We start from the raw sequence: 288358 nt of genomic DNA, 5'->3' as shown, positions 1-288358 counted from the left end.
CAACCTAATATCATCTAGAATCATGGCTGCATTTGTGTCTAGGCTTTATAATTCTGTATGTGACTCCCACCCTAACCCTCAAAAAAATGATTATTTTCTTCCATCTCCAGTTAGAAAAATCTTGAGGAAGACACTTGACCTAGCCTGAGCCATGTGCCCATCATAGACCAATCGCTATGGCCATCCTGAGTCACATGCTCAGCTCTGTGGCCAGAGAAGTAGGTACAGTGATTAGCAATGGCCAAAAGATTCACTTGTTTGGAGTGGTGAAAATTTTGATTTTTTTTTTTTTTTAAGAAAAGGAGGGGGGCTTCCCTGGTGGTGCAATGGTTGAGAGTCCGCCTGCCAATGCAGGGGACATGGGTTCGTGCCCCAGTCTGGGAAGATCCCACATGCCGTGGAGCGGCTGGGCCCGTGAGCCATGGCCGCTGAGCCTGCACGTCCAGAGCCTGTGCTCCGCAACGGGAGAGGCCGCAGTGGCGAGAGGCCCACGTACCGCAAAAAAAAAAAAAAAAAAAAAAAAAAAAAAAAAAAAAAAAAAAAAGAAAGAAAAAAAAAGAAAATGGGGGACTTCCCTCGTGGTCCAGTGGTAAAGAATCCACCTTCCAATGCAGGGGACGTGGGTTCGATCCCTGGTTGGGGAACTAAGATCCCACATGCCACGGGGCAACTAAGCCCACGTGCGCCACAACTACAGCTCGTGCGCCTCAACGAGAGAGCCCTGCCGCAAACTACAGAACCCACGTGCTCTGGAGCCCCTGCACCACAACTAGAGAGAGAAAACCTGCACGCCACAACTGGGGAGAAGCCCGCATGCCGCAAGTAGGAGCCCACACTCCACAGCGAAAAAGATCCCACATGCCTCAGTGAAGATCCTGCGTGCCGCAACTAAGACCCAACACATTCAAAAAAAAAAAAAGAAGAAGAAGAAAAAGAAAGTAATAAAAAGGGATGATGTTTTGAGCAGACAGAACTGTAGTTTTTTAAGATATAGGTGCAAGCTTCATGAACTGAAAAAGAGAAAGTATTTCTGGTTAAAAACAAAATGTCATTCATAGCTCTTTGGTGATTAAATAATGATAGTCACTTTTTAAACCAGTTGACCAAGGTAACAATTGTTAGCACATTTCCCCAGTCCAACAAGACTTAAGTGTGGCAAATATTATTGGTTACCTATCGATAGCCAGTCCCTCCCATATTGCTTACCAGTAGAACCCTGATTTGGTTCAGCCTTACCATGACCATGTACTCAGTGAAGGAGGCCCTCTCTAGCCCCAAAGAATGAGCCTCTGTTAGCAAAATCCATTGTGGAAACTCCATTTTTCTTGCCATTGATTGTTTAGGAATGGGTGTGTGAGGCACTTCTGGCAAATGAGGTGTGAAAGAAACTTTTCTGGGGTGAGTGGTAGCTTCTGGGAGAGAGGAAAAACTGCCCTTTTTTGATGTCTCTCCTTTGCTGTATGAGGGGAAGATTTCTGAAGATGAGGCAGCCATCTCAGAACTATGATGAGACAAGCAAGGGGATAAAACCCAACACACTGGGGATGGAGCAAGAACACAGGGAAAGAGCCAGTCTTTAATGACACTCCTGAGCTCTTAAATTAACCAACCTGTAAATCACTCTATCTCCAGAATTCCTATGTGGAAAAATTAATTCCTTACTGTCTAGACACTTTTAGTTGGGTTTTCTGTTATATACAACAAAAAAGCATTAGAATTAAAACGTGAAACATCTCTTACCATCAGCTTTATATCAGGAAATATCATATTTGATTGGGAAGTCAGATCCCTTTATCTTACGAAGAAATAAGAATTGAAATATTAAGAGTAAAAAAATCAGCTAGAGTACCTCTAACCTCAGAATCACCCAATATCATTGGGTCAACTCCCACACACAGTCTGATGTCCATACAGATTTAGATCCAATCCATATAAGGCAAATGCCTCTCTTTACAAGTGGATACAGCCTTTAAAAGACAAAGAAAAAAAATCCCCCTTTTCAAAGCAATGTCATTTACACAGACATTTGAAATCCCTTATAGCCTTCACAGCCCATGTGGGCATCTCTCATTTGGAATGCCATCTGCTGAGCTCTTCCAAAACTGTTCTCAACAGGTAATTCTATCTGTGAGGAATACATTCAACTGACGTGCAGCTATTTGGTTTCTCTCAACAGGAATGAAGGATATATATATATATATATATATCCCACATTGATATCTTGTTTTATAGTTTTTTCTGTACTACACAGTTTAGCCCATAAATGTATTCTGATTCTTTAATTCTTACCTTTTTAAAATGTCTCTTCTTATTATAAAGATTACAATTTCCTAGGAGGCAACATAGTAGGGGAAATGTGTGCTTTGGTCTCAGAATCATAGCTTAAAATCTTGGTTCTCCCACTTACTGTCTTTGGGAAGTTATTTAGCTTCTGAGCCTCAGTTCCTCCCTTATAAAATGTGAATAATAATATGTCCTTTCATAATGGCATCACTCACTTCTACAAACATTTTATTCTGTAAGTCATCACATTTTTTAAGTATACTGATCTTAATTCAGACAGGGATTTTGGATGGAAGGGAATATTATTCCTTGATTCTCAATGTTGGGCTCTTAGTGGAAAGCAGTTGACTCTATATTTTCTTCTCATGATCTCACAGAAGAATAAAGAGGACTTCAGAACTTCCCTGCTGTCACAGTGGTTAAGAATCCACCTGCCAGTGCAGGGGACACGGGTTCGATCCCTGGTCCGGGAAGATCCCACATGCCGCGAAGCAACTAAGCCCATGTGCCACAACTACTGAGCCTGTGCTCTAGAGCCCACATGCTGCAACAACTGAAGCCCATGTGCTGCAACTACTGAAGCCTGCGCACCTAGAGCCCATGCTGCGCAACAAGAGAAGCCACCTCAATGAGAAGCCTGCAAACTGCAACAGAGAGTAGCCTCTGCTCGCCGCAACTAGAGAAAGCCCGCGCACAGCAATGAAGGCCCAATGCAGCCAAAAAAAAAAAAGCTTTAATAAAAAGGGATTTCAGACCCTTCTGATTCATCAGTATGGACAGCAGAGCTGACAAAGAACCTCTTCCCACCATAATCACAGAAAAATGCTGGATAAAATATTACTTAATCTTTTTTTTTTTAATTTATTATTTATTTTATTTAGTTTTGGCTGCGTTGGGTCTTTGTTGCTGCATGTGGGCTTTCTCTAGTTGCGGTGAGTGGGGGGCTACTCTTCGTTGAGGTGCGTGGGCTTCTCATTGCGGTGGCTTCTCTTGTTGTGGAGCACGGACTCTAGGCGCGCAGGCTCAGTAGTTGTGGCACACGGGCTTAGTTGCTCCACGGCATGTGGGATCTTCCCGGACCAGGGCTTGAACCCATGTCCCCTGCATCGGCAGGCGGACTCCCAACCACTGCGCCACCAGGGAAGCCCCTTAATCATTTTTTTAATGTGAGAAAATTAAAGAAAAAAGCAAGAGAAGTAAAACAATGAAAAAAAATGAATTCTGGAAATAAAGCAAAAACTCAAAACCAGAGTAATAAGAGCCAGAAGTTGCCAATAGCTCAGGGTAAGACCAAACCAGGATATTGGCCATAGGGAATGGGCGCTGAGTGGCAGCATCAGTAGTCTGAGGACTCTGTAAGATTTCCAAGTAGGGTAATCTACCTAGAAACATCATAATGGAATAGCAGGACATTAAAGACAAAGGAAAAAATCTTAAAAAACTAACAGCAGGGAAAGACAAATTGCCTACACTGGATCAACAGCTGGATAGACAACAAAATAGAAGTCAGAGGCAAATGGAATTAATGTCTTAAAAGTGCTAAGAGAAAATAAGTGTCATCTTTGTATATGCCTAATAGACAAACCTCAAAATATAAAAAGCAAAAATGAACAGGATCAGTTTACAAATCTAGAATCATAGTAGATTTTAAAACATCCATCCAAAACTGATAGATCAAAGACTCAAAGAAAACCAGTAAGCTTCTAGAAGACTAGAACTACATAATTATCAGCTTCACATAAAAACAGTACTTCACCATAAAAATTATAAAATACCCATTCTTATTTATTTATTTATACTTTTTGCTGCGTTGGGTCTTTGTTGCTGCGCTGGGTCTTCATTGCTGCGCTTGGGCTTTCTCTAGTTGTGGTGAGTGGGGGCTACTCTTTGTTGTGGTGCACAGGCTTATTGTGGTGGCTTCTCTTGTGTAGCACAGGCTCTAGGCACGCAGGCTTCAGTAGTTGTGGTGTACGGGCTCAGTAGTTGTGGCTCGCAGGCTCTGGAGCACAGGCTCAGTAGTTGTGGCACATGGGCTTAGTTGCTCCGTGGCATGTGGGATCTTCCCGGACCAGGGATCGAACCTGTGACCCTTGCATTGGCAGGTGGATTCTTAACCACTGCGCCACCAGGGAAGTCCCCAAATACCCATTCTTTTCAAGCACACATAAACTCTTTCAAAAATAAATCATACATTAGGCCATAAAAAAGAGAGAAATACCAAAAAATTGATATATTTTCTCTAAATAAAATTTTAAATGAATTATTAAAAAGATGGTAATTAAATGAACAAAACCCTCATGTATTTTAGACACTAAAAATATACTTTTAAATAATTTACTTTTCAAAGAAAAAATTAAGAGAGAAATAAAAAATATGTAGAACCAAATGACAATGGAGATGCCTCAGTAAAATTTGGATACATCTGGGAGAGTATAGCCTTAAATGCATGTATATCAGATAATAGAAGTGTTAAAAAGCCATGAGCTCAATCTTCAAGAATCTAGAAAAAGAGCAAGAGTAAATTCAAAGGTCACAAGATGGCAGCAAGAGAAGAAATAACAACAAGACTGGAAATTCATGAAATAAAAAATGAAGAAACAGCAGAGATAATCTTATATTTTGAAAGACTAGTAAAATAGAGAGATGTTTGGTGATAAACCAAAAATATGCAGGAGGTACAAATAATGATATCAGTAATGAAAGGGGTTCATAATTACAAAGGAAGAAAGAACATTTAAAGCCACAAGAAATTATGTCGTCACATGAAATTGCCAATATTCAACCTTTTGACCTTATATAATAAAACCACAATTCCACGTCATTATGAACAACCATAAACACAAACATTTGAAAATATAAAGTGGCAAATTTTCCAGACAAATATAAAAAAACAAAATTAACTAAAAAGGGAATTTTAAAGCTTTAATATACGTACAGCATTAAAGAAATTTAATTATAGTGAAAAAAAAAAATCCAGCCCCCAAACAGAATAAGGCCCAGACAGTTTATAGCCTGGTGTTAGCAAACCTTCAAGAAACAACAGTTAACATCTACATATTCTCTTCAAGAGAATAGAAAAATACAGGGGAAAAAAAAAACTATTGGACTTTCCTGGTAGCACAGTGGTTAAGAATCCACCTGCCATTGCAGGGGACGCGGGTTCAAGCCCTGGTCCAGGAAGATCCCACATGCCACAGAGCAAGAAAGCCCGTGCGCCACAATGACTGAGCCTGTGCTCTAGAGCCCGAGAGCCACAACTACTGAGGCCGTGTGCCACAACTACTGAAGCCTGCATGCCTAGAGCCTGTGCCCTGCAACAAAGAGAAGCCACCACAGTGGGAAGCACGCACACCACAATGAAGAGTAGCTCCCACTCACTGCAACTAGAGAAAGCCCACCTTCAGCTACGAAGACCCAACACAGCCAAAAATAAATAAATAAATAAAATTAAAAAAACACAACTATTAGTTCCACTTCAAGGTATTCACCCTAGAGAAGTTCTCACATGTGTGTATATATAAGGATAGGGAGATACATCCTGGGTTGATCCTGACCACAAAGTTTATAATACCCCAAATCATAAAAGAGTAAATCTCTTTCAACAGAGGAATGGATAAATAAATTGTGAATATTCATGCCATAGTCAAAATAAGTAAATCAGAGCTATATGTATCTGCATAGGGAAATCTTAAAATATTAATATTCAGTGAAAAAAACAAGTTGCAAAAGAAAATGTACAGGGTGATATCATTTACAGAAATCTTTTAATCTTACAAAGATAGTGTCTATATATAAACAACTGCAAATTCTTTGCAGATACAAAGGTAGTAAAAGTATTAAAACCTACATAGCAGCAACACTTAGGATTGTTGTTACAACTGTGGATGAAGTGAAATAGAAGAAGGTTGAGGAAGTTATTTTAATGATATCTGTGCCATTTTATTTGTAAGAGTTGAAGTAAATAGTTGTAGTGGATTGAATAGTGGCCCCCCAAAAAATATCTTCCACAAAAAGCCTGTGAATATGACCCTATTTGGAAAAAGGGTCTTTGCAAATGAAATTAATTTAAGGATCTTGAGATGAGAACATCCTGAATTAGGGTGGGCCCTAAATCTAATGACAAGTGTAGTCATCCTTTGGTGTCCACAGATGACTGGTTTTAGGACCTGCTGCGGATACCCAAATTCAGGGATGCTCAAGTCCCTTATATAAAATGGTGTGGTATTTGCATGTAACCTACACATATCCTCCTGTATACTTTAAATCATCTCTAGATTACTTATAATATCTAATACAATGTAAATTATATGTAAATAGTTGTAAATACAATGTAAATGTTATGTATATAGTTGCAGGAGTATGGCAAATTAAGTTTTCCTTTTTGAAACTTTCTAGACATTTTTTTCTGAATATTTTCCATCTGCAGTTGGTCGAATCTGTGGATGCGGAACCCGTGGATACAAAGGGCTGACTGTACCCTTAGAAGAGGAGAGAAGGGGAGAAGACACACAGAGGAACGCCAAGGATTGCTGGCAGCCACCAGCGATGGGATAGAAAAGATTCTCCCCCTGAACCTCCAGAAGGAACCAACCCTGCTGACATCTTGATTTTGGACTTCTGGAATCCAGAACTGTGAGAGAATAAATTTTTGTTGTTTTAAGCCATGAAGTTAGTGGTGACCTGTTATGGCAGCCCTAGGAAACTGATACAATGGTGCAAAAAGTAAAAAGACGTCAAATCTGGGAGGTTTATGGGTACTATTCTCTGCATTTTCTATATATTTCAAACAACTCATAATTTTAAAGCATATATATATATTATATATATTTCATGATATATATTTCATGAAGCCTATGAAAAAATGCATCTTCGTGTCTCCCAACTGCTTTTGGCTCCCGAGATACCTGCAGGCTTGACAGTGGAGGATAGTGATAGAACTCTGCCCCATTTCTCCTTTATATAACTCTGGCCATTTCACCAAAACATTTTTATAGTTCTTACTTTTGGTGTTCTCCATAGAACATTCAGAAATTCTTTTTTTTAAATTAATTCTTGGTTGCATTGGGTCTTCGTTGCTGCACGCGGGCTTTCTCTGTTGCAGCAAGAGGGGGCTACTCTTCGTTGCAGGGCACGGGCTTCTCATGGTGGTGGCTTCTCTTGTTGTGGAGCATGGGCTCTAGGCGTGTGGGCTTCAGGAGTTGTGGCATGTGGGCTCAGTAGTTGTGGCTCTTGGGCTCTAGAGCAGAGCTCAGTAGTTGTGGCGCATGGGCTTTGTTGTTCCGCGGCATTTGGGATCTACCCGGACCAAGGATCGAACCTGTGTCCCCTGGTTCGGGAAAATTGGCAGGCGGATTCTTGACCCTACTGTGCCACCCAGGAAGTCCCCAGAAATTCTAGCATCAAGCCCAACATTAGCATTTTCAAGAATGGTTACACAAAGTTTTTTTAATTTCTTTATTATTTATGCAAGACAATGTAGTATTATTTAAAGTGTTTGTGGCAGTTAATGGATGAAGAATTGGAGGGTGGGATTCTAGAAATGTATATTAATTTTTCATACTAATCATTATGGAAATAATTACCTTTTATTATTCTTTTGTACTGTTAAGTTACCTTCTCCTGGAATATAACCTTGACCTGCAATATGAACTCCTAAACAGAGGTGGCCACTTATTAACATGGGTGGAACTTAGGAGGGGCGAGAAGAACAGCAAGGTCTTATGCACTGGAACTGGAGCTTTATGCAAACTCAGAAAGTCTCTCTCTCTCTCTCTCATCAGTCAGCTTCCTCTACTAATTAACTCGTCATGCCTCTGACTCAAGATGGCACAGGATGTATGGTGAGGTACAATTTAGAAATTGTTTTAGCAGGTGTCTGTGTTCTTAGGTGGAAACAATAACTAAACCAGGAACCAAGTTTCATTGTTAATGAAGGAATCCTTTGAATGCCCCCTCCTTAATCATGTAAATATAAGGGCCATTAGCACCTTTCTCTTGAGGAAAGGACTTCTTGGGACAGAAGAACAGAGACCCTCTAACCATTTTTTCTTAGAAATGAAGTCCACTAGCCTATCAGGGTCAACCAAGGTGGGCCTGTCCTCTGGTGGGAGAGGACAATACAGTTTCCAAAAAGATGGCACCTTCCAAAGGGGAGGGTGAGTTTAAACTGGTGACCTGAACTAAACACAAAATTCTGATAGCTGGATTCTCTGTGAGACCCAGCTCTCCTGGCACTGTGTTGAATAAGTGAATGCAAGTCAACAAAGGTCTGATCTTAGAGGCCAAGTATGAGACTCTGGGCTAACGAAGACAGGCAGTCATCCACCAGCAGGCACAAGACCAGCACTGAAGCATAATGCTGTGTGGCAGGGACAAGACTAATACTGCTAGTAAACTAATCACCTTTCTAGTTCTTTCTTTTTGAGGTTTGACAGGGTGGATCCTTTTGCACTAAGAAAGCCCCTGGGAGCCTTGCACAATTCAGGGGGAAGTCCTCACAGAGGAGACCCTGGAAAAGTACATGTGAGAACTTGAGTAAATTATTGGAAAAATGAAAGATGTAGGACCATATTGTTCCTTAAGCTGAAAAAGTACATCTTACAGGTGACACATAAGCCTTTTCAGCTCAAGAATCTACCACTGAGCGAACATCCTTCTGGGTCTCACATTTAAATTCCCAAGTGAATGGATCTAATTACCTTGCCCAGGTAAGGTGTCCATTTCTGGTCCATGCAGCTAGGACCTCAGGAGGAGGAAGGCCAGTTGTCAGCAGTGAGTAGGCAAGTATTGACAGAAAGGTCAATATTGACATAATATTGACATAAGAAAAGAGATGAGCCATGTTGCTTAGAAGAGCACAGTCTTTGGGACTTTCCTCATGGTCCAGTGGTTAAGAATTCTCCTTCCAGTGTAGGGGACGCAGGTTCGATCCCTGGTCTGGGAACTAAGATCCCACATGCCGTGGGACAACTAAGCCTGTGCGCTCTAGAGCCCACGCACCACAACTAGAGAGAAGCCCCACACACTGCAACTAAGACCGGATACAGCCAAATAAATAAATAAATAAATAAATAATAAATAATTAGAAGATCACAGACCTTGAGCCAGAAAGACATGAATTTAAATGCTGGAGAGTTCATTTATGAGCTGAATCACCTCAGGAAAATTAATCTCTCTGGGCCTCAACTTCCTTATCTGTAAAGTAGGCATAATAATACCAACCTAATAAAATAGTTGTGAATATTAAACACAGTAAAGCTATAAAATGCCTTGTACAGTTCTTGGCACATAGCCTATTCTCAGGAAAACAGCAATGTTATTTTCAACTCTACAAACAAGAGTTAGGTGTCCTTTCAAGGTGACTCTTATATTTCAGGGTATGGTTTTCTGAGATTGTAAATGCTTTGAGATTCTTTGGGAAAATGTACTGCATTGGGAAGAAGTTTTATTTGTGTTGTGTTTCTGGTTCAATGACTTGTCCTAGAGATAATACCAGGGAGGACTATAATATTTTTCTGGCTGTATGTCCTATAATTGTGAGTGCATTAGAATTCTTATGGTTGCAAATGAAAGAAATCCAACTGGTTTAAATGGAAAAAGAGTATTTACTGATTCATGTAAATGAAAAGAGCGCAGGGTTGGTGGCTTTGAGATTATTTGTATCCAGGTACACAAAAGATAAAGCCAGGAATCTCTTAGTTCTGCTTTCCTCTGTATGGCTGCATTGTCTGACAGGCTCTCCTGAAGTGGTAGCAAAGATTCCAGAAGCAACTCCAGGCTTACATTCTATCCATTGGAAAGAGAGTATCTCTTTCTTAATAGTTTCAGCACAAGACCGGAGGGAGACTCTCATTGGCCCAAACTGGGTCACATGCCCATCTCTGAACCAGTCATGAGGGCAAGACATACTGATATTCTCATTGGCCAGGTCTGGATCCTGTATTCATCACTAGAGCCTGAGGATGGGGGAGGGGGTCAGCTCTACCTGGCGAGGGGTGGTAGGGAGCCTCAAAGTATTACTGGGGCATTTTTACTAAAAGAAAGAGGATGGGGTTGGTACACTGGAGAGGAAAACAAACAATGCCTACAGAAGGAACTGAGGCTGTGGGAGGGAAATTAAAACAAAGCAACTACACCCTGTTCTTTTGTTGCTACAAAATAAATATATATCTACCTCATGGTGGCTACTGAAATATATTTTCTAATCCTATTTGAAAGAAATTATGTAAATAAGACCAATAATGTATTCTTGGATGACAAAAATGAGGCCAATGACATGAAGACTGACTTACCAGAAGCTGCAAATAAATTTCATAAGAGTAGTTTTCATTCTTATCTGGATGATTTTTGTGTGCATGACCACTACCCTAACCAGCTAATCCTGTAACAAAGGAAATTGCCTTCTGTCACTTTGCTTGTATGAAATATTTCTGGAGGTGGCTTGCCAACTTCAGCCAGAATTATAGAACTAATGAGTTTTTAGCTACCATATGCACAGAGTGTAATAATAGCAGGTTCTAGGCAAATGTTGTCTACTTGCTTCTGGGAGTGCTTTCCCTTCATGATATGAGCAGATGCCCGAGGCTCTATTAAGAATTCTGTTTTCTTCATAAATCTGTACAGTGACATGGAGTCCTCATATTCTAGTGAAGTAATTTTTATATGGAAAACATGGCCCTTGTTACCCTGTTTCTCCTGGGGTTTTAACCTCTGTTATATAGAGACTGGCCTGTATTATGTCAGAATTGAGTAGCAGATGCTTTTTAGGAAATTTGGCAAGTTAGAAATTTCTGATAGGTCTTCTGCTCTGCTGATGCCTTACGTATTTATGTGAAAGCAAGCAAGATTTTAACTGCCTAATACTCTTGCTACTTATATTAAAATGATATTTGTATCTAGCCCAGTGCTTTGTGCTAATTACTGTAACAGTCAGATTAGGCTAGATTAGGCTGATTGTAAGAAATGACCCCAAATTTCAAGGGTTTACAGTAACAAAAGCTTATTTCTCATTCTCACTGCATGTTCCACCATTTTCCATGGATTACCATAGTTTGTTTCCTTGGGGCTCTGATATGTGGGACTCCATCAAGGGAAATCCATAAATACTCACAGAAGATTATAAGGGGTGGGTGGATATCCTATACATTTATAAATTAAGATGCTTTATTTTTAAAACTAATACCAGAAGGGCTTCCCTGGTGGCGCAGTGGTTGAGAGTCTGCCTACCGATGCAGGGGACACAGGTTCGTGCCCCGGTCCGGGAAGATCCCACGTGCCGTGGAGCGGCTAGGCCCGTGAGCCATGGCCGCTGAGCCTGCACATCCGGAGCCTGTGCTCCGCAACGGGAGAGGCCACAACAGTGAGAGGCCCACGTACCACAAAAAAAAACAAACCCAAAAACCTAATACCAGAAAACCCAGCTCTGTCCATTGATAGTGCCTAGAAGCAACTAGCCCAACAACAGTGAGTATGCTTAGTGCCCAGATCTTTGGTTCTAAATTCCATTCACTAATGATGAAAGAAACCAGGACTCCTTGGAGAAATAGCTGACTCTAGGTTTGGGTCAGGTAAAGATTATTCCAGAAATTAAGGAGGCATTAAGAACACATATGTAGGGACTTCCCTGGTGGTGCAGGGGTTAAGAATCTGCCTGCCAATGCAAGGGTCATGGGTTCGATCCCTGGGCTGGGAAGATCCCATATGCCGCAGAGCAATTAAGCCCGTGCACCACAACTACTGAGCTTATGCTCTAGAGCCCGCGAGCCACAGCTACTGAAGCCCATGCGCCTAGAGCCTGTGCTCCACAACAAGGGAAGCTCACCGCAATGAGAAGCCCACGCACGGCAACAGAGTAGCCCCTGGCTCGCCGCAACTAGGGAAAGCCTGCGCACAGCAACGAAGACTCAGTGCAGCCCAAAACAAACAAACAAATAAATAAATTTATTTTTAAAAAAAAGAACACATAGGTATCCACTCAACAATTGATGGACATTTGCATTGTTTCCACTTTGGGGCTCTTATAAATAATAATGTATGAACATCCATGTATGAGTTTTTTTGTTGATATATGTTTTCACTTTTCTTGGGTATAAACCAAGGAGTGGAAAGTCTGGGTCATAGTAGTTCTATGTTTAACTATTTAAGAAAATAACAAACCATTTTCCAAAGCAGCTATACCATTTTATATTCCCACTAGCAAGGTACAGAGATTATAATTCCTCCACATACTCTCCAAAATTTTTTTCCTTTTTTTCTTGTAGCCAACATAGTGGGTGTGAAGTAGTAACTCATTGTGGTTTTCATTTGCATTTCCCTGATGACTAATGATGTTAAGCGTCTTTAATGTGCTAACTGGCCATTTTTATTTTTTCTTTGGCGAAATGTCTGTTCAGATCCTTTGCCCACTTTTTTTTTTTAAAGATGTTGCTCTACTATTTTCTTTCTTTTTTAAAAATTTGTTTATTTTTTTTAATATGGGGTTTTATTTTATTTTATTTTTTGGCTGCGTTGGGTCTTTGTTGCTGCATGCGGGCTTTCTCTAGTTGCAGTGAGTGTGGGCTTCTCTTGTTGCAGAGCACGGGCTCTAGGCACACGGGCTTTCAGTAGTTGCAGCACGCGGGCTCAGTAGTTTCGGCACATCGGCCCTAGAGCACGTGGGTTTCAGTAGTTGTAGAACGTGGGCTCAGTGGTTGTGGCTCATGGGCTCTAGGGCACAGGCTCAGTAGTTGTGGTGCACAGGCTTAGTTGCTCCACAGCATGTGGGGTCGAATCCATGTCCCCTGCATGGGCAGGCAGATTCTTAACCACTGAGCCACCAGGGAAGTCCTGCCCACTTTTAAATCAAATTTTTTCTTTTCATTGTTGAGTTGTAAGAGTTCTTTATATATTCTGCATACAAGACCCTTATTACATATATGATCTGTAAATAATTTCTCCCAATCTGTGAGTTGCTTCTCACTTTCTTAATGATGTCCTTTGAAGCACAAAAATTTTTAATTTTGATGATGTCAAATATATCTATTTTTTCTTTTGTTGTTTATGCTTCTACTGTCATATTTACCCCTTACATTTAGGCCTTTGATTCATTTTGAGTGACTTTTGTATGTTGTGTGTTTTAGGGGTCCAAATTCATTCTTTTGCATATGAATATTTAGTTGTCCCAGAATCATCTGTTGAAAAGACTATTCTTTCCTTACTTAGTTGTTTGGAAACCTTGTTGAAAAATCAGTTGATTGTAAATGTTTATTTCTGGATTCTCAATTCTATTGCATTTATATATATGTCTGTCCTTATGCCAGTACCACACTGACTTGATTAATGTAGCTTTGTAGTAAGTTTTAAAATTGAGAAATGTGATTCCTCCAATTTTGTTCTTTTTTTCAAGATTGTTTTGGCTATTTTGGGTCCCTTGCATTTCCATATGAATTTTAGGATTAGCTTGTCAAATTCTGTTAAAAAAAAAAAGTGAGATTTTAATATGGATTGTGTTGAATATGTAGATCAATTTGGGGAGTATTGCCATTTTAACAATAATAGGACTTCAGATCCATGAACATGGACCATCTTTCCATTTATTTAGTAGTTTGAAGGATAAGGTTTAAGAATTAGTCAGGATATGCAAGGTTTTGCTTAATTACAAATTTATCCTGAAATCACAAAGGCTTAACACCACAAAGATTTACTTCTAATTCATGACACATGTCCATTGCAAGCTGACAGTGGGTTTTGCCCCAGCATAGTCATTTCAAGACCCAGGCTAATGGAGGCCATGTCATCTTATACGTGCACCATCTGGAATATATGGCTTCTAGGTCATTAAGAGGAAAGTAGAACTGAAGGTCATGCACCAAGCTTTTAAAATCTTCAATCAGAAATGTCTTTAGCTGCAGCCAACTGGCCACCACTAGTCAGATAACCCTGACTGACTGTAAGGAGCCCGGGAAATGTTAGGGAGCACATGGATATTTGGTGAGCAGTCAATATCTGTTATGGACTGAATTGTGTTCTCCCCCCAATATTCATATGTTGAAGCCCTAACCCCCAATGTGACTGTATTTGGAGACAGCGCTTTCAAGGAGGTAATTAAGGTTAAATGAGGTCATAAAGGTGGGGCCCTAACCCAATAGGACTGGTATCCTTATAAGGAGAGGAAGAGACACCAGATATCTCTCTCTTTCGCTCTCTACATGTGCTCAGAGAAGAGGCCATGTGAGGATATGGTGAGAAGGTAGTTGTCTACAAGCCAGAAAGAGAGGTCTCACTAGACACCAACACTGCTGGCACCCAGATCCTGGACTTTCATCTTCTAGATTGAAAAAATAAATGTCTACTTTTTCAGGCACCCAGTCTATGACATCTTGCTACAGCAGCTCTGAGCTGATTAATACAATATTTTAGCCACATAGAGGGAGGGAAGACTAGAAAAATAGGTTCGATCATATTGTAAAATGCTTTAAACTAATCTATACTTAATTGTGAAGTGGTGGAAAGCTTTGAATTTTTTAACAGCTTGTACAGCAATACATCATCTTTTTTTATCCAAGGAGTTTATGAGGTTTAGAAGAGGAGTGCATTGGCATCACACGCACATAACTAGGTACACCTTTAAATATATGACTTACACAGATTATTGAAGTTATAAGCAGAGCATCCAGAGGCTTCCTTTGTTTGTTTATTTTTCAAACAATTCTGCCTTCAAATAGGCTCTTTTTTCGTTCTCTTGCTCCTTTATGTTCTTCCAGAGTAGTTCCCTAGAGGAAAAGTGGAGCCCTGTTGCTAGAAAGGAGAATGGATAGGGTAAGCAATAACAAGAGATACTAATTATACTCCTCAGTATAGAAGATGCAGAGTAACCACAACAAGACTTCAGGCTCTTTCCCCTCTGCTCCTGAGAATGTAAAATGCTGTATGTCGCTCAAATCAATTTCTTATTCTCAGAGATGAATATCGTATGAGCCCAAAATATTCTCTGTGGAATTTTTTTAATATATAATTTTACTTAAATGCAGGGGTAGCAAGAGGGATTTCTTTCAGTATAGTTTTGTTTACTTGGTTTTTTGGCTTGGTTTCTCCTTTTCCCATAGGGGCTATCTATTGCTACAAATTACCCCACAATTAAAACAGCAATAAGCATTATTATCTCTCATACCTTTTTGTGGGTCAGGAAAAGCTCGGCTGGGTAGTTGGGCAGTTCTGAGAATACTGTCACTATTCAAGACTTGTCTGGGGCTCAAGGATCTACTTCCAAGGCGGCACACTCATATAGTTGGCAACATGGTGCTCATTGTTGATGGGAGGCCTTAGTTCCTCTGCATGTGGGCCTCTCCACAGCACTGCTTGGGTGTCCTCACATGATGGCTGGTCTCCCTCAGAGCAGTCTATCCAAGAGAGCAAAGCAGAAACTACAATGCCCTTTGTGACTTAGCCTGGAAATCGTACACTGTCACTTCTCCACCTCATGATGGACACATAGACTGCCCTCATTCAGTGTGGGAAGGGACTACAAAAAGGCACAAATATCAAAAGGAAAGGATCAGTGGGGCTCATCTTGAAGGTTGGCTACCATTCTGCTCCTCCCCATGTATCTGTCATGGGCTGAAGAATGGTTCTCAAAAGATAGCAGATTCTAATTCCTGGAACCTGTGTCATCTTATATGGAAAAGGGATCTTTGCGGATGTGATTAAATTAAGAATATTGAAATAAAAGATTATCCTGGATTATCCAGCAGTGCCCTAAATACAATCACAAGGATCTTATAAGAGAGAAGCAGAGGAGATTTGACTCACAGGAGAGGAGAAGACAATATGACCACAGAGGCAGAAATTGGAGTGATGCAGCCATAAGTCAGGGAACATCAGCAACAACCAGGACCTGGAAGAGGTAAGGAATAGATTCTCCCCTAGAGATTCCAGAGGGAGTGCAGCCCACCCAGTACCTTAATTTTGGCCCAGAGAAGCTGATGGCAGACTTCTGGCCTTCAGAACCATAAGAGAATGACTTTGTTTTTTGTTTTGTTTTGTTTTGTTTTTTGGGGGGGGTGTCTTTTTCCTTTTTATTAAAAAAATTGTTTTTTATTAATTTGTATTGGAGTGTGGTTGTTTAACAATGTTGTGTTAGCCTCCACTGCACAACAAAATGAATCAGCCATACACATACAGATATCCTCTCCCTTTTGGACTTCCCTCCCATTTAGGTTATCTTTGATACATCATAGTGTTTAGGAGGAAGGTCTTTAGAGTCAGATTGTCCTGGATTTGAATCCCAGCTCTGCCATTTACTATGATTGTGATCTTGGGCAAGTTCCAGTGCCTCATTTCCTCCAAAATAGGGTTAAAAATAATACTTATCTGAAGAGTGTAAAGCTTTTTTAAAAACTGTGGTAAGATATACAGAATATAAAATTTATCATCTTAACTATTTTTAAATGTACATTTAATGTTAAGTATGTTTACACTGTTGTGCAACTAATTCCCAGAACTCTTTTCATCCTGCGAAACTGAAGGTCTTTACCCATTCAGTAACAACTCCCCCTCCCCTTTTCTCACCAGTAACGGAAAACCACCATTCTACTTTCCATCTGTGTGAATTTAACTACTCTCTGTTGTTTTAGGGCACCAAGTTTGTGGCAGTTTGTTATAGCAGCCATAGGAAACTAATACAGTATACTTTCACCTCTTTCTCCATGTTCATACAATCTCAAATATACATAAATGTACATAAACAGTTTTGCACACACATATGTACACAGGAATTTTTATCATTGTTTTATAAAAATGAGACTATATGACATATACTTTTCTTTGCTCTTTTCACTCAACATGTTCAATAAATTTACTCTCAGAATAATCGTTTCATTCGTTGTCTTTGGGCAAACCTTTTTTAAAGTACCTTGATAAGTCTTCATTAGATACTAATGTCTGAAACGTGTTCAGAGTGCTTTTTCTACAGTTTGATAGTTGTGTGTAGGCTCTCATGATCAGTTTTGGGAGTTGTGCTTCTCCCTCCTGCCCTCTGCTTTTCATACCTTTCTACATTCTTTAGCACCTCCACCAGAGGGGGGCAAGGAACTGGAAAAGAGGTGAAGCATTGCTGGAAAATAGATTAATGGAACAGGAGGGCCCAGAAAGTAAATCTTAACACAGTCATGTTTGTGTTAGGGATTCTGGAAGACACCTTGGTGGCTAATATTTATCAAGTCATCTGAAAATTTGAGGAGGGGGAATGTTATTCACTGTCTACTCTTGATTTTTAAGACTTGTTGCCCCATTTTTAGATAGTCTTGGCAAAGAGCAGTCCCTTAGTAAATGCTGGAAGAATTCATTCAGACCACAACATTTATTAACATAAGAAAATGCCACAAAGTGGGAGCTTAAAATAACAAGCGTTTATCGTCTCCATAGTCCTGGAGTTTAGATGTCTGAAATCAAGGTGTTGGTTGGCAGAGCCACATTTTCTCTGAAACCTTCCTTGGAGGGCTAGAGGGGCACTCCTTCCTTGCCTCTTCCTAGCTTCGGATGGTTTGCTGGCAATCTTTGGTGCTGCTTGGCTCGCAGCTGCCTAACTCCAACACCTATCTTTATAGCCACATGGTGTTAGCTCTGTGGGTCTCTGTCTTCAAATGGCCATCTTCTTTTTTTTTTCTTTTTCTTTTTTTTAATTGAAGTAGAGTTGATTTACAATGTTGTGGCACTCTCTGCTGTACAGCAAAGTGACTCTGTTATACAAACATAGACATTCTTTTTTTTCTTTGCGGTACGTGGGCCTCTCACCACTGGGTCCTCTCCCACCGCAGAGCAGAGGCTCCGGACGCGCAGGCTCAGCGGCCATGGCCCATGGGCCCAGCCGCTCCGCGGCACATGGGATCCTCCCGAACCGGGGCATGAACCCAAGTCCCCCGCATCGGCAGGCGGACTCCCAACCACTGCGCCACCAGGGAAGCCTGACATTCTTTTTTAATATTCTTTTCCGTTATGGTTTATCACAGGATATTGAATATAGTTCTCTGTGCTATACAGTAGGACCTTGTTGTTTATCCATACTATATGTAATACTTTGCATCTACTAACCCTAAACTCCCAGTCCATCCCTCCCCCATTCCTCCTCCCCCTTGGCAACCACAAGTCTGTTCTTTGTCTATGAGTCTGTTTCTCTTTTGTAGATAGGTTCGTTTTTACCATATTTTAGACTCCACATATAAGTGATATATGGTATTTGTCTTTCTCTTTCTGACTCATTTCACTTAGTATGATAATCTCTAGTTGCATCCATGTGCTGCAAATGACATTATTTTATTCTTTTTTATGGCTGAGTAGTACTCCATTGTATATATGTACCATATCTTCTTTATCTATTCATCCATTGCTGGACATTTAGGTTGTTTCCATGTTTTGGCTATTGTGAACAGTGCTGCTATGAACATTGGGGTGCGTGTGTCTTTTTGAATTATAGTTTTGTCTGGGTATATGCCCAGTAGTGGGATGGCTGGGTCATATGGTAGTTCTATTTTTCGATTTTTAAGGAACCTCCATACTGTTCTCCATAATGGCTGTATCAATTTACATTCCCACCAACAGTGCAAGAGGGTTCCCTTTTCTCCACACCCTCTCCAGCACTTGTTGTTTGTAGATTTTCTGATGATGCCTATTCTAACTGGTGTGAGGTGATACCTCATTGTAGTTTTGATTTGCATTTCTCTAATAATTAGTGATGTTGAGCATCTTTTCATGTGCCTACTGGATATCTGTATGTTTTCTTTAGAGAGATGTCTATTAACGTCTTCTACAAATGGCCATCTTCTTATAAGCACACCAGTCATATTGGATTAGGGGCCCACCCTACTGCAGTGTGACCTCATTGTAACTAATTACATCTGCAACTACCCTATTTCTAAAGGTCACATTCCGGAGTACTGTGGGTTAGGACTTGGAGATATTCACAGCGGGGAGGAGGGAGGTTGGACACAATTTAACCCAGTACAATTTCTGATTGTTGAGTGGTTCAATAAAACATTGAATCATGGATTTAATTAATCTGCAAGGTTGTTGTCCTCTTTTTTTTTTTTTTCTTTTTGCGGTACGCGGGCCTCTCACTGTTGTGGCCTCTCCTGTCGCGGAGCACAGGCTCCGGACGCACAGGCTCAGCGGCCATGGCTCACGAACCCAGCTGCTCCGCGGCATGTGGGATCTTCCCAGACCGGGGCACGAACCCGTGTCCCCTGCATCGGCAGGCGGACTCTCAACCACTGCGCCACCAGGGAAGCCCTGTTGTCCTCTATTTAAAAAAAAAGCAGCATAAAATGCGACTCTGGGGCCAGAGGTGGTTTGAATCCTACCTTTACCTCTTACTAAGTGGCGTGACCTTGGGCCACTTAATTCTTTGTGCCTCGGTTTGCTTGTCTATAACATGGTGATAATAATAGTACTTATGGAATTGTTGTAAAGACTAAATGAATTAATACCAAGAAAGTCCTTGTAATCATGCCTGCCACATAGAGAACCGTGATACATGTTAGCTTTTTTAATTAAAAATGAGCTACCATGAGTTGACTATTCTTATAATTAATTCTCATTAGAAAGGCACAGTGGTGGTTTGTTGTAAAAAAGCCTGAGGGGATAAAGCGTTCCATTGTGTGAATGCACCTACCAGAGCCTCCTTCTAAAAGACACTGGACCTGGAGTGAAGGGGCAGCTGCCCAGTGTACGTCTCACTCCCTGTAATGCTGAGCTGTCGTTCCTGGCTTCTGGCAGACTTCCCGTAGACTTCCAAAATTCCCAGAGAAATGTTTCTTCTTTCTTTTAGACCACCAGCCTCTGAGGAACAATTCATTAAAATATTTCACGGACAACATGTCACTATTAGGAAAACATACATATATATATACACACGTGTGTGTGTGTGTGTGTGTGTTTTCTTTGGTTCCTTTTGGATTTCAACTTAAAATGACCTGTAGGCTTTATCAGAGAAAGAGCAATATATCACCGTGGTGCCTGTCTTGGACATTCTTAAAAGCAAATTGCAGCATTTGCTGGGCCTGGAATGACCTCCCTCCACCCTCAGGAGAGCCAGAATGTAGATTTGATCCCCTTAGATAGATCCCTGAGGAAAATAGGAGATTCTTCTTACAGCTGACCAGACCTGGAGAAGAGCACTCAACTTTTATGCAGGAAACCAAGACACGGTGTGTCCTCCTTGGTCCCTGCGACACGGAGTGTCAGAGCCTTTAGGTATGTGGGGTGGATGGGGTACTGGAAAGAGCGGGAAGAGGATATGATTGCAGAGGGAGTCAGGCTTCAACTGAATCAAGACCCATTGTCTTGCCTCACTTAAACATCAAAGAATTATTTAGATGGACGGTCCTTGGAGGTCGCTAATTCAGCAGATAAACCAAAGTATAGAAAGTAATTTAGTACAAATAATAAGAGTACAGTTCGTGAATGATTGACTGATTGATGGGTTGATCACTAAATTCTAGTGGATTCAAAGTGCTTACCCTACAATGGTTTTCAGAGTGTGGTTCCAGGACCACCAGCAAGAGCAGCAGCATCACTTGGGAATTCAACAGAAATGCAAATTTTCAAGTCCTACCCCAGACCTACTGAATCAGCAACTCTAGGGTGGGGCAACCTGTGATAAACCAGTGCTAGAGGTTATTCTGATGCACACTCCAGTTTGAGAACCACTGTTAAAATAGAATTAATTTAACTCACTTGGCATCCAGGTGTGCTTTATCAAGGGAGAGTGAGAGGGGTGAAGCTGTATACAATTAGTGCCCAGGGAATGGGTCCCAGAGAGCTATGCAAATACACATGTCATTCTCAGGTGTCCTATGTTAAAGAAAAAGTTATTTGTGATGCTTGTTAAAAGGAAGACTTTATTCAAGGGGACTACCACAATGGGGTGTGTTGGAGGGGAGAGAGATCTGGTTCAACTCCTAACACAGCAAGGACAAGTGGAGATTTATAGCCAAAGAGCAGGATGGGGATCAGTGTATGGAAAATTACTAAGATAAAATATCAAAGCCAGTGGGATTGTTGCTAGACTGACTCAACAGGATTCTTGCTGAAGGCAAGCCAGGGTGATAAGATATTAAGAGTGGGGGATGAGGAATTTGATCAGATATCAAGGGTGCGGGATTTTCCACTAAACTGACCCAGCAGGATTCTTGCTAAAACTGGACTAATGTCTCAAGGACAGAGCCTGAGGTCAGGGCCTTGAGAGTTTAGAGGAACCAGACTAGAGTTAGTTCAAGAAGAGAGTCTTTGTCACCCATTAGGATAAAAGGTGACCTCCCTCAACCCCATTTTACAGATGAGGAGCCTAAGGTGCAGAGGGACTAAAGGGCTTACCCACACCACACAGACACTAAAAGGCAGTAGGGGCACTAGGTCCCCACTTGCCCAGAGACTACCAACTCAGAATGTTCTAGAACTACACACCACAGAGTCTCCAAGTGGAAGATGGCTTCTAGAGGTGGGATGAAAACCCTTTCTCAAGGGATATATGGCCCAGCCAGATCTCAGATTTGAAATTCCCCCATTAGTAAAAACTTTGGAGATAAAATTTTTTAAAAAGCAATATTTTTTATTTTGGTGAGAACAGTTTTAGAAAGTAACATTTACCATGACCATAATTTCATAAAAGAAATGATGTGTCTCATAAAAGAGATGACTTTTTATGCCAAAAATATATTAGATTTAATCTTTAGATAAAAGACAGATTTTTTAAAATATTAAATACATTTACCTTAAATTTTTTTTTTCTACTGTGTGTTTTCCTCTTATTTCTCCAAAAAGCAGTAAAATTTTGTGATCAAATGCTCATATGAGGCTCAAACTCTCTGCTTTAGACCCCTGAATAACAGGGGCACTGACTGCATGCCTGCCTCACCCTGCAAGGTGCCATCACCAAGTAGGCATTTGATAAATGTTCTTTGATGATAAAAATGATAAGGACAGAATGGATTTATAATATTTATTACAGTTGGGAAACTACATGCTAGAAGCACGGAGGACTTAAATTGCTTTTCCAAGGTCACATAACCAGTTATAAAAAGAGCTGGTGCTGGAATTGAAATCTTCTGTCTCCTGGTTCAGAATCCTTCTCCCTTAGACCACACTGACGTTGATAAAGGAAGTGTAATAGGATGTCTCTTATATGCTTGAGGGAACCATATTAACTTACCCAGGCAAGAAAGATATGATGGAATCAAACATCAGGACTTATTATAAGATATAAAGATAATATCAACCCAAGAGATCTCAGGAAATTTGGAGATGTTAGGTTCAAGCGGCAAAAAGTCAGCCTAAGGAGGAGTGGATGGGGGGGAGGGAATCTGGAATGTTTTTCTATGATAAAACGCAACTGTTGGACTGGCCAGGCTGCACTTATGCAGATGCTAATCAATTTCTGGAGTTCCAAACTGGCAAGGCTTGTTAGTCAGGCTTTAAACTGAGAGGAAAGGGAGAAGGAGTGTCCATTTAACTCAGATATCACCAAACATATTTATGGTGTAGAATATTAGACTGAGAGTTGTCAGTAGAAAATAGCGTTGAAAAATTAAGCTTTGATGTGCACATCAATGAAGTATTATAGTTATATTTCTGGTGTATTAGAATGTGGGGTAACCACACTGTGACACCTTAGATGAGTTTATGCAAGAAAAGGAAGAGGAAGTGAATTTACCATGGCAAACGGTTTGAAATAACTCGTGGTGAAAACCAAAAGACTTCCTACCACCAGAATCTGTTATAGAAAGTGAGCCAGGTAAGTAACAAAATGATATTTTAAAATTTTATTGCATGAAGTTTCTACAGCAATATGTACCGTGTTATGGACAGTGACAATCGTGTAAGATTCGAGTTCTCTGAGTTGTTGAGCATCTGTCTTCAGAGCACTTTTCAGTTTCTAAGAATGTAACATGGGGCAGGAAGTAGAGAAATCAACCAGAAGGAAGGTTTTCATGTGCCCAAAGGAGGTCACCGCAGACATCTTATGAGATAAGTAGACGTATCTTTAGAACTACCTTCTGGGCTGCCGGCTCATAACTGCCCTCCCTGGTCCACCCAGCTGTACACACCTGCTGGGTGAAGTTACTCTCAGGCTCTGGGATGTATTCAGGTTCAAATGCAGCTTCCATTCTCCTGCTGGTAACAGTCAGAAAAGCCTATTTCCTTCACATTTCATGGCATTCTCCATGAATTAACCTTGCCCTAATTTAATTAGCTAGCAAATTTTCCCTTATAAAGCACCCTAGTTTAGTCACTAGGTGGTTCAGGTATAAGGATGTTGCAATACAAGGCAAATAACTTCAGAGTCCAAAGTATCCCTGAGCTTTAAGACTGGGTTTTGGGGGGGTTTTGTTTGTTTTGTTTTACTTAGGTTTTGCACAGGGAAATTGTCTTTGTTTACTGTGGTGCTCAGCCCATTAGATGTGCTCACTACGGAGATTTTCTGATTATTTCTGGGACTGAAATACTTGCCTGTCCCACATACTTGCCTGGGTGTGGTTTCTGGGAGAACTGGTGTTAAAACTGGAAAAACAGTAGTCATGGTGAGGCCTGAAGGGATGGTAAGAGGAGGAATGGTGGGGAGCAGCCCTATAGCCAGGGCTGTCACACACACAGGGGGTGCGATATTGACGGTGAAGGTGTGGGTGACATGATAACTGATTCCCCCTTCAGAGGGGCCCAGTGAATACACACCTTGGTCGCCAGCTCAGCTTTATTCATCTAAGAGTAATCAATTGGTTCACCGATCATGGCAGTATAATGACATCCAAATTCAGAAGAGTCATACAACTTTTTAACATAAGGAAAATGCAAAGAAATGCAAACTAGGATATGATACTATATTTTGGCCGACTAATTAACTAGTAGAAGGTATGAAACAGGTATTCTCATACATCACTCGTGGTACAAGCTCCTGAAAATTTTGAGAAGGTGGATCAATAGTGTATTCATTTGCTAGGGCTGCCATAACAAACCACAGACTGGGTAGCTTAAACAACAGAAATTTATTTTCTTACAATTCTGGAAGCTAGAAGTCCAAGATCAAGGTATAGGCAGGGTTGGTTTCTTCTGAGGCCTTGCTCTTTGATGATAAAAATGATGAGGACAGAATGGATTTATAATGTTTATTACAGTTGGGAAGCTACATGCTACAAGTACAGAGGACTTAAATTGCAGATGACCATCTTTCTGTGTCTTCACATGATCTTCCTTTTGTATGTAGCTGTGTCCAAATTTCCTCTTCTTATAAGGACACAGGTCATATTGGATTAGGGCCCACTTTAATGACCTCATTTTAACTTAACTTTACCTCTTTAAAGTCCCTTCAAATATAGTAATATTCTGAGATTACTGCAGATTAGGACTTAAACAAATAGACTTTGAAAAAGGACACTTTACTGAGTTATTCTACCTTTAGGAAGCTATACAAAAGAAGTGAATATAATTCTTCAAATTATAGGATCCTACATTATTACCTTTTCAAAACCTGCTTTTCTTACCCATTATATATTTTTAACATTTCTCTATGAATTTATATACCTACAACATCATTTTTAGTCACTATATATTATTCTGTCATAGACACATCATAATTTATTTTACAATTCTCCTATTTTTTCAAAATACATTTATTTATGTAATTTATTTATTTTGGGCTGTGTTCCATCTTCATTGCTATGTGCGGGCTTTCTCTAGCTGTGGTGAGCGGGGGCTACCCTTCGTTGTGGAGCACGGGCTCTAGGCGCACGGGCTTCAGTAGTTGTGGCACGGGGGCTCAGTAGTTGTGGCTCACGGGCTCTAGAACACAGGCTCAGTAGTTGTGGCGCACAGGTTAATTGCTCCGCAGCATGTGCGATCTTCCCAGACCAGGGCTCGAACCCATATCCCCTGCATTGGCAGGCAGATTCTTAACCACCGAGCCACCAGGGAAGCCCCCACCTGCCTCTTTGGAACATGTGTCTAATCCACCATCTTTCCACCCTCTCTTGGATTCTCTTTCCTCGTTCTTCCTATCCTTGTAGAGTTCCTCCTTTTTTTCCATTATTATTTGGCTATCTCAGAGTTCCATAACTTTTTCTTTCCCTTCTTAATCAAATAGAGAAAAAAATGTACCCCATACTTTATCAAGCATAAGATGCTACTGTCAGCTGCTCCAATATTTTATATACCTTTATATACCTTCCTTTATATAAGAAGGAAAAAACTAATTAAACTATGACACAATGCCTTAACAATAGTCTTGCATGACTTTAGTAATCAGTTAAACTAGCCTCTCATTGCTCTGAAATTATTACAAGGGATTTGGCAATTTTTCCTGCCTTCAGTTGTATTTTTTGTTGAGTAATAAGAATCTTTTTGTATGTATCCTAATGACAAAATATAACATAGCTTCATCTACTTGTGGGTATCTCTCTTTCTCAGTTTCCATAAAGCACATAGTTGTTGCATTGAAAGAAAATATGGAAAATATGTTGACATTCCTCAGAAGATGAAGCCTTCACTAATGTCAAAGGCACATTCCATTGCTCTGTTTCGCTGCCTCTCTCTGTACACAATACCTCATTTCAATGCCAAAATTACAGTAGAAACTTTTTAAAAGACATTTCAAATGGTGGTTAAATTCAACCTGTAAAATACCAACAATGCACATTACTCAACTGAAGTGAAAAGATTATAAACAGCTCTGACCAAGTGTGAACATACAGCTCTTCACCAACAGCAACTGAAAAGGCCATCCACTGTAGAAGCACAATTTCAGACATATTAAAATGCAAAAAAGAAAGCTATCTTAGAATCATAAATATGTATCTATAATTTATTAATTGTGATATATTTAACAGAAAAAATAAGACATCCACAAATGTCATTTCCCTATTTATTAAAAATACATTTAAATACATTTACATACACTTAATTAAATACAATTAATTAAATACATTTTAAAAATTAAGCATATTCTATTTTATTTGCCATATTTAGGTCACAATTTCCTTTTCTACAATATATGTAGATTTTTCTTTTTTGAGCATCATTACAGACTCATGGATTTTCACAGATGCAACTCATTTCAATTAGCCATAATTATCTTTTTTTTTTTTGAAAGTTCAAATTGACGTAAGTTAACCAGGACTAACTTTAAGTTGGCTCCATTGTCCTTTCAACATTGCAGTGAATATTAAAAAACATCCTTGCTTTCTTTTTTAAATTTTATTTATTTATTTATTTATATTTTGGGCTGTGTTGGGTCTTCATTTCTGTGTGTGGGCTTTCTCTAGTTGCGGCGAGCGGGGGCCACTCCTCATCGCGGTGCGCGGGCCACTCACTGTCGCGGCCTCTCTTGTTGCGGAGCACAAGCTCCAGATGCGCAGGCTCAGTAGTTGTGGCTCACAGGCCTAGTTGCTCCGCAGTATGTGGGATCTTCCCAGACCAGGGCTTGAACCTGTGTCCCCTGCATTGGCAGGCAGATTCTCAACCACTGCGCCACCAGGGAAGCCCAACATCCTTGCTTTCTGAAAACATTAAGATATATTAAGCCTATGTTGATTTTTCTCCCTGTTGTAGGACATGAAATTAGCTACTTGTAATGGCTGCTAGAATTAAAGACCAAAATCTGGGTACATGCTCAGGTTACAAATTATATCATTTCATGTTGTCCTGGTGTAGCCGGGATGATAACACTGCTAGGCCACCTTAATGCAGAGCTGGAAAAGGTATTTCTTTAGAAAATCTCAAGTTTACATTAATTTATCAACTTTAACAGTAATATTCCAATCTAACTCTAAATCCTTCAAAATTCTGATCCAATACACAAATTTTTAATTTGTTTTCTATACAACATACCTACTTAAATGTTTAACCCTCACTTAACCATAATTTTATCATCCTCTCTTTTATAATCCTTATTTAGGTCATCAATCGCCAATCCACAGTAACTTTATTGACATGGCTAAATTTCCTCCAAGAAATTTTGTGTAAGCTTTCACTCTCCACACTCATGCTCATAGCGGCATTATTCACAATAGCCAAAAGGAGGAAGCAACCCCAGTGTCCACTGACAGATGAATGGATAAACAAGATGTGGTATATACATAAAAATGGTATATTATTCAGCCTCTAAAAGAAGGAAATTCTGACACGTTACAACATGGATGAATCTTGAGGACATTATGCTAAGTGACATAAGCTAGCCTCAAAAAGACAAGTATTGTATGAATCCACTTATGAGTTACCTAAATTAGTCAAATTCATAGAGCTAGACAGTAGAATGGTGGTTGCCAGGGGCTGGGATGGGGGGAATGAAGAGTTGTTGTTCAATGCGTATAGAGTTTTATTTTTGCAAGATAAAAAGTATTCTGGAGATTGGTTACACAACAATGTGAATGTGTTTAACACTACTGAAACTTACACTTAAAAAAAGTTAAGATAGTAAGTTTTATGTTAAGTGTATCTTACCACAATTAAGATGTTTTTAAAATTTACACTTTCAACAGTAGGGTATGAGAGTACCTATTTCTCCTAAAATTACTTTTACAATGGAAAAAGCACTAGCTTTATTCCTCAAAGTTTAGTGAAGTTAATTGGAAGATTAACAATATTAACACTATATCAAATAGCTGTTTTAGTAAATTTTGCAATGGAGAGTTAAAAAAAAACTCTAAGAATGGGTTCTTAACCTGGAGGTCCATGGATTTTTAGAACTAGCAATCAAGCCTACCTTTATGGATCCCAATACATCACACCAAGATTGTAAAATGTGGGCTATGTAAGTCATCCCAATGGTATGCAGAGAAAAGAACCATTTCCTGATAGTCATATGATAAAGGTAAACCTAAATCATTATTGCTACACAGACCAAAATTTAAAACTCCTGTGTGCAAAGGTATCACTCAACTGAAATTTAACAGCCCAGGATATGGGATGGCAAAAGAAACACCTGAAGGATACACTGAAACACACTTAAAATAATGTAATATAACTGTGGAATGCTGAGAAATAGCATTTTGATGGGAGGGGAAAATGAAAAACCCACAATTTCTATTTCTACCATGGTTTTCAAAGAAGCAATACGCTTATTTGTATATTTCAATGGGGCTTTATTTTCTACTAGTATTGGTTCTGATTTAATTAAGGGAAAAATCTTCTGCCACGTTGGCCTCTTTACAGTCTCCCACTTTAATACTAGTGGTTCCCACGTTTTCAAGGAAAAGGGAGTCCATGAGCCATTATTGTAAGCTGTGTCAAAGGTGTACCATCTACTTGGCGATTGCTAATTACCCTTTGTGGGATAGCTTTTTTTTACCCCGTTAGACTTGCTTTGTCTGAAATATCAACAAAATCTCAGGTTACTTGTTCACTGGTATTCCGTATGATGAAGACATGAAAATACCAAACCTCATATTCCATGACTTCTGCCTTGTAGAACCTTTTCAATAGATCAGGCTCTGAAACCTCCAAATTTTGAATTTACAAGATGAACCTTCCCACGACAGAGAAGTTTTTCCCCAACAAAGAGGACTGCTGGATCTACCGCTTTGGCTGTGCCACACCCCAACACATACCTCCCGGAAGACCCACTGTCGAGGGATCCTTCCAACTTCAAAGTGACTCTGGGTTTCAGATCTCAAGGCTCAGAAAGACTCACTACTCCTGGGACTTCTGAGTTCAGAGTGACCCTGGCATGATTTTGTGGGCTAGTGTAGAAAACTAATCTAAAAGGGGCACATGACTAACATAACACTACTTCTAAGAGAAATAGTTCCAAGTAGCGAACAACTTAGTTACAGATAACCTTTAAAAAAAAAGCAGTTCTTCCATTGTTTTGAAAAAATGGGTACATGACCCTTTCATTGGAAACTTACTGGATGGACAGGACTTGATCTTTATTTTTTAATAATGCACATTACATATTACCAAAAAAGGTTGATTCTGGCACTATCAGAGCCATGCTTTGTTCATTATAATCTTTCAAATAAATTCCTTAACTGTAGAAGTGTGCTATAAATTTATTTTAAAATTGATCAGTAGGTAAATAGATCGGAAAGACTTTAAGTTGTAATCAGAAAAGAGCTAAAATAGGCAAATGTTTTCTTTTGTAGATGGGAGGATAAGTATATTAGGTTCAGGTTTTTCTGATCATGCAGGGTTTTAAGGGCATTTGCAATCATTTCTCATTTCCATCCTTCAGTCAATCAGACCTACTTCTGGTACATCTTTGGATACGGGTCTAACGTCCCATTCTCATTACCGCCAACCCAACCACCAACTCTATCCTGCCCAGCTGTCTCACAACCTGCTAATTGAATAGTTTTAATGGCCCTTTTATATATCCTATCCAAAGCCATTCCAACCCTCTACTTTGGCACACTCATTCCAGAATCTTTCCATTGCAGTTTTAAATGTGTTAATTTTTATATTGAAAATTATCCTACTCATCATAAGAGGCAGATATTTTACATATTTTTTGCAATTGAGATGTTGGGCTATGTTGATCCATTGCTATTTCTTTTTTTTTTTTTTTTTGCGGTACGCGGGCCTCTCACTGCTGTGGCCTTTCCCGTTGCGGAGCAACAGGCTCCGGACGCGCAGGCTCAGCGCCCATGGCTCACGGGCCTAGCCGCTCCCTGGCATGTGGGATCTTCCTGGACCGGGGCACGAACCCGTATCCCCTGCATCAGCAGGCGGACTCTCAACCACTGTGCCACCAGGGAAGCCCTGTTTCTTAAATGGTGCCTCTGAGCAGAAAAGTTTCATGCTTTAATTAATTGAGCTGACACCTTTATAGCACATTAATTGAGCTTATGCATTTATATTACACATTAAATATGCATGTCAAATACATTTATAATGTATTTCCAGTTCTCCAGCCCATGTCCTTTGGGTTTCACTTTTTTCTTCTGTACTTGTTTTCTCCTGGTAATTATAAGACATAGATGAATACTGTCCTTAAGTAAACACCTGGACTTCACGCTATGATTAGCGGAGAAAGACCATCTCCCCTACACAAGTTGCTTAAGTAAACATTTACTGAACATCTGCTCTGGGCCAGGCAGGATGCTAGGTACTGTGGGTACAAAAATGGGTACATTGTATGTATTCTACCCACAAGAAACCTGTTCTCATAGCTTACTGTTCTTAGGAGTCATGTGAGGGTATTAGTTGAAATTCAGATTCTGGAGTTCTCATCTCCCCCAATTTTAAAAGTATGGGTGGGGCCCAGGAATCTGCACTTTAGTGAACCCTCCCAGTGAGTCTGTTGCAGGTAGTCTCTTGATAAAACTTTGAAAACACCACATTAAATCCTATTGAATGTTTAATATTTGTGCCTGTAGTTCTGGACTGTTATCATGAAGTTTTTTTTCAAAATGCTATTTAAAGGAAAATGTTATTTAACCAGTTTTCTTTTCCATAAATATTTTTTCTCTGTCACTTTTAACTAAGAAATCTTCTCATATTCAGAGATTAACTCTTAAGTATAAGAAGATTTAAAGTATGAGTTCTTTGCTAAAAACCTAGGCATTTATCATATATCGTCTCATCCACTTCCCCCCCATTAAACCATACAGTTAAACACTTTATAACACTATTACAACAATGTTATCACTTTATAGAAGTCCAGATTTCAAAGCATACTACTCCGAGTCTGTTTTTTCTTCACAGATATTCTTCCTGAAAGTAGGGTCTCCCACTTCCAGGAGGAAAGGAACATTTCGTTTTTTCTAGTCTAACTAAAGACCCAAATTATGATTTACTTGAGATGCAGATTCTAGCCATATTTCACTACATTGAAAGAGTCTATGAAAATAAGTTTTAACAAAGCAAAACATTAAATAATCTCACCAAGTAAGTTTTTGGAGACCTATTCATTCATACAGGTAGAATTTGTTATTTTTTTCACTAATGCTTAAGTTTGATCAGGCAGAGTCCCACCACCCACTCCCTACCCCAATTCCAGTTTTACATTTTCTTTGTTTTTTTTTCAAGAACGTACAATTGGGTGACCTTTTAAAATTAATTAATTAATTCATTTATTTATTTTTGGCTGCACGTTGCTGCACGCAGCCTTTCTCTAGTTGTGGCGAGCGGGAGCTACTCTTCATTGTGGTGTGCACCGTGGCTTCTCTCTTGTTGCAGAGCACGAACTCTAGGCATGCAAGCTTCAGTAGTTGTGGCACACAGGCTCAGTAGTTGTGGCTCACAGACCCTAGAGCACAGGCTCAGTAGTTGTGGTTCACGTGCTTAGTTGCTCTGCAGCATGTGGGATCTTCCCAGATGAGGAACTTGAACCCGTGTCCCCTGCATTTGCAGGCGGATTCTTAACTACTGCGCCACCAGGGAAGTCCTTAAACTTTCTTTTTCAACGCATTGTGAAGTCTCTCTTAAAACCAGGCTGATAATGACCTCCAGACTACTTCCTTCCTCGCATACCTTTTTTGTATTTCAACTGCCAGCTGCTTAGTCTTTTAGAGCCGATTAAAGGGATGCCCTCACTCACCCTACAGAGAGGAAATCCATTCCCCTCGCCTTAGTTCTCTACAACCTCTGTCCATGCACCTGAGGAGATACATATACATATATATAAATTGACAGTTACTTGGCTGCCCTATATTATATATATATGATTATATATGTAATACTGGCATATATATGTCAATTTTTGAGATCATTAAAAAAAAAATCCTCCTGGATTTGATGTTTTCTAATAAGGAAGAGACAACTGTCTGTATTACATTTAAACAAAATGAAAAGTCCCACCACATCTCACTTAAAGCAGCTACGATGCCTTTGAGCCAGTTGGGATCTCAACAGAAAATCTTACAAGAGCAATCATTTTTAGGTTTTTATCCATACGTTCAACCAAAAAGAGATCTAACAAGACGATAGCACACAAAAGAAACAGTATTAATTATTCAGGGATTATATGTGTAATTTCAGGAGCAAAACATGAGGATATATTTAATTACTGCCCCCTGGAAAATGATAGACTATAGATCTTGTTCAGGTACTGTTTTCTTCTTAGTGTCTAACGTTATCTTGTTGGGAAAAGGGTGTTTGGGGTTGTGAAGAGTATTTCATGTCTTCAGTGGTGAGGGCTGGAAGCATTTCACTAGTTTCATCTCTACTGACAGCAAATATATAAAAATGCATCTCAGAGAAATTTTGCTGCTGACTCCACTTGCCAGACACAGACATTCTGCATTTGGAACTGATTGAGGAAAAGGGTATGTTAGAAAAGGAGCAAAGAATGAGCAGAATAATGATTCACATAGTGGTTGCCAAGAGCCTTGCACTTCAATCTCCTCTCTTTTTTTTCTAATATTAAACAAATGGATTTTTTTCCTCTCAATGAAAAATAAATACAATGGCTTTCACTTCTAATTTTATTCAAATTTTATTTCACTGAACTTTTTTCTCAACCACAAAGATTTAGTTTATTCCATAATAAAGAATGTGGAACCTAAAATTACATAATGAACGATCAACTTTTGTGGACTGTTGTACAGTCCACAACCTGCACAACTATATATGGTAGCCCTAATAGAAGAGGCTCATTTTCCTACATTTCCTGAGCATTGTGTTTGCAGATTAATGTGAAGAGAAATTAAAGAAATACATTTCATCAATTCAGAGCCCCAACTATATCCATGACACACTGGCATGTAAACCATTTGCTTTTGGCATAAGAGGGAAAAAAGATCCAGACATGCCATGACCAGGGCAATTGCATTATTAAACCAATAAATAAATAATAAAACCAAACAAAAAATTATAAGTCACCATGGAGATGTATTTTATATCGTTGAAGACACAAGGGTTTTGGTTAGGTTTATGAAGTCCTAGTGGTAGTGAGTCAGTTCCCCCTAAATTAGGCCTTTCATTCATTCACTCCTCGTATTGATTTTTCTAAGCATGGCTACTAGCTTCACGTACTTGATTTATCTTAACATATGGCTGAGCTCACAGATTTCCTTCTTTTACCAAATGTGTGGTTACCAATACTGTACAGGTTTGTACCTGAGCAGAATATGTTAAAGAGCAAATTTAAATGAAATTTCTCATAACAATTTAAATTGGCTTTATTATTAACCAAGGAAAATTAGCACGCTTTACATCTTAATCATTCTATAGATTCTGTAACTAAAAACTAACAAGTTCATGTGTTAAAGTATTATTGATCCATTAGACAACTAATTCCAAATCTGAGTATAATAGCATGGAAACATAATCAAGTAACAAATAACATCCTGCATCATAAATCCTCTTTTGTAAACAGGCTCAAGACCAGTCTTATGAATGGCTAGAACAACAACTATCAAGATGTTGGGATTTGAGGGCTTCCCTGGTGGCACAGTGGTTGGGAGTCCGCCTGCCGATGCAGGGGGACACGGGTTCGTGCCTCGGTCCGGGAGGATCCCGCATGCCCTGGGGTGGCTGGGCCCGTGAGCCATTGTCGCTGGGCCTGCGCGTCCGGAGCCTGTGCTCCGCAGAGGGAGAGGCCACAACAGTGAGAGGCCCGCATACCGCAAAAAAAAAAAAAAAAAAAAGATGTTGGGATTTGAAACATGTCCCCTAATATTGTCTTAAACTATCTCTGATCTTGTGGCCATGACCCCTTGAAGTCCAGTGTTACAGATTGCTTTGTTTTGTTACCAAGAACTCTTTAAAATCCAAATGCCCTTTGGAGGCTTGCCACTTATGTTATGAATATAATAATAATAGTAATACTGTTTGTACATGTATTTAGAGCAAAAATTCTCAAGGTGTATTCTGGGGTAAAAAGGATCCTATGGACAAAGTAGATTAGAAAATGTGGAATCAAAGTCAACTCACTTCTGTACTTCTGAAAGCTCTGAAGATGCTAGTGTGCCTTGGGACTCTTTAGAGAAGATTCTAGTATGCAGCATGCCCCCAATTTATTTTTTATTTATTTATTTTTAATTGAAGTAGAGTTGATTTGAAATGTTGTGTTAGTTTCAAGTGTACAGCAAAGTGATTAAGCTAGGTATATATGTGAATATATACATATATATATTCTTTTTCAGGTTCTTTTCCCTTGTAGGTTATTACAAAATATTGAGTGGAGTTCCCTGTGCTATACAGTAGGTCCTTGTTGGTCATCTATTTTATATATAATAGTGTGTATATGTTAATCCCGAACTCCTAATTTATCCCTCTCCTGCCCGCCACCCCTCCGCCAACTTCCCCCTTTGGTTACCATAAGTTCACTTTCTATGTCTGTGGGTCTATTTCTGTTTTTTTCTGTTTTTTTTTTTTTTTCAGCTGCATTTGGGTCTTCATTGCTGCACATGGGTTTTCTCTAGTTGAGGCGAGCGGTGGCTACTTCTTTTGTTGAGGTGTGCAGGCTTCTCATTGCAGTGTCTTCTCTTATTGTGGAGCACGGGCTCTAGACGCACGGGCTTCAGTAGTTGTGGCGCGTGGGCTTAGTTGCTCCGTGGTATGTGGGATCTTCCCGGACCAGGGCTTGAACCTGTGTCCCCTGCACTGGCAGGCAGATTCTTAACCACTGTGCCACCAGGGAAGTCCCTATTTCTGTTTTATATTCTGTAATACCAAGGAGCAGAGATTTGTTAGACTGCTGTTTCACAAGACACCCTCAGGGAAGTGTGTTGGCCACGCTGGGTGAACCCCTTCTTACATCCAGCTAGAAAGAATGCAAATATGGGTCAATGACAAAATGGAGTTCCTAAATGGGACCAAGGGGTTTAGTTTTCACTGGGAGGAGTAAGAGAATTTAAAACTTATTTCCCTTTTGTTTTTTCCTGTGGCCGTCTCCTGGCTGCTGTGAGATGCCCGACGGTGACCTTCATCTAAGAAGGCTAAGTGAATTCAGCGTGCAGCTCAGGAGAAAGGACACTTCAAGTAGGCATCTCTGGCCAGCTCCAGTTCTGACTTAGGAGAACGGCACCCTCCTTACACTTTCTTCCCAAAAGGGATGTGGAGGTAAATTTGGAAGGCCTTAGGAAGTGTTTCTTGTTAGGGGACTCACTGGGGTCCCAAGGCACAAGGGCAGAACCAGGTTCTATGGAGCTTGAAAATACCCAACTTAGAGGTTGGGGGAACTTGTTAAGAGAAATAAAATACAAAATTAGGAACAAAAGTGACTATTTAAAATGAGGAAAGGAATCACAGCAAATTAAAATTTTAAAACTGGTGAAAACCATGAATATCACAAAACCCAGAAAAACAACACACATTTTATTAACTGCCTAACACACCTCTATTTTTTAAAAATATTTTTTGCTGCATCCTTGTTATTTGTCTCTTTATATGAAGCTTTCAAATTTTGAAATTACATTTTATATAGAATAGAAAGATAATCCAGGCTTTCCTCTAATAAGTTTGAATTTTGTTTTTTGCTGTTGATCATTTAGAAAAGTTTCTTTCAGCATCAAAACTTAATGGAAATGACATGTAGAATTTTAGGATTATTTTCAAATTTTGGCAAACTTTTACCTAGTGTCTTTCATATATGAGACTTAGCATTTCAAATTTTCTCGTCAGTAATTAATGTAACTCTTTGAGTTGAAGACATTTGTTGAATAGTTTGTCACCAATGTCCTATTGTAGTGGCTTACTAATGACCTTTACGTTGAGCCCTTACCTTCCCATCATGGTGCCAGGTGAGTTAGCACAGTGGGCAGCAGGAGTATTCCTGAAAATGATTCCTACACTTGGATGGCTGGCAGTAACTCAACTATACATTGAAGCACCTGTGACCTTCCTTAATATAATCCACTAAATTCAAACTGAATGTGTCCTCAATTTAGCTTCCTCTTAGCTTGATCCTCCAAATACCCATGGCCACACCAACAACACTTACATTGTGTCCTGAGGGATGGGAAAGTCAGAGTAGAAAAGAACAGTAGTATTAATTAATTGCAGTCTTAAGTGTACAAATTTTACAAAAATTTATGACCTTGTGAACATATTTCCAGAACTTCTCCCAGGGTCTTGGAGGGATCTGTGTAAGTGAGGGAAGCTGAGTTTAAGCTTCATTAGCATCAGGGTAAATTTGCCTCTGAGTTTCACACCCTTTCTTACTCAGGACCCCCCAGTTGGATAGCCAATACTACATTAACTTGGAAGAGCTTACTATGCATAAATCCTATAGAAATGAAGAGTGTGGCATAATGCCAGCGAAACAGTACCTTTCACAGCTTTCTTTGCAGCTTGGAGTGGCCATGTGAGACAAGTTCTGGTCAATGAGACCTTAGCAAAAATTCACTGAATAGAGGCTTCTGATAAATCTCTTTCCAAGTTTTAGTTGGCATAGGCCTTTTGCCTTTGTCATTTTCTTCCTACTTGGAGCTCATGTGCAATGCTGGAGGTAGAGCAGCCATCTTGTGACCACAAAATGAAAACATGAAGGCAAAACTATATGCTAAGATGGAGGCGCAGAAAGATATAAGGCTCCTAACCTGAGGTCACTCTCTACCTTCAAGCTTGTTGGTACATGAAAAAAAACTTGTCATGTTTTCTGTTATTTGCTGCTGAATGCAATCACAAATTAAAATGCTTCCCTTGGTATTGATTTTGAATTAAGGATCCAGGAGACAGAATTTCTTTTGCAACCCTCTGTGGGACTTGGAACATTTAAAAAATTGGTTGCCTATGCAATGAAAAATGCATGGTGTTTTCACAAGTCTTTCCCATGCTTCTCATTGACATTTAAAAGTCAGGAATATTTGAAGTTTTAAGATTATACTATCAATATTTGAGTTGATTTTTTTCAGTTTTATTTGAATTCCCTCAATATTATCTTGTTGCATGGAAATTTCACTTAGGATGTGGTATTGATTTAAGATGATTTTCATGGTTGAATTACATTTCATTTATCTTTATTTTGTCCTTTTGTAAAATGGAATTAATTGCTGGTTCCTACTAAACGTAAATGAGGTAAATGAGTTTGTTGTAATTTCTTTGTATGTCCTCAGTAAAGTATTAAACATTATTTCTATGAAGTATTTTGCCTTGGTCTTAACGTGCATATTAGGATCTTGTAAAATTATATTTTAAGTGTATCCAGAATTATTGCTTAAACTAGTGGACTTTGGGCTTTTCAGGGTAATACATTAAAATTGATCTTATTTTTGCTGAGAGCCTACCAGATATTCTTCACCTAAATTGAACATAGGGATAAATGAATTTCACTTGACCTTTGCACCACAGTTAAGTGCTCCTTATAATTCAGTGAAATGTGTTTTTATATTTCATGTTATGCATATGGATGGTTCCTGCTTCTCTCCCCTCCCGTGACTTTGCATTTCAGTACAAGGTTCACAATATGTCATGTAATCTCCTCTAAACGTGAAGTTTCCTTTTGTTTTAGAATATCACTGTATTCTCGTATTGGTAAATGATTAAATCTCTACTTATAGTAAATAACTTTTTCATTCAACAAATATTTAATGAGTGCCTCCATAGAATAGATATGGTTCTGGGTGCTGGGGATGTAGTACAAATAAAGCTGACAGTGTTCTTGCTCCTGAGAAGTTGACATTTTAGCAGAAGCAAGCAATAAACAATGCTGTTTTAAAAACTAGGAATGGGGACTTCCCTGGTAGTTCAGTGGTTAAGACTTCGCCTTCCAATGCAGGGGGTGCGGGTTCGATTCCTGGTCGGGAAGCTAAGATCTCACATGCCTTGCAGCCAAAAAACAAAACAAAACAAAACATAAAACGAAGCAATATTGTAACAAATGCAATAAAGACTTTAAAAATAGTCCACATTAAAAAAGAAATCTTAAAAAAATAAAATAAAATAAAAACTAGGAATGTATCTAGGGAATGGTGGCAAGCTGCTTTCCTAAAAATTGTGATTAGAGGAGCCCCAAATCCAGCAGTTCAAAAAATATCTCCCATTTGGCTGAAACGGTCTTGTGCTCCCTTCTCCTTAAAATTCTCTCTTGCACTTCAACTCATGGCACTGGCACTATTCTTGTAAAAACTGTTAACACTGATAAATAGCTTAGTGTCATGAGTAAATTTAGAATGGACTTGTGAAAATATTGTAGATTTTTAATGGTATTGAATCATAGAATGTTAAAACCGGAAGGGAATTTCGATATAATGTAGAAACTATATTATCTGAGAACTGCCTGAATTATCAGCTCAAACAATTAAGACCTTGGACCCTGAAGGAATGATGTTATCAGGTGTACATATTCCAGGCCAAGATGTCTGTTTCCTAGATTGGTGCCAAACTAGGGAGGCTTTTGGAGGTGGATGCCAAAATATGAAGGAGACTCCTAGAGATGGGTGGATTGATGGAAGAAAGTACCGAAGATGAACTTTTTTTTTCTTGCTATTTCGATTAGAATTAACCTTAACTGAACCAACCAAAAAAAGAAAAAAGAAATAGCTGAATTTAATGACTTTATTCTCTAATCATTCATGTTTCATCAATTATATGAGAGAAATATAGAAGTAATTATGAAAGGTGATCACAAAGTAACGGACTGATTATTTAAGCCCACATAACCTACAGACTATGGCTAAGTATTCCTGCCCCCATCCCTTTGCAGTTTCAGTTCAGAGTGACTTTTATTGCTGGGCTTTCCAAGCCAATGGGAAGTCAAAGATTAAAAAAAAAAAAAAAAAGTCAGCTTCTTAATGGGTCACTATGGGCAATTTGGGGAGGATATTTTTTTCTTCCAGTTTTATTGGTATTTAATTGACATATAGCACTGTATAAGTTTAGGTGTAGAGAGGGATGATTTGACTTACATACATCATGAAATGATTACCACAGTAAGTTTAGTGAACACTAGCAGGATAATTCTTTGTCACGCAGGACTGTCCTGCACATTGTAGGATATTTAGCATCTCTGGCTCCTAAGCCACTAAATGACAGGGGCACAACCCCCCCCCCCCGCATCATTAGGACAATCAAAAATTTCCCTAAACCTCCTACGGGGAGGGGGGTGTGTGCCCCTGTATTATCCTCCTGATTGAAAACCACTGGTAGAAAGATATTCAAGGTTGAATCCATGAATGTGAAGCTGGGGATACCAAGGGCTGACTGTCCAATGCAATTTTATATGAGACTTGAGCATCTGCACATTTTGGTATCCACAGGAATCGTGGAACCAATATCAAGGGTACCAAGGTACCAAGGGATGACTGAACATTACTTCCATATGATATGTGCTAGGCTAGCTATTTGTGTTCATCTGTATGGGAGCACAGAGGAGGGGCACCTAAATGAATCTGGTGGTTCTCACAGGTGTTTAAGTGTTATTCCTACTGAAACAATCCAATAAAACCATTCCTACTCAAAATATTTTAGAAATTCTCTTCTGGATTACTTTTAGAGCCTGAGTCATGTTCTTTTGAATTTGTTCAACAGGAGAAACTTTCTTCCTTTGGAAACAACCCAAAGTCACTTGTAGCCAAGCCTTGTGAATAAGATGAGTGAACAAGCTGGATAATATTACTTTTAGTTAAAAACAATTCCACAAGGGCTTCCCTGGTGGCACAGTGGTTGAGAGTCCTCCTGCCAATGCAGGGGACACGGGTTCGTGCCCCGGTCCGGGAAGATCCCACATGCCACGGAGCGGCTAGCCCCGTGAGTCATGGCCGCTGAGCCTGCGCGTCTGGAGCCTGTGCTCCGCAACAGGAGAGGCCGCAACAGTGAGAGGCCCACGTACCGCAAAAACAAACAAACAAAACAAAACAAAACAGTTCCACAAAACACAAAATTATGAGCTGACACTTCGTAGTTATTGAATTATGAAAAGCACTTAACCCAGGTTTTAATAACAGGTACCACTTATTTCATTGTTTTTCATATTCGTTATTATTACAATGTTGTTAGCACTCTGTTTTAAGTACTGTGGGTATAGAAATGAAAGGCAATTCCTGCCTTTAAGGAGTTCAGTATCTAGTAAGGTAGGGAGGCAAGTGAACCAACAACTGCAGTACAAACATATAAGTGCATGCTAGAAGGGGTATACTTATGAGGCTATGGGAATGCAAAGGAAGGGCACTAGCTCAGTTTCACAATGAGGAATGTGGAAAGTTTGCTGAGGGAATCTGATGTTTTATCTGAGTTTTGAATGTGCAGTGCTCATTGGCTTGGAGGAGGAATGGAAGATACTCTGGGCAGTTGCAGTAACATATCCAAGCTACAAAGGATTCAGTGTGGTGCATTCTGCGAGCTTCAAGTTCTTTGGTGTCTATTAAGGAGGGGCAGGAGATGACACTGGTGAGATAGGCAGCATCATTTGTCCTAACACTTCTATGTACCATACTAAGGAATTTGGACTTTGAATTGGAGATGAAGGATGGCTGTGAAGGACTTGAAGGATAGAAGTCTGAGGATACTTGCATTTCAAATCATTCTAACAACAGAGTGGAAAATGAACTGGAGGAGGGAGAAACCAGAGACAGAGTGGTTAAGATGTCAGGAAAGATGAGAGAAATGAAGAGGTCCTAAACAGAGAGGTAGGAGTGGGGATTAAAAGGAGAGGAAGGATTTAAGACATTAAATATAAAAAAATTATAAAGTAACAGTAATTAAGCAATATGATTATGGATCAGGAAAAGAGATCCATTCTGATTAACGGATCGTAATAGAGAGTTCAGAAACCAACATGTGCCTGGGAATTATATAAAGATGGCATTTTAATTTACTAGGAACAAGATGGAATATTTGATTTAAAAAAAAAGTGTTGGTTAGAGGGGTATATTAGTTTTCCAATTAACAAATTACCAAAAACCTGGTGGCTTAAATTCAAATTCATAATCTTACAGTTCCGTAGGTCAGAAGTCCGACATGGGGCCCACTAGGCTAAAATCAATGTGTCTGCAAGATCGCATTCCTTCCTGGAGGCTGTAGGTGAGAATTTATTTCCTTGTCTTTTCTGTTTCTAGAAGCCATCCTCATTCTTTGGCCTCCCTTCCATCTCCAAAGCCAGCAACAATGCATTTTTCTAACCACTCTTTTTCTTTCTTCCCCCTCCCCCCACCTTTTTTTTTTTTTTTTTTTTTTGGCCATGCTGTGCAGCTTGTAGGATCTTAGTTCCCTGACCAGGGATTGAACCCAGGCCCTCGGCAGTGAAAGCGTGAAGTCCTAACCACTGGACTGCCAGGGAATTCCCTCTAACCATTCTTCTATGGTCACACTTCCTTCTGACCACAGCCAGGAAAGGTTCTCCAATTTTAAGGACTCATACAGTTAGATTGGGCTCACCTGGATGACACAGGATAATCTCCTCATTTCAAATTCCATAACCTTAATCACATCTGCAAAATCTCTTTTGTCATGTCAGGTGACATTACAGGTTCTGAAGTTTAAGGTATAGACCTCTCTTATGGGCCATTATTCTGCCTATCACAGGTGAAAAATGTCAATTTAGATCTCTACCTCACACCATAAACAAAGAATAAATTACTTATGGATTAAAGATCTAAACATAAAAATAAACAAAACTACCAAAGTATTAGAAGAAACCACAGGAGGATATCTTTAAATTAGGAAGACCTTCCTGGATAGGATAAGAAATCCAGAGGTCGTAAATAAAACTATCAACAGACTTGACCCAATAAATATTCAAAACATCTGTAAAGTGAAAAGCACCACAAGAAATGTACAAAGTTAAAAGATAACCATCAGACTAGGAAAAAATATTGGCCACATAAATAACAAAGATAATACCTGTAGTATATAAAGAGTATTTACAAACCAATAAGGAAAAAACTTAGAAAAATGGGCAAATGATAAAAAAGATGATTTAAAGATGAAATCAAAGCAACCAATAAATAAAGAAGGGGGAAAAGCTAAATTTCTTTAGTTATTAGAAAATATTATTTAGGAATTTCTATATATGTGGTAAATCTTTAAAGAAAAGAAGGGAATGATAAAACATATTCAGGATACTATTTCCTGGGGTGGGGGTGAGGTGGAGAGGAGCACACTGGAAACTTTAACATTATTGATAAATGTTTAATTTCTCAAATTGAGTGGTAAATTCACAGGAGTTCATTTTTATTTTTAAAGGTCATAACTTATATGTACATTATACTTATTTTTTGTGTGTATGTATCCAATGATTCTTGATTTTAAAAATGGAAAAGCAGGTTTGTTTTTCACTTTTTATTTGGAAACAACTTACAGTATTTAAAAAATTTCAAACTTACAGAAAGTTGCAAGAATTATGCAAAGAACTCCCATATATCCTTTGTCTAGAAGCCCTATTCAAGTTTGGCAATTGTCCCAATAATATTCTTTATAGCAAAAGGATTCACTCCAGGTTCACGTGTTTGTGATGTTGTGATTTATAATAAGAAATATATATTTGATCTTCACCCCATTTTTTTGGCACAAAGGTCCTAAAACCCTTGGAATTTTCTAAGCCATAAAGGTGTCTGGATATTCATAACAAACCCCTTTCAACCATACCTGAGTTATGTTTTCTTTTTAAATTTATTAATTTATTTTTGGCTGCATTGGGTCTTCGTTGCTGCGTGCGGGCTTTCTCTAGTTGTGGTGAGCGGGGCCACTCCTTGTTGCGGTGCACGGGATTTACATTGTGGTGGCTTCTCTTGTTGTGGAGCACAGGCTCTAGGCGCACTGGCTTCAGTAGTTGTAGCTCATGGGCTCTAGAGCGCAGGGTCAGTAGTTGTGGCGCACGGGCTTAGTTGCTCCACGGCATGTGGAATCTTCCTGGACCAGGGCTTGAGCCTGTGTCCCCTGCATTGGCAGGTGGATTCTTAACTTCCACCAGGGAAGTCCCATACCTGAGTTATGTTAATGAAGTGAGTTGGAAAGCCTGCAAGGGTGGGGGATGGTTGCCATGGTAACCAACCATGTGATAGAGAGAAGGTTGGAAATTTCAGTCCCACCCTTGACCTCCAGGAGGGAGAGGGGCTGAAGGTTGAATCAATTACCAATGATCAGCAATTTAGTTAATCATGCCTATGTAATGAAGACTACTTGAAAACTCAAAAGGATAGAGTTCGGCTGGTGAACGCATGGAGGTGTGGGGAGAGTGGCACACCTAGACAACGTGGAAGTTCTGCACCCCTTACCACATCCCTTACCCTAGGCATCTCTTCCATCTGGCTGTTACTGAATTATATCCTTTTATAACAAACTGGTATACATAAGTAAATGTTTCTCTGAGTTCTGTGAGCTGCTCTATCGAATTAATTGAACCTGAGGAGAGGGTTGTGAAAGCTTCTAATTTATAGCCAATTGGTCAGAAGTACAAATAACAACCTGGATTTGTGACTGGCATCTTGAAGTGGGGGAGGCAGTCTTGTTGGACTGAGACGTTAACCTGTGGGATCTGATGCTATCTCCAGGTAGATGGTGTCAGAATTGAGTTAATTGCTTGGTGATGTTGTAAAAACACATATTTTGGTTCTGTACCCAGTTGTCACATTCCTCTAGTTGCCTTCACCCTGAAACAGTTCTTCAGTCTTTCCTTGACTTCCATGACCTTGACAATTTTTTTTTTTTGCGGTACGTGGTCCTCTCACTGTTGTGGGCTCTCCCGCTGTGGAGCACAGGCTCCGGACGCGCAGGCCCAGCGGCCATGGCTCACGGGCCCAGCCGCTCCGCGACATGTGGGATCTTCCTGGGCCGGGGCATGAACCCGTGTCCCCTGCATCGGCAGGCGGACTCTCAACCACTGTGCCACCAGGGAAGCCCGACCTTGACATTTTTGAAGACTACAGGCCAATAATTTTGTAGAACGCCTCTCAATATAGGTTTATTTGAAGTTTCCTTATGATTAGACCCAGATCACCCTGGAACATCACAGAAGTGAAGCTGGATTCTTCTTATTGAATCCCAATATGTAGCCTATGACATCAGTTTGTCCCATTTCTGGTGGCATTGATTTGATCAGTTGCTTAAGATGGTATCTGACAGGTTTCTCAACTGAAAAATTACTCCTCTACCTTTTTGTAATTAATAGGTATTTGAAGGAAGTACTTTGAGACTGTATAGAACTCTGTTCCTCATTCCTCTTTCAGACTTTAGTATTAGCATCCATTGACGCCTCGTGCCTGAATTGTTACTATGCTGATTGTCAAAATGTGATTTTCTAATTCCATCATTCCTTCTACATTTATTAGTACAGAGAGTGAAATTTCCCTATATCCCTATATTCCCGGAGATATCCATTACTAACATTATTTTTTAATTTTAATTTTTATTTCTGTAACTGAGGTCTAAATGACCTACAACACCATGTTACTTCCAGGTATACAACATAGCAGTTTGATATTTCTATATATTACAAAATGATCTCCAGTACTAACATTAATTTTTGATAGTCTGGTGATTCTTATTACTAACATCAATTTTTGTTTGTTTGTTTTTATGGTACGCAGGCCTCTCACTGTTGTGGCCTCTCCCGTTGCGGAGCACAGGCTCCGGATGCACAGGCTCAGTGGCCATGGCTCACGGGCCCAGCCGCTCCGCGGCATGTGGGATCTTCCCGGACCGGGGCACAAACCCGTGTCCCCTGCATCGGCAGGCAGACTCTCAACCACTCTCAGCCACCAGAGAAGCCCCCTAACATCAATTTTTGATAGCTTGGTGATTCTTATTACTAACATCAATTTGTGATAGCTTGATGATTCTTATTTCTCCAGATGTTCAGGTATAAGAGGGAGAAGCCAGTGCTTGGATTGATTCAGAGTGGGTTCGGTGAATGACCTCTCAAAGGAATAAGGAAGTTAATTGTTTTGGCAAGAGTGGGGTTGAAGAGATGGACTGTGGGGTCTGACTGGATAACGAAGGAAGTGAAGCCAGAGGGAGCTGACAGATTAGGAAGAAATGGAGAGAGGTGAGGACCTAGAACCTTGATGATGTTAACATGGTGGAGGGGCAGGGCTGGAGACATACAAGACATTAGAACACTTGGGTTCAAGTGTTGGCATGGCTTTTCACTTTGGATTTCTCAGATGTTCACTAAAGCTTTAGAGTGTTTATATTTTCACCTCACTGCTTAAGCACATGGAATGATCCATACTTATTGGAGTCAGGAAAAAAACCAACATTGCCTTCACTTGTGAGTCTGACAGTTTGGGGGTCTTGGTGATGCTAGAGTTTTACACCACCAACTTTGATATTTTATTTCCATTTCCTAAAAGAAACACCATATTTTGTTTCAGCTACTGTTTTTCTTAATGAGACACTAATTCTTCCAGCTTCTGTTGAAAGATGAGAACAAATGGCAGAACTTTATTGTCCTTGTTCATAGTCCAAACAGAAACTTTCTTGTGCTCAAGGTTTCTTACAGAATGAATCTGTGTAAATACAACTCCTCAATCATCATTATCAGAGTTAATCATCTGTGAACTTTTCAACATTTTTGTTAGGCCTGTAGTTTTATGAGTGGCATCTTCTCTAACTTTGAACTTTATGTTAAAGTAAAAAATACTTCCTCTTACCACTGTTTTCATGCCCATATACTCCTTCTAACATGTCAAGTGACTCATTTGCAGAATTTACGTGACTGAAAATTTGGTTTCTAATCTTTGTCTCAATAACAGTCACTCTTTTTTTTTTTTTTACTTTTTTTTTTTTGCGGTACGCGGGCCTCTCACTGCTGTGGCCCCTCCTATTGCGGAGCACAGGCTCCGGACGCGCAGGCTCAGCGGCCATGGCTCACGGGCCCAGCCGCTCCGCGGCATGTGGGATCTTCCTGGACCTGGGCACGAACCCGTGTCCCCCGCATCGGTAGGCAGACTCTTAACCACTGCGCCACCAGGGAAGCCCCAGTCAGTCATTTTTAAGCCAATTTAGAGAAGCCTTGTGTGCTGCTGAAGCAACAAGTTAAAACATGTTGCAATCTTCTCTGCTGAGACAGTTCCGCCTCTGTTTCGAGGAATCATAGGAGAAAACAATTGGTCTGTTTAGTTTGCAGCACTACTATGTTGCTAACCTGTGACTTCAATTATCCATACTCCAGAAGAAAGATTACAGTATGGATAAAACAACTAGGAGTATGCTGAGGCTGGCTTTCTCATCAGCTCAGCATCAGAATTCCTATGATAAATACCACCTACTAACACACTGGGACCTGGAGGGTGGATGTGTTCCTCTGCCTTCTCAGATGACTTTTCTTTCTTTTTTTTTTTTAATTTTTATTTTATATTGGAGCATAGCTGATTAACAATGTTGTGCTAGTTTCAGGTGTACAGGAAAGTGATTCAGTTATATATATACATGTATCTATTCTTTTCCAAATTATTTTCCCATTTAAGTATTACAGAATATTGAGCAGAGTCCCCAGTACTATACAGTAGGGTCCTTGTTAGTTATCAGTTTTAAATACAGCAGCATGTACATGTCAATCCCAAACTCCCAATCTATCCCTCTCCTTTAACATTCCCCCTGCCCCGTGCCACCCCGCAACCTGATAACCATAAATTCCTTCTCTAAGTCTGGCCTGTGAGTCTGTTTCTGTTTTGTAAATAAGTTCATTTGTATCTTTTTTTTTTTTTGGATTCCACATATAAGCGGTTGCATATGATATTTGTCTTTCTCTGTCTGACTTACTTCACTTAGTATGCTAATCTCTGGATACACTCATATTGCTGCAAATGGCTTTATTTCATTCTTTTTAATGGCTGAGTAATATTCCATTGTATATATGTACCGTATCTTCTTTATCCATTCATCTGTTGATGGACATTTAGGTTCCTTCCATGTCTTGGCTATTGTAAATAACGCTGCAGTAATGAACATTAAGGTGCATGTATATTTTTGAAGTATGGTTTTCTCTGGATATATGCCCAGGAGTGGGATTGCTGGATCATATGGTAGTTCTATATTTAGTTTTTTAAGGAACCTCCATACTATTCTCCATAATCGTTGTGCCAACTTACATTCCCACCAACAGTGTAGGAGGGTTCCCTTTTCTCTACACCCTCAGATGACTTTTCTTTAATGGCTCCTTTAAAAATTCCATATTTGTGAATAATGAAATTGATGTATAGAGCAAATACTGTCTGCTTGATTGTCAAACCAAAAACTACTTCCTCCTCTCCTCTTTCTCTTCCTCTTTCCTTTTTCATAAAATGAATGGAAGGGGCTAGCTGCTTAAATGTCAGTCTCACAGCAACAAAGAGCCTGGCTGTGTTTCAAAGCCTCTGAAAGATGTCTAGAGGACAAGGAGGGGGCAGCGGAGGAATCCACACCTTCTCTCATCTTTTCTTCCTCTTAGCCAAGATTCCAACTCATGTCTGTCTGATGCTCTTAACTGCAGATTATGAAAAATTAAGTCTTGAAAATGAGAGTAAGAAAGAAAAAAATGTCATCATGTATATTCATTTGATTTGGGAATAAAAGGGTGCCCTATAATTTAGAATAAGAGACAGGGATGACTCATTACAGCTATGAAGGTTATTAAGGAAATGAGTAAATTGGTCACACCACCACAACTGTGCTTGTCATCAGAGAAGCATTGTCAATTTCCCTATACAGTCGGGAATTGCTATTCCATACCTTCTTATATGGAATGTAAGACCTATTCTGGTGTAACAATAAATATTAGAATAGTCTTCAAATCCATCATTAGATGAGGCTATAAAAAGCTGTAACTAGAGCAGATGCAAGCTACCTCAGAACCTTAGAAACAGTCATTCAAAATTACAGCACTGAAAATACACTGAATTATCCAATGTGATAAAAAGTGTATATATTAAAAAAAGTATGTATAAGATTTAATAGTCATCAGTGTATGAGTGACTTAAGAGTTCTTGGTTTTCTCTTCTTGTCCTTCTTCCCTCCCCTCTGTCTTTCCATGGGTGGGGAAAGGGTGTTTTGAGTAGAGCTTGATTTCCAAAGCACCTGGCCTCTTCACAGTCTCAAGTGGCAGTTTCATTTAGAATGCAAAGTGGAACATCTTTTGGATACCTTTCCTATATATTCTATAAAGCTTTACATATGTGAGGGTGTGGGAAGGTGTTTATAGAACACCCTAGAACTTTTTTCCTTAACATCAGAAAGCAAAAAAAAAATTAAACCACAATTAAGATTTGCCTTTCAAACCCTCAGGTGTTACCTTTAACCAGGTGGCCCTGGTCACCATCAGAGTACTGGAACCAAGGAGACCTTGTTCCTTTTTTGAGTTTATTCTGGGCTCTTGGAGTGGAAATGAGCTTGTTCCTACTGGAGTTTAATTCCATTGCTTTTGGCTCCAGAAAGACCCCCATGCCTTTTGACAATGGCCAGGGTTTTATTTTCCCCAGTCTTTCCCAAAGGAAACTCATTCCAAATACTTACCTTTTCCACTGAAGTCTTAGAAGGAAAATGGAATTCTGGTTCATACTGTGGTCTCTTGTAACCTCAGGTCTTCAATGTGATCACTTTCAAATTTAAAAGATCCAGGTGGAAGTATTTTTACTATGCTGGTAATAATTCTACAGAATACCTGAATTCTTACACTGTTATGTTTCAGTATAAGTGGTGACTTTTTCTCTTTATGTCTTTGATCTGGCTTCATTCCTGTAATACAGCCACCTGATTTTGTGAGGGGGGAATAACATGTGGTTTTTGTACCAACATGTTTCTCAATGTGTTATTTTGGAAGAGTGAAGAGAGGAAGTTTTGGGAGATTGGAAGAAATTCATCAAGAAGGCCTAATCTCCCTCTTTTTCAGTGAATAAATGGAACATCATTTCTGGAAAAAAAAAAGTCATCCGTGTAAAAGGCTATAATACTTGAAAATTAAGCCTGTTTTGATAATGTTAAGTTAAATTGATACCCCAAACCAGAAAAGTGACACAAAGCATAACTCACACTTATATTTCTTTAGTTTAATAAGTCTATAAATGTTTAGCAAAAAGTATAAAGGCAATATACATTATAGCAGCTTTGTTTGAATCTATTTAGGAAGTGAGATCTGAAGCTTCTCTGTAGTTTTCCTTATAACCTGACAGTCCATTTTGGCTAATACTTTGCTTAACTGTATCTTGGTTACTTTGATCATCAAGCTTGGAGATATCTTTCCACTGTTGTTCTTGTGGTTTGATAGGTTTTGTTACCCTTGTCTCAAAGTATGTCTGCAACCAAGTCTGTTTATCTTATATTTCTTCTTCAAGGAAGAAGAAAGATGGTCAGGAAGTAGGAAAGGGTGAAAAGCTAAAAAGCACACTTCCTTTTGGCTCCAGTCTGTAATTGAAAGCTGCATGACATTCCATCCAGAAATTTAGAAGCGTAGTCTGTGGGGATAGAAATATATAAAAAGCAGTATCCAGAGCAGTTGAGAGCATGGACTTTGGCCCCAAACAGACCTGGGTTTCAATTCTGGTTTCTTCCCTTAATATCTGCATGACTTTGGACAAGCTCCCTAATTCCTCTAAGCCTTAGCTTTCTCATTTGTAAAATGAGGATAACAATAGTACCTGTCTCACAGAGTTTACTGTTAGAATCAAATTAGATAATGCATATAAACACTCTGTGTGGTACCTGGCATATGGTAAGCATTAAAAAATGCTAGCTAGGACTTCCCTGGCTGTCCAGTGGTTAAGACTCCAGGCTCCCAATGCAGGGGGCACGCATTCAATCCCTGGTCAGGGAATTAAGATCCCACATGCTGCACCGTGTGGCCAAAAACCAAACCAAACCGAAAAATGCTAGCTAAAAAAACACTGGTGCTATTAATATAAAAATATATTTGTTTTAAAAAATGCACTAAACCCTTGGTAGGAGATACTCCCATATCTTTTGGGGGACCTTGTTCAGCAATGACTTAGAGCCTAAAAAAATGCTATACTTGTATCACTTTGTTAGTTGAGAAGAGACAGGTTTTGGACAAACCTTTGTCCAGTATCCTTGATACTTCTTTTTCTTTGATGACCAGTTCTGTTCCAAGTTTGATTTCTGTTTCCAGTGACTCTCTCTTTGCCCTCAAGACACCTAGGGTTCTGCATGCCAAGGGCTTCCCCAGCAGTGTTTGAGGTGCAACCCAGGGTTTTCTGCCCCTCTCACACCAATGAAAATCTCCTGTTTCTATGGTGTGTTTCCTCTCTCTATATATTAACCAGGATATAATTTTTTTGGCCCAGATATATAACATTTATTCTACTTATATGTTTATTTAGTTCTCCCAGCCCATTATGTTATTTATCTGAGTACTTACTACCATGTTTCATTGAGTCTAAATTACATTGACTATTGGTGGTGGTGGGGGGAATTGGAATAAGGGGGTCAAAAGGTACAAACTTTAAATTATAAGATAAAAAAAAAAATTATAAGATAAATAAGTACTGGAGATGTAATGTACAACATGATGACTTTAGTTAACACTGCTGTATGGTATATATAAATTTGCTAATAGTAGATCCTAAAAGTACCCATCACAAGGGGAAAAAATAGAGGTTAGGAATGCAGGAGTGTAAGCAGGGAGATTAATTACCAGCTATTTCTTTAGCTCTATAAGAGATAATGCTAGCCTAGGCTAGGGCAGTAGGCTTGGAGGAGAGGGGAAATAGTAAAATTTGGAAAATACATTTAGTGTACAACAGATCAGGACTGAATTATGTGGATGTGAGAAGTGAGAGGAGTGTGGATTCAAAGATCATCCCTAGGATTTTGGTGGGAGCAGCTACTAAATGATGGGATCATGTGCAGAGGTGGGAAGACTGGGAAAAAAGCAGGTTTGGGGGCAAAAATCAAGCATTTAGTTTTGGACATGGTAGTTATTAGACAGCCCAAGAGAAGCTGTTGAGAACCAATTGGATATTTGAGGTTGAGGCTCAAAGAGAGGTCAGGGCTAGGGACATATATTTTGAACTAATCTGCATAGAGATGTTATTTAAACCCATTCAATGTGATCCTCAATACTGGTCCCTCATTAGAATCACTTAAGATGCTTTAAAACCTATGAAATCCTGGCTCTGCCCCCAGAGGTTCTGATAGAGTTTCTGATAGAAAAGGGACCTGGATTTGGCGTTTCTTTTTAAAAGCTTCTCAGGTGATTCTAATGTGTAGCTAGGCTTGAGAACCAGGGCCAAAGGGAATGAGGTAGTTGGCTGCAGGAGAGAAGAGAGGGGAATCATGGATTGAGCCTTGGTGGGCTCCAACATTTAATGAATCAGAAGAGAAAGCAGAGGGCCCAGCGACAGGACTGATCAAAAGAAGGTAACAGGGGCTTCCCTGGTGGCGCAGTGGTTGAGAATCTGCCTGCCAATGCAGGGGACATGGGTTCGAGCCCTGGTCTGGGAAGATCCCACATGCCGCAGAGCGGCTGGGCCCGTGAGCCACAACTACTGAACCTGTGCGTCTGGAGCCTGTGCTCCGCAACAAGAGAGGCCGTGATAGTGAGAGGCCCGTGCACCGTGATGAAGAGTGGTCCCCGCATGCCACAACTAGAGAAAGCCCTCGCACAGAAACGAAGACCCAACACAGCCATAAATAAATAAATAAATAAACAAACAAACAAACAAACAAATAAATAAATGAATAGATAGATAGATAGATAGAAAACAACAACAACAAAAAAAGCTAAAAAAAAAAAAAAGAAGGTAACCAGGATAGTGTTCCAGAGGTCAAAGAAAGACAGAGGTTCAAGGAGGACAGAGTAACCAGCTGAATCAAAGACATACTAGAAGGACCAGTATGATAAGCACTGAGCGTTAACTGTTAATTAGGTACAATGAAAGTGTGCTACAAATAGAGCAGGAGATAACAAATGCTTGTCCAGTCTTCATTGTACACATACATATTAAGCAAAGTTGGGAGTTGTAATATGTTTGATAAATCAAAAATAATTTAAAGTAGTAAAGGTAATATAATACTACTGAAAACTATATTCTAAATCCCCCCTCCCTTTTTTTTTAAGATGGCAAATCTAAGTAAATAAGTAGCCACAGAAAGTTTGGGCAACTGAGAAAAGGAAAAAAAAATATATTACCGTATTCTCTTGAGCTAACTCAACCATTATTTAGTCATTCGTTCGCTTTTTTTTTTTTTTTTTTTTTTTTTTTTTTGCGGTACGCAGGCCTCTCACTGTTGCGGCCTCTCCCGTTGCGGAGCACAGGCTCCGGACGCGCAGGCCCAGCGGCCATGGCTCACGGGCCCAGCCGCTCCGCGGCATGTGGGATCTTCCTGGACCGGGGCACAAACCCGTGTCCCATGCATCGGCAGGCGGACTCTCAACCACTGCACCACCAGGGAAGCCCTCGTTCTCTTTTATTTAGTGAATTCCTACTCTGCAGCAGACTCTGTGCTGGGGATATAGAAACAAATACAACAAAAATCTCTTCCCTCAAATAATTCAGGGCCTAGTGGGGGAGGTGAACACATAAAAAAATGACTACAAAACAAAGTGATAGGTGATGTAATAAAGGTTATATGGAGCATACGATGGGAGCAAAGAAGACAGAGAATTTATTGCATGTTAAATGATAATTATGAAGAGCACCTTGGCTAACTAGAAAATTGCTCATGCTGTAATGTTAGTGATAGAAACCAGGTGGAAAATTGAGTGTACCCCATGATTACAACCATATAAAAATATGATCCCTGAAGTTTTCCCAGTCAAGGAGAATCTTGAACTGAGTTTTGGTTGATGGGCCAGGTAAATAAGGTTGGGAAAAGGTGGGAGAAAGAATTCTGGTAGCTGGAAGAAGTCAAGGGAAGTGAGACAGAGAGTACAACCTGTTTGGCCACTGTAATAACTTTGTTGCTGGAGTGTGGGATTCCCGGGAGGGAGTAACCAGACATAAAACTGGAAAGATAGGCAGGAGATAACAAGATAAAAAGAATCACCATAGGCTGTACTAGAGAGTTTGAACTTTATCCAGTCACTTACGAGTAACCACAGAAGAATTTTATTTTATTTTTAAAATTTATTTATTTATTTTTTATTCATTTTTGGCTGTGTTGGGTGTTCACTGCTGCACACGGACTTTCTCTAGTTGCGGCGAGTGGTGGCTACTCTTCGTTGTGGAGCGCAGGCTTCTCATTGCGGTGGCTTCTCATTGTGGAGCACGGGCTCTAGGCGTACAGGCTTCAGTAGTTGTGGCTTGTGGGCTCTAGAGCGCAGGCTCAGTAGTTGTGGTGCACAGGCTTACTTGCTCCGCGGCATGTGGGGTCTCCCCGGACCAGGGCTCGAACCCGTGTCCCCTGCATTAGCAGGAGGATGCTTAACCACTGTGCCACCAGGGAAGTCCCCAGAAGAATTTTAAAATGGAAAAGCACACTCAGATTTGGTATTACAACTATAACTACAGCAGCTGAATTGAAAGAGGCTGAAAGCAGGAAGACTAGTTAGAGAGATCTTGCAATAATCTAGGTGGGAAATGGTAAAGGCAATGGCAGAAGGATGGATAGATGGATGGATGGATGAATGGATGGAGACGGGTGAATTCAAAGGGCTCTTTAGGAGACAGTGTGGACTTAGGAAATGGTAAGGGATGGGGGTATTAGGAATGTATAGTGAGGGATGACAAGAATGACTCTCAGATCTCTGGTTTAGATAACTATCCCTGTTCTTATTCTTGGCTGAGTTTCCACCCAAGGTAAAAAATATAGGAGGAAAAAATTGAGGTACCTGTGAAACATCCAAGGGAAGATGTGTAGTGATGAGTTTGAATATCCTGGGGCTCAAAAGATATGTGTGGGCTAGAGATACAGATTAAAGAGGCATCATTACCTATGTGATTTTTGGAGTGGTTGAGACTGGGCAGGGATGTTGTGTATGTGTCATTTGTGTGTTTTCCTTTCTAGTCATTTTATTCTAAGTTGTATCTTTATTTAATTATAATAATTAGGTATATGCAATTTCCTTTTTCCTTTTTCACCTTACAGTATACCAAAAGTTTTTCTCATGTTGCACTAGAGTTTTCAAAGCAGTCAAAACTGAATAAAAATATACCAAGAGGATATGCTCTAGTTATAGTTGACCTTAGCTCTGTGATAAAAACTTTTGTTCATAGTTTTCTCCCATGTTTTGGATTTTTTCCTTAGGAAAGATTCTCAGAAATGGGAATATATGTGTGTTGTTATATAGTTAATGTATATTGCACATATACATCCAAATTACTTTCCAAAATGGTTGTACCATTTTCTCCTTGATACCAATAATGTATGAAAATACAAGTTTAACTAGGTCCTTGCTATAATTTGGTATTATGTATTTGTGGAATGTATATATTTTTATTATATATGTTAAACATTTCATTGAAGTAAAATACACATGCACCAAAGTGTAAAAATCTAAGTGTACAGCTTGATGAATTTTCAAAGTGAACGCACTGTATGATCTGAACCTAAATCAAGAAACAGAGCATTACCAGCATCCCAGAATTCTGCCTCATATACCCTCCAAAGGTGTGCTGAATTATTTAACATTATGGGGTGGTTTTAACTGTTTTTGAACTTTATATAAATGGAATCACATAATATGTAATCTTTTGTTTGACATTATGTTTGTACAATTCATCATGTCACTGGTGTAGCTATGATTCGTTAATTTTCATTTCTGTATGGTATTCTATTGTGTGAAAGTTCCACCATGTATTTATTCTGGTAGGCATTGGGTAGTTTCTGGTTTGGGGCTATTATGCACAGTGCTGCTTTATGAACATTCTTATATATGTCCTTTGATGAATATATGTATGCATTTCTATTGGCAATGTACTTAGGAATGAACTGATGGATCATAACATATGTATATTTTCAGCTTTGGTAGTTACTGCCCCATTTTCCAAGGGCACCACTTTTCACTTCCTTCAGTGTATGGGACTTCCTGGTGCTCTACATGCTGTCTGATATTTTGTCTTTTTCATTGTAGTCTTCTGGTGAATGGTATCTTATTTGGCTTCAAGTTGCATTTCCTTGTTAGCCAAAGATGTTTAGCATCTTATCATATGTTTTTTAGCCATTTGGATGTGCTCTTTTTGAAGTAATTGTTCAAGGTTTTTGTCTACTTTTCTACTGTATTGTCTTTTCCTTATTGATTTGTAGGAGGTTAGTGTTGTTATTTTACATATTCTGAATATAAGTCCTTTATCAGGTGTATATATTGCAAATATCTTCCGACTCCATGTTTCCTTCCACTATCTTAGATAAAGTCTCTCAGTGATCAGATATTCTTAATATAGTTCAGTCTGTCAAATTTCTTCCTATGGCCAGCACATTTGTGTTCTGTTTAAGAAATCTTTGCCCACCTGTAAGCCATGAAGATATTTCCCCATGTTTTCTTTTTTTTTTAATTAAAAATTTTATTTATTTATTATTTATTTTTGGCTGCGTTGGGTCTTCGTTACTGCACGCAGGCCTCCTCTAGTTGCAGCAAGCGGGGGCCACTCCCCGTTGCGGTGCGTGGACCTCTCACTACGGTGGCCTCTCCCGTTGCGGAGCACGGGCTCTAGGCACACGGGCCTTAGTAGTTGTGTCGTACGGGCTTAGCTGCTCCGCAGCAGGTGGGATCCTACCGGACCAGGGCTTGAACTCCTGTCCCCTGCATTAGCAGGCAGACTCCCAACAACTGCACCACCAGGGAAGTCCCCCCATGTTTTCCTTTAAGTGCTTTATTTTTTATTTTCATATTTAGATCTGCAATCCATCTGGAATATATTTTTGTAGTTGGTGTAAGGTAGGGATCAAGATGCATATTCTATGTGGCTATCCATTTGACACAGTCTAATTTATTGAAAAGGTTATCCTTTCCCCCACTGTACTGAGTATTAACATTTTAAGGTTTTTTTCCTCTCTTCTGTTTAACACATGGGAAGTGGAACCTCATTGTCAGACTCAAATTTCTTGATTGTTTGGGCAGTTTGCCGTTTCTTTATTGTATTAATTAAGACAGGATAGACTCTGCTGCAGTAGCAAATAAAGCACCAAATTTCAGAGGCTTAAAATAACATGGGTTTATTTTTCCTCATACAAAGTCCAGTGCCAGTGGGCCAATTTATAAGGCAGCTGGTCTCCCTGCAGTGACTGGGAGATCCAGGTCGCTTCCATCATGTGACTTCACATTATTATGTGCTCTCTATAATCCCTGTTAGAAGAAAAGAGAGTGCTATGGTGGCACGTAGACTCCTAAATTCTTGGCCTGGATGGGACACACCCAATTTCAGCTCATGTTCTGATGTCTATATCTAGTAACACGGCCCCATCTCACTGAAGGGAATCTGGGAAGTATAGTTTTCCCATGTGCCCAGGGTGGAGAGGAAAAACAGATACCAGAGAGATCGTGATTCCATCACATTCCCTCAATTAACTAATCATATTTCCACTGTGTGAATTGTTTGTGTCTATTGCCGCTTATCTTTTTTGGGTATCTAATATTCATATTAAATAAAAATAACCTTTAAGATTTTTTGCCTTGGATTCTATTTTGACTTAATAATGCTCCTCTAATTTATTGCAAGCTTGCTTACTACATTTCACCCATCCTTTTCTCTAGTCTTTTTATGTTATTTTGTTTAGATGTATTTTTTATAAGCAGCAAAGTATTGGATTTTGGTCTTTAACACAATCTGAGAGGCTTTTTCTATTAGTAGGGAATCTAAATTTAATAAGTAAACTGATCATGCTTAGTCTCAATGCTGCCATGATTTTGTGCCTTTTTTTCATACATGCACGCTGTTTCTTTGCAGTTTTGTCATTTGCTCTGCAGACTTGGTTTTGTTTTCTCTTATTTTCTACTGTGATTTTTTGAAGGTGGACATTCCTCTGATTCTGCTAGTGGGTTCCTGAGAGCTTTCCACAAATACTTTTAAAATCTACACTTGTTTAATTGTACCAATAAAAAGCCAAACAATAACCTTTGGAAACTATGGAAAAGGAGGCACCAAACATTTTTTTCTTTCCCTATCACCTGCTGATCCTTCCTTTTGTTTGTTTTCATTAATCTAATCTGGGGTAGTAAACCCAGTCATTTGGAAAAATACAGTTTTTTTTCCTCATAAAGTAATTGCTATTCCTATAAAATATTTGGACAATACCCAAAAGTACAAAGGCCAGCAACAAAAATCTGCCATCATTTTATAACATGAAGACAACCACTGTTAATATTTTAGTATATGTCCCTTCAGTCTTTTTACTATATACATTTTATGTGATTGAGATTATATTGTATATATAATTTTTATATGCTGCTTTATTCACTGAAGTGCTCTTATAAGCAAACCAGTTGTTTCTGGTTATATAAAATCTTCATAATCATTTTAATGACCTTATCATATTAGATGAGCCATAAGTTATTTCCACATCCTTATTATTGTACATTTAGGTTATTTTCAACTTTTAATTATTGTAAATAATATTGAATAAAATTATCTTTGTGCGAAAGGAGAAAAAGCACTTTTTTTCTAACTTAGGATTATTTCGTTAGGGCAGATTTCCAGAATGAAATTAGTGGGTCAAAAGGAATACCTTTTTTTTTTTTTTTTTTTTTTTTTTGGCCTCAGTGTGCGGCATGCAGGATCTTAGCTCCCCAACCAGGGACCGAACCTGTGCCCCCTGCATTGGGAGCAGGAAGTCTTAACCACTGAACCAGAGAAGTCCCAAAAGGAATACATTTTTAAAGGATTTTTGATCCATATTGCTAAATTGCTTCCCAAAAGAAATCCCATCATTTTAAATAAAATCTCAGTATAACTATGTTGTTGCTATAGCTCTTTTAGCATTTCAGACTTAGCATCAATTCACCTCTCATTATTGTTTTGGGCATCTCCACCAACTCTTTCCAACCCTATCTTCCAAATCATGAGTTCTTTTTATGATTCAGTGACTCATTTTATGATTCATCAATTTGTGTCAGATTCATGGGAGAATGTTCCTGATATGCTTTTTTGTTGATTACCAATAAAGTCAATGCTTTATGTAACTTAATTTGGTTTCCTTTCTCCATGTTGCATAGCAGGTGACTTAGTTTCAGTGAGGAAAATTACTTTTTTTTTTTTTTTGCCGTACGCGGGCCTCTCACTGTTGTGGCCTCTCCCGTTGAGGAGCACAGGCTCTGGACGCGCAAGCTCAGCGGCCATGGCTCACGGGCCCAGCCGCTCCGCGGCATGTGGGATCTTCCCAGACCGGGGCATGAACCCGTGTCCCCTGCATCGGCAGGCGGACTCTCAACCACTGCACCACTAGGGAAGCCCCCAGAAAAATTATTTTTTGATACTAGTGTCCATGTCTTCTCCCAACTCATAGAGCAAGGAGAAGCCTATGGTAAATTGAAAGATGCAGTTCTAGGAGGGATTGGAAAAGTGTTTTGAGGCTTCTAAACAAGGGAAAAACGGGAAATAAGCAAAGATTTAACTAGGTGCTCAAGACTATCTGAAACTGAAAATATAATAAAAAAATAGAATAGAGACTTAAGTTGGTGTATGGAATAGATCCAGACTCTGATGGATAAATTTTGAATCTTGAAAAGGAAATAATAATTTAGATCACTTTGATGCACTTCAAGGCCCGGCTGAAATTGCTCCTCATTTAGGAAGCCTCAAATGTAATCTTTCCTGCCTCCAAATTCTCCCATTTTTCTAGGAAATGCATCATTTTCTACTTTGGATAGTAGTCATTTGCTGGACTATTCTTTGATCATTACCTCTAAGCTACATGTGTGACTCACTCTGCACTTCCACAGCAGCTGGCAAATTGCTTTATCCCTGATAGGTGCTCAACAAATAATTCCTGAAACCAATGCTTATCAGTCTGTAACAGTTTTCAAAACCAATGGATATACAAGTTATAAACCATTCCCAAACAACTTTATTAAGTGCTCCAAGTGAGCAATAGCTAAGTAGATAAATATTTACTTGAGGAATTTTTCATGGTGGCAGTTTTGGAAATTTCATCGTGTGTTTATTGGTTTCAAGACATTTTCTTTCCATAAGAAACTGCCATTCATTTCCCCTCACATTAAGAACATTTTCCTTTTTAAAAAAATACTCCTTTTTATTTTCTCATTAAACAAGAAATTTCTCTTTAGAGTGTATGCCCGCATGCGTGTGTGCACATGCACGTGTGCAAATACTTAGAATCACAAATGCCAGGTTATTTTTTCTAAAAAAATTTTTCTAACTTTTTACTGTAAGTGTAGTTTCACAAACTAGACACTCACTTCTAACCAGCACCTGGAACAGAATACTATTTGCATCTCAGAAACCCCTCTCTTGCTTCATGGTGACTTTTTGACTTTTGGGGAGGAAGGGGGAGAAATTCTCATCAATATTTGATGTTTTTATATTGTTTCAAAGTTTCTAAATATGTATGAGGTTATATACATCTCACATTATTTTTGTCGTGTATCTAAGAAAGATTTAGCATTTTTTATTTGCTAGGAAAGCATTAGGTGATTTTTAAAAATTAATTAATTTTTTGGCTGTGTTGGGTCTTTTTTAAAAAATTTATTTATTTTTGGCTGCGTTGGGTCTTTGTTGCTGTGCGCGGGCTTTCTCTAGTTTTGGTGAACGGGGTCTACTCTTCGTTGCCGCGTGTGGGCTTCTGATTGCGGTGGCTTCTCTTGTTGTGGAGCATGGGCTCTAGGTGCGTGGGCTTCAGTAGTTGTGGTGCACAGGTGTAGTTTGCTCTGTGGCATGTGGGATCTTCCCGGACCAGGGCTTGAACCCGTTTTCCCTGCATTGGCAGGCGGATTCTTAACCACTGCACCACCAGGGAAGTCACACATTAAGTGATTTTGTTTGCTTTTTTGTTTTTGTTTTTTTTTACATTAAGTGATTTTGAAAGCCTTGAAACCATACAGTTGGAAAGATATTGTCAAAAATCAAGGATATTTGATATTAATGTTTATGAAAAGGAACATCAGTTTCTTTGCCTACAAAAAGATTTAGACTGCAGAAACAAAGTCCAGTGTAAGTAAGGTTTTGGGAATCTTTGTCCTTCCCTCTGAAGTGATGAATTTATATTTTAGTTTAATCAGTAAGACTTAGGATGAGTGAAGTGGAACACTAGATTACAATTGGTTTTATATGTTTTCTTAATCACTTTTCTAAGTAGACTGCTTTGTTAAGGGGTACATTGTTGATTTAAAATCTGCTATGAGCACTGTTTGCTTGTTGCACTTTGTTTTTGTAAACATTTCATAATACTCATGCCCTTGGAGAAACAGCCTCTAGTGCTCTTTGGGGGAGGTAATATTGTTCTGAAGCTGATTATAATTTTTAACCTAAGGTGAAATGAATCTGTTTTGAGAATCTAATAATTCCAGCTTTTGTTATGTATAGATCAAGCCTCCCCTCCCCCAATGAGTAGACAAACCAGAAGGAAACCACTTCCACTGCTAGAGAGAGCAGAGGAAATGTAACCTAGCCTATTATGCACAAAACCCTGAAACTATCTCTGCAGGGATTTGGAAACCATAATCTTCAAGCAGTTGCTTTGTGAATTGTGCAGGGCAGGTAGAACACACTCAGTGAAATGAGAATTCTTCATAATCCAATGCAATGGAGTCATCTGTCCAAGCATCTACCAAAAAGAGTACTACTAAGGTGACATGTCACGATGGTAGGGCAGGTATCTTGAGAGCTCCGATTTGTGTGCATACATTCAGACAAAGAAGGAAATCAAATCTGCGGGTGAGTTCAGGCAAGAGGAGACAGGCTGGGCATTTCAGTTCACTCTAATAAAAAGGCCTAGCACACCCCATTTCCTAAACATTTGTAATGTAATATTTCATACATATTAGAGCAGATCTGATATATATATATATATATATATATACATTATAAATATATATAGTTTAAAGAAAAAGAATAAGGCAAACATACCTCCACACTCTCACCAAACTTAACAGTAGGTTATTTATTGATGCTTTTGAAGCCCCTGTGGGTCCTCCATGATCACATCCCCCCTTTTCCCTGATGGTAGTACCTACTCTGATTTTGGCTTCTCATTCATTTTTCTTTTTTCTTTCTAGTTTTGCCACATATATATTCCTGAACACTATATTATTTAGTTTTGAATGTTTCTGAATGTTTTATAAATGAATCAAACTGCCTTCATCCTTCTTTAACTTGTTCTTATAAATCAGCATTATGCCTGTGAGCATTTTAATTGTTGTATAGTATCCTATTGTGTGAATATACATAACTCTATTTATCTGTTTTCTTGTTGTTGGACATTTGGGTGGTTTCCAGTTTCCGGCAGCTATTGACAGTAATGCTACGGACATGCTTGTTCTTTCTCCTGGTGCACATGAACAAGAATTACTCTAAGATATATTATTTGGAATGGAATTGCCAGGTAATAGGATCTTCAACTTTACTAGGTAATACATCATTAACTATGTTTTGCTTAGTTCAAAAGGGCTAGGGTTGCCAGATGTAGCAAATAAAAATATAGGATGCTCAGTTACATTTGAATTTTACATAAACAACAAATAACTTTTTAGTATCAGTATGGCCCTTGCAAAATTTATATTTCATCTGGCAACCCTAACAAGGTCAGTGAACTTTACCAAATCACAAACATTGGCCAATGAAGTGAAAGTGTGAGGGGGTGGGGGAGTATTTGGCCTTTTCTTCCTCTGCTAGCATGGCCAACAGAGTTGTTTACAAGCAGATTAGCTCAGGGGGCTCAGGTGCTTGCTAACCAGCTCTGTGAGTAATTGATTGGCTCAACAAATATGTATCAGCACCAGCTGTATGCCAAGCAGGTGCTAGATGTTGGGACTATAACTGTAAACATGACAGACAAGGTCCTTGCCCTCCCTAGGCTTTTAGCCAAGGCGGGGAAATGGAGGATAATAAGGCAATGATCTATGTACTGTGGGAGCAGTGGTGTGCTGGTGAGGAAGCCTTGATTTGTAGATTTTGCTGACTTTGGTGTTGTAAATACTCTTACCATGGCCAGTTTCAAGCTACCAATGTGACATCATTAAACTCTGAGTTGAGGGAGAGACTTGTACAATCTGCTCTCTGGGTGGTATGAACTGGCTCCAGCATCCCCCTGTATGGGGGAGTACTAAGAAAGAACATTTCATCCAGTCTCTGGGCTCATTTCTGACTGGTTTGGGGGAAAGGGACTTAAGCATTAATTGTTTCCTCAAATTTAGAAGGAATCAAATGTTAAGAGGTATAAAAAATTATTATATCTATAATATTGGATGCTTTGTAAATACTTTTTACTATGGTATATAAATAGAAAAGAGTCTAATAAACATAGTTGTAAATTATGACTAGCCTATAGATCAGGGCTTAGATCTCCCCTTTTGTATGTGACCTTCTATCAGGAGAGGCTTGAAGACCTCCTCTCCTGGACTGCTCCCTCACCTGTATCCCAGCTCATTGATCCTCATTACCCATTCTGTGACAGAGTCCTTTATTCTGTGCCGGGCATTGCACTAGGGGCTTCGGTCCCTGTCCTCATGGAGCTCTCAATTCACAGAAAGAATATTCTCCCCAATTCTTTGTAGGCAGTTTTACTCCTGTGTTTTCAGGCTGGCTTTCCCTCTGGGAGTATTTCCCCAAGAAATCTTGCCCTAAACCCCCTTCCAATGATCTTTTCTTGCTTTCCTTGATAGTTCTCCTTCCCCAGAGTGGCTGAATCTGGAATCTCCTGACTTTCTTATATCTTTTCCTGTTGAGGAAGCTAACGCTCTAGCCATCCCATCTCTCTATCAAACGTTATTTGAATGCTTGTGTACTAGCTGACATGCAAGGGGTGGAGGAGCCTCTCCTTACCATTTAAAAGCTTTCATTTATAACAATAATTTAATAAAATTATGTATTTGCACTATTTGCATCCAGGCACTTTTTTTTTTCTTTGCGGTATGCAGGCCTCTCACTGTTGTGGCGTCTCCTGTTGCGGAGCACAGGCTCCGGACGCGCAGGCTCAGCAGCCATGGCTCATGGGTTTAGCCGCTCCTCGGCATGTGGGATCTTCCCAGACAGGGGAACGAACCCGCGTCCCCTGCATCGGCAGGCGGACTCTTAACCACTGGGCCACCAGGGAAGCCCCAGGCCCTTTTCATGCTTAAATTACTTAAGAAATACATGATTCATTGTACAAAATTTGGCAAAGCTGAAAGTAGAAAAGAATAATTATGCAATCTTACAGCCCAAGGCTAGCCATGCACTTTTTGGGGTGCATCCTTGCAGTCATTTGTTTTGCATACTTACAAACAAATCGGGATCATACCCATGTCTTCTCTTACAATATACACGAAAATTTTATCATCCTTTTCAGTATTCTTCAAAGACATGATTTTAAGTGATGGCGTGGCATTCTATTTTCAGGCTAAGCCACGGTTTATTTAAGTAGCTCCCTATTGCTGGCAGTAGCCTCTTTATAAGTAAGTCAGTGTTGACTATCTTTATCATAAGCTACAAGAAAGCAGGAACCAATCACTTAATTGTCTTTCTAAGGCAGCACTTGTAACAAAAATAAATCGAAAGTAATTGGATTATGTTATTTGCTGTGATCCTCTAGTTACCATTTAAAATAAAAGGAGTCAGTCTGCATAAAATGTAACCGGGGTTGGTGTAAAGGTAACCTGAGGCTCTGGGGAGGGTTGGGAGGAAGATAACCTACTATCAAATCTCTTTGGTTGGGTTTTGTTTACTACTCTCGAGAGGAGCTGAGCTCCATATAAAGTCTTGGAATTGGTAGGAGCTTTAGAGATCACCTAGTGACTCTAACCTCTTTTTCATAGATGAGGAAATTGAATCGAGAAGGATTGTTACCTGCTGAGACTAGTACCCAGGCCTCTTGACTTCCTTCCTGTCCTGTGCTCTTTTCACCACAATCAGCTGACTAAGCTTACTCTTTTAAAATACTGAAAGAGCATACAGTTGCCTATTACCTATCATATAGGAATTCTTGTTTTGCCTTAGGGTGAATGTGCTTTGGTATAAAAATCTAATGGTAAGGTTCTAGATATGTATCCAAGAGAGAGGAAGGCATATGTCCACACAAAGACTTGTACACAAATGTTCATACTAGCATTATTCATAATAGCCAAAAAGTGGAAACAGTGCAAATGTCCATCAACAGGTGAATGGATAAACAAAGTGCGGTATAGTTACACAATGGAATACTCAGCAATAAAAAGAAATGAACTACTGATAAATGCAACAATGTAGATGAATCTCAAAATAATTATGTTGAGTAAAAGAAGCCAGACAAAAGTGTACAAACCTAACGATTCCATTTATCTAAAGTTCTGGAAAATGCAAGCTAATCTAAGTGACAGAAAGCATATCTGTGGTTACTTGGGAATGGGGGTGTAGGGGAAGAGGAACCACAAAGGGGTAGAGGAAATTTTGGAGGCTGATGGATATATTCACTACTTGATTTTATAAATGGTTTCAGGGTTGTATACACATCAAAACTTATCAAGTTGTACAGTTTAAATATGTGTAGTTTATTGTATGTTAATTATACCTCGCTAAAGTTGTTTAGGGGACTTCCCTGGTGGTCCAGTGGGTAAGACTCCTGTGTTCCCAATGCAAGGGGCCCCCGTTTCCATCCCTGGTCAGGGAACTAGATCCTGCATGCATGCCACAACTAAGAGCCGCGTGCTGCAGTGAAGATCCCGCGTGCAGCAACTAAGACCCGGAGCAGCCTAAATAGATAAATAATTAATTTAAAAAAATAAAAATTGTTTAATTTGTGAGATGTCCCTCTTAAGTTTGAAAAGAACATTACTAAAAACTCACTGAAGAATCTGAAGCATAAGAAAACTAAAATTACCTCTGGAGATAACTGACAACCAAGGTTCTATTCTAGTATGATAGTTTATCTGAACAAAACATTACTATGAGAAATGCAAAGTCATAAAAATAAAAAATAGAAATGACATTTTTGTCCCCCTGCATGCCATTTCCTCGTGCCAGTACACTTGCTGTATATAATAATTTTTAGTGTTCTATTCAATTTGGTTTTTTAAAGAGAGCAATTGCCTTGTATTTTTCCTGAACTATTAGACAGCTCCTTTATGTACAAGATGCCCAATCCCTTATGTGTCTGTCCGTGTGTGGGTGTGTAGAAAGTTACACTGTACCTATAAATTTCAGCAAATGCTGCAATTTGCTTTAGGATTTTGTAGTCAGGGCTCAGCAGCGGCCCTGGAACTTTCTAGAAACCATGCCCTTTTCTACAAGATGAACCCTGGATAGTTTCCCTAAATATGTGAATTCGGTGATCAAAATTTTCTTAGATTTTCCACCTACTGTTTTAAAACAAAGAACTGCTAGACCACGCATGCAGCGCAGAACACCGGTAAACATTTTCTTTTTTGGAAAACATTCATAAAGTTTTATTTCCATCCCCCCCAACTTATTTTCTTAGCTCTTTTATTCGATAATCACTCCCATTCTGTAGACGGGGAGAGGCACACCGGTTTTTTTGCACAGTACAGAGGGGCAAGAAAGACGCAACTCTCAACTTTTCAGTTCCATTTTGAGAAATGATCACATCGAACTCCTGAGAAACGACAGCCCAGTGAGAGCAGAAGCATTTCTCTCCAGGCGGGGTGTGGGTCGGAAGCCAAGCGCGCTTCCGCGAGAGAGAGGGGGAGTCAGGTGGCAGCGGATCGGGCGCGGGAGCCAGTGCAGCGCGGCGGGGGCGCGTGCGGGGTGCGCCTCCCTCCGGCCGGCTCGGGGAGGCCACCCCCGCGCACGCCAGTCGGTCGGCCGGGCTCCCGCGCAGCGCTGCTACCCGCTGGTGAACCAGCAGCGCCCGGCGCCCGCGTCTCCTCCCTCGCGCGCTCGTTCCCTCCCCAGCCCCCCCGCCCCCAACCCCTGGCAGTCCCTCCCCCAAGCCTGCTCCCGCGGCTGCCGCCGCCGCCGCCGCCGCTACCGGAGGCGCAGGAGCCTCGCGATAGTGTTTGCATAGGCGGCGCGTGACGCCGCCGCCGCCTGTAACTGATGCAGAGGTTACCCCGCCGCCTCAGCCGCCACCCACCACCCGCCGCCGCCGCCGCCGCCACCCGGGCGACGCCGGGGGCCGACGCACTGCAGAGGTGCCGGCAGGTTCCGCCCGCGGAAGTCTTCTCGGCCGGCGCAACCCGCGCTCCGCCCGCTTTCCGACCCCGGCCCCAGCGGGCGCCCCCTCGACACCTCCGCCGCCGCGCTCCTTCCCTCTGCCTCTTCCCCGGCGCGCCCGCCGGCTCCCTCACTTCTCCCCCTTTTCCTCCTCCCCGTCCCCTCTCCTCCCCTCACCTCTACCCTCCCCACCTCCCCCCTTCTCGGTTTCCTCCCCCATCCCCTTGAATCTCCCCTCCCTGCCCTCGCTCTCTCGCTCGCCCTCAGCGCGGCCCCCGCCATGACGGAGGCGGGTGCCGGTGCCGTTGCCGTTGCCGCCGCTGCCGTCGCAGGGGGGGAGTCGGGTTCCCAGAAAGTAGCTTGATGAGTGTCCAAAGTAGCAGTGGAAGTTTGGAGGGGCCGCCATCTTGGTCCCAGCTCTCCACGTCTCCAACCCCGGGCTCGGCGACGGCGGCCAGGTCCCTGCTGAATCACACGCCGCCATCCGGGAGGCCCAGGGAAGGTAAGCGCCGTCGCGCCCGCGCCCGCTCGCGGGCCTCCCCTCCTGCGCCGCGGCCCCCGCGCCCCCGCGTCTCCTTCCTCCGACCCCGGGGTGGGGGAGGGGGCGAGGTGGACTCGAGGCCTCCCGGCTCCGGGGAGGTAGTGCTCCGTGTGTGGGTGGTGGTTCGCGGGTGGCTGAGAAGACCGACGAGGGGGTGCGCGCTGGAGGGGCCGGAGCGAGGCGCGGCGCACAGACTCGCCTGGGCTTCCTAAGAGCCAGTCCTGCTGGGATGGGAAGCCTGACCCCGGACGCGAGCCCCTTTCTGCTCCATTTGCTAGTACACTCAGCACTCTTAACCTCCTGGCCTCGGGTCTCTGGTGGATTTTCCCTCTTGGTGAAGCATTCATCCTCGAGCCCCCTCCCCTTCCCTCGCGCACTCCTCCCCTAGAGGCGGTCCCCGCTCTGCGAGCTTTGCTGCCCAGGACCTGGAGGATGCCTCTCGTTTGCAGGGTCTCTGCCCTTTGGGGGGAGCCTCTGAAATTATCAAAGCCGACTTTGATCCCTTGCCTGGCCCCCTAGAGCAGTTTAAACGACAGACTGATTCGTGGGCAGGCTTTTAAAACCATCCCTCCAGATGGTTGCAACTTTGCTTCGCCATCATCTCCTGCGTGTTTGTGCGTTCTCTCTCTACTGCAAGTAGGCTACTGTTCTTTGACAGGGTCGTGGGTTTTGTGGGAAATATCTGCGTAAAGGTTACTGCAAACACGCACCAGATCGGTTACAATTGTTTTCTAAGTTTTCTGGCTTCTTGCATGCAAGTGTGCTGCCACCAGATGTAGCAGTTACACAGCTAGTAAGACACCGGAGTGCTTTTGACTAAAATTTCAACTTGCTGTATTTAACTTTAAGAATACGACATAAAATGAAATTTGGGAGAATTATGGGGGAAGAATAAATGTGCGTAGAACCACGTTTAACGCTCTTTTGTCTGGAAAACGTTTAGCGGTATTCATCAGCAATTGGTAAATGGGTTGTTCACGGCCGGTTGTGTCACACAGGGAGATTGTAGCCACATTTTCAAAAAAAACGTCTGGAAGTCCAGTAGTCTAGTGAATCCTTTAAAGATACCAGGAGCTTTGATTTATGCAGGAGTCGGTGGGATTAATTTATCTTGAAAATATCTGTCAATATTTACGACTCAGAGCCTTGACATTTGTTAATCAAGTGGTTTGTGCCCTGAATCCAGTGGTTCAGGCACAGCATTCTTTGTCATTTTGTTCCTGTGAGCATGTGTGAAAGTGACAATAGGCTCAAAGATTGGTATGAATTTGCTCTGGAAAATTCAGGGGAAGGTTTGATTTATGGCATCCATTAAGCATGCTGAATACATTGACATGACATTTCCCCTTTCCATCTCACCCCCAACCCTGAGTTCTGATTATTAGAAGGTAAAAGTTTATTTATTGACTCACTCAAATTTAGTACACCTGGTGATTTTTCTTTTTGCAGTTGAAAATTTGTAAATGAATGTTTTAAAACCTATTTTGTAAACAGAGCGGTTGGTGCTTTTAGCATGCTTTTACTTTTGTCTGTACTTTCATTAAGATGCTTAATGATAGTGTTAGGAATGATAGTGTAATGAGTGATAGTAAATGATGGTCTTGGGAAAGACTCTCTTTTAAGGCTATACCTTTTTTTCATTCATTTCTTAAATATTTGCTGAGCCATTTCTGTGAGCTAAGCACTGTGCTAGATACTGAGGGCATAGTGTTGAATTGCTCATCTATACCATCTGTAATTAATGATTTGGGGGCTGAAAAATCTAGATTTTGAGTTTCTGAGGTTACTTCAACTCTAGTTAAAAAACTCATACTATTCTGCAATTTTCCTGATGTTTTAAATTTTTCAGGGGTTGGAATAATTTAGCTTGACCCTCCAAATAACCAGAAATTTTGTCCAGCAGTTTGGATTTTTATGTAGCCTGAATAGTGAGTCTCTATTTACTAATGAAATAACAGGACATGCTTTTGTGGAAGTTATACTTCACACCCAAGTACCTGTATGGTGACAGTGGTACATTGCTTTTTTTGACCAACCAGGAAGTAAGTTAAAACTGTTAATTCTCTCTAGGATTATATATATTTATCTTGAAGCTATAGTTTCAGATTTCACTAATGCTAATAGGAATTGCATATATGAAGCCCTAGGTATCAAGATGGAAACATTTTCTTTTGAGTGTGATCCCAGTTTTTATTTTAACAAGTGCTTTGCATCTTTTCCAAGTAACATTAGTATGTTGTGTAATTGATGTAAATTGAGAGCTTTAATTGCTGGTGACTGATAGATAGTAAGAACCATTACTATTAATGGAACTTGAGTGTATGTATCAAGGAGAGAATAAACTCTGTTTCATGAAAAATTGAGCCAATTAAATTTAATATATAATAGAAAATTTTAAACTTAAAAGAGATACACATATGTATATGTATATATATAAAGTTACATATGTGATGAACTCCTTTTAAGCAAACTTTACTTTGAAAATGGGCTATTTTCAAAGTTGTTCCATAAGTATCTTATCTATAAGCCTAACTCATAAGATTTAGGAATTTATATGATATAGTGTAGACTTCTTTCTTCCCTCGGAGTCCCAAAGCTCTTCCTTTATCAATCTTAAAATTCTCTGAGGTGCTCAGCAGTGTAGCTCTAGATTTCACACTGGGTCTTTTAAACCTGTGGCTAAATTCTCTATCCCACTTTATCTTCTAATCTGTGAATAAGGATGTAGGAAGTTAGGAAATTAAATTTTCAAATAAGGTCAGGTTTGTTTGCCGAGGCCGAGGAACCTGGTGTGTGTACTGGCTAGATGAGCAGGTGTTTTTTTTGCGTATCAGTACATAGGTTTTTTTTTTTTTTTTTTTTTTTTTTTTGGTACACGGGCCTCTCACTGTTGTGGCCTCTCCCATTGCGGAGCACAGGCTCCGGACGCGCAGGCTCGGCGGCCATGGCTCACAGGCCCAGCCGCTCCACGGCATGTGGGATTCTCCCCGGACCGGGGCACAAACCCGTGTCCCCTGCATCGGCAGGTGGACTCTCAACCACTGCGCCACCAGGGAAGCCCCATAGGTACTTTTGAATGGGTTACTGCTAAGAGTCAAATAAATGGTTATACAAAAGACTTGGCTTTCTGCTTCATCTTGCCAGATATGAATAATGTGCTTTACTTTTATATAAATAACGAAAGTAGTTTGGTCAAAAAGATAATATCGCAGTTTAAATAAACTTGCTCTCTGTTTCCATATTTACAGACTGCATCCTTTAGACAGAAGAGTTAAAGTATTTGACTCCAGATGATTGAGTAATACCTGTAGGGAGATGTGAACAGTTAAGTATACCAGATGGCCCTTTAATTTCTTGAAGTCACCTGCCGGAGCAAGACAGGGTTGTATGTTTAAGGATTCTAGCTCATGAATATATAGATATATGGTAGGTGCCTCCCTTACAGAGGCATATGTACGTATTAGAGGAGAGAGGGAAATCCAAGATAGTTAGAAGTCGGGGAATCTGCCCCTGAGAAGTAGGCTGTGCTTTAGCCTTTTTGGTCTCAGGACCCCTTTACTCCCTTAAAAATTATTGAGGAAGAGATTTTGTTTATGTGGGTTATGTCTATTGATATTTACTATATTTGAAATGAAATATCTTCAAAAATATTTATCTAAAAATAACAATCTGATTACATGTTAACAAATTTTATTTATTTATTTATTTATTTATTTATTTATTTTTGCTGTATGGGGGCCTCTCACTGCTGTGGCCTCTTCCGCCGCGGAGCACAGGCTCCGGACGCGCAGGCTCAGCAGCCATGGCTCACGGGCCCAGCCGCTCTGTGGCACGTGGGATCTTCCTGGACCGGGGCACGAACCGGTGTCTCCTGCATCGGCAGGCGGACTCTCAACCACTGCGCCACCAGGGAAGCCCCAAATTTTAAAATGAAGATAAATATTCTAAAACAACAACTTTAGTGAGGGGACTTCCCTGGTAGCACAGTGGTTAAGAATCCCCCTGTCAATTCAGAGGACACCGGTTTGACCCCTGATCCGGGAATATCCCACATACTGCAGAGCAACTAAGCCCGTGCGCCACAACTGCTGAGCCTGCACTCAATGAGAGCCTGCATTGAACCTGCACTCAATGATAAGCCCATGCACCGCAACTAGAGAAAGTCTGCGCACGGCAACGAAGACCCAATGCAGCCAAAAATTAAAACAAAACACGCTTCAGTGAGGCTGATGGCATTGTTTTATATTTTTACAAATCACTTTAATTTCTGGCTTACTAGAAGACAGCTGGATTTTCTTCTTTCAATCTGTTGAGATATATATATATATATATATATATATTTTTTTTTTTTTTTTTTTTTTTTTTTTTTTTTTGCGGTACGCGGGCCTCTCACTGTTGTGGCCTCTCCCGTTGCGGAACACAGGCTCCGGACGCGCAGGCTCAGCGGCCATGGCTCACGGGCCCAGCCGCTCTGCGGCATGTGGGATCTTCCTGGGGGCACGAACCCGTGTCCCCTGCATCGGCAGGCAGACTCTCAACCACTGCACCACCAGGGAAGCCCAAAATAATTATTTTAATAGTCTTTTTGGAAGTTATTCTTTGATATTACACCAAAATTCGACAAGTGGCAGTTTTTTTTAAAGGTACTTGTGATGTGGAAGTACATTTTATCCCGGAAGTGTCTTCAGTACCCACAAGAAATCTGTGGACCATACATTTAGACTAAAGAAGAGACTAAATGGTGGGAAAAAGTATAGCTGTTTTCAGGCATTTCAAACACATAAATTGAAGGGAGAATGTGTTCATTATGCTGTTAGAGAAGATGGACCAGCAGGTGAAAGTTAGGAAGGCACAGAATGAATTCAGTATAACTTTTTGACAAGAATGTAAAAACTGTATAACTGCTAGACTTGGCCAGCAATGAACTGCTTTAAAGAATTTAAAGCAAACTACGGAGACTTTTTTGGGGGAGCTAGAGATAAATTCTGTAGATTCTTATTTTGTGTGCTATTAGATTAAGTGACTTAAGGTCCCATCAGTTAAAAATTGCAAACATTCTGTGATTCTTTGAAAATTCATGAATATAGTTAAACTGTACTTACATATCCATGAATGTTTTTGAATATTCTCTTAAGTCAGTAGCATGAAGCTATCATTGACTTTACTACTCTTTTGCATTTTTATTGTGCTTTTCCTCTGAGGATTTTTCTGTATTTTCTGGAATCAACACTGTCAGTCTTCCTGAAATCCTGATGAATTCCCTGTGAAATATAATAAGCTTTGAAGACATTTTAGGGAATCAGATGCTGCTTACGGTACAGTTTAGTAGAGTTGTCATATACTTGGGCACAGAATTTTAGGATGCTGTGGGGGGCTGATTTTCAGTTCAGAAAGAGAAACTGTCAGCAGTCTGTATAGTCTTTCATTTGTAATTGTGTATGTGATTTCAGAAGTAATGTGCTTAATCTAATGGTTTTAAAGCTAGAGAGTCTGAAAAAAGGATGCATGAAGGCAAAGCATTTAAATTGGTCTCTCTTGAATTTAAAAATGCATATTAAATAAAACCAGAACATAAAGTGAAGAATTTAAATTCTCATTTTATTGAGAGAATTATGCATGTACTAGCTATCATTACCTATAGCAATTCATATTTTAATTTAATATGGAACATAATCTCTTCTGTGAGATGTATTGAAAGGTTAGATTTTAGGTGCTGGGAAGTCAAGGTTAAACTCCTGTAACTTTCTTGGGGTCAACTTAGGTGTAGTAAGTGGCACAGCTTGAGACTTCATGTATTTCTTGCGTTTAGACTTAAAGCACATTTTCTATAGAAGAGCCATAGGATTAAGTCAGTTAGTTTAATAAACTCCTTCATGCTCTTTAATAATTTCCAGAAATCTTAGAATAATTTAGAGGAATGGTGACGTAGGAGAAGAAGTATGGTAGAGAAGAGAAAGTGCATTGATAATTGGAATCCAAGTGTAGTCCCAGTTTTGCCATTACCTAGCTGGGTGACTTTGGGCAAGTTGCTTATCCCTCTGCTTCAGTTTCATAAAATGAGAATTACAGAGCTGAAAGGGACCTTGGAAGCAAATGAATCCAAACCTCTCATTTTACAGATGAGGAAACTTAGATAATTTGCCCAGGCTTTTACTGTAGGAGCGGTGGGACCAAGATTCAGTTTTCTGACTTTCAACTTAGTGCTTTCTCCATTATACTTTGTGGCTCCTTTTCATCTGTAAAATGAGGGAGTTGAATTCGAAGCCTTCAGAGTTCTCTAACAGCTCAAAAATATTACTAATTTGACATTAGTGCTAATTATAATTTACTGGAGGAAAGTTTGTGGCTTTTATTTATTGGTGAAAGAAATGTTTCTTGAGGAAGCAGTGTGACCTTTTCAAGGTTCTGTTATAATTTGTTAAGAGAAGATACTCATCTTCGTTCTTACCAAAAGATTTTTAAGTTTAGTTATGAGCATGGTAAGCAGTAGTGTGCTGTGATCTTTTTAACGATCTACATTCTAAAACACTGTTAAGGGGCCTCCCTGGTGGCGCAGTGGTTGAGAGTCCGCCTGCCGATGCAGGGGATACGGGTTCGTGCCCCGGTCTGGGAGGATCCCATATGCCGTGGAGCGGCTGGGCCCGTGAGCCATGGCCGCTGGGCCTGCGCATCCGGAGCCTGTGCTCCGCAACGGGGGAGGCCACAACAGTGAGAGGCCCGCATACCGCAAAAAGAAAAAAAAATAAAATAAAATAAAAATAAAACACTGTTAAGAAGATATTAAAAGCTGTGTAAATTACATAAATAATAATGTGGGGCCCTGAAGTGAAGCAACTAGGTGATTGTTCCTCAGAAATTATTTCTGGGGTGTTTCCCCCCGAGTTGGATGCCTCTGCTCCTTAGTGTCATATAGGATTGTCTGTTTCATAGCACCTTTGTCATACTACCTTTTATTATAGTTTTATTTTTTTGCGTACTAGACAGAAAGGTCTTGAATTCAGAGACTGTTTTGTTCATTTCCATATTCTCAGTGCATAGTAGGATGTCCTCTGTAGCAGGGGTCCCCAAATCCCCGGGAGACCGCTACAGCTGCGGTCTGTGGCCTGTTAGGGACCTGTTAGGGACCGGGCTGCATAGCAGGAGGTGAGTGGCATCAAGTGAGCAAAGCTTCATCTGCTGCTCCCCATCGCTTGCATTACCGCCTGAACCATTCCCCACCCCTGTCTGTGGAAAAATTGTCTTCCACAAAACCGGTCCCTGGTGCCAAAAGGTTGGGGACTGCTGCTCTATAGAGGTGGCACCTAACGAAAAGTTTTGTTGAAGATCTGTTAAAGCTTTTTTTTTTTTTTTTAAACAGAGTGATTATATACTTAATATGCACGTATTTCAGACCCAGGGAGATACTCATTTTAGTAATTCATAGGCAAGTTATATTTTAGAGAGTGATAATGGATAACAATAATAGCTAAAGTTTATTGTTTGTACATGTTAATTCATTTAATTCTTGTAACTCTGTGAGGTATATACAATTATCATTCTCATTTTACAGATGAGGAACCAAAGCACAGAGAAGTAAAGAAACTTGCCCAGTATGACACAGAGTAGTAAATGTTAGGGCTGAGATTTGAATCAAGTCTGCATTTTAACCACTGGGATATATTGCGTAAGATATGGAAATTTAGTTTTGGGTAATTTCTTAGTTTTCCCTTAACATATTTTAATTTACTAATCAGTCTTTTAAGCTCATTCAATTTACTGGTAAACTTTGTTATTATTATTTTTTTGCATGAGTTTTGTATGTATGTGGAGATAAGATTAAAAAAAAGAAAAATCCAAAACCAATTTGTACAGATCTTAAGTTTCATGGAAAACGTTAGAGGTATACTAATGAAAAATCTTACCTTCATGTTTAATAATTAAATTGGGATGCCATTTATCTTAATATTTTGACCTCATAAGCTCACCACAGCAATAACAAATTAGAATTTGAATGGAGAATTTTTGACTGTCCATATAGGAATAGTCCACTTATTGTGGAGGGTTTTAACCTGGTGCATGAGGCTCTGAACAAAATTGAGATGCTTTAGTGGCAGATGTTTGAGTTTTATTAGTATTCAATATGGCAGGGAAAGGAAGCTTGAAGCTTAATCTGATTCATCTTATAAGAAGTATTTTTTAAAACACTTAAAGCTTTAATTACCTTATTGAATACAAAACAGATCCCTTGGTAACATGTATTATTTAGTGTATCTAATGAGAGGAAGAATTTGAAAGGGTTGATAGGAATTCAAAGCATGATGTAGAAAGATGCAGATTTGAAATAGGTGGTAGGTTGTGAAACTTAAATCTTCTCAATGTGGCTTCACTATTAGGTTTGAAATTTTGTGAATTTCACGAAGACAGGTACCTCTATTTAAGTTAAAATGCTTGTATGCTACAAAGATGCAGTACAAAGCCAAATATGAGTGGTTTTGGGGGCTGACATAATATTTGTTCTCCTTCATTTATATGGATTATTAAGAGTTCGTTCTGTTCATAAATTTGTACCTTTCCCTGGAAACTAGTTTAGTTGGAGAAATGACTTCTAGGTTTAAATTAAGCTTTAACCTGGTACTTGCTGGTATTGTGTTGTGTCATAAATTGTGATTTCATAATTCCACACTTGACACTATGTATGTGCTTCTTGTCTGATGGTGAATATGGTGCCTCTGGAGAAGGTCAGGGGGATTTGTATGAGGCCAATCAGATTCATCCTGTCTTTCATGAGACCTGAGGCATGTTTCTTTTTTTGTTTTTTTTTTGACAAATAGGGTATTTTTGCTTTTTTAAAAACATAGTTTTTCCTTTTTCTGTGCACAGATTTTAAAAAACATCAGTGAAGTTACATGGTTTAGTTAACTTTGTATATATTTTTGCTTATCTCATTTATTTGAAAGATACATATACTTATTAATGGTAGGACTTGTTCTAGGCACTTTGTAAATAGTAAATCATTTACTTCTAACAGTCATGAAGTAGGTACTGTTGTATCCCTATTTTACAGATGAGGAAGTTGAGCCACAGAGAGATTAACTAACCCAAGGACACATAGCGAATATGTAGCAGAGTCAGGATTCAGACTAAGCTCCTGAGTGCATGCTCTTAACAGTTATACTATTCTGTTAGCATTATTCCACTGAATTTTAACCACAGGGATACTGAATGGATGTACTATAATTTACTTAGTTAACCATTCTTCTTTTGGTAGTGTGTTAGTCATGATTCCTTTGCTTACCTGTGATAAAAACTTAACACAAGCTTTGGTAAATTAAAAAAGGAATTTACTGGTTCATGTAACTGGGAATTGTATGTGTGGAGGAGGGTGGAATGGCTCTGGAAACAGCTTAGATCCAACATCTCAAATAATGTCACTGAGCCTCTTTGACTCCATTTCTGGGTTCTTCTAGCCTATTGCTTTTGGAGCTCAGTCACATACCTTTGGCTTAGCAACCACACTTGGCAGGCAAAACTTTTTCCTAATGTCCACATGTCACTTCTGGGTTGATGATGATGTATTATGATTGTCAATTCCTTAACCAATCACTCGTACCTGGGAGATGTACAGCAAGGTAGCCACTATGGCTGTAGGTAGAGTGAGTTGGGGAATCCACAGAAAGCCATGATTGACAGACCACTGAAGGTCACACAAATTAGGTGAGTGGTAGTTTTCCTGAGGAATGGATGGATCATGGTGAACAAAAACATCTTAACTACCATAGTTAGTTATTTAGGTTTTTTTTTCTTTTTACTTTTACTTTTTGGCTACAATAGATATTGATGTAATATCTCTGAGTAAAAGCTCCCCCACCCCCCGAAGAGGATTCCCAGTGATGGAATTATCAGGGCAAAAAAATATAAAAACAATTAAAGGCTTTTGATAACTATTGCCAAATTATTATTTGAAGAATTGTGTTCCACTCATATAGCAGCAGTGCATGAGATAGGCTTTTTTTTTTTTTTTTTTTTTTGCGGTATGCGGGCCTCTCACTGCTGCGGCCTCTCCCGTTGCGGAGCACAGGCTTGGACGCGCAGGCCCAGCGGCCATGGCTCACGGGCCCAGCCGCTCCGCGGCACGTGGGATCCTCCCGGACCGGGGCACGAACCCGTGCTCCCCGCATCGGCAGGCGGACTCTCAACCGCTGCGCCACCAGGGAAACCCTAGGCATGTATTTTTGAACCAGGCGGGGTTCACCTCATCCTAGGAATTACTGGGCTTAAACATTATTAACACAGTGCCTTGCAGTTAACCAAAGGGTTGCGATCTTCATACTGAACATGTATCTAATCCAGTTTATCAAATGCTTTATTATATTTTCTCCGGGCATTTCTCTCACTATTTAAAAATTTTTTATTTTATAGTTTTTTTTTTTTGTGGTATGCAGGCCTCTCACTGTTGTGGCCTCTCCCGTTGTGGAGCACAGGCTCCAGATGCGCAGGCTCAGTGGCCATGGCTCACGGGCCTAGCCGCTCCGTGGCATGTGGGATCTTCCCGGAACGGGACACGAACCCGTGTCCCCTGCATCGGCAGGCAGACTCTCAACTGCTGCGCCACCGGGGAAGCCCTATTTTATAGTTTTAAACAACAAACCCAACAGGCTAATGAATGGCAGTCCTTGGCAAGCTCTTGGCCCCCTACTCCTCTTTCCTATCAGTGTCTCCTACTTCTCTGACTTAGTTGACAGCATTATACTTAGTTTTTTATACTTAGATATTGGTACCTTATGTTAGAAGCATTATTATGTAGAAGTAGTTACAAGCACATATTTGTTAGACCCGGATATCAGTTTAGGTTTTGCCACTTACTGTAGTAAGTTACTTAACCTCTCCATGCATCTGTAGATTTTCTTTCTTTTTTTTTTTTTTAAATGCTTTTTTTTTGGCCGTGTGCCTTTCTGGATCTTGGTTCCCCGACTAGGAATCAAATCCGTGCCCCCTGCAGTGGAAGCGTGGAGTATTAACCACTGGACTGCCAGGGAATTCCTAGGTTTTCTTGATTGTAGGATGGGATAAGAAATAGTAACTATTTCATAAGGTTGTGAGAATTAAATGAGAAATTTGTGGCGTGTTAACCAATCAGTATGTGTTAACTGTTACTATTATATTTAGATACAAGGATGCTTTAGAATTAAACATTTTTTCTTCGTTTCAATGTCAAGAATAGGGAACAAGTACCATCTGGATTAAGATCCTTATGACCAGAGTACACTTGACATACATACATATATTATCTCCCTGGCTCTTTGAAGAATTCTAGCAGGGTTGTGTATGACAGAGGCAGATTTCAAGTGATAATCATAATTGTTAGTCTCATTTCTTTTCACTATATAATATTGTGGTATTTATTATACATACAATTTTTCTTCCTTCGATTTATTTCTTTATTTTACATTTTAAGGATTTGCTTTACTGGGCAAAAGGGCATGAATTTTTTTAATGTCATTTAATGTGTATTGTCACTATTGTTTTCCTTATGGGATAACCAGGATTTTAAAATCTGTTTTTGCTTCTCAGAAGTGAATCAATTGTCAGAGCTTTAGAATTTTATAGAAACCTTATTGGCATAGTTTGTTTATTAATTCAGCAAGTATTTTTGGGCCTGGAGCATAGCACTGGGTAAACAAAGGTATGTAAGATATAGTCCTTGTCTCCTAGGAGCTTGGCCAGAGTCTAGTGAGGAAGACTACAATTCATAGCATGTAATTTATACTTAAAAAAAAAAAAAAAACCACTGTGGGTCAGATAAAACAATTTGTGATGCCAGTTTCAACTTCTGATATAAACAGAATTATTATATAATGTGGTTGTAGCATAGCCTATATCAAGGTGTTATATTCATTGGCCATTTGGTTGCTAGAAAAAAACTTTAGCAAAACAAATTTATTATTAGAAGGATATAGGGCTGAGTATCTCTTAGAACCCATTTAGGTCTCAAGGGGACTGAACTAGAAACTGGAAATTCAGGAACCACAGTAGCACTGTTCTCCTGTGGATCATAGAGCAACCCTCTCCAGTGCTGTGAAGGAAAGTTTTTTAAAAAGGAAAAGTGGGAAGGAAGGAAATTGTATTTCTGTCCATAGGTATGAACAGAGTATTCCCTAGAGAAGGGAATTAGACAGTTTTCCTCCAGTTTAACTATTAAATGTTATCATTTTGTTTCAGTTGGTATGTCTTGATTGCTAGTGAGATTGAACTTAAACTTAATATTTATATCAAAAGCCCAGTCTTTAAAAAATTATTACTCTCTAAAGTTCAAGTACTCTCATTTTACTGTGATTCAATTGATTTTATTTTTTAATGTTATATGGTGCTTTACCTTTCATTATTGTATCATAATATTAATACATACAGAAAATGCACAGGATAAATAATGCTCAGTGAATTACTATAAATCGATGTACGTAACAACCACTCAGTTAAGAAATAGAACATAGGCAGCATTTCAGAGCTCTCTTCCTGCACTCATCAGTCATTCACTACCTTCTCCCTTCCTCCAAAGCAATCACTATTCTGACTTAATTATGCCTGTTTTGAATTTTATATAAACGGACTCACACAGTATATATATTTTTCTAGCTGCTTTTGTTTCACGTATGTTTTAGAGTTTCATCCATGTTAATTCCTGTAACTGTTGTTCACTTTCATTGCTCTATAATATTACTTGTATGCATATACCACAGTTTATTTATGCAATCTGTTGATAGATGTTTGGGTTGTTTCCACTTCTCTATATTACTAATAATGCTGTATGAACATATTTATACCTGTCTCTTCATGTACTATTAATTTCTATTGAGTATATACCTAACAGTAAATTTACTGGGTTATAGGCTATGTGTGTGTTTGCCTTTAACAGATACTGCCAGTTTCCCAAAGTGGTTGTAACAGTTTACATTCCCGTGAACAGTGTATGAGAGTTCCCACTGCGCTACACCCTCACCGACAGCTGGAATTGTTAATATTATTTATTTTTGATATTCTGGTGGATATTAGGTGGTATTTGTGGTTTTATTTGTCATTTCCCTGATGAGTTAAGAGGTTTACTATTTTTTCATAAGTTTATTGACTTTTGGATATATCTTGTGAAGTACCTGTTCAGATCTTTTGATCAGTTTTCCTTTGTGTTGTTTCTCTTTACAAAAATAAAAAATTAATTGAAGAAATTCTTTTTGTATTTTGGATAAGTACTTTTTTTTTTTATTAACACCCCTCCGCCGTTCTGTGGCCTGTTCCCCCGCTCCCTTATGGTATTTAAGAAGTATCTCAATACATGAAAAATGTTTTCCTTTTTTTCTCTTTTTTTAATATAGGCATTTACAACTGTAAATTTCCCTGTAAGCACTCAATTAATTCACCCTGTAAGTTCTTTTTTTTTGTAAAATGTTACAATATATGCTGATATATTACACATGTTGTAAAACACACAATATAAAAATTTGCAAAGGTTAAATAAATAAATTTAACAATATTTAAAAATCTTTTTTTTGAATTTTAAAGTTTTATTTTTTTATATAGCAGGTTCTTATTAGTCATCCATTTTATACACATCAGTGTATACATGTCAATCCCAATCTCCCAATTCATCACACCACCACCGCCATCCCCCACCGCTTCCCCCCCTTGGTGTCCATATGTTTGTTCTCTACATCTGTGTCTCAATTTCTGCCCTGCAAACCGGTTCATCTGTACCATTTTTCTAGGTTCCACATATATGCGTTAATATATGATATTTGTTATTCTCTTTCTGACTTAATTCACTCTGTATGACAATCTCTAGATTCATCCATGTCTCTACAAATGACCCAGTTTCGTTCGTTTTTATGGCTGAGTAATATTCCATTGTATATATGTACCACATCTTCTTTATTCATTCATCTGTCGATGGGCATTTAGGTTGCTTCCATGACCTGGCTATTGTAAATAGTGCTGCAGTGAACATTGGGTTGCATGTGTCTTTTTGAATTATGGTTTTCTCTGGGTATATGCCCAGTAGTGGGATTGCTGGGTTATATGGTAATTCTATTTTTACTTTTTAAGGAACCTCCATACTGTTCTCCATAGTGGCTGTATCAAATTACATTCCCACCAACAGTGCCAGAGGGTTCCCTTTTCTCCACACCCTCTCTAGCATTTGTTGTTTGTAGATTTTCTGATGATGCCCATTCTAACTGGTGTGAGGTGATACCTCATTGTAGTTTTTTTTTTTTTTTTTTTTGTGGTACGTGGGCCTCTCACTGTTGTGGCCTCTCCCGTTGCAGAGCACAGGCTCCGGACGCGCAGGCTCAGCGGCCATGGCTCACAGGCCCAGCCGCTCCACGGCATGTGAGATCTTCCCGGACCGGGGCATGAACCCGCGTCCCCTGCATCGGCAGGCGGACTCTCAACCACTGCGCCACCAGGGAAGCCCTGCCCATTTTTTGATTGGGTTGTTTGTTTCTTTAATATTGAGCTGCATGAGATGTTTATATATTTTGGAGATTAATGCTTTGTCTGTTGATTCGTTTGCAAATATTTTCTCCCATTCTGAGGGTTGTCTTTTCGTCTTGTTTATGGTTTCCTTTGCTGTGCAAGAGCTTTTAAGTTTCATTAGGTTGCATTTGCTTATTTTTGTTTTTATTTCCATTACTCTAGGAGGTGGATCAAAAAAGATCTTGTTGTGATTTATGTCAAAGAGTGTTCTTCCTATGTTTTCCTCTAAGAGTTTTATAGTGTCTGATCTTACATTTAGGTCTCTAATCCATTTTGAGTTTATTTATGTGTATGGTGTTAGGGAGTGTTCTAATTTCATTCTTTTACATGTAGCTGTCCAGTTTTCCCAGCACCACTTATTGAAGAGACTGTCTTTTCTCCATTGTATATCCTTGCCTCCTTTGTCATAGATTAGTTGACCATATGTGTGTGGATTTATCTCTGGGCTTTCTATCTTGTTCTATTGATCTATATTTCTGTTTTTGTGCCTGTACTATATTGTCTTGATTACTGTAGCTTTGTAGTATAGTCTGAAGTCAGGGAGTCTGATTCCTCCAGCTCCATTTTTTTCCCTCAAGACTGCTTTGGCTATTCGAGGTCTTTTGTGTCTCCATACAAATTTTAAGATTTTTTTGTTCTAGTTCTGTAAAAAATGCCATTGGTAATTTGATAGGGATTGTGTTGAATCTATAGATTGCTTTCGGTAGTATAGTCATTTTCACAATATTGATTCTTCCAATCCAAGAACATGGTATATCTCTCCATCTGTTGGTATCACCTTTAACTTCTTTCATCAGTGTCTTATAGTTTTCTGCATACAGGTCTTTTGTCTCTCTAGGTAGGTTTATTCCTAGGTATTTTATTCTTTTTGTTGCAGTGGTAAATGGAAGTGTTTCCCTAATTTCTCTTTCAGATTTTTCATCATTAGTATATAGGAATGCAAGAGATTTCTGTGCATTAATTTTGTCTCCTGCAGCTTTACCAAATTCCTTGATTAGCTCCAGTAGTTTTCTGGTGGCATCTTTAGGATTCTCTGTGTATAGTATCATGTCATCTTCAAACAGTGACAGTTTTACTTCTTCTTTTCCAATTTGGATTCCTTTTGTTTCTTTTTCTTCTTTGATTGCCGTGACTAGGACTTCCAAAACTATGTTGAATAATAGTGGTGAGAGTGGACATCCTTGTCTTGTTCCTGATCTTAGGGGAAATGCTTTCAGTTTTTCACCATTGAGAATGATGTTTGCTGTGGGTTTGTCATATATGGCCTTTAGTATGTTGAGGTAGGTTCCCTCTTTGCCCACTTTCTGGAGAGTTTTTATCATAAATGGGTGTTGAATTTTGTTAAAGGCTTTTTCTGCATCTTTTAAGTTGATCATATGGTTTTTATTTTTCAGTTCGTTAATGTGGTGTATCACATTGATTGATTTGCATATATTGAAGAGTTCTTGAATCCTTGGGATAAATCCCACTTGATCATGGTGTGTGATCCTTTTAATGTGTTGTTGGATTCTGTTTGCTAGTATTTTGTTGAGTATTTTTGCATCTATATTCATGAGTGATATTGGTCTGTAATTTTCTTTTTTTGTAGTATTTTTGTCTCATTTTGGTATCAGGGTGATGGTGGCCTCATAGAATGAGTTTGGGAGTGTTCCCTCCTCTGCAATTTTTTGGAGGAGTATGAGAAGGATGGGTGTTAGCTCTTCTCTAAATGTTTGATAGAATTTACCTACCTGTGAAGCCATCTGGTCATGGACTTTTGTTTGTTGGAAGATTTTTAATCACAGTTTCAATTTCATTTCCTGTGATTGCTCTGCTCATATTTTCTATCTCTTCCTGGTTCTGTGTTGGAAAGTTATACCTTTCTAAGAATTTGTCCATTTCTTCCAGGTTGTCCATTTTATTGGCATAGAGTTGCTTGTAGTAGTCTCTTAGGATGCTTTGTATTTCTGTGGTGTCTGTTGTAACTTCTCCTTTTTCATTTCTGATTTTATTGATTTGAGTCCTCTCCCTCTTTTTCTTGATGAGTCTGGCTACTGGTTTATTGATTTTATCTTCTCAGAGAACCAGCTTCTAGTTTTATAGATCTTTTGCTGTTTTCTTTGTTTCTATTTCATTTATTTCTGCTCTGAACTTTATGATTTCTTTCCTTCTGCTAACCTTGGGTTTTGTTTTTTGTTCTTTCTCTAGTTCCTTTAGGTGTAAGGTTAGATTATTTATTTGAGATTTTTCTTGTTTCTCGAGGTAGGTTTGTATAGCTATAAACTTCCCTCTTAAAATTGCTTTTGCTGCATCCCATAGGTTTTGGATCCTTGTGTTTTCATTGTGATGTGTTTCTAGGTAATTTTTGATTTCCTCTTTCATTTCTTCAGTGATCTCTTGGTTATTTAGTAACGTATTGTTTAGCCTCCATGTGTTTGTGGTTTTTACGTTTTTTTCCCTGTAATTCATTTCTAATCTCATAGCGTTGTGGTCAGAAAAGATGCTTGATATGATTTCAGTTTTCTTAAATTTACTGAGGCTTGATTTGTGACCTTGCCAAGATGTGATGTATCCTTGAGAATGTTCCATGAGCAATTGAGAAGAAAGTGTAATCTGCTGTTTTTGCATGGAATGTCCTATAAATATCAATTAAGTCTATCTGTTCTCGTGTCATTTAAAGCTTGTGTTTCCTTATTAATTTTCATTTTGGATGATCTGTCCATTGGTGTAAGTGAGGTGATAAAGTCTCCCACTATTATTGTGTTACTGTCAGTTTCCTCTTTTATAGCTGTTAGCAGTTGCCTTATGTATTGAGGTGCTCCTATGTTGGATGCATTTATATTTATAATTGTTATATCTTCTTCTTGGATTGATCCCTTGATCATTATGTAGTGTCCTTCCTTGTCCCTTGTAACATTCTTTATTTTAATATCTATTTTATCTGATACGAGTATTGCTACTCCAGCTTTCTTTTGTTTTCCATTTGCATGGAATATCTTTTTCCATCCCCTCACTTTCAGTCTGTATGTGTCCCTAGGTTTGAAGCGGGTCTCTTGTAGACAGCATATATATGGGTCTTGTTTTTGTATCCATTCAGCAAGCCTCTGTCTTTTGGTTGGAGCATTTAATCCATTCACGTTTAAGGTAATTATTGCTATGTATGTTCCTATGACCATTTTCTTTATTGTTTTGGGTTCGTTTTTGTAGGTCGTTTTCTTCTCTTGTGTTTCCCACTTAGAGAAGTTCCTTTAGCATTTGTTGTAGAGCTGGTTTGGTGGTGCTGAATTCTCTTAGGTTGTGCTTGTCTGTAAAGCTTTTGATTTCTCCGTGGAATCTGAATGAGATCCTTGCCTGGTAGAGTAATCTTGGTTGTAGGTTCTTCCCTTTCATCACTTTAAGTATATTATGCCACTCCCTTCTGGCTTGTAGAGTTTCTGCTGAGAAATCAGCTGTTAATCTTACGGGAGTTCCCTTGTATGTTATTCATTGTTTTTCCCTTGTTGCTTTCAGTAATTTTTCTTTGTTTTTAATTTTTGCCAGTTTGATTACTGTGTGTCTCAGTGTGATTCTCCTTGAGTTTATCCTGTATGGGACTCTCTGTGCTTCCTGGACTTGGGTGGCTATTTCCTTTCCCATGTTAGGGAAGTTTTCGACTATAATCTCTTCAAATATTTTCTCTGGTCCTTTTTCTCTCTCTTCTCTGGGTCTCCTATAATGGGAATGTTGTTGCATTTAATGTTGCCCCAGAGGTCTCTTAGGCTGTCTTCATTTCTTTTTATTCTTTTTTCTTTATTCTGTTCTGCAGCAGTGAATTCCACCATTCTGTCTTCCAGGTCAGTTATCCGTTCTTCTGCCTCAGTTATTCTGCTGTTGATTCCTTGTAGTATAGTTTTCATTTCAGTTATGGTATTGTTTATCTGTTTGTTTGTTCTTTAATTGTTATAGATCTTTGTGAAACATTTCTTGCATCTTCTCAATCTTCGCCTCCATTCTTTTTCTGACGTCCTGGATCATCTTCACTATGATTATTCTGAATTCATTTTCTGGAAGGTTGCCTGTCTCCACTTCATTTAGTTGTTTTTCTGGGGGGTTTTATCTTGTTCCTTCATTTGGTACATAGCCCTCTGCCTTTTCATCTTGTCTATCTTTCTTTGAATGTGGTTTTTGTTCCACAGGCTGCAGAATTGTAGTTCTTCTTGCTTCTGCTGTCTGCCCCTGGTGGATGAGGCTATCTAAGAGGCTTGCACAAGTTCCGTCCCGTAAGTTGTGATATGTTGTGTTTTTATTTTTATTCATTTCAAGCATTTTCTAATTTTCCTTTTGATTTTTTCCTTTGACTTATTGGTAATTTAGGAGTATGTTAATTTCCACATATTTGTGAATTTCTCTAATTTTCTTCTGTATTTGATTTCTAATTTAATTCCATTGTGGTCAGAGAACATACTTTGTGTGCTTTCACTTCTTTTAAATTTGTTGATTCTTGTTTTGTAGCCTAGCATATGGTCTGTCTTGGAGAGTGTTCCATGTGTGCCTTAGAAGAGCATGTATTCTGTTGTCGAATGGAGTATTCTCTAGATGTCTTTTAGGTCTAGTTGGTTTATTGTGTTTGTTTTCTATTTCCTTTTTATTTTTCTGCTTAGTTCTATTTATTATTGAAAATGGAGTATTGAAATATTCCAGCTAGTTTTGAATTGTCTTTTTCTCCCTTTGTTTCTGTCAGCTTTGTTTCAAGTATTTTGAAGGTTTGTTATAAGGTACATATATGTTTATAATTTTTGTATCTTACTGATGGATTGACCCTTTGTTATAAAATGTTCCTCTTCACCTCTAAAATCATTTTAGAAGCTGATATTAGTATATCCACTTCAGTTCTTCTGTGGTTGCTGTTTGCAGGGTCTTTTTCCAGCCATTTATTTTTATCCTGTTTGTGTCTTTGGATCTAAAGTGTGTCTTTTGTGGACAGTATTTAATTTGATCTTGTTCTTTTTTAATCGATTCCCAGTCTCTGCCTCTTGATTATATTGCTTAATCCATTCACATTCAATGTTTTTGTTATGGTTGGATTTATGTCTGCCATTTTGCGTTTGTTCTCTCTGTGTCTCATGTCTTTTTCTCCTTCTGTACCCACGTTACTGTTTTCTTTTGCACTGAGTATTTTCTGTTGTAACATTTTAATTGCTTTTGTGATTTTTAATTCTTTTTTGAGTTATTTTCTTAGTGATGGCTCTAAGTTTACGTTATACATCTTATCAAAACGTGGTTCAGATTTACACTAACTTACTTTGAGTAGTATATAGAAACTTTATTCTTTACATAGCTCTACTCCATCCTCCCCTTTTTTTGTTATATATGTTGCTATATGTTACCCCAGAATATATTGTTATAATTATTTTGTATGATTTAAAGTCTTTTTTAAAGATACTGAGATGAGAAAGGAAAACCCCTTTCTAGTTTTTGTACTGACCTTATGTATTATTTCTGGTTCTCTTCATTTCCTCATGTAGGTTTTTTTTAAATCTTTATTGGAGTGTAATTGCTTTACAATGTTGTGTTAGTTTCTGCTGTATAACAAAGTGAATCAGCTATATGTATACATATATCCCCATATCCTCTTCCTCTTGTGCCTCCCTCCCACCTTCCCTATCGCACCCCTCTAAGTGGTCACAAAGCACTGAGCTGATCTCCCTGTGCTATGCAACTGCTTCCCACTAGCTATCTATTTTACATTTGTAGTGTGTATATGTCGATGTTACCTCATGTAGATTTGATTTATACCATATGATGTTATATCCTTACTCCAATAAAGTTTGTTTCCACCTGTCTTCTTTGTGCTGTTACTGTCAAATTCATTATGTTTTCTATGTTATAGACCCAACAATACAGTTATATACATGTGGTATGTGTAATTGCTTTTTAAATTAGTTCAGGGAAGAAAGGAGAAGAAATATGCAGTTACGCTCTCTTTACTGGTATTCATATTTTCTCATTTGATTATTTTGTGTAATTCCTGTTTTTCATTGATATTCTCGCTTGATGAGACATTGTAATAATATCTTCCTTTAATTATTGAAACATGATTTCCTTTAGTTCTTTGAACATATTTATAATAGCTGCTTTAAACTCTGTCTGATGAATCCAACATCTGGGCCCTCTCAAAATCGTGTGCAGTCTCCCTGACCACCAGAGCTGATTTTTTTTTTTTTTTTTTGCGGTATGTGGGCCTCTCACTGTTGTGGCCTCTCCCGTTGCAGAGCACAGGCTCCGGACGCGCAGGCTCAACGGCCATGGCTCACGGGCCCAGCCGCTCTGCGGCATTTGGGATCTTCCTGGACCAGGGCACAAACCTGTGTCCCCTGCATCGGCAGGCAGACTCTCAACCACTGCGCCACTAGGGAAGCCCTAGAGCTGATTGGTTTTGGCCTTGTTTTCTTTGCCTCTTTCCCTGATCTCCCCATTAAGCTTTTGGCTGGTCTGCTTCTATTGCTGTCACAGGCAGCTGTCAGCCTCCACTGACTGCTAGCTTATTGCTCTATTGTTTTCCCCAACATCCCAGGGCATAAATTGCTCCATAGATTGATTGCATTAAGTCAGGTCTCTGCAGAAGCGAAGTGTTGCCAGCCTTTGAGACTTGTGCTGCTTACCTTGAAGAATCTTACCGCCTTTTTCTTTGCCTAGTTCTCTCTGTTAAACTTCTAGCTGGTTTGTAGCTTTGCTTGTTGCTACTGCTGTTGTGGAACTACCTGCCTCCTTTTAGTTATTCACCTCCAGGATCTCCATAGTTTTGGACATTGCCCTTAGAAGTGAGGTCCCCCACAGTCTGTTCTAGTAAAGTCATTCTGTTAGGTGGGGTGGACAGAGCTTTCTGTTCCTAATGGTCTACCTTTTCCCCTGGGAAGAACCTCTGCCTTGCCTCAGTGAAATTAGAGTCAGAGGCAAGGAGATCACTTCTCTTGAAGTGACACCCACTCTAGGAGTAGTGTGCTGGGCAAGGAGAGTAAATCCTACTTTCATCTTGCCCCTCCTGGTAAAGAACTTCTGCCTTATGAGTGAGGAATTGGGACCTAGTGTTTTTGGCCTACTCCACCTGGAGAAGAGCTTTTCTGCCTTATAAGTGGGGGCTGGTTGGATGGAGGGACCCCTGTTCTTCTCATCCAGGCCTCCCTGGCATAGAGTTTCTGCAACATGGAGCTGGGGGTGCGACAGGTGAGAGATGCCAGCAGCCTTCCCCTACCGGGGTGAAATTTTAGTCCTAGGCTGGAGTGTGGGAGCTCCTGTAGCACCTGTCTGGTGTAGAACTTCTGTCACCCTGAGTTGAGGGGTGTAATTGGGAGTGGCTTATGGCCCATATGTCATGGATACTTGCTGTTCTCACCTCCGTTTAGTATGTTTTCTTGAATAAATGTTTTTCCATTTGCTGTATGCCCTTAGGACAATTTTCAGAGACATTAAATGGTTGGTTGTTAAAAAAATTTTTTTTTTCACCAGTTAAATTGTTCTTTTACTGGAGAAATGGTCCACTGAGCTCCTCATGCCACTATTCCTAAAGTCCCACTCTCCGGTATTATCTTTCAGAAGCTTTGTTGTTATTATGCTTTTCATATTTAGATCTGTAATCCTTCTGTAGTTGATTTTTTTCTGTGTGGTGTGAGATGGGAGTAGGTTTCATTTCCCTGTGAGTGTCCTGATGTCCCAGCACAAATTACTGAAAAGAATTGTTCTTTCCCACTGTTTTGCAGTGCTACCCTTTTTTGTAAATCAAGTGTCTGCCCAGAAACAGGTCAGTTTCTAGGCTCTATATTCTGTATTATGTTTGTCTGTTTTTGTGCCGGTATCATATTTTTAAAATTACTGTAGTTTCATAATTAGGTTGATATCCAGTAAATCCAACTTCCCTGTTTTTTGATAGGTGGAATTCTAAAGATGTTCTCCCAACATTTCTGTCCCAATTCTTCAGTTGAATACTAACCTAGGAAGTGCTGTGAAGTGATTTTGCAGATGTAATTAAAGTGACTAATCAACAGACCTTAAAATAGTGAGATTATTTTGGTAGGTCCCATATAATCACACAAGCCCTTGAAAATAGAAAAGTCAGAAGAGAAGAAGGCAGAAGAAGGAAGCAAAAGAGGAAAGGGGCAGAAGGAGAGGTCAGAGGGATTTGTCTCAGAAGCAATGAAAAGGACTTGACCTGGTGTTACTGCCTTTGGAAGGGGACCATGAGCCAAGGAATGTAGGGAGCCTCTAAAAGCTGAGACTAAACCCCACGTGATGGACAGCAAGGAAATGGGGACCTCTTGCCCTGCAGCTGCTTGGAACTTAGTGTTGCCAACATCCTAAATGAACCTGGAAATGTATTCTCTCCTAGAGTGTCTAGCCAGGAACACAGCCTGGCTGATACCTTGATTTTATCGTTGTGAGACTCTAAGCAGAGAACCAGCTGAGCCATGCCGCACCAAGATTTCTGACCCATAGAAACTGGAGATAATAAATGGGTGTTTTGGGGGCTTCCTTGGTGGCGCAGTGGTTGAGAGTCCGCCTGCCGATGTAGGGGACACGAGTTCGTGCTCCGGTCTGGGAAGATCCCACATGCCGCGGAGCGGCTGGGCCCGTGAGTCATGGCCGCTGGGCCTGCGCGTCGGGAGTCTGTGCTCCGCAACGGGAGAGGCCACAACAGTGAGAGGCCCACGTACCGCAAAAAAAGAAAAAAAAAAAGGGTGTTTTAAGCTGCTAAGTTTGTAGTAACTTGTTATTAGGACAGCAATAGGGAATTAATACACACTTTATTGATTTTCTTCAACATTGCCTTGGCTATTTTTGGCTAATTTCAAAAACCAAACAAATAAACACATCGATCTGTTGGGGGTTTCATTGAGATTACACTGAATCTATTAATCATATCTTTATAATAATGAGTGTTATAATTCATGTATATAGTGTATTCCCTTCATCATTTTAATAATGTTTTATAGTTTTCTCTGTAATAAACTTGCATAATTACTGTTGCACTTTTAGATGTTTTATTTTTACTTTTTGATGTTATTGTAAATAGGATCTCTTTAACTTTTATTAGTTTCTCTTTATTGCTGATATGTAGAAATCCAGTTAATTTTTGCATATCGACTTGGTAACCAGCAACCTTGCTTATAATTCTGATAATTTATCTCAGCTAGATTCATCTTCAATAAACATACGACCTATGAATGATAATTTCGTTTCATCTTTTCCAATCCTTATACTTAATTTGTTTTTCCAGCCTTATTATAGTGACTGTGACCTCTAGTACAGTATTGAATAAATTGGTTATAGTGGGACTCCTTGTGTTGTTACTAATTTTAGAAGTGGGGGGAGAATTTTTCAGTATTTTAGAACTTATTATATGGCTATTTTGGGTGTATCCTTTCTCAGGTCAAGGAAATTCCTGTTACTAGTTACTAATTTTTTTTTTGTTCAAATCACAAATGGCTATTGAATTTTATCAAATGCTTTTTCTGCATCTATTTGGACAATCATTTAACTTTTTTCCAGGTTTTTTTTTAATGTGATAAATTATTTTATTGCTCTTTAAGTATTAAACCAACCTTGTATTCCTGGACTAAACCCAATTTAATTGTGAGCTATTATTCTTTTTATACAAATTACTTCGCTGATCTTTTGTTTAGTATTTTTACACCTATGTTCATGAATGAGATAGGTCTATAACTTAACTTTCTCACAAACTTATTCTCTAGATTCTTTGGGGAGGACTCATGGGAGCAGTATTTCCCAATTTTTTGGCATTTTGATAACAGTTTATCTGTGTCTTCCATGTGCTAAAAATCAGTTTTACTGAATATAAGACACTTTATATTTTCTTGTCTTGAATATCTGAAATACGTTATTCTGTTTTCTTCTAGCATAAAGTGTTGCCTTTGAAAAATTAGTTGTTGGCCTACTGGGCTGAATTCTTAAGTATACATGGTGCTCCTTCATTCAGTAGTTTCAATTTTTTTTTTTAATTTTCGAGAAAGTTTTCTTGAATTACAGTTTTTACTGTTTATTCTCTTATGGTAGTGCATTTTAAAGACTTCTGTTTTCTGAATGTTGGATCCTTGTTATGTCATTAAGTGGTTACTTTCATCCTTTTAATCTCGTCATTTCTTTTGATTTCAAAACTGTTCCTCCTTTTGACCCTCTCGTTCTCTTAAAGCGTTATCTGTTGTATGTATTTTCTCTTGGGTTCATTCAGGCTTAATCTTCATTTCTAAAAAGTTTAGGTTTTTTATCAAGGTAACATTGACTTCATAAAAATGAGTTGGGAAGTACTTTTTCTTTTACCGTTTTTCTCAAAGAATTTAAGAAGGGTGTTACAGCATCTATTTTTTATTTTATTTATTTATTTATTTATTTGGCTGCGTTGGGTCTTCGTTGCTGCGCGCAGGCCCTCCCTAGCTGTGGCGAGCGGGGGCCACTCTTCACTGCAGCACGTGGGCCTCTCACTGTGGTGGCCTCTCCCATTGTGGAGCTTGGGCTCTAGGCGTGCGGGCTTCAGTAGTTGTGGCACACGGGCTCAGTAGTTGTGGCTCGTGGGCTCTAGAGCACAGGCTCAGTAGTTGTGGCACATGGGAGCTCATAGTTGCTCCGCGGCACGTGGGATCCTCCTGGACCAGGGCGTGAACCTGTATCCTCTGCATTGGCAGGTGGATTCTTAACCACTGCGCCACCAGGGAAGTCCAGCATCTTTAAATACTTGGTAGAATTCACTGAAGCTTTCTAGTCCTGGAGTTTTCTCTGTGAAGTTTTAAGTAATGGCTTCAATTTCTATAATGTCATAATACTCTTTAGAGTTTTAATTTTCATATCAGTTTTGGTAAATTGTATCTTCTAGGAATCTTTCCATTTTATCTAAAATCTCAAATGTGTCTGCATAAAATTGTAAATATTCCCTTGTGATCTTTCTATATCTAGGGTCTGTAGTGGTGTCCTCTTTTTCATTCCAGATAGTCACTGTCTGTGTCTTGTCTCTTTTCTTGACCCATCTTACCAGTTCATATGTCTTTTCATGGAACCAACTTCTGGCTTTGTTCATTGGGCTATAGATTATTCAGAAGTATACTGCTTAATTTTTAAACATAAGGTATTTCTAAATGGCTTTTTATTACTAATTTCTAACTTAGCTGTACCATAATAAGAACTAAAGATAAAAGATTTTAGCTTTAAAATTTGAGACTTGCTTTATGGCCCAACATACGGTCTGTCTTGGTAAATATTCCTTGTATAGAACAAAAAAAATTTTTTTGTTGGGTACAGTTGTTAGATGTGGTGTAATAGGTATATCAGTTATATCAAGTTTGTTTCTTTTTAAAATTGTTATCATTACTTTTTTCGTTTATTTGCTCTTATTCAGAGGAAGATTTGTTAAAATGTCCAAAAACAATTACAGATTTGTCTGTTTCTCTGTATAGTTTCTGTCCTTTTTGCCTTATATATTTCAAATATGTTATAGGTGCTTACCAATTAAGAATTTTTGTGTCTACCTGCTGAATCAAGCCTTTTATTATCATGATATGTCCCCCTAGTAAAGCATTTTGCCTTAGAGTGTACTTTATCTAGTGTTAAGACAGATAACACTAGCTTTCAGATGCTAAGTGTTTGCACGGTATATCTTTCTGCATTCTTTTACTTTCAACTTTTGTTTATAAAAGTTGTAAGTCTCTTGTAAGTAGCATATATTCTATTCTATTCTGTTCATTCACTTATTTATTTATTTATTTATGGCTGCATTGGGTCTTCATTGCAGAGCGCAGGCTTTCTCTAGTTGCTGAGCGTGGGAGCCACTCTTTGTTGCAGTGTGCAGACTTCTCATTGAGGTGGCTTCTCTTGTTGCAGAGCTTGGGCTCTAGGCATGCAGGCTCCAGTAGTTGTGGCTCATGGGCTCTAGAGCGCAGGCTCAGTAGTTGTGGCACACGGGCTTAGTTGCTCCGCAGCATGTGGGATCTTCCTGGACCAGGGCTCGAATCTGTGTCCCCTGCATTGGCAAGCGGATTCTTAACCACTGCGCCACCAGGGAAGTCCCTAGTAGGTTTCTTCATTTTGAGAATTTGGGGATAGGATACCCGAGAATATCCATTTATTTGTTAAACAAATACTTATCGAGAGTCTTCTATGTGTTGGGCATTCTTTTAGGCACCTGGATATTTCAGTGAACAAATAAACCACCCCCAACCCCCAAATTCCTGTTCTTTTGGAGCTTACATTCTTGTGAGAGGAGGAGATAAGCCAGCTCATTGATACAGTTGCAGACTCAGAATGACTGTGTCTGCCAAGGAGTTTCAAAACTAAGAAGCATTCACCTGTCTTGGCATGGGAAGGAGGTATGTAAAATTAACTTACATAGGGGGTTCTCCATAACCTCAGAAAGCAGGGTAATCACCAGTCCTTGCCTAGAGCTCTGAACATGGTATCTTAGAGTGGTCTGTGGGCTTCATATACTGTGTCAGTTTTGCTAGAAAGACTAGTGGGCTCAGCATATAGTTGTATTCATGGTTGAGATGTACTATGGTGACATAGTAAAGATGAACAGCCGGATCATAAGGGAAAAAAGCGTAGGGAGAGCCTGGAGGGATCCATATTTAGGCTTCCTTATGTTCTCTCCCTCACAAGAGGGGGCACAGGGAGTGCACACACTTCCCCCAGCAGTGAAATTTCAGCAACTTGTGTGCAATGTGTGTGTCCAGGGAAGTCCACTAGAGACTCTGCATTCAAGGTTTTTACTGGGGCATCTTCTTACTACATTGTTTGTATAACCTAGGCACTGTGAGCCACCTTATCAGTTAGGGAAAGGTGGGGATTTCTTTGCTGGGAGGACTTTCTAAAGATAGCATCCTCAGGTCTACTGTGTTAACCCTTTCCTGCACAGTTACCTAATGACTCTGGATGGAGATTGCTGAGGTGAGTCTGGGGAGGTATAGTAAATATTTACAGTCTTTCTTATCATGCTTTGGGAGCCATTGTATTAAGGAAATAACCCTACATTCAAATAAAGCATTTTAGGTAGGACAGTGTTTGCTGCAGCACTGTGTTTTTTGTTTTTTGTTTTTCATCTTTATTGGAGTATAATTGATTTACAATGGTGTGTTAGTTTCTGCTTTATAACAAAGTGAATCAGTTATACATATACATATGTTCCCATATCTCTTCCCTCTTGCGTCTCCCTCCCTCCCACCCTCCCTCTCCCACCCCTCTAGGTGGTCACAAAGCACTGAGCTGATCTCCCTGTGCTATGCGGCTGCTTCCCATTATCTAGTCTACGTTTGGTAGTGTATATATGTCCATGACACTCTCTCACTTTGTCACAGCTTACCCTTCCCCCTCCCCATATCCTCAAGTCCATTCTCTAGTAGGTCTGTGTCTTTATTCCTGTCTTACCCCTAGGTTCTTCATGACATTTTTTTTTCTTAAATTCCATATATATGTGTTAGCATACGGTATTTGTCTTTCTCTTTCTGACTTACTTCACTCTGTATGACAGACTCTAGGTCTATCCACCTCATTACAAATAGCTCAATTTCGTTTCTTTTTATGGCTGAGTAATATTCCATTGTATATATGTGCCACATCTTCTTTATCCATTCATCCGATGATGGACACTTAGGTTGTTTCCATCTCCGGGCTGTTGTGAATAGAGCTGCAGTGAACATTTTGGTACATGTCTCTTTTTGAATTATGGTTTTCTCAGGGTATATGCCCAGTAGTGGGATTGCTGGGTCATATGGTAGTTCTATTTGTAGTTTTTTAAGGAACCTCAATACTGTTCTCCATAGTAGCTGTACCAATTCACATTCCCAGCAGCAGTGCAAGAGTGTTCCCTTTTCTCCACACCCTCTCCAGCATTTATTGTTTCTAGATTTTTTGATGATGGCCATTCTGACTGGTGTGAGATGATATCTCATTGTAGTTTGGATTTGCATTTCTCTAATGATTAATGATGTTGAGCATTCTTTCATGTGTTTGTTGGCAGTCTGTATATCTTCTTTGGAGAAATGTCTATTTAGGTCTTCTGCCCATTTTTGGATTGGGTTGTTTGTTTTTTTGCTATTGAGCTACGTGAGCTGCTTATAAATTTTGTCAGTTATAAATATATAAATCACTTATAAATCCTTTGTCAGTTGCTTCATTTGCAAATATTTTCTCCCATTCTGAGGGTTGTCTTTTGGTCTTGTTTATGGTTTCCTTTGCTGGTAGCACTGTTTTTAATAGCAAGAAATTAGAAACCACTTGAATCCCCAATGGTATGGGGAATAATTAAACATATTAATGTATATCCATTTAATGGAATGTTAGGTAGCCATGAAAATAATGTTAATGAAAACATAATAATGTGGAAAATTGCTTTTGTATAATTGGGAGAACATAGGGTAGAAAGCAGTAAGTAGTGTAGCATCTTGACAGTAGTAATGGGTGCCAGACAACTTTCTAGTTCTGAAATTTGCAAATGCCCTTAAAACACAAATTTCCTCACAAAAATGTGGGAAAATGTAAGAAGTTAACTTTTTATTATGGGAAAAAAATTTAATTTATTGAAGTAGAGTGAATATTGCAGTGAACCCTAATGTACCCATCACACAGCTTCAATACTCATCAATTTTAACACAAAAGTTGGAGTTATTTGTAAAGAAATTTAAATAAATTTTATTAAACATGTACACTGCATTATATTATTAGGATAGTAACATTAACATGCAGTGAATGTATTATATAAATACATGTTTGTAATTTATCTGAAGCTTGTTTTTGTTTTTTTTTTAATATTCATTCATTCATTCATTCATTCATGCTGTTGCAGCATGTGGACTCTTAGTTGAGGCATGCACACGGGATCTAGTTCCCTGACCGGGGATCGAACCTGGGCCCCCTGCATTGGGAGCCCAGAGTCTTATTCACTGAATCACCAGAGAAGTCCCCTGAAGCTTGCTTTTTATGGCAAATAACTACTGTGTCATTTTTATCATTAATGTTATTAATTGTGTTTATTTGGGGGGAACATTTTTCCCAAAAAAATGTTTTTCGTGGGGGGTTGGAGTAACTGTGAGTTTCCAGATATATGACTACAGACAAGGAAAAACAAACCCAAACTGAGAATTGGATGCATGGAGGTTGTGTTGTAAGTTTCTCTCATTTAGTAGCACTTCAGCAGTTTTTATGTCATCAACTTTCAGAGTCTTTTGCAGATGGTTGAAATTAGAAATGTGGAAACATCTTTGAATGCTGGGAGCTACTATAAAGTGTAATCTTAATTGTTGAGTAAAAAGTATACAGAAAAAAGACTGGAAGAAAATAAACCTAAATGTTAACTTTGGTTATCTTTGGGTAGTAGACAATGGGTGGGATTATTTTAGGTTCTAGTTTTTTGCATTTTTCTGTACTGTTGGCAATTTTGGGTTCATGACCAAGGGTAAAAAGGAAAAGACTTCAAATTGCTTCCTTATCGTCACAATTTTATAAAAATACATGTCCCTTTTTACATAAGGCAAATAAATTGGCGTTGGGAAAGAAATGTTGGAAAATTGCTATAATTGAAAGAAACCTTGGTATATAAGTCAGACTTTTTAAATGATTGTATAGATTTGCTAGAGACTATGGTGAAAATTTGAGGGCCAACCTTATAAGCTATAAACTTAGTAAGACTTTGCATCTGTCACTCTGTTTTGGCAGTTTTGAGATTTAAACACTAATAAAGATGTATGAGAATGATGTGACCCACAATTTATTTGAATCACTTAACACTGTAAAAAATGGCAGTCATAATCATTTGTAAAGGCACTAGGGGATTGATTATACCATAGGCCATTGAGTATTGGGTTGAACCATCTGAACCTATTTTATAGATTAAAAATGGTTGAATACTTTTAACTTCATACAGTTGAACCTGTTAAAAATTATAATATTTCATCCTTTGTTCAAATTGGCTTACTTAGTTTGTGTTATATATTTATCTCAAGTTACAGGTTAGTGTTTCTGTTACGGTTGCAGCTAATAGAAGTTATTACTAAAATTAAAATTTCTTTGTTTTTTGGGTATTTGCTCATTGGGAAATGTATCTTTCTAGAGGAACATTATGATCTCAGTGGGCTTATGCACTAATTTATGTATCTGGATCCTAAACTTTGGCACTCTGGAGTTTTACATCAATTCAGAGTTAGGAGTGATGGTTAAAGATTATTTTTATTTTCATCGAGCAGTATAATTTGTGTTGAACATGTTTATGCACTTAGAGCAGGTAGGGTTCCTAAACAGAGTAGTCTGTTTTGCTGGAAATTTTGTAGATCTGTTAATTGAAAGAAATATATATTTCTTCTTTATATGAAGGCTTAGGCTAGAGAAATTGAAAAGTAAGTGAGTAAATTGGCTTGCTCTCCTGTCTACTGATAATTTTTTGTTGCTTTCTCTCCTCACATCACTTGTTTGGTATGCAATTTTGGGTAAGTTGCTTATTCTTCTGGCACTTAGTAAGAGTAATTAAAAATTAATGAGGCTGTATATTCCAGGAACCTGCTAAGGGCTTACAAGTATTATCTCATTTAATTCACCTAACAATCCTGTGAGCTAGACTTTGTTATTACCAGAAATTTATGGATGAGGAGGTCTTTAAGTGGCAGAGCTGGGATTTGAACTCAGTCTTGCAGCAGAGCCCACCTTAGCCCTAAAGTTATATTGCTACAATAAATGTCCGAAGAAATTCATTTCAGGAGTCTTGTTGAAGCCATGATAGAGCCAGTGTTGGTGAAATGATACTTAGGTTGAAATCACTGTATAAACATTTAGAATATTTTATCCTTGTTTATTATAATGCATTGTTTTAGGTAGTATTTTAATAGGTAGATAGTGCTCAAGTTGGACTTCTTACATGTAGTACATGCAACTTACTTCCTGGTCAGAGATTTCCTTCCCTGTTGCAAATGAACTCTAAGACTGTTCTGTAGCCCTTCTTTTACCCTGCACTATTGGGATCGAAGAATAGACCAAGAAGGAGTACTGTGGGCAGTAAATCATCGCTGTGCTTTTTAAGCCATGTTAAATGGTTACCTGTGAGGAGTGGGATTTTGGGAGACAAGGAAGTATTCGGACTTTTCACTTTTCTATTTTTGTATTGTTTATTATTGTTATAATACAAGTATGTTTTGTATTAATAATGGGAAAAGGCATGAAACCAGAAAAGATTCTTAAGTAATTAGTACTTTGGTTAGTGATAGGATACCAGCTGACTTCCTAGTAGTGAGGAGGTTTTACCAAAATCCTGTTTTGGAGCTTTCCTGGAGAACATTCCTTCTTACGTGTGCAGTCACGTGCTCTCTCGGCAGGCGCTCTTTCTCTTTCACACCCCCCCACACACACACCCTTACACCCTTCTTTTGGACCATTCCTTTGGGACAAGGGTGCTTAGTTGAGTGGATATAAGTTCTGACAAAAGACATTGTGACAACCTCTCAGTGTCTCAATTTCCTTATCTTTAAAATGAGAACTATATGTTAAAATAGAAAAATAGCCTAGTATTAAGATACGTATGTATGTATATATACATATATATGTATGTGTGTGTGATACATATATGTATATATGTATGTGTGTATATGTGTATGATTGCTTTTTAAGGTAAATTATTATAAGCTAGAGGAAGAGGAGTTAGTCATGTTATTAATACATTAAAGAAATGAGGCATTGAAGTATATGCTATTCTACCTACCAGGAACTTCTAGCTTCAGGGAGAAAGCTGGAAGAGAGCTTATATTATATACATTATACATGCCAATGTTTATTGAGCACTTGCATTTTAGCATACATATATGTTCACATTTATTGACTACTAAGTGACAGATATAGTTCAGAACTCTTCATATTAACTTATTTTACTCTAACAACTATAAGGTATATACTTTTATTATCTCCATTTTATACATAAGGAAGCTGAAACATGGAGAGGTTAAGGAACTTGGCCATATTGACACAACTTGTCTATCTGTGTGTGTGTTTTATTTTTGATGAAAGAAAAAGTAGCTGTCAAGACATTTTTTATTTATAAGAATAAAATTGAAATTAAATTATTCTCATGCTTCAAGGTCATGACAGTATAGAGAAGCATAAACGAGAACTCTATGCCTCACCTCTGGGGCAAGCTGCGTATCGTTATATGAAAATTCGGTCTCAGGTTGTCTGAATCCTTTGCTGGAAGGGTTATAATTAAAGTGTTTAAAATGACTTATGTTAAAGATAAGGTGAGGTATTAATCTGACTTGGAGTGATTTTAGATCAGACCGGTTTTCTCTTTACCACAGGCTTACGTAACTGAATGTGTATCAGTAGAATAGATTCAGAAACTTGGCTTTTTATACATACTCTTTTCAGTCATTCTAGGTGAAATATTTATGTGTATATGTACAATACATAAATATTTGTATGTGTAGATAGATAGAATGGGGATATATATGGTTCAGAAATAGTTTAGTGAGGGCTTCCCTAGTGGCGCAGTGGTTGAGAGTCCGCCTTCCAATGCAGGGAACACGGGTTCGTGCCCCGGTCCGGGAAGATCCCACATGCCGCGGAGTGGCTGGGCCCGTGAGCCATGGCTGCTGAGCCTGTGCGTCCGGAGCCTGTGCTCCGCAACGGGAGAGGCCACAACAGTGAGAGGTCCACAGAACACACACACACACACAAAAAGAAATAGTTTAGTGAAACAATTAAATATAGAAACACACCTATGTTTATATCAGAATGTGACACATGACTAGAGATGTATTTCAGATCAGTAGGGAAAGGCTAAATTTGTGAGAAATTGTATGATATTTCCCTTTGGAAAAAATTCTAGATAGGTACAGTTAAATTTTAAGTGAATTTAATGTCCAAATGTTAATATTTTAAATCATTATAAAAAATGTGGGTGGTATTTTTATTGGATTCCTGGGGGAGAAAGTATATTAGGAAATAAAGAATTTGGACTGCTCTTGTGATAGTTCATTTAACATGTTCATTTAAATGCCAAAAAATTAGAATATTTGGTTTTAAGTAGGAGATCAGACAGTGGAATAAATGATGAAATGCAATGTAGTCAACAAAAATAATAAGTATATCCACTAAGTATACAAAATACTGTATATGAACATAGATATGTTCTATTTATTAACCATGTTAGAGTCTGTGTTTAAAGACGAGTCAGAAGTAATTCTGGAGTGTTAAACAGTGTAAACTTGTTGAATTCTTTTAGTTTCCTATACTTTCAAATGCATTTTAAAAACTAATGAAAAGGAATGATTTAAATGGAATATTTTATCTTGTTGAAATAATTTCTAACTTTATTATGGTATTTCTGTTTTTAATCTCTACCTTGTCAGGCATAATGTGACAGGTATTAATTGAAGAAAGACTTTACTGTTCTGTATAAATCAGCTTATCATATGTAATATGAAAAGTAACAATTAAAACCTGGAATGAATTAAAATATTTTCAGAGTAAAGGAAGTTTTAAATCTAAAAGAAATGAAGTAATGGCTGAGTAGCAGTTGAATCTAATATTAGAAAGGTCTTATTGAACAAACTCATTTCTTTTTGGTAACTGGTATTCTGGTTTTAACCTTTTGAAAACATGCTTTCTAGATATTTTTATTTTGTTTTGACTCTCTGCTAAGGAAGATGAAGACTTAAGGTACTTTAAAAATGAAATAATGAAAAATTGATTCATTGTCATAAAAAAGGTGCTATAACTATAAAGTAATGTTGAACAACCAGAGCTGCTAATATGTCCAAGTACATGTGTCCTTTTTTAGACTGACCACCTTGGGAGGCCATACTTGTATAATAATTGACATTTATTGAGTGAGTTTGTGAGTGTGTGTGTGAAAGAGAAGGAGAGAGAGAGGAAAAAAAAGTTATTAGAAGGGGCCATGACAGACTGCTCTAATGCTCAAATTGTGGTTTTATTTATGTTGTTTTCCTAAAATTGTTCTTCATAAAATAGGATGTGATTGATCTCTAATTTGAGTAGTGACATCTCTTGTTATATGTTTTATGTGAAGTTTTGGGTTTACAATAGATCTTGGGGAGCAGTTCAGTAAGAATAGTAGCATAATTAGGAGACAGGTGGTTGTATTTTGAGATGGGGCATTCTTTAAGGATGGTATGGTTTTTATAGTGTCTTTTATAATTTTTTTTAACATAGAATGGCTTTTGGGCAGGTCACTGCCATTTCTTTTTCTTTTTTTTAAAATTAATTTTATTTTTGGCTGCATTGGGTCTTCGCTGCTGCGCACGGGCTTTCTCTAGTTGCGGCGCATGGGCTTTCTCTAGTTGCAGCGAGTGGGGGCTACTCTTTGTTGCGGTGCGCAGGCTTCTCTCATTGCAGTGGCTTCTCATTGTGGAGCACGGGCTCTAGGTGTGCGGACTTCAATAGTTTTGGCACACGGGCTCCATAGTTGTGGCTCGCGGGCTCTAGAGCACAGGCTCAGTAGTTGTGACGCACAGGCTTAGTTGCTCCATGGCATGTGGGCTCTTCTCGGACCAGGGATCGAACCCGTGTCCCCTCCATTAGCAGGCGGATTCTTAACCGCTGCGCCACCAGGGAAGTCCCTTTTATATTTTTTTCTTTTTCAAAAGTATAAGCGTTTATTGTATAATGAAGAATTTCATGGATCATGGTAAAATTACATATTCTTCAGAAAAATCCCACCTCTTGTAATTGAGAACCAAATTTTTGGATGTATCAGAAATGACAGTTTGATTTCATAAAAGATTAAAACTTTTGAAATGTGTTAGTTATAACAGGAGTCAGCAAACTACCTATTTTTTCATGGTTAAAAAAAAAATCAAAAGACTAATACTTTGTGACATGTGAAATTCAAATTTTAGTACCCATAAGTAAAGTTTTATTGGAACGCAGCCACTTTTGCATTATAATTGCGGAGCTCAGTAGTTGTGACAGAGACCCTATATGGCATTCTCTTCACTTCTTACTGCTTCGGTGCACTACGAATTTCAGTGCTGCAGTTATAACCTGACAGTATTTTGAGTGCCACGTGTATTGCAGTCTGCAATATTTATTTTATTTTTTTTATACCAGTGCACATCTATCATGTCAAAACAAGAAAAGAAGAGAACAATGGACTCTGAGTGGCATGCTTTTTAAGACACAGTGGAGTGTATATTATTTTATTATTGAATTAGATAGCAAGAAATTGTTCTTATTTTGCAGTGACACTGTGTGGTAGAATACAGTATATGTTGACATTACTAGACTAAGCATACACACAGTATTCTCAACTCTCAAATTTTTAAAGTAACAGTCCATTTGAAGTGGAATATCTCATTACAGCATAACTTCATAAAAAATAAAATTGAAAATGAGGCTGCCAACAAAATAAGTTTCTGAGTGACTCATTCGTTAGCCAAGCAAAGAAAGCTATTTACTGATGGTGAGTTAATTAAACTGTGTTTGATTGCAGCAAAGAAATGTGTCCAGAGAAAATAAACTTGTTTTAGACTATTAACTTTTTGGCAAGAACAGTTGACTTAAGAGTTGAGGACATTTGAAGCAATGTCAATAGTCAATTTAAAAACAAGGCAAAAGATTTTGAGTGGTTTTCCTTGTGTCTTGATGAGTTCACAGATTTTATTGATACTACTCAGTTGTTGTTTATTGGAGGAGTCAATGCCAAGTTTGAAGTGGCAGAAAAATTAGGCTCTGTGAATAATCTGTGTAGAACAACTACAGGCAAGAGTATTTTCAAAGTTGAGAAAACACTAAGTACAACCTGAGGTGGAATCTGCGAAGACGTGCTACAGCTGATGCTGGTAAAAATATGTGTGAAACAGAAAAAGGCTTAGTTGGACACATTTACAAAGCTTGTAAAAATGTGAGGCGTTCAAAGCCTACTGTTATTCATTGTATTATTCATCAACAGGTACTTTGCAGAAAATAGGTGAATTTATCATGTTATTGAATCAGTATTGTTAATGGTGAGCTCCATTTGCTCTCATGGACCTAACTAGCATCAGCTGCACAAATTTTTGTTACAAATAGAAGCTGAATATCCTGACTGGCTTAGCAGTGGTAACATTTTATTGCAGTTTTTTGATTTTAGGACTGAGATTGAAATTTTTCTGAACAAAGGGGACTGCCCTCAACCACTATTATCAAATACTAATTGGCTTTGGAAATCAGCTTTTTCTGCAAAGTTGGAAATATTTTTAAATGAATTTAACCTAAAATTACAAGGCAAAATAGCACTCATACGTGAAATTTAGCTACAGTAAAGCCATTTGAGTGGTAACTTAATGTTTGAATTACATGTAACATCAAGCTGCTTTATACACTTCTCATCCCATCAAAGTGAGATCTTCATTCCCACATGAATTTGCTTGAATATATTTTCCAACCTCAAACTACAGTTCCAGCAGCATTTTTCAGACATACTGAGAGGCAAATATCAAAAGAATAATCTAATAGACTTCTCTAACTGCCTTTGAAATAATGAATATGCTCAAAGTCATATGCTTCCAGGTTTATATCAGCATTTGGCAGTACTTATTTTTCAGAAAAGACTTTTTCAAAGATAAATCCATAAAATCTGATCATCCTTATCAGATACATTGCAATATATTTTGATTACAGGAAACTCAAATTAAGCGGAATGTTCCCCCCTCCCCTGCCAATTCCATTCTTTTCATGATCAGACTGATCTATTACAATATATTATATAGAGTTATCATATACATCTTTTTTAAATTTTTAAAAATTTTTTATTCATTTATTTATTTTTGGCTGCGTTGGGTCTTCATTGCTGTGTGCGAGCTTTCTCTAGTTGCGGCAAGTGGGGGCTACTCTTTGTTGCAATGTGCGGGCTTCTCATTGTGGTGGCTTCTCTTGTGGGGCATGGGCTCTAGGCACACGGGCTCAGTAGTTGTGGCTCATGGGCTCTAGAGCACAGGCTCAGTAGTTGTGGCGCATGGGCTTAGTTGCCCCGTTGGTATGTGGGATCTTCCTGGACCAGGGATCGAACCCATGTCCCCTGAATTGGCAGGCGGGTTCTTAACCACTGCGCCACCAGGGAAGTCCCATTACATCTTAAATTTTGTCAACAAAAGTTTGTGGGAAGCTTTTCTCTCTTGTTATATAAACATCTACATGATTTTGCCCAGTGGCCTACAGAGACTAAAATATTTATGATTAGGCTCTTTCCAAAGTTTGTGGTATCCTCTGTTCTATAGCAGTGCTTCTCAAACTTGAATGTACATAATTTTCTGAGGCTCTTGTTAAAATATGGATTCTGATTTGGTAGGTCTGGAGTGGAACCCAAGATTTTGCTTTTCTTATAAGCATCTGAGGTGATAACAGATGCTGCTGTCAGTGGACTGCATTTTGAGAAGCAAGGCTGTAGTATTCAAGGTTAGGTAGATTTTTAGACAGGTATGCTAATATTTGTTAAGCATCTGTTATGTGCCAGGAGTTATACCAGGGTCTTTTGGACATACTGACTCTTTAAAATATCACAAAAACTCGTTAGAAGGTGTTAAGGACTACAGTGGAGTTGGGAACCCTAGTAAGGGTTTTCAGTTAGAAGCTAATTGTTTTGTTTTCCCTTGAATGTACAGCTTCCTCTGGGACCTCATGGAGGAGAGGAAGCTATACATCTAAGAAACAAAAACAATGGGAAACAAAATACCACATTGTTAGCTGGTGCAAGTCAAAGTAGGGACTAATGTCCTCATCTTTCCTGATAAATTCTATTGGGCCAGCAACCAGTTTCCAAGCCAAAGAGTGGACATAGTATATATAGCACATACATGTTTTGTAAACATTTTCTCTCAGTCTCTTGCTTGCCTTTTCATTTTTATAACTGTGTTTTTTGAACTAGCAAATTCAAATTTTTGATTAAATCCAATTTATCATTTTCTTTTTTAAAAATTATTTTTAAGAATTGTGGTAAAATATACATAAATAAAATTTACCATTTTAACCATTTTTAGATGTATGGTTCAGTGGCATTAAGTACATTCTCACTGTCCTACTGCTATCACCATCATATCTCCAGAACTTTATCTTCCCCAAGCAAATCTCTGTACCCATTAAACACTAACTCCCTATTCCACCATGTTCCTCAGCCCTTGGCATCCATGATTCTACTTTCTGCCTCTGTGAATTTGACTACTCTAGGACTCTAGTATAATAGCCATGCTATTTTCCACAGTGACCGCACCAGTTTACATTTCCACCACCAGCACACAAGGGTTCATACAGTATTTGTCCTTCTGTGTCTTTGAATATTTCCCTTAGCATAATGTCTACAAAGTTCTATGTTCTAGTCAAAATTTCCTTCATTTTTAATGCTGAATAGTATTCCATTTTATGTGTACACTACATTTTATTTATTCATCCATTCATTCATTGGTGGACACTTAGGGTGCTCTTTCCTTTTGGCCATTGGGAATAATGCTATCAACATGGATGTACAAATATCTATATGAGTCTTTGCTTTCACTTCCTTTGGGGGTGAAGCACACCCACATACACACATATACACACTCAGAGATGGAACTGTCTGGATAATGTAGTAATTCTATGTTTAATTTTCTGAGGAACTGCCATACTGTTTTCCACAGTGACTGCAGCAGTTTACATTCCCACCACCAACACACAAGGGTTCAAACTTCTCCACATCCTTGATAACACTTGTTATTGTCTTTTTTTCATAATAGCCATCCTAATGGGTGTGAAGTGGTATCTCATTGTGGTTTTAATGTGCATTTCCCTAATGATTAATGATATTAAGGTCTTTATGTTTAAGTATTTGATGCATTTTGAGTTAATTTTTGTATTTGGTGTTAAGGTAAGGGTTCAACTTAACATTTTTGCATGTGGATATCCAGTTTTTCAAATACCATTTGTTGAAAAGACTTTTTTCCACATAGAGTGGTCTTGGCGCTCTTATTTCGGGGCTCTCTATTTTATCCCATTGGTTTATATGTCTGTCTTTATACTAGACCATATATATATATATTTTGACTTTTGACAAAGCTACCAAGGCTATTTATTGGTGGATGCAGAATTTTGCTGTTTTTGTTTTTCAGTGAATGGTGGTTAATAAAACAGGAAAACCACATGGGAAAAAATCCTTGCCCTCATACCATATACAAATAATAATTTAGGATAAATCATGGACCTAAGCAGAAAAACATAAAACTTACAAAGATTACTATGGTTTTTTTTCAGTTATTTCTGAGATATACATTTTAAGGTAATAACTAGAATTATGATTGATAACATTATACCAGAACATATAAGATTTTTAGAAATTTCATGTAATGTCTGAAACATTATATTAACATATTTCCATACAAATAACCCAAAGAAAGTTTACTATTAGTTATTTTTGTTTGTTTGTTTTATAGTGCAGTTTCTTATTAGTCATCAGCTTTATACACATCAGTGTATACATGTCAATCCCAATCGCCCAATTCAGCACACCACCATCCCCACCCCACCACGGTTTTCCCCCCTTGGTGTCCATACGTTTGTTCTCTACATCTGTGTCTCAGCTTCTACCCTGCAAACCGGTTCATCTGTACTGCTTTTCTAGGTTCCACATACATGCGTTAATATACGATATTTGTTTTTCTCTTTCTGACTTACTTCACTCTGTATGACAGTCTCTAGATCCATCCACGTCTCAACAAATGACTCAATTTCGTTCCTTTTTATGGCTGAGTAATATTCCATTGTATATATGTACCACATCTTCTTTATCCATTCGTCTGTCGATGGACATTTAGGTTGCTTCCCTGGCCTGGCTATTGTAAATAGTGCTGCAGTGAACATTGGGGTGCATGTGTCTTTTTGAATTATGTTTTTTTCTGGGTATATGCCCAGTAGTGGGATTGCTGGATCATATGGTAATTCTATTTTTCGTTTTTTAAGGAACGTCCATACTATTCTGCATAGTGCCTGTATCAATTTACATTCCCACCAACAGTTCAAGAAGGTTCCCTTTTCTCCACACCCTCTCCAGCATTTGTTGTTTGTAGATTTTCTGATGATGCCCATTCTAACTGGTGTGAGGTGATACCTCATTGTAGTTTTGATTTGCATTACTCTAATAATTAGTGATGTTGAACAGCTTTCCATGTGCTTCTTGGCCATCTGTATATCTTCTTTGGAGAAATGTTTATTTAGGTCTTCTGCCCATTTTTGGATTGGGTTGTTTGTTTCTTTAATATTGAGCCGCATGAGCTGTTTATATATTTTGGAGATTAATCCTTTGTCTGTTGATTCATTTGTAAATATTTTCTCCCATTCTGAGGGTTGTCTTTTTGTCTTGTTTATGGTTTCCTTTGCTGTGCAAAAGCTTTTAAGTTTCATTAGGTCACATTTGTTTATTTTTGTTTTCATTTCCATTATTCTAGGAGGTGGACCATAAAAGATCTTGCTGTGATTTATGTCAAAGAGTGTTCTTCCTATGTTTTCCTCTAAGAGTTTTATAGTGTCTGGTCTTACATTTAGGTCTCAAATCCATTTTGAGTTTATTTTTGTGTATGGTGTTAGGGAGTGTTCTAATTTCATTCTTTTACATGTAGCTGTCCAGTTTTCTCAGCACCACTTATTGAAGAGACTGTCTTTTCTCCATTGTATATCTTTGCCTCCTTTGTCATAGATTAGTTGACCATAGGTGCGTGAGTTTACCTCTGGGCTTTCTATCTTGTTCCATTGATATATGTTACTGTTTTTGTGCCAGTACCACATTGTCTTGATTACTGTAGCTTTGTAGTATAGTCTGAAGTCAGGGAGTCTGATTCCTCCAGCTCCGTTTTTTCCCGTCAAGACTGCTTTGGCTATTCGGGGTCTTTTGTGTCTCCACACAAATTTTAAGATGGTTTGTTCTACTTCCGTAAAAAATGACATTGGTAATTTGATAAGGATTGCATTGAATCTGTAGATTGCTTTGGGTAGTATAGTCATTTTCACAATATTGATTCTTCCAATCCAAGAACATGGTATATCTCTCCATCTGTTGGTATCATCTTTAACTTCTTTCATCAGTATCGTGTAGTTTTCTGCATACAGGTCTTTTGTCTCCCTAGGTAGGTTTATTCCTAGGTATTTTATTCTTTTTGTTGCAATGGTAAATGGCGCTGTTTCCTTAAATTCTCTTTCAGATTTTTCATCATTAGTGTATAGGAATGCAAGAGATTTTTGTGCATTAATTTTGTGTCCTGCAACTTTACCAAATTCATTGATTACCTCTAGTAGTTTTCTGGTGGCATATTTAGGATTCTCTATGTATAGTATCATGTCATCTGCAAACAGTGACAGTTTTACTTCTTCTTTTCCAATTTGCACTCCTTTTATTTCTTTTTCCTCTTTGATTGCTCTGACTAGGACTTCCAAAACTATGTTGAATAATGGTGGTGAGAGTGGACATCCTTATCTCGTTCCTGATCTTAGAGGAAATGCTTTTAATTTTTCACCATTGAGAATGATGTTTGCTGTGGGTTTGTCATATATGGCCTTTAGTATGTTGAGGTAGGTTCCCTCTATGCCCACTTTTTGGAGAGTTTTTATCATAAATGAGTGTTGAATTTTGTCAAAAGCTCTTTCTGCATCTGTTGAGAGGATCATATGGTTTTTCTTCTTCAATTTGTTAATATGGTGTATCACATTGATTGATTTGTGTATATTGAAGAATCCTTGCATCCCTGCGATAAATCCCACTTGATCATGGTGTATGCTCCTTTGAATGTGTTGTTGTATTCTGTTTGCTAGTATTTTGTTGAGTATTTTTGCATCTATATTCATCAGTGATATTGGTCTGTAATTTTCTTTTTTTGTAGTATCTTTGTCTCGTTTTGGTATCAGGGTGATGGTGGCCTCATAGAATGAGTTTGGGAGTGTTCCTTCCTCTGCAATTTTTTGGAAGAGTTTGAGAAGGATGGGTGTTAGCTCTTCTCTAAATGTTTGATAGAATTCAGCTGTGAAGCCGTCTGGTCCTGGACTTCTGTTTGTTGGAAGATTTTTTTTTTTTTTTTTTGCCTCTCACTGTTGTGGAGCACAGGCTCCGGACGCACAGGCTCAGCGGCCATGGCTCACGGGCCCAGCTGCTCCGCGGCATGTGGGATCTTCCCGGACCGGGGCACAAACCCGTGTCCCCTGTATCGGCAGGCGGACTCTCAACCACTGCGCCACCAGTGAAGCCCTGTTGGAAGATTTTTAATCACAGTTTCAATTTCATTACTTGTGATTGGTCTGTTCATATTTTGTGTTTCTTCCTGGTTCAGTCTTGGAAGGTTATATCTTTCTAAGAATTTGTCTATTTCTTCCAGATTGTCCATTTTATTGGCATAGAGTTGCTTGTAGTAGTCTCTTAGGCTGCTTTATATTTCTGCCGTGTCTGTTGTAACTTCTCCTTTTTCATTTCTGATTTTATTGATTTGAGTCCTCTCCCCTCTTTTTCTTGATGAGTCTGGCTAATGGTTTATTAATTTTGTTTATCTTCTCAAAGAACCAGCTTTTAGTTTTATTGATCTTTGCTATTGTTTTCTTTGTTTCTATTTCATTTATATCTGCTGTGATCTTTATGATTTCTTTCCTTCTGCTAACCTTGGGTTTTGTTTGTTCTTCTTTCTCTAGTTCCTTTAGGTGTAAGATTAGATTGTTTACTTGAGATTTTTCTTATTTCTTGAGGTAGACTTGTATAGCTATAAACTTCCCTCTTAAAACTGCTTTTGCTGCATCCCATAGGTTTTGCATCTTCGTGTTTTCATTGTCATTTGTCTCTAGGTATTTTTTGATTTCCTCTGATTTCTTCAGTGATCTTTTGGTTATTTAGTAACGTATTGTTTAGCCTCCATGTGTTTGTGGTTTTTACGATTTTTTCCCTGTAATTCATTTCTAATTTCATAGCGTTGTGGTCAGAAAAGATGCTTGATATGATTTCAGTTTTTTAAAATTTACTGAGGCTTGATTTGTGACCCAAGATGTGATCTATCCTGGAGAATGTTCCATGAACAACTGAGAAGAAAGTGTAATCTGCTATTTTTGGATGGAATGTCCTATAAATATCAATTAAATATATTTGGTCTCTTCTGTCATTTAAAGTTTGTGTTTCCTTATTTATTTTCATTTTGGATGATCTGTCCATTGGTGTAAGTGAGGTGTTAAAGTCCCCCACTATTATTGTGTTACTGTTGATTTACTCTTTTATAGCTGTTAGCGGTTGCCTTATGTATTGAGGTGCTCCTATGTTCGGTGCATATATACTTATAATTGTTATATCTTTTTCTTGGATCGATCCCTTGATCATTATGTAGTGTCCTTGTCTCTTGTAACATTCTTTATTTTAATGTCTATTTTATCTGATACGAGTATTGCTACTCCAGCTTTCTTTTGTTTTCCATTTGCATGGAATATCTTTTTCCATCCCCTCACTTTCAGTCTGTATGTGTCCCTAGGTTTGAAGTGGGTCTCTTGTAGACAGCATATATATGGGTCTTGTTTTGTATCCATTCAGCAAGCCTCTGTCTTTTGGTTGGAGCATTTAATCCATTCACGTTTAAGGTAATTATCGCTACGTATGTTCCCATGACCATTTTCTTTATTGTTTTGGGTTCGTTTTTGTAGGTCATTTTCTTCTCTTGTGTTTCCCACTTAGAGAAGTTCCTTTAGCATTTGTTGTAGAGCTGGTTTGGTGGTGCTGAATTCTCTTAGGTTGTTCTTGTCTGTAAAGCTTTTGATTTCTCCGTGGAATCTGAATGAGATCCTTGCCTGGTAGAGTAATCTTGGTTGTAGGTTCTTCCCTTTCATCACTTTAAGTATATTATGCCACGCCCTTCTGGCTTGTAGAGTTTCTGCTGAGAAATCAGCTGTTAATCTTACGGGAGTTCCCTTGTATGTTATTCGTTGTTTTTCCCTTGCTGCTTTCAATAATTTTTCTTTGTCTTTAATTTTTGCCAATTTGATTACTATGTGTCTTGGCATGTTTCTCCTTGGTTTTATCCTATATGGGACTCACTGCGTTTCCTGGAGTTGGGTGGCTATTTCCTTTCCCATGTTAGGGAAGTTTTCGAGTATAATCTTTTCAAATATTTTCTCTGGTCCTTTTTCTCTCTCTTCCCCTCTGGGTCCCCTATAATGAGAATGTTGTTGAGTTTAATGTTGCCTCAGAGGTCTCTTAGGCTGTCTTCATTTCTTTTCATTCTTTTTTCTTTATTCTCTTCCGCAGCAGTGAATTCCACCAATCTGTCTTCCATGTTACTTATCCGTTCTTCTGCCTCAGTTATCCTGCTATTGGTTCCTTCTAGTGTAGTTTTCATTTCAGTTATTGTATTGTTTTTCTCTGTTTGTTTGTTCTTTAATTCTTCTAGGTCTTTGTTAAACATTTCTTGCATCTTCTCCATCTTTGCCTCCATTCTTTTTCTGAGGTCCTGGATCATTTTTACTATCATTATTTTGAATTCTTTTTCTGGAAGGTTGCCTGTCTCCACTTCATTTAGTTGTTTTTCTGGGGTTTTATCTTGTTCCTTCATCTGGTACATAGCCCTCTGCCTTTTCATCTTGTCTATCTTTCTGTGAATGTGATTTTTGTTCCACAGGCTGCAGGATTGTAGTTCTTCTTCTGCTGTCTGCCCTCTGATGGATGAGGCTATCTAAGAGGCTTGATGGGAGGGACTGGTGGTGGGTAGAGCTGAGTGTTGCTCTGGTGGGCTGAGCTCAGTGAAACTTTAATCCGATTGACTGCTGATGGGTGGGGCTGGGTTCCCTCCCTGTTGGTCGTTTGGCCTGAGGCGACCCAACACTGGAGCCTACCTGGGCTCTTTGGTGGGGCTAATGACAGACTGTGGGAGGGCTCACGCCAAGGAGTACTTCCCTGAACTTCTGCTGCCAGTGTCCTTGTCCCCACGGTGAAACAGAGCCACCCCCACCCCCCCGTCTCTGTAGGATACCCTCCAACACTGGCAGGTAGGTCTGGTTCAGTCTCCCCAGGGGTCACTGCTCCTTCCCCTGGGTCCCGATGCACACACTACTTTGTGTGTGTCCCCCAAGAGTGGAGTCTCTGTTTCCCCTAGTCCTGTTGAAGTCCTGCAATCAATTCTCACTAGGCTTCAAAGTCTGATTCTCTAGGAATTCCTCCTCCCATTGCCAGACCCCCAGACTTGGGGCTCAGAACCTTCACTCCAGTGGGTGGACTTCTGTGGTATAAATGTTTCTCCAGTCTGTGAGTCACCCACCCAGCAGTTATGGGATTTGATTTTACTGTGATTGTGCCCCTCCTACCATCTCATTGTGGCTTCTCCTTTGTCTTTGGATGTGGGGTATCTTTTTTGGTGAGTTCCAGTGTCTTCCTGTCGATGATTGTCCAGCAGCTAGTTGTGATTCTGGTGTTCTCGCAGAGCATGTCCTTCTACTCCATCATCTTGGTTAAATCCACTATGTTTTTTACTTTGGGACGTGCAAAGTTTTCTTGGAAAGAATAGAAAAATAATAACTGTAAATAGAAAACTTAGATAATTTTCACTTCACCAAAATTAGACACTTCTGCTTGTCAAACATTATGAAGAAAATGGAAAAAAAAATCAGAGCCTTGGAGCAAATGCTCTTCTTATCTATCTGTCTATCATCTGACAATGACTGTTTCTGATGTAGTACCAGGATCAGAAAATTGGAAGTACTGGGGATACTTGAAAGTACATTGTCAGGAGTATACTTATAATAGAAACCATATTTCAGGGACCTAAGGAGGATAGGGTTATAAATCACTAGTTCAAGGAAAGGATTAAATGATAATATTAATAGCACGAAATTCAAACAAAAGTTTTTTTGTTTTTGTTTTTTCTTTTTTAAAGACATATAAATGAGGCAGAAGGAGGCAGGGAGGGGAAAGATGCAAGAGAGAGGGGGGGATACATGCAAATGCAAGATTCCTTGAATATCAAGAAGGAATGGGATCAAAAGCAAGAACCGAAGTCTTTAGTTTTTTGAAGGTAGCTACCTTTTTGTCTAAGATGGAAGAATGAGGAATGGCCAGGGAAGATATATGCAGGTACAGGAATGCTAATAAACATGGAAGGATGGCCATTATCCTTGTGGTCCTCTATCCAGATGAAGATGGAGGGTAATGAAGGGAACTTTAAAGGGTAAGATCTATAGGAATAGCTCTTAACCTTTATGAGAGGAATGTCTGGGTACATGGGAGTGGTCTAGTGTAATTTATAAATGCTCCCCATGTGATTCTGAATTCTGATAATATCCTCCCTGCTCCCTTTGAGAACCAACCATTTATGTCAGTTCTAAGGTTTTATCAGTAGAGAATTAGCAGACATGGATAAAAGAATTTTTAAGAGTTTAATTGAACTTTAACTAGAATTTGTGGTGCTTTAGTTTGCATAGTAGCAGTTACAGGAGGGCACTCATTTTTCCCCCTTAATTTTCAGGGTTATTGTTTAATAATAGATGTTACCTCAGTTATCTGCTTGATATATGTGTGTGTTTTCTGTCTATCTGATAGAAACTGAAAACTATCAACTGTACAAAAAATTTTGGGAATGTGACAGTAAGAGTCCTCCCAGTTTAAAATTAGTTAGTCAGATAAAGTATATATGAGCAAAATAAGTAATAATACCACTTAGTGCCAAAATTCTGTATCAGCTTAGAATAGGGAGATTGCATTATGAGAAGTGGTATTTTTCAGGCTATGGACCTGGGTCCATTAATGGCTCATGAAATCAGTTTAATAGCTCACAATCAGTGTTTTTCCTTTTTAATGGACTAGAATAGACTAGAAAATATTGGAGTGTACTGCATACAGTAAGAAGTATTTGTGGAACTTTTAATATATGTATGTATGTGTGTACTGATTTGGGTGAAAATATATTTCTTAATGTAGATTGCAGTCAAAAGTATTGGAAATCCACCATCACCATAGATTATTTTGATAAATAAGTGTGGACATTATAAAAACCTTTAAGTCCTTACTTTCATCTGTTTTTAGAATTCACTAAGTTTATATTTACATCTCAACTAATTACATACACATATTTTGTGATGTGTGTATATAAATACATATATATGTATGTGCGTGTACTTTTTTTTTTTTTATCTTAATAGGTGCAATGGATGAGCTTCATAGTCTGGATCCAAGAAGGCAAGAATTATTGGAAGCTAGATTTACAGGAGTTGCAAGTGGGAGCACTGGGAGCACGGGCAGTTGCAGTGTTGGAGCTAAAGTGAGTAAAATTGTAATCTTTATTTGACATTTTTTCCTTGTATTAAATGATATAAAATATATTTTGTAAAGGATCCCTACATACGTACTTAACAGCAGATTATACTTACTATAATTTTTATAATGTGTAGAAAAAAATCCAGTGTTTTTTTTTTTTTTTTTTTTGTGGTACGCGGGCCTCTCACTGTTGTGGCCTCTCCCGTTGCGGAGCACAGGCTCCGGATGCGCAGGCTCAGCGGCCATGGCTCACGGGCCCAGCCGCTCCGCGGCATATGGGATCCTCCCAGACCGGGGCACGAACCCGTATCCCCTGCATCGGCAGACGGACTCTCAACCACTGCGCCACCAGGGAGGCCCAAATCCAGTGTTTTTATACCTGATTTCTAGTATAGCATAATATATTTGGGGGCATTATGTTGTAATATAGCATAATAGGTTTCAGGGGTAAAAAGGAGCTTGGTAGATTGTACTGCCTTTCTGCCATTTACATAATTGTTACCTCTCCTGTCCTTTGTTTTTGATTCTTCCTTGCCCCATCACCCATGTTTCTATTGTGAATGTTCCTATCTGTACACTAATCCACTGCTGCTCACTGCTGCATAAAATTAATAGTGTATCTGTTGGGCTTTCCAGTGGTAGATACCAGGTTGTCTCCAACCCCCCACTACCTCACACTGCAGTGAATTTCTTTTTTTTTTTTTTTTTTTTTGCGGTACGCGGGCCTCTCACTGTTGTGGCCTCTCCCGTTGCGGAGCACAGGCTCCGGACGTGCAGGCCCAGCAGCCGTGGCTCACGGGCCCAGCTGCTCCGCAGCACGCAGGATCCTCCCGGACCGGGGCACGAACCCGCGTCCCCTGCATCAGCAGGCGGACTCTCAACCACTGCGCCACCAGGGAAGCCCTGAATTTCTTGTAATTGTTCCCTTATGGAACTTTGTGAGCATTTGTTTAGAATATATTCCCAAGAGCAGATTTGATAAGGCATAGGGTATGTATAGATTTAAATTGAATAAACAGCACAAGATTGCTATTCAGAACAGTTGTATAAACTAATAAAACTAACCTGCACTCTCAGCAGATTTGTTTTATACAACTGTTTCTATATCTCCATATCCCAGAAACACTTGGAATCATCCAGATTCCTCATTTTTGATAGTTCAGTTGGTACAAAATAATGTATCTTTGTCTTACTTGTACCACCAATTATTTTGAGCATTTCTTCAATGCTTGTTAGCTTTTTGGGAGTCTTATAAATTGTTCCAGTTCTTTGCCTATTTTTCTGTCAGAATTACTTTCTTTTTCAAACTGATTTTCCCATGTTCCTTGTATATTCTACATATTTATTCCATGTTGATTACATACAGTGCAAATAACTTGCCATTTTGTCGTGTCTGTTAACTTTGTTCATGGTATCCATCATTGTACAGAACTATTTAATTTTGTTGTATTCAAACTCACCAATTTTTTTGCTTTATGGTCTGTACCTAAGAAAAACAGTCATCACCATTAACCATCTGGGTCAAATAGACCTTTTTGCTATGTTTATATTTTGTTGTTTTACTAATTTACAACAATAAGAATAAAACTATAATGAAAAACAACTTTATTAGAAATTTTAATATGAATTTAAACATACTTAAAAATCTCTTTGTATCAAGTAAATCTTGGTGCACAAACATCATAAAAGATGAAGGATATTGTTATGTGTCCTTTGAGCATAATGCAATGGTCCAGGTTCTCGTTGCCGAATATTGTATGGTGAAGTCCTTCAGTTGAACGACTTAACTGATGAGAATACCATGTTTCCCTTTTTTTTTCCCCTTAGAAATGTATTGTCCAATTCATTGATTCTTGAATTTGAGAAAATTCATCTAGGATACTGTCATTTGAAGACTCAAATTTCATTTATATAGTCAGTGTCACCATCATCAGTTTTAGGTGCTGTTATCTCTTTGTATTTATTTTCTGATTTGTCTAATAATTATAAATTGTCTTCTGTCATTTTCTTCTCTTGATTATCTTAAGTAGAAAATGAAAATTTCTTAATTCTCAGCTGGAGTCAATGAAAGCTAAAATCAGACTCCAAAGATGGTTTCTTAGTCATTTATACATTTTTGAAAGATGATGTGGTACTTTGGGCAAGGCAAGAAGACAACTAAAAGATCATAATTTATTTGACTATTGCATCGTCCTTTTAGGTCATTAAATCTGTGTTGTTTTTCTATTTATACTATAATAATTTATCACCAAGTTGCTCAAAACAGTACAGATTTATTATCTTACAGTTCTGTAGCATCAGAAGTCTGACACCGCTCTCATTGGGCTAAAATCAAGGTGTCTGCAAGGCTGCATTCCTTTCTGGGGGCTCTAGGGAAGGATCTTTTTGCCTTGCCTTTTCCAGCTTTGAGAGGCTGCCTGCATTCCTTGGCTGGTGGTTTCCTTCCTCCATCTTCAAAGGCAGCAATGTTGTATCTCTCTTATGGTTCTTTGGCAGTCACCTGTTTTGGACCATAGCCTAGAAGATTCTTCACTTTTAAGTACTCATGTGATTAGATTGGGCCCACCCCAATTTGGATAACCTGGTATAATTTCCCCAACTCAAAATTCTTATCCTTAATCACATCTGCAAGTCCCTTTTGCCATGTAAAATAACTTTCACAGATTCTGGTGTTTAGGGCATGGACATCACTGGGAGGCCAATATTTTGCCTATCATACCATCATTCTTCCATTTTCTTTTTATTTTAGTGGCTTTTCTTTGTATTAGCATAGTTGGGAATAATTGATGAACAGTGATAAGTAATGATGAGTTCCTAGGATGGTATAATAACAAAATATAGGAAAAGTAAGATCAGTAAGATCCCATAATGTATTGTAGATTGATGAAAGGCCAGTGGACATCTGGTAATTAATTGCAAGCTAGAATGTGTTTTATTCTATTAAAAATAAATCTTAGTTTTATTCTATGGATGATCTCTAAGAAAGAATAAAAGTCCTGAAATATTAATTATTATAAACAGGATTACTTGAAAAAGAAGCTAAAAAACTAAAATTGGGTCCAGTGGACTCTGATGGTATTCTAAAAGTTAAATACTTCTTCCCCACCCCTGAGGCACGAAGATATTCTACAGCTCCTTCTATTAATTATACAGTTTTACTTTTATATTTACTCTTTAGTCTGAGGCCTTATCTTTTACATAGTATTGATAGAGATCGAGTTTTATTTTTCTCCATGTAGTAAACCAGTTTTCTCCACAATGCTTCTTAAATTATCCATATTTTCCCACTGACTTGTGCTGGCACCTGTATCATATATTAAGTTGCCAGGTGTATATACCAATCTGTGTCTGAGATTTCTCTAATGTTCTGGTGGTCTCTCTGTGTTCTTGTGCCAGTATCACATAAAAAAGAATACAGTTGTATTTTGGTATGTCTTCTTTATATGGTAGAGCAAGTCTCTCCTTTAATCTTCTTTTGTAAGGTTGACTTAATTATTTATGGATCTTTATTCCCTCATATAAAATTTGAGCATCTCTTTATTTGCTTGTTAGCATTTGTGGATTATTCTTCTGCAATAACTTACTTGTATCTTTTTCCTTAAAAGATTCAAATGGAATTTTTATTCTGAATGCATTGAATTTATAGATTAATTTTGGGAGTACCGAAATCTATAAGATTAGGTTGTCCCATCCAAGTGCATGAAATGTCTTTCCATTTGTTCGGTTCTCTCTGTAGAGTTCTTAAGAATTCTTGGCTAGTTTTTATGAATTTGGGGGGCTTATTCCTGGATACTTTAAAGTTTTTGTGGCTGAAGTATTTTTTATTTTCTAGTTCGCTATTGCTGACCTAGGGTTTTTTTTAATTTTTATAGGCTGGTCTTGTATGTAGCAGTCTTGCTTTTGGTCTCTTATTGGTTGTACTACTCTGTTGATTCTCTAGGTTTCTATAAGAGAAATAGTTATCTTCCCCCAATTTTTTTTTTTTTATATTGGTCATGAGCTTCAGTACTATGTCTTGTTGAGAAGGAATCATCTAAAGTTTCTCCATTAAGTGTAGTGTTTGTTATAGGTTTTGTGTATATAACCATGACCAAATTACAGAAGAACTTTTTTATTACTGGTTAGTTAAGAAGTTTTTGTTTGTTTTAAAAATAATAAGTATAACAAATTTTAAAAAGTTGAAGTTTTCATTGCTGTGATAAACCCTACTTGGTTATGATACACTATTTTATTTATTTATTCATTTTTGGCTGTGTTGGGTCTTCGTTGCTGCACATGGGCTTTTCTCTAGTTGTGGCAAGCAGGGGCTACTCTTCGTTGCGGCGTGTGGACTTTTCACTGCGGTGGCTTCTCTTGTTGTGGAGCATGGGCTCCAGGTATGCGGGCTTCAGTAGTTGTGGCATGTGGGCTCAGTAGTTGTGGCTGGTGGGCTCTAGAGCACAGGCTCAGTAGTTGTGGTGCACGGGCTTAGTTGCTCCGCGGCATGTGGGATCTTCCCGGACCAGGGCTCGAACCCACGTCCCCTGCATTGGCAGGCAGATTCTTAACCACTGTGCCACCAGGGAAATCCCTGATACACTATTTAAAAAAATACTTTATTAGGGGACTTACCTGGTGGTCCAGTGGCAAAGAATCTGCCTTCCAGTGCAGGGGACGCAGGTTCGATGTCTGGTCGGGGAACTAAGATCCCACATGCTGTGGGGCAAATAAGCCTGCGCGCCACAACTACTGAGCTCGCGTGCCTCAATAAGAGAGCCTGCATGCCGCAAACTACAGAGCCCATGCGCCCTGGAGCCTGCACGCCACAACTAGAGAGAGAAAAGCCTCACTCCACAACTAGAGAGAAGCCCATGCACTGCAACGATGTCCCGACCCAGCCAAAAGAATAAAGATAAATAAATAAATATTAGAAAATACTTTTGGATTTAATACATGATTAACTATTTTAGTTAGGATTTTTACATATATGCTTATAAGAGAAATAGATGCACAGACCTGAAGAGTAATGATTTAGTGAGTTTTGACAAATGTGTACACTCGTAGTAATCCATGTTCCTTTTAAGATACAGGACATTTTCATCACTCTACCTTGTCTATAAAACAGTGTCACACTAGCCCCATAAAATGACCTGCTGCTTCTTTCACTATTTTCAGTTTTTTCAGCATCCTGTATGTGGTAGAAAACGTTCATGGGAAGATGAGTAGACATTTACCTGTAAAACTGTCTTGGCCTGGGGTTTGTTGCAAGGAAGGTCTTTCACTACCATTTAAATTTCTTTAATATTACTTAGTTTATTAATCTATTTCAATTAAGCTTTTCAAACTTATTAGTGTATGGTTATAACACTTTAAAAAATCTCCTTTGTTATTTCATTTCCGTTTATTCTTTCAGTTCTTCTTTTCTGTTCATTCTTGCCAGAGCTCTGACTAATCAAAGAAACAGATTTGGTTTTAATCTATTTCACTTTTTTTCCCCCATTGATTTCTATCATCATAATTTACTTGTTACTTTGGATTTGCTCCGTGGCTCTTCTTCCAGCTATTGAGTCGAATGAATCAGATTATTTATTTATTTATATAAAGACAGAATTAACATACGATAAAATGTATAGATTTTAATGTTTGGTTATGAGAGCCCCCCCGTGGTTTTTATTAAGTTATGTATAATTTACATAGGGTAGAATTCACCCCTTTTTATCATATAGTTCTGCTATAAGTTTTGTGAATGTATACAAATTGTGTAACTCCCACCACAATTAAGATATAAAATAGTTCCCAAAATACTCCCCGGTGTCCTTTTGCACTCTATCCCTTTAGGTTGCCTCTGGCAACCACTGATCTGTTTTCTGTTTTTATAGTTTTGCCTTTGCAAGCATGTCATATAAATGGGGTAAGTATTGTAAATATGTAGCCTTTTGAGTCTGACTTTTTATAAGTTAGCATAATGCATTTCTTTGAGATTCATCCGTGTGGTTGTAATGTTACCAATAGTTACTTTTTATTGTTGAATAGTATCCTATTGTATAAAATACACAACAATTAAAAAAAATTTTATTGAAATATAGTTGACTTACAATGTTGTGTTTCAGATGTATAGCAAAATGATTTAGTTATGCATACATATATATGTATATATATATTCTTTTTTAGATTCTTTTCTATTATATGTTGTTATAAGATACTGAGTATAGTTTCCTGTGCTATACAGTAGGTCCTTGTTGATTATCTGTTTTTTATATAGTAGTGTGTAAAAGTATACCACAGTTCTTTTTAATCCATTTCTTCTAGATAAGGAACATTTAGGTTACTTTCAATATTTTAAGAATTACAGATAAAGCTACTGTAAACATTTGTATATTCCCTCCTGTTAGATTATTAGTTATTTTGAGCTAATCTTTCGTTACAAACTTATAATTTATTGTGTTACATTTTGAAAATACAGTTCTAATGGCATCAATCCTGAAATGTGCCCTGTTTTATAAACATTTCATATCTAATAGCTCCTAATTGTATTTAACTGTGATTATTGATGTATACCTTTCAGCTTTATGCATTCCAGCTTGTAGTTTATCAGTTTTTGCTTGATGTATTTTGAGGCTATATTTTTACATGCATATATCTTCTTTTCGTTTCATGACTATATAATTTTTTTTTTAATATTTGTTTTTTCAAATCTTAAGAATACTATCCCTCAACTTTCTTTTGGTTCATATTAGGTATATGTTTTTCTATTCTTTAATTTTTATTGTTTTTAAGTGTGTTTCTTATAGACAATATGTCAACTTTTTTTGATGGAATATGAGCATTTTTATCTCTTAAATGGTGGGTTTAGTCCATTATACTTATTATAATTATTTTTATTTTCTGACTTGGTTCTGCCATCTATTGGCTGATATCTTCTAATCGTACTTGACTTTTATTCCCTTCTACTCGTTGCTTTCCATTGGACAAATGGAGTTTTTCCTGATGTTTTAAAGTTACATATTCTAGTTTCAGTTTTATGATGACAGTCTATACCCATTTATTTATTTCTGTTCTCTCAAACTGGTATTTATGCATTCCTGCAGGGTCTCCGCTCCTCCCCCCCGTTTTTTTGGGGGGGGTTTGTTTTTTGTTTTTTGTTTTTTGCGGTATGCGGGCCTCTCACTGCTGTGGCCTCTCCCGTCGCGGAGCACAGGCTTAGGATGTGCAGGCCCAGCGGCCATGGCTCATGGGCCCAGCCGCTCCGCGGGATGTGGGATCTTCCTGGACCGGGGCACGAACCCGTGTCCCCTGCATCGGCAGGCAGACTCTCAACCACTGCGCCACCAGGGAAGCCCTTTTGTTTGTTTTTTAAACAACTTTTTACTTTGAAAAAAAATACTATACCTTTAGAAAAATTGAAAATATTTTACAAAGAATACTTGTATACTCTTTATCTAGATTTAAGAAATATAAATATTTTTGCCAATTTTATGCTTATGTATACATACACATCTCTACCATCTCTCTCTAGTATCACTGTGGTCTCTGTGCTGAATGTGAACAGACCTTTTCAAAGAGCCCTGCTTCATTTTAGTGGGGAATGGTACTTAGGAACCAAGCTAGGTATGCTTATTGTTATGTGGCAGTCTCTTAGAAGAGTGTTAACTAATGTAGAAGGAATACAGAATCAGAAAATCAACACAGTATTTCCTAGTATAATTATTGATTAAGGTAAGGATCATCAATGGATGCTAAAACCATTTAGTAAAATGTTTTGGAGAACAGTGTTTTACAAGGTCTCAAAGTTTCACTCTATAGGTTAGTTATTAATTATAAAAGAGAAAATATGCCTTTAAAAAGGAGAGATTTGTCGGTCACCACCATAATAAGTAAGGTCAAGCTTTGCATTGGCAATGTCACAGAGAGCCTGACATATGTATCCTGAGGGTGATGGAATAGGAAGAACACTCATCACCTGTAGTTTTCATGCTGGAAATGTTTGATTTGAATTTAATCATGAGGAAATACTCCTGGGACATCCTGCTAGCCTGGACTCTTTAAAAGTATTCAGTGCCATGAAGAACAAAGGGAAGCAGAGGGACTATTCTGGGTTGGATGAGATGAAAGAGACTTAGTAGCCAAATGCAATGTGTGAATCCGTGGGTTCTAATTTGCTCCTGGATTGGGAGAAAAACAGTTTGAAAGGACATTTTTGAGACAACAGGGGAAATTTGAGTATGGACTGTATGTTGGATGTTGATATTGAATTAATGTTGGTTTTACTGTTCTTTTGGGGGTAAGCTTGTATTTTAAAAACATTCATTTAAATTTAAAAACAAATGTAGGCCTGCACGCAGCACCGATTACCCAACGCAGCCATAAATAAATAAATGAATGAATGAATCAATGAATGAATCAATGAAGGAAGGAAGGAAGGAAGGTAGGTAAAGCTTACAGAATGTAACATAGTGGTGAGCAATGACTCTTACAGTGTTTTTATTTAAATTGATGGTGATAATGTGCCTGTGAAATGCAGTATTAGTAGGGGCAAATTTTAATAATAGTGACACCAGGAGTTTGTATTGTGGAAATAAAAGCATTTGAAGGATCGTATTTCTGATAGTGATCATGCTCTGGGAGAAGAGGAACAGGGGAGAAAGGTAAGAAAATCATCTAGGACTACAGAATAATTCATTAAGATTTTATTTGTCTTTAGAGAAGAATAGGGTTATGTTTGCTAAAAGTAGGAAAGTAATAAGCACAAGCAACAGAGGTGCTATACATAGAACTTTTACTGTGATAGGGTGTAGGAGAAGGAGCAAAAAGATATTTAGTCTAATAAAAGTGAGGAAGAGAGAAAGAGGAAACAAAAATATTCTATTTTTACCTGCGATTATATAATATGGAAGAAATAAAGCCAAGTATATGTTATGATAATAAATGAGAATCCATCTTTAGGCTGTTGAGAGGAAACATCCCCTCAAAATGACAAAGATAGGAAGTAACTGGAAAGAAAATAGTTCAGATAATCATAAAGTAAAAGAAAGTAGAATTAAATACAAATTTGAGATCAGTTTCTCCCCAACTTCAGACCCTTCCAAAGACTTCCCATCACATTTAAAATAAAATTCAGTACTCTAAGTAGACCTTCTGATCTAGCTCTAGACTACCCTATTCAACTAATAACTGTCCCACTACCGCACTCACACTGGTTTATTTGCCATTTACCTCAAACACACTTGTCTCTCACTGCATTCAAGCTTCTGCTCAAATGTCACCTCTTTAGAGCGGCATTCTTTGACTGCTCTATGTATAGGTATGATACCTATACCACTCTCCCTTTCTCTACTTAGTTTTTTTTAAAGTACTTATTGATTCCTTATATATTACTAAATATATGTTTGTTTATTGTCTGTTTCCCTTCTTGTAACGTAAACTTCATGAGCACTTGGACCTAAGTCTTTTTTTTTTTTTTTGGTACGCGGGCCTCTCACTGTTGTGGCCTCTCCCGTTGCGGAGCACAGGCTCCGGACGCGCAGGCCCAGCGGCCATAGCCGCGGGCCCAGCCGCTCCGCGGCATGTGGGATCCTCTTGGACCGGGGCACGAACCCGTATCCCCTGCATCGGCAGGCGGACTCTCAACCACTGCGCCACCAGGGAAGCCCAAAGTCTTTTTTTTTTTTTCCACTGCTATATCCCTAGCATCTACAACAATACTAAGGCCCTCAATAATTATTTTTGAATGTATGAATGAGTATCAAATGAAACAGTCTTCAAAACCAAAAGCCTGAATGAAACAAAGGTAGATACTTTTTAAGGACTAAGCATCCATAAAAAAGATATGACAGCTATAAACTTTTATATAGCAAACAGTTTTAAAAATACATGGTAAATTTATTAAAATACAGCTATATTGAGGGATTTTAATATAATTCTTCTGGATTTTGACTGTTCAAACATATATAAAAGAGCAAGGCTATACAGGATTTGCACAATATGATTATAAGCTTGATTTGATAGATACATACAATCAATACTCTTTATTCAACTTATTTGTAACTTCAAAACCAATACTTACATTGCTTTTGCTGGTCATTCACAGGCCTGTGCATATGCAGAGTGGTGAAAAATTTGAGTCGCCTGAGGCTGAATAAAGTGACACTGCCTACATTTTCAGCTCTCATACTGTAAACAAGTATTCTTTTCTCAGTTTACTTAATGCCATGTTTTTCACATTTTTGTGCTTTTTTTTTTGGTAGTTTTACTGTTTAAAATAGCCCCTCAGGGTAGTAGTCAAGTGTTATCTAGTGTTCTAAGCACAAGAAGACTGTGATGTGCCTTAGGGGGAAAATATGCTTGTCAGATTAGCTTCATTCAGGCATGAGTTACAGTGTTGTTGGCCATGAATTCAATGTGAATGAATTGACAGTACATATTAAACAAGGGGTCTTTAAACAGAAACACACTTTTATATAAAACAAGGTTATGGGGACTTCCCTGGTGGTCCAGTGGTTGAGAATCTGCCTTCCAGTGCAGGGGACGTGGGTTCGATCCCTGGTTGGGGAACTAAGATCCCACACGCTGCGCGGCAAGTAAACCTGTGTGCCACAACTAGACAGCCCGCATGCCGCAACTAGAGAGAAGCCCGCAGTGGAGACCCAGCACAGCCAAGATATATATATATAAAGACAAAAAACAAAATAAGGTTTTGTGTTGATCGGTTGATGAACTTGTGATGAGAAGCTTACAGGAACCTAATCCTGTATTTCCCTTAGCATCAAGGATTCACCATTTGCTAATTCAGTGTTCATAGCTGATAACAAAAATTGGAAGAGAAAGAACTGTTATTCTATCATATGCCACTTCTTTTCTCTTATCCCAAGCCTACTTCACCTGTTTATTGTACTTGCCACAGATCCTTGTGGCATGAGTTTTGGCTCTGTTGCAGGAATACAGATAGGACGTAAATGTTATAAATTGTACTGATGTAAAGTTATAGTGTAGCTATCCTGTTGGGAGAAGGAGGAAATGTAAAGATGTATTTTATTTTACATATTAAGGAGTCATACACAGTTTAAAGTTAAAGAATAAAAAAGTTTGTTTAGGACTTCCCTGGTGGCGCAGTGGTTGAGAGTCCGCCTGCCAATGCAGGGGACACGGGTTCGTGCCCCGGTCCAGGAAGATCCCACGTGCCGCGGAGCGGCTGGGCCCGTGAGCCATGGCCGCTGAGCCTGCGCGTCCGGAGCCTGTGCTTCGCAACGGGAGAGGCCACAACAGTGAGAGGCCCACGTACTGCCAAAAAAAAAAAAAAAAAAAAGTTTATTATTTGAAGTGAAAGTAACTGAAGATTTGAAAATAAAAATATATCAGGAAGAAGGGGAAGTTGTGATGCCAGTGAGCTAAATTCTTCGTGTTTTATGGCAAGGTCAATAAAGAATTATTGAAATGTAGTACATCCAGTGGAATACTCTGCACCTGTTTGAAAGAAAGGAAGTAGCAAAGGAAAAGGGGAATGAAGAAGCTATCTATGTATTGATTTGGAATTTTTCCAACATAAAGAAAAGAAAGCAATGTGGGACAGTCTGCATAACGTTATCTTTTTTTTTTTTTTTTTTTTTTTTTGCGGTACACGGGCCTCTCACTGCTGTGGCCTCCCCCATTGCGGAGCACAGGCTCCGGACGTGCAGGCTCAGCGGCCATGGCTCACGGGCCCAGCCACTCTGTGGCATGTGGGATCCTCCCGGACCGGGGCACAAACCTGTGTCCCCTGCATTGGCAGGCAGACTCTCAACAACTGCGCCACCAGAGAAGCCCCGAGGCGTTAACTCTTAAATGATCCAACCCTCTACCCCTGTAGAAATACTCAAAACTTCCCTGACCCTATCCTGATTTAGAAATATTTTAGTTTTGGGTTAGGTCATTATTTCATTGTTTATGTTATGACTATAAATTTTATTCACAGCTGTGAGATTCCATGATTACGTTTCTTCTTTTGTACAACTTTTTGTTTTTCCTAGAGTTGATTTATTTCTTTAGTTTGTTAGTGTTCAGTGTAAGCATCCATTAGTCTCCAGCAGAGGTGTGTAAACCTCTCATTTTCAAATATAAATTTATTTATTTTATTCTTATATTTCTGTAGACATACCCCTGAAATCTTCCATACTTCCATTCTTACCTAGGCTAGTTACTCTGTTTCTTCTGGGTGCCTTGTCATCCTGGAATCCCTCTTCTTTATCATCATGGAAATTCCTTTTGTGTGTGTCCCGTGTTTGAGCTCCTGTTTCTTGTATGCCATATTTTCCTCTTTCTTGGTTTATTCTTTTGTTTTGGTGGAGCAAATTCTCTAGTTACTTCCTGAGAAAAGGTAAATGAGTAGTCAGATTTTTGAGACCTTGCATATTCTCCTCTTCCCACTTGGTTGTTAGTTTGGGTGTAGAATTGTAGTTTGGAAATCATTTTAACAGAATTTTGAAGGCATTGTTCCATTGCTTTCTAGCTTCCAGTGTTACTCCTGAGCACTCCAGTGCCATTCTCATTCCTGATCCTTTGTAGGTATTCCTGTTTAGTCTTCTCTAGAAGCTTCAAATCCTTGGCATTTAAATTTATTTATTATAATGTGCCTTGGTATGGATCTTCATTGAACCAGTGTGCTTGGTTCAAAAGTGTGTCCTTCCAATCCAAAAACTAATGTTTTCCAGTTCCTTTTTTTTTTAAACATCTTTATTGGAGTATAATTGCTGTACAATGTTGTGTTAGTTTCTGCTGTATAACAAAGTGAATCAGCTATATGTATACATATATCCCCATATCCCCTCCCTCTTGCGTCTCCATCCCAACCCTCTAGGTGGTCATAGAGCACCGAGCTCATCTCCCTGTGCTATGCAGCTGCTTCCCACTAGCTATCTGTTTTACATTTGGTGGTGTATATGTGTCAATGCTACTCTCTCACTTCTTGAAAAGTCTTGAATTATTTCTTTGATAATTTTAGCTCATTAATTTTCTCTTTCTTTTTTTTCTGGAACTCTCATTTGGAGCAGTACCTCTTGGACTGATTCTCTAGTTTTCTTTTTTCGAGGTTTTTTGGTCTCTTTCTGGGAAGATTTCTTCAACTTTATCTTTGAATTCATCCTTTTTTTTTTCCTGTGTGTTTCAGCTATCATATTTTTAATTTCCAGCAGATTGTTTTTTTTTGGGGGGGTTCTCTTTTTTTAATTACAAAAAATGTTATTTATTTATTTATTTTTTGGCTGCACTGTACAACATGCAGGATCTTAGTTCCCCAACCAGCAGTGGAAGCGTGGAGTCTTAACCACTGGACCACAAGGGAAAGTCCCTTTGGGTTGTTCTTGAAATGTTTCATTTTCGTAGTTGGCTGTCACTAGGATATTAGTAATAGTTCTGTGTGAATTTTTTTCCTGCTCCCTGGGTTGTCTTTTTCTTATGGGTTTTAAAAAAAAATTTGTTTATATTTTTCAGACATCTGGTGATATTGGGCTTTGCATATCTATACTTCAGGCACTGAAACACTTATTGGAAGCATTGTTTGAGTAGGCAGGACTTACTACAGTAGGATGACTTGGCTGGCTCATTTTTCTGAGAGATTTTTGATTCTTGGTGTCTGTAAGTCTTGTCTCTTGAGATGGTTTATTTTCCTAGAGAGAAATTCTGTACTCTCCAGCCTGTAGAGTTTAAGTTTGGCTGCTGACTTTCCAGAATTTAGCACAGGAAGGTGCTAAGAGTCTCTTCATTTAGTGTGTAGACATGCACTTAATGTCGTCTCTTTCCTCAGCTGTGCCTTATGTGTCTCAATCCAGAGTTCTCTTGGCTCACCTTTTCCAGAGATGAAATCTGACCTCCAATATCTATTATGACAAGCTAACCATCAGTCATATCCTTTTTTGTTCTCATGAATATAATATGTTATCTTTCTCTGGCTGCTTTCAAGATTTTTTTCTTTTTTAAAAAAAATCATAAATTTTTTAATGAGGTATAGGTGACATGTAAGATTACAGGTAAGATTAGATTACATGTGTATAGCATAATGATTCCATATTTATATATGTTGCAAAGTGATTACCATAGCCTAGTTAACATCCATACTTGGTTACAGTTTTTTTCCTTGTGATGAGGACTTTTAAGATTTACTCTCAGCAATTTCCAAATATGCAAATACAGTATTATTAACTATCGTTGCCATGCTGTGTGTTACATCCCCAAGACTTATTTATTTTATAACTGGGAGTTTGTACCTGTTGACCCCTTTTATCCATTTCTCCCCTCTACCCACCCCCCGACCCCCCCTCCGCCAGCAATCACCAGTCTCTTCTCTGTATCCATGAGCTTGGGGTTTTTTCTGTTTGTTGTTTTTGAAGATTCCACAAATAAGTGAGATCAGAAGGTATTTGTCTTTCTTTGACTTATTTCACTTAGCATAATGTCCTCTAGGACCATCCATGTCGTCGAAAATGGCAAGATTTCCCTTTTTTAATGGCTGAATAGTATTCATATATATGTATTCATATATATATATATACACACACACACACACACCACATTTTCTTTATCCATTCATCAATTGATGGACACTTAGGTTGCTTCCATATCTTGGCTATTGTAAATAATGCTGCAGTGAACATTGGGGTGTGGATATCATTTTTTCCCTTTTTTTTTTTCTTTTTTAACATCTTTATTGGAGTATAATTGCTTTACAATGGTGTGTTAGTTTCTGCTTTATAACAAAGTGAATCAGTTATACATATACATATGTTCCCATATCTCTTCCCTCTTGCGTCTCCCTCCCTCCCACCCTCCCTTTCCCACCCCTCTAGGTGGTCACAAAGCACTGAGCTGATCTCCCTGTGCTATGCGGCTGCTTCCCACTAGCTATCTATTTTACGTTTGGTAGTGTATATATGTCCATGACACTCTCTCACTTTGTCACAGCTTACCCTTCCTCCTCCCCATATCCTCAAGTCCATTCTCTGGTAGGTCTGTGTCTTTATTCCCATCTTGCCCCTAGGTTCTTCATGACCTTTTTTTTTTTTCTTAGATTCCATATATATATGTGTTAGCATACGGTATCTGTTTTTCTCTTTCTGACTTACTTCACTCTGTATGACAGACTCTAGATCCATCCACCTCACTACAAATAACTCAGTTTTGTTTCTTTTTATGGCTGAGTAATATTCCATTGTATATATGTGCCACATCTTCTTTGCCCATTCATCCGATGATGGACACTTAGGTTGTTTCCATCTCCTGGCTATTGTAAATAGAGCTGCAATGAACATTTTGGTACATGACTCTTTTTGAATTCTGGTTTTCTCAGGTTATATGCCCAGTAGTGGGATTGCTAGGTCGTATGGTAGTTCTATTTTTAGTTTTTTAAGGAACCTCCATACTGTTCTCCATAGTGGCTGTATCAATTTACATTCCTACCAACAGTGCAAGAGTGTTCCCTTTTCTCCAGAATTTACATTCCCACCAACAGTGCAAGACTGTTCCCTTTTCTCCACACCCTCTCCAGCATTTATTGTTTCTAGATTTTTTGATGATAACCATTCTGACCGGTGTGAGATGATATCTCATTGTCATTTTGATTTGCATTTCTCTAATGATTAATGATGTTGAGCATTCTTTCATGTGTTTGTTGGCAGTCTGTATATCTTCTTTGGAGAAATGTCTATTTAGGTCTTCTGCCCGTTTTTGGATTGGGTTGTTTGTTTTTTTGATATTGAGCTGCATGAGCTGTTTGTAAATTTTGGAGATTAATCCTTTGTCAGTTGCTTCATTTGCAAATATTTTCTCCCATTCTGAGGGTTGTCTTTTTTTTTTTTTTTTGCGGTACGCGGGCCTCTCACTGTTGTGGCCCCTCCCGTTGCGGAGCACAGGCTCCGGACGCGCAGGCTCAGCTGCCATGGCTCACGGGCCCAGCCGCTCCGCGGCATGTGGGATCTTCCCAGACCGGGGCATGAACCCATGTCCCCTGCATCGGCAGGCGGATTCCCAACCACTGCGCCACCAGGGAAGCCCCTGAGGGTTGTCTTTTGGTATTGTTTATGGTTGCAGATATCATTTTGAGTTACTGTTTTTGTTTTCTTCAGATAAACACTTCGAAATGGAAATGCTAGATCATATGGTAGTTCTATTTTTAATTTTTTGAGGAAACTCCACAGTTTTCTATAGTGGCTGCACCAGTTTATTGCATTGGCCAAAAGTTTCGTTCAGTTTTCTCCATAAGATGGCTCTAGTAGCAGTTAGTCGTCTTTAACTTCAATAGAAACAATTTTGTTAGATTATATGTGACAGCTGTCATATCAGCGTGCATTTTTAAAAAAGGCTTACCAAAATTGGTGAATTTTTGTGTAGCCATTTTAATACTGAAGATGGAAGAAAAAAAACAACATTTTCGGCCTATTATGCTTTGTTGTTTCAAGAAAGGTAAAAATGCAACTGAAATGCAAAAAAAGATTTCTGCAGTGTATGGAGAAGGTGCTGTGACTGATTGAACATGTCAAAAATGGTTTGCGAAGTTTTGTGCTGCAGATTTCTTGCTGGGTGATGCTCCACGGTCGGGTAGACCAGTTGAAGTTGATAGTGATCAAATCGAGACATTAATTGAGAACAGTTAGCGTTATACCATGCAGGAGATAGCTGACATACTCAAAATATCCAAATCAAGTGTTGAAACTCATTTGCACCAGGTTGGTTATGTTATTCGCTTTGATGTTTGGGTTCCATATAAGTTAAGCGAAAAAACACCTTCTTGACTGTATTTCCGCATGCAAGTCTCTACTTAAACATAATGAAAATGTTCCGTTTTAAAAACAAATTGTGACGGGCAGTGAAAAGTGGATACTGTATGGTAATATGGAATGGAAGGAAGAGATTGTGGGGCAAGTGAAATGAACCACCACCATCCACACCAAAGGCCAGTCTTCATCCAAAGAAGGTGATGTTGTGTATATGGTGGGATTGGAAGGGAGTCCTCTGTGATGAGCTCCTTCCGGAAAACCAAATGATTATTTCCAGCAAGTACTGCTCTCAATTAGACCAGCTGAAAGCAGCACTCAACGAAAAGCATCCAGAACTAGTCAATAGAAAAGGTATAATCTTCCATCAGGATGATGCAAGACCACGTGTTTCTTTGATAACCAGGCAAAAACTGTTACAGCTTGGCTGGGAAGTTCTGATTCATCCCTCTGTATTCACCAGACATTGCACTTTTGGATTTCCATTTATTTCAGTCTTTACAAAATTGTCTTAATGGAAAAAATTTCGGTTCCCTGGAAGACTGAAGAAGGCACCTGGAACAGTTCTTTGCTCAAAAAGATAAAAAGTTTCAGGAAGGTGGAATTATGAAGTTGCCTGAAAAATGGAAGAAGGTAGTGGAACAAAAGGGTGAATACGTTTTTCAATAAAGTTCTTGGTGAAAATGAAAAATGTGTCTTTTATTTTTACTTAAAAACCGAAGGCACTTTTCGGCCATCCCAATACATTCCCACCAGCAGTGTAGGAGGGTTCCCTTGTCTCCACATCCTTGCCAACACTTCTCATTTCTTGTCTTTTTGATAATAGCCACTCTAACAGGTATGAGGTAAGGTGTTTTTTTTTAATCTTTGGTTTTCAGCAGTTTGACTATGATGTACCTAGGTATGATCTTCTTTGTACTTATCCTGTTTGGGGACATCAGTGAGCTACTTCAATCTGTAAATTTACGTCTTTCACCGGTGTTTAGAATTTTCTTCCTATTGCTTTTTCAAAATTTTTTTTTTTTGCTCCTTTTTCTCTCCTTCTATGACTCCAAATTCATTTATGTTAGACTACTTAATAGTGTCCAACAGACAACTGCTTTTCAGTATTTTTCTCTCTATTTTTTAGTTGGAATAATTTTTTGATCTATCTTCAGTACTTTCTCCATTCTGCTGTTAAGGCCATACAGTGGATATTTTATTTTAGAAAGTGAATTTTTCAGTTTTGCTATTTCCATTTGGCTCTTTTTTATATTTTTATTTCTCTGCTGAAATTTACAATTTGTTCCTTTATTTATAAGTTTATTTTCCCTTGGTGTCTTGAACATAACTTGCAGGTAGCTGCTTTAAGATCTTTGTCTGTTAATTCCAATACCTGGGTTACCTTGTGGTTGGTCTCTATTGATTGTCTTTTCTCTTGAGTATGGGTAACATTTTCTTGTTTCTTCATATGCTTAGAAATTTTCTGTTACATCCTGCATACTGTGAATGATACATTGTAGTGACTCTGGGGTTTAGTGTATTTTTCTGGAGAGTGTTAATATTTTGGTTATTATTTGTATTAGCAAGCAATTAACTTGGGTGAACTGAAATCTAAGCTGTGTCTCCCCACAAAGGATGGCAGCTGATGTCTCTAAGTCATTTTAATCTTACCTGGACTGCTTAGAGTCTGATCCACTCTTGCATATAACAGTGACCAGTCAGAGACATGGGTAGAGTTTTTTGTGGTTCTCTCTCTTTGTGGTTCTTTATTTTCCAGTATGTGCCTTCTCACTTTTCGGCTGCTGTGGTAGCTCCAAACTCTGCTTTTCAAGCCAGTAAGACTGCATCTTTTGATTCACATTTCAACTGCTCTGTGCAGCTCAATCTAGGGGCCTTCCCTCAGGCAAAAGCTGTAAAAACAGGAAACCCATCCAGTTCTATTTCCTCCTTCCAAATATTGTCTCCTAACCAGATTCTGCCTATTTTTGGCTGCTCAAGTGCCTTCAGGTAGTTGTTATTTATATTTTTTTCCAGAATTTATTGTTATCTGAGGGAATGTTGGTCTGATAAGAGGTATTCTGTTATTACTCATGGCAGGATTTTTTGGTTTGTTTTAAAAAGTAAAAATCTCATGTGTTTATATTAATATTTCCAGTTCAAATCAGAACTGTAAGGTTTTTATTTACATCTTTATCTTCTTTCTTCTATACCAAGAATTGTGGTTCTGAAGGACATAAAGCAGATGATAGAATTAGAATATCACATAACTATTTATTTACTCCTTTCTATATCTCACACACACAGCAGTCTCAACAATGTGTACTATCACAGTGATCAAAGAGATTATGGAAAATAGTTAAAACATTTTTTGCTTGTGCTTTCCATGAATTTCCATAGCACAGTTTTTTAAAAAATTGTGTTAACAACTTTGCATGCATTTAGCCATTAAATTTTATACTCTCTTCCTTGTACTTCTCATTTAGTCTTTATCAACAAGTAAATAATAATATTGCTTGCCATAAATTCTTAGGTTGAAGCTATTCAGTTTGGTTGTCTAATGCTTATTCTCTAGATTCTTTTGGAAGGGCTCATGGGAGCCAGTGTTTCCCAATTTTTGGCCTTAAGATAAGTTTATCTGTGTCTTCCATGTGATAAAAATCAATTTTACGAAATATAAGACACTTAATTCCGATTTTCTTTTCTTGAATATCTGAAATATGTTACTGTGTTTTCTTCTGGCATAAATAAAGTGTTGCCTTTGAAAAGTTAGATGTTGGCCTTCTGGGCCGAATTCTTAAGTGTACACAGTTTCAGGTTTTGTTTTTTGTTTTTTTTCAAGAAAGTTTTCTTGAATTATAGTCTTTACTATTTATTCTCTTATGGTAGTGCTCTTTAAAGACTTCTGTTATCTGAATGTTGGATCCTTGTTACTTCATTAAGTTGTTGCTTTCTCTCATCCTTTTAATCTCTTCATTTCTTTTGATTTCGAAACGTTCCTCCATTTTACCTTCTCATTCTCTTAAAGCATTATCTGTTGTATGTATTTTCTGTTTGGTTCATTCAGGCTTAATCTTCATTTCTGAAACATTTTTTTTCAATTTCTAATGCTTTCCTGAGTTCTGTTTTGAAATCTGATTTATGTTGTTCTTGCACGTCTTGAGTCTTTTTTTTTTTTTTTTTGCGGTACGCGGGCCTCTCACTGCTGTGGCCTCTCCCGTTGCGGAGCACAGGCTCCGGACACACAGGCTCAGCGGCCATGGCTCATGGGCCCAGCTGCTCTGCGGCATGTGGGATCTTCCCGGAACCGGGGCACGAACCTGTGTCCCCTGCATCAACAGGCGGACTCTCAACCACTGCGCCACCAGGGAAGCCCTTGAGTCATTTTTGTAATGACTTTTATCTCATTTTGAAGTAGTTGGTTATAATTTTCACCTATTTCGTGGGCATATATTTCTGGTATGATTTTATTATCAGGATGTAATTCTGTATCTTTTTCTTTTTTTCCCTATAATTTCCATAGGATTGACCTACATCATTTTCTGTTGCTTACTTTTTTATGGTTTAGGATGGCATTTCTTAAAAAGCTCCCTCTACTGTTGTTTTGGGGAACTCTTCAAAAGTGTGGCATTTGCTTTCTATGATTTCTAAGGCTTTGCTCCCTTCCCAACTATTCTCATTCCTTAATCTTCATTGTACCTAATGTGCTCAATTTTGATTCCATGCTCAGTAGCTTATCCTCATTGTGACACTGTTAGTGAAGGATCAGTTTTAAGAGTTCATAGAGGCTAACTGCCCCACCTTCAGACTTCAGGAAAATGCAGAAACCCAGTTATAGCTGTTTTGGGAGTCTCTGTTCTCAGATGTGTGAGACACTCTGTTTTCTTCTGCTGCTTCTCATACCATGCAGGTTCTATGGTTGTTGGTGATTTGTTCCCACTTGCTGTTTTAGGGAGATTTATGTAGATTTCCTTGTCACCCAATTTTGTTGTAAGTGTTGTATGTGGGTTTGGGGATTTAGGGATGCTCAGAAATGTTGCCACTGCCTCCATTGTCCCTGAATCTTTATAATTTATCACTTCTTTTTTTTTTTTTTTTGCTGTACGCGGGCCTCTCACTGCTGTGGCCTCTCCCGTTGCGGAGCACAGGCTCCGGACACACAGGCTCCGCGGCCATGGCTCGCGGGCCCAGCCGCTCCGCGGCATGTGGGATCTTCCGGGATCAGGGCACGAACCCGTGTCCCCTGCATCGGCAGGCGGACTCTCAACCACTGCGCCACCAGGGAAGCCCTATCACTTCTTTTTTTTTTTTTTTTTTTTTTTTTTTTTTGCTGTACGCGGGCCTCTCACTGCTGTGGCCTCTCCCGTTGCGGAGCACAGGCTCCGGACACACAGGCTCCGCGGCCATGGCTCGCGGGCCCAGCCGCTCCGCCTGCTGTGGGATCTTCCGGGATCGGGGCACGAACCCGTGTCCCCTGCATCGGCAGGCGGACTCTCAACCACTGCGCCACCAGGGAAGCCCCCTATCACTTCTTAATTGCTGTTTATGGTGTTCTCTTTTTCAAGTTTGATAATCTTACCCTAATTAGATTATAATTCCTCTAAATAGTGCTTGAATCTTAGTTCAACTGCTATTTTGTGGTGAAAATAGCCTTTACATTGTGCAGCATAGCACTGGACATATATGCAATGTATCATATCAGTCATCAGTTTGGAAATTAGCCAGTCTAAGGGTAATTATAGGCTAATTTGCAACCTTGTAATGGTAGTATTAGCAGCTACTCTTACAACTTGAAGGGAAACGGATACCAGCTGGCCTGCTTGTACATGAAGTTCATTCATATGTCATCTTTGGCATATATGCTATGGTCTGTCTGGTCTAAACATTCCTGGAAGACATTGATCTAATGTACTGATGGTCCAAAAAAGTCGACAAAGTAATAACCATCATAGAAACATATTAGAAACATAGAAAATGTTATCCGCCATAGTGATAGTTCATTACTGTCACAGTTCAAAAATATTGAAAAGGAAATTTAAACACTCTTCTGAGTGACGCAGTTAAAATGGTCAAGTTAGTAAAAGATTTTTTTAAAAGGCTAAACCCAAACAAACAGAAACCAAAGATTGACCAGTTTGTTAATATGAAGAGGCAAAGGGGTGTGGGTGAGATATGATGGAATTTCATAAGATTGTGATGAAAATTAAGGAACACAAATAATACTTTCAGTTAAAGGAGGCATTAGTTTTTATACATTGGGTAGTAATTTTAGGGATCTTTTTATCTTAACAACATCTCACTTCCTTTGCTTCTGAATTTGATATTCTAAAAAGTCAGCTAACACAAGTCAGTTCTTGAAACACAGCAGAATTTTATTGATTTGATAAAACTTTCCAAGAAGTTTTAAGTTTTTTAAGAAGTTGGTGCATCTTATTTTTACTTCATTTGTCTTCCCTATTTAAAGGAATCATATTTTATTTTTAATTATAAAGACAGATTATTTACTTTGTAAAATGTTCCATTTAAAATTACTCCTAATTTTTACCTTTTTAAAAATCTTCAACAGGCCTCAACAAATAATGAAAGCTCTAATCACAGTTTTGGAAGCTTGGGATCTTTGAGTGACAAAGAATCAGAGGTAAGTAACTTCATTTTAAGTGTGGTGCTATTAATAAGTAAAAGTTGGAATCACTGTTTTTTTTAATTAATTTTTTTCTTCTTTAATACTTGTGCTAAAGGTTAATCCTTGTTAAGTTTTTTGTAGGAGCATTTTATTCTGTTTTATGAAGCACAGCATTCAAACTGAAGACTGTATTGGACATTAGAAAGAAAATATAGTTTCTTTGGTTATGTAGGTGAACTTGTACATTAATGGTATTGACAGATATTCTTAAGTTACTAGCCGTTCATAATTCTAAGAGATGAACGTGGTTTTGCAATACGTTGTATTTCGCAGTTTTCTATTATTTCTTGTTCTACTTCCCTCTTAGTTTGGTCCTAAGTAAAGGTTTGTTTACTTTTTGAGATACAGAAACACATTTTTTTTCTCTTTTTGAAATTTCTTGTGGGATTTCACGCTGTTGGTTTTCACTTTACATATTTTAAAATATCTGAAAAATCCCCTCCTCCCCCACCCACGTACTCTCCCCACTAAGAAAATATATGGAATTTTATAAGTAGGTATTTGGATCCATGGTGTAGTTCACGTTGAGCGTGATATTCTTGATGGCATTTTAAACACTGTTTAGACAGGAGGTTCTTTGGGTAGTAGCATTCATTGTTGATGCTGCAACTTCACTTTTTGCAGATACAGTCTGTAATATTTCCTCTTCTCAGATTATGGAGTTCTGTCACTTACTTTTCAACATATGTGTGTGTGTGTGTGTGTATTTGTGTGTGTGTGTGTGTGTGTGTGTGTGTATTTTCCCTGTCAGTGTTAACTTCTACTTGATCCATTTTAGTCTTTTGCTGCTTGGGTTAGTAATAGATATATCACCATGATAATAATACCATAGGTCATTAGCACCCAGTAACTCTTAGGCATTTGGTTTTGGTGTTCAGTGGAAGGGGAATATCAAAGGTGGCATCTTTTTAAGCCCTGTGTTATTGAAAGCGTCTAGGAATCTCTAGGTAGACAGTTTTGTGGAGTTCTGTGCAGGCACCCTGACACTCCAAAGGAGTGTGGCATAGGGCTCTCACTCATCAGGCTTTCCCTTCCACAGAGACAACTGGCAGGCAGCTGAAAGGACTGTGCAAGTGACGGGACTTTATCTGCAGTAGGTTCCCTTGAGGTAAGCGTTAGTAGCCCCTGTAGCACCAGATTATCACAGTTTAGTTTTTATCAAATTAACACACATTAAGTCCTTAAAAATTGTAGGTTTAGATCTTGTCAAAGTACATTTTTTTCAAAAACCATATCAAGAATGTTTTCACTTTATATTTCCTGGATTTTGGAACATTTCTTGATACTTCACAGATTTGGGTCTATATAGTAATTTCAAATGCCTCCTCTTTTCATAGGCTTTTATGTTATGAAGGGCAGTAAAATAATTTTAGATATTTCTCTTTTCTGTTCACCAAATCTAGTGTTCCTGATAGATTTTTTAAATAGAAAAACATAGTAAAAGTTAGACCACATGTAATGGTTATATATTTCTGTGTTCTTTATAGGTATCTATATTCCCAATATGAGTTGTAGATGCAATATTTGAATTCTTCCAAAAGAATCAGTTTGTAAGAAAATACCACTTCCCTTAAAAGAATTCTAAGGCCCACTTTTGGTTATGTTCTTAGGTTAAAAAAATTTTTTTTTAAAGACCATAATGGTATTTGCACTAAAATACAATTTGGTTAACCATTGGATATACTTAGCTTTATTTGTGTAGAAATTTTGACATTTGCGGCCACAATAGAAAAATCTTAAAATTATTTGGCTTTTGCTGTTTTGTGTTCTGTATCTGGAATTTTTGCAAAATAATGGTTAAGTCAAGTGGCATATTTTGAAAATGACTATGGGTTATATGTTTTCCTTAAAATTTGAAGAAGGAAATTTGGGGGGTGGTCTGTCTTTCCATTTAAGAAGTGATTTGTCTGGAAAATGATTCCCAGATTTTATTTCTGTACTAGATGCCTTAATGGACTCCCCTGGGGTGAAATTTCTTATACATCACAATACAGATATTCATATAAGTCATGAACAAAGTTGTTGGCAGTAAACAGCTGCAGGATAGAAGTACTTCTTTTTTTCCCCAGTACACCTAATAGTAAAGTTTATGTAGTATTTCGTTGTCTGCTGATGTCATTTTATTCTTTTGGTAATCCATTCCCTGAACCATCACATTTTAAAAAATAACAGTTTTTGTTTTTATGGACAAATAGTGCTGAAAGGTTTATTATTATTTTTTTTTAATAGCAGTTCTCTACCACTCACCCTTACCCCACCCTGCCCTCCATTCTCTTAGCTCTTCTTCCTGGTATTTATTTCCACATTTTAATAATATGCATATCTTTTTTGGTTCATCAATTGGACATTATCTGTGACTTCCTCTTAGTATTTATGAAGATTTCAACCTACTAATAACCCCCTGCTTTCTATCCTCTTCTTAATACTGTTTTCAGACACTCAGAACCCTCTTGTTTTCATCTATCCTTTTACTATTAAAAGTGAAAAGCATCTGATATTCACTGTTGGGTTGATTAAATCTACTTCAACTGAGAACTTTCATTGCAGTTTATATATGAATTAAACTTGCCTTTTATTTCTAAATGTAGAATTGTTAAACAGAAAGGGTTTTTTTTGATAATGAAATCGTCTAGTAGATAGGAAGGTGTTGGTCTTGTTTTGCTTTACTTTACATCACTCTAGGTCTATTCAACAGGCTCCAAAAATTTTCAGTAAGCATTTGTTACATATCTATTATCTTCTAGCCTCTGTGCCCAAGCACGGAGAATATAAAGATGAATAGGATACAATTCCTGCTTTCACATGAGATCAGTGTCTAGTAGGACAGACAAACTGTTTCATAAACAGTGTGGGCTGTGCTGTAATATAGATGTAAGCACAAGGTACTGTAGGAGCAAAGAGCAAGAAACCCCTAATTCCATCTGACTGCAGGCGAGAGGTAGGGAAGGAAGAGAAAGAGAGGTCTTCCCTCAAAGAACAGATGATAGGGACTTCCCGGGTGGTGCAGTGGTTAAGAATCCACCTGCCGATGCAGGGGACACGGGTTTGAACCCTGGTCCGGGAAGATCCCACATGCCACAGAGTAACTAAACCCGTGCGCCACAAGTACTGAGCCTGCGCTCTAGAGCTCGCGCACCACAACTACTGAAGCCCACACACCCTAGAGCCTGCGTGCTGCAACTAGTGAGCCCACACGTCACAACTACTGAAGCCAGTGCACCTAGAGCCCATGCTCCGCAACAAGGGAAGGCACTGCAATGAGAAGCACGCATACTGCAACGAAGAGTAGCCCCTGCTTGCCGCAACTAGAGAAAGCCCGTGCACGGCAACAAAGACCCAACACAGCCAAAATAAATAAATAAGTTAATTAATTAATTTTTAAAAAACTAGTCTCTTTATCTTAAAAAAAAAATAGAACAGATGATAGTTAAGTTGTTAAGAAAGCCTATGGATTCATCCCAGAGGACAAGGGCAAAGTATGAGAAGAAAGCAGGCAGAGGCACTAGGATGTGCTTTTGCTTTTCCATGGAAGTATGGCACATAGTTTTGTTCAAGACGTAAGGCAGTGGTTCTCAATCCTAACTGCCTTTTAGCTCACTTGAGGAGCTTAAAAGAGAAAAAACCAAACTGCCTGGGTGATTCATCTGGTTTGTAAACTTCTGGTATAGAGAAGATACGCAAGAATGGTGAAAGATAGGCAGGGGTCAGGGTTTGAATGCTCTTGTATTTCATAGTAAGGAATTTGGACTTCTTTCTAGTAGATGAAAGGAGAGGAAACAAAACAAGTAGAGAGGAAGAAAGCTCCCTCAGGGGGCAATGTATAGGATAGGATGGGAGGGAGGTGAAACCTAAGTTGGGAAGACCATTTAGTTAAGGAATGCTGCTGCCTTTACAAAACTCCAAGGTTTAACAGGAAGAAAAACTTCAAGTGGGGGTTCTAATTACAGTGTCCTCAAGTTTGCCTTTTGGGCTCTACCTTCTTTGGATTTTGTAACTATTGATGCTGTCAGCACCCAGGCCCATGCTTCTCAAACTTTAATACGCAAGTGAATTACCAAGGGTTCTTACAGGTCTGGAGTGAGTGTTTGCATTTCTGACAAGCTCTCAGATTCCACTAGATTTTAAAAGTAGAAGCAGTAGGGTTTGATGACTGAATGAGGTAAAGAAGGAAAGGGAGGAGCCTAGGATTATTTAAAGGTAGGTAGCTTTAGGTGAATGGTAGTGTTTTTGAGTGAGATAGACAACACAGAAAGAAGATGAATAGGTTAGCATAGAAGGTAATGAATTAAATTCTGGACAGCACTGAGTTTGAATACCTATGAAATGACCAAGGCAGAGGAGCTGTCTGGAGCTCAGGAAGGAGGTCAGGCTAAAGATGAAGACTGAGTGGTTTTTGGCATACAAACAGTGCTAAGACATATTTGGCTTTTTTTTTTTTTTTCCTGTACGCGGGCCTCCCACTGTTGTGGCCTCTCCCGCTGCGGAGCACAGGCTCTGGACGCGCAGGCTCAGCGGCCATGGCTCATGGGCCCAGCCGCTCCACGGCATGTGGGATCTTCCCGGACCGGGGCACGAACCCGTGTCCCCTGCATCGGCAGGCGGACTCTCAACCACTGCGCCACCAGGGAAGCCCCATATTTGGCTTTTTAACTTTCATTTCTCCATGAATTTACAGCAGAAATTTCCAAAGGCTGTAAGACATGTGATGATATCATTATTCTGATGATTTATGGATTGTGTATTCTGGTGTTCTAAAATTTTTTTAGTTTTAAATCCCAAAATGGTAAATAACAGTAGTTATATCCCACATAACAAAGGCTCTTCGGGGAACTCAACAGTTTTTAAGAGTTTGTAGATGGGTTTTGAGACCCAGAAGTTTAAAAACTGCTTTTGCAGATGAACTCATCCTGATAGTGTGTGTAATGCTAGGAAATGTGAGCAGGCCAGACGGGTGTTCTGGAGAAAGAGTAGTAGGAGGTAAGGAGGTGGATAAAAGAGGAGAAAGAAGAGGAGGAGAATAATGAGTAGAATTAAATGTTATGGAAGTCAGTTAAGATAATGACTAAAAAGTGACTAAGAGTTTGTCACTTAGGCTTACTTTTAGTAGACTAATGGGAGCAAGATGCCAGATATTCGTTAATTAAGGAGCACTTGGAAAGTGAGCATATATTGACCACTCTTGGAAGAACCTTGACTGTGAAGAAAAGGAGACAGTATCCAGAGTCTAACAGACTTGACCTGTTATGTGCTAGGGAAAGGGTTATAGCAGACCTGTGATGGGACAAGGACAAGCAAAGTGCTGAAGAGAGAGGAGAAACTAAACTAAACTTTTTTTTTTGGCTGCGTTGGGTCTTTGTTGCTGCGCGTGGGCTTTCTCTAGTTGCGGTGAGTGGGGGCTACTCTTCTTTGCGGTGCGTGGGCTTCTCATTGCGGTGGCTTCTCTTGTTTTGGAGCACAGACTTCAGTAGTTGTGGCTCGCAGGCTCAGTAGTTGCGGTGAACGGGCTTAGTTGCTTCGCGGCATGTGGGATCTTTCCCGACCAGGGATCGAACCCGTGTCCCCTGCATTGGCAGGTGGATTCTTAACCACTGTGCCACCAGGGAGGTCCTAAACTAAACTTTTCCTGGAGGTGGTATGAATGGTGAGTTCCAGACTCTGGGAGGACAGGGTTAGTTGTGGGCAGGACTGACTAGGAACATCCTTTCCTCTGATAGATGAATTTCCATACCTAATAACCTTTCTCTTTCTTCACAGTGAAAATAGAGGTTATCAACTGAAGGAAGAATCATGAGTAGGTTGGGGGTGTGAGGAGAATGATAAACAATTTATGGGAGAGACAAGGAAGTAGTTTACAGGGGAGAGGGGTCACTCATTTAAATGTTTTAGAATGCCTGAAGGAGTTAGAGACATGGTCTGTGCGCCTTATCTACTGGCTGAAAGTTCAGATTATTTTATGAGGATGAGAGAGGGAGCCCATATTTCCTTTTATCAATGTTTTCCAAGTTTCAGAACCTGCCTGGATCCACCCATTTGCCATTCGCCTTGCAGGACCCATCCCTTTCTAAACACGAAGATCATCTTCACTTTCTCTAAATTCTGTACAGTTGCTGTCCCCACTGTACCTTACCTCAAGATGCTGAGATAAATTATCTTGTAGCTCATTTGGAATTCATAATTTATATTATTAATACCATAACCATACCTCCTCCCTACCTTTTCTTTTGGATGTCCTAGAATATATTTTTCTGTTTTATTTCTTACTGTGGTTAGTTATTTGTGAATGGATATAAAACTGAATATAGGGCTTCCCTGGTGGTGCAGTGGTTAAGAATCTACCTGCCAATGCAGGGGACATGGGTTCAAGCCCCGGTCTGGGAAGATCCCACATGCCACGGAGCAACTAAGCCCGTGCACCACAACTACTGAGCCTGCACTCTAGAGCCCGCAAGCCACAACTACTGAAGCCCGCATGCCTAGAGCCCGTGCTCCGCAACAAGAGAAGCCACCGCCATGAGAAGCCCGCGCACCGCAACCAAGAGTAGCCCCCGCTCACCGCAACTGAAAGCCCGTACACAGCAATGAAAACCCAACAGAGCCAAAAATAAATAAATAAATAAAAATAAAAAATTTTTAAAAAGACTGAATATAAATCTCATTGAAGTATATTTTTAAGCCTATTGTTACACGTATGTACAATAACTACATAATGATGTTTGTACAGCAGACACACGTCAATTTATTTTATTTTTGTCTCAATTTAATTTTGAATATTTATCTTTTATACTACTTCTATATAAATCTGAATCAGAGTTGAACAATTTAAAATATATACTATCTTTTTCTAGAACTAAAGTTTATTTCTCACTTCCTTCTGGGTAATTGTCAATTCTTTAACCCTCTGTCCACTGGCATTGAATTACTGTTTATTTTTATTTTTTAAATTTATTTATTTATATTTTATTTTTGGCTTCGTTGGATCTTTGTTGCTGCGTGAGGGCTTTCTCCAGTTGCAGCAAGCGGGGACTACTCTTTGTCGCGGTCCACAGGCTACTCAGTGCGGTGACTTCTCTTGTTGCGGAGCATGGGCTGTAGGATGTGCAGGCTTCAGTAGTTGTGGTGCATGGGCTCAGTAGTTGTGGCGCACAGGCTCAGTAGTTGTGCCGCATGGGCTTAGTTGCTCTGCAGCATGTGGGATCTTCCCGGACCAGGGCTTGAACCCATGTTCCCTGCATTGGCAGGCGGATTCTTAACCACTGTGCCACCAGAGAAGTCCCTACTGTTTATTTTTGATCCAAGTGCATTTGGGGATTTTTGAGCTATTTAAGATTAAGGATTTTAATTTATAGATATACAGAAGCTGGGACAGTTGTTGCATCTAGACATTTAAACTTAGATGCACTTTCAGAATTGTAATGATTGTAATGAAAGAGGAATATAATATAGATACAGTGCCTTGATTGTCTTAATTTACCTGTAACGTTGATTAATGAAGGCCATTTTATGAAAGAAGATCTAATTAACTTTCTCATTTGAATTTAGTTTCTAAAAGTAGTCTTGGTATTTAAATCAGATTTTTCCCCTCCTTATTTGAATTGAAGTTATGGAGTTGAAGACACTTGGAAGCATTAATGCTTTGTTTTGTTCTTTTTAAAAAATAATTTTTAAAGGCCACATTATGTGTGAGTTCTTATTTTCATATTTTGGAGGAAGTAGAAATTAAGAATACTAGGGAATTAGAACTAAAACCTTAGACCTAGCTTTGGGGGGGACATTATTTTCATTTTTAGAACAAGTCATATTATTTATATAGTTCTTCAATAGTTTTTTAATTTTAAAAAATCTCCTTTTTTGATATTTAAAATTATATATAGACATATATCATTGATTAAATGGGATGTCTCTGATATTAGTGAATTGGCTGGATTAAGAAATGAGCATTTCCAGTTTTCACCTTGTTTTTATATACATCCCCATCTCTACTTTTTTATATTTCCTTTTTGCCTTCTAAATAGTGTTTAGCTGAAATGTTTCCTCAAGGAACAGTTAGTTACCTTAGATTGATTGGAAGTTATGATTTTATTTGAAAATAGAGATAATACCAGCCTAAAATTTCAGATTTTAGATGGATTTTTTAAATTCATTTAAGTTTTATATATATATGTAAAATATATATATATATTTATATATATGTAAAAAATATATGTATATGTATATATGTCTTATAACCTGGACAAATCTTTTATTTAATGTCTTAGTCTGAGCACCTAATAAGAAAGAAAACTTGCAAAATGAATTTAGTGATGTATAGTTAAGTGTCGCTGAAAGTTAATATTTTTATGCCTATTTCCCCCTAAATGAATTACCTTGTTTTTGACTTTATTCTGTTTAAATCTGTTCAGCTTCTAAAGATTGTTAGATACCTAGTTTACTGCCCTCATCAATTTTAAGAAATATTCTTTGTGTCCTGTAACCTACATTATTTTCTGAAATGTTTTAGCCTGATAAGTGCCCTTTGTGGTGTTCTGTTTGATTGGTTCCTCTGTCTTCTCCTTTACTTATCTTCATTTTGGCAGTATTTTCTCACTGACTTCTTCTTACTATATTATTAGGTGAGGTTAGTAAGATTTTGTAACAGCAATAAAGACATTTTCTCAGTAAGGAAATAAGTTTGTTTTTTTCTCTCTCTGTTAAGACTAATAATCAAACTTAGAAACTATAGTTCCTGTGAAATACCTGGAATTACGTTGTAAATTTTCATTTTATTTAAAAAGAGAAAACTTTAATTCTGCCACTAAACATTAAAGGACACACTCTTTTTTTTGTTGTTGTTGATCGAACCCAAGCCCTCTGCAGTGAAGGGCGGAGGAAGTCCCTAAAGGTCGAGCTCTTACAGGAAGTATATTCAGCTAGAGTTATGGAGAGTCTAACTCTAAAATGTGTTATATGACAGAGTTCACAGCAAAGGAAGTAGGTCTATCCTGGTTGAATATATACATCCTTAGTCTCCTGGAAGGAAAAATACTGTAAATCAAATGGCCTGATACTGGCTGACTCTGTGCCCCTCTTTCCATAAAGGTGGAGGACTATGTGTGTCAGAATCACCTTTTCAAAATAAAAGCACTTAGGCTCCCTTCTTGGAAACTCTGATAATACTCTGTCTAGATAATTTTTGATTTCTTATAGATAAATAAATCTTGAAATATTGTTTTCTGTAGGCCATTTATTTAGAAAGCAAACAAACAGCTGTTAAATGTTTCCCTTTTTAAAAGTACATTTAGTGTGGGTGGGTGGTTTTTAGAGCAAGAAAGTTCTAAGCTGACTGTTGTAAACAAGATTCGAAGAGGAACATGCTATGTCATTTTAAGAATGAAGATATACTTTAAAGTGGACCCTGGTATAGCACTTAACCGTAGTAGATGCTCAGTAAATATTTGTTGAATAAATAAATTTAATAATGTACTTAGTTGTAGTATAATATAAGGCAGTTTTTCTGTCAGCTACGTGTGATTCTTATGTATTCATCAAAGCAAGCTTTCACAATCTTTAACATTATTGACATCTGGGGCCAGATAGTTCTCGGGGTGGGGAGGGAGCTGTCATATGTAATGTAGGATGCTTAGCAGCATCTCTACATGATGCATTAGATATCTGTAGCCCATCCCCCCACCCCTAAGTTGTGGCGACCAAAAATGTCTCCAGATATTGCCGTATATCCTCGGGGGGTAGAGGCAGATCTCCTCTGGTTGGGAACCACCCCATTAATGAAGGAAGGAAAATAAAGTTGTTACCTGTGGAGCTAGATTACAGCTCTATAAGTTTCACATCTCTGCGTATGAAAACAGAAGCCCAGAGAGGTTAATTTGCCCACAGATAGTAAGTTAATAGTCAAAGTTCTAATTTTAAAGTGTCTGTCTTATTTCAAAGTGATGTTCTCTACTCTTTCTGTATAACTAATGTGGTATCTAACTTATTAGTTAGATAAATGACCCTAGTTAGTCTTTTGAAAAAAGTGGTATTCTTTTTTGGGAATATTTAGATTTAAGATGATTTATAAAATTTGCCAATCCAAGATATGCCTGGACTGGCAGCACTTCACAGATTTTTTTTCTGATAAATATGCTTTTAGACTTAAGTACATTCAGCACAAGTTGACATTACTGAGCAATTTTGTTTCAGTATCTTATACAGGTGCACCTTAGAGATATTGCAGGTTTAGTTCCATACCACCATTATAAAGCGAATATCGAAATAAAGCAAGTCACATGAATTTTTTGGTTTCACAGTGCATATAAACATTATGTTTACACTATACTGTAAGTGTGCAGTAGCATTATATCTGAAAAAACAATGTACTTGCTTTAATTTAAAAATATTATATTGCTGAAAAAAATGCTAACCATCTTCTGAGCCTTCAGCAAGTTGTTTTCTTTTTGCTGGTGGAGGGTCTTACTTCAGTGTTGATGGCTGCTGACTGATCAGGGTGGTGGTTGCTGAAGGTTAGGGAGGCTGTGGCCGTTTTAAAAATAAAACAACAGTGATGTTTGCACACTGACTCTTCCTTTCATCAACAACTTCTCTGTAGCAGCAACGCTGTTTGGTAGCATTTCCCCATGGTAGAACTTCCTTCAAAAGTGGAGTCAGTCCTCTCAGTCCCTGCTGCTGTTTTATAAACTAAGTTTATGTAATATTCTAAATCCTTTGTTGTCATTTCGACAGTCTTCACAGCATCTTCACCAGGAGTAGATTCCATCTCAAGAAACCACCTTCTTTGCTCATCCATAAGAAGCAACTCATCCATTAAAGTTTTATCATGAGATTGCCCCAATTCAGTCACATCTTCAGGCTCCATTTCTAATTTTAGTTTTCTTGCTATTTCCACCACACCTGCAGTTACTTCCTCCACTAAAGTCTTGAACCCCTCAAAGTTGTCCATGAGGGTTGGAATTGACTTCTTCCGCATTCCTGTTAATATTGATATTTTGACCTCTTCCCATGGATCACAGATGTTCTTAATGGCATCTAAAATGGTGAATCCTTTCCAGGTTTTCAGTTTACTTTGCCCAGATCTATCAAAGGAATTATATCAAAGGAATTACCATGGCAGCTATAGCCTTACGAAATGTATTTCTTAAATAATAAAACTTTTAAGTCAGAATTACTCCTTGACCTATGGGCTGTAGAATGGATGTTGTGTTAGCAGGCATGAAAACAACATTAATCTTGTACATCTCCATCAGAGCTCTTGGGTGACCAGGTGCATTGTCAATGACCAGTAATATTTTGAAAGGAATCTTTGTTTTCTGAGCAGTAACTCAACAGTAGCCTTAAAATATTCAATAAACTATGTTGTAAACAGATGTGTCATCCAGGTTTTGTTGTCCATTTATAGATCACAGGCAGAGTAGATTTAAGATAATTCTTAAGGGCCCTAGGATTTTCAGAATAGTAGATGAACATTGGCTTCAGCTTCAACTCACCAACTGCGTAAGCCCCTAACAAGTAAGTTGACCTATCCTTTGAAGCACTGAAGCCAGGCATTGACTTCTCTAGCTATGAAAGTCCTAGGTGCCATCTTCTTCCAAGAGAAGGTTGTTTTATTTACATTGAAAACCTGTTGTTTAGTGTAGCCACCTTCAATAATTAATCTCAGCTAGATCTCCTGGATAACTCATTGCAGCTTCTACATCAGCACTTGCTGCTTCACCTTGTACGTTCATGTTAAGGAGATGGCTTCTTTCCTTAAACCTCATGAACCAACCTCTGCTTCTTCACACTTTTCTTCTGTGCTTCCTCACCTCTCTTCAGCCTTCATAGAATTACTCTGAATTAGTCTTTGGCTTAAGGGGATGTTGTGGCTGGTTTTATCTTCTATCCAGACCACTCACACTTTCTCCACATCCCCAATAATGGTGTTTCACTTTTTTATAATTTGTATGTTCACTGTAGTAGTACTTTTAATTTCCTTCAAGAACTTTTCCTTTGTATTCACAACTTGGCTGTTTGGCTCAGGAGGCCTAACTTTCGGCCTGTCTCAGCTTTCAGCATGCCTTCCTCACTAGGCTTAATCATTTCTAGCTGTTGATTAAAAGTGAGAGATGTGCAACTCTTCCTTTCACTTGAACACTTAGAGGCCATTGTAGAGTTTTAGTTGGCCTAATTTCAATATTGTGGTATCCAGGGAATAGGGAGGCCCGAGGAGGGGGCGAGAATGGCTGGTCAGTGGAGCAGTCAGAACACACACAACATTTATTGATTAAGATCACTGTCATATGGTCATAGTTTGTGGTGCTGCAACACAATTACAATAGTAACATCAAAGATCATGGATCACAGATCACCATAATAAATATAATAACGAAGAAGTTTGAAATATTGCAAGAATCACTAAAATGTGATACAGAGAGAGGAAGTAAACAAATGCTACTGGAAAAATGGTGCCAAAAGACTTGCTAGATCAGGGTTGCCACAGACCTTCAATTTGTAAAAGAATGCAGTATCTATGAAGCACAATAAAGCAAAGCTCAATAAAATGAGGTATGCTTGTACTATAGTAGAGTTTTAAAAATATTAGGTGTATTTTTATATCAGCAGAACATAGTGAGTATTTTACTAATTTTCTTTAAGATTAATTCTCATTTTCTAAAATAACTGAGTAACCATGACAATGCACTGGACTTCTTCTATCCTAATGAATTTTCTGTTATATGTCACAGTTTTGGTCTGCAGTTCTTAATGGAAGGTTATATATAGAATAACTTAACTAATTTTAGGGATTCTCTAAAGTGGAATGTGCAGGAAATACATGCTATATTATTATATATTAGATTGGCTGTATTGCTAATCCTGATGATATATCAGCATTACTTTTGGAGCTTTTAAAAAATATGGATTCCTTTGGTCTCCCTCCAGAGATGTTTAAATTTGGAATGGGGATGCCAGCATGAGCTTTGAATAACAATTTTGTGATTATGAAGTATAGTCAACATTGAGAATCAGTGCTAATAGATAAATGATAGAACAATTTCCTTTAAAAAATAAAATCAACCCCTTTTCTGGTTATAATGCAGTATTGCTATAGAGAAAACTGTAACAATGAAATCCCACTTTTAAAAAAAAAACCACATCAGGTAAACATCTTAAAGGATTTTGGGGCATTCTCATACAGTTTTTGTTTTAAATAATATTTATTGATTAACAGATATTTATTGAGTATATATGGTATACTGCTATAAAGTGAATGGTGGTTTTTTATTTATTTATTTATTTTATTTTTGGCTGCGTTGGGTCTTTGTTGCTGTGCACGGGCTTTTCTCTAGTTGCGGTTAGCAGGGGCTACTCTTCCTTGTGGTGTGCGGGCTTCTCACTGCGGTGGCTTCTCTTGTTGCGGAGCATGGGCTCTAGGCGCACGGGCTTCAGTAGTTGCAGCACGCGGGCTCTAGAGCGCAGGCTCAGTAGTTGTGGCGCACGGGCTTAGTTGCTCCGTGGCATGTGGGATCTTCCTGGACCAGGGCTCCAACCCGTGTCCCCTGTAGTGGCAGGCGGATTCTTAACCACTGTGCCACCAGGGAAGCCCCTCATACAGTTTTAGTGTGAGTAAAGATTTAATATCACCTTTGATAGCAGTACGCGGGCCTCTCACCGTTGTGGCCTCTCCTGTTGCGGAGCACAGGCTCCGGACGCGCAGGCTCAGCGGCCATGGCTCACGGGCCCAGCCACTCCGCGGCATGTGGGATCTTCCCGGACCGGGGCACGAGCCCGTGTCCCCTGCATCGGCAGGCGGACTCTCAACCACTGCGCCACCAGGGAAGCCCTGGAAATATCTTTAAATTTTTAAATGTGCATGTTCTCTGGCACAGCATGTATACTTAAAAGTGTCTATTCCAAAGACATAATTGTATAAGGATCTAGGGATTCATGTTCAGCTAGTGTCTATAGGGATACTATACAGGTTATGTTACTTCATCATGCGTGTCACAGTGGGAGAAAAGCTGTGTAATCACATTCTCAATTTTACTATTACAGGTTCTATTCAGAATGCCAACAATTCCAGACTAAGTTGTCTTGACAATTTGCTTCCCCCCACCCACCACAGCATTTGCTCTCTATAGCTGTTTTATTCTAATTGTATGATTTGAAAACTGCTTGTCGGATCATATGAACAGAGGAGGAAGTCCAGCTTTATTCTAATTTTATGGTTTATACTATTTAACAGATAAAGCCTTAAGTCAAAGGGGAAGCCAGAGAAGGGAAAATGCAAAGAAATAGTTATGCTATGTAAACGATAAGAAAATGGCAAACAAAACTGCGCTTTATCAATATCGAAGATTTAGTATGCTCCTTTAAGCATATGTGAGTGTAAATTAAAATTGGTCCAGGTTACAGGAACCTAATAAGTACAACTGTGAAGATGGCGAGTAAGGTAGTTTTTAAAATTTGAAAATAAGATTAAGTATTATATTTCTTTTAGTTATTGATGTGGTTATGGATGCTGTATGTTTGTGGAGGGAGTAAAAATCCTTCAGGCTTTTAAAAATGTTGTGAGTTGGCACACTTTTAGCTACCGGTAAGGCAGCGTGCATTTTAGTTGAGGGTTACCTAATTTCGTCTCTTTGGCTCTCTACCATCTTTGATATTACGTATTATTAAATGATAAAGGCAATACAGGAGAAAATAGGCTACACTCAAAATTGCTGATATGTTGATTGGGTTTACTTTGAACAGCAAAGAAATGCTTTTATTTGGTGACAGGATCCCAAAATGTTGCGTACATGAACTTTTTATGCTTTTTATATTGAAATCAGCAAAATAATAGATCTTTTAGGTGTCAAAGATTCAAGCAAACATTTACAGATAATAATTGGTATTAAAGTTTGACTCTTGGGCAGAGAAAGACTGAATTTCAGGTCATGCCAGCTCAAAATCATCCTGGAATTAGGATATACATATTTTATGATACGTTTTATCTAAATGTAAATTGGATACAAAGCAGCAAGGAAGTTTTCACTACAGAATTTCAGTTTTCTTATAGTGCATTATTCTAACCTAATCTTTATAGCAAAATGTTGGAAGAAATAGTGTCTTGTATCTTTGATACTCTTGACTAGAACATCTATTTTACATTGATTATTTTTATAAGACTCCAGATTTCCCTTTTTAGTTCAGTGCTGTTTTGTTATGTGCCATTAAAATAACAAAGATTTCTCCCACATTTTAAGTTTTGCCTAGAAATGTGAACAAAACATGGTTATTACCAGCTGCGGGCAAAAAGGTTTATGTGCCATTTGTTCAAAGTATAGTGACCTTGAATTTGAGACCTGAGTAACTATATGAATCATTGAAATAGCCAATGAGTATTATTTTTCAAACCAGTCTTTAGCTAAATGAGTCAATCGGAAAAAAATTCATTCTGACCAGTTTGAAGATTGAATATTTTGTTACAGATATTATTTAATATTAGTGTAACTTTTCTTTCTACTTTAAAGTAGTTTCTCCTTGAACAGAAAGACATTAAATATATCGGTGTCTCTTAACTGCAGTAATTTTGTTACAGGTGATGCTATCTCACTTGTCTTTTTGTTCTGTTCAGTTGGGGCTGATGGACTCTACCTAAGGTAGAGGTGAAGAATAAATTTTAATATCCACTCCTCTTGTGTTGATGTTGTAATATCTTTTCACATACTGTTACAATTTTCTATAATGCATTTATGCCAGTAATTTAAAGTATCTCTAGCTGGAGGCTTGTAGAGGTGGTTATCTGTTTTCATGGAACAATCCATATTGCTTTCTCTCCCTCATTCTGTGACAGCATTAAGGTTCTTATTTCCTTATATTTGGTCTTATTTACATTGATGAAAGGCAGATTTATTTTTATTGTAAGATAAAGCAACAGGCCACATGATTAGATATGAAAACCTTGTTTAATAATCACTGACTTAAATTCCAAATGAAATTGGAACATTAGGTATATCACTATCACCTCTTGAGTCCTTTAGATTTGTCTTTTTTTTTTTTTTTTTTTTTTTTTTTTTTTTGCTGTACGCGGCCCTCTCACTGTTGTGGCCTATCCTGTTGCGGAGCACAGGCTCTGGACGCGCAGGCTCAGCGGCCGTGGCTCACGGGCCCAGCCGCTCCGCGGCACGTGGGATCTTCCTGGACCGGGGCACGAACCCGTGTCCCCTGCATCCGCAGGCGGGCTCTTAACCACTGCGCCACCAGGGAAGCCCTGTCTTTGTTTTTTGAACTTCCTTCCAACTCTGGAAAATGCTATATAAATTCACACTAATATCTTGGAACATTTAAATATCAGAGTAATCATTCAGGTTTTGGTATGATTACAAACTAGCTTTTATAAAGCTGAATTGATTTAAAGAATACCAATTTCTTCTTCCGTCATTTTCTCCTAACCACTGTTCCACTGTATGTCGGAATTCTTTAACTTTTTATAATACTGTAGTCTTTCCATCTTTACTTTAAAGCCAAGTCATATTATTTTGCCTTCCATAATAATCCTTCCCTATTGTGGTCAATTATAGTGCAATAATTGAGAAAAAACAGAGGAAAGAGTGACAGCATTAGTGAGAGCAGTAACAAGCTTGAAAATGTTGTATATAAAATGCTCAATATGTCCAAGTTTTACACTTTACAGAAATACAATAGTGGCCTGGTTGATGTCCCTTAGATTTTCTAGGAAATCGATTGGTCAGGATCAGTGGTTTTTCAAACATTTTTGAAGCCATCGAGCTCTTTCTTTGAAGAAATCTGATATAGAATCTCAATATTAAAATAAGACATGCTGTGTTCCCAGGGATAGGGTAGAGGTGGGATAAGATGTGTCTCTGGTGGCTAGAGCCTTAGCTCAGCCACCTGCTCCTTCCTTCCCTTTAGTAACTTTGGAGACACAACCTTCTCTCCCCTAAGGTGTCTCTGGAGTACAATTTGAAAGTCGCAGATAGTATTCTGAACTTTTTCTTCTCAGTGATGAGCCATTTTAGAGGTTAAATATTTGATGAGTTTCTGCCTACCCTAAATCCTCAAGCTTTTAAATCCCCAAATAAGTCCATACACAAAGGATGTCTTAGGAGAATTGGCAGCATTAGGCTTCATTGAGAGTTTTTGTTTTGTTTAATATAGGTGTTGCTCAGATTATTTAAATTCAAAACCAAAAAAACTGTTTAAAGTACATTTGTCTTAGGGTTAGTGATGTAATACTTGGGGCCTAGCCTATAAGTTCTGTGGTTTATTGTTGAGATCAGAGTTGAAATATTGCTTATTTTGCAAACCCTACAAGTTATTTGTAAACTATTAGGGCAGAAGCTGCTAATTATTTAACAAGTGACACGTGATTGAAGTTTTGAAACATAAAAGTGCACAGATTATTTGGAGTAATAGAAGGATAGCCATTCAGATAAGAATAGCTTACTGATATAGACTATACACTGTTCTAGATGCTATACTACTTATGTTTCTGGTATGTTTCTCATTTAATCCCCACAATCCTTTTAGACCATATTATCACCTTTAAAATTGATGAGAAAATTGAGTCTTGGAATTAAGTAACATACTGAAAGTTATAGTAAACAGTGGGCCCAGAGTTGGATTCTTAGTCTGTGTTTTTTCAGAGACTCATGGTACTTTCTTCTGAGGAAATTATGGTCCATTGAGGCTGATTCTTAGTCTGTGTTTTTTCAGAGACTCATGGTACTTTCTTCTGAGGAAATTATGGTCCATTGAGGCTGACAGAACAGCCCTAAAATAATCTATGAGATGAGAATGAAGTCAAAGGTCAGCACGAGGTAGTCATACTAGGATGTGGGTGTAAAAAGATTAAAGTTCATGGGAAGGCAAAATGGTGTGTACATTTACTTTATAGGCAAATCAGGTATATCTAGGTTTCCCTTTCTCATCTTTTGCTTTGTTCAACTTTTCAGTTTTTTATTAGGTATTTCCAACTTCTTACTTGCATTAGTATTAGATTACAGTCTTAAAATTAATTTTAGTCCTGTCATCCTTTTTTTTCCTTCATCTTCCTTTTTCTCTTCATCTTCCTTCCTCAGATTCTTGTCTGGTTTAAAAGAGGGAAGCCTGTTGCCTTTTTTTCTTCACTATAATCATTATGCATTTGGGGGGTTTGTTAGTTTGTTCTAAACAAAATGACATTTCCCCCAAAAGACTGTCTCACTTCCCCATTCCAGAAAATTTTAAATTTAGGGAAATTTTGCCTTGGAGAAAAAGTTTTTACTAAGTTACCGTATGTGTCTTAAAAAAATGAAAATAAAAAAGACCTTAAATATCTTGAAGTCTATATCCAGTAAAGTATTTAATGAACGTTATCCCAAATAAGTTTGAGAATTGCCACATATACTGTATCTTTGCATCCCATCCCCCTTTTGGAGATAGCCAGTGAATGCTAGTATTCTAATGGTTCTTAGAAGCTTTGTGCTAAATAAATCTAACTTTATTCACCCCCAGTTGAACCACCCTACTATACCTTCCGTTTTAAAATGTAGCCTCTCAATCTATCCCTGATCCAGTGTTCCTTGGAATATACTTTAGAAAATGGTATGGAACCATTTACAACATTATATATTCTTTAGTTTTCTAGATAGAAAATGTTGTTTCCAATATAGCTTTCAGAATTTTATTATTCTGTTTGGTTTTTTGTTTTGCTTATTCAAAGAAGCTAGTCAGGATTTAAGATGGAAATCCAAAAGGATTGTGCCATGCTTAAAAATTAGTATACCATTAAAACTGTTCTGAAAAACCATATTTCCTTGACCTTAAATTATATTTTTTATATAGATTAATTTGGGGAAGATATGAATAAATTATTATTTGGGAGTTCTCCTTTGTTTTATTTAAAAAAAATTTTTTTTTAAATGTTATTTATTTTTGGTTGCGTTGGGTCTTTGTTGCTGCTCATGGTCTTTCTCTAGTTGCAGCAAGTGGGGGCTACTCCTCATTGCGGTGCCCGGGCTTCTCATTTCAGTGGTCTCTTGTTGTGGAGCACAGGCTCTAGGTGCGCAGCCTCGGTAGTTGGTGGCATGCGGGCTCTAGAGCACAGGCTCAGTAGTTGTGCACGGGCTTAGTTGCTCCACAGCATGTGGGGTCTTCACGGACCAGGGACCGAACCCGTGTCGCCTGCGTTGGCAGGTGGATTCCTAACCAGTGCACCACCAGGGAAGTCCCCTCCTTTGTTTTAAGATAGATTATAGGATTCTTTATAAGACTGTTAACTTAGAATTTTTAATTTGGTGATACTTTTATTCCAAGGAGAATAACAGATTGGTTACCACTTAAGTCTGAGTTTGGTAATTTTGAGTATGAAACTAAACTAATGAACTGTTTACCTTAAATTGCTGATATGTCAGTCTGTCTCCTGAGTAGATTGCTAGTTAGAGTGGATTTCTTTAAGATCTCTGGTTTACGATGTGAAAACATATAGGCAGTTTATTGGACATAATGAATTTTATTTATGAACTTAATGAAAATTTGAAGTATTTTTGTATGGTTGATTCATTCAGTTACTTCTTGATGTAGGATATATAATCATGACACATAGAAGGGGAAAAAAGCATTTAGGCCTTGGAAATATACAGAATTGAATTTGATTTGAATCCTGGTTACCTTGAGTAAGTTATTTAATATTTGTTATTTATCATGCTAGGTATGGAGGTGGGAGGAGGAGGTGGGGAGAAAGTATAACTTCTGTCTTTAAAGAATTCAGAGATTAGTAACATTCACTTAAACCTCTCTGAATCTGTTATCTTGTTGGCAGAATGTCAGTGAAAGAACTTAAAATGCCCCAGATAATACTTTGGGGAACCACAGATGCTCAGTATGAGTTAGGTTGTATATTGTCATTCATACTATTTAATCACAGAACTACTTACAAGAGACATCAAAATACGGATTAAGTCCCTTCCTTGTTGGAGGACTACGTTGCCTTTAGAGATTTATTTTAAGTTGCCTTGATGTTTCATTCATTCAGATATCCTTTGTTCTGGCACTAGACATACTTGCCAAGCTTCTAGAATTTGAGGGCCCTGTGCCATTGCCTTGTGCACATTTGGTTTTAATTTTCACTAAGCACAGCATTCTGTCAGACTGCACAAAAATTACTTGTTGTTTTAGCCTGATGGAAACACTTCCTATCAGTTAAAAGAGCAAACCTGTAATTTAAGAACAAGCCATCATGTAGGACAGGGCTCTGCAAACTTTTTGTTGTAAAGGGCCAGGTATTTAGGCTTTATGGGTCATGCAGTTTCTGTTACAGCTACTCAACTCTGCTGCTGTAATGTGAAAGGAACTACAGACAGTACATAAATGAATGAGTGTGACTGTGTTCCAATAGAACCAAATTTATGGACACTGAAATTTGAATTTCTTATAATTTTCATATCACGAAATATTCTTGTTTGGTTTTTATATTTTTCAAACATTTAAAAATATAAAATTTATGCTTAGATTATGGGCCCTGCAAAAACAGGTGGCCAGCCAGATTTGGCCATCTGGCTATAGTTTGCAGACACCTGATTTAGGATATAATCTATGAATTTGCTTTGATTGTTGTTGGATAATAATTTTTAGGCATTTAGGTGAATGGTTCTTTTTAGTAGGGATTGTATATATTAAGGTTGTGTTCTGCTCTTTTTTTCTAGCCCAGGTTTATTTTACTTCTATAGAATATATATGAATAGTAGAAAACTAATGGGAAAAACATACGGTGTTTTGTTGTTATTTTGTGGGGTTTTTTTTTTTTTTTTGCCCTATCCAGTTAAGAATTTGAAGGGCATCTTTTAAAGGCTGATTACTCTCAGATTTCTGATCCACCTCAAGTCAAATTCTGTAAATGTAAATTTCAGGTAATGTGTACCAGGTCTCCTACACTTCAAATTTTAAAAATGTACACAATAGGAAATTTTATCTTTTAAATAAATTGTATGTCAGTAATTACATGTTTACATTGCATGAACGCTGTTGAGCAAAATTTTTTACCTCGAAAATAAAAATGACATTTATAGTGATTGTAAAATTTTGTCTGTTAAAACTATAATTTAAAGTTCTGTTAACTTGCTTTCTGTAGACACCAGAGAAGAAACAATCGGAATCATCCAGAGGAAGAAAGAGAAAAGCAGAAAATCAGAATGAAAGTAGTCAGGGTAAGTGAAGCAAAATCTTCCTTCAGAGCCGAAGAGGCATTTACAATTAATTATTCTGGTTTTTAATCAATTAATAATTTTTTTAAAGTAGTGTGTTTTTGTGATTTCTATAGATACCATGTAATTTCTGCATTAATAGTTTAGGAATGTACTTTGTGTAAGAAATAATAATTATATGAAATTGGAATCTTTTTGTACCACAGGTAGTTTGTTTATGGTTACTGTTTTTAAGTTTTTGACATTTCCCTTATTTTTTTAATTTGAGAATTAGAAAGAAAAGTGTCATGTCCAAACCTGACAAGCATTGCCTTTATCACCTTTCTGTTTTCTCTCTTTATAGGAATTATGGTATTGAAATGGCTTCTCATTTTTGAATAAGAACTTTACATCTTACTTTGAGACAAGTACCCAAACTTACTCATCCCTTTTATTTAAAAAAAAAAGACTATATAAAAATGATTGAAGTACTTCATTAAAGCACCATCTTTTTCTTTCCATACCTGTTCTTCATCCTTTCTTTCATACTTACATTTTGTATTATGAACTATAAGAAAATTACTTTCATTAGACTACACAACTTCTTATAATGGACAAGATAGTATTGTCATTTAATTTGACTTCTCAAAAGTAAATACAATAAATTGGGCTCTTAAATCATATGTAACGATGATGTTATACATATATTACATGTTTTGGAGCCACAAAATCTAGAGCCATGAACCCATGGCTTACTAGTGTTTACATGTGGCACTGGCATCAAGAAATATATTTGCAGCAGCTCTCTTTGTGGAAGGAAGGAGTTGAGTCACTCTAGCACCTTTCTCTAAGTTTGTGGTACTTTGTATTTCAGTCTGCCCTGAGGTCCTTTTTGATCTTAGTGTAGTTTCCCCAGGTTGTGGTTAGTGGGCTTGGATTTATTTAGTTATATTAGTTATGATAGATTTAACTTCAGATTTTAAAACTCACTTTTAAAAGCAGGTCCCAAAATAGCCTGGGACTTCTGGGTTGGTTGATCCAACCTGTGTCTTTAAGAAGCCATATCTTTTTCTTTGTGGTCTGCCATCCACAGAATTGTCTGCTTTTCTCTTATGGTTTTAGGACTGTGGCCAGTTTTAATTGCACTTCCTCATTTCATCTTCCACACTTGTATTTGCTTTAGAGAGAGGCTGGTTTTCTGTGTGTTTTTCTTTTTTCCCTGTTTCTTTGATGTAGGCTTCTTTAAGTCCATAGCAAACCTCTCCTGTTATCTTCTTGGCCAGAATAGGGTCATGTGTCCATTCCAAAACCAGTTATGTCCAAGAGAGGTATTATTGCCCTTAAAATCAGGCCCATCTCGGGACTTCCCTGGGGGTGCAGTGGTTAAGACTCCATGCTCCCAATGCAGGGGGCCCGGGTTCGATCCCTGGTCAAGGAACTAAGTCCCACGTGCATGCCACAGCAAAAGTTTGCATGCCACAACTAAGGAGTCCGCCTGCTGTGACTAAGACCCAGCGCAACCAAATAAATAAATAAATAAATAAATATTTTAAAAAAATCAGGCCCATCTCTGAAAATGAAAGTGGGGTAAAGTTCCATTTCGAAGTACAGGTTGTGTGGAGAAGGCATGATACCTGAACAAAATTGCATTTCTAATCCAAAGTAAGGAAGAGGAACTAGGAACGGAGGCCAGATGGTAGTCAGCCTCCCCTGAAGTTACATGTACTATGTAGGGGAGGGAATGGTAACAGAATAAAACTTGGATTCAATTAGGGAAAAAAAATTGGGGAAATAGTTTCTGGGTAGGCAACCAAAAAATGTCTCTGTCTTCATTAAAAAATAGCACCTCTTCAGAATCTGCAGGAAAGTTGTTACAGGCATCAGGGAAGTTCTTTGGTATAAAACTTTTATAGTGCTCCCTGACCTCTGAATAAATCTGTACAAAACTAGTGTTCAAAATTTCTAGGTAGTATTTATAGTCCTGATTACTTATTAGTTTTAAAAAAATTTCCCCCTACCTTGTTCCAAGAAGGAATTTGAGGTTGTTGAACTTTTAAATGTATTGTTTGTTTATCTCAGTAATGCCTGGCACATAGTAACCACTCAAGAAATATTTGTTGAATAAAATAAGTGAATGAATGTATATAAGTCAGTATTGAATTGATAAATGTATATGTTTATATTATCCAAAGCTTTTGACTCCATACTATCATTAGTTTTTCTTTTGTAGCTTGAAGAAATTATTCAGTATAATTCCAGTGAAGGATGGATGCCTCCCATGCAAAACGCCATAATTCTTAGCAACTTCTTACTTAAAGATTTATAAAACTAATGAAAAGTCCATTTTGTTTCTTTGTTATTTGTCGTTTTTTTTTTGAAAAGTCCATTTTAGAGCAAAACTTTTAATTAAAGAACTGTGATCTGTAATAATTTGGATCACTATCAATATGGTCATATAAGGACAATATTTAAAATCTAGTTTATTTTTTTAAAAATCCTATTAATTTGGAAATACTTTTTAGAAAACCAAGACATTTTACAAAATAGCATTCATATTAAAGCGTGTTATTGTCAGTTTGTTATGGTTTGTGTTGACCAAGCTTTTTTATCATTATTTGCAGGTATGAATTGGTTTGTCAATTATACAGCTGCCACTTGTCTTTTTTTAAATTAATTGACATGTTTTTATGAAATTATTAGCCATTAAGCAATCTGAATAGCATAGTTTTAAAAGCAGAGATCTTTTAATATGATTTATTTATTTGATTCTCCCATAATCAGGACTTTAAAAAATTGACATGTATCTATTGAAATATCGTTTGATTTTTGGAATTCTGAAGTCGGCATCTGACCCTCTGAGGGTTCTTAATATTCTTTTGATGCCCATCACTACCCAACTAAAATATATTCTTTTTATTAAATAGATTATTTTTGTGTGTATTAGGGAAATTAAGTTTGGCACATTCTCTTTCTGATATAGTATGTGGTAGATAGTCATGACTGACTTTAAATCTATAAAATTTTTTACTTCTGTATTTTAGGAAAAAGTATTGGGGGACGTGGCCACAAAATTAGCGACTATTTTGAAGTAAGTTCATTGAGAAATATCTTCGGTTCTTAATATGATTTTGCTGTGGGCTGAAATGATTTGTTTGAAGCACAAAGTCAACTTTTGATTATCTACTTAATTAGAGCAGAACTTCAGTACTATGTGATGTCCTGACTTCCTAGGAATATTAAACTTTACTTTTACTTTGGTATGGCACATCATAATTTTCAAAGTGCTTTCTCCTGTATTTGCTTATATCCAGGAGATAGTCAAAGCAGGTGTTATTAGTATTCCTATTTTACAGATGAGGAAACTGAGAGCCAGAGATATAAAGTAGCTTACGTAAAGGCAGATTCTAAATGGAAGAGCAAAGAGTAGCTTTAAGTCTCCCAGCCTCTAGAATTCTTTCTGCTGTCAGTACCACAGCAACAGTTGAGCCCTGTGGATGGAGATTAAATAATGATAGAGATGTGAATCTAAGAGTCCCTGAAAATAATAAACAGTGGTAAATTTAAATTCTTACTTAGTCTGGAATGTTTCCTTTCTTCTACACAGAAACACTCCTGCCTGCCAGTTTTCATTATGAAATATTATTGTGATTATTAAAACAAACATGATCTACTCAGTTGAAAAATATTTATATTTCCTTGAGAGAGAGCAGAATTTGGTGATTAGGAGAAGGGCTGTGTTTAAAAAATATATATGTTTTTTATCCTCCATTGTTTCTCTTTCTTGAGTTTACAGTGTCTAAGCTAAAACTGTTGCAGACTGTAAGATACACCTAATGCTCTTTAGTTGATGTCAGTCCCTTAGTGTTAATATCATTAAAAATCTTTGCCAAAGGTAGGATCAAATAAACAAATCTCAAGCATCTTGGATGCCTACTGTGTGCTGAGTGTTACGCTAGGCACTATAGGTAAGAAATTTAGACAAAGCTCCTAGGTTGCAGGAAGCTGTTTAATGAACACACTAGGAAGTCTCCATCTCTGCTGTTCATACCTATACCCTGAGATGAAGCCATTAGCAGCAAATTGTTTTCTCCTTCCATTCTTGGTTCAGAAGCATGAGACTTGAGAAAGCTATGGAACAGATTAGGTTGGCTTCTCTTCATATGCAGTTAAATCATGCACTATAATGCATGTTATGCATATAAGAAAGGATTGATTTTTATTAGACTTCGTGCTGTTAAAAAGAAGGGACTTAGTTTGTATAGTTCTTTTATAGTGCTATGAACATTTGGATACTTAATAGATCTTGGGACTGACAGCTCTGTTTTAAGATAGTTGATTATGTTCACTAACATCTACATGTAAACATGTTAAAGTTTCTTGGGATTAGGAAACTGTGCTAAAATTTGAAGGAAAAATAAGACTTGTTCTTTGCTTTGGGAGAATTTGTCTTTGAGTCTGCCACAAAAATAATAATAAGATATATTTAAATTAATTCATAGTGCCATATCTAAAATAATATTTGTCTAAACATGTGTTAATAAATAGTGATATTTCCTTTTTCCCTCAGTACCAAGGTGGAAATGGCTCAAGTCCAGTAAGAGGCATACCTCCTGCAATCCGTTCTCCTCAGAATTCACATTCACATTCCACTCCTTCCTCATCTGTAAGTTGTTATGTATGTCGTCTTTGTGTCTCAGAGTTTATGTGTACTGAATGAATACCTTTTGTAATTTGTCCTTATTGAGACCTTTTACATATATTAGCATTTATCTTTTAAAAAACCATTCTGTGAGGTGAGTTGAATTCTTTTTAATGATCTGATGCTATTAGAACTTTATTTCTGAAAGTAAGATTCGTAAGTTAAAGATTTCCTGAATTAATTATAAGACATGTTCTTCGATTTGGGGGAATTTGTTCCCCAAAGAAGTAATGTTTCTATAAAAGAATGATGGGACCAGGAATTCCCTGGCTGTCCAGTGGTTGGGACTTGGCACTTTCACTGCCGGGGCCCAGGTTCGATCCCTGGTCAGGGATCTTAACAATTAAATTTCTTAACCACTAAAATGGTAGCATAATTAATTCCTTTCTGGGAATCCTGAAATAAAGAGTAGGCAGCCATCAGCCTCGGATAATGTAGTTTGGCATAGGAGAAGGATCTTGGACCTGAAAATTGTCTTATAACTTTTTGGTTTGTTTCTGACATTTTTAAGACCTAGTTCTTTTTTTTTTTTTTTTTTTTTTTTTTTTTTTTTTTTTTTTTTTTTTTTTTTTTTGCGGTATGCGGGCCTCTCACTGTTGTGGCCTCTCCCGTTGCGGAGCACAGGCTCCTGATGCGCAGGCCCAGCGGCCATGGCTCACGGGCCCAGCCGCTCCGCGGCATATGGGATCCTCCCAGACCGGGGCACGAACCCGTATCCCCTGCATCGGCAGGCGGACTCTCAACCACTGCGCCACCAGGGAGGCCCAAGACCTAGTTCTTTTATATGCATTTTTCTACATATTGGATTTTATTCTACTTTTTTTACTTTCATTATGTGAAAGTTCATTGTCTAACCAGAAAAACAATGTTGGCTTTCAGTAATTTAAAGATGAATTAAAATTTTTTAAAAATCAGAGTATCTCTTATTTATTCAGGTACTCTGTTTTTACTTCCAGTGTCCCTTTCTAGTTCTGTCTGTAGACATATACTTCTTAATGTCTTATTCATTTTGTACCTTGGGGCACATCATATTGCCATATACTAAGTAAAGCATAAGATTCAACAATAACTTTGAATTGTAGTGATAGCATTGGTACATGATGTAATCTTTTGCTTTCAGTGAATGTATTTTAAAACTAGTGACTAGATAAACCATGAAACTTATCAGTAAATTGATATTACACTACATATGGGCATGCATTATTGTACCTACTACTAAAAGAGTTCTGTATTAAGGTCTTCACAGTTTTACTTTTTGAACCATTATAATCTGTTTAATATTTTTGTTTTAAAATAATGTATTTGGCCTTGTTTTAGTTAACAGATTGAAAGCATTAAATTTGCTTTTATGGCACCAGATTGTTAAGTTCCTTGAGGGCAGGACATATATGGCTGGTTGTCTCTTTTATTGGGCTTTATAAGAGGGAGGTACTTAATGAATGCTTATTGAATAAATGGTGATTAAAAATTTTTTAAGTTCAATTATGTTTTTTTTTAATTCTTTTTACTTTTTAAAAAATTTATTTATTTATTTATTTTTGGCTGCGTTAGGTCTTCGTTGCTGTGCGTGGGCTTTCTCTAGTTGCGGTGAGCAGGGGCTACTCTTTGTTGTAGTGCGCAGGCTTCTCATTGTGGTGGCTTCTCTTGTTGCGGAGCACAAGCTCTAGGTGCGCGGGCTTCAGTAGCTGTGGCACGTGGGCTCAGTAGTTGTGGCTTGCAGGCTCAGTAGTTGTGGCGCACAGGCTTAGTTGCTCTGCAGCATGTGGGATCTTCCCGGACCAGGGCTCGAACCCGTGTCCCCTGCATTGGCAGGCAGATTCTTAACCACTGTGCCACCAGGGAAGTCCCCAATTATGTTTTGAATTATTATCCTGATAAAAACTTAAGAAATGTTTAGTTGTTGCTAAGCAAAAGCCTATTTCTTTTCTTGCTAATGTAAAATTTTCAATATTTTTTTTAAGGTTCGACCGAATAGCCCTTCTCCTACTGCATTAGTTTTTGGGGACCATCCTATTGTACAACCAAAGCAGTTATCCTTTAAAATTACTCAGGTAAATGGTAATTAAAATTTCTTTGTATGACTTCTGAGAAGCTGGTGACCAACTTTGTACACACAATTAAGATGTCTTCTCTTTGTTTTAGACATGGTCATAAAGTAAAATTCTGTACCAAGAAAGCTAATTACTAAACAAACAAAAATAAACAGTTTGTAGGGGGTGAGAAATTGAAACACCCAATTTACTATCAGCTTGTCCCTTGTTAAACACTGGTTAAATATATATTTTAAGCAAATTAAATAAACAGAACAACCATAACATGTCAATTCTGTTTACTGATTCTTTTTGAACTTAACATCCAAGAACATATAATCGATATCTTCATGAAAGTGTTATATTTGTTATAAGTGGACATTAAAGCAGTTTGTTCCATGTGTCTGTATTTTTGTATATTCATATATGCTACACACTTAAAAATCATTTGAAAATTAATCAGATATCTTTTACAGTTATTTAGTTTTATGAATTTTGAGTACTAAGGTTTTCATTTTAATTTCACACATGTGACAGTTTTTGGATGACTGAGATTAAGGATTGAAAAAGTAGATCTTGCTTGCCACCTTAGTTGTGCAGTTTATTGCCATTATACTTCTTCTTTCTGGTCATGTCCAAACTGTTGTGCGTGCATCAAAACTTCTTTCTTTGGATGATCTTTAGGTCAGGATTTATAAGTACATTGCTTTTAGTCAGCAAACAGCTTGTGAAAGTTTTTGCCATGTTCAAAAGTCAGCTAGAGTTGATAGCTCAGAGCAGTGGTTATATTGAATTTTAATGAAGAACATATCAATATTCTAAAAATTTAAATAATTAACCTTTAAATTTTTTCCTTTTAAGTTTATAGCACTTATGCTTCTGAAGATATTAAAACTTAAAACTGCAGTAAGACTTTCTGTGATACTCTTTACATACACACACAAACTCCAATACTTTCTTTGCTCTTTAGAATCAGAATAAAATCTAATTTTATGTCTGCATGCAGTGATATATATATAATGGAGTAATAAAATAGCTTTCTTTCGTTTAGACTGACCTTACAATGCTGAAGTTAGCAGCATTAGAAAGTAATAAAAACCAGGACCTGGAAAAAAAGGAAGGTCGTATAGATGACTTGCTCAGGGTAAGTAAGAAGTCATGGAGGGGGAGAAATTTGAGTAAATTATTTGGCAGTAGTAAAACTGGTGAGAAAATACTTATATTGTAAAAAAAAACTCTATTACTGGAAAAAAAATAAGCCTTTTCTTTTAGTGTAAGTACATAATTGAAAGTATCAACTAGTAAACAATAAAAACTATTTTATTAGCTCTTAAATGTGAATTGAGAAACAGTTGGAGAAATAGAAGTTTATAAAATTTATTTTTACTTGATCAACTATCCTAAGACAGATATCCATTTCATGGTAGTTTGGGTTTTTTTTGTTTTTGTTTTTTTTTTGGCGGTACACGGGCCTCTCACTGTTGTGGCCTCTCCCGTTGGGGAGCACAGGCTCCGGACGCATAGGCTCAGTGGCCATGGCTCACAGGCCTAGCCGCTCCGCGGCATGTGGGATCTTCCCGGACCGGGGCATGAACCCTTGTCCCCTGCATTAGTAGGCAGACTCTCAATCACTGTGCCACCAGGGAAGCCCCCATGGTAGTTTTAAAGTTAATTGATTTTCTTATAAAACTGACTGCCATTTGACACTATACTAGAGGAAGTAACTACTGCAATTTTGTGAGATTTTTAATGGAAACTTTATAAAAAGACACATCAGAAAGTATGCCTAATAGTTGAGTAAGGGGTAAAGCAGTGGTTCTCACCCCTAGCTGCTCATTAGAATCACTGGATGGAAAGTGCGGAAGGCACTTTATAAAAAGTACTGATGCTTAAACTCTACCCTGAGGGTTTCTGATTAAATTGATATGACATAGGGCTTGGGCATTGGTAGTTTTAATGGCTAATTTAGCCAACACTGAGAGCCATTGGTATAGAAACTCAATGAAACCATCATCCGTGATCATATAGTTACTGATACCTTTGAAACATCCAGTGTGCCTTTCCTGGTCCCATCCCATTCACTCTGTCACATCCCTTTACCATTAACCACTATTCTAAATTTTGTATTTATTTATTTATTATGCCTTTATGTTTCTTTATAGTTTATTACATATATCTTATACATTCTTAACAACATATTATTTCACTTTATTTTTGAACTTTATATAAATTACAAAATTACACTGTTTGTACCATTTTGCCCTGCTTGTTTTCACTAAACATTATATGTGGGATTGTCATGTAATAGTTTGTTCATTTCACTGCTATATAGTAAGGCATTATATGAATATATTATAATTTATCTTTTCTGCTCTTGGTGGACATTTTATTTCTACTTTTTGCTAGTATGAACAGTTCTGCTAAGAATGTTCTTGTACATATCTCTGTGGCACATGTGGAAGAATTTCTCTATGGTATATGCTTAGGAGAGACATGGCCAGAGTATAGGGCATGCATATCTTAAACTCTACTTTATAATAGCAAATTTTCCCCAAGGTTGTTGGATCAGTTTCCATTCCACCAACAATGAGCAAGAAATAATCTTATTGCTTATTATCCTTGCCAAAGTTCATTATAATCATATTTAATTTGGGGGTTCAATTTAATGAGTGTAACAAGGTATTTGTTATTATGCATTCACTTTATTTTTTGAGCATCTTTAAAAATATTTATTAACTATTTGTATTTCTTCCGTGAAGTAAATGATCATTTTTTTTTGCTCATTTTTCTTAATGGGTTTCTGTTGTTTTTTAAATTGATATCAGTTTTTTGTTGCCCATATATGTTGATTTTTCTCCCAGTGTGTGAATTATCTTTTTATTTCTTCGTACTGTCTTTTGATGATTAGATCATTTAAAATTTATATGATTAAATTATCTTTTTATTTATAGTTTGTACCAAATTATTATCAAAAGTATACCAAAATAATTTGTTGTTTTTATCCCTAACATCATAAAGATGTTCTTCTATATTTTCTTTTAGAAGTTTTATAGTCTGCTTTTTCAGTACAAGTTGTAAATCTCACTGGGATTTATTTTTGGGTATAGTGTGAAGTAAGGTTTCATTTTAATTTCTTTCTGTGTAGAGAACCAGTTGTCCAGACCACGGAATTAAAAGTCCACTTTTTACTGCCAGCCCCATCATGCAGTCTCATTTTCATATACAAGTGGATCTATTTCTGTGTTCTGTGTTACGTTCCATATTCTATTTGTCTATTCCTATACTGGCACCACAGCATCTTTTTATCATTTAGCAATTGTCTTCGGCTCTTAGTAACAGAGAACATAAACAACAGTACTTTAAATGATATACAGTATTATTTTTTGAGAGTAGAACAGAAAGGGGGGCTCCAAGTCAGAGCATGAGGGCACAGAGTCTCCTGCCCACTGAGTCACCTGCCCAAAACCAAATCCAGTTGGGGATGGAGGTGGGCCCTTTCATAGCAGGCCCAGGAGGAAATGGCGCTGGGATAACCCATGGAACACAGTGCCCCTCACTCACACACCCGAGACAGGCTTTCCTTTTCTCAGCATGCTGCTCACCTCTGTGAGGAGAAGGGTGGAGGCCTTTCCCTGGGGTCTTTCCCTGGCCCCTGGGCTAGTGAGGGAGGCTGGGTGGGGCACTGCGATTGCAGCTGCTACTGCCACACTGACCATTCATCCCAGGTGTGACCGAGGAGGGCCTGGAGCCTGTTCATCTGTCCAGACAGCGATGTCTACATGTGTGTGCTTGGGCTGTTATCCCCCTGGACAAAGCATAAGGGGCCACAGGCCTTTGAATGGAAGGTAGTAGGTTTTGTGGAAATGCCATTTCACTGGCCGTGCTTTATTTCCGGCCAGGCAGAGCCTTGCTATCAAGCAGAAACAGCTGAGCTGCTCAGGCCGTAGGTGTCTGGACAGGTTTCTATAAACAGCAGTACTTTAAATGAGACACAATATTATTTTTTGAGAGAAGAGCAGAAGGGGGCAGCCCAGGTGTGATGGCTTCACAGTGTCATATAGGATCTTGGCTCCTTCAGTTTTTTTGCTCTTTCACCCTTAGTACATGGCCTTCATCTTGAAGATCATATCAAGGTACAAAATATTTATGAGAGTCACAGTTATGATATCTGTGTTCTTAAGCAGAAAACAGGAAGAGGAAGGAAATAAAAATGCAGCAATTCTGTGTGCAGCCTTCTTGGGTATTCCACTGAACAACTTCTGCTTACATTTCACTGACCATCGTTAGCTGCAAGGGAAGCTGGGAAATACAGTCTTTTAGCTAGACATATATCAATCCAGAATAAAATGTTGGTTTTCCATTACTACGGAAGAAGGAGAGATTTGGGTGATTATAATTACTCTAGGTTTATATTAAATCTTGATGTGTGGTTGAACAAGTACCATCTCCTTTTTGGCTATTTTTGGCCCTTTGCTGTCTTAGAGAAGTGTTAGAGTCAGTTTTTCAGTTTCACACAAACAATTTGTTGGGGTTCTGTTTGAATTGCACCTAATGATAAGGGTCTGATGCTAAATTCCATTTATGTTCCTCTGAAAGTATCTTTATTTTATCCTTTTCCTTGGAAAACAATTTTATTAGATACATACTTTTAGGTTGGCAGCAGTATTTTCTCCCAGCATTTTTGATGTATTATGCCGCTGTCTTTTGGCTTCCACCATGATTGGCCTAGACATATGGTTTTCAAAGAATGATCCCCAGACCAGAAGCATCAACATTACTAGGGAACTTATTAGAAATAAACTTTTAGAGCCTACTCCAGAGCTACTAATTCAGAAACCGGGAATGGGTTCCCGTAATCTGTGTTCCAACAAGCTCTCCAGGTTGTTCCCTGGTGACTGACTGTACTAGACTAATCAGACTCATCTTCTGAGTTTAGAGAGAAGACCCTTGCCTGAGCGTATGGCTGCCTGCAAAGTTAACAAAATTTGTATTCATATGGCCAAGAAAGACGGTGAGAATAGTTAGCTATTGGATGGGCATCTGCAGTGTCTTCCACAAGTTTAATGGAGAAAAAAGTTTTATTAGTTACAAAAGATGGAAGAGAACTCACATTCATTTTTAAGTGTTAGACGCTTTGTATCACTATATTTCAGTTATTTTTAATTAAATGAGATAGAATGGTGTTGCTCTGTTTTAGAAATAAGAAAACTGAGCTGAGGTTCAGATAACTTGTTTGACTTAGCCCAGATTATATATCCTAGAGTGTGGATTTGAACCCATGGAGTATGGATACAAATTCCATGTACTTTTCCACTACACAATTAAGCAGCATATAACAGTATTATAATTCCCATGGTAAGTAGATGTTTTAACAAATTTTTTAGTATCATATTCAAATACTTAATCTTATTAATCCCTTTATGAAATTCGTTCAAAATGTATAAATATTCTTAAATGTCTCATATACACAAATTGTAGACCTTTTTTCATCGTCTGCTTATGTTGTAGGCTAATTGTGATCTCAGACGGCAGATAGATGAACAACAGAAATTACTTGAAAAATACAAAGAACGATTAAATAAGTGCATATCAATGAGCAAGAAACTACTTATCGAAAAGGTAAGTTAAAAGTTCAATAAATTTTCCCTCTCCTTTCACTAGCCCCTTTTACCTTGTATGCTTTTAAAATTTAAATTAATAAAATTGAATGATGATTTTTCCTCCTTTTTTCAGAGTACACAAGAAAAACTGTCAAGCAGAGAGAAGAGTATGCAAGATAGATTACGCCTTGGGCATTTCACGACCGTTAGACATGGTGCTTCATTTACTGAACAATGGACAGATGGTTTTGCATTTCAAAATCTTGTAAAGTTAGTCACTCTTACATTTAAAAAAATTTAGTATTCCTTTGGGTTTTCATTACTTTCAAAGATTATAGATTTGGAATTATGTTCTATATCTACTCCTTACTACTCTTTGAAATCAGAATTTAATACATTTGAAAGGAACATAGAACAGGCATTACAATTTTAGCTTTAGCAGACTTCTTGATTAGTTAGCCTTCATCTGTACAGTATGATGTATTATTCTAAATATGACTTTTCCAGAACATAAACTGATCTAGCTTTTTATAGGTTAGTTGGGAGAGAAATTGTTAAAAGTTTTAACTTTCATTGGAAGATTTATATCTATATATCTTGGGATTTTTCTGCTTAGTTCTCCCCCCCACCCCATTCCCCAGTCCTTATTACTTCAGCACTTGCCTGCTGTCTATTCCTATGGAAAAGACACAAACATTTTCTCTGCAGCCTCAGACATAGTAACTCATAAGTCAGTTGAACTGAGCATGTGGCTTTAGCACTTCTGAGGTAAACTTTAAAATGGAGAAATCGTTGTTGCCATGTTTTCTTGAGTTCAGATGGTGGTAGCTAAGGGTAGGTTGACTGTTTATGTGTTGAGCTGGGATCTGTGCTCCTCCTTTTGTTTTTTTGGGGTTTTTTTAGCTGGAAAACTTTTAAAAACCTTTAAAGCAAGAGTGGTGCCAGCATCTAAATCAGCTTTCCCAGAGTCAGTCCAGTTAAATGGAAAATGGAGGCAAAGCTTTATTTCACATAATATCACTTAAACACTGCTGTTTCAAACACTGGTTCCCAGGACTTAAGCACAGAATGGTCTTCTCTCTGTCTCAGTTGATTTATCCAGCTTCTGTTCAACACAACTGTGCTGGGTGTGAGGTATACTATAATGAAGGACAGTGTCTTTATGATGGTAGGAAGTTTGGGTTTTAACTCTGTGGATAATAGGGAGCTCGTACAGTGTTATGTGTGGTGTGTGGGGTCAGATTTGAGTTTTAGAAAGGGAGCTGGTGGTGATGTGGGAATAGTATTGGAAAGAACATAGATTGTTGACAGTTCAGATGGTGAAGCATCCAAATGAAAGGTGATAAGGCTTGAGCTAAAATATTAACAGCAGAAATGGAGAGTAGGAAATACAGTTGAGATAGAACTTAAAATTTTCGAGTGTTTTTCTGAGCTACTAAACCCAGGTCTACAGTTGTCCTGGTAATGAATAAAAGAGAAGTTTATATAATATATCCTTAAATATAAACTAATAATATGAATTTAAAATATAAACTCTGCCGGTTGTTAAAATTTCTCCATTGAGCTGTCAAAAAAAAAGAGTAAAATTGGAGCTTCTGGGTTGGTGAACATATAGAGATTTGGGGAGGATATCAGGCTCAGAGAGAGCACGGAAACTCCATGTCTTTTCTCCATACCTTGCCCTATGCATCTCTTCCATCTGGCTATTTCTGAGTTGTATCCTTTTATAATAAAGCAGTAATCTAGTTTTTAAAAAATTACTTGCATTTCTTATTACTAATAAACATTTACTGAGGGCCTACTGTATGTTGTTACATATACATATTTTATATCAAGCAGTTGCTATTTATCAGTGTATATCAAGCTATATATCTGATATAACCCAAAGTAGTTGGAGGATGAGAAGAGAAATAAATAAAAATCAGTAATATTATTATTATTATTATTTTTTGCGGTATGCGGGCCTCTCACTGTTGTGGCCTCTCCTGTTGCGGAGCACAGGCTCCGGATGCACAGGCTCAGCGGCCATGGCTCACGGGCCCAGCCGCTCTGCGGCATGTGGGATCTTCCCAAACTGGGGCACGAACCCGTGTCCCCTGCATCGGCAGGCGGACTCTCAACCACTGCACCACCAGGGAAGCCCCGTAGTATTATATTAATAATCTCTAAAATGTAGGTCATTACTGAATAATCAGGGATTAGATATATATCCATTCCAGTAATTCTTTTCTTTCATTATTTCAGTAGGTTATTGCTGTTTATTTTCATTAATAACATATTGATTATACCCGAAACCAGTTTTAAAATTAATTTTTAAATAAATTGAAAGTATTTATAACCACTTCAAGGAGAAAACTGGATTAAAGTCTTATTCTAACTTTGCTATTCTTGAGATTTTTCTCCACCGTTTTACTCTTTTACCTAGATGATTCTTGATTCTTTCCCTCCTACCATGTTCTGCTACTACCTGGCTAGAACCATAGGACAAGGAAATTTATGTAAAACCAATTCTTCGTCAGCATAGTAGAAGTTCTTTAGTTCTGGTCTGAATAGGGGCGGGGGAGCAAGGAATTGAAATACTTGACTTGTTCTAAATCTGAGTGTCACCACCATGTAGCATCTTAAATTTTTTTCCTAGTGTGGTGAGGTGACCTAAGAGGGAACATAATTATATTAGAACAAGCTTAAGGTGTTGTATGATGGGATGGTTTTAAAAAGCTTCAGTTGGAAGCAGTAATATTTTTACTTACATTAATTGCCCATTTTTCAAAGCCATGTAAATTTTTCTTGCTATTTTCTCCTTAAAGTGTTAAAATTCTTTCTTTCTTCCTAAATTTCTGAGGTCAATTTTTGTTTCATTTCAAAATATCACTTACCCATTCCCAAAATTTGACAGAGATACATTTAGAAAATAACACTCTACTAAATTCACATTTCTCTTTTGTAAGTTTTTCTTTAAAGAATAAGTAATGAGATGCATGTATAAAACCTACTCTTTAACTTTGTTAGTTCTTTTTTTTTAATAGCTCATTTATTCAACAAATATTTATTGAATGCCTAGCATGTGCCAGTCACTGTGCTGGGCACTAAGGGTATAAAATAGTTGTGGTCTCTGTTCTCATGGAGTGATTTAGTCTAACCAGACACATTCTGATCAGGCGTCTGTAGGAATATTTGTTAGAAAGAAGGAGGTGGGGAGCTACAAGGTACTATGAAATTATATGTGGCAGCACATCTTCTAGTTCAGGGGGTTTAGAGAAGACCTTATTCAGAAATGAATGTTTCAAATGAGACGTGGACAATGAGAAGGTGTTGGTTCACAAGGGTGGAACCATAAGGTTACAAATTTATATTATATGATTTTTCGTGTTTAACTAATGTATTTTCATGTTTTAACTGTGAAAAGTAATGGAAGGTTAATTTTCTTTTATATTTATTTTTATGCAGGCAACAAGAATGGGTGAATCAGCAAAGGGAAGATATTGAAAGGCAAAGGAAACTTCTAGCCAAACGCAAACCTCCCACAGCTAATAATTCTCAGGCACCCTCTACCAATTCTGAACCAAAACAAAGGAAAAACAAAGCAGTCAATGGAGCAGAAAATGATCCTTTTGTTAGACCAAATTTACCACAACTGTAAGCCTGCATTTTTAATCTTCTTTTTTTTAAGTTGTTGCCAGTGAGCATGAATGTTAGTAATGGATGTTATTTTTAAGTAAGTAGTAAAAATCATTATGGCCAGGAAGGAAGGCAATATTGTAAAAATTTACTTCTAAAATAATAATAAGCCCCTAAATCTGAATTCTACCTAAGTGGAGATTTACTAATCCTCTTTTATTTTTTATTTATTTATTTTTTGTTTTTTGTTTTTGTTTTTGTTTTGTTTTGTGGTACGCGGGCCTCTCACTGTTGTGGCCTCTCCCGTTGTGGAGCACAGGCTCCGGACGCACAGGCTCAGCGGCCATGGCCCACGGGACCAGCCGCTCTGCGGCATGTGGGATCCTCCCGGACCGGGCCACGAACCCACGTCCCCTGCATCGGCAGGCGGATGCTCAACCACTGCGCCACCAGGGAAGCCCACTAATCCTCTTTTAAAATGAAGACTTAGGTAGCTAAGAAGAGGCTGGAATCCACTTTTTCTTCCATGTCTGAATGATAGAGTCAGTTATCAGTATTAATTATTCCAATTCAACACTCCTATTAGTGTTCCTTTTTCTGAGAGAATGTTAAGTAATCTCAGCCTATGAAAGTAGCTCATTCAGAGGTTATAGGTATTGTTTTTCCCCTTTCTGCTTCTCTTTGTTTGCTAGGTTTTCTGCTTTAATGATGAATTACTTTTTATAATTCAAAAGTCAAAGACATTTAAAAAAATTGTTATGTGCTTATCATAGGAAATTCAGAAAATATGAAATAACATAATGAAACAGTACAGACCTTGACCCCATCCCACAGAGAACACCATTGTTAGAATTTCAGTGTATAGATGCAATCTAATTTATATAATTTTTCTGTTCTATAAGACCTTATACAAGTTTATGTGAGTAGAAAACACATATACATACCCTCCGTTTTATATTTAATATGTTTCTCCTTTGTTGAGAAATAATGTTTCGTCTATGCTTTGAAGCCCATCCCCTGCTACATCAGGGACCTCTTCTATTGATACCTCCTTTATTTTACATCTTCAGCCTTTTGCTCTCTACTGGTTCCTTCCTTTCAGAAAACGAAACAAAACCAAAAAATTCTCCCTCAATTTAAATCCCTCCAGTCTCCATATTCTGTCATCTTTATAACTAGGTTTCCTGAAAGACTTGCCTATGCTTGCAGTCTCTTCTGCCTCACTTTCCAAATCGCTCATTTCTTAACTGAAATTGTTCTTTTAAAGATTATCTCCTTGATGCTAAATACCGTAGACATTTGAGTCTTTAACTTGGCAGCATTGGATATTGTTGACTTTTTCCCAAAAGGCTCTTTCTTGCCTTAGTTTTTGAAATAACCTGTTCTCCTCATTTTCATTTTAACTTATGTGGCTACGTCTTCTCAGTCTCTTCTTCGGACATCATTTACCTTACCAATTTGTAAAATGTAGGATTTTAAGAATCTGTCCTAGGCCATCTTACTTCTTACTCTGTGTATTCTCCTTGCATGTTAGCTACTCCTAGGGTTTCAGTTAGCATGTATATCCTGCTGACCTCCAAACTTCTGTCTCCAGCCCACTTTTCTCTCTTGAGTATCATCAGATGTTTGTATCTCAGTCTTGAATGTCATATCCTTGCTTAGCTGATATTGGTACTTAAATGCCTCACGAGAGAGAGCCTTTAGTGCAGCCTGTTCAAAACTGTATTTACGGGACTTCCCTGGTGGCGCAGTGGTTGAGAGTCCGCCTGCCAATGCAGGGAAAACGGATTCGTGCCCCGGTCTGGGAAGAAGATCCCACATGCCGCAGAGCGGCTAGGCCCGTGAGCCATGGCTGCTAAGCCTGCACGTCCGGAGCCTGTGCTCCGCAACGGGAGAGGCCACAACAGTGAGAGGCCCACATGCTGCAAAAAAAACCAAAAAACAAAAAAAACTGTATTTACTAAACATACAAAATAAAAACTGTGTTTATTTTTATCGTTCCCATTTCAGTCCCCCCGACACCCCCTCTTTTTCTCTCTCTCTCTCCTCTCCCTCTCTCCACACAGATACCCCCCCACAGACACACACGCACGCACATGCACATCCCTTGCCACCTCCCATGTTTTTTCAGTTAGTACATGATACCACCATCCTCGCAGTTCCACATGCCAGAATTTTGGTTGTCACTCATAGCTTTTTGATCAAGATTCCATTTATTTTTCTTAATCCATTTTCATTTTATTTTCCTTTAATAAACAGGTGATGATAATCTTATTTTTTGAAGTCTAAAACGTACTTCCTTCTTTAAGCCTTTCCTAATTTTTGGAGGGGTTGTTGTAAGTTGGAATTAAATCCTTTGGCTCTTGATATTAAAAAACGACAACAAACGATTTACTTTCCATAAATTAGTAAATTTGTTGCTTTAAAAAGGGTAGATGGATAGATGAGCAATTATACAGGGGAAAGTGTGTGTTAGCTTAACTCCACCCCTGTAGACACCCAATCTTCTAGAGCTCAAATGCGTCCCCTGCCGCCTCTTACTTGGGTTCTCTCTCCCCACCCCTATCCACCCTGTCACCTTTCAGCTTTGGTCTAGGCCTTGAATCCATTTTCAACTTGGAGTCAGAATCTCTTTTTCCAAAATAAAAATATGGTCCTTTCTTTTTCTTCCTTATAAACCTAACATAGCTCTCCATTGCTTGAGTGGTATCATCCAAAAAGCACTTCTGACTTGGCAGCTTCTGACCTCTCTAGCCTCATCTTTTGGCATTGACCAGTGCCTCCCACTCACCACCTAGTTTGCTTGTTTTGGGTTTTTTTTTACAACAGGTTTTTATTAGCTAGCTATTTTAGACATATTAGTGTATATATGTACACCACCAAGTTTTAAACTCGAACCCATTGTCTTAATTCCTGCTCACCTTTAAAATCCCATACTAGATATTTCCTCCTCTTGAGAGCTTTTCCTTGATCCTTGAAGGATAGGAGTTAATTATCACTTTAAGGTATTGCCATAGTGCCCTCTGTGTATTCAGTCACAGCATCATCATTCGCTCAGTTAATGACACTAGAAACATCTTAGATGTTTGCCTTTCCCTTGTTCTTTGTGTCTATTTCCATAACATTTTTGTATCTGTCAGTCTTCATTACCACTATCTTACTATAGGACCGCATCACTCTTTTTATTTTTTAAACTTAAATTACTGTTTGTTACATATCTCATCATGTCATTTTCATGTTTAACCTTCACTGGCCTTCAAGATAAAATTCACTCTCATGAAAACCCTGTATAGGCCTTCTTTTTTCTCTCATTCTCCAATGTCTGCCCTATGCATCCTATATTAAACTCTTTCAGGTCTCTATCTAAATGGACTATGCTTTCTTGTTTCTGTGCTTCTGTACATCTTGTTCCTTGCCTTTCTTTACCTGTCTCATTTTCTATTTATCATTAAAGTCTTGCCTCCAGCGCCAATTCCAATAGGAAATCCTCTTTGACCTTTTTTCTTCCCATTTTCTTTCCCATTTCCCCTGAAGTTAGGTGCCTTTTGTACATGCCTGTCAATATTGTAACGTTTATCTCACTTTTTTTTTTTTTTTTTTTGGCGGTACACGGGCCTCTCACTGTTGTGGCCTCTCCTGTTGCGGAGCACAGGCTCCGGACGCACAGGCTAAGCGGCCATGGCTCACGGGCCCAGCCGCTCTGCGGCATGTGGGATCTTCCCGGACCGGGGCACGAACCCGTGTCCCCTGCATCGGCAGGCAGACTCTCAACCACTGCGCCACCAGGGAAGCGCCTATCTCACTATTTTATCTCTATACTTCCAATATCTAGTCCAGTTCCTGGCATATGGAAAGTGGTCAGTAAATACTAAGTTACAGTACATAAGCATTTGAATGAACTTCATTTTCTCCTTCTCAGAAGGCCATTTTTTCTAGTTTGCCACAGGTGTTGTGCTTCCGACTTGTCTTCTACGGTGCTAACAGCCCTAACTGTAGTTGATTAGTCGTAGACTTGTCTCATTGCCATCCCATTTTATTGCATATGTTGACTTAGAACTTACACTGCTGTGCGTTCCTGGAGTGGCAAATGAAGTAATACTACATGGCAGTTAGATTGGATCCTTATACAAATATACATTTAAATAGGGAAAAAAGACACAGAAGCACTTTGATTCATATATATTAATTTGATTTTAGCAGCCATGCTTTGCAACTGTCTTCTGAAAACCTCTTTTGAATCCCTGTTTGTGCAGAACATCTGGCATAGTTATTAGAATAGAGATCATGAATTTTTCATTATTTTTCTATCAAGAAATTAATACAGAAAATAAAGTCACTATTACATAGTGGTTAGCATTTTAAGCTCTGTAGTCAGACAGATATGGAATCCAGCCCTGACTCTTCCAGGTTGTATTTTTGGTAAGCTGTTTTACTTCTTAGAGCCTACATATCCTTGTGAAAGTACCTACATCATAATGTTGAAAGGATGACATGAGGTGATGCTTATAAAGTACTTGCATGGTTCCTGGCTCTTAACTAATTTTTAACTACCAGCAAGATTCAGTCAAGTTTTTTAGGTAGTAATTTCTCATTTCAGTCACAAAAACTTACTATTCAGAGTAAATAGTTTGCATAGCTAGTATTAGCTGTGGATAATGTCTAAATGATCCTTGCTTTAATTGTATATTATTAATACATGTTAATCGAGATTTTGACTTCATGTTAAATATGTTTTAAATTGTTTTGATTTTATCTGTATACTTTGTGTTTCACGGAAGATGATTACAAAGTAAACAACAATATTTTACCTTATATTTTATATGAGTGAAGTTTTAGAGGTCACTCTTTTCTCATTTAAAGCTTAAATTTTAACTCAAGCTTATAATTTATATAGCATGAAGTTGTTATTTGATTGATTGCTTGTTTCTGTAATTAACATAACTGACTTTTTTTAAGTAATAAGATGTATTTTTAGAGCAGTTTTAGTTTACAATGAAATTGAGCAGAAAGTATGGTTTCCATATACCTGCTGTCCCCACACGTGCACAGCCTCTCCCACGATCAACATATCCTGCACCAGAGTGGTACATGTGTTACCACTGATGACCCTACATTGACACAGCATTGACACCCAAAGTGTAGTGTACATTGGGATTCACTTTTGGTATTGTATATTCTCTGGGTTTTTACAAATGTGTAATTGATTTTTTTAAAATCCTGTCTGAAAAAATCTTTTACTGGTGAATTTAATCCATTTTAATTTCATGTATTTACTTATTTATTAGGGCTTAAATCTCATCTTTCTTCTCATGCTTTCTATTTATCCTGCCTAGTCTCTGTCCATTTTTCCTTTTTCTTACCTTTTCTTGGATTGCTTAGTTTTTGTTTATTTGATTCTTTTTCTGTATTAGAAGTATGTTGTGTGTGTATACATACATATGTATACACACACACCCCTACCTAAAGACATTGTCTTGTATAGTCAGTGTTCATCTAAACTTTACCTATGTATTTATCACTGTTTTGTTCATTTATCCTACATCTCTGATTTTACCTCGAGTAAGATCTTTTTGCCTAAGAATACCCTTTAGAAATTTCCTTTCAGTGTGGGTCTGTTGGTAGTGATGTCTTTCAGTTTTTGTTGGTCTGAAAATAACTATTTTGCCTTCATTCTTGAAATATTTTTACTGGTTTTATTTATTTATTTATTTTTAAAAATTCATTTATTTTGGCTGCACCAGGTCTTATTAGTTGGGGCGTGCAGGATCTTTAGTTGCAGCTTTGGGACTCTTAGTTGTGACATGCAGACTCTTAATCGTGGCATGCAGACTCTCAGCTGTGGCATGCGAACTCTGTAGTTGCGGCATGCATGCAGGACCTAGTTCCCTGACCAGGGATTGAACCCGGGCCTCCTACATTGAGAGTGTGGAGTCTTACCCACTGGACCACCAGGGAAGTCCCTTTACTAGTTTTAGAATTTTAGGTTGGTAGTTATTTGAAGATATTATTTTACTGTCTTCTGACTTAAATTATTACTATTGACAAGTCAGCTGACTCTGTAGAAAGACAATCTTGAATGGAGCAAAAGCAATGTTCAGAGATTAGATAACTGAGAATATTTTAAAACAGATGAGCAAGATCAGTCTATAGATTCATGAAGGCCAGAGAATTCCAAGTAGGATGAATATAAAGAAATACTCACCCATACACATGATAATGAAATTTCAGAAAATCAAGGCAAAGAGAAATTCTCAAAAGCAGCCAAAGGGGGGAAAAATACATTAGAAATAAAAGTTAAGAAAGAAAACATTCTAGTCAAATACCAACTGAAAGAAAGCCGTATTATATCAGACACAGTAAGTAAAATTTAAAGCAAAAAAAAATTACAGGAAATAAGGTGATTGTTTCATAACTATAAAAGTTTAAAATCACTAGGAACATACAATGATTCTAAATTTGTGTGCATAGTAACATACCCTCAAGACAGATAAAAATTTGACAGTACTTTTAGGAGATAAGGACAGATCCACAAATTATAATGGGAGATTTCAACACATACACGTCTTAGTAATAGAACAAGTAGATAAAAATAAAACAGTATAAAACAGAACATATAGTGTGGGTATAGAAAAATTCAGTGGGATTGACAGACTTGACCTAATGAGCATGTAACCTCCTAACATTTGCAGAATGTATGTTCTTTTTAAACATGGACTTTTATAAAAATTGACCATGTTGGGTCATAAAGCAGGCCTCAGCAAATTTCAAAGGATTGATAGAGTTTATGTAAGACTGACATTGTTTCTTCCTTAAATGTTCGGTAGAACTCATGGGTGAAACTTAAAGGATTGGAATCGTATGGAATATGTTCTCTGACCACAGTGGAATTAAACTAGAAATCAGAAACAAAAAAGATAGTGCAAAAGTCTCAATGGAAATGAGAAGATAGTTTTAGATGAATGATAGTGAAAGTGCTACATAGCAAAAATTTGTGAGATAAATCTGAAACAATATCTAGAGGGAAATTTATAGCCTTATATACATATATAGGAAAAGAAGAAAAACTAAAACTTTATAAACTGAACATCTATTTCAGTAAGTCAGAAGATGAGCAGAATTAACCACAGAAGGAGGAGAAGAAAGGAAAGAGCAGAAATTTTGATACAGGAAACAAACATACAATATAGAGAATCAACCAATCCAAAAAAGGTGTGTGGGTTTTTTTTGTGGGTGAGGGGGACTAATAAAATTGGAAACAAGAAAGAGAGAAATGACAACCATTATCAGGAATGAAGAAAGGAATGTTGCTACAGAGTCTACAGGTATTTAAAGGAAAACAAAATATTGTAAATGACTTAAATTAAAAATTTTTGTGAAATGGATAAATTTCTAGAAAGATACAACTTAACAAAATTCACACTAGAAGAAACAAAATCAAATAGTTCTGTAACTGTTAAAGAAATCTAACCCGTAATTAAAATCTTTGATCATAGAAAACTCCAGGTACAGAGGACTTCCTCTATGAATTCTACCAACCATTTAAGGAAGAAATAGTGCTAATCTTTTAAAAACTTTTGAAGAGCAGCTAAGGCAGAAACACTTCCAACTTATTTTATGTAGGCCAGCACAGTCTTCTCAAAATTCAAGAAAGACTGTACAAGGAAGGAAAGTTATAGTCTAATATCGCTTATAAAAGTAAATGCAGGGGCTTCCCTGGTGGCGCAGTGGTTGAGAGTCCACCTGCCGATGCAGGGGACACGGGTTCGTGCCCCGGTCCGGGAAGGTCCCACATGCCGCAGAGCGGCTAGGCTCGTGAGCCATGGCCACTGAGCCTGTGCGTCCGGAGCCTGTGCTCCGCAATGGGAGAGACCACAACAGTGAGAGGCCCGCGTATCGCAAAAAAAAAAAAAAAAAGTAAATGCAGGACTTCCCTGGTGGCGCAGTGGTTAAGGATCCACCTGCCAGTGCAGGGGACACAGATTTGATCCCTGGTCCGGGAAGATCTCACATGCTGTGGAGCAACTAAGCTCGTGCACCACAACTACTGAGCCTCTGCTCTAGAGGCCGCGAGCCACAACTGCTGAAGCCCGTGTGCCTAGAGCCTGTGCTCCGCAACAAGAGAAGCCACTGCAGTGAGGAGCCTGTGCACCACAATGGAGAGTAGCCCCCGCTCATTGCAACTAGAGAAAGCCCGCGCGCAGCAGCGAAGACCCAATGCAGCCAAAAATAAATAAATTTTAAAATAAATAAAAATTTTTTAAAAAATAAATGCAAAAATATTAAATAAAATATTAGCAACCCAACAGATAATATATAAAAATGATAATTTATCAAGACCAAGTTTGATTTATTTTAGGTATGCTAGGTTGGTTTAATATAAGAAAAATCAATGTAATTTTTTACATAAAGAAAAAGATTATATGATCATCTTAATAGATGCCAAAATATATAAAATTCAGCATGATCTGTCTTTAAACTCTTAGCAAACAGTAGAAGATAACTTCTTTAATCTGCAGTATACATTGGTTTTTCTTTTTGCTTGCACGTCTACATGCTGTGCTTCTGGGTCACCATGCCCCTGTGTGCCCTCTTTCTTCCTCCTGGCTTCTTTCTGCTGCTCCTGTTTCACCAGGCTCAGATGTTACCTCTTCTGTGCCTTCTCCCAGCTTCCTTCAGATAAAAATTTTTTTCTTTACACTGTGTACTCATAGCTGTATTATCCAAGATAGTCACCTTATTTTAAGGTCAGCTAATTAGCAATATTAATCCCATTTAATCCTTGGCCTTTAAACATATTCACAAGTCCCAAGGATTAGGATGTGGCATTTTTGGAAAGTCATTATTCTACCTACACAATCTGCCCTCTGACCCAAGATGCACATCTTTCCCACGTGCAAAACCCATTTATCCTATCAGCAAAGTCTCAACCTCATTACAGCCTTCATTCCACATCTAAAAATCTTATCTAAATCTCATTAATTTAAACATTCTAAATCTCATTATCTAAATCAGTTATGAGTGAGACTCTGTGTATAAGCCACGCTGAGAACAATTCCTCTTAATCTGTGAACCTCAAGAAACAAGTTATCTCTTCCCAAAATACAGTGATGGGGACAGGCATAGGTTAAGAGTTAGAGATATTTTCCGTTCAAACAGAAGAATATTAAAGGTGTCACTGATCCAAGCAGTTTCAAAATCCATCCAGGCAAACTCTGGTTTCAAGGTCTGGTAATAATTTTTCTGTAGCATGTGGCTCTGCAAGTTTCTGTCCTCTTGCGTGTTTTTCATGAAGATTTCTCTTTCATGAAGGTTAGCATGTATTTGTTGCTGAGTAGCTTTTTCAACCAGTTTCTTGTTTGTAGAGTTTTGAGTGTTTGACAGCCTTTCATTTTGTACTCTCTGTCCCTTAAAATCCAAGCTGGTAGTGTTTCTGCTGGTGTAAAGTTCTCAAGAATCTTGTGGATCTTTCATGTATGACACAAAGATTCACTCCATTAGACAAAAGGATCCTCCATGATTCTTTTCTAGATAATTTCATCGCTATTTTTGGCTTCTGCGGAGAAGGCTAAGAGGATCTATGAGTCAGTCACCCACTTCATCTTTTTAGAGACTGTTTATGTGATGAATACTCTGACTTCTCTGGAGTATTAGCAAAAGGTTGTCCAGCTACATCCTCCTTTTTAAGAGCAGCTTTGACCATGAATCTCAATTTTGGTGTATTTTGTACTCTGAATAAGATGAAAATTTCTTAAAACATTAAATCCTGGAGGGTTTTTTGGTTGAACATTTCTTCCCTTTGATTTACCTCTCTCTTCTTACATTTTAATATAAACAGTGAGAAGAAACCAGTCCACACCTTCAACACTGTATTTGGAAATTTCCTAAGTTCATTTCTTACATGTTTGGCTTTCTGCATAACTATAGGATACAGTTTTGCTAAGCTTTCTTTCATAATAACAAGGATTCCTCCAGTTTTCAGAACGTGTTTCTCATTTCCTTCTGAGTTCTCACCAGTGGCACCTCTACTATCTACTGACGGTCCATTCATGACAATTTAGGTGTTCTCTAAGGCTGTTTGTGTTTTCCGTACTGTGCTCCTCGTGGAATTCCTTGCATCCTCACTTGGCAGAGTTGTTAACATTCGTATTTCTGCTAATAGTCCATTCAATGCAGTCTAAGGTTATTTTTAAATCATGCTCCTCAAAATTCTCCTAGCCTCTTGCCCACTGCCCAATTCCAAAGCCACTTCCACATTTTCAGGTGTTTATTATCAGAACATCCCATTTCCAGGTACCAAGATCTGTAGTAGTTTCCTACTGCTGCTGTAACAAATTACCACAAATTCATTGAGTTCAAACGACACAAATTTATTATCTTACAGTTTTGGAGATCACAAATCCAAAATGGGTCTCCCTGGGCTAAAGTCGGGGTGTTGTCAGGGCTGTGTTACTCTAGAAGAGAACGCATTTTCTTGCTGTTTCCAGCTTCTAGAGGCCTTGCCCATATTGCTTGGTTTGTGATCCCCTTCCATCTGCAAGCCAGCAGTAGCAGTCAAGTCTTTTTCATGTTATGTCACTGTGATTCTGAGATGTCTGCCCTTCTCTTTGCATTCAAGGCCTCTTGTAATCACATCCCCAAAGGGTAATCCAGAGTAAATCCCTATTTCATTTATTTATTTATTTAAGATTTTTTTGATGTGGACCATTTTAAAAGTCTGTATTGAATTTGTTACAGTGCTGCTTCTGTTTTATGTTTTGGCTTTTTGGCCGCGAGGCATGTGGGATCTTAGCTCCCCGACCAGGGATTGAACCCACACCCCCTGCATTGGAATGTGAAGTCTTAACCACTGGACCACCAGGGAAGTCCCTAAATCCCTATTTTAAAGTCAGCTAATTAGCAACTTTAATTCCATCTGCTACTTTATTTTTTTTATTATTATTATTTTTTGCGGTACGCGGGCCTCTCACTGTTGTGGCCTCTCCCGTTGCGGAGCACAGGCTCTGGACGTGCAGGCTCAGTGGCCATGGCTCACGGACCTAGCTGCTCCGTGACATGTGGGATCTTCCCGGACCGGGGCACGAACCCGTGTCCCCTGCATCGGCAGGCGGACTCTCAACCACTGCGCTACGAGGGAAGCCCCCATCTGCTACTTTAATTCTCCTTTGTTGTGTAACTTAGCGTACTCACATGTCCAAGGATTAGGATGTGGACATCTTTATGGGGCCATTACTCTACACACCACACTGGCACTTGGTGTAAGTCGTTAGTTCTCAATTCAGTTTTTATTCTATTGTGAACATTGGGCTCTTCAGAGGCAGACTAGTTTTATCCTTCCCACACACCCCTGTTTCTTTTTCCCAGTGATACTTAAAAAAAAAAAATTTGAGGTGAAATTTGCATAACATACAAGTAGCCACTTAAAAGCATATACAGGGACTTCCCTGGTGGCGCAGTGGTAAAGAATCTGCCTGCCAATGCAGGGGACACGGGTTCAAGCCCTAGTCGGGGAAGATCCCACATGCTGCAGAGCAACTAAGCCCGTGCGCCATAAATATTGAGCCTGCACTCTAGAGCCTGTGTGCCACAACTACTGAGCCCGCGTGCCACAACTAGTCCGCATGCCCTAGAGCCTGTGCTCTGCAACAAGAGAAGCCACCGCAATGAGAAGCCCACGCACCGCAATGAAGAGTAACCCTCGCTCGCTGCAACTAGAGAAAGCCCGCACACAGCAACGAAGACCCAACACAGCCCCCCACCAAAAAAATAAATAAATTTATTTTTAAAAAAAGCATATACAGTTCAGTGGCATTTAGTGCATTCACAATGTTATGCAACCACAACCTCCCTTTAGTTTCAAAACATTTTATTCACCCAGAACACCTAATGCGCATTAATTAATCACTCCCCATGCCTCCCTCCCTACATCCTCCTGGTAACAAATAATCTGCTTTCTCTATGTTTGTTTTCTCTATGTCTGTTTGCTTCTTCTGGATACTTCATTAAAAAGAATCATACAGTATGTGTCTATCCTTATGGCAGTACCACACTCTTTCGATGAATATAACTTTGTTTTAATTTTTGAAATAGGAAGTGTAAGTCCTTTAACTTTTTCTTTTTCAATATTGTTTTGTCTGTTTGAGGACCCTTGCATTTCGATATGAATTTAAGAATCAGCTTTCCCATTTTAGTAAATGGGTGACGTGTATTTTGATCAGGATTACATTGGGTCTGTGGATCACTTTGGGGAGGATAGCCCTCTTAACAATAGTAAGTCTTCTAATTCATGAACACAGAAGTCCTTTCATTTAATTAGTATGCTTTCATTTCTTTAGCAATATTTTGTAGTTTTTAGTGTACAAGTCACTTCCTGAGTTAAATTTATTCCTACATATTTTATTCTTTTGGATTCTATTATAAATTGAATTGTATTCTTAATATCTTTTTTAGATTGTTCAATTGCTGGTGTATACAAACACATCTGATTTTTTTTTATAATTTTATTTATTTATTTATTGGGCTGTGTTGGGTCTTCATTGCTGCGCGTTGGCTTTTTCTAGTTGCGGCGAGCGGAGGCTACTCTCTGTTTCAGTGTGCAGGCTTCTCATTGTGGTGGCTTCTTTTGTTGCGGAGTACGGGCTCTAGGCATGTGGGCTTCAGTAGTTGTGGCACGCGGGCTCAGTAGTTGTGGCTTGGGGGCTCTAGAGCGCAGGCTCAGTAGTTGTGGCGCATGGGCTTAGTTGCTCTGCGGCATGTGGGATCTTCCCAGACCAGAGATCGAACCTGTGTCCCCTGCATTGGCAGGTGGATTCTTAACCACTGCACCACCAGGGAAGTCCCTAGGTTATTTTTAGATATCCATGATCGCAAAATGGTAAGAGTCACTGCCCAAGAAAGTCAGTAGTATTTAATATTTAATATTTAATTTAATAGTATTTAGACAGTATTTAATACTGTCTGTGAAATCTGCTTATTGATGCTTTAAAACCAAGCAGAGAGAAATTAATATATATATACATTTTTTTTTTTGCTGTTTATTTGAAGTTTTATAGTAGTAATAATCGAAATGAAGTAAGGAGATAGCAAAGTTCTGCTGCTGCTGAAAGTTACTGTTAACCTTTGGTGAGAATTGTATGTGTTTCATATTAGGATTAGACCTATAAAATAATGCTCTGAGGTCAAAGCTTTTGAAATCAATGAAGTATCACTATACTAAGTAAATTTAGGGAAGGGAGTATTTGTGTGCATTTGCTTTAGCTATAGGGATGTGGATGATTTATATTTGAACCACAGCACAAACATGTTAACAACTGGAACTAAATGCTAGTAAATAGCAAATATGTATTACATTATACTACAAGATTAACCAAACAGTATTCAACAAACTTAAGTCATCATGGAGTTAATTGACATTGATTTATTATTGACTCAGAAGAAAAGTAGCTATTGAAAACTACTACCAACTCAAGACAACAAAATATCTTCCCTCCAAATTGCAGAAATTCCCAGCCATCTGTGTGTGTAGTAGCTGTACAGTTTTGCATGATAGCCAAACTTCTTAGTAGAATACAGTATCAAAAATTTTAGGACGGGGCTTCCCTGGTGGTGTAGTGGTTGAGAGTCCGCCTGCCAATGCAGGGGACACGGGTTCGAGCCCTGGTCTGGGAGGATCCCACATGCCGCGGAGCAACTAGGCCTGTGAGCCACAACTACTGAGCCTGCGCGTCTGGAGCCTGTGCTCCGCAACAAGAGAGGCCGCGATAGTGAGAGGCCCGTGCACCGCGATGAAGAGTGGCCCCCGCTTGCCGCAGCCAGAGGAGGCCCTTGCACAGAAACGAAGACCCAACACAGCCATAAATAAATAAATTAATTAATAATTTAAAAAAAATTTTAGGAAACTAAATTAGTCATATGAGTTTTAATTTATGAATACTAAATTTAGCTATACTTTAACTCAGTAAAAACCAAAGTATAGAATTGTATTTTATTCCTGTATAGAAACAAACGGAATATTTACATATTTTTAAAAAATTAGTTCTGAGCCCATCCTGTGGTCTACCACTGGGCCTAAAACCATATTTTAAGAATAGGAAGTTATGATATTGTTATACAGGTGATTTCCATTGGTGGCATATATGCCAATCCAGAAGCTATTTGCCAAAATTCCTATGGCTTTACTTTACTGGGCTAGTTGAGATATTATCGGTTTTAGTTTCCAAACCTCATTTAAAAAAAATATCACCTTACCCCCTTCTTCTTTCATTCCATCTGCATGAATGTTTCACATTCACAATGCAACATTTAGTTCTCTGAATTTAAGCAGCCGCTGCAACTATACTGCTATATTCAGTAGAATAAAATCCAGTGGTTGTGTTAACCTAAGACTGGGTAGAGAGATTTAATTTTAAATGTTTATTTTTTCACTCTTAAGATATTTCTAATGGAATGCTAACTGAATTTCTTGGAGGTTTTTTATTGTTTCATTTGAATACCCTTTCTTTAGAATTAGTAAATTTAATTAGCATCTAGCTAAAGGGAAATACCGTTTATACTGAATGTTGCTGAGGGACCTGCACCAAGCGTAAATAAGTCATACTTGGGTTAGGAGCTTAACCAAATACACCCAGAACACGTAAGTAAACAAACAAGGGGAATGTGATAGATAAAAGCAATTTTTTCAGTATTGGTGTATGAAATGGAAGTTGTTTTGTTGTTTGTTTTTTTTTCTCTTCCTTTCACTTTAATGATACAGAATCATTTTTTCTTAGGAAATGTTATAATATGTATATGTCTTGTTATGGTTCTAAATACATTAGACTACAGTTGAACCCTGAACAACATGAGGGTTGGGGCTCCACCCCTCCCACAGTTGAAAACTGAGCACGTAACTTTACAGCTGGCCTCTGCAGTTCCGCATCCACAGATTCAGCCAGCTACAGATCATGTAGTACTGTAATAGGTATTTATTTTTTAAAATCTTAGTATAAGTGGACCTGCATGGTTCAAACCCTTGTTGTTCAAGGGTTAGCTGCAATTATTTTTCAAATTTATATAGGAATATTTGAAATTAATAGTAAAACAACCATAAAGTACTTTCAAGTCTTATGTCTGTTATATTTATTAATAATTTGGTGGTTTGACTATAGTTTTAGCATCCCTGTATCTCACTTATTCACTAGCACATGGAAGCAGAGAAGGGAAAAATGTCTTAGTTTCTTTCTTTTTTTAAACCAGTGCCCAAATTGGACTGATTCCCTTTGCAGTGATTTCCCAGTACTCTTAAAGTGAAATGAAATTCTTTCCTTGGTCTAAAGTCCATACAGAAGCTGCCCCCCTGCTTTACATCTTTTGCTGACAGCCTCTTTGACTATGTTCTGATACTTGCATTTTTTCCTCTTCTCATATATCAACCCGTTTCCATCTTAGTGTCTTTGTCCTTGCTTTAACCTATGTCTAGAACATACTCCCCTAGGTCCTTTTTGATATTTAGATCAAGATTACCTCCCTAAAACTCAGTGCAAGTTAGTGTAATACAGTCATTATCACACCACCCTTTCTAATTTTCTTCATAACACTTACTGTTATTTAGGATTATTTTATTTCTGGACTAAATTGTTTCTCTTCTGCTTTCTTACCCCCACTATGGAGTGTAAGTTCAAACCAGAGTGTAAGGAGAAACTGTCTTTTTCATTGTATCCTTAAGATCTAAATTCTAGAATATCACTTGATTCGTGGTACTCATTAAATAGTTGTTGAACTTACGAATCAGTCGGTTGTTCCATCTGTAAGTATTAGATGTATTCTGAAGAATACCTTCAATAAGATGTATTCTGAGGAATACTTTTGGCTTATGTATTTTGGGCTGAAAGTTGTCAACATTTTAGTATTTCCATATGATTAAATTTATCTTATTTTTTGTTGGTTGTTAATAAGAAATAATAAGTGTTAATCTTAATATCTAGAATTACAATTTCATTTTGACAGGTTGACTTTGGCAGAATATCATGAACAGGAAGAAATTTTCAAACTTAGACTAGGACATCTCAAAAAGGTATGTGAAACATATCCTGGATTTTTAGTTTACCAGAGGTTGTGGAAAGTTGTGTTATAAGTTTCTTATTGAAGAAGTCAAAACTTAAGAGAGAAAGCACCTAAATTAAAAACTTTGGACCAAAAAACAGGGGCATTAAAGTTGCATTTTTATGTTGAATATATTAAAATAACATTCCTTTACCTTGTGACAACTTACAGACATTTGAGATGCTGATGATACCATGTCCCTATAATGGAGGAATAATTCCTGGCCAGACCTCCAGGTTCTTACAATTACTCTGTTAAATGCTATCTTTTTGTTAAAAAATGCTTCATTTTTAAGATGAAATGTAAGATTCCATATTGTTTGTGTCCATTTCATAATAAATTGAAATAAGTATAAATTAATAACAAACTGCTTCTTTGGCTTAACTTTGAAGATATTGAATGCTCAATTAAATGTTTCAATTAAAATATGTACATTGGCAAATTTAGTAGAACCTGATCATCAGTAATAATATGAAGTGATATAATTTAGAAAAACATTGTTATATGTTATTAGTAAATTTTTATAATGTGTAGCTTTGTACTTGTTTGTAAACTCTGGAATTGTAATCAGTTCATTGTTTTTTAGTTCAAACCACTTCAAAGAAATAATAGAGTAGATTTTCCCCCTCAAAATGAAGTTACCGACAGATATAAAATTCTTTGCCTTTGATCCAATTTTTAAATTCTGCTTTCTGCTTGTCACGTTACTTACGTTTTTTTAATAGGCTGAATAATAGCTAAACCTGAGTTAGTGAACTAATTGAAGGTAGTATCTATGAAGTCATCTCCCTGGGGTAGGGTAAGGTAGGTCAGAGAAACCCATTCTTGCAGCAGCTACCATCTCACTATAGATGTTTTTGTTTTTGGAATGTTATCACCATGCTTCAGATCCCTGCCATTTAACTACAGGGAAAAGAAAAAAATTATGTTTTGTGTGTATATGTATATACACATATATATATATGTGTGTGTAATTTGTGTTAGTGTTCTTTACTATGTCATATCTGTCTATGCCCCTGCTCAGAAAAGTTTCAACCTAAACTACTTGAACAGTACATTCTAAAATGATTTATTCTGCTCTGTTTTGATTTTGTATTCTATTGTAATTATTGACATTTCTCTTGCTCTTTGGTATAAGCAGGCAACTTCAGTCTGTTTTGTATCTGATGGAGTTGTAATGGGACTATGGAAGGGAAGAGGGGATTTTGTAGTTCAGAATTAGTACAAGTATTTGTCTGCCCACCTAAGCTATTTTGATAATAAATTCATAGAGACCTGTGTTTGATGTCCCATATAAAGATTTATCAATTATTTTCTAACCAGCCTCTCATGATAATGGGATACTAAAGAATATAATTAACTGGAGGGTTATTATTTTCACATATAATAGTAAATTTCAAATTACTCTTTCTAATGATGAGATTTTATGAAAACTTATTATAAAATCTGAAATTATAAAGCAGTTAAATTAGGAATCAACTATTTGTATTACAAAAACGCTTAAAAGGATTCAGAGGAGGGTTTGTTTTTATTTTTGGTTGGTGGGTGGTTAGTTGATTTTAAAGCTTTCCTGGTACATTGAAAATATTTCATTTCTCTGAAACACTTCTATTTTGTAAGTGAGGTACATATACTTAAATGTCTAGATATTATATAAACAGTTGTAAGCTGTTGTAGATTACTACACCTTTTCTTCTAACCTCCATATTATCTTCTTTCCCAGTGTTTGACTTCTCCATTTTTTGTATTTACTCATTCTTTCTAATAATTGTCCCCTCCGTAATCTTTTTCCTATTTTATTTTTTTTCAGCTTTTATCAAATTTGCTGAGCAGTTTTAGATTTCTAACTTTATCTTCTTCTTAACCAATTTACAACATTACTTTTCTTTGATCTCCATCATGGAATATTTTGGGAGAGTGGATGAAATAATGCTGAAATATACTATCATGTCTTGAATTCTCACATTTTCTTCTGAAAGACTATTTTGGGTGAGGAGAATGAATGCATTATGAAGAAAGTGGCTAGTAGTACACACAGAGAACAAAATTGAGTAAGTAGTATCACCTTAGAGCACAAATAAATAGCAGTTGCCTGCTTACCACTGGGTATTAATTTTTGAGTCATACAATTTAAAAATAATAATCATTCAGTTACATGTGTTAAAAATAAGTTATTTGGCATTCTAAGGCACAGTTGAAAAGTAGGGCATTAAAAATAGGTCATTTTGTTTTCTAAAACACAGGTAGATTGGACACTTTTAACACATAGAGAGCAAGCTTGAGTTAAAAGAAAAGATGTTATCACCTCTATCTTAAGCCAACATGAACTATGCCCTGACATGTAACTATATAGCTTCTGCCATAGGCTGGATCTGATCTGTGAATATTTGGTGTCCATGTAACCTGCATAGGAATTAATCATGTGACCTACATCAGCTTAGGGTTTAGATATGGAGCCCAGCATACTCCTGCATTAGCAAAGGTGACTGTCACTCTCCCTTTAATAAAAACTCTTGAAGTTAAATGGAATTATTAGATTAAATTTGTTGACACCAAAGGAAAAAATGTCCATCATTGACAAAACCCATACCATTTGGACACAGGAGACTAGAAGGCCTATTTACTTTTTCTTGAGATAAATAATTTATGATGTGCATTGTATTTTATAAAGATAATCATAATAATTGAATAGAGAAGCTGAAATATGAGGAAGTATATTTACCATTGAATAAATCATAAAATTCACTTCATGTTCTATACTATTCTGTAGGGTTAGAAACATAATAAATCCAAATCCAATGAATCTGTTAGTGTGATAGAGTAACAAATGAGAGTTGAGCAGTAAGTCCATGGCTAAAATAAATACATATTTCTGGTAACCACCAAATAGTAAATGTAAACTTAAGAGCTTATTTTCTTTTGAAATTAGGAAAGTTATTATGCAGCATCATCTTTTTAATATAGCAAGGATTATTTAATATTTATTGTTTTAGTTATTAATCAGTTTGTGAAATTATTGCTCATTCACCAAAATTCACTTTATTTCCACACTGCCTAAGTCAGGCATGATTCAAATTCCCATTTCAGGAGAATTACATAATATTACATTTTATTCACTTTGAAGTTTTAACCATTCTAAAGTGAACATTAATGTTAAATTTGAATGCCAAGATCTTCTCTGTTTGCTTTGTCTAAATTAATACAGCTAGGAACTGGCAAAGCAAAAACTTGAACTTTTTCTCGCTGCTCTTTCTTTTTTTTTCCTCCTATTTCAGTGGCAGTACCCTTAGCTTTATTCCTACAATTCTCTAGTTGTAGATAAACAGCAAGTTGATCCTTTTGTATTCAGAAGAATTAATTCACTCGTAGCTTTCTCTGCATGTTTCTTAGAGTAGTGTGAATGTTTGCTCTTTTTTTTTTTTTTCCCAGAAACATGCTGTTTCATTTTCATTGCAGATAAAGGAGAGCAGTTAAGTTTTTCACATACACATACTTCTTTCTTTCTCTTATATATTACTTTCCTTGGGTATCCTGTTAGTGACTGTTCTATCAACTAGAATATTTCTTTATTATTAGCTGCTTCATTGTTTTTCATTCTAAGTTTATTTTTAAAGGTCAACAGGGAAAGCACCTTTTTTTGGTTAAAATGTGTAAATACACTCTAGTATAATTTTACCTTTTATAGAGCTAAAGATTTAATTGAATAGAACAGAAAAGAGCTATATAGTAAAGTATATGGAGACTGTACAAATTATTCCTAAAACTTATTAAAAAATAACTTTTTTGCTACTAGTAATGATGCACAGACTTCCTTAATTATCACTCATGAAAAGCTTGTAGTTGCGATGGGAATAATCTCCTGTCTGCAACAAGTTGTTCCTTTGAGGCCGAGCAGCTACCTCCCATGTAGAATCCCATCCCACCTGGGCCACGTGTGGGGTCTCTGGAGTTAAGGAAACTGATAAACCACATCCAGTTAGCTTTTATGGTTGATCCTGTTTTGATACCAGTCTTTGATACAGTCTAGTTATGGGACAGTCATTTATCTTTGTGATTTGAGGAGTTCTGCTAGGTTGTTGTTTGTATAGTTCAGATCTTTATTCTGGAATTGAAGAAAACTACGTGGATGTGCTTTCCAAGAATTGTTACTAAACTAACACAAACAACTTTTTAAAAAATCCCTGAAAAACCGTTTTCCTTGTAATAGTTGATCTCCGTAGTCATATTATCATTTAAAAGATACAAGTTACCAATCATAATATGCCAAAATAAAGAGGAAGTAAGAATTTTGAAAGTTATTGGGACCAATAACTATGTCATGCCACTGCTATTATTCAAGTCTGTGATGTGAACAGCATGTGGAGGTGTTGCTTCTTATTTTCTAGTCTTCGAATTTTTTTGTCTTCTGGATTTTAAATATTTGATTAGTTGGAGAGACTGCGTATAGAAGATTTGACATCTCAATATGGAATATTAGATAGTATTGTAGGGATTGGCTTTAATGTATGTGTTTTGGGGTGTGTGTGTGTGAGAGAGAGAGAGAGAGAGAAGCCCTGAATATAAGTGTCAGAAATTTTTATTGGAAAAACATAACCAACTTGTAACTGAAACAGGATTAGTCAAGAACCATCAGCACCAACACAAGTGTATCTTTGCAGACCGAAGGAATCAGCTAAACAATTACAGTCCTCTCAATCTCTACTAAAACAAAAACCGCATCCAACATGCCACCTGACACCATTTCTTTCTCTCTCTCTCCTTTGCTCCTTGCGATGTGGCATTCATCTCTCCTTGTGCCTCCGTTCTGAAGAGATAACAGTATAGCAACAACTCTGCCACTGAAATCCTGTTCTCTGACCGATTTTGGCACCTGCAAAGAGAAACAACCAGTAACAGGCAGCCGCAGCATCAGTATTAATCTTCCATGATGAAATCTTTACAGGTCAAGAACAAGCACACAGCTCTTTTCTCACTCCTTCACAGTGGACCATGCAACTAGTTGAAATGGAAGACAATGGATTGTCTGCAAGCCTTTTGAACAGTGGAGGATACAGGGCATTGGTTTTAGGTGAATTAACCCCCAAATATTCTTGAAGTTTGATATCTCCTTTGGTCTTTCTTTCTAGAATACCACTGTCATCTGATTTATCAAATCCTTATTATGACCACAAAGAATAAGTTTGCATATGTGGCATCTCGTCACTTTAGTTTCGAATAAAAATATGAAAGTACTTAATGCTAGAGGGATTAATCTCTAAAACTGTGTGTGCACCTTTATATTCAAGAAATTTTTCTCTCAGAGCCAACCACCTTGTACATTATGTTTCTCTAGAACATAACACAAGATGCTACTTGTGTAGGAAGTAGTTTTCAGTGGAAATCTAGTGAAAATGCATTATACTAGAAAAAGTCACCATTAAGCCTGTGAAGAATATTATGAGGTTCCTGACTTCTTGGCATGTGTGGGCAAGAAAAGTGCCAAGAAGAGTGTTGGAATTCTAAACTTGACATTTTGTGCTTAGTACTGCTTCCATTTAAAAATGAGTACTATCTGTGAAATCTGCCTGTGCTGAGAGAACATGGAACTAGCTGTAGATAGGAAAGCTCCCAGTGTATACTCTACTTCCTACTCATTGTAAACCTACAAACATACTCCTGGCTTTTTCCCCACCATTTATAATTATACGTCTTTACTTGGTAGTAGATGATTGTTCACTTACCAAAGTGAAAATTTAGCAGTAAAATGTGTTTTACTTCTGTAGTGTTTGATATTTATCCAGTTATATAGGCAATGGAATTTTTTAAATTTTGGAAAGAATCTTAGAAGTCATGTTAACCATTGGTTAGAGCAGGGTTTAATTTATTCAGGTTTGTAAGTTCAGTGTAGAGATCACTGTTTCACAAAAAAGAGAGAACAACTGCTTGGCCACTGGCCAAGAACTGTAACTCCATGCTGTTTATATGCATATGTACAGAGAGAGTCTAGAAGATTAGGTTCTTCTCATTATTGTGTAGAAAGTTAAATCTTTTCATACTTAAAAAAAATATGGAATCCATCAAAGTCCTGAAAAAAGGTTAAAAGGAGGCAGAAAGCTGGAGGAAAGTATAGTAGTAAGGCATTGTACCTGTATGTGCTAAGGCTTGGTGTCAGCACCTTGGCTAGTGTTTTTAACATCAAGGAGCTTCATCCCCCTAATACAGTAGCTGTGATTTCTTTTTCAGGAAGTGTACTAAATATTTAAAGTTTGCCAGAGAGTTGAACTGTTACATTTATTTGCTGTTGAGAAGATAGGGTTGGGCTTGTTTAAACAGAATGGGGGAACTGACAGAATCAAAACCTGTCCATTTTAACACTTATTCCCATTTAAGGGTTTTGATGTATATATTTATGCATTTGAAGAGAGATTAACGACCCCCCACCCCCCAAAGAAGGAAATGAAGTGCAGAGAGAGGAAAACATTAAGGTTCTAAAGTAATCGAGTTAAACACACCTGAGGGAGATGCAGTATGCTCCCCTCAGTAATATCCAGCTCAGTGATTGAGGGTGGGCATGGAGGGGGCATATATATAGTTAGGAAAGAAAACCTCCCTAGGAATTTCATAATATTTATCCCTTTTCCTCCTCCTACCCTACTCCTCAATCTATACAACCATACTCAAGCAAAAATAGGATTATGGGCAGTAGTTTCAAAACCCATCTCTGTACATTCAACGTGGTTTTCTTGTTCGTTGGTTCATATTTCCAATGGCTCATGTCTCTCATATCCATATTTAAGATATATTAAAGAATATAATGAAGAAAAATTTGAGGACATTTAATAAGGATAAATTTGAAGTTAATTGGTAAAAATTTTCTTCTTCTTTTTTTCTGCACTGCCCTTTCTGTTAGCCTTTAATAGTGCCTTTTGTTAATTTCACATTTCACTCTCCTGGTGATAAACTTTTAGAATGACATTATAAGTATTTAATGAAATTAAAACTTAATTTGAAGACTTTTGAGGGATTCGTATTGTTCATACTACTAAATGAATTTGGTGGTAAACTTGTTGAAACCTCGTTCTGAACTAGTTTTCCCAGACGGACTAATGCTGTTATGGTGCTGTTGAATATACTATTGTAAGTGATAAGCTTTTCTCTGCTTTCACCATCTTCATAATATACCACACAGAATTCTTCTACCAACCTTCATGGATTATAGGCAAGCTGAGAACGATATATCAGAAAATACTTTCTATCTTATCTTGGCTTTATAGAAAGTCTGCTCTTTGAAATTGAGGGTTTTTTTGTGGGGCTGACATGTAATATACATTAAAGATTTGCTAAAGAAGTTTAAACTAGGATGTTTAATTTTTTCAGGAAATCCATTAGTTTTACATGTGAAAATGCATTTTATAACTCTTTAAGCTTTATAGTTTAATGCCTACACACCCCCACTTTAAAAAATTACCATTAAAGGAAATGCTCAAAAATACCCCAAATCTGCCTAGCAGTTTCCATCTGGCATTTTACAGAGATACTACTGTTGCCGTAACGTAAGTTTAGCTTAGAATGTTAAGCCAAGAGGATACTAAGTTGCCAGAAAGGACTTTGATTACAAATAGAAAGCATTTCTATGCTAAATATCTGGTGAGGGACAAACTGGTTTTACCTTCCATATAAATTTTTAAGTTAAAAATTTTAGAAGGTGGTGTGTTTTGCAGGTTACTTAAATGATGAGGCAATATTGAGATCTGTTGTTGTATACTTGTCTAACCTGGGTTTTTTATATACTTAAGTAATTCAGAATATTAGATCTTATTTTAAAATACTGTTAAAATAGCTGTAGTGTGTACTGTTAAGGTCCATTGCTATATCTTTTTGTTTAAATGGAAAAGAGCCATGTCCTTTTATTGTATGTGATTACCAAACCTACTCTCTCTTTAATGGGATCTTCTTACTCATGTCCCTTCAACACCATAATTGTCTACAGAGACCAGTTCCCTTCCAGAGATGCTGTTTGTTTCTTCTTAGACCTTCTCTGCTTTAATTGCTTAGCTGGTGGATGACTTGAGGATTGAAACTTGGTATTCTTATTAAGCATGATCTAGCTGTCTGGATTGCCTCTCTTTTTTATTTTAATAATTTGGACTACCTTTGCCATGCGTTTCAGGATTCCATTCCATAATGATTCAGATCAGTTTTGAGCCCAGGTCTGCCTTGCTTCTCCTGAACCCTCTGAAAACGATTAATTCTGAGGATGGCCCAGAGGCTAATGTCAGTCTCAAGCAAGGAGAGCGTGGCCTACAGTATATAGATCTTTGGAAATGATCTGCAGTAAAGATAAGTTTAGTTGCTAAGACTACCATATTCTAGACTGTTGTACCTTGGGGCTAGACCAAAACTGGGCCTTGCCCCTTTCTGTAAGGAGAGGATACTAAGCAGTATTGCCTAGTGTTTGCCTAAACGTATGTGTATTAATCTGTTCAGGCTGCCATAACAAAATACCATAGACTGGACGGCTTAAAAAAGAGAAACTTATTTCTCACACTTTTAGAGGCTGGAAGTCTAAGATCAAGGTCCAGCAGGGTTTAGTTTCTGATGGGGGGCTCTCTTCCTCGTCTGTAGATGGCTGTCCTCTCAAGCCTTCACATGATTTTTTCTCTGTGCTCCCACAAAGAGATGGTGGGGTTGGAAGGAGAGATCTCTTTCTCTCTCTTCCTCCTCAAAAAGCCACTAATCCCATCATGAGGGCTCCACTCTCATGACCTAAGCTAGCTCTAATTACCTCACGAAGTCCCCTTCTCCAAATACTATCACATTGGGGTTTAGGGCTTAGACATACAAAATTTGGGAGGAACACAAACCTTCAATCCATAATAGCATGTATACTTTTTCTCAGTGGGATTTGAGAGAAGTTACTTAGAGTTATTGAATTATCTTTCCTCTAGAAGTGTGTCACTTTAAGGTCCAGGATATTGTGGAATAAATATTAAATTACAATATGGAAGATGTAAATATATTTCACTGATGACTATGGAGGATTTATGTCTATTTGCATATGACTTTGTTATAGTTCCTTCCCTTGACATGCCTCTTAAATACCTAGGATCCAGCTCTTTTTTTAAACTAGTGCTCTTGACATTTTGTTTCTTCCTGTAAACTTTACAATTCAAACTGAATGAAGCTTGCCTGTGCTTTTGTATTGTAAGATCTTATGGGGCATACTTGTCATGTTTTATAGAGGGTAAAAAGCTTGCTTAGCTGGCACAGACATTTTATTTTCTTTAGTAAGTATATTGTGATATTGATTACTGCCATTGTATAAACATCTGAAGATTACCAAAAATTATAAAACAAATGTAATTATGTGTCAACAATCTAGTTGAATATCATAATTATATATTTATGAGTTAATAAAATTTAATATCTATAAATTCATTTTTAAAATAGTATCCTCATACCACATTTTCAAACGAAAGCTGAAACAAGTATTTTTGCTGGTATTCTAATAGGCATTTCACTGTTTTATCAGATTATTTAAAATTATACCAACTTACTAAGTGTTTAGTAGCTTCCTACATGTATAAGAAATTAATGGCAGGTTTTAAGGCAGCAAACATTAGTAATCTGAAGAAAGAAAGTTACCACTTTCTGTGTTCTGTGGCATAAGTGAATTTGAATTTTTTCATACTCATGGGCACAGCTATATGGCCAGTTTCTTATTCTGCTTTATATAACTAAATGGAGAAAACTGAACTGTGGTTTGAATTTATTGTTCCAAAGCTTTTAAATCTATTCCCTCTCCTTATAATGAATCTTCAGCTATTTAATCCCCTGGGACATTATCTTACCTTTTTTCTTTTTTTCATTAAAATTAGAAATAGTTGTAACTGGAGCTACATTAAATGAGGAAATTTCAGAGAATTTAGTGTATCTGTTTTAGAAAACTCTTCCCAAAATTTTAGAAAAGTTCATCTTCACTTAAATATATTTATTTTTCTCTTTTTTTACTTAAATTTTATTTTGAAGGTTTCTATGTATCATCTGATGCCTAATTTACATTAAATATCTCTGCAACAAGTAGTGGTTGTTTCATTTTAAAATAACTGAAATAATCTTAAGGTCAGGTGGAATATGAACAGCATACTTAGATTTAGTTTTTTAATCTGTGAATGTTTGTTTTTTGTTTTTCTTTATGATACTTAGAATATTCCTTTCCGTTTATGATACTTAGAATATTCCTTTCAGTTTAAGCCTTAGATAAATGGGTAATAGACTTTATATCTCTATTATCTGCTTTACGATGAAATAATATTTATATTTTCAAAGTAAATTTCAGAACTGTTAATTTTTTGAGATAAAGGATTTAAAAAAAAATATCAGAAGATAAATCATTAAGAGACAGTGCTAAAAAAAAACCAAACAAATATTTAAATAACCTCTATTCCAGGTGGTATAGATTTATAACGGTAGTGGTACACATTTAGGCCAAGGCAATCTGGATTTGTTTACTTACTCAATAAATAGTTATTCAAAAATATTATAAAATTGGGCATTTGTAGAACTTTTTATTGAAATTTGGTATGTTCTTGTTTTTTAAGTAGTATTTAAATTTATATTGACAAATCAAGAGATATGTGTGTAATGGGTGATTTTATTTGTTTTGGTGTCTAATTTTTTTAAATGTTCTAAAAGTTGTATATTTTGAGACATGAAAAATATTTATCAAAATGTTTAGATTAAATGAATGTTAAAGTAAATTTCTTTAGGATTTGCCTAGGTCTGCTCTGATAACTAAGGATCTGCCACAGCTGGTCATAAAATTTTTGTTTTAAGAGTCTCTTTAAAATTGTAGTGGGATTTATCCAAAGTGAGTTGTCAGACTGTGTGTGTGTGTGTGTATTCCAAATGTTGTAAGGTCTCAGAATAATCAGTAGTTCTGTCTCTTACCTTTCTTCTTCTTTTAACTGTTGTGAAATATCTTCATTTCATTTGTTTTGTACTAGTAAATTATTCCCTGGTAAATTAAAATTTGGATGTACCAGAAATAAAACTTTCAGCTCATTTTGTGTTATAAGTCAGTTTCAGACTACCTTGCAGTCATTTTCAGTTTAGATGTTATAAAAATAGATTTCTTGTGGTACAGAATAAAAGTCAGCATCTCGTTAGGTATAAAGATTTTCATGTGGAGGATGGTTTCTTGAAATAGGCTTTTGCCTTATCTCTTTCTATCTTTCAGGCATTGAAAAGAGCACTCTGGTCTTTTAACTCAGTGGAACTTTATAATACACTATTCTTCCCATCACTGTAAAAAATTGGTGCATGAGTAAAAATATCTTTTTTATATCACAAATAAATTGAGCTTGTTATAGTCCCCTCTCTTCATTTTCAGGAAGAGGCAGAAATCCAGGCAGAACTTGAACGTTTGGAAAGAGTCAGAAATCTTCACATTCGAGAGCTCAAAAGAATAAATAATGAAGATAATTCACAGTAAGTCATTATTTGTATTTCACAGTTTTACATGATAAAAGTTTTTTTCCCTTTGGAGATCATAAACACAGTATTTCCTCGTTGGAGGGCTTCTCACCATAGACCTCAAGTCCTTCCCATGGCTGAGAAGGCCTCATTTGATCTGGTCTCTGGCCACCTCACCACCCCATCTCTCTCATCCTCCCCTCACTTATATGTCGTAGACACGCTGCCCCCCTCAAACATGTCTGACTCGTTCCCTCAAGGCCTTTGTGCTCACCATTTCCTCTTCCTGAAATGTTCCTCCTCTAAATATCTGAGTGGCTTACTCCTTATTTCACTCCCCGTGGTCATTAGAGAAGCCACCCTGTCTAAAACAGCAGTCCTTGCCTCACTCCATCCCCTATCTCAGTATCCTTGCCTTACTTTATTTTTTCTTAGCACTTATCACTATTTGGAATTACAAATTTCTTTTTCAGTTATTTTATCTGTTTCCTTTCACTCGAATGTAAGCTACATGAGAGCAGGGACTTAGTTTTGTTCTTGCTATATCCCCAGAACCTAGGTCAGTGCCTGGCATATGGTAGGCACAGAATAAATATTTGTTAACTAAATACCAAAGTTAATATTATAGTAGTGAGGAAAAAATTTTTTCAACCAAAGGGATTTCAGTAAGCCATGTATGTATCCAGCATTATGTAAAAACTGGAGAAGAAATAGAAAAGTAGTTTAAGTTATAGTCTCTATCCTTAATCCCTAATTATCAAAATGACATTAAACGCTAAAGGAATTCAAAGAATAGAAAATATATGTGGACTGGTGGGAACTTTATGAAGAATACAGAAATTAAGCAAGGCGTTAATTGGATTTAGTCAATGTAGAGGACAGGAAGGATGTCTTTTTACACTTTAAGACTTATGTAATTTAAATCTTCATGACCTAATACAAGTGTCAGAATTGGAAGTGGCCTACTTCTGCCGTGAAATACAAATATCTTGCTTAAAAGAAGGCCTATTTATGATCATCTCTGTATGAACACAATCATTCCAATGTGTAATGTCAATGAAATAGTATAGTTATATAATATCCTTAATTGTACCAGATGAAAATTCTGATAAAGCAGATGAGACAAAACTAATTTAAAATTGGCTCTTCTGAAAATTATGTCCAAACTTTTTTGTGGATATTACTTAATCCACTTGTTGAAAATTAAATAAATTGTTACAGCTTTACATTTTTCTTTTCTTTCTTTTTCTTCTTCTTTTGGCTGCGTGGCTTGTGGGATTTCAGTTCCCTGGCCAGGGATTGAACCTGGGTCATGGCAGTGAAAGTGCCAAGTCCTAACCACTGGACCACCAGGGAATTAATTCCCTACATTTTGCTTTAAAACTAACAGAAATCTCTTTTATTTATAAGTTCTTAGGAAAAGCTTAAATTATCAAAGCTGTGTTGATATTGAATAAAATATCATGTGTTTGCATCTGGAATTATAAAGCTATCATTGATTTTTTTTTTTCCTTAAATACCAAGAGTGTACATTTTGGAACCACATTTTTCTGCTAACCCTTGCCATGTATTAGCTGTTGACCTTGGACAAGTTACTTAACCTTTCTGTGCAGTAGTGCCCTCATCTGTAAAATAGAGGTAGTAGCAGGGCCTACTTCAAAGGGTTGGTTAAGAACCAGATGAGATAATACAGGTGAGTGCTTAATGTATAGCAGGTGCAATAAGCTTTAAATAGTAATAGCAGTATTCCCTGTGGTGGTTTTTTTTTTAAAGCATTTCTTTTTTGATTGGGAATTAAAATTTTATTTATAAAAGGCAAAGGCTGTAAAATTCCACCATGGATGAAAGCCAGCTTATACATATAATTATTTTTAATCATATGTCAATATTATAAAACTTGATTAACTGTAACTCCCAAAATAAAAGTATATTTTTTCAAGGGAAGTAATTCCTGCTGAATAGATACGGGATTTCATAAAGCTCTTAGTAATACAATAGTCGGTAGGTCTTTATCACAGTACTATAATTGGTCATTGAACCTGAATATTTGGCTATAAATGTTAAGCTTTGTGAACACCAGAGCGTTAAGATGGGTGATAGTCATGCAGCTAGAGAAGGAAAAGAAGTATGGAATGGAATTCAAACTTAGAAGAGTAGCTGAACAAGAAGTAGCTGGGAGTAGAGTAAGAGCTGACCTTGTTGTGGATGAAACCTTGTTGTGGGTGTTTTCATGTGCCTGAGTGTTTTTTCCCCCACCCTTAAGGTTCAAAGATCACCCAACGTTAAATGAAAGATATTTATTACTCCATCTGCTTGGTAGAGGTGGCTTTAGTGAAGTGTATAAGGTAATGTACATTTTTTTCCTGTTCTTCATACTAATACGACAAAGATATAGGAATATGTGGTTAAGAAGTACATTTCTTTTTATTGATTTTTTGACTGGTTTTATGTCCTCTCATTACAAAAAAGAGTCTGTGGTGGCTTACGCTGTCTTATCTCAAGAGTCTAAAAACTATCCTTGTGCCTTTGCAGTCCCTCTGATATTTGGTACCTGATTATCACTAGCCAGTCTGATACAAGTAATAACAGCCATTAGAATCAAGATAGGCAGGTAGCCATTTAATGTAGTACATTTATGGAAAGGTTGTATCCCTTAATTTAAACATGTGTCACAAGTCTTACATGTCCTGAATTTACCCTAATTTCTACCTATTTTAAGGCCAGTGTTTCTCAAATGTGTATTTATAAATGTAGAAATATTTACTCATCATGTTTAATGCTTTATACCTTACTTTTTTTCCACTTTATGTTATCTTTCTGCCCAACCTTTAAATATTGCAGTTCCTAAGGTCTCATCATTCTTGTTCTCCTTTTCAAATATATCCCCCTCCCATTCACTAAGTTATCACCTATTTGATTTCAGATACAGATGTATAGATACATAGCTATCTACCCCACACTTTCCTGCTGAGCCCATACCTGCTGGTTTATATGACTTAGTCTGTTCACCTCATGTGGATGCTTCATAAGCACTGCAAACTCACATCTGAAATAGAAGTTATCTCTTCTCCCAACCCCCCCTTTTTAACACTGCTCCCTACTTTAATACACAGCACTGCCATTTATCTGCCCAGTCCCTCAAGTGAAAAACATAAAAGCCATCCTTCAATTCACCTTGCCCTTAACTCCCTTCCCCCAACATAACCAGTCCCAGCTTAATGTCATTAAGCTCTCCTAAATCCAGCAATGACCCTTCTCCCTCTCTCTTAGCGCAGGGCCTCATTGTCTCTTGTTGCATTGCTACCCAAGTCGCCTAGCTGATCACCTTTTTTCTGGGCATTGAGTTTCTCCAGTTCATTTGTGTATGCTGCAGCTAGAGTGACCTTGTTATAAAATGCAGTCTGATCATCTCACTCCGCTGATTATAAGCCCCAGTGGCTTCCCATTTGCTCTTAGCATAAAGTCATATGAAGGTCATAGTCTCACCTTAAACTTCAATTCCTATAGAAGGCTTCCCTGTTAGTCTGCCTTTGATTAGCTCCTTGTAACACTTGGTGCTTCATTATGTATTGGTATAGTCAGTGATTAAGACCTTGGGTTCTGAAGCCAGACAGGCTGGGTTTGAATCCTGGCTAATTCTGACTGCTGTTTACTAACTGTATAAACTTGGGCTTATTGCTTACCATCCTCTGCCTGTCTTCACCTGGGAATGCTAATAGTACCTGCATTATAGGATCATTATAGTGATTAAACGAACCATCACAGGAAAATCACAAAGAACTTTGTTGCTGAGAAAATGTAAGCTCATTAGATTGTTATTAGAAATCCTGTCTGTTCAACGAGACAACCTGTATCCAGTTCTGACTCTGGGGCAAATTATGGGATTTAGATTCAGAGAACTTCATTTCTGATCTTGGTTCAACCATGAATTATTTTTTGTTTTGTTAACTTGGACGAGCATTAAGTGTCACCCATCGAGTGATCTGTGAGCTGTCTTCCAATTCCTATTTGTCTGATTCTAATGGTAGTTCATCCTCAGGCACTTAATGGTTGAGTAGTCTTACTCAGGCCACAAGGTAGAAAAGAAGGTCATAATGTTGATCACTGTGGATCTAAAAATCACCAAAAGTATAGTTAGCTAGCACTAGCTCCGCCTAGAAGTTGCCCGGCTTCTGAGCCTACTGATAGCTTTCATGACAGTCTTCTGCCACTGCCCAATAGTATTTCCATTGTCTTTAGCCCCATAGATAGGGTCTAAAAGGGACTTTTCTTTTGGAAGAAAAGGCTTCTGTAGAAATTAGAAAATGCAGGTTGTGGGTCCCTAATGACTTGAACCCTCATTACTGATTTAAATACTAATGATAGCCCCTCCGACCCCTTCAAGTCCTTTCATTGTTGCCAGGTCGCTTGGTAAACAAAGTAGCTGACTGTAAGTCAAAAAATTGACTCTCCTCTATACCAAGGTGGAAAGCATTGAATCAGTTGCTCAGTGATTACCATCTTAGCTTTATGGGAAGGTATACTTTACTCTCCTAATCTTGGGAGAAAGATGTGTCATATACAGTTATTATAATCAATATACACATATGATAACTTTATTAGTACTTAGAATTTTATTTTCTCCTATTTTTTTTACTATGATTGCCTTTGAGTTTTATAAAAGCTTTTTTGCTTTCTCTCACATGAACTTGTTTTATTTTTATTCTTTTCTATTATATTTCTTAAAACTTAACTTTTAATAGTATAATGAGCTAATGTTTATTGGATATTTATTATGAATCATATATTATTCTGAACATTATATGTTTCACCCCATTTAGTCAACAACCCAAACTTTATGAGACTGAGGCTATTAGAGAGGGTATTAAGCACAAAGTCATGCAGCTAATAAGTTCATCTGACTCCAAAGTGAATATTCTTAATTACTGCATCCTATATTATTTCTGATCTCATGCTTTTATAATTTCGTGACAAGCAGTTTACCCCTACTGCTTATTTTAAGGTTAAATTGATAGAGGGAGTGAGAACTAGGAACCTTCTTCCTAATAAATATGTAAGCTTTTAGTGTTTTCTTAAGGGAGTGCTTTTGTGTAAAAGTCACAGTTGAACCTAAATTATTAAATTCCTCTTTAGTGATATTCATTGTTTTTAAAAAAACATTTATAAGTCACCTGAAGCCTTAAAATATTGATCATTATTTATTTAAGAAATAGTCTGGTCATTTGAACAAACCAGTATAAAACCTTTTTTGAGCCCAGATTAAGGAAATATTGCTGATAGAGTTAGGTGTGATAATTACATATGGTTAATGGTTATGGTCATGTTTAAACAGTTCCATAATAAAAGTTTAGAATTTTTTTTAAAACAGTTGGGAAATTGTTAGGAACTTGTTAATTTTCAAATAAGGGGTTGGGGGAAAGGTGGAGTTGCTAGGAAAGGATACAGGAACCCACCAAAAAAGTATTAAAGCCGCCTGTTTTCCTGGCCACTTACTGCTACTACCAGTATAGAGAAGAACGTCTATATTAAAAACAGATAGCTTGGGACTTCCCTGGTGGCGCAATGGTTAAGGATACACCTGCCAGTGCAAGGGACACGTGTTTGATCCCTGGTCCGGGAAGATCCCACATGCCGCAGAGCAACTAAGCCCGTGCACCACAACTACTGAGCCCATGCACCGCAACTACTGAAGCCTGCGTGCCACAACTTCTGAGCCCATGTGCTACAACTACTGAAGTCCTCGCATCTAGAGCCCGTGCTCTGCAACAAGAGAAGCCTACGCACTGCAACGAAGAGTAGACCCCACTTGCCTCAACTAGGGAAAGGCCGTGTGCAGCAACAAAGACCCAATGCAGCCAAAAAAAAAAAAAAAACCCAGAGAGCTTTATTGTTTTATCTTTTTTTTTTTTTTCTTTTTGCAGTATGCGGGCCTCTCACTGTTGTGGCCTCTCCCGTTGCGGAGCACAGGCTCCGGACGCGCAGGCCCAGCGGCCATGGCTCACGGGCCCAGCCGCTCCGCGGCATATGGGATCCTCCCAGACCGGGGCACGAACCCGTATCCCCTGCATCGGCAGGCGGACTCTCAACCACTGCGCCACCAGGGAGGCCCTATTGTTTTATCTTGATTCAATATATTGGCACTTACAAAACTTGAACGTGAAAATTCACATTAAGGTTTTCTCTGATTTAGCACCATGGAATTTGTATCTTGTTTCTGATAATAAATGTGCCACTGAACTGTGTATAACTTTAGCAGAGATGACTACCAAAAATCGTAATGTGTATTCTCATTCCACATTATTGCAAAAATTATCACTCAAAAAAAAAAAAATCTCTTCACTATTCAGTTGGTCTTTGGTCCAAACTCTTCTATTCCTTGAATCCTAGGCTTTTGACCTTTATGAACAAAGATATGCTGCTGTGAAGATCCATCAGCTTAATAAAAGCTGGAGGGATGAGAAGAAGGAAAACTACCACAAGTAAATATTAATTCTTTATGATTTTTATCAATTTTGAAAATATATTTAATCGTCATGGAGAATTAATATATTCTCTTTCTCGTAGACATGCCTGCAGAGAGTATAGAATACACAAAGAACTGGATCACCCCAGAATAGTTAAACTCTATGATTATTTCTCCTTGGATACAGATACGTAAGTGAATATAAAAGGATTTATTTTTTAAGAAAAGACATGTTGGCTTTTGCTTCCCCTATTCCATAGTGATGATATAAATACTCTTCATTTGTCCATTGTGATTCTGAATTATTGGATAATATTTTATGTCTGATTTTTTTCTCTTCTCCATTGTAGGTTTTGTACAGTGTTAGAATACTGTGAAGGCAATGACTTGGATTTCTATCTGAAGCAACATAAATTAATGTCAGAGAAAGAAGCTAGGTCTATTGTAATGCAGATTGTAAATGCACTAAGATATCTCAATGAAATCAAACCCCCTATTATACATTATGATCTTAAACCAGGTAATTAATAAAATTTTTGTCTAAATAATTTAAGCTTTAAAGAGTGTAAGTTTTAAAAGTCATACTTACTAAGTTACCTGAAAATATGCTTTTTGGCTTAGTTTTTAAAAGTCAGTGGAGGGCTTCCCTGGTGGCGCAGTGGTTGAGAGTCCGCCTGCCGATGCAGGGGACACGGGTTCGTGCCCCGGTCCGGGAAGATCCCACATGCCGCGGAGTGGCTGGGCCCGTGAGCCATGGCCGCTGAGCCTGCGCGTCCAGAGCCTGTGCTCCGCAGCGGGAGAGGCCACAACAGTGAGAGAGGCCCGTGTACCGCAAAAAAAAAAAAAAAAAAAAGTCAGTGGAATACTAGTGGTAGTATCTGAAGTGTTTTTAAAATGTATATCACTACATTTTAAAACTATATTTTAAATGTATATTTTAATTATATTAAAATTTTTACATATGTATGTTAAGTGTATTATTTATTTCCCAAAAGTCCAGCTTTAGTAGTAAAGATAATGTTTTTCATTTATGTATCATTAAATGAACTTTATACTTTGTTCTTAGGAAACATCCTTCTGGTAGATGGAACAGCATGTGGAGAAATCAAAATTACTGATTTTGGTCTGTCCAAGATTATGGATGATGACAGCTATGGTGTAGATGGAATGGATCTAACTTCCCAAGGGGCAGGCACTTACTGGTAAGTGTATTATTAAAAACACCAAAATTATCTAGATTAGTGCCCAGTCTTTTTAATGAGAGTTTATTTTCGCATAACTTTGAGATTACTGTGGTGTGATGAGAGTACTGATATGAAGTCTCTGAGTTGAGAGACTACTGTCATCAGTCCTGTTTTCTCACCTGGTCTTACCTGTAACTATCAGCAAACCGGAGGAAGAACAACTTGGCATCAGCAAGTGACCAGCTAGTTCCCTACCAGCCAGAAACTCCTAACACGGAGAATTTGTGAATCTTGTTCTGTAATGTTGGAGTGATGTTTATCATGAGTAATGATACTTAATATCATATCTTAGCTATTAAAAGCAATAACTAATAAGCATTAAGCCCTCTCTGTAGAGGTTTTGTGGTTACAGTTTTTGTTTAAAGATGGATGTTTTGTCGATAATGAATGAAAGTGAAATTTGGTACAATCTTGGTCTTCGGCCTTAATGCTCAAAAATCTTTTTAATAACTTCATACATATAGATGTAAATCTAGATAGAACCATAGATTCACTGATATGAGTCTAAATGAATGTCATTCCCTTCAGAGTTACCTACGTGTTGACAAAAATTACTTCAGTGTGAATTTTCAAACTTAGTATCAAATTTGCCAAAGTGGAGAACATAGACTATAAAATTTCAAAACAAATATAGTTTTCAGAATAAATTAGTTTAGCAAAAGGAGTGAAATCTTAAATGGAAGGGAGATACTACTCAGCGTCACTGAGCAGGATGGTGACTACAAACATAAATGTAACATTGGAGTTTTTAGAACAATCTTCACATAGCCTGGGCAATAATAACCAATTCTATAAAATGCCACAGGTTTGTATGGACTTGACTTTTCAGAGTAAGGATTGGTCATGTTCCATGTATTCATTTAAAACCAGTTTAGAGTTTCAAATTATGCTTGTGGCATTTTTTAGGAATATAAGATAATGTATCATAATTTTCTTTCAGTATATATTCTTTAAAAATCTATCATTCAAACTAGTAACTCCTTAAAAGTCAGTACCCTCAGTCAGTAGTCTTTGGACTTCTTTATTTTAGCAACAAGGCTCCTTTTTTCACCACAAAATCTTAGAATCCTAATAAAACCAACAAAAATAAGGCTTCTTGGTAGAACCCTGTATTCTGTGGCAGACAGCTTGAAAACCATGTTCTAAGTAATAGATCATCCTTCCTCTGCAGAGGCTCCCACCATACTGTTTCCCTCTCACTCTGGCTTCCCTAGTGTAGGGCAGGGCAAGGAAATTTCCCCCTGACAGATGGGCATGAGACAGGGAAGCTTATGTTTTAGGGTGCTGTGCTGGAAGAAGATATAGTCATGGCATTTCCATGTTAGGAACCTGGAATATATATACTTCTTATAGAAACAGCTTTCCCCAAAATGGTTAGTTTTTTATTCATATACAAACTTTTAGAATATAGGTATGTAGTGCTTTTACACATCATCCCCAGAAGCTTAAACTATTTGTCAGTATCGCTTAGAAGAAAATGAGTTTTGCTTCTCCCTTCCTCTTGGGTTTCAAATGCAAGCATCCACTAAATCCTGCTGGTCATTTTCCCCGAGTAGCTTTGGTATCTATTCCTACACTTCCTCTCCTTTCTTATACCCTTTTACCTTGAGAGACGGTATAGCACAGTGTTTAAGAGTCATTCTTGTTTCGGTTACACACATAAACCTACAGAAAATATATGCTTTTATTCATAAAACAAATCTGGCTTTTTACTTGATTTGGAGGGTAGGAAAGGATTTACATCACAAATAAGTTATTGGTCACCTGTGAACGTTCTGCTGAAATTTAAACGATTTTAGCATAGTGAGTATAAAACTTAAAAAAAAAGAGGAGCTTTCCATTTAGCTGTATTATTCCTTTTCAGGACTTTGTAGTTTATCTAAATTTTTGAAGTGTGAGATGCTTTGCATTCTGATGGAGCTTTTTATCGATACTTATAACCTAAGGTTATAAGTAAAAATTTATTTTTACTTATATGTATTTTACCTTTTAAATAAATTTTACAATCTATTTTTACCTTTTCTTTTTCTAAAATTATGACTTTATAAATAAAAATAGTATTTTTGAATGCTCCATATATTTCTGATGCTGCTACTGTTTGAAACTGTACAATGAATTAACGCTGTAATGGAGGTAACATCTGCCTGGAGGGAAGCAGAGAAGGCTTGTGAAAGTTGGGCAGGTCTTGAAGAAGAAAGGGTGGTCACTGTGTGAACTGGAGTAGTTAAGGAAGGCATAAGAGGTTGTCATATTCAGAAGCATTGGGGGGAAGCACAGTGTAGGGAACCAAGTGAATCAGCTTTGCCTAGCCAGTTTGAGGGGCTGGGTGGGGGTCAGGAGAAGAGATTTTGGAAATTTAAGTTGCTGCTAGATTAGGACAGGTCTCGTGTTACAAGCAAGAGATACGAGGTCTTGCCTGGGCAGTGAGTGATGTTGTGGTTCTTTAAACAAAAGAACTGGCTGATCAGATATGTATTTTAGGAAGAGAACTTCCTACAGTTTGAAGATTGGTGAAGGGGGATAGGAGAGGATTTCTTCTATTAGTAGATACTTAGATTAGAACATTGTAATTTCTAATGATAATTTGTCATTTCTGTAGATCATACACTACAGAAATGTATATAAGTTGACCCTTGAACAGTGCAGGGGCACCGGCCCTCTGCACAGTCAAAAATCTGAATATAGGGCTTCCCTGGTGGCGCAGTGGTTGAGAGTCTGCCTGCTGATGCAGGGGACGTGGGTTCGTTCCCCTGTCCGGGAAGATCCCACATGCTGCGGAGCGGCTAAACCCGTGAGCCATGGCTGCTGAGCCTGTGCGTCCGGAGCCTGTGCTCCGCAACGGGAGAGGCCACAACAGTGAGCGCCTGTGTACTGCCAAAAAAAAAAAAAAAAATCTGAGTATAGCTTGCAGTTGCCCTTCATATACATGGTTCCTCCACATGCCCGAAATTCAACCAGTCAGGGATTGTGTAGTGCTGCAGTATTTACTATTGAAAAAAATCCTCATATAAGTGGACCCGTGCAGTTTGAACCCGTGTTGGAAAAGGGTCAACTGTATATTACACACTTTAACCACAAAGTTGTTTGTTTTGGCTCTAAAGTCAAATGATACAGGGATATAAATGCTTTAAAAGTTAGGACTTTAATCGGTGAAAATCACCTAAGGTTTTTGTATGGATAAAATGAGTGTAAGATTTTACATCTAGAAGGTTTTAAATTATAAATTGTTAATATCCTTTCCTTTTTTTCTCCCCCCAAAACTAGGTATTTACCTCCTGAGTGTTTTGTAGTTGGAAAGGAACCACCGAAGATTTCCAACAAGGTTGATGTGTGGTCAGTCGGAGTCATCTTCTTTCAGTGTCTTTATGGTAGAAAAGTAAGTTGAAGTATAACAGATTCAGCTGTATGGAGATAAGTTGAATTTTCCCCTTTTAAAGTTTCATTAACTTGAAGTCAATTTAGTCAAGAATTCCAAGAATGGAGATCTGGTTGAGGCAACAACAAAAAAACCCAAAATAACCGTTTATTTGGGGTTAGGAGCAACCTGGGAAGCAGAAATACATGAAAGCACTTGAATTGTGTTCTGCTGGACTACAAAAGCAGGGGAGGGTGCTTATAGGCAAAAAACTGCAGGCTTACACAAATTGTCAAGAATTAGGATTGGAGCTGGCAAGAAGTAGGGGTGCTTGTTAAGCAAAGATTGGGGTTTGAAATGATTACATAGTTGGGGGGGGACTTTGAAAGTACAGGGTTGCAGCTGGCAATTGCTAGCAGATAGATACGGTTTTGAAAACATCTAGTGGTTTCCTTTAGTTTGATACAGTTCAGAAAGTTCAGGTTTTCTCTGATGCAGGAATGTGTCTGAAACCACATCCACAATGGCCACCCAGCTCCATTTTGGATGCCTGAACCATAGTTACTCCATTTGATTTTTTAAATGATCTTAAATATATTATCACTTCCTAAAATTTCCGTGGATCAGAATTATTTTAATGTCACAACAGCCTGTTTGGCCTGCTCTTTGCCTTTTTTTCTTTTAAGAAGAAGAAGTAACTAATCTGTTAACAGTGCTAACGTTTTTCTGTTGCTAGGAATAAAGGAGTCAAAACTGTTCATGATCCTCCATTCTCTCCACTTCCTCACCTCCTCTACCCCATTCCCACCCCACACACACAGTTTGGCCTGAGCTTGTTTCCCCTGTGCTTCCTCAGGGAAATTCCATCAAACTTAGTACTAATTTTTCCCAAACCTCTCTTTACATTGAAGTCAGAACTGTAAGCTACCATAGATATCCTTATCCCATTCAGTCCCTCCATCAGTGTGAAAAGAGAGATTCAGGGACTTGCCTGGGAATTCACTGCATGTTAGGACCAAACCCAGAGCTGATTCATTTAAGTTAGTGTGTCATACTCAAGGTATTTCACTCTTTGGACTTTTCACGGATGTTTCCACTACTCCATCTCTTCTCTAATTAAACTTAAATTTTAAACAAACATTCAGAATAAAATTTAAAATGTTTTTGTTTTTATCTTAATTACTTATATTGCAATGGCATGATTTTCTATTGCTTATTCACAATGTTTTGGCTATGCTAAGGATTGATCAGATGCTCTTCCTCAGCCTGCTATCAGTTATAACCTTGTTTCTATGAGAATGCATCCCAGCTTGCAAGTAACTGAGAATAAGATTTTTTTAGAACACAAATCATGTGTATCTTGGGGATTCTCTGATAATATCTGTTTAAATATTTTGTGAGATAAATTTCTCAACATTTTATTCTTTTTTTTTTTTTAAAGCCATTTGGTCACAATCAATCTCAACAAGACATTCTTCAAGAAAATACAATATTAAAAGCCACAGATGTCCAGTTCCCTGTAAAACCAGTTGTAAGCAGTGAAGCAAAGGTACTAAATTTATGAAAATAAGCTTTGTGAAGTAAATTTTTGATTTCATAAATTGTGCTTAAAACAAAGTAAATACTTGTTAAATAAGTAAGTAAAGCAAAAGGGATTGCAGCCACAGGAAAATCTGTCCAGTAGGAGCTGGTGATTTGCTCTGGAGAAGAGTTGCTTTAGGCCTTTGGTTGTGATAGTTTTTAAGGACCCAAATATGGTCTGTGATTCTTTTAAGAAGCCAGGCAGGGCCTCCCTGGTGGCGCAGTGGTTGAGAGTCCGCCTGCCGATGCAGGGGATACGGGTTCGTGCCCCGGTCTGGGAGGATCCCATATGCCGCGGAGCGGCTGGGCCCGTGAGCCATGGCCGCTGGGCCTGCGCATCCGGAGCCTGTGCTCCGCAACGGGGGAGGCCACAACAGTGAGAGGCCCGCGTATCGCAAAAAAAAAAAAAAAAAAAAAAAAAGAAGCCAGGCAAAGGAGAACATAATCTACAATTACATTTACATAAAGTTCAAAACAAGCAGAACTCAATTATGGTGTTTAAAAGTCAGGATAGCTGTTACCCCAATAGATTGGGGGCAGAGCCAGTGCCTGAAAGTGGGCATGAAGAGTCTTAGGAGTTCTGATAAAGTTCTTTTTCTTGATGTGTTTGCCAGTTACATAGATATATTCACTTTGTGCTGTACACTCTATGCTCAACAGGAAGAAAATATTAGGGCAAAAATGGCATCATACCCTTTGGCCAAACTAAATTGACAGTAAAGTGGAGTGAGGGCGAAAGGAGTGTTTTACAGAAGACAAATTCCAGAAAAAGACTCCAGAATTTTGTAGGGAGAAATGCAGTATTCCACATTCAACACAGTTACAGGCATACCTCAGAGATATTGTGGGTTCGGTTCTGTACCACTGCAAATAAGGCGAATATTGCAATAAAGAAGTCACACATAGTTTTTGGTTTCCTGGTGCATATAAAAGTTATGTTTACATTATAATGTAGTCTGTTAAGTGTGCAATAGCATTATGTCTAAAAAAAATAATGTACATACCTTAATTAAAAATACTTGCTTGCTAAAAACTGTTAACCATCCTCTGAGCCTTCAGCCAGTAGTCTTTTTGCTTGTGGAGGGTCTTGCCTTGCTGTTGATGGCTGCTGACTGAGCAGGGCAGTGGCTGCTGAAGCAATTTCTTGGACTCTTCCTTTCGTGAACCATTTCTCTGTAGCATGCAGTGCTGTTTGAAAGAAGTTCTACTGTGGGTAAAAAGCTTTCAAAATTGGAGTCAGTCCTCTTAAACCCTGCCACTGCTTTATGAACTAAGTTTATGTAATACTCTAAATCCTTTGTTGTCATTTCAGCAATTAAGTTTGCAGTCTTACATGGGTGCAGTTCATGCCCTCCCCCAAACAGTTACAATAGTAACAAAAATCACTGATCACCATAACAAGTATAATAATGATGGAAAGTTTGAAATATTGCTAGAATTACCAGATGTGACACAGAGATACAAAGTGAGCTGTTGGAAAAATGGTGCTGATAGATTTGCTCAATGTGGGGTTGCCACAAACGGTCAATTTGTAAAAAAAAAAAAAAAAAAAAAAAAACAACAACAAAAAAAAAACGCAGTATTTGCAAAGTACAGGAGAACAAGGTGTGCCTGTGTTGGAAGTCCTAGCCAGAACAGTTAGGCAAGAAAAAGAAGTAAAAGGCATACAAATCAGAAAGGAAGAAGTAAAACTGTCACTATTTGCAGATAACATCATTATATATATAAAAACCCTTAAGACACCACCAAAAAAGTTAGAACTAATCAACAAATTCAGTAAAGTTGTGGGATATGAAATCAATGCAACAAATTTTTATTTCTATATACTAATAATAAAAGAGCAGAAGGAGAAATTAAGAAAACAATCCCAGGGACTTCCCTGGCAGTCCAGTGGTTAGGACTTGGCGCTTTCACTGCTGGGGCCCGGGTTCGATCCCTGGTTGGGGTGCAGCCAAAGAGAAAAGAAAACAATGCCATTTACAGTTGCATCAGAAAGAGACATTGATGAAAGAAATTGAAGAAGGCACAAGTAAATGGAAAGATATTCCATGTTCATGGATTGGAAGAATTAATGTTAAAATGTCCATACTACTAAAAGCAATCTACAGATTCAGTGCAATCCCTATCAAAATTCCAACGATATTTTTCACAGAAATAGAGCAAACAGTCCTAAAGTTCATATGGAAACACGAAAGACCCAAATAGTCAAAGCCATCTTGAGAACAAAGCTGAAGGCCTCATGCTCCATGATTTCAAACTACATTTCAAAGCTATAGTATTCAAAACAAACAGTACGGTATGCCGTGGAACAACTAAGCCTGTGTGCCACAACTACTGAGCCTGTGCTCTAGAGCCCACGAGCCACAACTGCTGAAGCCTGCATGCCTAGAGCCTGTGCTCTGCAACAAGAGAAGCCACCACAATGAGAAGGCCGCACACCACAACGAAGAGTTGCCCCTGCTCGCCACAACTAGAGAAAGCCCGCATGCAGCAACAAAGACCCAACACAACCAAAAACAAATAAATAAAATTGATTCTTTAACAAAAAAAAAACCGTATGGTATTGGCATAAAAATACACAGATCAATGGAACATAATTGAGAGCCCTGAATAAACCCACACATGTATGGTCAATTTATGACAAAGAAGCCAAGAATATACAACGGGGAAAGGGTGGTCTCTTCAATAAATGGTGTTGGGAAAACTAGACAGCCACATAAACAAGGTTGAAACTGGACCACTATCTTATGTCATACACAAAAAGTAACTCAAAATGGATGACAGTCTTGAACTTAAGACTAGAAATCATAAAACTCCTAAAAGAAAACATAGGTGGTAAGCTCCTTGACATAGGTCTTGGTGAGGATTTTTTGTATTTGACAACAAAAGCAAAGGCAACAAAGTAAAAGTAAACAAGTGGGACTGCATCAAATGAAAAGTCTGCACGGCAAAGGAAACCATGAACAAAATGAAAAGACAACTTACCAAATGGGAAAAATATTTGGAAATCATACCTGATAAGGGATTAATATCCAAAATATATAAAGAATCAAACAATCCGATTAAAAACAGGATCTGTATAGGTTTTTTTCCCAAGGAGGACCTACATATGGCCAACAGGTGCATGAAAAGATGCTCAACATCACCCATAATCAGGGAAATCCAAATCAAAACCACAGTGAGGTATCACCTCATACCTGTAGAATAGCTATTATCAAAAAGACAAGAAATGAGTGTTGGCAAGGATGTGGAGACAAGGGAACATGTGTGCACTGTTGGTGGGATTGTGAATTGGTGCAGCCAATATGGAAAACAATGTGGAGGTTTGTTGGAAAATTAAAAATAGAACTACCGTATGATCCAGCAATTCTACTTTTGAGTATTTGAAGAAAACAAAAACATTAATTCAAAATGATATGTGCATCCCCATGATCACTGCAGCATTATTTACAATACCCAAGACATGGAAGCAACCTTAGGTGTCCACCGTGGGATGAATGGATAAAGAAAATGTGGTGTGTGTGTATATATACATATATAAAATGGAATACCGTTCAGACATTAAACAAAAGGAAATCTTGACATTATACGTGGAATCTTAAAAAACAACAAACAGGAAAAAAAAACCCAAGCTCACAGATACAGAGAAGAGATTGGTGGTTGCCAGAGGCGGGTGGGTGAGAGGTGGGCGAAATGGGTGAAGGGGGACAAAAGGTACAAACTTCCAGTTATATAAGTCACGGGGATGTAAGGTACAGCCTGGGGGTTACAGTTAATAATACTATATTGCATATTTGAAAGTTGCTAAGAGTAGATCTTAAAAGTTCTCATCACAAGAAAAACAATTTTGTAACTACATACGGTGACAGATGTTAAGTAGACAATTGTGGTGATCTTTTCACAATACAAATGTTGAATCATTATGTTGTATATCTGAAACTAATATGTCAGGTTTTTTTTAAATTACCATATGATCCAGCATTTCTACTTCTAGGTAGATACCAAAAAAAGTGGAAGCAAGGACTCAGATATTTATATACCAACATTCACAGCAGCATTATTCACAATAGTTAAAAGGTAGAAACAATCCAAATGTCAACCAAGAGATAAATGGGTAAACAAAATGTAGTATGTACATGCAATGGAATATTATTCAGCCTTAAAAAGGAATGAGGCCCATGAGCCAAGGCCGCTGAGCCTGTGCGTCCAGAGCCTGTGCTTCGCAACGGGAGAGGCCACAACAGTGAGAGGCCCGCATACCACAAAAAAAAAAAAAAAGGAATGAAATTCTGATGCATGCTACAACATGGATGACTCAAACATCATGCTAAGTGAAAGACACAAAAGGACAAATAAATATTGTATGATTCCACTCATATAAGGTACCTAGAATAGCCAGATCATAAAAGAACACAAGTGGTTACCAAGGGCTGGGGGAAGGAGCAATGGGGAGATACTGTTCAATGGGTACAGAATTTCAGTTTTAGATGATGAAAAAGTTCTGCAGATGGATAGTGGTGATGTTGTACAGCAATGTGAAACGTACTTAATGTCACTGAATTGTACACTCAAGGGTTAAAATGCTAATTTTTATGTTATGTATATTTTAATCTCAATAAAAATTAAGGAAAAAAATGCAGCTTTCCAGCAATAAGTTTAAATGGTAGTAATAGTATTTAGATTGTAAAGTGAACTACTAGGGGGCTGTGAGTTGAGAGTTGAATTTGGAGTGATAATTTTACTGCTACAATTTTTTAAAAATTTATTTTACTTATTTATTTTTGGCTGCGTTGGGTTTTTGTTGCTGCACGTAGTTGTGGCAAATGGGGGCTACTCTTCATTGTGGAGCACGGGCTCTTGAGCACAGGCTCAGTAGTTGTGGCGCATGGGCTTAGTTGCTCCGTGGAATGTGGGATCTTCCCGGACCAGGGCTCGAACCCATGTCCCCTGCATTGGCAGGCAGATTCTCAACCACTGCACCACCAGGGAAGCCCTATTGCTACAATTTCTTTAAAAATTTGAATCCCCAGTGAAGTAAAATCTATTTATTGTCTTAAATGTGTCCATCATCTGTAGTATTTAGTTGATTGATATTTAGAAGAAGAAAAGATTTTAATTGCTTTTTTTTTTTTAAGGCCTTTATAAGACGCTGTTTGGCATACCGGAAAGAAGATAGGTTTGATGTGCACCAACTGGCAAATGACCCCTACCTTCTCCCACACATGAGAAGATCCAATTCTTCAGGAAACTTACACATGGTTGGGCTGACAGCATCCCCTACACCCCCTTCTTCAAGCATAATTACTTACTGACTTTCCTCCAAAATTGGCATAATGTCTTTGAATTGCTTCCAGATGCATACTTGAGTTTGAGAGCTTTTGAGTGTTTTTGTTGTTTTCTTTTTTACACAGGATATGGTTGAGAACTGTTTGTGAACTGAACTTCTTCATAGCATCGTTTGTATGAGAGTGGATCATGGACAGTGAATAAATGTACACTTCTGATTGTAATCTTGAGCAGTGAAGGGTGACTGCCTGTTGCACAGAAACAGGAATACCATGTTACGATAAAAGAAAAATGGTTTTTTGGGGGAACACTGTAAATAACGTTTATAATACTTAAATACATTTGGTTGTTACTAGAGAGTTCTAATAGGAAGGGTGGTTTTTCATTATTTAAAAACACATGGAAAAAATATGAGACATATTTCTAACACAGGAACTATCTAGTGCCTGGATACATTCTTCAGCATTCAGCAGTTTATCTGCTGCAACCAAAGTAAGAACTGAATGACAGTGACAGTTGTGTTTTATAGTAATAGAATGTGAGAGTTAGACTCTTTGGACAAAGTTATTAGACTTTTGTCATTTGCCTATTCTGGCTTTTACCAAGTTGTACCTCGAAATCACATGTCCGCTTTTTTCACTGGTCATGTTAAAGGGAGAGCTATTCCTGGATACATTACACCTTTGACAAAGTGAGCTGCTTGTTTTGAAATCAGTTGAAGTCACTAAATTATAATATCTCCAGTGTTCTCAACATGTTAGAATTGTTAACAGGTATTTTTCTTTTGTTACCAGGCCTTGTTCATTCAAACAAGTGACAATACATAACCAAATGCAGACCAGTTCTATGCAGATAATGATAAATTCCCTTCTAGCTCTATTGTAAATTGTGTACAGATGTCGTATTTCAATTACCGAGTTTCAGCAGCTTATTCTTGTACAAATGTTTAAAAATATGGCTTTTCTAATTGGATATTGTATTTTTTTTAAGTCTTCTTGAAGGCGCTTTAATTGCTGCTAAATGATGTTGCTTCTTTGCTAAAAAAATCAAATGACCTCCTTAAAGGTGCAAGTTGACTGTACATTATAGAGAGATTATTAAAAGCAGGCATTTATTAACAAGGCATGTAAAAATGATCCGTGTTGGACATAAAGAGCTCTCGAAGTCAGTTTCTTGGTTTCTAGGGCTGTGGAGCACATATATACTAGATTTATAAATTGTTCATGGTAATTCTACACATTTCTAGAAAGTTCTTATCAGCAAGGTGGGATGATGGTCCTTTAAACGAGTTTCTTGTGGTTTGTACAGATTTGTTAAAATGTGAACATTTTCTAACTGCCTTGTATGGTAGAAACCATTATTTTTCAGGATGCTGTATGTCACTCCTCTAAGAAATTTCTTTATCATCACATTCATAATGCTGATACTTACATGTAAATTGTCCATGTTGCCGAAAAAGGAGGCTATGCTTACCACAGATTCCCCTTAATATTGTACAGTTAAACCATGGCTCTTTGTTCTTTCATTGTACATAGACATATTGTCTCTTTAAGATGCTGCTGAAATTGTAGAGAATGTAGCCAAAACAGTAATAAACAATGACAGTTAAAATTTAAAGACTATGAAGTTACATTTGAAGGGAGCTTTCAAGATTTAGGACACTGACTGACTTTGCTTCTTAAGAATTGACTGAATAAATTCTTGAAGTATACTTCAAGATAAGTATGAAGCGTTTCAAGCTGTTAAAGTATACCTACTAACCATTATCAAAGCTAATCCTGGGTAAGTAACACTTAGCCATATCGGGAATGGTTTAAGGGCTATACCTGTTCCTCTGTAGATTAAGATAGAAATCCTATTAAAAAAAAATTGACGTGGTAATGGAATGTTAGCATCAATTGCGTGCTTTAGGTGCTGTCGGCCAATTTTTCCATTTTGTTTGAGTTTTCATCTTTCTGAATCCTAAACTACTATGTTCAGATAGTAACGGTTATTTGAAGTCCTGAATTAAAAGACTCAATTTGTTTAAAATTTTGGTGAGATACTTAAGTGGATGTGTACATCTAACATGAGATTGAAGAAGTGGTACAGACCTAGATTACTGGTCTTGACCACACTATTTTCAAATGAATGAAAGTGACTGCTACTGTCAAAATGCAGAAAAGGAGGAAAAGAAGCCATAAAATAAAAGTGCTTCCCTGGGTTTAGGTAATCATCTGTTTGTCTAGAGTCCAAGATGTATAGGCAGTATATGAGTTTAGAGACCATCTATTCCTCCTAAAGTTTTTCCAAAGAAATGATACAGATTTGGGGTAGTATGCCCATATCCCAGCAGGTACAAGATAACTCTAATTGAGCCAAAGTGAGTACTGTTACCTTCACCTGGGAAACTGGTATTTGTCACTAAGTAGTTGCAGTCACTCTGGCAATCTTTGGCTCTAACATCCTGAAGCTTACATTGTTTTTTGGTCTCCTGAATTCTGTCCTCAGAATTAAAGTATTTCCTATATGCCTAAGACAGTAGCCAAGGTCTTCTCCCTTTAAGCACTGCAAGGTAAATGTACAGTTTTTTGCATAGAATTTGAAACCTTTGTTTGGTATGAATTAGCTTTAGTGCATGCATGTTGAGAGGAGGAAGTAAGTGTAGAAACCACCCTAACTTATTAAGTCTGGAGTTGGGTAGATATTTGGTTGTTTTTCAAAAATAAAGTTTCAAGTCTGTTTTTTACTTGCTGCCATCCCCTCCTCCTTGAAAATAATTTTCAATTTAAATAGTACATGAAATGTGAACAGATACTTCTACAAATACCTCATTACGTGAAACCAAAATGGTAGAATTTCAGTGAAACAACTTTAAAGAGTATGTTGTGTTTTGCTGTTGACCGTTACTTCTTGAGTGCAGCCATGCTGCTTCCCACCAGACGTCATTAGCTATGTTTTGCAGTAGCAGCACCGACGGTCCAGGCCCATTAGATTGAGAGTTTCCCTTGGAACTTACATTGCCGTTTGATTTGTGTGAAAAGGACAGCCTACTCTTAGTCCTTTAACATCACAGTGGCACGTCTGAGTCTAATCCCACTTTAAAGTTGGACATGCTATCCGATCAGTTTCCTCCCAAGCTCAATCTGTTTCAAACAGTGTTTTAGCACCTGGTTTTTAAATAAAATTGTTAGAATTCTAGTTCTTGGATTTCCGGAATTCTATAACAGTTTTAGAATTTCTACAACTTATCTGTTGATTTGAATTACAACATACACATCTCCACTTACCTTCCCCTGCTTTCATTTCCCTCCTTTTTTTCTTTTTTTGAGGATTTTTCTCCCTGGGAATTCTTGGACTTTTTGAATGGGAAAGATTTGAGTAAATGCATATAAACTAACTTCAAAACGATTGCATAGAGCTAGAGGAGAACTTAGAAGAGTCATCTTTCATTTGGATCAAAACGCATAGTTTTCACCTGGAAATCCTCACTCATTTAAAATACTAGAGATGTAGGTTACCTACATACCTATGACTGTTTTTAAAAAGGCAGTAACAATAATACTGGTTAAGAATTCATATTTTAGAACCAGATTCTTTGGGCTTAAATGTTGACTGCCATTTCCTACCTGTGTTTCAGGTTCCTCATCTGAAAATGAAGATAACAGTGCGACCATACAGAGTGGTTGCAAGGAGTAAATGAGCTCACATATATAAAGCCCAGCACATTGTAATACCACGTATAGAAAGCTGCTTTTTTTTTTTTTTTTTTTTTGCAGTATGTGGGCCTCTCACTGTTGTGGCCTCTCCCGTTGCGGAGCACAGGCTCCGGATGCGCAGGCTCAGCGGCCATGGCTCACGGGCCCAGCCGCTCCACGGCATGTGGGATCTTCCCGGCCTGGGGCACAAACCCGTGTCCCCTGCATTGGCAGGCAGACTCCCAACCACTGCGCCACCAGGGAAGCCCTATTCTTTTTTAAGACAAAAATTATTCTACTGCTTTTATCCTACATATAAGATGAAGTCTACTTTGCTTCCTGTGATAAATTTTCCTTTAAGAAACAGTTTTACAATACTTTATTCATTTCAAATGATTAGATTACCTGAAAAGGGAAGGTGGTGGGGTGCAGCAACAAGAAAAAGTAACTGTCTCAACAGTAATTACCCGAAGGATCATACCCTAACCATGTAGGCTATTTCATCAGAGGAAATTCTACCGTACATCCCAGGGTTTTCCTTGATAGTAGCAACCATTTGAGTTAGGATAGGTGGTATTACCCCAGTTTTACATGGGGCGAAACAGTTGGAGAAAAGAAATAACTTGGTAAGACCACATAACTAATAAATGACATCAGAACTAAAGCCCGGCTTTTGGAGTCCTAGAGCCAGGTTCTTACCATGCTAACATTTTGCTTGCCTCTTTATAAAACTTGTTTACTGTGTTAAATTATCACTATTCTTCAAAATGACAAAAATGAACAGATAGAAACGTAACTGTCACCATAAAAGAGCAAATATAAAGAGTTCTTCAACTGTTAGATCAGGAGTGCCTTCTGAGCTGTGCCTTGATGGCTGGCTGTGAGTCATTTTAGAGAAGGTCTTCTGTCCAGATTCATTCTAGGCAAGGCAGAGAGCGGGTCACAGACCTTTTCCTGTTCTCCCACTTGTTTTTCATTGCAGTTTTAAGTCAACGATCAGATTAGGTTCTGCTTAACTTGCAGGGATCAGTTCACCTTTCTCCTCCTCAGCCCACTTTCATGAGCATAGAAGGTATATTATTCTTCCTCTCCCTGCAATGGTACTGGTTGGTCTCTAATAAGAAATCTGGAAAACTGACTCTATTAAGTCAAAAACTTGAGAAAGTCTTATAAATCTAATGAAATTACCCATGTGTGGTGCTCCAGTGCCAAGATCACAAATGAGTAATCCTATCTTCATCAAGTGACTCTCACTTTGATTTTTAAAAGTCTGTTTGTAATTAAATTTTTCTATAAATATGTGATCCATTTTCATCTGAAGAACTTAGGCTGTTCCCATAACCAAATACCTAAGCTAAGCAGTATACGTACGTGCATGACCAGCACCCCACTGTTCTTGGTGGAGTATATGGTATATTTGGTTTAAATACCATTGATATGATCAGATGATGAGGATTTTTTTCTAGGATGGGACAAACTTAGATACTAAAATTACCTGATCTAAAGAATGAGTATGGCTGATTTATGTCCTTCGTGTTGATCCTATTTCACCTCTTTATGTCTGCTAATGACCAAATTCATAAATTCCTTTTAAGGAGGTATTCAGAAGAGTGAAAAGTGGGGAAAGTCTGGGTTTTGAAGTCTGACTTGACTTTGCACCTGGCTTTGCTATTTAATAATTGGATGACCTTAGAGAAGTCACTGACTAACCTCTCTCGGCTTACCTTCCACATCTGTAAAGTGTATATATTAATAGTACTTGCGGGCAGGCAGCTGGGTGGCGGGGGGCGTGCTGGTGTAGGGACTGTGGCAGTGTGCGGGGACCCGGTACAGTGGCTGCAGGGCTGAAGAGAAGCTACTAAATTTCTGTGGACGCAAAGTAGAATTTCATAAGAACATAATGGATGGAGAAGAGAAAACCTATGGTGGCTGTGAGGGCCCTGATGCCATGTATGTCAAATTGATACCTTCGGATGGTCATGAATTTATTGTAGAAAGAGAACATGTGCTAACATCAGGACAAAAAAGGTATGTTGAGCGGCCCAGGTCAGTTTGCTGAGAACGAAACTAATGAAGTCAGTTTTAGCGAGATCCCTTCACATGTACTATCAAAAGTATGCATGTATTTTACCTACAAGTTTCGCTACACTAACAGCTCCATGGAGATTCCTGAATTTCCAATTGCACCTGAAATTGCACTGGAACAGCTGATGGCTGCAAACTTCCTGGAGTGTTAAAAAAAATAAATTATAATAAACTGTTAACTTTTTTCAGTATTTAATACCTGTAGTTAGTAGTTTTTTCGTATATAGCATGCTGCCTGTGTGCAATTGAACTTTAAAGTTCGTTGCAAAGCAGATCACCTTCTGTTCTTTTGCATAGCAATCAGAGTTGAAATTTGTTTGCTACATCAACAAATTAAGGACATTTTTACAAATTGAGAAATATGCCAGTTTGTAGGTGTTTTTGCCTTATCCTTTGTGATTTTTAAAATTAGAACAGTGGTGATATAGTAAATGCTGAAATTTAAGCATAACTTCAACACGTTCTACAGGTAAATAATGGGGCTACATGTTTTTATGTTTTTAGTGTTTTAAAAACCTGATCTTAATAGCTGTCATTAGCATTACTAGATTTATGCAACTGCATATAATTGCATTATAAACATATTTATAACTTAGCCAAAATATTGATTTTTATAACTGTCATGAGATTTGAAATTTCTTATGTGTCTTTTGATAAACTGCAGTATTGTTTAAGTGTATCTTGTCTTTTTGTTTATTGCTACAATTTAAGAACTTTATTTAAAATCAATTTTGGAAGATTACTAGGTACAGCTTTTGGAGCAGAGACTTTTTGAACTGTAGCCACATGGTCAGCAAGTAAACTACATGACTTTAGTTTCATTTGCATTTTGGCCAATCCATTGACTATAAAGTCTCCTTTGCAATATTCATTCTTACACAGTCCCTTGTGATTACACTTCTCATTATTTAAATATGTTTTAAAAGACTCACTGTGAACTTCATCTAGATCCTAAGAGCAAGACTTCTGACAATTCCAGTCTTCCTCCATTCAACTGAAATGTTATAAAATATGAAAAACGTGGAGAGATGCAGTACAAATCTAATAATGCACTTTGATATAGTATATTAATTATCTTCTATTAACGTATGTCCCACTAGACATGATATCCACAATGTGAGTCTTCTGAACTCAAACTTATAAAAGAGGTCATTCAGCTTTTATGCTAAGACAAAAAAAATTTGAAGAACTATAATAGAGCGTCTCTGCTTAGTCGTGGATAAAGAAGCACTAGAGTTGGGTTTATTGTCTATCTTAGTAGTGAAACAAAGCTGTTATTATAGGGTCTATAAATTTAAGTCTTCAGCTTACTTCTTTAAGACTGGCTCAGTATGGACCAGTTTTTCTGGAACCTTCAAAGACCATAAACAACCAAGATCGATAAAAGTAATTTTTCCTCTTAGAAGACCTAACACTGTTATTGAAAGCAATTAAATATAAATGTTAATTGCATATATTTTAGTAACATCTTAAGACATACTATTACGTATTTTAGTATAGAATAATCAAGTACAAGAATTATATTCTGGGGGCTTCCCTGGTGGCACAGTGGTTGAGAATCTGCCTGCCAATGCAGGGGACACGGGTTCGAGCCCTGGTCTGGGAAGATCCTACATGCCGCAGAGCAACTAGACCCGTGAGCCACAATTACTGAGCCTACGCGTCTGGAGCCTGTGCTCTGCAACAAGAGAGGCCGCGATAGTGAGAGGCCTGCACACTGTGATGGAAGAGAGGCCCCCACTTGCCACAACTAGAGAACGCCCTCGCACAGAAACAAAGACCCAACACAGCCATAAATAATAAATAAATAAATAAAATTAAAAAAAAAATTCAGGGCTTCCCTGGTGGTGCAGTGGTTGAGAGTCTGCCTGCCGATGCAGGGGACACGGGTTCGTGCCCCTGTCTGGGAGGATCCCACATGCTGCGGAGCGGCTAGGCCTGTGAGACATGGCCGGTGAGCCTGCACGTCCGGAGCCTGAGCTCCGCAATGGGAGAGGCCACAATAGTGAGAGGCCTGCGTACCGCAAAAAAAAAAGAAAAAAATTCTGCTACTTGGTGACAAATAATGCCAATTATAAACCTAAGTGGTGATCTTAAAGGTCAAGGTGATAGCTAGAATACAGTTTAACTTTGATCCATTTTAGTAGGTTACCTTATATGTTAGGTCCAGAAGTTACCTGAAGTTCAAAATATTGAAATAGAACTGAAAGATTAGGAAAAACTGTATATCTTGTGGCACATGATACTTTCATGTTAATAAAGATTATTGACTGAAAAAAAAAATAGTACTTGCCTTTCAGGCACCTAGCACTAAAAGTGGGTTCAGAAGGTCCTCCAACTAATACGGCATGAGCTCTGACCAGTCAGAACAAATGCTGGCCATAGTGCAGAAGAGAGGGTCAAGAGTAATTGTGGGACACTCTGAGGAAGGGATGGGACCAGTTGGGGTAGGAACTCGGGAGACTCCAAGCAGCAGCCATTTAGCAATGTGGAGATGTTTCTGTATTTTAACTCGTATCTGTGCATAATTGCTTAGTATGAGCCCTGCCTGTCATCAGTGACATAAGGTAGACTCCATAAATGACTCCCTTCACTCCAGCACATGCAGCTATTTTGGAAGTTTACACAACTAATAACTTGCACATCCAAGGCACATGACTATTTTGGGTTGGAGATCTAACTGGTCTCTGTTTCCAGAACTCTTTTTTCTTCACTTTAGAAATGCTATTTGGATCTCAAGATTGTTTCTGTTCAAGCCACCATGAATATTAAATATCATCATGGTGGTTGCTGGACTGATGAAAAAAATTAATGTTTCTTTTTGACAATTTAGACTTCATCAGTAGGAATATTTTAGAATTTTATTCCTGTGAGCTTCCTTCCCAGAGGTATGGAATATATCCACACATAGTTATTAGTAAAAAACTTTTTCCCTGATAGTAACCACAAAGCAAAAATCTACAGTAGATACACAAAAGATGAAAGAATTTAAGCATACCACTACAGAAAAATCACAAATGAAGAGAACAAGAAGAAAGGAACAAAGGAATTACAAAACAGGAAACAATTAACAAAATGGCAATAAGTATATACCTATCAATAATTACTTTAAATGGATATGGACTAAGTTCTCCAATCAAAAGATAAGAGTGGCTGAATAGGTAAAAAGGCAAGACCCATGCAGACGTAAGGACACACAAAGACTGAAAGTGAAGGGATGAAAATAGATATTCATGCAAATGGAAACCAAAAGCTGCAGTAGCTATACTTGTATCAGACAAAAGAGACTTTGAGACAAAGAATGTAATAAGAGATAAAGAAGGGCATTATATAATGATAAAGGGATCAATTCATAAACAGGATATAACATTTTCAAATATTTATATGCCTAACAGAAGCATATAAGTATATAAAGCAAATATTAACAGACGTAAAGGGAGAAATAGTAATACAATAACAGTGGGGGACTTTAATATTCACCTTCGTGAATGGATACATCATCCAGACAGAAAATAAGGAAACATCAGCCTTAAATGACACAGTAGACCAGATGGACTTAACAGACTTGAACAACATGGGTTGGGGCAGCAACCCCCCACGCAGTCAAATTCATGTATAACTTTTGACTCCTCCAAAACTAATAGCCTAGTATTGGCCAGAAGCCTTGCTGATAACACAAATAATCGATCAACACATTTTGTATGTTATATGTATTATAATACTGTATTCCTAAAATAAAGCTAGAGAAAAGAAATGTTAGGAAAATGATAAGGAAGAGAAAATACATTTACAGTACTGTACTTGTTGATACCGTAAGTTTACATTGTTTACAAGATGAATCATCTGTCAGTAAAATATTATCTTATACAAAACACTGCAGATATATGTATTATTAACACTAGACATGAAAAAATTCATATTTATTTACAGGTATAACAATTCATGCATTGATAATGAAGAAGCAGTAATATGATTGTTTATGGTAGTCTTGTGTAATCCATAGGAATACATCACAGTATCCTAGCCTACACACTAATGAATGAATCACTGAAAATTTTATGGCACAAAGTATCAGTCATATTCATAATATAGTATTGGAAACACTGTTACACATTTTAAAAAACTTTATCTGTGATGATAGGTTGATACTCAGTTTTCTCTAATTATGAGAGAGAGGCATACTGTATGGTAATATAATTCTTTGAAAGCAAAGTTATAAAACAGTAAGAAAACTAACACATTATTAGTTTCATATGAAATATCACTCACCTTATGTCTATGTAAGGATAGACTATCCACTTCAATACAAGTCTTGTGCACAATGTTCTCCACATATATTTTCGTATATTTATTGAAAAAAATCTATGTATAAGTGCCCCCACACAACTCAAACCCATGTTGTTCAAGAGTCAACTGTATATAGAACATTCTATCCAAAAGCAGCTAAATACACATTCTTCTCAAGTTGCACATGCAACATTCTCCAGGATAGATCATATGTTAGGCCACAAAACAAGTCTTAATAAATGTAAGATTGAAATCATATCAAGAATATTTTCCATCCACAATGGCTTGAAACAAGAAATCAATTACAAGAAGAAAACTGGAAAATTCACAAGTATGTGGAGATTAAACAACATACTACTGAACAACCAACGAGTCAAAGAATAGCTCAAAATAAATTTTAAAATACCTTGAGACAAACGAAAATGGAAATGCAACATAGCAAAACTTAAGAGATGCATCAAAAGCTGTTCTAAGAGAGGTTCATAGTGATAAATGCCTACCTTAAGAAACAAGAAAAATTTCAAATCACAATCTTACTTTACACTTCAAGCAAAAGAAGAACAAACAAAACCCAAAGTTAGAAGAAAGGAAATTATGAAATCAGCAGAAATAAACCAGGGGCTTAAAAAAACAATAGAAAACATGAAACTAAACTGGTTCTTTGAAAAGATAAACAAAAATTGACAAAATTTTAGCTAGACTAACCAACAAAAAAGAGGACTCAAAATCAGAAATGAAAAAGGAGATGTGACAACTGATACCAAAGAGATACAAAGGATCATAAGAGACTGCTATGAATAATTATACACCAACAAATTTGACAACCTAGAGAAAAGGATAAATTCCTAGTAACATACAACCTACCCAGACTGAATTATGAAGAAATAGAAAATCTGAACACACCAATTACTAATAAGGAGATTTAATCGGTAATCAAACACCTCCCAACAAACAAAAGTCCAGGAACAGATGGCTTTACTGCTGAATTCTACCAAACATTAAACAATACACACCAATTCTTCTTAAACTCATCCAAAAAAAAAAAAGACAGAAAAGGAGAGAACACTTCCAAACTCATTTTACAAGGCTAACATTACCCTGACACCAAAACCAGACAAGGATGACACCAAAAAGATAATTACAAGCAAATATCCCTAATGTACATAAATGTGAAAATCCTCAAAAAATATAAGCCAACCTAATTTAACAATGCATTAAAAAAAAATCATGCACCATGACTGAATAAGTGGGATTTACTCCAGGAATGGAAGGAGTAAGTCATCTGCAATTCAATATAATATGCTGCATTAACAAAATGAATAAAAATCTTATGATCAAAGGTATTTCTAAATGGGCTTAGGAGATTAGCATGCTTCATTTCCAGAATGTTTCTGCAGTGGTTCAGGAGCTGGAGACAAGATGGCAGAGTAGAAGGACTTGAACTCACCTCCTCTCACAAAAACACCAGAATCACAACTAACTGCTAAAGAACCATCAACAAAAAAAGACTTGAATCTACCAAAAAAAAAAAAGACATTCTACACCCAAAGATAAAGAAGAAGCCACAACAATGTGATAACAGGGGTGCTGTCATGATCTAATCGAATTCCACACCTGCCAGGTGGGCAACCCACAAACTGGAAAGTAATTATATTGCAGAGGATCTCCCACAGGAATGAGAGTTCTAAGCCCCATATCAGGCTCCCCAGCCTGGCGGGTCTGGCATTGGGAGGAGGAGCCCCCAGAGCTGGTTTTGAAGGCCAGTGGGGCTTGAGTGCCAGAGCTCCACAAGACTGGGGGAAAGAGATACTCCACTCTTGGAGAGTGCACACAAGTTTTTATGTGCATTGGGACCCAGGGCAAAGCAGTCACTCCATAGGAGCTGGGGCCACACCTCCCTGCAAGGTGTGGAGGGTATCCCAGGGAGGCAGGGGCTGGCTGTGGCTCACTGTAGGGGCAAGGACACTAGCAGACACCCCAGGGAATACCCATCAGCATAAGCTCTCCCGGAGGTTGCCATTTTGGCACCAACACCTGACCCTACCCAACAGCCTGCAGCCTCCAGTGCTGGGATGCCTCAGCATCCCAGGGTGGGAACAAAGCCAACGCCCATCAGCAGACAGGCTGCCTAAAGTCACCCTGAGCCAAAATCCACCTATAAACACACTCCTTGACATGGCCCTGCCCATCAGAGGGATAAGACCCAGCTTTAGCCACCAGTGGGCAGGCAACAGTCCCTTCCACCAGGAGGCCTACACAAACCCCTAGACCAACCTCACACACTTGGGGGCAGACACCAGAACCAAGAAGAATTACAATCCAGCAGGCTGCGGAATGGAGACCACAAACACAGAAAGTTAAACAGAATGAGATATGTTCCAGATGAAGGAACAAGATAAAATCCCAGAAGAACAACTAAGTGAAGTGGAGACAGGCAATCTACCTGAAAAAGAATTCAGAGTAATGACAGTAAAGATGATCCAAGATCGTCAAAAAAGAATGGAGGCACAGACCTAGGGAATCCAAGAAATGTTTAATAAAGAGCTAGAAGTTTTAAGGAACAAACAGAAATAAACAATACAATAACTGAAATGAAAAATACACTAGAATGAATCAATAGCAGAATAAATGGGACAGAACAAATAAGTGAGCTGGAAGAAAGATTGGTGGAAGTCACTGCCAGGGAACAGAATAAAGAAAAAGGATGAAAAGAAATGAGGACAGTCTAAGAGACCTCTGGGACAACATTAAATGCACCAACATTCATATTATAGGAGTCCCAGAAGGAGAAGAGAAAAGGCCTGAGAAATTATTTGAAGAGATAAGAGCCCAAAACATCCCTAACATGAGAAAGGAAACACCCACTTGAGTCCAGGAAGTGCCGAAAGTCCCATGCAGGATAAACCCAAGGAGGAACACACTGAGACACATAATAATCAAGCTGACAAAAATTAAAGACAAAGAGAAAATATTAAAAGCAACAAGGGAGAAGCGACAAATAACATAGAAGGGAATCCGCATAAGGTTATCTGCTGATTTTTCAGCAGAAGCACTGCAGGCTAGAAGGGAGTGGCATGATATATATAAAGTGATGAAAGGGAAAAACCTACAACCAAGAACACTCTACCACCAAGGCTCTCATTCAGATTCAATGGAGAAATAAAAAGCTTTACAGACAAGCAAAAGCTAAAAGAATTCAGCACCACCAAACCAGTTTCACAACAAATGTGATAGGAACTTCTCTAGATGGAAAAGAAAAAGACACAACTAGAAACAAGAAAATTATGAATGGAAAAGCTCACCAGTAAAGGCAAACATAAAGTAAAGGTAGGACTCTTCCACAAACAAATATAACATGAAAACCAGCAATCGTGAGAAGAGGAGAGTACAAATGCAGGATATTGGAAATGCATTTGAAATTAAGAGACCAGCAACTTAAAACAAACTTGTATATATACAGACTGCTATATCAAAACCTCATAGTAACCACAAACCAAAAATCTACAATAGATAGACATGCAAAAAAGAAAAAGCAATCCAAACACAACACTAAAGATAGTCATCGAATCACAAGAGAAGAGAACAAAAGAGGAAGGGAAGAAAAAAGACCTACAAAAACAAATCCAAAACAATTAACAAGAAGGCAATAAGAACATATATAATTACCTTAAATGTAAATGGATTAAATGTTCCAGCCAAAAGACATAGACTGGCTGAATGGATACTAAAACAAGACCCATATACATATTGTCTACAAGAGACCCACTTCAGATCTAGGGACACATACAGATTGAAAGTGAGGGGATGGAAAAAGATATTCCATGCAAATGGAAATCAAAAGAAAGCTGGAGTAGCAACAGTCATATCAGACAAGATAGTCTTTAAAATAAAGACTATTGGGCCTCCCTGGTGGCGCAGTGGTTGAGAGTCCGCCTGCCGATGCAGGGGATACGGGTTCGTGCCCCGGTCTGGGAGGATCCCATATGCCGCGGAGCGGCTGGGCCCGTGAGCCATGGCCGCTGGGCCTGCGCGTCCGGAGCCTGTGCTCTGCAACGGGGGAGGCCACAACAGTGAGAGGCCCGCATACCGCAAAAAAAAAAAAATAAAAAATAAAAATAAAATAAAATAAAATAAAATAAAGACTATTATAAGAGACAAGGAAGGACATTACATAATGATCAAGGGATCAATCCAAGAAGAAGATATAACAATTGTAAATACTTATGCATCCAACACAGGAGAACCTTAATACATAAGGCAAATGCTAACATAAAAGGGGAAACAGACAGTAGCACAATAATAGTGGGGGGAATTCCCTGGTGGCACAGTGGTTGGGGGTCCGCCTGCCAATGCAGGGGACACAGGTTCAAGCCCTGGTCCGGGAGGATCCCACATGCCACGGAGCAATTAAGCCCATGCACTACAGCTGCTGAGCCTGAACTCTAGAGCCCACGAACCACAACTACTGAGCCCACGTGCCACAACTGCTGAAGCCCATGTGCCTAGAGCCTGTGCTCCACTACACGAGAAGCCACCGCAGTGAGAAGCCCGCACACTGCAATGAGGAGTGGCTCCCACTAGCTGCAACTAGAGAAAGCCCACGTGCAGCAACTAAGACCCAACGCAGCCAAAAATAAATGAATAATGAAATGGAGAGATGAAGCTATGTCTTAATAAATATTAAAAAAAATAATAGTGGGGGACTTTAACACCCCACTTACACCAATGAACAGATTATCCAAACAAAAAATAAATAAGGAAACACAAGCTTTAAATGGCACAACAGACCAAATAGATTTAATTGATATTTATAGGACATTCGTCATGAAAGCAGCAGAATACAGTTTCTTCTCAAGTGCTCACAAAACATTCTCCAGGATAGATCACATCTTGGGTCACAAATAAAGCCTTGGTAAATTTAAGAAAATTAAAATCATATCAAGCATCTTTTCCGACCACAATGCTATGAGATTAGAAATCAATTACAGGAAAAAAAACTGTAAAAAATACAAACACATGGAAGCTAAACAATAGGCTACTAAATAACCAAGAGATCACTGAAGAAATCAAAGAGGAAATCAAAAATTACCTAGAAACAAATGACAATGAAAACAAGATGACCCAAAACCTATAGGATGCAGCAAAAGCAATTCTAAAAGGGAAGTTTATAGCAATACAATCCTACCTCAAGAAATAAGAAAAATCTCAAATAAACAATCTAACCTTACTAGAGAAAGAACAAAAAAAAGAACCCCAAAATTAGTAGAAGGAAAGAAATCATAAAGATCAGAGCAGAAATGAAATAGAAACAAAGAAAACAGTAGCAGGGCTTCCCTGGTGGCGCAGTGGTTGAGAGTCCACCTGCCGATGCAGGGGACACGGGTTCGTGCCCCAGTCTGGGAAGATCCCACATGCCGCGGAGCGGCTAGGCCCGTGAGCCATGGCCGTTGAGCCTGCGCGTCCAGAGCCTGTGCTCCGCAACGGGAGAGGCCACAACAGTGAGAAGCCCACGTACCGCAAAAAAGAAAAAGAAAAAGAAAACAGTAGCAAAGATCAATAAAACTAAAAGCTGGTTCTTTGAGAAGATAAACAAAATTGATAAACCTTTAGCCAGACTCATCAAGATGGAGAGGACTCAAATCAATAAAATTAGAAATGAAAAAGGAGAAGTAACAACTGACATCACAGAAATACAGAGGATCATGAGCGACTACTACAAGCAACTATATGCCACTAAAATGGACAACCTAGAAGAAACGGACAAATTCTTAGAAAAGTACAACCTTCCAAGACTGAACCAGGAAGAAATAGAAAATATGAACAGACCAATCACAAGCAATGACATTGAAATTGATTAAAAATCTTCCAACAAACAAAAGTCCAGGACTTGATAGCTTCACAGCTGAATTCTAGCAAACATTTAGAGAAGAAATAACACCTATCCTTCTCAAACTCTTCCAAAAAAATTGCAGAGGATGGAACACTCCCAAACTCGTTCTACGTGGCCACCATCACCCTGATACCAAAACCAGGCAAAAATATCACAAAAAAAGAAAATTACAGGCAAATATCACTGATGAACAAAGACACAAAAATCCTCAACAAAATACTAGCAAACAGAATCCAACAGCACGTTAAAAGGATCATACACCATGATCAAGTGGGGTTTATCCCAGGGATGCAAGGATGTTTCAATATCTGAAAGTCAATCAGTGTGATAGGCCACATTAACAAATTGAATAGGGGAGTTCCCTGGTGGCTTAGTAGTCAGGATTCTGGGCTTTCACTGCCATGAGCTGGGTTCAATCTCTGGATAGGGAACTAAAATCCTGCAAGCTGTGTGGTGGCATGGCCAAAAACAAAAACAAAACAAATTGAAGAATAAAAACTATATGATCATCTCAGTAGATGTAGAAAAAGCTTTTGATGAGATTTAACACCCATTTACGATAAAAACTCTCCAGAAAGTGGGAATAGAGAGAACCTACCTCAACATAATAAAGGCCACATATGACAAAGCCATAGCTAACATCACACTCAATGATGAAAAGCTGAAAGCATTTCCTCCAAGATCAGGAACAAGACAAGGATGTCCACTCTCATCACGTTTATTCAACATATTCCTGGAAGTCCTAGTCACAGCAGTCAAAGAAAAAGAAATAAAAGGAATCCAAACTGGAAAAGAAGTAAAACTGTCACTGTTTGCAGATGACAGGACACTATATATAGAAAATCCTAAAGATGCCACCAGAAAACTACTAGAGCTCATCATGAATTTGATGAGGTTGCAGGATATAAAATTAATACATAGAAATCGGTTGCATTTCTATACGCTAAAAATGAAAGATCAGAAAGAGAAATTAGGCAAACAATCCATTTACCATTGAATCAAAAAGAATAAAATACCTAGGAATAAACCTATCTAAGCAGGCAAAAGACTGGTACTATGAAAACTGTAAGATGCTGATGAAAGAATTTGAAGATGACACAAACAGATGGAAAGATATACCATGTTCTTAGATTGAAAGAATCAATATTGTCAAAAGGACTATATTACCCAAGGCAATCTACATATTCAATGCAATCTCTATTAAGTTACCAATGGCATTTTTCACAGTAGAACAAAAAATTTTTAAATTTGTATGGAAACACAAAAGACCCCGAATAGCCAAAGCAATCTTGAGAAAGAAAAACGGAGCTGGAGGAATCAGGCTCCCTGACTTCAGACTATGCTACAACTCTACAGTAGTCAAAACAGTATGGTACTGGCACAAAAACAGAAATATAGATCAATAGAACAGGATAGAAAGGCCAGAAATAAACCCACACACCTATGGTCAGTTAATCTACAACAAAGGAGGCAAGAATATACAGTGGAGAAAAGATAGACTCTTCAATAAGTGGTGCTCGGAAAACTGGACAGCTACATGTACAAGAATGAAACTAGAACATTCTCTAACACCATACCCCAAAATAAACTCAAAATGCATTAAAGACCTAAATATAAGACTGGGTACTATAAAACTCTTAGAGGAAAACACAGGCAGAACACTCTTTGACATAAATCGCAGCAATATCTTTTTGGATCCACCTCCTAGAGTAATGAAAATAAAAACAAAAACAAACAGACGGGACCTAATTAAACTTAAAAGCTTTTGCACAACAAAGGAAACCATAAACAAAAAGACAACCCACAGAATAGGAGAAAATATTTGCAAATGAAGTGACTGACAAAGGATTAATCTCCAAAATATACAAACAGTTGATACAGCTCACTATCAAGAAAGCAAACAACCTGGGCTTCCCTGATGGTGCAGTGGTTAAGAATCTGCCTGCCAATGCAGGGAGACACGGGTTCAAGCCCTGGTCCAGGAAGATCCCACATGCCATGCAGCAACTAAGCACGTGCGCCACAACTACTGAGCCTGCACTCTAGAGCCTGCGAGCCACGACTAGTGAGCCCCCATGCCACAACTACTGAAGCCTGTGCGCCTACAGCCTGTGCTCTGCAACAAGAGGAGCCACCACAATGAGAAGCCCGCGCACTGCAACGAACAGTAGCTCCCATTTGTTGCAACTAGAGAAAGCCCACGCGCAGCAATGAAGTCCAAACACGGCCAAAAAATAGATAAATTTTTTTTAAAAAACCAATAAAAAAATGGGCAGTCAGGGCTTCTGGGGAAGATGGTGGAAGAGTAAGACGCGGAGATCACCTTCCTCCCCACAGATACACCAGAAATTCATCTACACGTGGAACAGCTCCTACAGAACACCTACTGAACGCTGGCAGAAGACCTCAGACCTCCCAAAAGGCAAGAAAGTCCCCACGTACCTGGGTAGGGCAAAAGAAAAAAGAAAAAACAGAGACAAAAGAATAGGGACGGGACCTGCACCAGTGGGAGGGAGCTGTGAAGGAGGAAAGGCTTCCACACACTAGAAGCCCCTTCGCGGGCGGAGACTGTGGGTGGTGGAGTCGGGGGAGCTTCGGAGCCGCGGAGGAGAGCGCAGCGACATGGATGCAGAGGGCAGAGCGGAGAGATTCCCGCACAGAGGATCGGTGCCGACCGGCGTTCACCAGCCCGGGAGACTTGTCTGCTCACCCGCCAGGGCGGGTGGGGCTGGGAGCTGAGGCTCGGGGCTTCAGTCAGAGCACAGGGAGAGGACTGGGGTCGGCTGCGTGAACACAGCCTGAAGGGGTTAGTGCACCACGGCTGGCCGGGAGGGAGTCCGGGAAGAAGTCTGGACCTGCTGAAGAGGCAAGAGACTTTTTCTTCCCTCTTTGTTTACTGGTGCTTGAGGAGAGGGGATTAAGAGCGCTGCTTAAAGGAGCTCCAGAGACGGGCGCGAGCTGTGACAAACAGCGCGGACCCCAGAGACGGGCATGAGACGCTAAGGCTGCTGCTGCAGCCGCCAAGAAGCCTGTGTGCGAGAACAGGTCACTATCCACACCTCCCTTCCGGGGAGCCTGTGCAGCGCGCCACTGCCAGGGTCCCGGGATCCAGGGACAACTTCCCCGGGAGAACGCATGGCGCGCCTCAGGCTGGTGCAACGTCACGCCGGCCTCTGCCGCCGCAGGCTCGCCCCGCACTCCGTGCCCCTCCCTCCCCCCAGCCTGAGTGAGCCGGAGCCCCCGAATCAGCGGCTGCTTTAACCCCATGCTGTCTGAGCGAAGAACAGACGTCCTCTGGCGACCTACACACAGAGGCGGGGCCAAATCCAAAGCTGAGCCCTGAGAGCTATGAGAACAAAAAAGAGAAAGGGAAATCGCTTCCAGCAGCCTCAGAAGCAGCGGATTAAAGCTCCACAATCAACTTGATGTACCCTGCATCTGTGGAATACCTGAATAGACAACGAATCATCCCAACTTGAGGAGGTGGACTTTGAGAGCAAGATTTATGATTTTTTCCCCTTTTCCTCTTTTTGTGAGTGTGTATGTGTATGCTTCTGTGTGAGATTTTGTCTGTATAGCTTTACTTCCACCATTTGTCCTAGGGTTCTATCCATCCTTTTTAAAAAAAATTTTTTTCTTAATAATTATTTTTAATTTTAATAACGTTATTTTATTTTATCTTACTTTATTTTACTTTATCTTCTTTCTTTCTTTTTTTCCTTCCTTCCCTCCCTTCCTTCCTTTCTTTCTTTCTTTTACTAATTATTTCTCTCTACTTTTTCTCCCTTTTATTCTGAGCCGTGTGGATGAAAGGCTCTTGGTGCTGCAGCCAGGAGTCAGTGCTGTGCCTCTGAGGTGGGAGAGCCAACTTCAGGACACTGGTCTACAAGAGACCTCCCAGCTCCACATAATATCAAACGGCGAAAATCTCCCAGAGATCTCCATCTCAACACCAGCACCCAGCTTCACTCAATGACCAGCAAGCTACAGTGCTGGACACCCTATGCCAAACAACTAGCAAGACAGGAACACAACGCCACCCATTAGCAGAGAGGCTGCCTAAAATCATAATAAGGCCACAGACACCCCAAAAAACACCACCAGACATGGGCCTGCCCACCAGAAAGACAAGATCCAGCCTTATCCACCAGAACACAGGCACTAGTCCCCTCCACCAGGAAGCCTACACAACCCACTGAACCAACCTTAGCCACTGGGGACAGACACCAAAAACAACAGGAACTACGAACCTGCAACCTGCAAAAAGGAGACCCCAAACACAGTAAGACAAGCAAAATGAGAAGACAGAAAAACACACAGCACATGAAGGAGCAAGATAAAAACCCACCAGACCTAACAAATGAAGAGGAAATAGGCAGTCTACCTGAAAAAGAATTCAGAATAATGATAGTAAAGATGATCCAAAATCTTGGAAATAGAATAGAGAAAACGCAACATTTAACAAGGACCTAGAAGAACTAAAGATGAAACAAGCAACGATGAACAACACAATAAATGAAATTTAAAATACTCTAGATGGGATCAATAGCAGAATAACTGAGGCAGAAGAACGGATAAGTGACCTGGAAGATAAAATAGTGGAAACAACTACTGCAGAGCAGAAGAAAGAAAAAAGAATGAAAAGAACTGAGGACAGTCTCAGAGACCTCTGGGACAACACTAAATGCACCTACATTCGAATTATAGGGGTTCCAGAAGAAGAAGAGAAAAAGAAAGGGACTGAGAAAGTATTTGAAGAGATTATAGTTGAAAACTTCCCTAATATGGGAAAGGAAATAGTTAATCAAGTCCAGGAAGCACAGAGAGTCCGATACAGGATAAATCCAAGGAGAAATATGCCAAGACACATATTAATCAAACTGTCAAAAATTAAATACAAAGAAAACATATTAAAAGCAGCAAAGGGAAAAACAACAAATAACACACAAGGGAATCCCCATAAGGTTAACAGCTGATCTTTCAGCAGAAACTCTGCAAGCCAGAAGGGACTGGCAGGACATATTTAAAGTAATGAAGGAGAAAAACCTGCAACCAAGATTACTCTACCCAGCAAGGATCTCATTCAGATTTGACGGAGAAATTAAAACCTTTACAGACAAGCAAAAGCTGAGAGAGTTCAATACCACCAAACCAGCTTTACAACAAATGTTAAAGGAACTTCTCTAGGCAAGAAACACAAGAGAAGGAAAAGACCTACAATAACGAACCCAAAACAATTAAGAAAATGGGAATAGGAACATACATATCGATAATTATCTTAAATGTAAATGGACTAAACGCTCCCACCAAAAGACACAGATTGGCTGAATGGACACAAAAACAAGACCCATATGTATGCTGTCTACAAGAGACCCACTTCAGACCTAGAGACACATACAGACTGAAACTGAGGGTATGGAAAAAGATATTCCATGCAAATGGAAACCAAAAGAAAGCTGGAGTAGCAATTCTCATATCAGACAAAATAGACTTTAAAATAAAGACTATTAGAAGAGACAAAGAAGGACACTACATAATGATCAAGGGATCGATCCAAGAAGAAGATATAACAATTGTAAATATTTATGCACCTAACATACGAGCACCTCAGTACATAAGGCAAATGCTAACAGCCATAAAAGGGGAAATTGACAGTAACACATTCACAGTAGGGGACTTTAACACCCCACTTTCACCAATGGACAGATCATCCAAAATGAAAATAAATAAGGAAACACAAGCTTTAAATGATACATTAAACAAGATGGACTTAATTGATATTTATAGGACATTCCATCCAAAAACAACAGAATACACATTTTTCTCAAGTGCTCATGGAACATTCTCCAGGATAGGTCATACCTTGGGTCACAAATCAAGCCTTGGTAAATTTAAGAAAATTGAAATTGTATCAAGTATATTTTCCGACCACAATGCTATAAGACTAGACATCATGGGCCTCCCTGGTGGCGCAGTGGTTGAGAGTCCGCCTGCCGATGCAGGGGATACGGGTTCGTGCCCCGGTCTGGGAGGATCCCATATGCCGCGGAGCGGCTGGGCCCGTGAGCCATGGCCGCTGGGCCTGCGCGTCTGGGGCCTGTGCTCCGCAATGGGAGAGGCCACAACAGTGAGAGGCCCACATACCGCAAAAAGGAAAAAAAAAAAAAAAAAAAAAAAGACTAGACATCAATTACAGGAAAAGATCTGTAAAAAACACAAACACATGGAGGCTAAACAATACACTACTCAATAACGAAGTGATCACTGAAGAAATCAAAGAGGAAATAAAAAATACCTAGAAACAAATGACAATGGAGACACGACGACCCAAAACCTATGGGACGCAGCAAAAGCAGTTCTAAGGGGGAAGTTTATAGCAATACAATCCTACTTTAAGAAACAGGAAACATCTCGAGTGAACAACCTGAACTTTCTCCTAAAGCAATTAGAGAAAGAAGAACAAAAAAACCCCCAAAGTTAGCAGAAGGAAAGATATCATAAAGATCAGATCAGATATAAAAGAAAAAGAAATGAAAGAAATGATAGCAAATATCAATAAAACTAAAAGCTGGTTCTTTGAGAAGATAAACAAAATTGATAAACCATTAGCCAGACTCATCAAGAAAAAAAAGGGAGAAGACTCAAATCAATAGAATTAGAAATGAAAAAGGAGAAGTAACAACTGACACTGCAGAAATACAAAAGATCATGAGAGATTACTACAAGCAACTCTATGCCAATAAAATGGACAACCTGGAAGAAATGGACAAATTCTTAGAAATGCACAATCTGCCAAGACTGAATCAGGAAGAAATAGAAAATATGAACAGACCAATCACAAGCACTGAAATTGAAACTGTGATTAAAAATCTTCCAACAAACAAAAGCCCAGGACCAGATGGCTTTACAGAAGAATTCTGTCAAACATTTAGAGAAGAGCTAACACCTATCCTTCTCAAACTCTTCCAAAATATAGCAGAGGGAGGAACACTCCAAAACTCATTCTACGAGGCCACCATCACCTTGATACCAAAACCAGACAAGGATGTCACAAAGAAAGAACACTACAGGCCAATGTCAATGATGAACATAGATGCAAAAATCCTCAACAAAATACTAGCAAACAGAATCCAACAGCACATTAAAAGGATCATACACCATGATCAAGTGGGGTTTATTCCAGGAATGCAAGGATTCTTCAATATACGCAAATCAATCAACGTGATACACCATATTAACAAATTGAAGGAGAAAAACCATATGATCATCTCAATAGATGCAGAGAAAGCTTTTGACAAAATTCAACACCCATTTATGATAAAAACCCTGCAGAAAGCAGGCACAGAGGGAACTTTCCTCAACATAATAAAGGCCATATATGACAAACCCACAGCCAACATCATCCTCAATGGTGAAAAACTGAAAGCCTTTCCACTAAGATCAGGAACAAGACAAGGTTGCCCACTCTCACCACTCTTATTCAACATAGTTTTGGAAGTTTTAGCGACAGCAATCAGAGAAGAAAAGGAAATAAAAGGAATCCAAATCAGAAAAGAAGAAGTAAAGCTGTCACTGTTTGCAGATGACATGATACTATACATAGAGAATCCTAAAGATGCTACCAGAAAACTACTAGAGCTAATCAATGAATTTGGTAAAGTATCAGGATACAAAATTAATGCACAGAAATCTCTGGCATTCCTGTACACTAATGATGAAAAATCTGAAAGTGAAATCAAGAAAACACTCCCATTTACCATTGCAACAAAAAGAATAAAATATCTAGGAATAAACCTACCTAAGGAGACAAAACACCTGTATGCAGAAAATTATAAGACACTAATGAAAGAAATTAAAGATGATACAAATAGATGGAGAGATATACCATGTTCTTGGATTTGAAGAATCAACATTGTGAAAAAGACTCTACTACCCAAAGCAATCTACAGATTCAATGCAATCCCTATCAAACTACCACTGGCATTTTTCACAGAACTACAACAAAAAATTTCACAATTTGTATGGAAACACAAAAGACCCCGAATAACCAAAGCAATCTTGAGAACGAAAAACAGAGCTGGAGGAATCAGGCTCCCTGACTTCAGACTATACTACAAAGCTACAGTAATCAAGACAGTATGGTACTGGCACAAAAACAGAAAGATAGATCAATGGAACAGAATAGAAAGCCCAGAGATAAACCCACGCACATATGGTCACCTTATCTTTGATAAAGGAAGCAGGAATGTACAGTGGAGAAAAGACAGCCTCTTCAATAAGTGGTGCTGGGAAAACTGGACAGGTACGTGTAAAAGTATGAGATTAGATCACTCCCTAACACCATACACGAAAATAAGCTCAAAATGAATTAAAGACCTAAATGTAAGGCCAGAAACTATCAAACTCTTAGAGGAAAACATAGGCAAAACACTCTATGATATAAAGCACAGCAAGATCCTTTTTGACCCACCTCCTAGAGAAATGGAAATAAAAACAAAAATAAACTAATGGGACCTAATGAAACTTCAAAGCTTTTGCACAGCAAAGGAAACCATAAACAAGACCAAAAGACAACCCTCAGAATGGGAGAAAATATTTGCAAATGAAGCAACTGACAAAGGATTAATCTCCAAAATTTATAAGCAGCTCATGCAGCTCAATAGCAAAAAAAAACAAACAACCCAATCCAAAAATGGGCAGAAGACCTAAATAGACATTCCTCCAAAGAAGATATACAGACTGCCAACAAACACATGAAAGGATGCTCAACATCTTTACTCATTAGAGAAATGCAAATCAAAACTACCATGAGATATCATCTCACACCAGTCAGAATGGCCATCATCAAAAAATCTAGAAACAATAAATGCTGGAGAGGGTGTGGAGAAAAGGGAACCCTCTTGCACTGCTGGTGGGAATGTGAATTGGTACAGCCACCATGGAGAACAGTATGGAGGTTCCTTAAAAAACTACAAATAGAACTACCATATGACCCAGCAATCCCACTACTGGGCATATACCCTGAGAAAACCATAATTCAAAAAGAGACATGTACCAAAATGTTCATAGCAGCTCTATTTACAATAGCCCAGAGATGGAAACAACCTAAGTGTCCATCATTGGATGAATGGATAAAGAAGATGTGGCACATATATACAATGGAATATTACTCAGCCATAAAAAGAAACGAAATTGAGCTCTTTGTAATGAGGTGGATAGACCTAGAGTCTGTCATACAGAGTGAAGTAAGTCAGAAAGAGAAAGACAAATACCGTATGCTGACACGTATATATGGAACTTAAGAATAAAAAGAAATGTTATGAAGAACCTAGGGGTAAGACAGGAATAAAGACACAGACCTACTAGAGAATGGACTTGAGGATATGGGGAGGGGGACGGGTAAGCTGTGACAAAGTGAGAGAGTGGCATGGACATATATACACTACCAAACATAAAATAGATAGCTAGTGGGAAGCAGCTGCAGAGCACAGGGAGATCAGCTCGATGCTTTGTGACCACCTGGAGGGGTGGGATAGGGAGGGTGGGAGGGAGGGAGATGCAAGAGGGAAGAGATATGGGAACATATGTATATGTATAACTGATTCACTTTGTTGTACAGCAGAAACTAACACACCATTGTAAAGCAATTATACTCCAATAAAGATGTAAAAAAAAAAGGGCAGAAGATCTATATAGACGTTTCTCCAAAGAATAGTATGGATGGCTAACAAGCAAATGAAAAGATGCTCAACATCACTAATTACTAGAGAAATGCAAATCAAAACTACAATGAAGTTATCACCTCACACTGGTCAGAATGGCATCATTAAAAAATCTACAAACAATAAATCCTGGAGAAGGTGTGGAGAAAAGGGGATCCTCCTACACTTTTGGTGGGAATGCAAATTGGTACAACCATTACAGAGAACAGCATAGAGGTTCCTTTAAAAACTAAATACAGGGGCTTCCCTGGTGACGTAGTGGTTGAGAGTCCACCTGCCGATGCAGGGGACACGGGTTCGTGCCCTGGTCCGGGAAGATCCCACATGCCGCTGTGCGGCTGGGCCCGTGAGACATGGCCGCTGAGACTGCGCGCCATGGCCATTGAGTCTATGCGTCCGGAGCCTGTGCTCCGCAACAGGAGAGGCCACAACAATGAGAGGCCCACGTACTGCAAAAAAAACCAAAACAAAAACAAAAAACTAAAACTAAATACAGAACTACCATATGATCCAGCAATCCCACTCCTGAGCATATATTTGGAGAAAACCATAATTCAAAAAGATACATACACCCCAATGTTCATTGCAGCACTATTTACAATAGCCAAGACATGGAAGCAACCTAAATGTCCCTTGACATAAGGAAGATGTGGTACATATATACAATGGAATATTACTCATCCATTAAAAATGATAAAATAACATCATTTGCAGCAATGTGGATGGACCTTGAGATTATCATACTAAGTGAAATAAGTCAGGCAGAGAAAGACAAATATCATATGATATCACTTATATGTGTAATCTAAAATAAGATACAAACGAACTTAGTTACAAAACAGAAACAGACTCACAGACTTCAAGAACAAACTTATGGTTACCAAAGGGGAAAGGAAGGGGAGGGATAAATCAGGAGTTTAGGATTAACATATACACACTACTCTATATAAATTGTCATATATATGATAAGGGGTTAATATCCAAAATATATAAAGAACTCATAAAACTCAATAGCAAAAAACTAAACAATCCAGTTTAAAAAAATGGACAAAGGATCTAAGTAGACTTTTCTCCAAGGAAGACATTCAGATGGCCAACAGGTACATGAAAAGGTGCTCAACATCACTAATCACCAGGGGAATGCAAATCAAAACTGTAATATCACCTCATACCTGTAGAGTGGCTATTATCAAAAAGACAATAAATGTGTTGCTGAGATGCGGAGAAAAGGGAACCTTCATGCACTGTTGGTGGGATTGTAAATTGGTGCAGCCATTATGGAAAACAGTATGGAGGTTCCTCCAAAAGTTACAAATTATTCTAGGACTTCCCTGGTGGTCCAGTGGCTAAGACTCCATGCTCCCAATGCAGGGCCCCAGGTTCCATCCCTGGTTTTGTAACTAGATCCCACATTCATGCCACGACTAAGAGTTCAAATGCTGCAACTAAAGAGCCTGCGAGCTGCAATGAAGACCTGATGCAGCCAAATAAAGAAATAGATAAATATTTTTAAAATTATTCTACCATTATGATCCAGCAATTCTGCTTCTGGATATTTATCTGAAGAAAGTGAAAACACTAACTCGAAGATATTTGCACCTCCATGTTTATTGCAGCATTATTTACAATATCCAAGACATGGAAGCAACCTAAGTGTCCACTGATAGAATGAAAGGATAAAGAAAATGGGATAAATATACATATAATGGAATATTATGCAGCCATTAAAAATAATAAAATCTTGCCATTTGCAACAAAATGGATGGACCTTGTGGGAATTATGGGAAGTGAAATAAGTTGGAGAAAGACAAATACCATATGACCTCGTTTATGTGCGGAATCTAAACAAATGAACAAAAAAACCATGTTCATAGATACAGAGGATTGGTGGTTGATGGGTAAGGGATGAATGATATGTGTGAAGGGGGTCAAAAGGTACATATTCCAGTTATAAAATAAATAAGTCAAGGGAATGTGACATACAGCATAATGACTACAGTTAATACTATTGTATATTTGAAAGTTGCTGAGAGTACATCTTAAAAGTTCTCATCACAAGAAAAAAAATTTCTAATGCTGTATGCTGTCAGATGTTAACGAGACATAGTGGTGATCACTTTGCAATATGTACAAATATGGAATCATTATATTGTACATTTGTAACTAATATATTGTTATATGTCAATTATATCTCAAGAAATATTACTTCACCCCAATCTCTTCATCTTCAAATAAAGGTAAAGTGTCATATATTATTTTCTGCAAGGAAAAAATATTGCTTGGAAAATCAGACAAGCCAACATATCTAAGTGGTTTCAGTTATGAATAAATTCAAGTAAATCAAGGAAGGATTTTCAAAATGGGAGGGATTTAGCAGTTTATATCTTTTAAATGACATAAACTGCTAAATGAGAATCCCATCCTTTACAAATGCGGAGCATTTAGAAAATAATGCACTCAGGGATGCTGTAAAATGGGTTCTTATCTAGCCTAATCTAAAATTCCTCAAAGATCCTTCCAATTCATCCAACAAGAATTTACAGAGCATATATTCTATGTCAGACACTCTGGAGTCTGATGATACAGAAGAAAGCAGAAAAGTGTCCTTCTGGAACATAGAATCCAATAGAGGAAACAGACAACAGTTAGAGAATCACACACAAAAAAGTGAAATTATATTGCGGTACGACAATGTGATAAGTGCTACTGAGAAAAATAAAAAGAGGTACATAGAAAAGTCGAACGTCTGTGGTACTCTAGCATAAAATAACTAAGATCATTTCACTGTAACAACTCCTCACTTCAGAAATGAAATAACATGACATAGTCATACCCCCCAAACTATCAAAAGTGCCAAAGCATACCCTGGGCCGAAAACTGAGAATACTGGCAATAATAGCTGGCAATACTCTGGGTATTTAGGGAATTCTAATCTGAAGCAGCTCATAGATATACTTTAACGCTATCCATTCTCCTTGACTCTTCAAAAGAGAAACTTTTGGACAAATGTTAGCTATGAAAAATTGGAAATCACTTAAGCTAAAAATCTTTCCTTGGTAATTCTACAAAAAGGTACTCTAATAATTTAAGTCATTTTTATTACATGTATGAACTTAAATCCCCCCATGATTATGTTATTGATACTTTTGCCAATATTTTATATAATGCAGTTCTCTCCAGACACCACTCCATTCTCTTAAGATAACAAAGAGCTGCCAGTATCTCACATGTTCAGATATTTCGAAGTTTTAATTTTTTCTCAGTTAAGAAGTTTTATGGGGACTTCCCTGGTGGCGCAGTGGTTGAGAATCCGCCTGTCAATGCAGGGGACATGGGTTCAAGCCCTGGTCCGGGAAGATCCCACACGGCACGGACCAACTAAGCCCGTGTGCCACAACTACTGAGCCTGTGCTCTAGAGCCCGTGAGCCACAACGACTGAGCCCGTGTGCCACAACTGTTGAAGCCCGCGTGCCTAGAGCCCATGCTCTGCAATGAGAAGCCACCGCAATGAGAAGCCCGCACACTGCAACCAAGAGTAGCCCCCACTCGCCGCAACTAGAGGAAGCCGGCACGCAGCAACGAAGACCCAATGCAGCCAAAAATTAAATTAATTAATTAATTTTTAAAGTTCTATGAATTCTCCCAACCTATTATAAGTAAAAGAATAAATCTCTGAATATCATCTTTTGGGAGCGAGAATCCCATCAGACTCTCTTTAGATTCAATTCCTTCCCACAGCTTACTGTTTCCTCTTAAGCAAAGAGCTAAGCCCCCAATCCTAAAACAAAAACAAACAAACCCACGCCCCTCCCCCACCCCAATTAGATGGGGAATGAGAGAATACAGAGCCTGTGACCTGGGTGTTAGAACAGCTGTGTGCAGCCCTCACCCTATTGTCACCCTAGGTCACATGCACAGCACACCACCAGACCCCCCTCTCGTCCCCACTGACAACTGTCACCCCTTGGCGGAGGGACGATTGTGGTCTCCCCCCGCTGCATTCTGTACTTCCTCCAGGAAGGCGTGCCGCTCCGCCCTCACATCCCTGTTGACGGTCCTGGACCTGGGGAAGTTCAGGTGGGGTGGGCGCCCTCTCTGCCGGTCCTACTCTAACCTTCACCGCACAGACTCGCTCTCATCTGGGTCCCATGGCTAGACGCCAAGCTAGATGAGGACACATCCTGATGGTCACTCATTCAGCAGAAGTCAGGTGCCTGCTGTGAGCCAGCGATGTGCTAGGTGTTGCAGAGACGGTTAAAGCGGACACGGTCCCTGCCACCAACGCGCGACAACAGATGGTGCAACCCTAGGGGCGGCCTCCCCTCCTCAAATGTCACATTGCAGCACTTTCCAACCTGAGTTATCCCCTCCGTATGCACTTGTCCGCCAGTCTGCAGGGGCAGAAAGATGCCAGTGCCCAGAGAGAGCTGCAGCCCAGACGCGTGGCTCCCCTCCAGCTGCTGAAGCTCCTCCAGGAGGCCGCGGTTAAATGGCCACCGACTGACTAGGCTGCTTCAAATGGGGTTCTTATCTCAGCTAAGAATCCTGATGACTGCACTTTCTCACTGTTGACAAAATCACTGGCATTTTAAATTCTGATAAAAATGAGGGTACTGTTAGCTCTGGCGTGAGCTAAGACCATCCCCTAGGCGCGGGCACAGGACCTCCAGCTTACCTCTACCCTAGCTCTCCAGCTGCCTCCGTATCTGCGTGTTTCCCACGAGGCTGGGAGCTGCCCACCCATCCCATCCCCCCACCGCACAGGTTGCAGCCAGGCTGAAAGAACAAATGAATGGTTCTTATTTCCACCTGGGTACCAGCCCCAGCTCGACCAGCCCTATAGTTGTGAGCCTGAAGGAGAGTCATTTTACCTCTCTGGATTTCACTCTCTTCATCTGTAACATGAGAAATTGAGGGAGAAGATCTCCAAGGCCTCCCAAGCTCTCTCCCTGAGCCATGTACGTCGGTAATTTTTTTAAGCACGCAGGGCTGAGAAAGCACGGGTCCGTCGGTTGCTTTCTGCACCCAGGTGTAAAGGGTTGCCTTGCCTGGAGAGGGGCTGCGGAAGAGGCCTCACCCCACTGGGTTTCTGGCTCTTCCCAGACCTCTACAGACCAGGAGAGTGAAGGGGCTCCCCAGCCACACCGAGAGCAGGGTGCTGGGGGCGGGAATGAGTTCTTCCCCCCGCAGGGCAGCTCTGGGGTGACTGGGGCCAGTTCCTCAGGGATGCCTCCCACACATTCCCCTCCTGCTTAGAGGGAAGCTGCCAGCAGTTCCACCTTAATTTTTGGTTTTTAAGTCTATGTTCCACCTACTTCATTTAAAAAAGTTTTGCTAGGGGCTTCCCTAGTGGCGCAGTGATTGAGAGTCCGCCCGCCGATGCAGGGGACACGCGTTTATGCCCCGGTCCGGGAGGATCCCACATGCCGTGGAGCGGCTGTGCCCGTGAGCCATGGCCGCTGAGCCTGCGCATCCGGAGCCTGTGCTCCGCAACGGGAGAGGCCGCAACAGTGAGAGGCCCGCGTACCGCAAAAAAACAAACAAATAAATAAATAAATAAGGCTTGCTAAACGGGAAGATTTTCAAACCTCTGATCTTTGTAAAGGGCAAACTCTTTACTCCCTTGCAAAAACAAAACAAAAAAGCTTGTATCAACTCCCCAGTAAGGTACAGTCTGAGCTCCCTGGCATCCAAGGCTCCCCTCCAACCCCAGCTGCAACTGCTGCCACTCCAGAGGTCGCCCTTCGCTTTCCAGCCACCCAGAGCAACGTGCGGTTTCAGAACACACTGTGTGCCACGTACCTTCGTGTCACTGCGGACGCTGTTGCCTCTGCCGACCATGCGGTGCTACTTCGCCTGAGAGGCTCTCTCCGTCCTTCAAAGCCCTGACGTCTCCTCCCCCGGAAGCCTTCTCAGACCTCCTCCCGTGGAAATCATCCCGCTCCCGGGCTCCTCGAGCCTTATATTTAGCACAGTGGATACTAAATTGCTCATTATCAGCAGTGTGGGGGGGGAAGCCTGTGGATTCAGATCACCTGGGCCCAAACCCAGCTGCCCCACTAGGTGCGCCCGGGCCTGTGAGGCGGGAGTGTGTGCCCCGCGGAGCCGGAGCCGCGCGGAGGATGAGCGGGGCCTCGAGCCCTTCTGCCTTCGGAGGGTTGGTGGGCGGTGGGAGGTGCACCCACCACAGACAGGCCGTAACCTCAGTGGGGAGCCTGGGGCTGGGGGCCGAGGGTGAGGGAGGATGGGGGCTGGGAATGGTGGGGAGCAAGATCCCGCGCCTCCCCGACCGGGTCCTCAGACTTCTGACGTTTTTCTTTAAGTATCTGAGTGGTTCACAGACACCCGTAGGGCTTTTCATTTTTATCTTAACGATCCTCAGGTTGATCTATTTACTCTAAAATTATGTTGAAAGAGGACTCCTTTTGGTGAATGCACCCGTGCTTTTCTGCAACCCTACCCAGCTGAACTCGTCTGTGGTGGAAGGGAAGTACGGGACTAAGTCCCCGAGCCCTTTTCCAAAGAACAAAAAAGCGCCTACACCCTTGGGGCCGCTCCCGCGACGCCCCAGCCCCGCCCAGGGGCCCTGCGAGGCCGGCCCGGAGACCCCGCGGCCTCGGACGGGGCGCGGCTTTTCCGGGCTTGCGGCGCCACCTGGTGGCCGCGGCGCGCACTGCGAGCCGGGCTCCCGTTCCACGTGGCCTTGGAGACAACAGAAGTCCCTGGGCAGAAGTCAGTGTTGGGCCCTGCGACCAACCCGGTGTGTGGGGACAGAACTGAGGTTTGGGAGCAGACAGACCTACCAGGAGTCAGCTCCTCCCCCAACGTTTCCCGCTGTGTGAACTGGAGGTTTCTTCTCTGGTAAATGGAGAGAGCAGTACCACCTGCTGGGATGCCCGGGGAGAATTAGTAGAAAAACGTGCCCAACTCGCCGCTTGGAACCTGTTGTCAACTCAGTGCTTCTCTTTAAATTGATTCCTTTCTCACTAAAGTTTATTTATAAAGGAAGCTACTTTAGCCTCATCTTACGAAGCAGCTCTATTTTTTCAATATATGTTAAAATAAATATATAGGTAATAAAATTAGAAAACAAAAATTTCTTCCATGGACAATGGGCAACACCAGTCCATGGGATCAAGTCTAGAACGTGTACCTGCCCAGGGGCCGCTCTTCTGCCTCCTTCCATGGCCATAGTCACCCCTCACCTGTCCCCTCCTGGAAGTCCCCAGTGGGTGGGGTTCTCATCTCACGTGATACCATTTGCCTAGTAGAGATCTGAATTTGGAAAAATAGATTTCACTGTCTCTGATGTTTCATACCCTTTTTATTTCTGGTCATACCAGAAAAAGAAAAACAAAAACTTGGGAGAGACGAAGGAGGGTAAATGCTTTATTAAAATCACAATGAGCTCTGAGCCCGCCCCCCCAACTCAAGCAATAGGAACCTGCTTCTTCTTGCTTTTATTCAGCTCCCTAACAAGACAGATGGCGTTTGCTCTCACATTTATGTTCCCCACCGCCCCAAAGCACACAGGTTTTTCAGCTGCTGCTCTCAAATGAAACAGTGTTAGAACTGCGAATACTTCATATACCTGACAGCTGGCATCATTTCCGGAGATCTAAATGCCAGAACAATTCCTAGAGACAATGTGAACACTTGCCATCATGTCTCTGTGCTCAGCAGAGCTATCTGAACACACAGGGACATTTCCGGCCAAACTGATTTACAAACACAACATAATATCACAGATCATTACAGTGCAGGTCTATTAAGGCAAATGTCTGATAATTCTAATCTAGGGTCAGTGCTAGGAATTTCTTAGTGGCGAGCTTTTAAATGCTGCTGCCGAAGGCCAGCACCTCCCCTCCAGCCTAGGCAGTCCTGGCTCTGTAAGTCTCCCATTTCTCTCCTACGTGAAAATAACCCTATTGTTTTTGTTGACTGAAAAGTAAACCAAATGTGTCTTTAAAAATTCTGTTGATGTACAAGTGTATGAGAAGTTCCCATAACCCCACCCCAGGCACCCCAATGAGAGTGTTCCTCGGCGATGTTTTCCTCATCCCCCCAACCTCAGGCAGACTTACTAGTTCCAGTCTCAAACTGGGCCAGCCTGGCCAGAGCTGGGCAATTGTAAGCGGCTTCCCTCTCACCAGAATTCGAGGCCATAGAGCACAGGGCAAGGAAGCCACTCGGGAATTCAGGCAGGACCTCTCATTACCTACTCCTTGGTCCCTAAAAAAGAGAACTGATGGGGCTTCCCTGGTGGCGCAGTGGTTGAGAGTCTGCCTGCTGACGCAGGGGACACGGGTTCGTGCCCCGGTCTGGGAAGATCCCACATGCCGTGGAGCGGCTGGGCCCGTGAGCCATGGCCGCTGAGCCTGCATGTCCGGAGCCTGTGCTCTGCAACGGGAGAGGCCGCAACAGTGAGAGGCCCGCGTACCGCAAAAAAAAAAAAAGAGAACTGATGATACATTTCAAGAGATTTGGTTGTTAAGGTAAATAACTAATGGGTTTTTGGTCCCAGACTTGGCTTCCAGAAGAGGCTGGGGAGACCCAAATTCCTGTCACTGTCCGTGTCATTGTCCAGACACCCATTTCTCCCCCAGGTTTATAGTTTAAGGGACTGCTTCAAATTTTGTCAACCTTAGCGCCCATTTCACCATGATTCATGGATCCAAAATAATGTCCATGAAAGATCTTGTTTTCTGATCCTGGATCCCCTAGGCTCTGGACCCTCCAACTTTTTGAAGCCCAGGCTTCCCACTCATCTCTACCAGGATAAAACTTCAGACGCCTGTGGACCGGGCAGGTGGCAGAAACCAGTGGGCCAGGTGGCAAACTGGTGGGTGTAGGCTCAAGGGGGCGTTTGTTTCCTCGTGGGGCTGAGGAACTAGTGTTGTCAGATGTGGGGTAAGAGAAACCAGAAATCTGGATTTATGTGAAATTTTCTGATTTTGAAATGTTGGCAATTAATTCACATTTAAAAATAGACAGCGTGGCTCAAAGGAACCAGTGTGGAGGAAGCTACCTCTTGTTCACTGGGTAGACTGTCCTACAAAGGGCTTTGCACAGGGCTGGCTCAGCTCCTCCTTTCAGTATCTACCCCTCGAGCCAAGGCCTGTTTCTATCTAGTGCTAGGAAATATGGTGCAACCTTAACTCTAATAACACGAAGTCCCTGAGCCCACATCCACCAGCAGATGGAGTGTGTTTTTTCATTTTGTTTGAACTGGCAAAGAATGACCAGAGGGCACGGTGCTCGTGTGCCCTGGAGAGGCTGCTTTCCCTGCACTGGTCAGTCCTCAGCTGCTCTTTGACAGACAGTGAACTCTGTCCCCAGTCCTGGAGCTTGTGGGTGCCTCTGCCACTGGCCGCACCCCTGTGAACAGTGCATTCTGTCTCTGTCCCTCTCCAGCTCTCAAAGTGATGCCAGCCTGGGAGTGGTTTCACCTGCCCTTCCGCTGGCCTGTGGTTCTGGCGTTATTTCCCCATTCTTGTAGTTAATCAAATTGGCTCACATGTAAGAAGCTGACAAAGGAACGCGCTGGTTAGCAAGACCGGAAACTGTTCTTCCTAGATCTACTACAAACAGTATCATTGATAAAAGGATCCCTTCTCTAACGTGTGCACTTTGCTAAGTGGTGGAAGTGTCAGTAGACAATGGACTTTCTGTTGCCTTATGACTTCAAGTTATAGACCAGCCTGTCTCAATGATCACCCAGGAGGCGGTACGGGGCCTCCGCTAACTGGACCTGGGGAGGGGCAGGTATAATGAAGGAGACAAATGTGTTTAGTGTCTCTCATTCCCTGGAAAGCTTTCCAGAACTCAGGAACCCAGGAATCCATACTCTCATAGAAGTGGTTCTAATTTGACCCCCCTTGCTAGGTGGTCAGATAATTAAAGGGGAGGCCGACACCCACAGGCCCCGGCCGGGCCATTCTTGAACACTAGTTGCTGCCTCACAAATGGGGAAGGTCTTTTTCAATTCACTTTCAATTTTCAGGAATTGAGCTAAGGCCAGCTGTTCTAAGGTAAGCGCGTTTAGTATGGGACTAAGCATAAAACAGGAACACAAAGTGTAAAGACAAAGTCATCCTCACAGACTATCAGCTACCAAAGTGGCCTTCAGGACAGCACCTCCTGAGTCTCCTCCGTCTGCTCTGAAGCTCCTCCCTCCTTTCCGCTCATTTCAGGGCTGACTGCCCCTCCAGCTGCCACTGCTAGACAGGCTTCCTCAAATGCGGATGAGCTTGTCCGCACGGAGATCCTCCAGTGACTCCTGTTTTGAAGACAAAGTCCCCACTCCCCAGCCCGGCACTCAGGATCTGGCCCTGTGCGTTCTACTCCTCACCATTCCTCGACCCTCAAATGGTCTCTGCCCCTCCTTTGCCTAAATAATTCTTCATGTCAAATGTCATCTCTCAGAAATCTCCCTGCTCCCGCCCCAGCACCCTGGACAAGCTGCCTCCTCTGGCTCCATCGAATCTTGGGCAAATGGAGGTGCTGTGCGGGGTCCACGTGAGGGCTCGGCGGGGGCTGCTCACGGGGCCTCACTAGTCACTCTTCTTCCTCCCCAGTACATGACAGGATAGGCTTCATTCCTCAGCCTCCCGTTCAGCTAGAAGTGGCCATATAACTTCACACTGGCCAGAAGAATGTAAGCCAAGGTGCTGCGTGAAACTTCTCTGAAATGTCCCCCAAAGAGGGGGGCTGGCCCTTCTCTTCTGTGGAACAAGGAGGGCATGGCGGGGGCTCTGGCTGCCATCTGGGCCCATGTGACGACCTTGGAAATGGAAACCACACCAGGCAGAACGACAGGACAGGAGCTGTGGTCTCTGACATTGCCAAGGGCTGGTCCTGCCTCAGCCGGACCACCTCCAACTCTGAACATGGGAGAGAAAATAAACTTGCTTGTTTAAACCACCGTTATTTTGAGAACTGTTCTGATAACCGGGCCTATTCAAACCGGCGCCCTCCCTGTCACTGCCTCGTGCCTCTCACGTGAACGCAGGCACACTGAGTGACCCAGGGGTTCTAAGCTAATTCTGACTGCCATCCTCACTGCCATCCTCACAGCGGGGCACATCTCCATGGTTAGAGCGCTCTCCTCGAGTGCCCTGAGCACTGACCACCCGAGCTGTCCCCTCTACAAGGCCACAGTGAGTGGTCTACTGGTAGGGACACTATCTTTTACATCCGTGTTTCTGGCCCCTGGTACAGGATATGCTACTGTCTATAAACACCGAAACTGGTTTTTCTGAAAGAAGCAGAGAATATCTAACGTGTTTTCCACCTCAGGAAGATCCAATGAGCCAATCTAGGCCAAGTCTGTGCCCATCTATCTTCCAAGTGAGTACTAAGCATCCCTCTCTCTCCCCGAGCTGAGTATTGTTTATACGCTTATAGACATTTCACTGGGAAGATGGCATCAGGGCTGCCGTCATCCTCAGATGCGGACTGCGACCTCACAAGAGTTAAGAATCACTGCACTGGAAAAACGACTGTTAAAGAAACTGTCTTTAAAGCTTAAAAATTACTTACTTGCTTTCCATGAAGTATCTCCGTAACATTAAAAAAAAATATGAACATCTTTTAGGAAGTAATAACAACTTGCTCAACTTTTCCTATCCTGGAAAGTAAAAAGTTGTAACATAACAAAAGTTAAGTATGCTTGTGAATATTTTCCCTACCTGTTATAAGCTCCATCTCAAAAAAAAACAGGATTGTTAACTGCGAGAAATATTCTAGAAATATTTATAATGCAAACAGAAGGAGCTATGATGAGAGGTGGAGCCTTCTTTTATCGTTTAGCTTTAAGTATAAACCTGGCTCCAGAAATGGACCTATCCTAAAAACTGGCTGGCACCGGGTGGGCGCTGATAACTCTAGCTCCCAGCTAGTGATCACAGACCAGTTCCACGCGCTGCTCCCCTGGCAACATTCATGCTAGTGCCAGGTCAATAACCGATCAATCTTTCATCTTATTTAAAAAACAGAGATACAATATGCATTTAATTTCATTCAATAAATCAATTCCACATAACTTACCATCTCTTAGAAAATCCAGGAGACAGCAAATGTCAGACATGAAGAATTACATGAATGCAGTGTGATGCACTGGAGAGGAATGAATGCACCATGGCAATCAGGAGTTGTAATTTAAATGTACCACAAGAAGAAAAGCAAAACTACTGTAATTTATTGCTGTATCTATGCTTCCCAGTATAGCTATAATATTATAAGTAGCTACAAAGTGCCACCTTCTGGTTTAAAATTGTGGAACATCTTTATTTCTTTTTAAATGCCATTTTTTGGCGGACGTATAACAACGGCAGCAGTTACAAAATGTTGTCTGAGTACTTTTGAGAGCTCAAAACAAGGATCTGTGCATAGGCTGAATAAAAAGATGTTCAATTAATAATGCACACAGTGTAACTTTAACAACATCTTTCATTGGAATTTTCGTGTAAACCTTAATGGAGATGTGACTCACAGAGACCAAAAAGTAAAGTATCTTTTCCTTTCATGGTTTACTGAGGTGGTCTGCATTCTCGCAAATGATTTACAAAATACAAGAAATGCCGCGTGTGGGTATTAGGCGCGAAGTATTTCATTTTCTTACAGAAGGGGCAGCAGGAGGACAGGGAGCCTAGGGACACCCTGTCGCCACCTTTCCCAAGGACGTACGCCCTCAAGAATGGCGGTGGAAACCCGGCAGCAAGCCACCCTTACAATTCTTTTTGGTTGTTTTAAAATACAAGCACTTCCTGACATTCCCCTCCCCGGACCATGAGCCCCACCCCCACTTGGCAGGATACAAACCCACGTCCTCTTGCTTAGTTTTCCCCTTAGAATTATTTACAGGATGCTTACAGATACGGTACAAACTAGTATGAAATTAACTATAGTTTGCATTTCCAGACACAATCCTGTGGTGAAATAAGCGCTCCACACCAATTCCGAAGGCTGGTCCAAAGCTAAGGTGACTCAGAGGCATTTGCATCCGTAACCGCAGAGACAGGCTTCTTGCTGGCTGGGATGGATTCGCCGACTGTGTCCTCAACAGTGGCCGGAGCCTTGGGAGTGGGGGGCGTCACACCCACGGTGAGTGTGGACGCGGCATCTGCCCTTGCAGCGGTCGGGACAGGGTCGGAGGGTGGGCTGCCGGTGGGTGGGAGAGAGGACAGCAGCTCTGTGGAGCCTGCCGCGGAAGAGACCTCTGGAACCAAAGGGAATGACGGGAGGAACTCGGATGGCATGGGGAGAGGTGCAAGGCCAGGTAAGTTTTGGGGAGGCAGGGAAGGAAGAGGTGGCAAACCTAGGACAAAAACGGCATAGATCACACATCCTCCCAGCACCAGAAGAGCAGCAGTCAGCATCACACTATGAATTTGCATCTCGTTAAGGAAACTGAAGCTGAGGAGAGACAATACAAATCACAACTTCTGATTATCCTCAGTTGGAGGCCAGGACAGAGTTAAATATTCACTGCAGGACCAGCTGGCCAGGAGGAAAGGTTCCCTCATGTGACTCAGCCCAGAGCTCAGGGAGGAAATGATTCTCCCAGCCAGGATGGACAGGAGCCCACCCAGCCTGCGACGCAGCTACATGGAGTGCCCAGCAGGAGGACTCCACTCTCCCGGGCAAGCTGCAGGTGGATTTAAGCTGCCCTCTGGACAGACAAGAGGAAGAGGAGACACAGGGGCCAGGCCTCCTGTGAAGGTTTCGCAAGGGAAGGGCCTGCTGTGTAGCCCCTGGCATTAGCCTCACCAGAAGTCCTCAGCCTTTATAACTATTTATAGTACAACTATTTATAGTACACGTGGCGGGTTTATTGTAATGATTTTAAAATGCAGATGAAGGGGAAGAGTATTACTTCTTTAAGAAACAAAGGAAAAGCAGGTTGTAAAACAGGTTTGGGGCAACCTGGGGCCTGGTGAAACCCTTAATACTCTTAGAGTCTGTCAGTCTGGGGAAAGGGCAGAGCCAGAAGCCAAGAATACAGGGCACAGAAGAAAAGACAAAGGGAGCGCGGAGACAGTAAACATTCGTGTGAACTTACTGACTTCATTTGTTTTTTAACCCATTGCGCTGAAAAGCAAATGGGTTAATGAGGATGGGTAACGTTGGGGCCGTTAGAAATGTGACAATGCCACGGTGTAATAAGATCACTCGTTGACATCACTGATGGGCCAAATTCCTGAGATTAGCAATTAAAAGTCAGACCCGACTTGTGGCCATCTCAAAGCTAAAGATAATCTGGGCAATCATTAACCAGAAGAGCAGACTTGTGGGGACATTCTGCTGCTTCATTTTCATCAGTGCATAGAATATGAGTGTAAACACTATGAATATCTGTGAACTTAACTATTTGTAGCTAAAATCTCTCACAGTTCTTGTTATAAAAAATGTGTTAATAACGAAGAATATTTATCAAGTAGCAAGCCCAGCTAGCCTCAGCCACGCAGAACAGGTATCACTACTCCCCGGGTGGCAGCTGCCCAAAACGTGAGGAGAATCACAGGGAGTTCATCTGCCCCCACTGAGTGAACTGTGCACATCTCCCACCCAACTCAGCCCAGCAAGGCCACGCCACTGCTCTTTATTTCTACAGCTGGCCTTTGTGGTGCTTGAGCTGTCAGGTGCAGGAGAGGAGAAAGGGGGAGGAGAGGCAGCCAGGCAGAGGAGCATCACGAAGACACTCCTCCTCCTCTTCTTTTTCAAGCTTTTTAAATTAAAAAGATTGATTTTTATTTGAAGCAGCTGAAATTTGTTAAACTGATCTGTCCTTGCTAGGAAAAGACTGAAATAGAGGACTGCCTTTCCTGGATAAAGCTTTTTATTAGACAGAGTCCTAGGAAGGCAAGATGGGCAACATACCCGGGTTCATGAGTTCTGGTAAGCTGACACCTGGCACGACGTGAGGGGCAGGGAGGTTGAGATTGGGGAGGGCAGGGAGGTTTGGTAGTCCTGCTGGTAAAGGCATCAGACCTGAAAAGAAGGCAGAGAACAAAAGATAAATCATCCAATCCTTGCATATTGAAAAAAATACTACCCACTTCAAAGTGAGAATACCAGAAGTCCACTTACCGTGTGGCAGTTTCGTATCATAACAACAGTAACAATAACAAAATCTCTCCCAAGTGAAGCATCCTTCTATACCTAAGTGGTTAGAGGGCTAAGTGGGCAAGGGTTAAAACACACACACTGCTGAACCCGAAAGCAAGAATGATGCTGGCCTGTGTCTTGGAGAAGGGGCTGATTTATCTCAGCAAATATGGAACTGATTTTCTTTGATGGTTGAGATTCACAGTTTCTCAGGCTTTGTTTTTTTTCTTTTTCCTTTTTAATTTCAGACTTACAGATGCTAATTTATATGAAGAATCCCCATGTATATCTTTCACTCAAATTTCTCAAATGTTAACATTTTACCACACTTGCTTTATCGTTCTGTGTGTGCACACATTTGGTTAATGGCTTAATATGCCTGTGTAATGACATCTTTAGCCATACAATTAAAGGCTCTCCCAATGCAAGTATATTTGATCACTGAAATAATATCTGATCGTTATCTGCTGGATGAAGGGACTTGGTCTTCACTGGGAACAGTAAGTGAATAAACAACAATCTAACCTAACGTTAGAGCCACTGAAGACTCGAGTAAGGAGTGCTTTCCTCCAGGACACAATGTCTCATTCACTAAACAACAACCAGAAAGCCCTGTGCTGAAGGACGGACAGTCTATATACTCCTTATTCCTGCCTCCGGCTGCACTGGGGGCAGGGAGGATGGTTGGCTGGGGTTAAGGAGCCCAAGGCTCGGCAGCTGACTAGCTGGTGACAGCAGTTAATTGCCACTTGGTCTCACTTATCACAAAGTTACAGCAGAGACAGAATGAGAGTAAAAGACATAAATAGTCACCGCATAGGTAGAAATTTTTTTCATTGTTTTCTAAGGTGCACAATATCAGTAAAGCTATTGTTATTACATATAGGTCTCCTGCTACTTACCTGGTAATGTAGTAGCTGGGTTCATTGGCGGCACAGAGGTGAGGGACTGGTTTACTTGTGGTGGCAGTAATGGTACTGTTGGTACACCTAAAATAAAAGCACAGCCTTTTAACCATTTCAGTTGATAAGGAATGAGCGGACTATCTCGGACAGCCTTCCATCCCTTCCCTCCCGCCACGGTCAGGTCTTCACTCAGTGTGACTTTAGTCAGTTGGTCTCTAGCTGCATCACAGCCACAGCTCATCCACCTGCTCTGCCCTTGGCCCTTCGCTATGGCTGTTAGCAGACCGTGAGCCAAAAGGGCGGGGGGCTCTGCAAGCCCTCCGCAGCTAAGTAAAACCGGGTAAGAGTTTTACTCCTGACCTAAGCGGGGCTGGATTAGAAAACTGTTTTGGAAATTTGGAAATGGGACACAAGGATCCTAATCAGTCTCTATTGGGCTCCTGACCTAAAAGGCCACGTACACCTGCGGCTGCTGGGGGGCTATGTGCCCCATGAAACAGTGAATTCTGGTCTGTAAAAGAGAATGATGTAGATGGCCTGAAAGAGACAGAAGAGCATGTGGACCTCCAGAGATGGGGAGAATGACCTGGCTTCCTGAATCTTCATTTCCTTTTGACCTTAGGTTCTGTGAGACTCCTTTGAAGTCTAGTACATTCCCACTTTGACGGCTGTTAGCTTGAAGAGGTCATGTTCTTTACATTCAAGTAACTCTTACGATACCACCTAATAAAGATTATCTATTAATGTTTACCACCTACTCATGTGGGAGGTTTCGCTGATGTCCAAACAATAGTAATACTGCACATGGATTCTAGATTTTGTCTTACAGAGATCTGCTTAAATATGGTAGCAAGAATGAATTGTGCCTGAAAGTATGAAGCAACCATTTTCAGATACCTTTAAAATTTATTTAGTCATGTGTTTACTTTTTTGCAGAAATTGGAGCCATGCAAAAATAGGAGAGGGTTCTTTGTTTTATCAGATTCTCAAAGGGGTTGGACGGTTGGTTGGTGTGTTCAGTCTTTAAAGTTTGGGTGGGGGGTCACCTACTATATGTCAGACATTGTTCTAGGCACTGAGGAAATTTACAGCATAAAGAAAATAGGAATCACTACCTTCTGGAAATTTACATTCTGATAAGGGGCAGAAAAAGAAAGGGAGACAAGAAGTGTGAAAGGGTCACATCGATTAATGTCATTTCAAAATGATATATTCATTTTCTGAAAATTTCTTAACCCAAAATTTTCAAATCCACAGAGGTTTTTTTTAAACCACATACTTTAATGTTTCTATAGCTACTGTTTGGGCTACTTTGCAGCAATATAATTAAAGCAAAGACAGAAAAATAAATGCCTAACAAAAAGTGGTTTCTCACGTTATAATGCTAGAACATTTGAGTGTTTTTAAATTTATTTACTCAAAGTGAAAATGCTGATTTCTTTCAGTCTCCTTTGAGCAATTTCTGCTTTATTTACATCTCTGTCTTTTAATATTCAAGAAACCATTTCTCTACAGTGTAATAAGACCAGGGATCTCAGTGCATGTGCTTATATGACAATGTAAGTATAACTGTAATGTAATTAGGGAAGGTTTAAAATGCCTCTCAAAAGAAACTGGAACTTGAAGAGAGATGTCAGCTATCTCCTAAAGCCAGAACACTTTGCACTGGAACACTCACTGTAAAGCCAGGTGAGAGTTATCAGACACAGATTGGATTGCTGTCTTGGGAAGTCTATTCAGGAATAAAGTAAAAAAACATTTCTTACATCTGATGGGATGTAAGAAAAAAATCTTAATATCATAAAAAGAACTCAAACACTGCTTGAATGAAATAAACTTTAAAATATCTTCCAAATGTATCCATGACTTGATACTGATGACATTAATATTTAATGTCATCTAGGAAATATTCTAAAACTGGACTGTGGTGATGATTGTACAACTCCATAAACTTACTAAAAATCATTGAATTCTATACTTGCAGTGAGTTAATTTTATGGTATGCAAATTATACCTCAATAAAGCTGGGAAAAAAACCCAGCAAAGAGCAGGGGGTAGGGAGGTACGTTATTGTACTGATAAGTGGTGACGCTGGGTGGTGGGGGCTGGTTGTTCTACTTGTTTCGCAAATGAATCTTTATTAATAGTCATCTACTTTTGAATATGTTTCAAGTTTTTAATTGTAAAAAATAAAAAATTTAAATTTCATACGTATCTTTGGGAAATAAAACAAAGACTCTGAAAAGATCTGAGATTTGAACCTAGGGGACAAACTCCAGGGATCATACTGTTGACCTTAACTGCATCTTGATGGGCTGTTTTAAATCCATTTGAGAACAAAGTGGAATATGATCAAATTTGGAATATAAATATTAAAAAAAGAGCTCAAGAATAAAAGGCTATTAATGAAATAAAACTAAACCATGTCACAGTATTTCATCCACTTACCCAACATTAGTTGAGTATATAATATACTCTTGGTATAAAGAAAGAAAACCAGAAAACAGGAGATTTAAAAAAAGGAAAGGATAATTCAGAAAGAGTCATGTACCACAATGTTCATTGCAGCACTATTTACAATAGCCAGGACATGGAAGCAACCTAAGTGTCCATCGACAGATGAATGGATAAAGAAGATGTGGCACATATATACAATGGAATATTACTCAGGCATAAAAAGAAACGAAATTGAGTTATTTGTAGTGAGGTGGATGGACCTAGAGTCTGTCATACAGAGTGAAATAAGTCAGAAACAGAAAAACAAATACTGTATGCTAACACATATAGATGGAATCCTAAAAAAAAAAATGGTTCTGAAGAACATGGGGGCAGGACAGGAATAAAGATGCAGATGTAGAGAATGGACTTGAGGACACGGGGAGGGGGAAGGATAAGCTGGAACAAAGTGAGAGAGTGGCATGAACATATATACACTACCAAATGTAAAACATAGCTAGTGGGAAGCAGCCGCATAGCGCAGGGAGATCAGCTCGGTGCTTTGTGACCACCTAGAGGGGTGGGATAGGGAGGGTGGGAGGGAGAAGCAAGACGGGGGAGATATGGGGATGTATGTATATGTATAGCTGATTCACGTTGTTATAAAACAGAAACTAACACACCATTGTAAAGCAATTATACTCCAATAAAGATGTTATAAATAAATAAATAAAGGAAAGGGAAAAATAAACTCTATCAACATACCAAGTTAAGAACTGTATCATGTGACCAAGCACTTCTAATTTCTGGGTATATAACCAAGAAAAATGAAAACATACGTCCATGCAAAAACTTGTACACAAATGTTCATAGCAGCATTATTCATAATAGCGAAAAAGTAGAAACAATCCAAATGTCCCTCAACCGATGAATGGATAAACAAAATGTGGCATATCCATGCAATGGAACGTTATTTAGCCATAAAAAAAGATGAATTATTAATATATGCTATGACATGAATGAACCTGGATAACACTATTCTAAGAGAAAGAAGCCAGAGAGGAAGGTCACAGAAGACCACACATATTATATGAAATGTCTAGGCTAGAAAGAGAAAGTAGATGAGTAATTGCCCAGGCCTGTGGGATTGGGGGAAAACAGGGAGTGACTGGGCACAGGGTGTTTTTGGTGGGTAATGAAATGTTCCAAATTGATTGAGGTGATGGTTGCAAAACCCACTAAATTGTATACTTTAAATGGGTAAATTGAATGCTATGTGAATTACATCTCCAGAAAGCTGTTGAAAAAAACCAAAACAAACAAACAAAAAAAGGAGTATATTAGGTAGAACAAGGAGTACAGAAAAAGAGGAGAAAGGCGTTATGTCCCCTGAGCAAGACTGAGTCCCTAGGAAAGGAATGGTAAACTGCTCACTTTTGTATCCCCAGTGTCTACTACTTAGGGGATATGCAAACATTTGTTGAGTAAATAGAGCTATTAAACAGAAATTAAAGGTAGAATCCTGACTCTACAACAAGATAAGCCCAAGGTCTAAAATTGTCTGAGAAGAGGTTCAAATGCCTGTGATGATTTAGTACCAGCTTTCAGACAGGGCCTGTCAATGCAGAGTACGTTTACAGTTTTCAAAGTACACTGGCATCAACTTTTAAAATTCTACAGCTTGGGACAGAAAACAGTATCGTGTAAAACAAAGTAGACTGAAAACAGAATCTATTTTTCTGCACACCTGTACTGAGAACATTACTGACAGCTGGTGGAGTTGAGCCAATAGAAAGTCCAGACAGACTCTGTTCAATTTCTGTAGTTCCTGGTGATGACAAAGACGGGGGATTAACTGAGGACAGCTGGACCTTCCAAAAAAAAAAGAAAGAAAAAAGGAAAATTACTCAAATTTACTTAAAAGAAAATATAAATATTGGCTCTCACTGGTCCTACAGATACCTTTTTCGATCATGTACTAACTGTCAAAAGTTTTCACCTGGCACTTTGGCTTTCAGACACTCCTTCCTAATTTTCATACGTGCCAAGGACCACGCACTGTAAACATCTCCCACTCCTGTCACTTCCAGTCTTTTAACACACGGCATCTAGCCCACCATACACACTGTTCTAGCCACTTCGACACCAGGAGGAGATTCTCTCTCCTCCTTCCTAGCCAGCCAAAAAAGATTATACTCAACCCTTAAAGCACCACTGCTTTCTTCTTCTTTGAATTCTCAGCCAGTTTTGTGTTTTTAATTTTCACTGCTCATGGAAGAAGTCAGCTGAAGTCTTAATACCATGATAGACTCCTTACAAATTTCTTAAGATGTCTAACCTCATGAGTCCTCCTTACCTTTTCTCATCAATGAATGAATGTGGCAGCCAGATCTCTACCTTCTGGGAGCATGGGGTGGGGGTGGGAATGAATCTATATGGACTCTACAGATGGGTGGATGTGTGATTTCACCTCTGAATCCTCCAACTTATGCCAGCTCCAGTGCCCTCTGGCACATTCCAACAAAACTTGTATTCTGGTCCTCCCTAGCTGCCATTTCACCCTCTGGTCTTCTCAGACTGCCCATAGCGCCTCATCTGGGGCAGAAAGCACTGATTGGGGCAGCAGATATGGTAGCAGGAGTCTGAACATACAACAGCACTGGTTCTGGTCATGAGCCAATGGTGGATGGGGGTGAGGAGAGGTTACACTTCCCCACAGCTCCCCTTCACTTCCTCTAGAGTTGGGGATGGCCCAACCATGCTCCATAAAATGACAGTGGCAGCAGCCCTTTCTTTACAACTGTAGCATTTTCTGTTTGAATGTTTGGTTTTTATTTAGTCATACGTAAGAGTCAACTGTCCTGTAAGGCCTGCACAGGAAACATTTTAAAAGCCTATAAGCCTGCACAAATACCTCTTATTCCTTAAAAAGCCTCACTTTGATCCTGTAATACTTCCCACACCCCTAGCTCTCTTTGCTTTCCCAGTCAAGTTTCTTGAACTAGGAAGCAGCAGCTATCATCACCTTATCACTCACCACTCACCCTCTATCTCCTGTAAGATGGTATCTGCATTCCATCAAGCCTTAAGTTGCTCTAGCCCGGGACATGTTTTTTCACTCCTTCTCTCACCTGACTTCTCTGCGGTACCTCACACAGCTGCCTATGCCCCCTTTCCTGAAGCTCTGTTCTCTCCCTTTGGCCTTCTCCTGAGCTTCCTTTGCTGAATGCCCTTTCTCTGCCCATCCATTTAAACACTAGGTATGTTCAAGATTCTCACCTCGGTCCTCTGACCCACCCAGGCCCAGTCCCTTGATGATTTTTATCAATGTTCATTGGATTAAATTACCCTCTCTCTGCTGATTCCCAAATCTGTATCTCTAGCCTTGCTCTCTTTCCTGAAATCCAGAACCAGAAAATATCCATTTGGATATCCTATAGGAACATCAAATCCAACATGTCAATATTTAACTCATCATCTGCCCAGTCTCAAATAAGTGCTACCACCCCACACATCTATTCATCTGGGTGGGAAGTTATGGTATAATCAGGCAGTAAAGTTATCTTACCTCCATAAATCCATCTTTAAGAGGAGTAATAGGTGTACCAGTCATCTGTCCTGGAAGAGAAATTTTCTTTCCTTCTTCAAATGGGCGTGTAGGTATTCGATGCAAATAACCATATCCAATGCCACATCCTAGGCTATGAAGATATTTTTTTCTTAAAGTTATTGTTATCAATCACAGCTTGCATTTTTGAGGTTTTGAAACAGAAAAACAAATCTCCATTCTTTTAAATACTGTCATCTTATCAGAAGTCTCCTCTGACAACCCTTTATTAAATAGCACCCTTCTCTCCACCACAGACACTAACCATACCCTCCTTTATTTTTCTTCAAGTATTTATCACCATCCAACACATTGCATATTTATTTGTTTATTTTGTCTCCCCCAATAAAATGGTAAGGTCCTTGAAGGCAGAGACCTTGTTATGTTTACTGCCTTAACAGTTCCTGGCACATGGCAGACACTAAATAATTATTTGCTCAATGAATGACATATAGCCTTTCCACTGAAGAGCTCCAAGCACTTTTGCATGTTGATGTCATTTACACAACCTATAGGTCTATTTCAGAACCTGACACATATCAATCCAAATTAATCCAGATTCCTTCTAATTCATCCTCCCAATGACACCAGAGATATACTTCTAATAAGATACAATCACTTTCCAGAGTGATCTTCCCATAGTCTGTTGTCTTCTTTCCAGAGTCTGTTGTCTTCCCAACATTCCCTTTTCCTTCTTCCCTTTGGAGAACTACTCCTCTGCCGTTCTGTGCAGCACGGGTGGGACTGTCAATCAGGGGGCCTGTCCTGCCCAAAACAAGGAGTGGCTCATGACCAGAGCCAGGCCAATTTACCTCTCTTGCCCAGGGCTGCACATCTTGGAAGTGACAGAAAAAACCAAAATAGCTTTATCCCTTCAGTAGAAAGTGATGAAATTGCCAATTAGTTCTTCCTTTCTAAATCCCTAAAGGTGTCTGAGTCCTGTCCTTTCCCATTCTGAGTCTTTGATTATATGAGTGACTCCATAGCTACAAATTCATGTCTGCTGCAGCTGGTTTCTACTGTCTGGAACCAAAGAACCCTCACTGTTACAATATTATAGAACACTGCCTGAAGTATATCCAAATTCCTGACCGTGGTATTTAAGGCTTTTCACAATCAGGTTCCAACTTATGTTTCCATCACGATTGCCTTTACTTTCCCAACTACGTGCACGTTCTGAGTAGGACACGCACAGGTATCACTGTGCCTCTCTCCCGCCAGGGCATCTGTTATTTCCATGGGTACTACCACCACCAAAAGCGGGGAGAGCAGGCAGTGGCCAACGTCGGCTCTTCCTTATCCAAATCTGATTTCATAACAGTGCTTCATATTAAAAAATTACTTGTTCCCTCTTCTCCCACTTTTCCTCCCTATATACCATCAAGCTGCAAATTTTACTGAACTGGATCTCAGATAGATTTAGAGGAAGAAAGAAAGATTAAATAATTTATACTGATCAATACAAGCCTTTCGGAGGTAGCTACACTGAAAAACAAGGTGCTTATTAATCAAAAGAACTAAGTGGTGGTAGGGAAGGCACTTGAGGGAAGAGGGAGACCTCCATAAATTTAAAGACAGCCCAAGAATGAAGCTAAGAAAAATGTGCTGTAATGAAAGCAATGTGGTCAGCCTCTGAGGAAGGAATGAAAACCAGAAGCACACATATGCCAAATGGGCACGGACTCAGGAAAGTGGTCTGTATGGGCCTGTCTAAAGCAATGGCTTATCAGTGGTACTAAACCATGTCAATAGGAAAAATGTCTTCCATAGAAAAGGAATAACTGCTAAAGTCTAGAAAAGAAGAGCTCCAAGAACAAGAATGTAGCAGTATTTAGTCAGCATAATTAAAAATGAATGAACTAGTAATGTTCTTTGCTGCTGAACTTTACCATCTAGAATCTCTTCCTTAAGACTTTGATTTCATGCTCACCAAGCAATCTTGTGGTAGTAATAGGATCTAAGTATTATTCTAACTGGAGAGGGGGTATTTTTCTATTGTAAACTGAAAATTTGCCACTCTAATGAAGACAGAAGCTTCTTGCAAATTTAGTTTATATGAGGCAGTCCTCTGAAATGGAATCAACCTTGAATACCTTAAGAATATCATCTTTCTGTGTGTTTACAAACCTGGACAAAGGACAATGATAACTTGGTCAAGTATGGCCCCCAGAAAGGCCACATTTTCTATCTCATTTTCTCAAATTGCAACAAGTTAGCATTCTGGTGGCAATATACATTTAGCTGTAGAACCTCAGGTAGTGTGGGTAAAGGTACTGTGAGCAAACAGGCTTTCTCCATCTGCATCAACTAAGTCATCCTTTTCCCAGCAAGTGCTGGAACTTTTATAAAACACTGGTAGAAGTTTCCAAACTCTAGGCTTTCATATAATTCTGGTTTACACTCAACAATTCCTCAAATTAAAAAAGGTTCTTAGAACTTTCAAAATAATGAAAAATTTCAATTTAAACAGTAAACAGAAGACCTAAAGATACCATGTTAAGTCATGCTTTGCTTTGGTCTGACCTTTTGAAATTAGGGAACTGACTTGATGAACAGTCCCAGAAAACTGATTTTATAAAGTTTGCTTTTCTGCTTGGCTTGATCCTCTTTCTAAATTGCTTTTTATTGTTGTTGCAATTTTGTCTAACTTTTGGTTAAAATCAGCCTGTCCATTTCTAAAAGGTAACAGTTTCCACAAAGTGCTAAGAAATTTCCCCAGCAGCTAGAGAATGTTATACTGTATTGTCCCACTGCTGAGGAGGGAATTTTGGGAAAATAAAATAAAACTGAAAACTATTTTACTAAAATAACAAAACAAAAAAGTTCGTTAGTTCTTAGATCAGAAAAAAAATGACTGGGTATGTGTACCATGCTCACTAAATATGTGCTTTAAAAATATGAATTATTGGATTCAATATTCTAGGTCAGCTCTTTCCTTTTCTCAAGAGAAGTCTTACAATAAACCAATAACTTGTTTCAAAATAAAAACAATGTTTATAACATATCTGACTGGTAAATTTAAGTAGTCATAACTTAGTCTAAAAAATGACCTTACCTGCCTTCTCCACCCCATGCAGAATTTGGTGTAATAATCACTTCTCGACAGTTATCAGTGTCTGTATTATACACATAAAGTTTCAATGGTTTTGCTTCATGTGTTTCAATAAGGCTGAACAGATCTTCAGACTGCAAAAGCATTACAGGAGAAAAATGTTTTTGTTACTGAACTTTAGAATAGTAGGTCTCGAACCTGACTAATATCTAAAACAACAAAAATCTAAAACAAACAAACAAAAAACACACCTAAAACAACAAGGACAAAAAAAACCACATACACAAAAACCAGATTCTGGGCCCTGTTGCTAGACATAAAAATCATTTCTTAAAACCAATACTCCAAATGAGGTTTAATTCAATATATTACCTATCCACACAATGCAAGGCCTCATGTCCAGTTCTGTAAGACCTAGTCAGCAATTTTAGTAAAAGTCTTCTATACCCAAATTCTACATATTCTGCTTACTATCCATTATTAAGACCTGGTTCTCTGGGCACCTTATTTTTTCTCTCATTTGTGATTTAGCAATATATACTTCCACTAGCTAACAGACAAGGAAAAGGATCCAACAAATATAGCGAAGCCAATTTTGGTACCTTAGAAAGGAGAAGAGAAAAGGAAATCAATAATCAAGACGAGGATTCGACTTTATCTTGAGGTACAAGAGATTTCTAATATATACCATACACAAAATCTGTGCAATTGCCACAGAGTGTATGTTTTTCCTAACAGCTGTACCTAGTAAGACACCTCCCAGATTTCTGTTTAACACCCTGGAGCGTAAGCTATCTTGATCAGCAAAGACCTAAATTTCAACTTTAAATGTAAAGTGTGCAAATATGCTTCTGAACTTAACCATAAATGAGAAAATGTTAAATAATTGTTAGTATTAATAAACAAACGAATTACCTCATTCATGACCATATCTGCTCCAATGATATAATCACTGTGAGGTCTAAGACCTGCCAGTGCTGCAGGAGAATTTGATTCCACTTCCTAGGATGACACAAAAACAACCCCCCCATCAAATTATTGCATATAAAATAATCTTCCAAATTGTATAGTTCAGTCCTTAATTATAGTAATTTAAACCCCCCTATATTTTTCTTGTTAGAGATGTCAGATCAGAAACTATAGGATATATATATATATATATTTAATCTCCCAAGCATTAAACAACCCACAATATTTAACAAATATTTAAAACATTTCTGTAGCTATTTGCTTTATTTTATTTTTTAATATTTATTTATTTATTTGGCTGCGCCAGGTCTTAGTTGCAGCACTTGGGATTTTCGTTGCGGCATGCGGATCTTTAGTTGCAGCACGTAGGATGTAGCTCCCTGACCAGGGATCGAACCCGGGCCCCCTGCATTGGGAATGCAGAGTCTTAACCACTGGACGACCAGGGAAGTTCCTGTAGCTATTTTCTTTAAAATACCTTCTTCTAATGGATAAATCATTAGAAAAATAGTTCTTGGGCTTCCCTGGTGGTGCAGTGGTTGAGAGTCCGCCTGCCGATGCAGGGGACACGGGTTCGTGCCTCGGTCCGGGAAGATCCCACATGCCGCGGAGCGGCTGGGCCCGTGAGCCATGGCCGCTGAGCCTGCGCGTCCGGAGCCTGTGCTCCACAATGGGAGAGGCCACAGCAGTGAGAGGCCCACGTACCGCAAAAAAAAAAAAAAAAAGAAAGAAAAGAAAAATAGTTCTTAGGCATCATATTTGCTTCTCTTCCTCAAGTTGTTTTTCTTTTTTACTAATCCATATTTTAAAAGCAATCAATTCTGATTTTCAGAAACTAAATATAGCCTAATAGTACCCCTACAATCTCACCAAATTGGAGACAACCACTATTAAAACACCTTTCTACAATGTTTCTTAAACTGCAAGTAACAGTTCACAGTTGATACCTACCAACACATGCCAAACGTTTTCATTTGCCCCATCAAAGCTGCAGAAACGAATGCTCACTCCCAACAAGCCCTGGCCACCCCACATGTTACTTGGTGTGACTGAGGTCTCTCGCAGCTCCAGTGTTTTACTACTGTAGATAAGCATTTTTACAGGCTTTTCAACATTTGCTTTCAGTAGATCCTTAAGAGTATCATTGTCTTTATTCTGTAAACACATAGAAATTTTTCTTAATAAAAAACATTTACTTAACAGTAAAAATCTAATGTTAGTTATCTTACCTTAAGCATCCCATGGCCCTATTGGGATAATATTATTAACATAAATAAAACATTCAATAGGTGGAGGTTTCATTAACATTCAAATACTCCTCAAAGTAAAAGAATGTCAAGAAATTAAGAACCTATGTTAGTGTAACAGAGCAGGACCCTATGGGGCCTTCCTGGGACAGGCCTTTCCCCCTATCCTCTGCTGTAGTACCTCTCTGAAGTACCCAGGTAATAGTATCTCATGCATATTTCTTGAGTTTTTCAAATACTAAAAACCACCATCAAAAGGAAGAAATTAACTACCTGAAGATCATGAGCAGGTAGCCTCCAGACCTACTGGCGCCTAAGGATTGATCACCATTAACCAGAGAATTGTGCATGAGCTGATCACATACCCTGGGACACCCCTCCCCTCCCCTTGCCTTTAAAAATGCTTTGTTGAAACCCTTCGGGGAGTTCGGGTTTTTCTGAACATGAGCCACCCATTCTCCTTGCTTGGCCCTGCAATAAACCTTTCTCTGCTCTAGACTCTGACATTTCGGTACTGTCTGGCCCCACTGTGCGTCAGGCACATGTACTTGTATTCAAGTAACATTAGCAACAACTCCATAGCTGACTATGGAATTACAGAATTTGCAAGCCAACGTTATTTGAAATGATCCAGGGCTTCAATGATAAAAAACCAAAATACTCCACAAGAAGACATATTACTAACAGAGTTGGTATGACAGAGTTGGTATGACTTTGATTTTAAAAACCTAAAACATTTGCTAGAGTTGAAGTTTAATTTTGGACTCTACTCCTACAAATACACTTTATTACAAACTGGCAGGAAAAGAAAACGGAAACAGTATGTTAAATATTTCATTACACAAATGAATAAAGGCCATTACATAGGTGATGTTGGTAGTAATGAACAAAAACTTAAGACTGTTGTGAAAAAATAAACCAACAAAGCAGCCATTGTCACAAGAATTTCCTTTACTGAAATTATAGTTTCCTTCCTATTGGACTTTACTACATGTAAACTGAAAGCAACTTATAAAAAGTGTGGGGGGGGTTTGTTGGGTTTTTTTTTGCGGTACACGGGCCTCTCACTGTTGTGGTCTCTCCCGTTGCGGAGCACAGGCTCTGGACACGCAGGCTCAGCGGCCATGGCTCACGGGCCCAGCCGCTCCGCGGCATGTGGGATCTTCCCAGACCGGGGCACGAACCCGTGTCCCCTGCATCGGCAGGCGGACTCTCAACCACTGCGCCACCAGGGAAGCCCATAAAAGTGGTTTTAATTGTGCATTTCTGGAACACATCTCTGTACAGTTTTGTAACATTATTTCTATTGATATATCAGGGAACTGAGCAACAAGAAAACTGACAAGTTACTTGAGAATGAGTCTTTACTAATCCATTTGTCAATAACCTATAAAAGTCTGACACCTTTGAAAAAGCAACAAAACCACGTCTTTCTGCTTAAAAAAATTAAATATTTAACATATAAAGTAAAAGTCTCCAGTGATTTTCTTCTCCTAAGATAATCACTGGAGTGTGAGGTATAGTATTCTATATTTGACATTCTCATGTTTACTAACACAGGGTTATTTTATTGGTATCATACTCTAAATAATGTTTGTAACCAATGAATAAACATCCATCCCAGATAATCTGAAAAATTCCATTTTCAAAAGATTACAAAATACCATAGGCGTAACTACAAAAAGCTGAACTTACTAATCTCGAACCATTAATAGAAACAATAAAGTCAAAGAATGGCTCCAGTCCAGCTCTGTGTCCTGGGGAATTTTCTTGTACCTGTAAAAACAAAAATGCCAAAAATGAAAAATGCAAAGCTTAATTATGAATCAAAAGCTAAATTTTAATACCCATCACTTTTCGGTAAAAATAGATTAATTTCATTGATACAGGTACCCACTAGTTCTCTTATTTCTCTTTATCTCCCAGATAATGCCCCTGCAGCTCCCTAAATTCTACTCATTCTTTAAATTCATCTCATACATGAGGTTTTTCCTCTATGGTTCTATTTCACACCACTTTCTGCTTTTTGGGGGGTGGGGGACAATCCTCCCAGCATTTAGTACATGGCATAACAGACAGTTAATCATTACAACTGAGCGGCAAATTCAAATTAATTTATTCTACTTATTACATGACTACTACTAGCAAGACACTATTCAATTACAAAACTAATGTAGGAACATAGCCGCTGTTATCAAGACACTTATAACCTGTTGAGGAACATGCAAGAAGAAGGGGAGATGGAGGACACAGACCTCTAATAGCTGTAATACAAGACCAAAGATGTTAATGGTTATAATGGAGGTACAAAGTTCTAAGGGGAAGATTAAATCTGACTGAAGAAGTTTCACAGAAAAAAAAATGACATTTGAATTGTGCTTTAAAAGGGGGTAGAACTTTCAAAGGTGCAGATGGATAAGGGGATGAGAAAAAACATTTGAAAGTTGAAGACATAATATGAGTAAAAACCCAGGGGGAGTCTGAAAAATGAGGATCATAATATCATATACCTAGAGACAACAGGGTGGTATGGGATAGAAATAAATTATATGCAACATTTTGTATGAATCAGCAGTTTTCAGGGTGTAAAGATCCATGGCTTTCATCAGATTCTCAAAGGGTTTCTCCTCAACCCAAATAAAGTGTTAAAACCATGGATTTTGTGCAATTCTTTTTATTATTTTACAGGTGAAGAAACCATCTTATGACTTGCCTATGGTCTTACAGCTGGGTAGTGGTAGAGGTGAAACTCAAAAGTATATAACTATTAGTCCAGTAAGAAGGCTGGAAGGAAAGATTGGAGCTAGACTTATAGAAGATTTTACATGGAAGATTAAGATTACCTAGTTTCTCAGCAACTAAAATGTTTAGCATCCTCAATTTGAAATGGATTAAAATAAACTATTGAATTTCCTAAATTTGCAGTAATATAAATATTAGTAGCTAGTAATGGTAGTAATATGACAAAAGAGCAAAAAGTTAATACAGAACATTTTGCATTTTCTCTAAAATATTTTCATAATGTTTTAAGGAATTTTTATTCTGCTTGATGTTACTAAATACTGTCAAAACTATCCTATGAAAAGAGTTTGCATTGATATTTGTAGGCTGAACTTATATAATAGTCTAAACAGTTTTAATAGTCAATTCTGAGGCTAATGCAAATAATATATCCACATCCATCCATACATCATCAATCTGTAGCTATTCACACAGTAACAAATCATTTTAATGCTTTCAAAATGGAACCCAAATTGTTCCCAGAATATGTCCCTCTTATACCAGACTTCTTGGATTAATGAGACTTGATCTTGGATTAACGATACATTCATTACTATTTGGATTAATGTTACCTTTTATTCATTTAAAGCCAAATTATACTATCATTGCCTCTGAAGAAGTAAAACTAGATTTTCTTCATTTGTCACAGTAAGGAATAGTTAGGTGTCCATTATAAAGATGGCTCAATGTTTAACTTGCTAAAACTGTTTGACCTTGTTTTATGTAAAATTTCCTGCAAATGTGGGGTTAAATCGTTTTGTAAATTAAATGAGTTAAATATCAAAGGGACTTATTATTTAAAGGTGTTGGCTCTCTAATAAAAATAATCAGTACATACTGTTTATTTTCTTTATACTCAGTTTTCTTAAATGGGGGCTATTTTATATTCCAAAATGGCAGATAGATTTCTCCTCAAATGGCAACTCTGAAAGGAAAATGGTGGCTGCCTGGAGCTATTATGAGAAGAAAAGAGACGTCAAGTCACAGCTAGCTGGCAAAAAAAGTCATAATACTCTAGGTGTAAGATGCCTGTCTATTAGGTTCCTATCAATTAGGTTCGAAATGCCTGAGGTGTGAAAAGAGGATAATTAGCACAGACCCTAGAAGCCCCCTCAGAAGGGAATTTCTCATTTAACCGGGTCCACATCTAATCACCTAATTCTCTGACTGGAAATGTTTCCAAATGACCATTTTATCTAGAAACCAACTAGTCCATTGATCAATTTCAGACTTCTCCACTGAGACTGCCAACACTTTACCTTTTAGTTAAAAAGGGCTAAAGGCAATACTTTTGTAATATCATCACCAACCAAGAAAGGTGATCCCACACACTGATTCTTATCATGCCACCCTCCAAGGATCAAGTTTTACCACTATTTGTTTGAAATGGAAAGTTTCCAATACCATTAGAATTGTTCTTCCCCATAACTCTAAAAAGATTTAATAGCTAAATTTGGATTCTAAAATAAATGAATAAATGTAAATAATCCTTTCTCTATTTTCTATTTTCATTTGCTAGAAACATCGATATCTCTGTTTCTAATGGACCCTGAAATTAATTTCTTTCCTAAATTTATTTACATCATTAGTACAGCACAATTCTGGCATCTAGGTATCTTAATTACTTCTAGGAAGCCAGCAGAGGGAGCCCTAGAAAATGCTTTCTTTGACCTTAATTCATTTAAAGAAAATTTCCGACATTTCATAGCATGGAAAATAAATTCTACTACACCACAAGTTAAACATCCACAAAGGTAAGTTCCTCTGGCAGTATTACCCACTGACAAGAATCTCTTAGGCACCTAATCTCTCAAGCATCAGATTACCACTTCAATACTTTGTCCCCTATGAGATCTCATGATTGTTGATTCATCTGCTTCCTTCAAACCATCCTAATTTAAAAAAAGAAAAGAGAAAACATATATACCCGGCTCCATGGGCTATTTAATTTTTTTATTGGGCCATATATCACAGCAATTTAAGATGACTAGATTAAATTTGAAAGTTTAATAATTAAGATTTTACATGATTTTGAAAAAATGTACAGTGAAAAGATAATAGAATTTTAGACCCAAACTGACTTGATTTTGAGTCATGGTTTGCCTACTTATTAGCTTTTTGAGCTTGGGAAAGTTTATCTTCCTGGGCCTCAATTTTCTCATCTGCAAGGAAGAGAAAATGCCATCTACTTTACGAGAATATTGTAGAGATTGAATGAATTTAAGCTCATGAAATGCCTAGCGAAGTCTCTGACATATGATAGGAGTCCTACAAATCTTAAGCTCCTCTTCCTAACTCCACAATCACCACCTTTATAAAGGTGGCAAATCTTTATAACCAATTAATTCTTGGACACTACATTATTTTTCTAACCATGTATTAATTATATCTCACCTCTTAAACAAAAAAAGAGAAAAAGACATAGAACGCTAGCCAGGTAGGAAGAGGAGATAAATCATTTTTAAAAATGTTGTCTCTCAAAAATCAATTCTATATGGATGTCAGATCTAAAGGTCAAATGTAAAACAATAAAGCTTTTAGAGAAAAACATAGAATATCTTTGAGATCATCAAGTATGAACACTTTTCTTTTTTTTGGCCAGGCTGCATGGCATGCGGGATCTTAGTTCCCTGACCAGGGATCAAATCCGTGCCCCCTGCACTGGAAGAGTCTTAACCACCGGACCGCCAGGAAGTCCCAAGACTTCTTAAACTGAACACAAAAAGCTAACCATAAATTTTTAAAAAACTGATAAACTTTACTAAAACTATGAACTTCTGCTCATCAAAAGACACAATTAAGAGAGTGAAATGATACAACATAATATCCAACAAAGGAACTGTATTCAGAACAAATTTAGAATTACTGCAAATCATTAAGAAGGAGAGTGAAACCACAATGAGATACCACTTCACATTCACAAAACCTGCTAAAGTAAAAAAGACAACAAGGATTGGCAAGGATGTGGAGAAACTGGAACCCTCATACTTTGATGGTGGGAATGTAAAATGGTGCAGCCTCTGTGGAAAACAGTTTTGCAGATCCTCAAAATGTCAAACAAAGAGTTATTGTATGACCTAGCAATTCCACTCCTAGGTATATAACCAGAAGAAATGAAAACATGTCCATGTAAAAACTTATACACAAATTTCATAGCTGCTGAAAAGTGGAAACAACCCAAATGTCCTTCAACTGACGAACGGATAAACAAAATGTGGTACACTTATAGAATGGAATATTATTTGGCAATAAAAAGGAATTAAGTATTGATATATGCTACAACATGAGTGAACCTTGAAAACATTACGCTAAGTGAAAGAAGCCAGTCACAAAGACCACATATTGTATGATTCCATTTATATGAAATGTCCAGAATAGGCAAATCCATAGAAAGTAGATTAGTGGTGACCAGGGGCTGGGAGTAGGAGGAAAAGGGAGCAGGTGCTAATGGGTAGGGAGTTTGTTTCTAGGGTGACAAAAAGGTCCTGGAATTAGATACTGATGATGGCTGCACAACTCGGTGAATATACTAAACAACCACTGAACTGTAAACTTTAAAAGACTGAATTTAATGGTATGTAAACTATATTTCAATAAAGCTGTTTAAAAAAGAAGACAGACAACTTAAAGAAATGGAGAAAAGATTTTAGCAGACACTAAACAAAAGAGGATGCTGAAGTAGTCAATAAATATGAAAATGTGGTCGACTTCAATAGTCATCAGGAAATGTAAATTAAAACCACAATGGGATAGCACTACACACATATCAGAATGGCCAAGATGAAAAAGACGGAAAATACTAAGTGTTATGAGGATATGGAACAATCAGAAACCTTAATTGCTGCTAGTGGGAATGTACGTTAGTAAGCTACTTGGCAATATCTATACTAAAATACACACACCTTTGCCAAATATTCCACTATTTAGTATACCCAGTAGGAATGGGAATACATATGTTCTCTAAAGGCATATACAATGTAACATTCACAGCAGCGCTATTTGTAACAGCCCCAAGCTAGACTGCAGGAGTTCAAGGCTCACCTGTTAAAACATTCTCTTCACATGTTTTATCAAAATAACTCGAAGAGCATGTTCTCCTGATTCTGACCCAATGATGTAACTTGTGACATACGAAGACATTTGAAATAAAATTCTAAAGCTAATTAAATGAAATAAAAACCCATCACTACATCATAGCTTCCTAGAAAAGATCTGCATGTTAGAAAAACGATGCTGAAAGGAACTGGTCTGCTCCAAAAGAAACTAAAACTCTGACAACATGCCATCTCATTTTATACTCTTCAAATACCAACTCAGGTATTTGTTTCTTAGGGAAAGAAAACTTGCTGTGTGATCTCAGGCAATAATCTTTCTGTGCTCCTTTTCCTTAGCTGTAAAGTGAGGAGGCTGACTAGATAGTCTCTAAGATTGAATGACTCACCATGAAAGAAGTCTGTTGTTAAGCTATCTATAGATTTTACAGTGTAGATCAAACCCAACAAGATCATTTTTAATTATACAGACTGTAGGTCATTTTAGTTCAGGTGTTTAGTAACACTGTTGCAAAGCAATGAAAAGGACACTGGCACTCACCTACCTTTTAAAATACAGATGTAAGATTTCCTCAAAAATGAGGATCTTTAAAAATTAACAGGGACATTTATAAAATTAATGGGTCAGATTTGATCCAAAACTTAAACAGCAGCGACGTACAGGGTTAGGTACATGGACAAAAAGTAGCTGCTGAATGACTAATTAAATGGAAATACTAATTAAAATGTTTACAACAAGTATATTTTAAGCAGTATTGACTATAATAGTTGTTCTCAATAGGTGACACAATAACATAAATGCTAATAATAAAGGTAACAGCTAACATTTATTGAGTTTTTATCATATTCCAGATGCTATGTTAAGTGCTTTACATGGAATATTCCATTTAACCCTCAGAATAACCAATGAAGTAGACAGCATTTTTTAATAAAGAAATTTAATGCGCTCAATTTTTTTTTCAAAATATTTTCATGTATACTATCTAATGTGGTTTTTAGTAAAAAAAAAAAAAAAAAAAAGGTGGAGGAGGCACTACTCTTATCCCCACTTTTCAGATAAAAAGAATGAAGCTCAAAGAAGTTCAAAGGTTTGCCCAAGGGAAGACAATGAAGTGATGGAGTGACACTAGAATCTAGTGATTCACAAGGGTGGTCTCCAGTGGTCTACTATGATAGTCTCTCAATGTATCCATGTCCACAAGATGACAAGGTTCCTTACTGCTGATAATGTGCTTACATGATCTCTCACTGATGCTTAAAAAAACAAACACACAAGCAAAACCCCAAAAACCCCAGCATTATTCTCTTCATGCTGTAGTAAATTGATATGCGATGCCAAGAGGACCTATACAGTCTCTCAAAGTAACTACTTTGTTTTTGCATATGTTGTTTGGAAAAAAGTCATCTTACTTGAGAATCACAACTCCCAAGGCAATCTACAGTCAGATTCTAAAGCACATATCAAATCTTTATGGATATTTTCTAGTTTAGATTGTTAACTGCTTTTTTATTAGTAAATCAATCAATATAATCCTTTTGGTAGAATATTAAATCCACCAAAATGAATGTACTGATATTAGTGGTTACTCTAAGTTCAATTCTTCTGAAAATTTCAGGGGAATTATTAAAAAGCCCTGTCAGTATCTGACCCAGAAAGGCACTGAAGCCAGTTCTGTGCACTCTACTACTTACTGACCAGAGACAGAAACCATAATTACCCACCAAGAGCAGGTCTCCCCAAATGAGGATCCTGAAGATCCATACATTAAAGCACACTTCATCACAAAAATATATAAGGGTATACAAACAACATGACACTATTAATTTGTTCGAGGCTTATTAATATCAGGAAAAGTTTATGTCTAATTATACTGACAATTCCTAAACGTGTCCTAAGGTTCACAAACATTGTATTTCATGGCATTAATAAAACATTCATTCATAATAAAATGAAGTATTCTGATTCCTACCTTTGAAAGCAATATCAAAGAATGTGTATTAAACAATTTCACAGCCTTTTATTAGAAGAGATCAATTTTGGGAGCATGTTAGAATCTTCAAATGTTGTTTATAAAGCTTTTTCAATTATAACTTTATGTTTGGAAAACATCAAATAACCCAACTGTTTTCTTTTTATACCCACTGTTTCAGAATGAGTGAGAAGAGAAGGGATAATAGTGAGATTTTTATGTTTTTCAAATGGGGGCATGAGTTTAAAAAGTTAGAGAAACACTGGGTTAGAATTTAAAAAAAATTATGACTATCAAATAATGGGATTTCACTTTCTCAGAACAAGTACCAAGTTGAAATCTTGCAGGATTTCATGTAGATTACTTAGGTTCCATTAAAAAATAGCACATCTAGGGACTTCCCTGGTGGCGCAGTGGTTAAGAATCCACCTGCCAATGCAGGGGACATGGGTTCGAGTCCTGGTCTGGGAAGATCCCACATGCCGCAGAGCAACTAAGCCCGTGCGCCACAACTACTGAGCCTGTGCTCTAGAGCCCACGAGCCACAACTACTGAGCCCACGTGCCACAACTACTGAAGCCTGCACGCTTAGAGCCTGTGCTCCACAACAAGAGAAGCACCGCAATGAGAAGCCCGCGCACCGCAACGAAGAGTAGTCCCCACTCACCGCAACTAGAGAAAGCCTGTGCGCAGCAGCGAAGACCCAAACACAGCCAAAAATAAAATTAACTAATTAATCAATTAATTTTTTTTTTTTTTTTTTTTTTTGCGGTACGCGGGCCTCTCACTGTTGTGGCCTCTCCCGTTGCGGAGCACAGGCTCCGGATGCGCAGGCTCAGCGGCCATGGCTCACGGGCCTAGCGGCTCCGCGGCATGTGGGATCTTCCCGGACCAGGGCACGAACCCGCGTCCCCTGCATCGGCAGGCGGACTCTCAACCACGGCGCCACCAGGGAAGCCCAATCAATTAATTTTTTTAAAAAGTATAGGCAACTCTTAAAAAAAAAGAAAAAGAGCACATCTATATAACAGTAGATACGGTCTAGGTATTCTGTTTTCTATAGAAATAATTCCACTTACTCTCACTTTCTCCTCTAAGGAGAGTACCTAATGCTGCCCAGTCTGCAGCAAATGGCTCAGAAGATAAAGGCCTGTTATTACACTGGAGACACAATTCATCTCAATGGCCTTTCCTTCAAAACATCCATCATCTCAAAATTTCTCTCAGAGGAAATTCTAAGGAACAGTGAACATGACATTTTCCATATCCCCATACTGGTGTGAACGCTGGTTCCAGAATGTCCTCAGATACCCTCTGTTTCAAAGAATATTAAGTGTAGAGTGTAATTAATTTGAATATTTTAATTTAGAAACATCTTATAATGGGCATCCATGAGGCAACTCCAAAAACGTAATTTTGAAAATGGTCTTGTTGGGTGTACTTGATAATTAATAGAAAACCTAGACAAGAATTCTGTATTCAACATACTGCAACTGTAGTAACTTCTAACAAAACTGAGAAGTCCTGGCTAACATTTCTCCTGCCTTATGTTAGGATTAGAGAATGGGAATAAAAGTGGTATGCATGGTGAATGCGGAACCGGACCCAATGCATAAGGGAATCAGAAATTCAACGTTCTTTTTCTTTTTCTTTTTTTTTTTTTTTTTGGCCATGCCCTGCGGCTTGTGGAACCCTAGTTCCCCAGCCAGGGATCCAACCTCTGCCCCCTGCAGAGGAAGCAAGGAATCCCAACCACTGGACGGCCAGGGAATTCCCTATAATGTTATTTTCAAAAGAAAGCTTCTGAACAAATTTTAAAATCTTTCACTAGGAGTCCGCTTTCAAAAAATAATTTTTATAACTATATTTTTTGTAAATATACAAATATTTCATAGTCACTGTGAAAATTTGGGGTAATATATTAAAATTTAAAAGGAATAAAAATGTCACCATCCATCAATAATCCTTTTAATATCCTGGCTTATTATCTTTCCATTTTATTTCCCTAGGCACTCAAGTGTACATGCACACACACGGAGGCATACCTGTGACCACAGTGTTTTGAAACATAATTTTCACTGAATGCACAGAATTCCAATCTGTAGTTAGGCCTTGATTTATTTAACAATTCCTCATTTGTTGGATATTTAGGTTGTAAAGCCAAAATCCTATGATAACTTTTGGCCATACTGTACTTGATTATATCATATTACTCAGAATCTTTGTGAAACATGGCTAAAGGGCAATGGTAGGCACAGGGGAAAAAAAGACGAGGAAAAATACTTCAACAGTATTTACCTTTAGATGGTAGGATTACAGGTAATTTAGGTTTTTTGTTATACTTTCTGAACTTATCCAAATGCTCTCTAATGAACACGAGCCGATAATCAGAAAACAATGTAGTAATTTACTAAAATGAAGACCAATGTTTATATAAAGACATTACAATTCAATAATATGGGAAAATACATTTTAAGTGAAAACGAAAGGTAGGATTTAAGGTTGTAGATATGTATTTGTAACAGCAAAAGACTAGAAAAACTAAATGTCTAACACCAGGAGGTGGTGCTTAACCAAACTATGGTATAAACAGCCTTACTATGGAGCTAGGTGAAGACAAGAGGCAAATCTCTGTGCGCTGCTATGGAAAGATAGACAAGACACTGCCAAAAAAGACGACCAGGGTGTTTAACCATATGTAGCATGTTATTCTAACAGTTACAAAAGGAAACAAAAAGAAACAGTGAAAGGTTGGGGGTGCTGGTGGATTCTTTTACACGCATAAAACATTTTTGAAAGGATACATAAACTATGATACATAAACTATGTTGGTTACTTCTAGGGTGAGTATGGGGAGTTGGGTATACAATATGATCACAAAATGAAAATGTGCATTAATACATAATAGATAGGGCTTCCCTGGTGGCTCGGTGGTTGGGAATCCGCCTGCCGATGCGGGGGAAGCGGGTTCGTGCCCCGGTCCGAGAGGATCCCGCATGCCGCGGAGCGGCTGGGCCCGTGAGCCGTGGCCACTGAGCCTGCGCATCCGGAGCCTGTGCTCCGCAACGGGAGAGGCCACAACAGTGAGAGGCCCGCGTACCGCAAAAAAAAAAAATCACTGTTGGGCTTCCCTGGTGGCGCAGTGGTTGAGAGTCCGCCTGCCGATGCGGGGGACACGGGTTCGTGCCCCGGTCCGGGAGGGTCCCACATGCCGCGGAGCGGCTGGGCCCGTGGGCCGTGGCCGCTGGGCCTGTGCGTCCGGAGCCTGTGCTCCGCAACGGGAGAGGCCACAGCAGTGAGAGGCCCACGTATCGCAAAAAAAAAAAAAAAAAAAAAAAAAAAGGTAAGTATGTTGTTCATAGCAGAAAATCTGGAAACATTTCAAGGTTGTCCTCTAAATATTTTTAAAAGCAGAATGTAACAATGGATATGAAAAAATAACAGAGAAAACATAAAGGTCAATCTCTGAATTGTAAGAATACAATTTAAAAATAACAGTAATAAAATAGCAGTGAATATGGGTGTCACTATAAATTGGTATTTCAAAACACAATCATACAAGTTTTTATCACTAGCAAGGAAATGGCCAGGGAATTGTTAAAGAAAACTAACTTCTAATTAAATCATTCTAGAACTTGTTAAACACGGGTGATTTTATTCCATGATTATCCTGCCATATTTACTCTGGTTTACAAGCTCAGTAATCCAGAGATGAAATATACAACCATAATTTAGGCAATAACAAATGAAAAGAATTTTTATATGTTGAGATTTAACAGAGTACTTTTCCCCTCTAAAAACAAAGATAAAGAAACCAATTACAGAATCAGGGCAGAGTGGGTTAGGAACTCAGAAACATTTTTAAAAATTCTCCTAAACTAGATGATCATTACTATTTTAAAGCTCCCTCTAATAAAATTCAAATGAAAAAAGAATTATTTCATCTTTTGCAACATTTATGCTCCAGATGCAGACTGGAAACTAAGGTTGTCCCTAGTGCTTCTAAAAATCATATTTATAGAATAACAGCATCTGCACTACTGAATATTTATGAGTGCTGATTTTCGGAGGTGCACCTATGTAAAGAAATACACTTCAACTTGTTTAACGACGAACGTAGTCATTAACAAAAGTCAACAGAAGTCACTGAACTGGAATCCTTTTGATGTGTACACCTTTCTTACAGACTTTTAACACTCATTAATACTGTGCTTTACCTAGCGCGTTATTATAAAAATATCACGAATCCCCAAGGATTCATGGCCACAATCAGCAACTGTGAGAATCAGCTAGTAATACTGGATAACATACCGCAAAGCAGAGAACTCAGAATCCAACCAGAGAATAGAGAAAGTACTGCCACTAACTTTCACTTCACATCTGGGATCTGACAATTCTCCTTCCATTTCCCCTATCAGTGTGGCACTTGGGGGTTGGTTTAGCTGAAGAGAACAGGAAGGTATAATGGTTTATTTATAGATTCCCTTTATTTTCTGGGAAAATCATCCTTTCCCACCAAGCGTATGGCTTCAAGAGGGATTTTTAGCAGAATGGAGAGATAACTAGACGTGATAATCCTGAAGATCAGAAGGGTGATTGATAACGGCCCTATCAAGCAGATGTCTGGTAATTTAGTTTAAGAATGCTGTCTCACCTAAAACATGGGACCTAAGGAAGAAGATGACTAGCACCAGGAAGTGCACTTTCCCACCTTCAGTGAAAATGCTTTTGCCTGTGAGGAGCTATCTATTTACACTATATTATGTCCTGAAATGGTGCTACAGATTGGGGTCACTTTGTTGACAGTCCATCATGTTATCACTCAACGCAGGTGTCACAGCACACAACCAACACTGCCTCTTTTAAAGACTCCCAGTTCCTTGAGGAAAGGACCACACGCTCCGTACAACCCAGGCTGTTCATAACTGGGGCTTAGCTAACGCTTTTCGAAATACTGTTTCTCTGCATTCTGGTGACCGAAGTTGCTTTCCTTTATTTACCTGGATTTTTTTTTTTTTAAAATGTTCCTCTCCATTACCTCTTTTACACTGTGAATCTAAACCTTAATCTCCACCACACCCTGAGCAGCCTTAGAAAAAAGAGAACAGAAGTTCCCACCGCCAGGAAATGTGGAAGAGGAGGGTTCGGAAGGTCAGGAGCGACACAGGAGAGAAAAAACCACAGTCAAAATCAAGTAGATTTAAGTCCGTCAAACCTACTTCTAGGCCATTTCGTTTTGTTTGCTTAATTGGCCTTTTCGGACACCCGGACAGCGAGGAGGAGAATCAACACCTGCCGTCGCATCCACCGCCTCTAGTCTGCGGGTTCCAGGCTTCCTTTTCTCGGAAAACTCAAATGCTACCTTCACCATCAGCTCTTTTGCAGACTGTACCCGAGCCTTCCCTAACTTTGGGAGCTAAGAATGAAGGGGTGGGGGCAGAGAAGGCCGTGAAGAGGAAAGGAGTCAAGGTTGCCCTCTCGCCTGGGCCGCTCCTGGCCAAGTCGCCGGCTGCCTCCTCTGGTCCCTGCCAGTCCTCCCGGAGCGGCGGACCCGGGCCCGGGGCGCTCCGGGGAGGCGAGATGTGAGCGGCCTCCTGAGCCGGCCTCGGCCAACAGCGCCCGCGGTCGCCTCTCTTTCGCGGTGTCGGGCCTGGCTGCCCCGGGAAGAATCCCGTCGGGGCCTCCGCCTCCCCGCGGCCGGGCCCCGCCTCCAGCCCGCCGCCCCCGGGCCGCCGTCGAAGCCCTTACCCGCAGGACGTGGTAGCCTTCCGTGCCCCCGCCTGGGATCTCGACGCTCTGCGAGGAGCCCATGGCGGCGGGCGATCACTGTGGCCAGGCCGGGCTCCGCGCTGCTCCCCGCCTCCCCGCGCACCGCCCTCTCCGCTCCTCCGCGTAGCACTTGGGACGTGGCACTCGCAGCCTCAGGAGAGCCGGGCCGCACTGCCCGCTGGGAGATCGTCGCCGCGGCAGCCAGGGCCGCTGCGACGCCGCAGACAGCGCCACCTGCCGCGAGCCACCGGGAGGGGTCTGAGCCTGGGAGGCAGGGCTGGAGTGGAGGGCGGGGAGAGGCCTATTCGTGCTCGCGAGAGAGCAGAAATACGGTTCATCCAGTCTCTACACCTTACTACGGGTCCCTGGGCTTGACAAGATTCATCTAGACGCGTTCCCGCTCTCCCGAAAGAACGGTCGCTTGACTGTAGCTCCCCCTGGTGGCCAGAGGCCGGGAAGAGGCTCCTGCTGAAAAGAATAGGGGCGGATGCAAACACAGCGAGCTCCCTAATCTCTGGGTTTCTGAACCTCTAGGTATTGTCCCCAGGTTGCACAGAGGATCGTGGTAGTGGCTCTCCGTGGGCGGAGTACCGTGTCCGCTCAACTTAGCTCAGTTTTATAAAGGAAAATGTCCTAAAGAGTTATGGAGGGCCCACCAAAGTTCTCTTTTTGTTTTTGTTTTTTGTCTTCCCTAATTGTGAGAACAATATCAGTCTATCACAACCTGAGCGATGCCAGAGTGGGAAACACAGTTGGATGACCTTGGCGTTGCACCGCCTGCTGCTGGGTTCCCCATTCCACTTCCTTTAGGTAGCCAAGTTGTATTCACACTTTTCCTACTCGGTTGCTCCTTTTGTCCCTTCCCTCCAAAATCACCAGTTATTGCCCAGGGCTCAATTTGGCCATCACTAACGGTGGATCAACCAGATATCAGAAGAACATGTGTATTCTGATGTGAAGCAACGTGAAGTAACTATTATCACCCACGAAGTATGCCAGACCAAAATGTTTACCTTGCTCCTCTCACACCTTTATTTAGATCTTCCAGTTTACAGGAATACAAAGGAGAGAAGAACAAGTAAAATGACTTCATAAGGAAACAACCAGGCAAAAATAAAAGAAATGGGCTGTTCTTTAGAGCAGCTGGCCAGTTCTTTTCATCAAGTCAGAATAATAAGAAAGGGTCTGTACTGGGTTAAAAGAGATATGAAGGACATAACCAGGAGATGAAATGAAAGGTCTTGAGTTGGGGGCTGATTTGGAGAAATTAGCTGTAAAGGACATTCTGGGCTCAATTGGGAAAATGTGAATACTGAGTGTTTGAAGAAAAGCATTTACTGTCATAGAAAAGTGGAAATTATTGGCTAAAAAAAAGGTTATAAGACAGGATATGTCTGTAAA

General features: G+C 38.7%; 2 protein-coding genes and 1 pseudogene across 3 annotated transcripts; 2 read left to right on the top strand and 1 right to left on the bottom strand.

Annotated features, from left to right (window-relative positions):
• The first annotated feature begins 66037 nt into the window (after nt 1–66037).
• TLK1 (tousled like kinase 1) lies at nt 66038–221016 on the top strand. The gene is made up of 21 exons (XM_082630335.1): nt 66038–66732; nt 114367–114485; nt 136742–136813; nt 157941–158016; nt 161034–161080; nt 162560–162655; nt 164653–164742; nt 165773–165865; nt 170230–170340; nt 170455–170591; nt 173769–173957; nt 189921–189987; nt 201388–201485; nt 203734–203815; nt 207858–207949; nt 208035–208124; nt 208284–208453; nt 209000–209135; nt 212442–212553; nt 213974–214081; nt 219249–221016. The coding sequence occupies exons 1-21, from the start codon at nt 66594–66596 to the stop codon at nt 219423–219425; spliced, it is 2301 nt and encodes a 766-aa protein (XP_082486461.1). The 5' UTR covers nt 66038–66593; the 3' UTR covers nt 219426–221016.
• Nucleotides 221017–223847: 2831 nt separating this feature from the next.
• Nucleotides 223848–225745, top strand: LOC309809288 (elongin-C-like; annotated as a pseudogene). The gene has a single exon. The product of its transcript is annotated as an elongin-C-like (transcript).
• A 31493-nt stretch (nt 225746–257238) lies between these two features.
• GORASP2 (golgi reassembly stacking protein 2) lies at nt 257239–287129 on the bottom strand. Its single transcript, XM_082631100.1, has 10 exons — nt 286937–287129; nt 274081–274161; nt 272090–272293; nt 271085–271171; nt 270173–270303; nt 267079–267211; nt 265258–265381; nt 261072–261158; nt 259942–260052; nt 257239–258379 (listed from the first exon to the last, which is right to left on the bottom strand). The coding sequence occupies exons 1-10, from the start codon at nt 286997–286999 to the stop codon at nt 258039–258041; spliced, it is 1362 nt and encodes a 453-aa protein (XP_082487226.1). The 5' UTR covers nt 287000–287129; the 3' UTR covers nt 257239–258038.
• Nucleotides 287130–288358: the final 1229 nt, after the last annotated feature.

The sequence above is a fragment of the Mesoplodon mirus genome (assembly GCF_964341445.2).
Source record: "Mesoplodon mirus genome assembly, chromosome: 8".
NCBI lineage: Eukaryota > Metazoa > Chordata > Mammalia > Artiodactyla > Ziphiidae > Mesoplodon > Mesoplodon mirus.
The sequence above is the reverse complement of the archived record's forward strand: the minus strand, read 5'-3'. Positions and strand labels throughout refer to the sequence as shown.

Coding starts and splice junctions, on each gene's coding strand:
- TLK1 (XM_082630335.1), top strand. CDS start 66,594: ATGAGTGTCCAAAGTAGCAGTGGAAGTTTGGAGGGGCCGCCATCTTGG. Junction 209,136..212,441: donor CAAGGGGCAGGCACTTACTG/GTAAGTGTATTA, acceptor CCCCAAAACTAG/GTATTTACCTCCTGAGTGTT. Junction 214,082..219,248: donor TTGTAAGCAGTGAAGCAAAG/GTACTAAATTTA, acceptor TTTTTTTTTAAG/GCCTTTATAAGACGCTGTTT.
- GORASP2 (XM_082631100.1), bottom strand. CDS start 286,999: ATGGGCTCCTCGCAGAGCGTCGAGATCCCAGGCGGGGGCACGGAAGGC. Junction 265,382..267,078: donor TTAAAGATGGATTTATGGAG/GTAAGATAACTT, acceptor TTTTTTTGGAAG/GTCCAGCTGTCCTCAGTTAA. Junction 261,159..265,257: donor CAGTAATGTTCTCAGTACAG/GTGTGCAGAAAA, acceptor CTTTTATTTTAG/GTGTACCAACAGTACCATTA.